Source organism: Rissa tridactyla, chromosome 1 (genome assembly GCF_028500815.1).
Source record: "Rissa tridactyla isolate bRisTri1 chromosome 1, bRisTri1.patW.cur.20221130, whole genome shotgun sequence".
Taxonomy (NCBI): domain Eukaryota; kingdom Metazoa; phylum Chordata; class Aves; order Charadriiformes; family Laridae; genus Rissa; species Rissa tridactyla.
This window is the reverse complement of record NC_071466.1, coordinates 209,281,660-209,570,017: the sequence shown is the minus strand read 5'-3', so window position 1 is coordinate 209,570,017 and position 288,358 is coordinate 209,281,660. Positions and strand designations below refer to the sequence as shown.

The following is a 288,358-nucleotide window of genomic DNA, read 5'->3' as shown; positions in this document are numbered from 1 at the left end:
TAAAGATTAATATTTTTATCCCCATTTTACAGAGAGTATCTAACGCCAAGAAAAACAATGAGTCCTAATTACATTACAAAAATTGTCTCTCACTCTGAGATTAAATACAACCATATTGTATATGCCATGTGATGATATTTTTAGCATTCTTCTTTAACCTTGCTTATTCTTAGACACTGACAGTAAAAAGACAGTAAAAGCCACATTTACTATATAATTTACTGCTACAATAAGAGGTAGTAGTTAATTCCTGGAAAAATGTAGCATATTAAAGGATAATACTATAAATCCACTGAGTCATACATTAAAAATGGCTCAAGCTTTTCAAGGAGTGGCCTCAAGAATATGATAATCACGTGATATAACATGGCATTACCCGGTAATTGTCTAGTTGCTCTGTGACAAAAGACCAACTTGCGGTTTGCAGTAGGAGGCTTACATCTTGCAAAGGAGCTTGCAAAGCAGCTTGGCGTGGCTCATGAGATCCTATTGAAAAACTAGGCTAAACCTGTTGTTTAACAAACACCACAGAAGTATTTTTTCAGTGTAAAATATCTGTGCACATCCACTCTGCACATCCTATCATCCTTCAGTCCGGTGGATGGCCCTCATGTCAATAGCAGCACATTTTAGCATGTAGTGTGAGTTGCACATTGATCTATGGATTCTTTCTGAGATTAAAAATATCCCCTATATAAATTATTATCCCTACTTATAGCTATTACATTAGATTTACAGCTTAAAATTATATGTACTATATTAATATAATAATGTTATTACACAAGTTTTCATAATATCAACATTGAAACTGGAAATCTCCTACAGAGATTTTTGTGGGGACAGACACCTATATAAAAAGAACAAAGATTATACTTTCAGTAGGATCATTCATAAAATATGAGCATAACATGGCAGATACTGCATGAAGTCAGAGCAAAACCGCCAAAAGATCTCTTCTTCTCCAAAGATCCTGCCATCTTAATAGAAGAAAAACAGAAGGGGCAGTTCAAGGAAAAAATTAAGAGGTACTAATTAGCACCATGACCAGTGGTAACAATCTACAACTTCAGAACAGAAATTTTTAAACAGTTCTTGGTTAAGAAGTTACTCTCTGGGGAAAAAAAAAAAAAAGCCACAAAACAAACAAAAAAAAAACCCCAGCAAATAAAATTTATTAACAGGAACCATATCTGTTAATTACCATATTTTACTTTATCTGTGATATTATATTTAGATATATACAGAGAAATATAATATTTAATCCATATGTACGTCAGCACAAAGTAAGAAACCAATTTCTCGAGTTTAGATAACCTATAAGAAAACAAGCACTGTTTTTTTCTGCACTGGTTTTGTCCTCAAATTTTATCAAATTTGAGATTTGATAAAGCCTGAAATATTGCCACGGATATTTTTGAAGACAAAGCAATTAAGTTTACAAAACCGGAAAAAATAACATGCTTGTAAAAGTTACCTGTAAATAAAAAACAGGTATTTCATTTGGGTGTCCATAAGAGTAAGATGATCATAAAAATAAATCAAATGGAACATGATATTGATTTAAATATTGATAAAAGTACGAACATGAGTATATTGTTATAAGGTCCGGTCAGGGATAATTTCAAGAACAACTTGACTTTTAAAAAATAATCTTCTTGTTTCGCCAAGATCAATAAGTCCTTGCGTACCTATCGTACAGATTCCATTTACTTAATGAAGAAAAGAATTAACCATGGCGTCTAACTTCTATAAGTTCTTACCTTGCTTCACTTACCATACAACAGCTTAGCTGATGCTGGCTTTTCTCTCATACCTCATTTGATACCAATTTCAATTTGTCTCACGCCTAAATGAACTGGTGCATGGCAGACGAATTTCCTCTTGCATAACTTAGAAGCAATTCAGTTCAATAGGTTTGTCTTTGTGTGTTATTTGTATAGCAGAGCAATGAGATTGTCTCAATTTGCATGACATTTACTCCAGTAAGCTTTTATTCAGTGAGCGAACACAGGAAATACAGTTATGAAAAATACAGGGGAAAACTGCAGAGAAATTCAATGGCCAACGACTTTCTCTTCCCATCACAAACTACACACAATGGGTTAAAATCATGAGAGATCAGAGCCTGCGGAAAGGATGTTGCATCATTACCTGATTGAATTCCCACCAGAAATAATGTCAAGATGAAGAGGAACGTGGGGAAGAATAATTTAGAAAAGCCAGAGGTGAAATCATCCCCCTTCTTCAGGCATTTAACGAAGACCGTGAAGACAGAAGAGCAGTTAGTGCAGGATATTTCTGCTAATAATAAGAGAGAGTTACCTCCAGAAGGGGACTGAGGTGGACTGAGGGTCTATGTCTGTTCATTGGTTATGGAAGTTTCGTTAGAAGACATGAACGTCTGTCTTAGGCTGAGTTGAAGGCTGAATGCTTTGTGACATGAATTTGGACTGTGGTTTCTTATGGGTCTGTGGCATGAAGAGTAGGAAATGCTGTTCTGGGCTGAGAGTTGAGGTATTCCTTTTTTGCAGTATCAGCACATTAGCAAGTAATAGACATATGATATTCATTATTTTAGTGGAGGAATTTTAACAAATAAAGAAAGAAAATTATTTTGTATGGCATGTTGTATCCTCCAATGTTTTTGCTTAGAACTGGTAGGACAGGGTCTGAGGAATGATTTGGTTTAGTATGCCAGAAAGTCTGAAGGCTCAAAGGCTTAAGGCAAAACTCTGTAATAATTTTTGAAGGAACTTCCACGTTAGTCACAGAGTGTGTTCCTCTCCACCAAGTGGTTACTTGTGTCTTAGGGGATGTGCAGCTGAGTGAGAGCAGGACGTCTGTTCTCAGCTTGTGGACCTGGCATAGCACTGCTGCAGTGACACAAATCCAGAGGGGCCTTGGAGAAAATGAACATACATTTTAGGAATGACTGAGTGGGCGTAGGGTGTTTAACCGTACCCACCCTCTGTACTTTAAGTCATCAAGCTGAAAACACCCAACAAAAACAAAGAATGGGCCATGATATTCAAATAGATTCCCTGAGTTTTATTTCAAGCTGACAAACCAACAAATTCCTACTTGCTTGTGAGCTAAAGCAACAAAACACCATTTACACAACAGGCAGACGTTTGGAAGTGATGCTTGCTTCTTCCATTATACTTAAAAAGCAATTGTTCCAGGCACAAACAAGCTCCCTGTGTTGCAGGTGACTGCATTTAGTAACAATAGCCCGGCCTCAATATTGTGAAGGTATCCGTGGCACACATACTGCTGCTGTTATGGCTCTTGACTTCACTACTTGCTGCAGGGCTTGGTGTTCTCATTCTGAGGCCCCATGACTCAAGGCACCTCAAGTAAACTGAGATCATTTCATGGGGCTCCGTGAAGCCCGAATGTCTGACCTTCATTTCCAGGCTGCTGATGAGGATTTCATCACTTCTCTGTGCCACACAGAGCGCGTCCACTCTCTGACTACACTCACATCCAACCCACAGGTGACGGTCAAGGCTGAGCTCTATATATCACAGGGTAAGGTGCACAGAGACGTTTTTCCTTTTTGAGTGAGAGAGATTACCCTATGTTTAGCTGTGTCACGCTCAGCTTGGGCAGAGAGGGAAAGACAGAGCACAAGATTTCCTAAAACAGGGCTGCCATCAGATCTGTGTTCGTTGCCAGAGCACATCAGTAAGGATTTTGCACTCTTAGCACAGCAGTTTGCACAGCTGCTTGGACAAACTGACATCCCATCTTTGGCTTTTGGGGGAGATGTCGAGAATCCCAGCAGGGAAAATAAACATCTGCAGCGCTGCGAGGAAGTGTGCCTCCTGGTTAAACTCTCCTGACCTGAGCTCAGCTTTGATTTCAGCCTTGATCAGTTGGCTCTGATGTTTTGCTTAGCAGACTGAGAAGCTGATTTCTTTAGGATTCCGCTTTTGGGAGACCTCATCCCCAGCTGAGATGAAATTAGCGTTTGAAATCTAGTTTTAAAAATCCAAAGTAACAGATATTGCTCAACTTACTTGCAATGGCAAAGCTCGCAATAAAAATGTTTCTTTGTGTAGAGTTCCTATTGCCAGAGAATTTTCAGTGACTTTACAGCCCCAAAAGTCATTTATCCAGGAAAGCGTATTCATTGGCACAAAGATGGCCGGAAAATAGACATTATGTACGCTGCATCATCACATAGACCTACATTATAGCTAATTTTAATATTCAATTTCTGCTGAAAGGAGAAAGTTGATTAGGCGGTAGAATGAGATGTAGTAGAAATACCGGTTCTTCCTGTCTTTCAACCAATAACAGGTTTCAGTAGTGAAAGGTGAAATAAGTCAATCAGTGGTTTACTTTCTGATTCCTTCAGAAGATAGCAAAATGTTTCTGCATGTTAGTGGTTAAGACACCAGAGACTTTGGTATTCAAATAATATCAACATAAAGAACAAATAGGCCAAGAACCAGACATTGTAGTTTGTTTCCGTGTTTTTATATTATCTCTTTTTCTTTGACAACTGCATAGCTACACCCAGAAAAGTAGTAATTATATCCAGAATCCAAAGAGGTCCATCATAACTTGAAAATGTTGTGACATCATAGTCCTTGGTTAAGGAAATTATAACGATGGCAGAGGTTAAAGCCACAGTGTAAGACAGGCAAGGGAAGAGAAGAGCCTCATAGGAGAGTTTCTTGTTCAAAAAAGCAGGAAACTTTTCCGTTTTGAGGGAGAAGTGTCAAAAGGTAAGTCACCTTGCTTTTTACAATGCTGCTTTGCATGGGGAAGATTTTGTATACGTTTTTCAGTTGATGTAGGTTTAAAACCACTCATGGGTGAGGTGGAAGACAGGAAATAATGCGAAACAAATTCAGTGGAAAAACAAGTGTTGATGGTGTGACTAGGCAATGAAGTAAATTTATGAACTGATTTGATCATGGATATTAGCACCTCCTTTCCTTCCAGTGTGAGTCAGAGTGAACGTAAACATCACAGTTATTTGGAAAAATGTACCCCTGTGGAAAAAAAAAAAAAATTAACCCCCCTGAACATTTTGCAAAGGTTTTTTTTATTGTTTTGATATTTACTAAAACAAAAAAAAAACCACCAAACAAAACACATAGCTGACCCATTTCTGTCCAGACTAGGAGAAGAAATAAATGAGTGCTAAGCACAGTGTGTGACACACCACTAAATTTCTAAGTCAAGTGCTACTAAGATATTAGGTTTATTGTTTCTATTAAGGCATCAATGAGTCAGGATCCACTATGTTATGAATTATAATATGATAGGACAAAAAACACTCCTTGACTCACATTTTATTCATGTTTTAACATTCTTGGACTGATACAGGAAATGCTCTACTTTACCAAACTTGAAGCAGTCTAACATTTTCCCAGGCAAACACACCTCTCTTGTCTTTTTGGCCTTTTCTGCAGAAAGAGAAGCCAAAAAGAGAAGACAGTTTTGTGATGGTGGTATTAATACACAGCATTTGTCATGAGATTGTCTGAGAGTGCCATTTGTCAAACATTTCACCTCCAGAAATGATATGAAGTGACTGCTATTTCAATGATGAATTAGATATTTACTTTGCTTTTCAATTTTAAAGAAATACATCTAATTGGTAAGTTTCAAGCACCGATGAACATTGATCTTTCCACTATGAGTTCCTCAGTCAAATGTGAAATTTTCTTTGTTTTGGCCATGTGTTCGTTCCTTTGTGCGATATAACAATCTTGTTTTTGTAAGTTCATTGGAGCTGGCAGATAACTAAGACAGCTTGAATTCCAAAGCAGAATCAAAATTTACTTTATATCCATGACTAATGTTAAATCTGAACTCTATCTAATAGAAATATTGGGTAACCTCATGTTAATCTCTTCTTGATGCCAGCTATGACTAGCTATAATAGCTGAGGTCAGATCACTATCCCTTATGTATATATTCTCCTCCCACAGAGTTTTCTTTGGTAAGGAACTATACTAAGGAAGAATCCCACTTCTAGTTCAGGCTGGCCTGGTACAATGAAGTTAAAAAACATTATACACACCCTGTTATTTAAAAGTCCTTGACTCATGGCTGCAGGAATTCGTCAGGGATTAATTATTAAATTGGTAAATATTTATTCTCTAGATACTGTCATCTATATATATATTCTAAGATTTTCTTGATAAATCCGTTTTTAAAATATAAAAAGCAGATAGGCATGTGGGTAGCAGAATATGCAATGAAAAATTTTTGTCATTATCTTAACCTGTATGAGGACTTTCACCAAAATGTGTTCTTAGAAAGAGAACAAGCAGACCCAGCTATGACTAGATCTTTCTTCATAACAGCAGAAAATTGTATGATGTAAATATTGTTTTTATTGTACAGATGTGCTGTAACAAAGAAAAATGCATGCAATATTACATTTTCTCTACTATAAAATGAAAAAAAAGTTACAATAAAAAAAGTCTAATCCTTAGCCTGCGTTGTATAAACCTAAAGAAATGGTAATCAACCTTGATGCGTGACTAAGGCACACATCTGTCTGTATGATTTATGACAGAACACAATCAGAGAATAAACTGCTCTTTTTTAAAAAATATCCTCCTTGTAAGAGGATATTTTGCTCTACAATGAAGCATAGCATTTTTTTTTATCATATTTTCTTTTCCACTAAGCTTTCTAAGAGTTATTATACATCTACAAGACCTGGTTTCTTAGCAGTCAATACAGAAATCCTTACCATAGGGCCATCCTTGATGCAGAGAAATGGTTTAACCTGTTTTATTTCTAAAGAAGGAACATATTTCTTCCAAAAAAAAAAAAAATTATAATTCTGAATTAAAGTCAAGGAGATTAAATCTTTTTTATTTTTCTTCAAAAGATTAGTGTACGTCAATAGAGCAAGATTTTTCTTTTTTTTGTAATGCTCCTTAGTCTTGAACAGGATATTTCTAATGGCTAAAAACAGTTGCAACTTCAGATCTATTTGATAAAATTTATAATGAAAGTACCAGCAGTACCAGAAAGTAAAGACAACATAGACAGTATCAGTACTGGAATTTGACGGAGACCATCTAATTAAGCTAAAGTAAGCTACTGAATTATCACCAGCAGATTTATTTTCCTTAATAGAGGTATAGAGTGTGGTAAGCTTTTAGGTAAGACTCCGCATTTTTTTTTGTCCTGCGGGTTTGGTTATAAATACAGTATCATTTGAGTTAGAACAGAAGGCCTTGAAACATTTGCACTGAACTCAATGACAAGATTTGCACTGTCTTCAAGTGTATATTACTATGTCATTTGAGACTCGATGTTTTCCAATGGCCTGGAGCCTTACTATTGACTTAATTTGAGATGAAGGTCATGAATGTGAGTAGAAACATCTTTTATTGATCATCAGTTAGCATCTTTGCAGTGCAGGGAATAACATAGCATGGTAGCAGAATATTTCACTTAATGAAAAAAAATCCACACATTCAGTGAAGAACTTAAAATTGTTGATATTTCCCCCTCTGTTGTTCTTTGTTTACAATTGGAATGAATCATTTTCAAAAGTATATCTCACGAAGTTGGTTTATGCTACTAGTGCTGGCTGGACCTGCCAAACCAGCCGACGGGGAGTATTACGCAAGAGAATCCCGTGCAAAATTTCTGGATCCCTGCCTCGGGGAGGAAGCAAATTGTGCTTATGTATTTGTCACATTTAATGACATTTTCAGAAGGAAATCGCATGTCCTGTGACATCTATTGGCAGGAAAGATGACTTAATGAAGAAAGGGAAGGTCTTGCATCAGTAAGAACAGTGTAGCCAATTAGTAATTCTACAGCCATGCCAAAGTTATGTGATGACGTTTATGCAATAGTGTATTTAGATGGGCCTAGAGGAAGCTTAACACGAGTAGGAGGCATAGGAGATGGATTCATTCACTGCCTCTGCCATAAGTAAAATACCTCATAGCATTACGTTATGTTAATCTACAGTTATATCTGCTTCTGCATCTCTTTCATTCACCCTGGAACCTTTATCACAGAGCAATCAGAAATGTCATAAGCAATTTTGCATATGGAAGAAATGTAGTTGCTCGACTTAATGGAATTTTACTTGGGAGGCATAAACCAAAAGAGATCAAAACAGAATATTTATCACAATAAATGATTTGTCTATGTCACAGCAGAAAATAAATGTTAAAAGACCGGAGCAGAGCCAATCAATAATAACAGTTTAGCGACTGCTCTCTATTCTGCTAAGATCTGTAATATACACTAGCAGAAGGTTTCTACTTTTTATCCTCCCTCCAAAGTTCGGTGTTTGCCAGTGTACTGAAATAGAAATTTATACCAGAATGACAATACAACTCTAATATTCATGACTGTATTGCTCTCCCAAATATCAGAAAATTTAATCCTCCCATCTTAAAAAGAGCAGAAATGGGTATATATCTACGTAGTAAAGGTGTAGTCAAAGACAGTAGTGCATGGTTAACAGGAAGCAGAGGCAAAGAGTTTAAAAATATGAAAGACACAGAATGACAGATTCTGCAAAGTACTACATTGCTAAAGTGCAAGGCTGAGCTCCTGCTAATGCCATAATATCAAGTGTCTTGGAGACGCCTGCTCAAGGGTAAAAGCCTACTCCAAAGCCTATTACAGTCAATTTAGACTCTCTGCTGATACAAGAATCTTTCAATTGTGCCTCACCTCCACAGCAGTCTCGCTTCAGCCAGTTCAGGGACTGAAACTCTTTATCGCTCCATTGACTTTGAAGCAGAATTGGGAAACACACAACATTTACCCACATTGGTCTTAGGAACACAGAATACAGGTCCTCTTGGACTCAAATATGGCTTCTTGCTCCTGTGCCTCTGGGCCAGCCATCATTTACCTTTTCTTTTTTTCTTTTTTTTAAATGAAGCTAGAGCATAAAACTCTGTTTTTATTTTCTTAGAAGACCACCCATGAGGTTTTCTCCTTCACTTTTCCAAACCTGTTTTTCATTGGGAATAATGTGTTTGCCCTTATATGTACCAGCCAGGAAAGGCTTTCATTAATAAGGCCAGTTTTGAAAATGCCTGCGTTCGTTTTCACCAGTAATTTCAAAGACAGGGAAATGTTTCTACATCTCTTTTCCTGCTGGTGGGATTCCAAAATTTTATGCAGACACACAATAGTATGCGTAATATAGCTTCTGAGAAAGTTTATGACAACCGGAGACCATGAAACCCGACTGACAAGAATCGAATGTACTTTGTCCAAACACAAGCACAGACTTTGCCCGTCTACGAGTCTAATTTTGAAAAGTTACATTTTCATAAATGTACCTTTGGAGATGACTTGGGGAGTGAAAGTGATGTTTACAGTAACATGCCATTTCTCCATTAAGAGTACTTTCTCTCAAATGCTATCACTCATCCTACAATTATTATGTCTGGGATAAAGTTTATCTCTGTGCAGAACACAAAAAAAATATTTTACATAACTTTTCAATCTGCTTGCAGCTTATCTCGAGGCTTTGTGGCAAACAGTTCTAGCATTGAGTCAAAGCCAGACATCACCTCCAAGAACTACTTTCTTATGCAAATATTGATGTTTAGTGACAATGAGGAATATCTTTATGAAGATATATTCACTCGCACCTTTGTGTACTTGACGAGATGGTGTGACAGGACTCTTAAGTCTGGCAGAGTTTTGAGATGAGCCTGTCCAAACTTTTTCTTAGAGTGAGGAAAAAAGACAGATCTTCAAAACTGCATTTTATTTAAAAAAAAACCCACCTGGTGACTCAGAGAAAGCCCAGAGATGTTTGGTGAAGGAAATTAAAATCATTTGAAATCTCCCCCTTGCCCACTATAGCTTTCAGATCAAGACCTTGTTCCCAGTCACCACTGGTATTCCTGTTACCTGGACAAATCTCCTTTTCCACGGGTCTTACATATTTGCTCTCTGCTTTTGTCAGGAGTGTCTGCCCATGCTGCAAACTCAGTCTTCCTTCTCATGCTTCTTCCACGATCCAGGGAGCTTCTCACAGCTGGTGGCATGGACATGGACATCCTCATTTGTTCTCAAGGAAATATAATCCCTTCTCCAAGGGGTTCTGTCCCATCTCAAGCTCAGTAGTTGAGACAATGTGAGCTCACGGAATTATCTCTTACCTATCACTAAGACCTTTCTATCATATATTGTATATAACATAGACAAATCATAGAGTAAAAAAAAAAAAGTTTAAACATGGAAGCATGAAGAGTTGTTTCTTCTGAATTTATTTCAAGTCTGTGCAAACCCATTAATTAAAACAGCTTTCCAAACTAACATTTCATATGTGGAGTATTCCATAGACAAAGCTAACATAGTGAAGCGTACATGAAATATCTGCTTAACTTAAAATTGCTGTGTGTCTACAAAAGCTCATAGTTCAACATTTTATTTCCAAATTGGACTTTCAAGTGAATAAAAGTTAATCATATCCACAAAAGGTCCCTCTCTGCTCTCTCTCTTCCTTTTGTCTTGTAAGAAATAATAAAAATAAGCAGATTTTCCTATTAAATTTTTTGCTGTTTTAATCGCAGAATATTTAACAGGGTGGTCTACTCCTTTCAATCCTGGAGCAGTTGTTTAGGGAGCAGGGAGGTAGGGCTGGCCTCGGCTGCCCGTATGTGATTATCAGAGCCAGCTGGAAAGGGGTCAAATGGTGCCTATAAAGGACTGAGAAACCTCAGCTGTAAAATCCAGCAGGAGGTAGTTTGGCTTCTGTGATTGGCCCTGAAGTAGTGGGAGCATACAAGAAAAAGCAGTGAGGATCCTACAAATTGGTTAGCAAAGATTAGTTTTCCTGTCTACATGTATATGTGGGTGGGTTGGTCGGTCTTCACGTTGCCGTGTCTGAGCCATAAAATAGTAGTTTGAGGAAAACATCTAAAAGAGGTACAAGAATATTGTCAGTCCTTCCTTGCCTGGAGAGATGGACTAGTAAAATTGTTTAAAATCAGTGGTACTCATTCTATTTACGACTGGGAGGTTTGCATTTGGCTTCATATGCATAAGAAAGAAATGCATGCACCTGCAACAGGAATTTCAGAAGGGATTAATAATGCTGGGTGCTTAAACTTTTGATGCCCCTCTTGAGAATCTTTAAAAATTCTGACATGTTTTGTTTTTTTTTTTAGCATATTTTCTGTGATGTTAGAAATTCAGCTTAAAAAGCAGGGGGAAAAAAAAAAAAACAAACTTGATGCTAAATCATTTAATTTATATATGTTTTTGTGGCTTAGAGATAAATTCTGGGCCTTTTCCACATCTGATGTTAAAAAGCTTAGTCTCTTTAACACATAATTTTAATTGGAAACTTTAATATGGAGAATGTTTTTCTGTCCAGATGATAAAACTCTAAAAATACAGCTGTTTACCGTACTTCTGGAAAGTGTTGATAGAACTTTAACAGAAGCATCACAATAATAATATTTTAATATCATTCAAATTCTACTATAATTAAGGGTATGCTTTCTTCAGCGGTTGTATGTTAAAGTCAATAGTTTATTTATGTGCATACATATCACAGGAAATAGAGGAACTTCAGATTTAAATTGTTTAAAACCAGTTCTTTTTCTTGGTTTGTTTCTTTGTTTTAAGGAAAAAACATTGTCCAGAGAGGACTGGATTAGTAGGATGTTCATAGAGGCAGTGTAGTGATTAATAAAGCTCTAGGAGAATTGGACTGCTAAACCCATTTAATACTCCTAGGATATTCTGTTGTCTTACCAAATAATTGATTAGGATCAGATTAAGAGAGATAAAATGAAAGACTCCATAGAGGTATCTTTTATGCATTCTGTCTCAATTTCCTTTTTAAATGGTTTATGTTAGCCTCTGCAGATGTAGGTCTGTTAGATTTGATGGGTTTGCACCAAGTTTGGATCTTGCTTCCATAGCTCATGGAAATGTCTTCCACTTCCTTGACTGGGCTTTGTTCAGGTTTTAACACAAGACAGAAGAAGGTCTGAAATTTGTCATTAGCCTGAAAAGAACAACATTAGGGGGGAAAAAATGAAGAGTGCCCCCGGAGAGCAAATCAGCAGCTATTGTATAGGGTGGGTTTGTTTCCTTTCTTTTCTTTTTCTTTTTTTTTTTTTAAAAACAAAAAAAGTAAGATTTATTAACTTTCTTCCCTTTAGAAGATAAGGCAATTTATTTCATTTTAAATCATTGACAGTCTAGGTTACAAAAGATCAGCTCTTGTATTTTTGAGATACTAAAACTTTTTTTTCTAATTACTTTAATTGTGCATGTTGGCTTCTCTTTGACAGCTGATGTAGGCAAGTTCACAACATTGGTTTCTTCCAGTGGATGAGGTGTTTTTCTGCCAGCTCTTTAAAACTAGAAGCTAGACTGTCTTTTAATGAACTTCTTGTAATACATTTATACAAGAAAAGTATCCTGTAATCTCATTTGTTTCTTCCTTATTTAAAATATTATTTAGTATAGTTCCTCCTGTGTCAATCACGTTTAGAAAGCCAGAGCACTTCAGTGAAACTGTAAATCATGATCCAAATATAGAAACTTTTTTTTAAACTATACTCGCATGTAACAAGCAAGACTTTGCACAATTTTACGTGAGAATGTTGCTAACTTATTTGCCAAGGAATGTTAGGCATTGTGCAAGCACATATTAAAACACAAGATGTATCCTCTAAATTTTGAGGGTCCCACAGCATCTGCTATCAGAAATACAACAGCATTAACCAATACAGTCCGTGTGTTCCAAACAGAAACCTTTAATTTGAGACGTTCAGTGAAATAAATCGACTGTAGACCAAACTGGGTTTAGTTCCATTTGGACTTGATCTTTCATGGATAAATTCCATACAGAGAGTTTTGAAAAGGATTTGTCTCTGTTCATCCATAGCCCTTTCACTCTTTAGCACCTCTTGATCCAGGCTGTACTCTAGGTGCCAGAGCAGGAAGCTGCAGCCCCAGGTGTTTGTCTTCATGAGATAGGTGTCAGGCAGCGGTAAGACGGTCATATTGCCAGTGGAAGTTATGTGCCAGGGCCTGGAAGGTCCATTTACTTGGGAGAATTTCTTATTAATGAGTTGTGGAAAGGCTTAAAGAAAGTCTTAAATATTTTTCATGTAGCTTTTTTTCTTGTACCTTTTCAGGAAAAAAAAAAAAAAAAACAACAGACTGGGTGGAGAAAAGGGGATTCATATAGTCTGAACTTAGTGTAGGAAGGTGAATTATCTGAGTTTTTCCAGCGAAGAGAACAAGGCTGTCTTACTGCTGAAGTTTGATGTTAGGTATTCTGACCTACTCCGATATGAGCTTGGCTTTCTGATCAACTTTCCTTGGCTGGATTTAGTCTCCGTGGATGCCCGCATAGGTGTCTGAGTAGACCCGCGAGGCTAAAAAGTGCGTAGTAGTTCTGCCTAGCTCCTGGCCGCGGGCAACATGATTTGTTTGTAACAGCACTCTGGCTAATGTCAGAGCAGGTTCCCTGGCACGTGCTCTTGCTTGCAGCTTTTTTGCCATAAGACTATTTATGCGACGCTCCACACCTGTGCCGTGCGTTGCTCATACAGCACTGCAAAACTGCATGTCCCCTCTCCAAATAAGCGTTCCCCCCTCCCCTCTTCCTAAGGAAGATTAACTGAGTAGGCCAAAGGAAAACCATGGTATAATGTTTCAAAAAAGTGAAACTAATTTGGTTCAATGTCTTATGTCTAAGGCTTGCCTTTAAAAGGAGATGTAACTTCATTCCAATAAAAAATGATGAATTTAGAGGGTTGGGGGGAGAGAGAGGGGGTTGGTTTTGTTTGGGTTTGTGTTTTTGTTTTTTTTTCCTATTAATGAGACAATCCTAACAAACTGCAGTTGCAAACCAAGATGACTTCACTTCATTACAGCAAAAAGGCTGATATTTTATACAAGAGCAATAAGACTGTGTTTCGTCACAAGCCCCCTGCCATGTACTTTCCCAAATCGTACTGAATTTAGAATGTTCCCTGTTATATAGTCAAGGCTTTGGATGCTTTAAAGCAATGCTATGTTAATCAGTTATGTTCTTCTTTACTTTTCAAAACATGTAGGCAATCTTTTATGGTTTTTAATGTAATTTAGTTGTATATTTCAAATTTTAAATTATTTTCCTCTAGGAGTATCAAAAGAGACACCAATCAAACTGGATAATTTTGCTTTGACCATTAAACACTTGCGGCTGTGTGAGGTAAGATCTTTTATTTTTCTTTTCTTTCTTTTTTTTTTTTTTGACACATATATAAATAGGTTAAAACTAACTGTTCATTCCTGCTAGCTTCCCAGTAATGAAGAATTCTGTGCAGAATTACTATGTTCCTTAAAGATCCTAACTAGTACTCTGAAATTTATGCAAAGGATTAGAATGCTAGTTTTGATTAACTTTCTGTTAAAACCTCAGCTAAAAGTTCAAATAGACACAGCTGATTTGATGGAGGCAGGTAGATACCATGCTTATAACAAGGCGTAGGCGCAGTCCATGCTGTGCCCTTCAGTTTTGGTCCTTGGTATGTGTCCCGGCAATGCCACGCTTGCTTACTGAGGTGGCAACCGATAGATTAGGGTGCCGTTTGTGTGTTTTGCTTTTATTTGGGAAATTTCAGTGGATGGGCATGCCAGGGTCCCTCTCTCCTGGGGAGCTGGGAATGGAGACTATGGTATTTCTGCCTCAGGGTCAGATGTGTCCAGAGTGTGAATGTGTGACAGGACCATAGGTACGCTACAGCTGTGAACTGTAAATGCTGTTTTCACACCTGGTAGCCTTTTTCTTCTGGAGGAAGCAACATTTACAAGAGTTCACTCTTGGGAGTTAAGCTCTTGGCTGGATATTTGCATGTCTGAAATAGCTTAAGGTGTAAGATACTGCATCTATGATTGATTTGAAAAGCACAAACTTTGAAAGTGAAAGCTTCAGATGGGAAAGGAAAACCATAAGGCCTTTTAATACTCTCACAAAACCTGTATGTATCTGGAGATTCGTTACTGAATGCCCCTGTACTTTTTAACGTTCCCTTTCTTATAGGGATTGTGACTGACTGCAGGGTAATTTCACTTGTGTGAGCTCTGGAGTAATTATGATCACTATTCATATAGGTTCCTCTCACAGAGGTAGGCTTTGAGTACTAGTTTTATTTAGATTTTATTTAGAATTATTTTCTGGAGCAGCTTCGTTTACCTGATTACAGTGTGCTCATTGTACAGGTGAAACTCAATGCCAAACGGTATGAATGCTTGTATGGAGTTGCATCCCTTCGGTATACGCTTTGGTGAAAAGACCAAAGCACTTCACGTCTTTTCTTGGAGAATTTTGTTTCTCACCCTGTCTATCAGGTGCTGCATATGGAGCAAGGTGCACCAGGGTGAGAAGCAAAATTCCTGTCCTTTCCCCCTGGAGTTACATTCACAGTGGGGGAAAAGGAGGAGAGCCTTCTCCCTCCCTTGCATGACCAAGAAAGAGTTATGATAATTTAGCCCTAAGTGTTTAAGCCATGGTCCAGTGCTGCTGAATCTAACTGAGCTTGGCATCATTTGAAGGAGCTTGCTGAAGTGTGAAAGACACTGACGTGGCTATGATTAAAAAGCATTGAAAAATTATAGACCACACTGCAAGAGGCCCTTGTTCAGGTGGATGAGGTCAAGGCAGGTTAACACACAAGGAACACTTTTGTAGTTGATGCTTGTGTACGTCAGGCAAAGACATATTATGAGTAGTTTCATTGGGTGTATCCTCTCTTTCACCTTGCTGGCCAGACCACAATTGGCAGAACAAATTTTGCAGTCATAAAAGTTGATCTTGCTATTCGTATTTTTAGAAGGGATTATGCGTTGGCAGGAGCCCTTCTCTGTACCTGCTTCTCTCTGTCTTACGCCTTTGATGTAAGTTTTTTTTATTCCTGGCTAGCTGGGAACCTGAACAATAACAGAGAAGAAAAAGAGAGAACGGGGTGTATGATGTAAACCCACAGAAAACACAGGTGACTAAAGTTTGAGAGGTATGATAAATTTTAAGGAGGTTCCTGCTTTCTTGAGCAACCGTTCCCATATCTTGATTGTACCTATTAAAAATGTAATATAAAGGTTTTACTTCGGGTTCATTTAAAAGTAAAAGCAGTATGTTAGCAAGTGGCAAACTTCCAAGTTAACTACATGCTTTAAGATGGGATGAATGTCATTTCCAACACTCTGGAACTATGATTGACCCCAATGTATAAATATTTTTTGATACTCAATAATATTTTAGTCCCATTTTCATGGCTGTATCCCAGACTATAGATGAAAGCTAAGTATCTGTTTTCTTTTTTTGGCAAACAATGATGTCCTGATTTTTCCAATCTAAATTGCCCTCCAGGGCACTAATAAAACAAGTCATGGCTCACAAAGTAAATTTCCTGTGTACTAATTGAAAACGGTTTCAAATTTATTAGGGTTTCAATCATCTTCCCAAGATCTAATGCTTGTGTTCACAGTAGTCAATATGACTGTTAATATATTTACCTGAAAGGTGAAAAAAAAAGTATTGAAAATAGGTATTTTCAAATAGGAGGAGAGGAAGATAAAAATAACAAAAACAGAAACCCACACATTTCATATAGTTGAGTGTGGTTTAAAAGAACATCTGAAACTGAGCACTCATTCTCATGAAATATTTGGTTTTATTGTACTGCCAAAACCTTTCCTATATGTGTTCCCAGGCGCTGGGTATAACACACAATCTGCTAGTATTTGCTGGTAGACCTTGTTGTCAGATGAAAGAAAAGGCAGGAAAGCGACAACATTGGTTTCTTCTTTTTGCTAGGTTTCTCTTTGTCCTGTATAAACTGCAGGAGATGGAGAAAGAAGGGCTGTTGAAATGCTCCAACTTTCTCCCCCTTCAAACCCCACCACAAAGAAGTGTAAGCGCTATGCAAACCATCCCCCAGCAACCCACAAAGAGTCCGCCTTCTGCTCTGTGCTTCCTCTCTCCAAAATATTGTACTGGGAGGGAGGGCACTTGTCAGATTTTCTGGCACCACATTTCGTAGCAGAGTTCCTCTAGCGAGAGAACCACAACCTCTTGTGCAGACTGAATTAATAATATGACAAAAGCATTTGGCCTCCATGTGGATGAGGGCTGGCTGGAAAACTGGAACTCTGGTTTCTGAAAGATTTCAGGGTTTGGGGATTTGTTTTATTTTCTTCATCATGCTAAATCAAATTGTGTAAAGTAAAAACAGGAAGGGGGGGAGGGGAGGGGGAACCAAGAAAAACAAAACAACAACAACAAAAAAACCTGACCAAACCTCCAAACCCCTACCCTCCTATTTTCCTAGTAATACTGAGATGTGAATGCTCTAAAATAGCTCAGTAGTTATGAAGATCACCTGTGATTAAAAAACAAAACAAAACTCTCTTTCTCTCATGCTTCTGATATATCCTAGAATAAAATCAGTCTCTTTTCATTGCTTTTATTGCAACTGTTTAGGTTTCTGAAAATTCTCATATATATTATATATATTAGGCTGGAGTCTGGCTGGCTTGATGGTGATAAAAGAATGAAATTTCTATGGAAGATCTCAGGGGACATGGGAGACTGCAGTTCAAATCCTTTTTTTTTTTTTTTTTTAAGTTCATGGTGATCTTTCAAAAGAGGGAAGGGGCAAAGCCCTGTTTGTGAAGTGTCTCCAAGCATATCACTTTCTGTGTGTCTATATCCCTGGGGAGATACAGTCTTTCTGATTGCTGTCCCACATACGCACACATTATCTTCACTGGACCATGGCACACATGCATTAATTCTCTGTTCTCATGTTTTGTCTAAGTAAAAGTACAGTAAAGGCAAATGTACTCCTTTGGGATATTCTGTGATGGATCTATCTGAGAAAAGTTTCAAATAAAAATGTGCTTGAAAATTACTAGTTTTCATTAGGAAGAAAAAAAAAAAAAAAGATCTGTTCTGACAAATCATAGTTTTTGGATAGAAAAGGAACTTCTCTGGAGAAGTCCCAACCAGCTGTAATGCAGATGGCCTTTGCTCCGTGTATGTGTCCTGAAAGCTGGAGTTGAAGAACAGCAGTCCTCATGAGTCCTCTCAACTGGGTGTTGTTTGTATGTGCTGCCGTACCCAATGCACCTTTCACCCACCCTGCCTTTCCCATCCCAACACAAGAAGCAGCACTCAAAGTCTGAAATCCGTATTTTATTTATCTCTGATTCAAAACACTGTGGTTTGGGCTCCTTTCTGCTTACAGAGGTACGTTCTCAACTCGTATACCTAAGGGGACTACATTAATATCTGCTAGCTGTTTTATCCAGCCACAGTTTCTCTGTCAAGACTCATGTTCATGGCAAAGACAGCAGAAGACCAGATGAGCAACAGTTGCAAGGCTATAAACTAATTCCCAGATGTAGAAGAGCCTAGTTGTAATGGCTGTATTGTACATGTGGAAATTAAGTCTAAACATACTGCAGTCCCCATACACTTGTGAGCCAATTAAAATGTCAGTCATGACAGCAGCCTGGTAGATACTGTGTTTCTCTTTCTGTTCTCTTGTATGCATATCTTTTTGGGGTGTTTATGATAGTTTATGAAAAAAAAATGATAAAGATAATATAGTTATTTCACCATCATATGCTTTCTGTTATGTTCAATACAATACTATGCTTAATTCCAAGAACTTTAAGAGATACCCATTGAACTCCAGTAATCAAAATTTCTTTCAAACTGTTCTAAGCAGTAGTTTCACTTTTTCGGTCTTACATACTAGTATTGTCCTATGAAGTTGCAGTAGATAATTTATCATTTTACAGATGTTATAATATATAATCCATGTTTTATGCAGATACATCTTTTTTTCTTGACAGGATTGTACTCCAGAAAGATGGAGTACAGAATCATGATGTAATTATGAAATCCGTCAGTAGTCAGATAATATCTAATGGGAAAAATCTTCACAGCCATTCTGTAGATTCTCACAGATACGAGCTAGTTTTGAAGTCACAGCAAAAATGTCTTATTATAATGGTCAGTTTATACAGAAATGACAACAGGCCTGATTTTCAGTTGTATTTGACATCAATGTGGGAGAGTAAAAAAGCTTCAAAGTTCCACTTTTGTACCATTTACAGTGATGGAAGAGTGCAAAGGTATTTGTTTTTTTTTTTTTATTTTCTTTTAAAAATCCAGATGATTAAATCCTCTGATGCAGGTTATTTTACATTCATCAGAAAAAGTAGCATTTTCAGTTCTCCTTTGGGGGAGAAACTGTTATTTTAGAGGATCCTGAGCTTGTGAGAAGAAAGAGTCACAGAATCACTGTCCTGCATACTACCATGCCTTGAGCAGGGCTGCTGTATCCAGTGACAGGCCGAAATCTTTCAGTGAAGTTTAGCTTTATAAACAAATTTGTATTTTCTTTGTCTCTAGAAGGGAAGTATCCTTGCACCGAAGCTTTAGTCTCAGCTGCCCAACCTGGAGCTTATTGAAAATGCTGTCGTTATCTTGAGTACTGTCATAGTCATTTGTACTTGTTGGAAAGCAATTACAAGTACTTAGTGTATTTTAATGGTATCCTCCTACTTCCTGATAGGACTTCCTCTTGGAGGTCCTATCTGAAAGCTAAATGTACAGGAACACTGAGTAAATCTCATTTCTGAAGGCTTCTTGAAATAGGATAGGAAAATTACAATGACATTGAGCATTCTTAATAGCAGATGAGTTTGGTTTCATGGGCTTGGTCTCTAGTACCTTTTATAATTACTTAATTCAATTAGCTTCTTTAATATTATGAGATTCACTGAAGGAGAACCCCTGCTTAGATAAATAAAGAATAGAGTTTATCCCCAGATATCATAGAAAAATAGCTAGACACCACTTCAAAAGACTTTAGTATTTGGAAGCAACACTTAAGAATATTAAAAATTGCTCTGAGGTCACTAGTGCATTTCTGTTCCTCCAACACTTCTGTTTGTTTCAGTGGGGGTCCAAATATTTTGGAATCTGAGTTGCATACTAATGCCGATTAGAGAAGTCTTAAGAAAATAAGCTATACCTTATCCTATTACTTTAGAGCTCTCACGAAACATTTCCCCCAAGAAGAAAACACTCATCAATCCATCTAAATTTCAGAATAGAGTTGCATATTTTAATGATCTATTAGGCACAGTCAAAAATGGAAGGAATAACCAAAGGAAGAAGTATGTGTTCCAATTTATAGCTTAAACGTCTATAAAGTTGCTTGGAAGAACTTCTGCTGGATTTATCTCCCTATTGTGTTTCCTTTTGTCTGTGCATTCCTATGCTAGGAATTAGGCCTGAGAGGGAAAGCTATACTTTTAGCCTAGCCAGGGGCCAAGTACCAATCAGTCTATCTGAACATTCCTCTTCTGTTAAAGGCAAACCTCACTCCAATAGAAAATCTCAGCTATGTCCCACGACAATGCTACTTCAAAGGTCAACATGTCACTCATGTCTAAATTTCAGGGACATAGTAAAACTGACATTTGAAACCACAAGCCACAATGTTTCCTTGGGATTTTTTTTTTTTTAACGTGTAACCAGGAGTGGCTGCGGAGAGTCACAGAGTCAGAAATAAAATGTGGACTCAACGAAGACAGAGGAGTACAAAAGGAAAGCTAAAGCAAGGCAATTTATGCAAAGAAAAAATGTTTCTAAAATGCCAAAAGAACATTAGTTGCTATTCTGTTCTCAATATATGGTAGCTTGATTCAAGGGGGAAATATAGATTTTTAGGAATGTCAGCATGAAGATAAACATCACACTAGTAGGTCAAGGGGTTGGGGAAGAGGATATGTTCACCACATTTTCTGGCTTTCTGCCCTACCTATGAAGCTGAGCATAGTTGTACAACAAGTTATATGTGGTTATGATAATCATATTTAGAGACATATTGGCTATTTTGTTATTAAAAAAGTACATCTGCATCTCTCCAGGGGGAAATGCAGATTTGCTTCTGAGCCAGCTGACACAGCAAAATGGAAATCTGGACTGTCCCTTACTCGGCTGCACAGAGAGCCTTTTCTCACTGCCTCCTATTTCTAGTCAGTGCAGGATGAACTTAATAGTTACTTAATTTGTGCTGACTGCTTTGAGGAACAGCTTGGCTAGGTCTGTATGACTTCTTTTACTGAATTAGTGTTAAGTGCCTATTTTTTCCTTTTTCATTCTTTTAGTATAATTTCTTAGTTCTATGTGATTCATATTCCAATAAGAAAAATAGAAATATGTTTCCATGGTACTCAGAGCTTGTTTATATTGTACGTTGCTATACACTTTACCTTACCATATAGAATATACTTTATGTATAAATGTGTCACAGCTCTGAAGAGGTGTCTGCTTGGAATTCGATGCCGTCAAATTTAGGGAGGATTCAAATAGATGCTTCTTTGTCCCAGAAAAGGTCGCTGTAATTTGATGTAGGTCTGAGCTTCTTTTAAAATGTGATGTACCTGTATTAGTTGTTTTGATCCTGTGTTTTCTGTTCTTCAGTTTGAAGCATGCTTGTATAGGGTATTCTTTATGCACTCTCTTCTCTACATATAGCCTTCCTTAGAAATTAAAAAAAAAAAAAAAAAGCATCCACCTGTCATAGTGAAAGTCATGTAAAACAGATTTATGAGGCAGCCTGCTATTCATTTTTAAAAGTTACATGAGCATCAAGTCTTCCCTTTCCGTCTGCTCTTGCGCCCACTCTCATGTTAAGACTTATCTTTACAACTACAAACTGGAAAGTGAACTGTCTACAGTTATTCACAGTGATTGAGAAACAGAGCCTCTTTTTGCAGAAGTCTGTGTCTTTTTCTGATATAGAAGCTAAGTAACAATTTAGGAAAGCAGCACAAACAAATGAATATGCATTCTCAACGTTCCTGTCAGTGAAGCACTCACAACCATTGATTTCCCTTTACCTTTCTTGTCTTCCGGAGTAGACAATTAAGCAATCTTAGCTTTTTCTTAAAGCCTATCTTCCCAGTCGGAGCAGTGTGAAAGGAAGCTGTGAGGAATTTAAAAATTAAGAAAAATAGGGCAAAGAAAGAGGTATAAAGATTGATTTCTCTTCCCTTAGTCAGTGTTAGCAATTAGGTAAACTGACTTGCAGTGAGGTCATCAGTCACAATTGGAAGCTAATTTGAAAATGGATTAGCTTAGGAAGTAGCAATTTCTGCACCATGGGTTTCAGCAGTAAGTGATTCAATTCTGTAACAGACCTCATAAACTGGCTGAGATCAATGCCTACCTAACGTGCCATTACGCACTGGGCATACTCCAGTGACAGCACACACAGCTGTGGCTTCAGGGAGTTTCCGCGCAGGGTTTCCTCTGCTCCATACTCACTTTCCACAGGTGTGTTATTTGATTAGCTTGCCTGAGGGAATAAGCAGTTTAAGAGAATTTGAACAGGTGAAATTGTTTCCCCCCTCTTCAGAACTTCCCCCATCTCTTCAGAATGAACTTTTCAGGTCTGAGATCAGTGGCAGCAAGTGAGAAGGATTAGTTAGCACACCCTTGTCATAGGAAAGGACCAAATCTGCTCTGTGAACGCAGGAGTCTACAACAGCACAGTGGAGACAAACAGGAGCTCCCTACTTTACCAGTGGCAGAAGACCTGATTCTGGTCAGAATTTTGGGCTGTGTGTGCGCACAGGAGGAGAAAGATCCTTTCTCCTGTCCTTGTCCCTAGGTGTTACCTTTTCCCAAGAAGACCCCAATACCACTCCGTCGCCTTCTCTGAACCGCTTTGCCTCTTGAAAATTAGGACTACAGCCATATTATGCCTTCTGATTCCCCATCTTCTTTCCCAACCCACACAGGCTAAGGTCGAGCTGGGTTCTCCTGTCAACCTGCTGCAGGTCCCTGCAGCTGGCACAGTGATTAGAGCATGTTACACAGGCTGGAGCTTGCAACATCACATGGCCAGCCAAGCAGGTAATGGGTGGCAATCACTTGAATGAAGTTCTTCAGGCGTTTACCACCAATTACCTCTGATGAATATAGAGATATTTGTGTAGCGGCTTAAACAAGAGACTGAATGTGCCATTTGCCACCAATCCAGTGATAGGGACTAGTGATGCTTTAGAGGAACTCAGGTGCATGGTTCAAGTAAACTTTCTTGGGTCAAGATTGAAAGGCAGCGTTGAGGTCCTACTGGAGGGAAACATTTTAAAGAGTTTTGCATGCTATCAGTGGTAAGAATTCTGCAGTTCAAGATCCAGGCTGAATGAATAAACCTGGAGGAATACAGTTCTCTTGCAGTGAGAATTTTTAAGATTTTGGAAAACTTCCTGCGGTAAGCTTGGGCAAAAGCTTTGGTCTAATATATTTAGAATTTCAAATTGGAGTTCCAGATGAATAAATAAAACATTTTTATTGCGATACTTCTATAGTGTTTCCTTGAAATAATTTTTGACTTAAAATGTTTCGGGGGTGGGGGCTAGCTGTTGAAAACTAAATTTTGAAATGGAAATTGATCTTGAGGAAAAGGAAGGAATCTTTCATTTAAAAATGGCAACAATTCCAGAACTTAAAATGAAAATCTATAAAAATCACTTACTTATTTTCTGACAAAGACTTTTAAAAGCTAGTATTTCTAAACTGTAAAGATAAATCATAACCATCACCTAGTTACTGAGTTGTAATGCCAATACAAATTTGAAAGCAAAAAATGGAAAAATAATTGAAGCAGATAAAAGATTAAACTTCAGTCTTCAAATGGAGTCCTCAGGAACACGACACTTTCTTATTGTCAGACATTAAACAATGATTGGCATTAGACAAATATATAGTATGGCTAGAGTCTGTTCCACATGCCCAAGCCATTTTTTAAAGTTAAATTTAATCTCAAAAGTGACTTAGATGCCTGTTAGAATTTTACTGGGTATTAAAAAAAAAAAAAAATCTTGAAAAACAGAGTTAACACAGTCTCTGTCTAAACCATCAGAGCCATATAAAGGTGAGAATCATGTGCACTTCCTTCCCTGCCCTGCTTTCCTTGGAAAGGAAACACATCCGCCTGGAACGGTGGGGAGTCACGGTGTGCTCTGCTATGTCTTATTTTGTAGCCAGCTGAGCAATTAGAATTAGGGTGCCAGTGCATCATATATTTGGTGCAGTCTAGGTATACGCTTCGAAATTGTCTCTTGTGTCTCCTAAATTCTGCTTCCCCATGGAAGTCCCTATTTTAATGCAGAAAATGCAATATTTTAATGGAATTTCAGAGCGAATGTTTCAGGTGTGAAAAGATGTAGTTACATTGTTTTAAATGTATTTTTACCTATTAAGCTGATGATAATGTCAGTTTGCAGAAACAGCTATTCCATGAGACTCACTCTGAAAACTCAGAAAACTCTTGACTTCGCTTCGCTTGGAATTTGCCATCAAAGCAATAGGAAGAAATACCAAAGAGAATAATGAAGGAGAAACAGAAATAAAAAAAATAAGGGACAGAACACCAAACTAGTTTGAAGGTGAAGTTTGTCTGGTTTCTAAGAGAAATGTATGAAATCAATGGCTGAAACAGCAACGAGGTAGTTGTTGAGACCAAGGATCTCCTCTTGTGCTTTGTACCTAGTTGTGCCTTTCTGCATTTTCACAGCAGCAAATACACTTTATTTTCCTGTGACACTATTTCTTCATAAATTTTGAAAATTGTAAGAACTGTAAGATTCGGAAACAAAATACCTGTTTTGATTTCTGAAGTAAATATTATGTGCTATCTCCAGAGCTGGCTTCACAAAGGCTCCTATGAAACCACCAAGAACTGTAGCCCTTTTTAAGACGCATTTATCTTCATAATTAATAACAGCACGTAGAAAGGTCTCTCGCTCACCTACCATCACACGGGTACAACTTTCTGCTTGCCTTTAGCAGCAGGGTGCTGAGTTTGGCCATTGGATGGGACTACACCTGTTTTCAATGCAGGAAGGGGCATTATTTAAACCAAATCTAACCTGTTAGTGATTGCTATGATTGGACTGTGGGGTCACTTTTATACTGCAATCATACGTCAACATCTGGTTAATAAACAAAGTGACACATTGTGATTATTGCATAGCAAATTAGAAGTGAGGTGATATTTCCTGCCTTTTCCTTAAAAGAAAATCTGTGATGTCAGTGACACTGGCTCCCATTTTCTGACCCTACAAAGTGAAAGAGGCTGGTTAGGGGATTAAATGTAGGAAAATTAGTTTTAGATGAAGTGTTGGCTAAACATGCCAAGTAAAATTCACCCCTACTATAGTTCCACTGATCACATGGGAATAACACCAAAGACACAATTTTTCTAACCTTGAAAACAAAATTTCCTTTTATTTCTTAACTATTTCATTCAAAAATCCTAACTGAAGTTCAGCTTTTCAATGTGCTTGATTCACCTATGCACAGAATGAAAGAACTTTGCAGGAAAGTCTTAAAGGCAAATTGACTTTGCCTATTTAACACAAAGCATATTAGCAGATGAGAAACCCTGTTGTCCTTTGTTCATGAAGTCACAAGTGAAGTCCTTGTCATGAAGTCCTTTGCTGACATCTTGAAGAATGGAGCCATCAGCAACATTTGAGTGGGAACATCCATCTCCCATGTAACCAGCTGAGGCTTTATTACTCTCTACAGTCAGGCATTGTGACCATGGCCTTTCTCATTCGTCCTTCTAGGCAGGGGGGCTTTGGGATACTTGATTTGTAATTAACCGTGACTCACAAAACCTTTAAGTTATCAAGAGTGCTGTCAGATGTACTGGAGACAGAACCACAAGTCAGGATGTAGAATTAAATACATATGCTCCCCACTACATTTTGCAGAGCAGAAATGAAGATGCCCAGTTTGCGAAAGCTGACACAGCTCCATTGAGGGATATGGAGGTACGCTGATCTATAGCACCAGAATGTCATCTGCAGTGTTTCCATTGCACTTCTGGTCTTGTGGATTTGTCAGAGGTAGAGAAAAATAAGAATTAACCTAGGATTTGGCCAACTCTAAGTCATGTACTAGATGTGGTATATGATGAAGTTTCAAAATGGATAGAGTTCAAGCCAGTGTGAGAGTCTCCTTCCTCAAAGGTTCTCAAAGAATGTATTCAAGTCACTCTGTAAATCAGGTTCACACTTTAGTCATTTTAACTGTAAATGAGTATCACCTTATTTTATGAAGATTGGTCATTGAATTAAGCTTTTACTGACCTAGAGATGTTATGGGAGGAATGAGAACATATCACATATCATTGCTGTGTCTGCTCTGCAATACTTTCCCACTAGCTAACCACCCTGAAAATTTAAGTCTGTTTCCTAAAATATTCTATAGTCAAAGCTTCAATGTTATTGTTCTGGTGGGTTTTTTTATTCATTGTGGTAGTCACTTCAAAGAGGGAATATATCATGGTTGTTTGCATAAAAAGATTTCAGCTTCATAAACACATGGAAATATTTAAAATGAAATACTGTTTTAGATAGCTGGAGAAACACCAAGTTCTTGTTATGTATGCTTCTTGGTTTCTGTTGATGAACATGAATATAAAGCAAACCAATATCTAAGCATTTGTGTATGAGTTTTCCTCTGAGTTTCTTTAGAGACCATTTGAAACCCACTATGTGTATTAAATTATGAATCATGACTTACTTCCCCATATCTAATCCAAACTCCACAACTAACTTTTCAGCTATTTAAGACAACTTGGATGGAAAAAAGCGTGTCTTACTCATGTCAAAAAATATCAGTGGAGAAAATAATGTCCTTAACACTCAAAGCCAGCAGAATACTTAGCTGATATTGATAAGTATGACTCAGAGATTTGGATCCTATTGGGTCTCAGATCCTATAGGATCAAGAGAAATGCACAAAGTAGACACCTTTTAAGCATTTACAAGTCTCCTCTGTCTTAGCGGGAGAAGAGTCCATTAGGTTTCAGAAGGTAAATGGCAGGGACTTTTCACTCGCACCAATTGTCCTAAACTCCTAAATATTTCCATTACATGAAGGAAAGCCAAAGTTGTCCAGGTTGTTCATATACTCCTTGTAGTTTCCATTACACCTAGGGAGTCTATAGGTATTGCTTGTATTGATTGTTTTTGCTGTTGTAACATCACAAAGTTTGCTTGGGGATTTGGCTTGTAGTCATTGAAGTCTGCTTGGATAATTACACTCTTTTCTTTGTAAATAGTGACTCACCATGATTAATTGTCTGCCTAGCAGATTGTATTGACAGTAGACTAAGTGGGATGGAAAAGCAAGATGTTAAATAACCACCCACTGGATTCATAAGGGACTTCCAGGAATCTAGAACATGGTATCTTTCCAATAGCCTTAACCATGAATCAGTCAAAAGATTTCCATTTCAAGATTTTATATTAAGTGGATGTCCAATCTATAGCTACTAACCAAATCAGCATCGCATCATGTATAGAACAGATAAGTGCACCACTCGTAGTATTCAGTCTAAGCACACATAATACAGTCTGATGAACTTCAAATTGTTTATACAGTGGTTTTCACATGGATAAACTCTGGAATCTGTCCCCAGTTTAGCTCTTCTGACTTAAAAGAAATGGAACAAAAAATGAAATATCTTTCTGCCCAGATCATATTTTCTGATTCAATCCAATGAACAAGAGCTCTGGCGTACATCCTCAGGCCTGCTGTAGCTGTGTTTAACACAAGTCTGTTAAGACTGGAGGACAAAAGTGTGTATCATCGTTTCTTAGGGCTGAAGGAAGCGATTTGATACCCAGCAAAGAGAGAATTCGTATCCCACAGGCCGGCGGTTTTGTTTGGAGTGATGTGCCAACTGGGTTTAACATGTAGCCTGTCCCATTAACCCTTGATCTGCTCAGGTCCTCTGCCGACAAATTGCAAGGTAGGCAAAACTTTCAAAGCAAGGCAGGTCCAAAATGGTGCATTGCACATTGCCTTCAGGCTCCCTCTCCTGGACATTTATGCATCCATGTGCTTAGGAACCCGTCGTGTTTTTGGCACACATACAGCCATAGGTTGTTCAGGCCTCTACAGCACATGCTTGCCTTGTGTGCCCTGCACGCTATATCATGATGCATGTAATTACACAGGTCTTTTAAAAGGTAAATTTGATATTTTTAATAAGCCCTTTGAATTCAATCCTTCAGGTGATTTTCTAGTTATTGGCTGTTTGTTCATTATTTTGGGTCCTTGTTTTAAAAATTATGACTCTCATGCACTTGCATTTCAGTATTTCATTTAATAGTGGTTGGGGGTTTTTTTGCCTTGTTCTATTAAACACACTCCAGAATATTACTTTGTTTCTCCACACGCAGGTGTTATGAGGGTTATTTATATTTTAAAGGTATATTTATAGTATGGTCACTGCAATTTCATATTCTCCTCCCCTTCCAAAGGAAAAATAAAATTTAAAAAAACCATTTTTTGTTAATCATGAATGGTTTAAATTTGTCTATTTAATGCATCTCCCAGGAACTTGAAACACCTGCTGTGTTAGCCTATGCTTTAGAAGAACGGCAAGGTTATATATTAGATTTAGGCTTGTGGATTAAAATAAAGCTTTTCTTTGTAGGAGTTCCACCTGGGAATGGCTGTTCTAAAATTGTATAAAAACAATAAGAAAATTTGTTTCCAGGCCCAACTACTTTATAAAATAAAATAAATTAACATGAAAATGTAACTGAAACAAAGTTGACAAAAAATGAAGTGCCATGGGAGAATCGCAAATTTTGCTCTGCCAACAACATTTTGAGACCTGCTGTTTTCCCTGTAGGTGTCCACATGGCTTTGATTTTCTCCCGATTATAAAAAAACATAAACATTGGCAAATGCAGTGAAGAAAGAGTGCTGACCCCACTGTGTGAACTAGCACTTGATGCTGTCTGCCTTGGTAGAGTCTCGGTTTGACTATAAAGATGTATTCATTTGGTTTTAATTTGAGGAAATTTTATATTTCAGTTAAATCAAAATGAAGTTCCCTTTGTTCAGATGAGTGAACTGTGACAGTTGTGTTTTACATAGATTTGCTGACAGTTAGTTGTGGTGTTCTCATTGTTTTGGTTGGAGTTTTTTCTTAGTCTTTAAAGGATTATATATAACTTTGTTAGGAACATGCAAAAAGGAAAAAAAAATGGAGAAAATCTATAGTACAATAAATCAACACTTTGTAATTTTCTCTGTAGCTTGTGTACAATGGGAGAATCAAATTTAAGGTCATATTCAGGGCTGTAGGCAGCTAGTTGCACGAGACGAGGTGACATATTTAGTCTTAGAAAACTTTGGCCTCCTGGTATTGTGGCTGCAGTTGTTATTTGGCTAAGTTGTGGTGTTGGCAGCGAGAACAGATTTATGCACATAAAGCTGCCATTCTATTAGGGCTTTTATAATACAAAGTACACTTCTCAAGTTGTACCTTGGTCTGAAAAGAGCTGAAAGAAAGAAGCAATTGAGTACCAAGAGAATGGTACCAGATGCTGGCCTTTTGACATCAACCAGTGGGCCATGGCTGAGCACTTCCTCAGCAAGCCCTGCTTTCAGCCACTTCAGCTACCTTAAGAAACCCTCATAATAAAAAACACTATCAAAACCAAAGAGTTTCATGAGCTCCATGTGAAAAAAAGAAAAAAAAAAAAAGAAAAAAAGAAAAAAAAGGAATTAACTAAACAAGAAGGTGATAAAACATTAAGCATGCTGCTGTATGCAGTTCCCAAGCTAGATGCAGGTTTTCAAAGGACTGTTCCTTGCCTTTCTAACACAAGTAAAATCAGTAATTAGAGTTAATGGCAGGGCGGGGGGGAGACTGCACTAACCAGACTACCATCTATAGGAAGCACTTGGGATGGGCTTCAGATCTGCCTTCACATCCCTGCGTCTGCTGTTCTTTTTCTGTGCATCCTGGAATAAGTATATTAAGTTGTTCTGTTTCAGTTCTCCCTCTGTAAAATGGGGATGATAATTTTTAACTTCTTCTGCTCTTTCATCTGAAATTTCTGTTGGGATTGTAGGTTCTTTGGGGCTGAGTCTGTTTTTTACATCTTCAGATTCCACAAGGGCGAGGTGAAAAATCTGCTCGTAAACAGAGATACACATTAGGAACGGACTCCTGTAGTTTCAATTACCTCCTTTGCACTTTTACAGTACCTTTTAGCCAAAAATCTCCAAGTAGTTTACAAACAATGCACAATGTTATGTTCAACCTCACAATACTCTTATGAGTTCATTAAAAATGATTGCAGTTTTGTAGATGGTAAAAACAGGGAAGCATAGAAAGTCTGTGACAGAAAAATCATCAGGCCATGGATTTTTCAAAATGCCTGTCCTCTGTCCTAACAAAGAGCTCACTTGCCCTCTGCCAAAATATTTGCAAAGTAATTGTATGGGGAGAGAGTACAGACATGTCAAACCATAAGTAAAGCTCCTTCTCTAATGAAAACCACAGGAATATATTGCTAAATTATTACACCACCAACATGAGAATAATACGAGTGATGAAATATATGGAAATCAGTTTCAATGGTAGAAGTTGAGCACACCCTTCTGTGGTTTGGATACAAAGAGAGGGGTAGTCTTCTTTAATGTAGTAAAGGGTCGCTTATTAAGCTATGACAATCTTAGCCTTAGATTTAGCAGGGTAGAATAAAGTGGAAATGGGCAGCTGAAGGGCGTAAAGAGAGTGAAGGTTGGGGCGTCCGATTCATCCCTGTTGGACGAGTCCTCACCACTACCTGCTCATCAGATGACATGCACAATATTCTGTTGACGCCTACACCACGATAGATTTAGTACTTTCTTTTCCCCAGAAATGAAATTTCTTTTCAGTTATGAGATTAGATTGATCATTATATTTCTTTGTTATACTATATATTTATTCTTCATTACGTATTTTTCATGATATTACATATATCTATATCTTTGTTATATATTCTGCATTATATTACATAACATTTCTTCAGGGAAAGAAATGATGTCATGCTGAAAGCTGAAGTCTTGAGACCTGGGTTAGGTTCTCACTTCTGCCATAGGCATCTTATGTCACTTAATTAAGCCCTCTCAGATTTTATTCTTTTCTGCTTTTCTTATTACACAATTCTTTAGAAAATGCTATAACTAGTCCAAGCTGAAAAATTCTTCCTTCTGCTGAAAAGGCTATCCCGGAACAGCTCTAAGAATGTGCATGTTCACTTATCCATATATCCAAGTAATTAATAAAAATGAAGAGGGACATATGAGTCTGTACAAGTTTATATACCTATAAACAGGGACCACTTCCTCCCATAATGGAAATTCAGTCACCTCTCAGACAAAGAATGGTAGATGCTTTCTGCTAGGGGTCTTTCTCAAGGATCTCTTGGAAGAGAAAGTGAAGAATAGCTACTCCAGTTGGGACCTCTTGGAGAATTTAAGCAAGCATAATATAATTACCTACATGGAAGCAGGCCAGGACACTGGGGTTAACACCCCTGCTCAAGTGAAAGGAGCCAGGGGACTGTTCCCAGCTATAAAAGTGGTCAAGAGCTGTGGTTTTAGGTTACATCCAAAATGCAGGTGACTCAAGGACATTGCTAAATGTACTGCATTGAGTGCAAGCTTCACTTCTGTAGAATGTCCTAGCATATTTTTAATATTTATGAATACTTGAAGCAAGATTTTTCAGTTGTTGCTATTTGTGATACAGAGAGGTGAAGAAGTTAAAAACGGAAGGAAAAATTATATTCAGTTCAAGCAAGTATTCAATTCTGATCTTAGTGAAACCACTGGGACATTTCCCTACTATTGAGAGAAGCATCAGGCTTGGTTTAAATGTTATTGTGCACTGTTAGGTGCCCAGCAAACAAAATGTGAGTCTTTCTATATGAACTTGCTGTTACAGAGGGATTCCTACATGATGAATATGTTTTCTGTTTTGTTTTCTGTGACTGTTCTGCCCGAGTGTTTTCTAAACACACAAAACGTGCTAGGGAAGAACATGTTGTGTTAAAAGGGAACTGGCTGTACAATAAAACTTCTAAACACTTAAAAGTTTTTATAAAAAGCTTAGGAAGGAACTTAGTTGTGCTGATGAGCATTTTCATTAGATTTCCTGCCTTTGTTCAGCTGAACTAAGACTGTTTGGGGTTCAGAAAGCACATGCCCCAATGAAGCACACACGTGGACTTGACTTGTTAGACACCCTTAGATAACTTAAGTTGCACTGAATTAATTTAGAGCAGTATTGGCATACCTTTTGATATAATTACCTAATCATTATAGTATTGCTTCAGGAAAGACAGGGCTCCTTGTTACCCCACCACAGTGCAGTGCCTTCAGTCATTGTCTTTCGAGACGTGTTCTGGGTGAAGGGAGTTTTCATCTATCCTGTTAAATTTGAGGCAACTTATGACCAGCAGTGCAGGAACAGAGGGATGTGATCCATAGCTGTCCATGTCTAGAAATCAGAGCACTCATCTGGGAAGGAGACTCCTGTTTCTGTGGGAAAGTCTGCTTGTCATTGCCTATATTATTCTTTTTTTTCAACCTAGTGGTGTAAAATGGGAAAATAATCTAACTAAACTGTCTAATCATATTTAATCCAATAAATTGCTTTTACTTGATAACACAGCGCTTCTTAAACTGACCTGAGTGATTTTGCTCTGAAGAGGATGCAAAGCACTTATGCACTCCATTCTGGTGGCAGTGGCTCACATTAGAGTGATGGCTACAAACTGGTGGGGACAGTAATAGAATCATAGAATGGTTTATGTTGGAAGAGACCTACAAGATCATCTGCTGTCAGCCTAGGACTCATCCCTGCGCAGTGTCATAGAGTCATAGAATCATAGAATTGTTAGGGTTGGAAGGGACCTTAAAGATCATCTAGTTCCAACCCCCTGCCAAGGGCAGGGACACCTCCCACTAGACCAGGTTACTCAAAGCCCCATCCAGCCTGGACTTGAACATTTCCACGGATGGGGCACCTACAATTTCTCTGGGCAACCTGGGCCAGTATCTCATCACCTTCATAGCGAAAAATTTCTTCCTGGTATCTAATCTAAACCCACCCTCTTCCAGTTTGAAACCATTACCCTTCGTCCTATCACTACATGCCTTTGTAAAAAGTCCCCTATAGAAGGGACCTTGTATCATACCTCACAGTGGGGCAGCTGTTTCCTTGGGGAAAGTCTGATCATGAGTTGCGTGTACAGCTGTCAACGCAGGTGTGCAGAGCCAACAATACTGAAAGAGAACAAGAGATGCTGGACACTTTCAGAGGAGAGGACTGCCTATGCAGAACAGTGTTGAGTCTTAGGAAAACACCAGAGAGAGGTGCTTTTCTTCCACTGATGTGAACCGTGCTGCATTTTGCTGCCTTTCCCTTCCTTCCCAGCCAGACACGCTCAGCTTGGCAGCAGTCTACACCATGGAAACTTCTGCAGCGTACAGCTGTGCTCAGCAGGCACACAGGTGTTTCTGCTTGTACTTTCTGTCTTGCCAATGCTGGCATTGTTTTTTTTTAAGGGCAGTCGGGATTTTTGGCAATCCCACTCGGATGTTCTGCAGATACAGGGTGAGTGGAGCCCACCCAGCAAGAACAACTGAAATCATCTTTTCTCCTCCCCAACTTCCTGGTCATTCTCAGCCTTTGAGGAAGAAGTCAAAGGGGACAGGTGAATCATTCAGGAAATGTTTCCGTATTAACATGCCTATTTTACTGTTTTGTAGCTTAGCCTGAAAGGCTTGGGCACGGCATCTGGCGTTCAGTGGTGTCCCGCCTTTCCCCCAGTGATAGTGCCGGATTGCTGAGGCACACGGAGGTCAAGAGACTGTCCTCAAGGTCATCCAGTGACTCAATGCCTCAATTCAAACTCAGTCCCAGCATCTGCTTGACTCTTGATTTTTTGTTCTAACCATGAGACCCACCCGAAATTAATTGGTGGGGAATTCAGCACTGGTTGGATTAAGTAGGTCCTTTTATGCTTGTGACAATAGCATGTCAGTGTTTTCATGGTGAATAGAGGAAATCTGGTACATGGCATCAACCCTTATAGAAGAATTCCGCCCTTATAGGAGGAACAAGCTTTAGAAACTCAACCACACATACACAAACAAATGAGAGAGTCTTGGGGCTATTCATCGATTCAGTCAAAGACAAGTTTTCTTTGCTAATCGCTCTTGTGCTTTTGAGGCATTTTCTGCTGTGACCAAGGTCAGCATAACATGGCAGAAATCACTCCGTGGTAGGAAAGGGCACTGACAGTTCTGTTTTGTATCTTTCTTTCTCTTTCCAAATCTTGCTTTTTAACTTATGCCTTTTTGAAAAGTAAACATTACACCGAAGATATGTTGAAAGTTCTTGTTAAGTCCTGAATATTCAAAGGTTGAGAACATGATGCCTCCTCTCTAAAAAACAGTCTTTAAGGGATGGAAAATAAAGTACTCATCTTGATTTTAAGTTTTACTTATTCCCTTAAGGCAATACACAGTTCCATTAAATGTTTTTCTGTTATTCCATCAACAAGCTGACAACATCCAGAACAAATAGCTAAAAAGAAGGAGCTAAAACTGGAAGATTGTTTTATGAATGGAGTTTCTTGAAGTCTGTTTTTTAAGCCACTAGTCCCTTGAGGAAATTGGGACTTTCAATCTTACCAAAATGATGCATAAAATTGTTGGATATTTATTTGTTTTTATCTTGTAAATGCTTTCAAATTGTTAGTGTCATTGTTGGATATACACAAGAAAGAGATTTTAGGGATGGAAACTCCTAAGAAGATGACGTAATTTAAGGTCACGGGGCATTTTTAGATCAGCCATCTGTCATAGAAGAGAATTGCACAGGTTCATCTTATTATGTCAGGGAGAAAGTAGTTTAAATTGAGAATATTTGTTTCTTTTGTAGGAGGGGTGGGTAATCTTACTCTTTGCATATTACTGTCAGATATTATCTTTTCCTTCCACATTTGCTGGAATCAGGAATCTGAGCTCTGTTCTAGATTAATCTCATGGTGTAAAATTACCCTCCAGTAAACCATGAGGAATCTCACAGTTTTCTGTTCCTTCTGAAGGTACTCCTCCTGCTTTCATAGGTTTTGAACAGTGTAGTCATCTAAAACTCTACCAAAGCAAAACACAACACAACACAGATAGTTCTGAGGAGAAGGAAAGAGAGAAGTTACCATGGCGGGTGTCAGTCACATCGCCTAACGCTATTTTGAGAGAGCCTAGGTTACTGTAATGATAAGGGTATCTGGACCCCAGGCAGACTATAAGCAGAGCTTCTAGGTCTCTGTATCTTGCTTTAACAGATATATCACTTTGGTCATCTCTTTAAAATATTTTTCTTCTGTTCTGTTTTCCACTTCAACCAGACCCTAAATCACATTATCATCCTCCCACTTTTTAGTGAAATTAATTTTGGAGGTATATGACTAAGTTTTGGAAACTTAGAAACATCTAAACATTGTATATTCTTACTTGATCAAAACGCATGGACCTTTTTTCCACTTTAAAGAATTATTTTTAAGCAGTTTCTCATTCAACTCTTTACTAGCTGTTTTAAAATGCTTGGGAATGAAATAGTGTGCTTGCAACTAAGCGGCAGCACTTGTCCTGGAAATGAAATTCAGATTGCTAAAGTGTTTATGGAATACATGGAATGAGAGCACATAAATCATGGCCTCTCTATGTATAGTTCAAAACCAGTCATTTCCACCATTGCAGGCGTTACAAAGTTTTGTGCTGAAAAATAATGCATCATTTCATGAGGGCAGGTGGGATGGCACTCACAAAACTTTTACCGCTTGTAGCAAAAAGGTCTAGCTTTATGTGTGCCTAAATAAAGAATACACTTGATTAAACTTCACTGTGAGCCTCTTTTAAAAACTTCAACAATATCACTTAGAACAGCACTGAGACATTGGTGGTTTGAAGACCATACACTCATGACTATCTCTTCTTCAAAACGGGGGGAAATACAACACCATATTTACCATAATAAAAATAACTAAATTTCCACAAAGAGTGACTCAGAGTGGGACAATTTTTTTCTGTTCCAACTTTGGTAAAACTGTCAGTTCTGGTCTTTTCATGAATTTGCTTTTGTAGTAGAAAATGCAAGCGGTCAGATGAGGTTATAATGATGTCTGTTCTACTGAATATATAAATGAATTATACTAATTTTTACTATTTCCAGAAATGGTGTAGAAAGGCTGGCTTTGTGAATGCAGATCTTACCAGCCATAACCAGATGGAAAGAAATTACAACTTCGACTAACCCAAAATCTAATGGGTAGAAAATGGAAATTACTTGTCATGAACTTCATAGTTAAGACTCTAAAAGAATGAACTCCTTTGTAGACATAAATAAATCTTGCTATGGTATTGCTTTAAATAGCATAATTAGTTTATACTTTCAAACTAGAAGGTTCTATATTCTGGTTTTTGGATTCCCCTTATCTTCCATTGTTTTACAAAAACAGACTGCAATTTAGAGTCAAGGATACCTGAAGTCAGCTTTCACATGCTGTTCCCAATTGCTGTTAGATAACTGTGTTCAACAGGAGAGTATTTGGCTTCTCACTGTACAGTACATAAATCTTATGAAATTGCTGCTTCAATTTTTCTCTTTCCTTTGAACTCTTGAATGGAGGGAAAGAATTTCTTAAAGAGTTCAGTAGGAATGTCCCATTACGAGACATCAATCATCAAATGCCCATTGTACATGGAAAGTGAGGTGACGGTAATAAAATTGACATAACTAAGCAAGCAGCATCTGACCTTTAGGAGCCAGAGCTTATGATCAGAAGACCCAGTCTTCCAAACCTTTAGGAGTTAAGAGTTATCATCTCCTCCAAAAAATACCTCAGTAAATGAAGTGCTACATATGAATGTATGTGATAAAAGAGGTGGAATAAATTCTTCCCTGACCCTTAGTAGGGGAGTGTTGACAGAACAGAGGTAGAGAGTGACTTTTGAAAGGAAGGAAAAAAAGAATGTATCTTTGGGTCTAGATGGGAGCAGCTGCTCCCCTTATCTTGCATCAGTGTTAAAGTAGTTGCTGTTCCTGCCATGTCAGCCAAGTCACAACACAGCATGCAATGCTGCCTGCAGTTGTTGCAAAGAAAAGGCGCAACGGGTACCATCAAAATGTTGTATCCACAATGTGAACATAAATCTTCCTTGTGCTTTGTCAACCTGTTTGCTTTTGTCTACGCTCTGTTTTCCATGTAACGTGCTGTCACTACCATATTATTCTTTCCGAGCTTGCCAGTCCTTCAAGTATTTCCAGGGCTGGTTAGAGGAGACAGAGCTACTGTGTGTTCTGACTCAGCATCAGAACACTGAATTGATGCCTTCTTAGTGCTATTTTTTTTATTATTTAGTTGCGCCCTCCTGCTTTTCTCTTTTATTTGAGTCAATACATACACAGTTGATGTAACTGATTAGTGCAAACCAAAACATTCAGTGTTGACCATAGAGCAGGATGTAATTGATTCTCTGCGCAAATACTTTGCTGAGAATATAAATGCTATAGTGTTACACCAGTCCCTTCCTAAAGCTTTTGTATAAATTCATAATATTGGAAAAAAGGAAATTACAGGAATTTAGAATGTAATTTTTCCAGAATCTTTAAGAAAGTTCTCTCCTCCCATTACAGAGGGCCTACCTGACTAATCCCTGCGTCAAATATGTAAGCTTTTAAACAGATAGTGTGTTACAATAACATACAGTAGAGATGAACTGCATGGGGACTATTCACAGAAAAGTACAAATTTTAAAGAATTCTAGCACAGCCTTATGAAAAAAGACAAAAGCAACCAACCAAACAAAACAAACCCCAAATCCTAGCTTGTTTTTGATGTGCGCTTGATATTTCCTTTAGGTTTTTCTCTTAGAAATACTTTGGTGATTTAGGATGACTGGACTACTGGCTTATGGGGTTTAACAGCAGACATAGGTGGCAACCGATATTCCCTTATTACTCCTTGAGATACCAGAGTGGAAAAAAAGTATCTAGCAATAGTTAAATCTTTCTTTTGTTCTATCCTGCTGTTTGTGTCTGAGACTTAAGTGCTCTGAGAAATATTGTATGCAAAGAAAGAAAAAGGTTAGGTTGCCCTCTTTGTGTTTTTACCTCCATCCCTCTGTCTCCAGGCTTACATGGCCTCCATTCCTGAAGTACTACAGTAACTGACGATTTTCTTAACAGATTCAGAGACAAATTTGCGGCAGACAGTTACTATGGTCTCCGTTTTGCAAACAGGAAACCGAAGCACTGAGGAACTAAGCTGCAGAGCAGGTCATCCAAGTAAGCCACCAACAGAGCAATGCATTAAATTCTTCCTTGGTCTATCAGTAAAGTCCTACCTGGGAGAGCCCTTCAGGAGTTGCTTGTCTAGCTCTCTCTCTCCTCTTTCCCCTAACACACTGGTGGTTTTTTTTCCCAGAGCACAATGTTATAGAAAGGATCCTTCGCTTGCCCTGGCTTGCTAGTGTTTCTGTTCAGAGGCAGACTTCTAGGGTTCAGAATTAAGTATATTTATATCTCACAAACAAGTTTATAAATAAAAAACAAAAAGAGGAGCTAACCATATGCCTTCTTCCAGTTTGTGTTTCCAGGGAATATACTTGCAAGAGCTCTTTGAACTTGAGAGCAAACATGCGTTTTGTACTCTGCAGATGTTACAGCAAACTATAACCCATCGTTGCTTCTCTGGAGTACAGTGTACTGTGGCTTTAATTCAGCAAAGTACAGCATGTCAAATATCAGGTTGTTATGACAGCAATAAACTTGTGATTCCCTTGAAGCAGATGTTTTAATTTGCTAGGTGTTTTTTGGGGGGAAAAATCTGCTTGCATTTAAATAGATGTTCAGATTGAGAAAGGAATTTGCTTGAAAACATCTTTTCCACCTGTATGAAAACTTTATCAGAGAGGCTTATGACACATGTGTGAAGCGGTGGGAGAAATCATCGCAAAGATGGCCAAATTACAGAAATCTCCTTCACACCCGAAATATGACCTTTCTGAAGTCACTTCAGTATAGGAGCCAGATTTGCATCATGGAAGGACCATGTTTAATACATCTTATATTGCAAAAAGAACACTGAAACCTCCAGTCTGCTGAGGGATCTTCCTCCTGGGGTGGATTTGCAGGGTGTTATGGTCCTTGCTGCTGTGAAGTAACGTCATACTCTTCACCTCCTTCCCTCCTTAGATTGTTCTTGTTTTTACCCTTGTTTGTAGTGATCAGTGAGGACTATGGTTTTAAAGCAAGTACTTTGAAAACCTTTGATGATTTTCAAAGGCAGGGAAGAATTATGTACCTGTCTGAGCTGCAGGTAAAGAATGTTACAGCTGTGGGAGCACTAATTCAACTAATTAATTGATCTCACTTTGTAGTGAAATACTTACTGGACCTCACTCTGTCCTCAGAAGATGGCAGGGTTGTCCCCAGGCATAAGACTGATTTTAAAGTTCATAACTTGCTGGATCCATGTGGAAGGCAAAAGCTTAGGGAACAGCCTGCCCTAACAGAGTACAGGCAGCTGCACTCAAAAGGTCAGCCTAGGATTCCTCTTGTGCTGGGATTGCACACCTCAGGTTTGGTCATTATTATGTCATATATGTTGGCAGTTAATTTTTTTTTTCTCTAGTTCTTTATACCAGCTGGTGTAGCCCCTGCTGCTGAGGAACGTCCACTGTTTAAAATTCATCCTTCTCGCCTTTCTAAGGCTGGTAACCCCAAAACAAGTAAGAAAATGTAAGCCTAAAACCAGGCATGGGCATTTCTAGAGTTTCCTTGAAAGAAAAATTAAAAAACAAACCTGAACCCTGCTCTGTTTAATGAGTCTTCGGTCTCTGATAATGTTTCTAGGAGTTAACTGCAGTCCACCTCGTATTAAAACGATTCAGCAGAAGCAGCTGTGCAGAGTTAAAACCCCACAAACTAACCTAATTTAGCCCAGTGTGGACTGATCCCAGAACCAGGCACTCAGCGGTATTGTAGCAGCAATGTGGGTCCATCAGCAGTGGGAGTATGAGCATTTTTCCACATTGTTTTGGATGGGTTATGTTTTGGTCTGTCTGCCTACTAGATACCCCTAATAACTAAATAAGAGGCCAAGTTAGAAAGCTGTATAGCTTTTTTTTTTTTTTCTTTTATGGTTAATATTGTAACCTATGAAAAATTCTTGCATGTTTCTTTCATCTCAAAACTTATGACCACTCGTATCTGAAAGCAGCGGATATATCCTGCAGCAGCAGGCAAGGAGTCAGAGTAGCAGAAGCCTTTGAAAAGAAACCTACCTGTTTCTGGTTTTGAAATAGGTTTGAAATAAGAGTTTGGGTCATCTGTAGCACTCATGTTAACTTAATGGGAATTTACTTTGGAAACTTCATTTTCACCACACAATATGGCTAGTAATATGTTTCCAAACACAGCAAATTTGATGAAGCAAGGACTGTAAGCAGGGGGGGCTCTCTCACTCCTGCTCTCTCCCCACTACCATGCATATACATCTTGCTCAGTTTATGGATTTTAAAACTTTACAAAATGAACGGCCTCCCAGATCCGTACATCATTGCTGAGTGGCTGGTAGCGTGTTTATAATTAAAAATCATGACATTTGACCTTTAGTCCATGGCCACAGCATAATTACATTCACCCTACCTCATTTATGAATGCAAATCAGGTCAATTTAACTCAGCACTGTGTTTACTCTGCATATTTTTAAAAGACTCCTCTTGCCACAGCATGTCTTTCTCCTCGACTCCTGCACTTTGCGGTAATTGCAGAGCACGCTGTCACGCTGGAATTGCAGGTATGGATGGTTTGAGTGGTGATAGAGTTTGAGTGGTCTGGAGATGCCTTGGATCTGTCAGCAGCCAAAAGTGATGAGATAATTCAAATGGGACAACTTTGTCTTTGAACGGCTAACAGTACCCCAGAACAAGACTTAATAAAACTAGTATACTTGGGCAATAAAACTAATACATCTCCACTGAAGTTATTTACGCTAGCCGAGGCTCTAGCTCCCAGCTTGTTATACAAGCGAGGAGACTTCAGGTTTCAGGAGGCTCTGCCCCCAAAACTTGTCTACGGAAAGCCATTCTTCACTGTGCCTTTGAACCCTCACCATGCCTTGAGGTAAACTCCTCCCAAGTGCCAGTGGGTTAAATCAGCCTTGTATGGAGGTGCACAGGGAGAAGCGAGGGGAATTTCAACTGGTCATTATCAATCACGCAGCACAAACAGTTTGGAGGAGTAATCAGTCTCTCTGTCCTTAACACAAAGAGGTTTACAGCACCAGAGGAGTTTATTATTATTGCTGGTCTAAGATCATCAAAGTCATTTTGTTTCGTCTTGAACAGTAGTCAGAGGGGTTAACGTGAGGTTAAACTGCCTAAACAAAATGGAAGCAATTACACAGTGGGATGGTGGAGGACTGTTTGCTTTAACCCTCACTGACAAAAAAGGTACTATAAGAAAAAAGTTCCCGGACTCTTTACAATCATTAAATGCATCTGTCTGTTTAAGTTCATGCCAAACTTCTTCACCTAAATCTTTTGGGGAGTGTCACCATTCTAAACACTATCAGTTTCTTCACAGTTCCCAACAGAGCCCCCATTCAGCGTCTGATCTTTGCGGTGTTGTCATCACTTCGCAAGCCGCTTTGCAGGACAGGACTTACAGTGTGCTGGAGATGTGCCTGCAAAAGTTATGCCTTAGCTTTTTCTACTTAGTGACTTGGCAGGAAAAGACAAGGCTATGTGGAAGAGCAGTATGATGGGGAATGCAGATTTGGCCTATTCCAAGCTTTAAATTGCAAGATGGGGAATTGACTCTTCTCCTCCATTCAAGGTTATATCACAGCTGAATTGTCAAACTTGGCCTTCCAGTGACCTACACCATGTGATGGGGTGAGATCTGCCCTTTACTAGTTTTTTGGGTTTTTTCTGTTCCTCAAAAATGGAAGGAGTAGCATAAACAGCTTTCACTTACAGCGTGAGCACTGCTGTATTACGGGTCTAAACGGAGTCTTTATTGAATTCCCTGCAGGTTCATTGCTGCTCAGCAGAAAAACACATCAAAGAGTCCTAGAAAGGTGGCATGTTTAAAGAAAGAATAGGAAAAACGTTCTTCTAATTCTATAAGCAGGCATTGACACAATGCTTATTGAAATTTGTCCGTCTGAAAGGGGACTAGGGCTTCTATGGATAACCCAAATGAAGAATCGTGTGCCTGATTTTATCATTATGTAAGATGCTTGCAAAATGGTTCCTCTGTACCCTGAAGGAATTTTACCGAAATAGCTCCTGTATAGACATGAATCTTTGCAAAGTTAATGGTGAAATATTTCTGTGATCCTGTGTCACACCTCCAAACAAGGGGTGACTCTTTGAAAGAGTTCTCTGTATCCTGTGAAATGTTTATCTTGTTCAAGCTTGTTGCGAGGCTTAAGAACAAAACCAGCAGGGAATAGGATAGGAGGAGAACACTGCGTTTACAATTTGTAAAAGAGCTTGCAAATAAGTGGCATATCTTCTGTTGGGAAGAAAAAAAAAAAAGAAAAAAAAACCCTTTTTTTTATGCAGAGAAAGCAATAAAAACAGCTTGTCAATGGAGCCAAAATGTTCAAATACAGAAAAGATTTAATGGATTCCCAGTAATAGAAGTGGGGTTGCACAGGGATGAATCAGGCTCTTACTTCTCAAAACATTACTGTAAATGGTAAAGACTAAATAATATTCTTACACAAATATCTGTGCATCTGATAATTAACCACAGCCAGCGCATGAAAGAACATACTTCGATCTGTCTTGCTACAGATTTAAAGCAATGGAAATCTGTCAGATTCCATGCGACTATTTTCATTTAAAACTCTGAAATTGCCTTGTGCTATTAGAACGGAGCTTATGAGGAGCTGCTTTGACAATGCTGAAGCTATAAATGAAAATACAGGTAAAGCCATGTAAAGGGGCACTGGTTTGACTGAGGTTCTGAATGGGTGGAGGGCAAGATTGGCACCTGTCACGGCCTAGATGTTAAAAGAAAGTAAGAGTCTAATTTTTTCTGACTTATCAGAGAGAAGATAGCATGAAGGCTTAATGGAAATGTGTTTTCTGTTACAATTCGGGAGAATTTGCATCAGAATAGTTAATACTAAAATGCCAGCCGACCATGTAACAGCAGTGTAGTACGCCACTCGCTTAATTAAATAAATTTCCTTTCCTTCCCCCCAAATGAATGGACTACTGGACCATGGCATGATTTATATATCCTCCAATACTGGCTCCTCAGACACAAAAAGGACAAAAATGTGATAGTACAGACGTTATTTTATCAGCAAGGGCTGATAATGAGATATCTGATAACTAGATATGAGAAGAAAAATAGGTAATACTTCCATCATACAATGATCAGGATGGCAAGGTACGTGTTCTTGTGTCGTGCCAGTGTAGCAGAGAGGGAGGTCTTATTCCTTTGGCCTCTAAAAGCAGGGTACCCAAAGCATGTGAGAAGCTGCACCTGAGCTAGGAAACGTGCACAAGCTCAGATTCAGCAGCTTGTTTAATCACACCTGGCACAAGATGTTTATATCACATTTCCGTCGATGCTTTTTCCTTGTACAGTCCTAAAATATAAATTATATTAGCCTGAATGTAACTAAAGGCTAGCCTGGAAGGTAATTTAGTCTGGCAGGGGTCAGTGCTGTATAGTGACATTCGGAATGTAGCTTACTGTCGCTGTCTCAATGCAGGCAGCAGAAAAAAGAGCTGCTGAACTGCCCTGCAAGCTTCCAGTCACTGATGCACCTACTCCTGCTGGACCCATCTTCCAGCAGCTGCCTCGTCCGGGTAAAAGGCCACAGAGAATTCCTACACCATACAAAACAATCTTAGTTCAGAACAAGGACATACCAGGAAATGCTGTTGCACAAGATAAAGTTACCAGCAGGACTCATTTCTTCAGGCAAAAAGCACCTCTGAGAACCGCACGTGGGTTTTGTACTCAGCTCTCCGTAAGAAAAATTTCCTAAGCTGTGACTGAGGATGTCTGTTGGATGTCTGATGCGTGAGCTGATAAAGCAGGCTGCTCTCAGCGAACACTGAGACTGAGTGCCACTGATTTTCCTGCTCTGTACGGGCTGGACTTCCATCTCCTGTAAGCATGAGATCAGAGTGGGATGCTGCATGCAGGATAAGGGACAATATTTTTGTCCTTGATTCTAGCACCGAGAGGGAGGACATACTTAGCAAAGAAAAAGGAGAAAGAGTCATTTTGTCATTTGAGGTCTTTATTTCTGATACATACTAGCTTGTGCGGAGAGGAGAGATGAGACTTTTGGACTGCTCCCCAATAATTTGTTGGGATTTCATTCTTTCCCCTTAAATGGGCAGGAAGGATAAGACTGATAGATATTTTCAGAGCGCTGCTTTGAATTAGCAGTTTCAGTAGCGGGCACTATAAACAGCCAGTCTGGGTTGTGCCTTCTGATCTCACCCTCCATTTGGACACCCTGAAGCCAGCCGATCCTTTTCTTTTTCTTCTTTTTTTTTTATTTCCTTTCACAGACCAATTCCAAAGGATTCTTAAACTATAAAAATGAAATTGCTCCCTATAAAATATAATTGGAGGTGCATTGTAGTTCAAGTGACAACCAGATGCTGGGGAAAAAAAAAAAACAAAACAAACTCTTGGTCCAATTATACAAGTTTATCAGTACTCTCACTGCACAAAGTCTTGTCCAAAGGAGATTTTCTTCTGCTAAGATCTTGCTGGTAATTTTTATTCACTCTTAAGAGCCTTTTTGATAGCTTTTCTCCTTCTGTATCTACACGTTTTCTCAATATACTGAGACTCAACAAGTGTGTTTTCTATAGGCTGGGAAGCAAATTCATAAGTGTAATAAGTATTAGAGCAGGCTGTATAAAACCCATCGTGGCAATTACAGTGGCTGTATTCCCACTGTCCCTTAAAAGCACAAGTCACCTCACCAAGCCAATGGATTTCCATCAGTGTCTAATAAATGCAAATTAAAGAAAATCAAGCCACTTAGGTTTGCAAATCTGGATCTTTTTATTGAGTAAAAATGTATGTGTTTCGTGCTAATTAAATACTCTGGGTTTGTTTGTGGTTCTTTTTTTCTGTGGAGAATTCCAGTCCCTGGCTTTGAGTGGCTGCCCAATCCACCCAAGCCCTGCTAGAAACAGTGATACTGTCCGGTCTAATCTCGTTATCTACACTGAAAACAGCGTTAGCAAATCTGTTTACTTTCAGGTGATTGCAGCAAGCTGAGTGAAATGGTTGCCCTGTCATTGTTAGCATCACTGAGCTGGTGGCACAATTTGGAGGTTTTGCGTTGGCTTTTGTACGTTTTGCGTGGGGTTTTTTGGAGTTTGTGTGTTGTACTCCAGCGTTGGGTACAGGTCTCACGGGGTGCAGCTGAAAGGGAGAATTTTGGACTTCCCACTGTCTAAATTTACAGGGATCTCCAAGTTCTTTCCATTAGGTTGTTGTATGAATTAGTATCTTGAGCAAGGTTAGTGAAAGGGGCTGTTGAAACAAAACTCAGCTGAAGTGCTGGGGAACGCTGCGCTGAGAGAAAACATTGGACAGACACGGGATTAGGCTCTTGCTGCCCAAGTCCAAAACCAGTCCAACTGAAATGAAAAATCCATCCTTCAAGTGATAACTTCAAAATTGTATTTTTCCAAAGCTCAATGGACAATACGTCTGTTTTCAAATGTCTGAACTGTACAATAGTTACTCTATTTATTTATATAAAATCCTGATTTTCAGAGTTCTGGTTTAATCAGTGAAATCTGTTAAAGACAGTACTTGTGAATTATGGCTTTTTGAGCTTCAATAATAGAGCTATTGGCACTCATTGCATAAGAAAACATGTTTATTTGTTTTGAACCTGAATACTTCTTTCTGTTTCTGACACAAAAGCACTGCACAAACGGCCAGGCTTCTCCAACAATTTGCGTTACCTGAGGTCAAAAATGCCATATAAAAATTTAGCCTGGAATGCACCAGTTTGTACTCAGTGAATATCAATGACAAAGCTGTTTCTGTATTAAATATTTCTTGTAAGGCTGCACTAGCAGCAGTTTCAGAGTGCTTTATAGGCACAGTCAGAGATGGAGGGCTGAGCAAGAGTTCAGATTCAAGGTGATAACAACATGAATAACCACTGGATCGTTGGAGTCCAAAAGCCAGAGTCGTAGCCTGTGCCTGTGCAATAGGCGGTGTGTGCCCTTTGCAACCCTTACTTCTTAAATACAACAGTGTAGTTTGCTGTGAGTAATAGGCAAGTTCATAGTTCTCTGGAGACCTGAGGATTCCCTCCTTCTCATTAACTGATAGTTGACATATCTTCTCTCTTGTAGAAGCGCTCAGAGATGACCACAATGTGTTTTCAGTCCCTGCAGGCCTGGAGTAAAAATTTTTACCAAGAGAGGAGAAAACATTAAGAGTGGGGGAATGTAAAAGGAGACTGGATTTTTACCTTGGGCTGCTTTTGAATGAACTTTAACAACCAGGGCTGGAAAACCACAAACATCTAGCTAACAATGAAGAAAAATCAGAACCACTTGTTTTCTGGTGACTGAGGTGCCTTGCAATCAGCTGTCAGAAGTAGTATTATAACAGGAAGAAGAGTAATTAAAAAAAAAAAGAAGAAGAAAACAAACAAATAAAAGGAAATTGCTTTGAATGGGCAACAGTGTATGTGATATTCCTGTGCAAGTAGTTACCATCTATATAATATGCATCGTCTGCAGCATGAAGTGTAAACAAACAAAAGCAAAATCAGGAAAATATTTGCAATGTTTTTAACAGGTCTTCTTGAGTATTTTTTCATTCCATAGTCTTTAATTTTTTGAACCAAGCAACTTGTAACTAGGAGTGCAGACAAAAATAACTCTATCAGATACTGGCACTGGAAATACATTATGTCTCCATACATACATACCCTTTGATGCCTGGGCTGTCTTTCTATCTGTCCATTCAAAACTGTATGGATATTGGAGCTATAACACATTAAGCAACGTGACATGCTGCTACTGTCCCTGCATAATTGTCCTGTGTCCCCCTAGGGATATATCCTCTTTAAAACTCCCTCTTTTGGGCGTTGAACTAGATGATTTTAAAGGTTCTTGCCAACAAAAACCATTTTATGATTCTATGAAAACAAAATCAGAAAACTGGTCAGAATATTGAAAGTATTCAAAGCAGAATTAGGGTTTTTTTTCTTAGGGTGACAGCATCAGCATCTGAGCTGGGCTGGAAAGGTGAAATTTAGATGTGAAAAAAGAATTTGCATGACCAGAATTAATGATCATTCTGTTTTCATACTTAAAACCTGTGAACAGTGGTTATTCTTCTGTTTATCTTTTCTGGTTCCAAATGCTGATACTATCTTCAGCTTTCAGGCACAAGCAACTATTTGCATTGATATCTGTAGACATAAAAAAAGTGTGAGTTATGCACTAATGGTTCAGAGGTTCACATTGCAAACTTTTTGGGGCAGCCATTGTATTTTACATGGTGTGTGTAACAACCGAGTCTCTGAGGGTCCTGGGTCCAAGTACTCAGTGAAAGCAATTGGAATATAATGTTTTGCTTAACTGGACTTTGGATGAGGCTGTCTTGCTCCCTGAAATGCAAAATACATATAGAATTAATAATCTTTTTTTTTTTTTTCACCTTCCCCAGAAGTGCCTATAATCCAACTGTTCTTTGTCTTAAAGTCAGGCTATAAATTTTATGGTAGCATACATGCCAGAGAGCTTTGCACATGGACAGGTTTCTCTGTTGTCAATAACAGTTTGCGTCACAATGGGAAGTTTCACTGTTGTCTTCAACACTCAAACGTAAGTGGCAGAATCCCAGTTCACAGTCATAATTTTATGAATAAATTTACTTTTTCTTTAGATCTCAGGGAAACTATTTATTTGGTTTGGATTGAGCTTTGAGCACCAGCTCTTCCGGATGGTTCATATTTAAATTCAAGTCAGTTCATTCATTTGCAAGTATTGTGCCAGGGGCAAGTGAAGCAGAGTATCTGGCCTCGTACAAAGACTGGTCCATGAAGGGCAGTCACGGTGCTCTGCCGAGAGGCCGTGTTTCTATTCATATTTAACCAAAGCATTTCTGTAGCACCTGGCTCAGCCGCAGGCATGCCATTCTCCTGCTTACAAAATAGCTGTATCCTTCCCTGCCGCCTTCTGATATGCACCGTGGACTGATTGGCAACCCTTCACAGAGGTCGTCCTGAAAGAAACAGTTCCCGAAAGCCACATCCTTGCCCTTTCCATCCCATAAACTCATAGTGTAGCTCAAACACAGCACAACAGAAACATAGTATGTCCTCAAGACGGTTGTGATTGCCATGAATTATAACAATATCTCAGTATGAATCTAGCCGGGTTCCATTTTTCCCCCCTAGACATTCATGAATGGATAAGATAGAAACTCTTTCAAGTGTTTGCCAAGTGAATATAAATATGAACAGCTGGGGCCAGGGAGGGAATCTTTCCTTTTTTTTCTGTTATGCATCAACATTTAATTGGTTTGTTTAGTTGGTTTGGGCTTTTTGTTTTGCTTGTTTGTAGATGTATGAATTTTAAGAACAGAGCTCTCCAGTATGAATAAAATATCTGTCGAGAACTGGTGATTAAAAGACAGGGTTGGTATTCAGGATATTTAGGTCCCATTTCAAGTTCCCTCACCTTTGGAAAATCTCTTCATTCAGTTCCAAGTGTATGCTCATCACCAGTCTTTCTCTCATTTTTGCTTTTGCTTGTAATGGTTTTGACAATTCTTTTTTTTTCCCCTATTTTTGTTCCACCTTGTTTCACTGTTTGGCCCTTTCTGGCCATGCCCAGTTCAGGTCTCTAAAAAAAAAAGGGTATAGGAAAAGTCTAAGGCTACTCACCATTTCCCATAACCTAGGGATTAAGAAACAACAACAAAGTTACCAGGTAATATACCTTTTGTTTTAATAAAGTATCTTTTTGCGCAGAAAAAAATGTATAATCTGAAGCCTGTTGCTACTGGATTTTGAGAAAGTGAAATAAGTGAAGTGAAAATGGGTTCCAAAAGAACCCATGGAGGAGAGCCCCATCAGCTGCACACTCGGAAGATCTGATTACGCTGTGCTGGGAGGATAGCTCACTTCATTCTTTCCATTTTTCTTATATTATTTCCATAAACGTCTACTGATGTCTTCCACAGATAGGAACTGGGCTCTTGATCTGAACAGCCATGGCAGTTTTACAGGTTTTAAGTACAGGAAGGTTAGAGTAAAAATGCACTGATCAAGGTGAGGTAGACATTCCATTTTCTTTAAATACTTACGTTAATAACAGGAAGAAATCTTGCAAGAAAAGCAAAACAAAGGGAAGAAAAATTACAAGGCCCCACCAAAAATATTCCAGTTGTCTTGTCACATAGAAGGAGTAATACCCGGACAAGGGTTTAGACTTATTCCTGCCAATAAATTTCTTTTAAAGAGACCAAACTGAAACACAGATGTCCCATCTCATCAAATGTATATCACGACTGGCCTTAAGCCATGCTGGAGTCTTACTCATAACTGATTGGGCATTTCAGAAATCCCTGTCTCTCGATTGGAAGAAGAAGCTTTAGGAACAAGAATGTGTGTGTGACCGGGAACTGCCCTTCAAATACTGCTTCTTTTTTTTTTTTTTTTTTTTTTTTTTTGTTTATAAAGTACACAAGCAGGGCCAAGCATAGCCTGAACCTAATGGCAGAGTACGGTTAAAACCTGAAGTTAAAACCTGCACAGCCCTGATGAAGTTGTGCCTGGACTGTGGAGTTTCATTTCACAGCAGTTTTTCAATGTTAGCAGGAAAATAGATCGTTTGGTTTTCCCTGTCTCTGATGAAGAGTATTTGAGAGCTGGTTCTCACTCCCACTCTCTGGATAGGCTGAGCTTGCATTACACGGCTGACTCCGTGGCACCTATGACTTCAAATGTCTTACAAGAGGTTGTACAGGAGCAGAAAATCTTTTTTTCTGTAGTAACATGATTATCAGGGTGAACTTTTGTAGCACAAATAGTGCTTTTGTGGGGATAGAAAATGCCCCAGTAGGTTTCTCTAATCCTTCTTGAGAGAGACATCCTGGGGCAATCAACTCATTTATACATTCTCTACATTTTTTTTTCCTTCTTTTTGTTGAAGAAAAGGGCTGGTTTGCTGCCAAGACCTGTTTAAGTGGTAACCTATGCAATTCATTCTAAAAACACTCATTTATCATTCCCAAATTAATCTTGTAACAGGATAGCTGCTCTTATTTTCACTGTCATTTTGCCCTTTGGATAAGAGATCACAAACACATAGGTATCCAAACCAAAGATTCTAGAAAGCATATATAAAAGAGGGAAAATAGGAATGGTATTTCTATAATTATAAGCAGAAACAAGTAGCCATACATCTTCATTTCTCACATATCACATCTATTAATAATAGAATGAAATGTAATTTATGCTGAATATTGTTCAGAGTCTTGTGCCAGAAGCATAATTGTTTTCAATCAGAGTGGTAGTTGGGAGGAAAAGGCTTTTTTTAAATCTGCAGTAAACACTCACAATTTATGCAAAATGATTAAAATATGATATATTCCATTTCTTCTGGCACACAGAATGCATTTTGACATGAAAAATTATATAAACAATGAACAGTTTGGTATGTAACTACCGTGCAGAATTTTAAAACCATATATACACGCTGTTGTGAGTGTAGAAAATAATATCTTGGCACTGGCAAGAACAGCTTGCTACAATGAAAAAGTTATAGATGTAACTTTTTTACTGTAAGCCTTTTTCAAGCTATGTCTTGTAAAAGCATTGCAGACAAATTTAAACGAAGGGTCGAGGTTTCTGTGGCAGGTTTGGACTCTTGATTCTTCCTTTTTTCGGGGGGGGGGTGGGGGGGTGGGTGTAAAATTTTATGGGTTCTGCTCACACACTTAGAGGCTTTTCTCTCAAAGGACTTTCTTGTAGAGGAACACACTGCAAAATGTGTGATTTCTGACACCTCTCCTGTTCCCAGCAGCACAGGCCTAAATTTATGTTCTCTGTCCTGCATCCCACTCTGCAGGGACACGAAGAAAATAATGTCTTATTTTTCCTTCATTTCCCCACACACCCCCTTTCCCTTCATGCACTGACATATCTCTTCAAACTGACTTTCCTTGTCTTTGGATATTGCATACCTCTAAGTGTTTGGAAAAGACAGTCCTTCTCCTTGTACAGTTGGAAGGGCTAAAAATTACAGTTTTTCAAACATACTTGAAAGTAGGAAGCATTCCCAAAACCCACTAAACAGTGATTCTTTCCATTGACTGCAATGACCTTCAGACCAAGACCTCGATTTTCACTCTTCATTGTTAATTTTTTGAAAACATAATTTCTTCACTAAGATGTGAGTTACTATTCTTTGAATGACTTGTGCACACAAATTTAAGCTCATGGTTATTTTTTTATTATTTTTTTTTAAGTGAGAATTTGCTTTCTCATCCATCACTGGTTGCTCACTGGTTTGTCTGTGATGGGTCGCCGAGGTCAGTGGTACTCTTTCTGCTCCATGAATGGAATGACTCAAGTGTTTGAAAGAGACTAATGACTCTAATAGCCAACAAAGGATGAATTTGCTTATGTATAAACATCCTTGTTTGTATGCCAGTTAGGACATTTATGCACAGTACATCTATTCTTCAAGCATAGGTGTATGCAAATTGAAATAAAGCTGGGGGGGAAATGGCAAATGGAGCTTACGACTCAGATGGAGAGACTTGGGAGCAGCCCAACTCCCCGGCGAGAGACGGCATGGTACAGCAGGCGCCTCCGGTCCCCCTGTCTATGCCCTGGGTTTCCCACAAAAGAAAATTGCTGCAGGTCCCATCCAGACTGCGTGTCCCAACAAGTCCCTAGTTAGGATGTTCAGAGCGGTAGGACTCTGGGGCACAGAACCGCACAGGCCCACAGGTCACATTATAATGAGCTGGAGATGATCAGAGAAATGTAATGGACAACTCTAGTTCTTGAAAACAGCTTGAGAGTGTTTTTGGTGTGCATTAGAAAAAGCAAAAATAAACATAAAAGCAAAAACCTTTCAGAAGTATCCCCCATCTCCACACAGTTGGAAATGTTCTAAAATATGTTTTCCTGTCATAAGGGTCTGCTTTTCAGTGTTTTTTTTCCTCTTTTTTTTAACTTCTCTCATCAGAAGGTGACCTCAGAAACCTTCTCATTTAAAAATATCATCAATATTGAGATGCTTCTGTGCAACATTTTAGCTTAAATAGGCTGGAATATATTGACTACATTCTCTTTGGGGGAAGGCATTCAAATTATCTGTAACGGCAACTTTCTTCCAAAATTGTTTTTCAACAGAGAAGATTAAAATGATCATTTTTCAATCTCTCGTGGGTTTTTTTTCTTCTGCCTTTGCATAGTTTGAAGTATTTGTTTTGATTTGTTTGTTTTCTCAAACATCTGATTTATTTTAATAAGTGTATCCATGAAAATGTTACACAAAAAAGATTAAATATCTTACATTAGATCAGTGACTATATTTGTGGGGGGAAAGTTAAACGTCTGTAATAGCTCTGTGTATGAAACAGTAGCAGCAATTAAAAAATTGAACATTTTCCATTGAAAAAATATTTACATACATTGTGTCTTTTCTGTCTTCTCTCTTCATTGCATTCTTCTGTGCCTTTATCTACAGTCTTGACTACAGCATATTATTTTGTCTTAAGTCACTTCCTTGGTGACTTAAGGGAACAACCATGATACAAATGCTGGAGCTCCGTAGCTCACATCTTAAAACCTTCAAGGGCTCTGAGGGCTAAACACAGCTTTTAAGAAGCAGAAGCAGCAGCAGCAGTGCAGGAATCACACGGGTGAGACCATCACAGACCCCAGGCCCACCTCATCCCTTCAGCTAAGAGCACTGCTGCCCAGCGCAACCTTCTCTCAGAGACAAACTGATGCCCTTTAGTGCTTAAAATCAAACCTGACACATCCTAAGATCTGTTTGAAATCGATCATCTCTCTGGAGTGGAGAAGGAGCATTCTCAGAGGCAGGCAAGAGTGTCAGCAGTGGGACCATCATCTCGCATTGCCCGCCTGCATGACACCTGCCTGCCTTCACAAAATCATAGAACGGTTAGAGTTGGAAAGGACCTTAAAGATCATCCAGGTCCAACCCCCCTGCCCTGGGCAGCAACACCTTCCACTAGAGCAGGTTGATCAAAGCCCCATCCAATCTGGCTTTGAACACCTCCAGGGATGGGGCAGCCACATCTTCCCTGGGCAACCTGTGCCAGTGTCTCACAACTCTCACAGTAAATAATTTCTTCCTACTATCTAACCTAAATCTACCCTCTTTCAGTTTAAAACCATTACCCTTCATCCTGTTGTTACACTTCCTGATAAAGAGTCCCTCCCCATCTTTCCTGTAGGCCCCCTTCAGGTACTGGAAGGCAGCTATAAGGTCTCCCTGGAGCCTTCTCTTCTCCAGGCTGAACAAGCCCGACTCTCTCAGCCTGTCCTCCCAGCAGAGGTGCTCCAGCCCTCTGATCATCTTTGTGGTCCTCCTCTGGACTCGATCCGTGTCCTTCTCACAGCACATCCAAACCACTGAGCTCAACAGACCCAAGCCCAGAGCTCCAGTCCAGGGCAAACGTTTAAAGTAGATATTGCCATAGCGTGTCTTTTCTCTCTGCAGTAGTGGTGATTCCAAGCTTCCACCCACAGCCTGCTTTAATGACAGTGTTCTGGAGGACAGTGACGCCCACAGTTTGGTACTAAGTCTGTTGTCAGCTCTCAAAGTTTCTCACAGAGTTTAGCTCAGCTATTTAGGGCTGATGAGATCATGCTGTTTAATAGACCAGAGACCACATACAGATGATTTACCAGCACTTTGGGGAACCACAGTTTCAAAATCGTTGAGCAAAGCTAATCCCGGGACTTGATTCTGGCAGGTAAGATCGGTCACTGGAATTGCTCCTGTCTAAGAGGTGCAAAAAGCCTTGACTAAAGCAGCATTTTCTGGATTTACTTCTGTAACACTGTTATGACTTCACTGATGTCTGCAGTAACGTATGGGAATGAGAGAACAAACATATCTCTGATTACTACAGATCTCAGCTTCAGCATCAGCATTTTCAGAAACCTGCACTTTCTCCTTCTTTGGTACCTGCTTTCAGTTTATCTAAAGCTGCCTCTTTCCTCCAAGCCTATGCTGTGTCTTCTCTGTGACTCGAGCTGTGAATTCCCCATAAGAAGGGATCTGTCCCTTCTGGCTGGGTGGGTATTGGTGGCATTGTATAAATAAAAAGCTATAGGAGCCATTGTGGTATAGGTGATTTCTCATGGCTTGCAGAGGGTGGTTGGTCATGCTGGGTGTTCAGAGAAGAGGACCTCGCTGGCCTGATTCTGTCTTGTTAGCTGCCCTTGAGCCCCAGGCATGTTTCTGCAGGAGGATCAGGGCAGGTACCTGTGCTCCAGCAGGTTTTCTTGCCGCGGCGTCAGGGCTGGGTGGGTATAAAGCCACAGAGCCGCTATATTTGCCTAACGCTGTGCGGTGCAGATCCCAGCCAGGGCTCGGATTTGTGGCTGGGCTCGGAGCCTGCAAAGCGAAGGATTCAGAATTTGGCCTGGGTCTGACTGTGGGTTTATATAATGACAGAAAAAGCAAATTCCTTACAAGCAAATATGAGTCAAAACAAAATCACTGTGAAGGTCAGCTGAGCACAGCAGTGAGATGATGTTATCCCAGCCACACGTTCAACTCTTGAGCTGCCAGACCAGCCAGAAGGACTCTCGGCCAAAAGTCATGAGAAGATGCCAGCTGGGAAACCACCCACCGACACCCCAGCTGGCTTCTCAAAACAACTGGAGCCTCAGTGTTTGACACTCGGCTCCAGGCACAGCTGCAGGGCATAGCCCAGCCGCAGAGCATTACCAAGGGCTTCTCATCGGGTTTTCCAACAGAAATACTGTGTATGGGCAACGCTGCCATAAATCCTAGTTTTTAAGGATTTCCTTTTTTCATGAGAGCAACAGTGATGTATTTAAGGCTGATTTTCTTTTTTTTTTCTTTTGCAACCTAGCTGGCATAGCATTAATCCAGCAAGTCAAACTCTGTTTTAAGGATTATTTTTTTTTCCTAAATATGTTGGTTAGCGTCTTGCTTTCAGCCAAGATACTATAAACAATTCACAGACATAGATCCAATCCAGAGTTAATTAAGGTTGATCAAAGCTTATGTGCAGTTCTGAACTCCTAGCACTGAGGATAAAAGCACTGAGGTCTTTGTTAAGGATGTACTGTCCTTGGAAATATATATCCCCCCTTATTGGTTTGAATTTAATTTAATTTCATTATAACCTCATGTCTATAAATGCCCTTCCATTAAGTAATAACAATCTCTATGCAACTCTTCTTGGAAAAGTTTCGAAAATATCTGGAGGCATTCACCGTAAATGTGTATTTCATTTTTAGAGATGTAGTAATGTGTTTGCTATAGTCATTTTGAGAAGTTTCACTGCATTGTGATCACTTTTCTTGTAGGAAGGCTTCAGCTTTAACCAGTGCTATTAAGTTGGGCACTGTATTTAGGGACATATAGTAAGTACCTGAAAAAGTTTCCAGGCTACATGAACAGGACAGGCAGGAAATCCTGTCCGTATTCTACAGACAGGTCAGAGACATACGGGCTAAATCTAGAACGAATCCTGGCAGTAGGGCAGGGTGGCTGTGAGCTCCTCATCCATTCTGGGGCTAAGCATTTGCACCAGCCACCTACACCTCTGTTTCAAAGTGAAAGAGAATCAAACCCACTGGGTGGAGGAGAATTTAGCAAACAGCAGCTGGATATCCGTTGCAAATAATTTGCAATTTTCATGCTACATATTTGCTATTCAGTTTAAAGAAAGACAAAGAAATTCAACTCTGGACTTTTAATAACAGTTTTGTTTGTCCAATGTGATATAGAATAAGTGGCCAGTGCCTCCAGTGTGCACCAGCTTTGTGTCTAGGTTGCCTTTAATAGATATGGACGCTTATTGAGGACAGTATGACGCTTCACAGTCCCAGGTAACAATTTCAAATTGTTTTACATCCTCACACTTGCAGGAAGCATTTCCTGGATGCATTACCCTCTGCATCACTGCCTAACAAGTTCTAAACCATGCTTGTTTTTATGACCTTCTAACTGTTCTGGGTCTAGAACATGTTTGTTCCTGAAGGATTATACACAGAGTACGTGTATCCTCTCTTCAGGGGAGTAGGTTTGTCTGTGAGGGCAGAATCTGATGTGGAAAGGCCCTGAGTCCTGCCCTTTGACAGGACAAGCTCTCACGTGCAATACCCCACCAAGTAGCTCTTTCAAGTTACGTACAAATATCGACCAGATGCTTTACTTTGATCGTAGCCACCTCACAGTTCTGTTTATGAGCATACTTACATCAGGACAACTACTCATTAAATTGCTCTAATACAAAATTAATAGTGTTGGCTGAATATGGTTCTCTCATAGAACTGGGAAATGGAAAATCCTAGATCCAGCCTGCCTCACTGGAGCAGGAGCAGGAGACCTCTCCAAAGACAGTAATTTTTTTTCATTATTCTTGTATGCCAATATACTAAATTATGCAGCCAGATATTTTACTTTTCTTTTTCTTCATTTTTCTTTGTGTGTGAATTTTGTCAACTTGTTAGTCTTTAGGACAAAGGTTTCTCCTTATATTGTAGCATTGTTAGTTCCTCACAGAACCTTCATCACGTGCAGAGGTAACTACCTACGCTTTTCCTACTATTAAGGTTGCGAGTGAAAGTGGCGATTTCGCAATGTGCCCCTGAGAGCTTGATAAACGTCACCAGTCATATTCCAATGGGCCACTGAAGAATCTCTAGACTAAAGCAGAGTTTCCATTTGCTAATGCTGGAATACGATTTTGAACTGTGAAACCAGACGCAGAAGGAATTTTGTTTCTATTGTTCTGAGCCATTCACCGGTCTTCCATTAGTTTTACTGTCAGGAGGAAAACAGATTATAGTAAAGTATAAAGCAAAATGTCAACATTTATTGCCTGCCTGGTTTTGTTGTTGTAATGGGAGTTGATCAAACTGGTAATGGGTAGAAGCCTTGTGCTCACAGTTATTAGAGAGCCAAAACTCTTGGTGAACTTTGTGTTCTGCCCAGAAAAGCACGCTCTGCTACATGGCTATAATTTCATGCCTCTGTAGAAGTGAAACTTATTTTCCTTAACTGTTGAAGCAACAGAAGTATTCTTCTCTTCCATGAAAAAGAAAACCTGACATTTTTTTTTTAAAAAAAAAAAAGAAAGGATGCCGTCACTTTGTTGACAGCATTTCTTAAGTAGTTAAGAAATTGTAAGCATTTTCTTTAGGCTATATTTAAGGAAATAAACTAACTCCTTGGGCCTGGATAAGTTTGCAGTTAGAAAGAGGGATTCTGTTATTGTCTACTGTGGATAAATGAAAAATCACTAGTGGAAACGTGACACAATGAAATGTCATGTCAAGTCTCAAATTTGAAATAGGAGAAAATAGCATTTTTCCATCAGATTTTTTCATCTAGAGTTTTCAAGGAAGATGTTTCTGCTGCCTTTAAAAGGAATTTCTGGTTCCATGTTCCCTTCTAAATGGCTTACTATTAGTCCTCTCTTAACCATAATCTGTAAAGACAGCTCTATATACATTTGAATTCTTCTGGTGTTTCAATTGGATGTGTCTCCAGTGTGGTACTGTAAGTATCTCATTTAGCGTCAGTGGTTTAACATCCTCTGGAGCAAAGTGAACCAATGACTTAATTAACTTCCACTTGGGCAGTTATCTGCGCTGGGAACCTGCAGGAAGTATTATTCTATTTGAGGGTGACAAATGAACGTACATGAGGTACCACACGCCACCCAGTGGGAGATCTGACAAGAAACATAATTTATTTCATTAGCGGTGCCAAAATGGGCTTTCAAGCTGAAAACCTAAATATGTAGCAGTGTCTTAGGAGAAGAGGAAACAGCATGGGCTTTGTCTGAAATAATTGATTGTGTACAGTTCATAACATATATTTCCATGGGAAAGTTTAAGTTTAGTGTCACTCTTCATCCATCATATTGGAGTTTGTTAGGTGTTAGCCTAAGTGGTGTGTAGAATAAACAGTCATAAATACTTATGGATTTGGTGATATTTATCAATTACATTATGAAAAATACATTTGAAAGAAAATAACTAGCCTTGAGTCAAAATTAACTTTGGTGGTTTAGAACATATTTATAATTATTCTGGGTATTGTCGATATCGAAACATGGCTACAGTCTCAAAGATCCTTGGCTTTCTTCAGATTTATTGTAATTTATAGAGTAAAAGTTAGTGGCAGCCTCTAATTACCCACAGAACCAAAGTTTCCTGAGTGAAAACTTGAGATCAAAGGGCATGAATAATAGCCTTAAAGGCATCTCCCCTTACACAGGCTACTCTTAGCCCCTCTGCTGTCCTTTGGTATAAATTAAGCACCTTAGGATGAATAAAACATGAAGCACAGAAGGTTTAGATTTCACAGAAGATGAATGGTTGGATTATTGATGGGAAAAGGAGCATGGGAAAGTATAAACCATGTAGATCTAAAAATTTTAGACTCTGTAAGCAATCACCTCTGCTTTAGTAATTTTTTAAAAATTTCTTTTTCATCGTGTTGTCCAAATCCTTTCTGTCAATAAGGCAGCTGGGTTGTTCTGTGTCACTGAGCTGCGCTTTTAAGCAAGCTCAGAAGCCTTTCACAGTTCATTCTGTTGATTTCAGTGGGCATACGACCAGGCCATAAAACCACAAGAGCAATCACTGGTTGTTAAAAACCATACAAGCACTTACATTCAATTATAATGAAAAAGGTGCATACCTCTTGTGTCTCATGAAACTCAGACTTGAAGGCTGTTTGCTTCCTCATATATATAGCATGAATCCAGTTCCTTCCTGATGTAAAGTTCATTGCCTTTCACTAGTGTTACACGTGCTGAATTTAATTCATTTCATATCCCGCCATGGTATAGATGTACGCAACTGTAGCAATTAGGGAACTAGGATCAAAACCCTTTCTACTGTAGATGTTTGTTCATAGAAAAGGATTTTGCAGGATGAATGAGTGCATGAGGCAAAAGCTGTGTATTTGTTTCAAACAAAATTCTGTATTTGCTTTCTATGAAGAATGTTCTACCTGAAGGGAAAAAAAAAATAAAAAGAACAAAAAGACAAATTAGTCACTGTTCTGGGAAATGGTAAAATGAAATGTTTCTCCATGACCTGTGAAAATGGCTGACTCTTCATCTTGGCTATATTTTGTTAGGAATCAAAACCCTAACTTTTTGAAATTTGAACATTTGAAAAATTATTGGTTTCGTGTTTACCTGTATTGAAAGAAATCACACCAGTCTCTTTCTACTGACAGTCAAACTCCCAAATCAGCTTCCCTTGCAAACCAAAGCGATGTCCTGTTGTAATCATATTTCATTAAATCCTGTGGCCCAGCTACCAGGTCAGTCATACAAACATAGGAGAAGGGGGTTACATACTCCTTCTGCTTGATTAACATTAGGGCTTTGAACGAAGGTCATCTGCTTTCCGGGAAGTTGAGTCAGGCTTTGTCTCTCCTCTTAAAGCTGTTCCACTTTTTAGAATACAATTAAAAATTCATTGGCCCGGGAACAGGAACCCAGGTGCCTCATGTCCCTTGAGACTGGTCTAACCACTGTCTAATGGAGTCATTTTCACTCTCTCTCGCTGGCTCAATAAATATTAAAGTATTTTATGCAAAGTGAAAGACCTTCTGTGTAAGAAATGGAGAAAAAATGCACTCAAAGAATACTGTAGATTGTGATGATTACAGCAGCCTCAGGGGAGGTGGGACTCCTGCCTTTAATCCTTGCTCTGAATCAGGAAAAGAGAGTTTTGAATCTCTCCTTCCTCATGTGGGATTGTGCTTATTTTTGGAAACCGGATAAAAATTAAAATTTTAAATAATAAGCTGCACTGAAAAGCCCTGATGCTATCTCTCTGAATGAGTTTCCTGGTTCTAAGTGCAGAAAGAAAATAATTTTTTAAAATGTAATGGTAATACAGGGGGAGTGGGTTTTTTTGTTGGTGTTTGAATTTGGCATAAGTTTTTTTGTTCAGTTCAGTTTATTTATGCAAAAAGGCTTAGAGTGACCTAAACAGCATTTTTTCATATTTCCCTTTTTTTTAAAGGAAATAAATAAATAAGTAGACAATCAACTAATGACATAAAGCAGAAATATTTTCATACCTTTCTAAGCTTTCATAATTTTTTTCTTAGGCCCGTTTATTTGAAGGAAGAGCTGTAAGTCAAAGGCTTTTTTACTAGATTATAGCCAAAAAATCAAAACCGGGGTTGTTTTGGGGTTTTTTTTGCCCCTATGAAGTATGACAGGAAAAAGTATCATTTTTCAAGCAGTTTTAATCTTATCTCTGAATAGGTGTAGTTTTGCTTAAATTGTCAGGTTTCAGGAAAACTTTGAGCTCCCAAAGCTGATCCGAAGCCCTCTGAGTAGGTGACAGTCTTTCTGTTGACTTAAGCTGTCTATGGAGGGGACGCTATCAGAGTTAAAACCTACTGACTGAGAATCTGTGTCTGTGTAATCGAGTATATTAAGACAGAGGTTTACAGGAAGGAGAGATACCTCAAAGTTATCTCAATATTAGAGAAATTTAATTAATTATGCTTTTGAAGTAAGGATATTTTTATTTATTGTGTGGGTTGCTTGTGTTTTGTTTTTTTTTTCCTGCTACATTACGGACATAACATATTGACATTGAGGACCCTGTAGAGGCTAATGAATTCCAATCAATAGAGGCACAATGAGCCAGGCGATACGCAGACTCAAAACCCTCAGCGGTCAGAGAGTTCTAGCAAACAAAGCCATTTTATAATATATCGGCACACTCTTTGCATTACGCTGTGGAATAAAAGGGGTAGTTAGTTTAGGCAATCGTGAAAAAATAAATCTCGAGGAGCAAATATTCTCACTTACAACAGTTTTCTAACAATAAGACCATTTCAAAAGGAAAGGGAGTTCACAGGTCATTCTTATTAAGTGCTTGACTGATTTATTTTAACACAGCTCTCCCTTCTGCTGGAGCTGGGAGAACTGGGGTATGTTTTTCTTCCAGAAAGGCCTGCTAATGCTGTGCCGGGCTGCTGGACGGGGAGGGTGAGCACTGTTATCCCATCGCATTAGTTGCAGCACACTTCCATCCACGCAGGCAAACTGCTCCGGGAGGGAGAATTTCCCTGCTTGGACCCACTCCCTTTCTGCCTCTCCCTGAACTCCAGACTCTGACAAATGCCCCTTTAGGAGCACTTAGGTGGTTGTTGTGCCTGTCCTTGCAAACTGAATAAACTGTTCCCTCTATACACTGCCCTTTTCTATGATATTTACTTAAGGAACAGCCCAATTCTGCCTCTGGAAGCTGGCATATTGTTATCTGCCTTAAAGCATTTGTGAGGTCTCTCAAAGCCAGACTGCATTGAATATTACAAACATAATATGGGATACAATTCCTCACCCATATCATAAACTATATCTTTTGGGACTCCAGCTTCACTTTTAATTACATCATTACCCTAATTATCTTCTTAACATCGTCTGGTGGAGGCAGCCCTTTACGGAAGACTAAAATAAAGGCTTTTCTCTTTGCCTCTGTGGCAGGCTCCCGATCGAGTGTCCGGAAACTATTACACTAATCATAACCATTTCACAGTTATCTTCCGCTTTCCCTATCTGTTTGCCCATATCCACTTGTCCCCTGCCATACCCTCAGACGGGAAGCTCTCTGAGGCAGCGTGTCTTGCAAAGCTTTGCACAATGTTTGCTCCTAATTGGGGTACGTGAGTGGTAGAACAGTTATACTGATAGATTTGTTTTCCAGATTATCAATAACATAATTACGTTATATTAAGTTGTAACATCGTTGCCAATGCTCTTTCTTGTCTTATAATCTTGGAGTACTGTGTAGCGTTTCCAAGGCAATTGGGACCAGCAATTCATTGATTAATCAAACAGATTAATAAATAGCAACTGAAGCAGTTTTGGTATAATAAAGGCAAATGTTTCCTCCTTTAGTGACAGAGATATTCATGACCTCAACACACTTTGCAGAAGTGAGATATGAAACACTGAAGAGAGAATTTGATTATGTATTGTCACCCCAATTCATACTTCTCATTTCTCACAACTAGTTCAGGCCCTTCATCTATTCGTGTCATCCACACAGCACTTCTACAGCCGTTGTTTATCCCCTCCTTCATTTATTCCTGCTTTGCAAATGTGACATTTTTATAACATTGCTTAGGAGGAAATTATAGATCAGACTAGGCGGTCACACTTTTTTTTTATTTCCTTTCATTTTATTTAAAACAAGAAGAAATATGAATTGAAACCCGTGTTCATCAAAGAGAGCATTGGTTTGAGAACACTGGATGTTGGTTTCAGTAGTAAAGGAGTACAAGCTGAAAATATGATACAGCTGTGCTGATCTCTTTGTGATTATTTTGAAAAGCTGGCTATCTGCCCCATCTGACAGTCTGTGAACATGGCAAATAATTTAACATTCATGCCGCTCCTGTTTTGGCATAATGTATATGAATCATGTGGTCACCACTTTCCAAATTGGTAGTAGATAAGAAAAGAGTTAATGACTAAAGTTTTGGTCATGACTTGTTCCATTGTTCCATAATAAAAACCATTGTAAAATGAAATATCAAGGCATAAAGGACATTTTGTGTCATGACTCATAAGTCATGGAAGACTTTTTTAGTACATCTTAAAAAGTTGATTTCTAACTTTGGAAGTTTCCTGGAGAGTCGATCAACTTGGTATCTCCGAATGGCAGGCATGGTCCAAGTATTCATAGATTCTTCTTTGACTCCAGAGGCTTCTATGCCACTGTATCATCAGCCCTTTACTATCGCTCCTAGTGAGTTGCAAGAGAATAGGTCATATTTCATCTATGCTTCAAAAGGCTATGGAAGGTTTGCAATTAGATTTTTTAAGTCTCAAAATGCCCACTTATTATTCACCTGGGTTTTTTTGGTGTAGCTGAAATATGCGAGAAGGGCAACCCTTGTTAGGTTACGTGGTGGAAGGATGACTTTTATCCTGAATATTGCTCCAGCAAAGATTGTACGGCCTGGCTAGAGGCCTGGGATCGTTTCTAGGTGTGGGTTTTCATTACACTTATATCATTTGTGTTAAGCAAGTTTGAGTGTGAAAATCCCCCTGGGGAGTAACACTCCTGATCCTAAGTCCACCTGGGCACTGCGCTTATCTGCATGTCATTTTGGAGCAAAGCTGATAACCGAATTAGATGACACGCTGGGCGATTCTCAACACAGCAGTGAGCCATATCACTTCACCAATTCTCCCTCCGTGATTCATCATTATCTCTGAGCGCATGTGTGACCCCAATAGCTGACTTGAGAGGAGCTTCTCCGTATCTGCATCACAAATTGGCCCTGTTAGAGAATCAGTTTTAGCTTTTGTCCTTTTTTATAACTGAGCCAGCACAAGTTAAAAGCAGGGGTTTGTGTGGAGGCAGAGCTAAAGTTAGACTTAATGTCAAGTAAACTGGGAGTTTTCAGGTCAGGAAAAGTGTGAAAGGGCAGTGAATACTAATCCAGCTACGGCAGACATGGCTTGTACATCTGTGCTTTGCAAGCTGATACCTCATGTGCAGCATGAGTTGTGCGGTCCTTTTGCTTGTGTTTAGAATCCCATTAAGCTGTATATATGATCACATTTGCAAACAGGGGCAGAAAAAGAGGTTGCCTCTATAGGCATTAGCACAACATCAAATTTCTTTCCTTATCTGTCCTAGTAAGCAGCAACCACAGTCTTGGTTCTTGACTGCATGGAGAACAAGGAGGGAGGAAATAGTGTCACCAGCCTTCCTAGACCCCATGGAAGAGCCACCCTCCATTTCACACTAAAGCTAACAAGCCCAGGAGGCGACATGCACCAGCCATCTCACCGGCATTGTGGGAATTCAAGCAAATGTTGTCTCATCTCTACCCAAATAAGAGTCTGCTTATTTCGTCAAACAAGGTCTCTAGCTTGCTCGCTGTTGGTGCAGAACACATGCGTACACCTGCCATGCATTTGGCATCAAAGGCATTGTGGAGCTTATGTTCCAAAGCAAACATGAAACTGATAGCAAAACACAGCAATCAAAAGCAGACAGTGCTTCAACTTGATGTAATGCAAGAAACATGAATTTGTAACAAATACGCTGATTTTATTTTTGTCTTCTAGTGCTATACAAGAACATTCTTTTGATGATAATTTGGGCAAACAACAAGTCTGTCAAAACTTCTGTAGTCAGAACAACAGGAGTCGGATAACATTTTTGGCTTGTGTGGTTGTTTGTTTGTTTGTTTGCGTTACTGGTGGCAACTGGAAATGTTCACATTACCCAAAGTGATGGGAAAATTGTCAGCATCGCAGCAGTACCCGCTGTCCCCCTTCCCGAAGGAAAACACTCTCCTTACTCAGCTGTGAAAATTCATACACCTACAGCCTTGGTTTGAGATTTGCCAAGTCAATTGCTTAGAATGAATAATGTTGTTAGGGGTTGCATGAGAAGCTTAAAATCCTTGACTCAGACTTTATCCACCTAATACCCGATCTGTTTTACCCACCTGATCCACCTCTCTCCAGGCTGCATTTACCTGTCATAAGCAGGATAAAAGAAGCTCCTAGGAAGAAGAACAGTCATACAGTAGACATTAGAAAGGTTTGAACATTTGAACATGAAGATTTGAGCAGTCTAAAATTTAAAAAAGTCATCTTAGCTTCCCGCTCCAGCAAAAGCTATGACAGACTGGAAGGTTAATAAAAGCAGGTAATGATTTACTGATTAGTCATTGAACAAATTCTTTGAAGTTGTCTTTACATGGATTTTTCTCTTTTAATTCATTAGTTAGCTCTGTTAACATTTCCCTTCCAAAATATCATATTAGTGTGAATATAACAAAGAAACGATCACGATGAAGCAAAGTTTTTATGACTGTAAAATTAATCTCCGCACAAAACCAGAATTCCCTGCTGAAATGGGTAAGAAATTGATAAAAGTACCAAAGTGACGAAACACCATTGCCAGGGCAGGGGGTCTCGGAGTATGTACTCTATACAAATGCCATTCAATGACTGTGGTGGAATATTTTGTCTCCAGACTGAAGTGTTATCCAATAAATGAAATGCAATTGGTTTTATCTTCAATATACCACTTGGTAGATCATTATCATGTATGGTATACATACACACATGCTATGTGTATGTGTACCATACATGATGATGTATGATACACATACATGAAACTATTATTGAACTGTAACCAGATCAACTACCAATACACTTTTGAAAGCCTGGTTATACAACAGAAAAAGGGGGAGAATTTGTTATTTAATGATCTAAAGAAGCAAAGATAAAAGGTCATCAGTGATTTTGCACAGCGGGATATAAGCTCCAACTAGACAAACCGCAGAAACTACCACCTGAATAATTGCTTTTGCTGTGTTTATAACACAGCTGATCCTCTTCTGATGATGGAATTAGCGTACAGGCATATTTTAGACTCTAGGACTACAAACCGTTTTTTAGAAAATAAGACATAGCCTTATATGAGAGACTGAATGAAAAGCCTGTAAGTAATATATGAATAAACTGTAACCATTCTGGGGGAGAGGTTTCTTTGTAAATTTAAGAGCTTGAAGATTCATTCTCAGCAATATCAGAGGCAAGAGTCCACCCAATCTACAGTACCTGCGGGTAGTGATACCTGTCAGTGGGAATCAAAGAAGCAGAAACTGATTCATCCTACAGCAAGCAGCTTATCCTGGTGATGTTAATGCTACAGGAAGACAACTGGGAAAACAAATTACAGAAGGAGCTGGAAAGGCGAGTCGGAGTAGCAAGTCAGGTCATTTGTTTAGTGAAAATATTTATTTTCACTAAATATTTCTAACGTTTTAAAAGGTACGGTACGGGAAAATTAATTAGATAAATCTTTTTAAAATAAAGATTAAACAGTACTTCTCGGTGGGACTTAAATATTTTTCTTTTCATGAATCTACTGCTGGTGTTTCAGCTATGAAATTGAGTCTGTTCATCTATTTTTTGTGGTTTTCTTAAAACTCACTCTCAGATGGGCAAAAGAAGAGAAATAAGGATGTTGCCTTAGCTCTTTTATAACTTTGCTACTGCTGTATTCCTCCAAAATTGCTCAGAGTCCAGAAATTTGAGTAAGCTGTGCATCATTTAGCTCCTGAGTTTTCTAATTAAGCAGTACTGTTTGTATGGGACACCACGTAACTTAGCATTATTTCAACAGACATTTGACAAGGGGCTTATTAAAAATATAGAACCCCATGTCTTCTTTTCACGGTGAAGCATGAAAAAAAAAATCATAATTTGCATAATACAGAATTTCAAATATTTATAACCACTTTTTTACTTATATTTTATTCATTAGTTGTAAATGGTCTAAAGTGACCAGCAACTTCTGACATGCTGTCCCAGAAATCTTCATGCCTTCCCGTTGGGACCATCAGTCCCATTTATTTTTGGTTACGCCATGCCTACAGGTTTCACTGTGTCAATTTACTGCAGCTCTTACCCAAGTGACACTTCCTTAGGGGAAGTGACCTTTTTAAATGTCTATCCAAGCTTTGTAAAGATATTACCCTTTCTTCAGTATGTCAGTTTGGAGTGACAGTTTCATCCAAAGTATGCCACTGGTGACCATCTATTCTCACAACATATTCTCACTTCATTTTCATAAAATAGTGACTTCTCTTGGTGGCACCAGGTCAAATTAGGGTTTTGTTTTTTCCTAACTGTCTCTGTAGTTTTAGTGTTGGGTCTGACATCCTATTCATGTTTTCTTTTCTCTGCGGAACAAATAGCGCTCCATGTCAGACTCATTGGTAGCACTCCACCAGTTAGTCACACTTAGCATCATTAAGAGTGTGACTCCACAGGTTTTTTATTATGTTTTTGCTTGGATTTTTTTTTATTTTTATTTTTCATTTCAGCACAGTTTTCTTGCTTACCTATATCATTAAGGACAATATCGATTACTTCTAAACCTGTATTAAAATTGCTTAAAATAGCACTAGCTAATCCGTGGCAGAATTTACTATGTAATAGATTTCTGTTAGAGGTAGAGCTGGTTTAGCAAAAAAAGATTTAGTACATATGGCTACATGTTTAGCTGCAGTATTTTCTGCTAAAGTAATCCCTTGGGAGTCAGCATTATATTCTAACACAAGTATATTTGTCCTTGCCAATTTAAACAATATCATCGATGTCTGCTTTCCTTCAAGGTGCTGATTTTCCTCTATCATTAGCATGACTTTATCGCTCTTTCACTTAGTTTTGCCTCTTGTGGTGATCCCTGCCAATGCTCTTTATTTCACTGTTCACTTTACGTTGTTATAAAGTATTTTTGCCCTTCCTCTAAGGTGTTTTTGGACCATAAAATGACTTTTACATATCCTTTTGAATATATATTACTGTAACACCTCAGCAATTGCCAGGTTGTTTCCTTTAAATAAAACCCCACCTAGGACTGAGCAGTCTCTCTTGAAAAGCTCTTGGAAAATTCGGATCCTACCATTCCATGCTGGTAACTTTCATGATTTTCCACAGTGTTATCTCAGATGTAGCTCTGGCAATCCCAGTCCACATCTGACCCGAGACTTGATGAGTTTCTTCATGTGTTGACAACTCCATAATCTAGTAATAGACATTGTTCCACTGCATGATTGCCCAGACAGTGTTACTGTAGTTATTAAATCTTTCCCATTTTTTTATCAGTTTGAAAGTGTAGTTTTGTGTCTGAAAAATAATTATTTCCAGGCTCTCAAACGCTGGAACGGTTTGCCAGATCCCCTTCTGATAGCAGTAAATAATGTCTGACCAATTTCATTTTAAAAGGGCAGAAAAAGAATTAGAAAGAAGGACGTGAGGCTTATTATTTCCATTGCTTAAGGTCAATGCCTCCTTTTGAGCAGACTGAAACCCATTTTTGGTTAGTGGTTAGTGTGGTTAGCGTGATGCATGAACCAGCGTCGATCATTTTCAATCACGCTACTGTAAGAAGACTCTGCCAGAGCCTTTCTTAGAACTTTCATAGAAAAAAATCAGATTTCTGCTTTCTGGCATCATAGCTATGTATTTCGGTATCTTTAAATAAGTTTCAGAACCTCTTTAAGCCTCTCTATGATAGCCATTAGACCTTTTTGCACAGTTTAACTTAGGCAGTAAGATTTATTACAAAATATCCCTGTATGATTTAGCATTGAGGGGAACTTGGGAAACTTTTTTGTTGCATCAGGCATTTTAGTGATGACTTCAGCTTTATTATAATCTGCACATATACCTAGTTGTTTTAAGGTCTCCACCAGATATGTTATGTCTGTTATACAGAACTTGCATTATGGTTATTCAGATTTGGGCCACAATCTCTGTTTCTTTTCAAAGTTCCAGCAGCTCAGAGCTGTTGGTCACGGCTGTCTAATGTTTTATTTTGTTTTTCTAAAGCAAAATATTACTGGGGCAGGTCTTAGTGTTGTCTACAGCATAGATGTACAACTTGTGTTATATAAACCAGCTATGTACAGCCTAAAGAAATATATCATTTAGTCCCTGGCCTCTTCGTATGTTTTCTCTTTTCCTGGATAAACTGGAAAAAGTCTGTAAGCCAGAAGGATTTCCCAGGTGATGCACTGGTCCAGGCCTCTGCCTTCCTCAAGAGTCTCTTAGGTCATTCTCTCTGTCATGTCATTTAATCTGTGTATAACGAATGTAACTAGTATTTTAGAAGTGTTCTGTAAATCCATTTTTCTCAGGAAGGACAGTTTTTAATGAGGGTGTGCTGTGCTTTGGTTCTGCATTTGGATAATAAATCTGATATTCCTGGGATGAGTGTACAGTATAACTGGAGAATGACTGTAGGGCATTGAGGCCTCTCATTGCCCATCTTTTAGCTGTTGGTGTTACACCAGCTCAATGGTGGCAGGGACATATATTCAGATGTACCCAAGCAGACAGCAGGGGAAGCAGGCAGAGAGCACCATGAATGCCACCTTCTTGAAATGTACTTTGCTTGGCGTTATTCTTAGAACGGTTCAAGAAGGACAGGGAACTGCTGGAGAGGGTACAGAAAAGGGCTACCAAGATGATTAGGGGACTGGAACACCTCTCTTATGAAGAAAGGCTGAGGGATTTGGGTCTCTTCAGTCTGGAAAAAAGATGACTGAGGGGGGACCTTATCAACACTTATAAATACTTAAAGGGTGGCTGTCAGGAGGATGGGGCCAGGCTCTTTTCAGTGGTGCTCGGCAACAGGACAAGAGGTAACGGGCACAAACTTGAGCATAGGGAGTTCCACCTAAACATGAGGAGGAACTTCTTTCCTTTGAGGGTGGCAGAGCACTGGCACAGGCTGCCCAGAGAGGTGGTGGAGTCTCCGTCTCTAGAGACATTCAAAATCCGCCTGGACGTGTTCCTGTGCAACCTGCTCTAAGGTGACCCTGCTCTGGCAGGGGGGTTGGACTAGATGATCTCCAGAGGTCCCTTTCAACCCTACCATTCTGTGATTCTGTGCTTCTGTGATTCTGTGCTAGTGGAAACACTCCATTTTCACTGCAAAGTTGATTTTTACTACCCCAAGTCAATATTGGGAGGAAAAATTTAGGCAAGACTTAGGCAATCAAAATATATGAACTCAGATATCACTAATGATTGTTCTGCCAAAGTTAAAAATGTTGGGTTTCTTCTATGTTTATATTGAAAAATCCTCCTCCACATTTAAAGGTTTTGTGCTTTTGCTCAGATATTCATGTTCAAATGACTTGTGAGTCTCACTGTGTAGGGTGGTAACATTTTATGTAAAGCCAAGTTAAGAACTCCTCCTTCGGCTACTTTCTTCAATTGTAACTGTACCGGTTCACAGTTATTCCACACTTACTTGGCTCCAGTAGTGCATGCAGTTCCTTTATGCTCACGGGATTTTGGGTATACGTAAGTGCAATATACAGGCTGTTCACAGCAGCCGCAGAAGCTCGATGGTGGCTGGGAGGAGGCCTCTACCTCTGCCTTCAAAAATTAGAAGTGATTGGATGGAGTTTTCTCTTGTATTGATGGCACAATTTATCATCACTTTGATCATTTTTCCAATGTGTTCAGTCTTCTTTCCAGGTATCTCAGTTCCTTGTTTAGGCTATTGCTCTTGCATATGGCAGGTGCATTATTTCTCCTGAGTGTAAGTAGGATCGACCTTCTAATCATGCTATTTTTTGTGTCCATATCTCAGAGCCATCTCCACAAGCAAATGGACAGATTATCCTTTTTTTTTTCAAAGTGAGACTGTACGACAGTTTTTACTCAAGAAATCAGTTTTCCATGATATACATTATTAATGACTATTATTTGTTGCCTTAAGGTGATACATAGAAATGCCACCTTACAGTAGTATTCCATCTTGCCATGTCCCGATAGAATCAGCAAATGGTTCACACAGCTTTTAGACTGTGTCTAAAAAGATGTCACAGAGAGAATATATCATATACATTTTAAATACAGATAACTAGAGACTGAAATTTATCCAAAACTCTGTAACTCTTCTCTAACAAAAATAGTGATTACTTTTCTATCATTACTGGAAGACTTTTCTTTGTTGTGAAACTCAGTTCAGGTTCCAAAGGATGTAAGTAGAAGACAGAGATTTTTCTTCATCCCCAATTTTTTTAACCATCTGCCTCTCCAGCTCTGGAGGCTGTTCACCTGTGGTCAGTAGAAATACAGAGCAGAAACACAGAGTAGAAACATAGTAGAAACAGACAGTCGAGGTATTATTTTCTTTTCCCCTGAAGTGATGAGACTCCTCATGCTCCAGAGACATTGGAGAAATATCTTTACTTTTGAAAATTAGGTGAAATGGGGTGTGTGTGAAGTGTTCTTCATTAAAAATAAATAAATAAAGAAAAAATTGGTGAAGCTAAGCTAGTTTTTGAAAGGGAGTTTATTATGCAGTGAAGAATGACATCCTTTCAAATACACAGAAAGAAGTAGCAGCGATATATCAGTGTATACAGTGAATCTTGTCCCATTCACTAAGCTGCACTGTGGATGCATCACCTTCTGGTAATACAGCATAAGACAGTCTCTATGCTTGTGCAGTTTTTGTTTCTCCTTTGACAATCAGTGTTATGACAGAATTTTTTGTAGTGTGAACTGTTGTCCCAGAAAAAGTACTAGAAAATCCTTTAAATGGTAAACGCCATCTGCCTTGGCCAGATTCCTTAGCTGACCGACAGATCTGTAACCCATATTATTGGCTGTTCTGGGTTGAAGTTTGTGTTACTTATTTATCAGCATTATAACATTAACCTGTCCCGTTCCAGACACTGCTGATATTCTGGTTTACATGTGCATAACAAAGAGATTCTTCTGACTGAGAGGTGTCTTAACATAAATTGCTAAAATGAAATTACAGCGTTTCCACTAACTCCCAACTGCCGTGAAGGAGGCAGAACCCTGCTGTTCTCTCTAACGCAATTTTCTTGGTTCCTGAAAACAGCTTTTATCTGATACTAGCCATGGTAGTAAAAATTCGAAATCGGAAGTGGATCACAGCCAACTCTTCCACTTGTGCACAAGATAAGTATGCCATTAACCATGTCTCTTAAAGTTATTTATCTCATGGAAGTAAATGAGTTCAAAGCCCTCCATTTACTGTTATGTGATTGTAGATATCTGCTATCAGGTCTGTGCTGGCTAAAGCTGGGCACTTGACAGGGAGAGAAGTGTAGTTTGCAGTCCAATATAGTCCACGAATATAGGTTGTTTGTAAAATAATATATGGCAGCTAATAAAAACATATGCCCTCTTTCTCTTTTTTTCTCTCACTGTCTCTCTAAGTACGTACGAAGACAGTATTAGCGTCAGTCCTCTCCTTTACAGGTATGTATCCTGACATTGTGCTTTCCTCCGTTAACTTGAGACCTCTCAGAGAGACAAGATGGCCCAATATATTTAATAGTCACATTGGATTGAATTTATAACATTTCATGGGAAAGTGCCTTCATCTCTGTATCTCTGTTTCTCTAATTTGACTAGTTCGGTTTTTTTTTTTCTCTCTTAGAGAATGTACAGGATATAGTACAAATATCAGCTTGAACAGTAATGCAGTTACTAGTCCTAAAATTCTGCAGGAATAGCTTCAGTTTCTTTCCCTGCCACATAAATAGCCTCAGAGAACTTCACTAGGTTTGGAGGATTTGTGTCAATTCCTTTCTCCATTCTTTTCCCTCCTGCCTCTGCTGAGATTTCCAACTAGAATTCTCAGTGCTAGGTGAATTGTTTCCGTGATGTGCTGCCTTGAGAAGAGTAAGGCTTCAGCAGTGAATGGAGTTACTGTGCAGTGGAGGGACAAGGAGCGTACCTCATAGGTGCTTTTTGCATTGGCGACAGAAGTATGAGTTCACACGTTTTCACCATGCACTGGTAGGCTGATGCATAACAACTTGCAGTTACACAGCCCTATGTCTCAGCCCTACGTCCTGAGCCTCAAAACACACAGCCAGATGAGTAGTCTTAAGATGTTTCGTATTTCCGAAAAAAAATATATCTAACTATCCAAGTGCTAAGCTACACATCCAGCGCTGTTTCTAGGCAGGTAATATTAGCGCCATTAAAGCCTAACGCTCAGAGGAGCTTGTTACATCCCACTCACCACGAGCAAATACTCCTGATGGCTTTGCAGGTAACTCCATGCCCTAAATCATTACGTGTCTTGCTTCCACCTCTTACCAGCCTTTGGTGCTCTAGTTTACATGAATGCAAAGGAAAATTCTTCACAGAAGATACTAAAAGTCCATAGAGAAAAATGTTCCCTGTAATTTCAGGTACTGAAAAGAATCATAGAATCATAGAATGGTTAGGGTTGGAAGGGACCTTAAAGATCATCTGGTTCCAACCCCCTGCCATGGACAGTGACACCTCTTACTAGACCAGGTTGATCAAAGCCTCATCCAGCCTGACCTTGAACACTTCCAGGGATGGGACATCCACAACTACCGTGGACAACCTGTTCCAGTGTCTCACCACCCACACAGTAAAAAATTTCTTCCTCATATCTGATCCAAATCTACCCTCTTTCAGTTTAAAACCCTTACCTCTTGGCCTATCACTACACTCCCTGATAAAGACTCCCTCCCCATCTCTCCTGTAGACCCCATTTAGGTACTGAAAGGTCACAATAAGGTCTCTCCGGAGCTTTCTCTTCTCCTGGCTGAACAACCCCAACTCACTCACTCACCCATCTTCATAGAAGAGGTGCTCCGGCCCTCTGATCATCTTTGTGTTCCTCCTCTGGACTCGCTCCAACAGGTCCATGTCCTTCTTATGTTGGGGGCTCCCAGAGCTGGATGCAGCACTCCAGGTGGGGTCTCACCAGAGTGGAGTAGAGGGGCAGAATCCCCTCCCTCAACCTGCTGGCCACGCTTCTTTTGATGCCGCCCAGGATGTGGTTGGCTTTCTGGACTGTGAGTGCACGTTGCCAGCTCACGTTGAGCCTTCCTCATTTGTCTACTTGCATACAGAGATCCAATAGCAGAGAATTTTTAATAGTTTCTTTTCCCCAACTTTAAACTCACTAATAATGCTTCCCAAGAGGTTTTCAGAAGTGGTAGCTAACTTTACTTGCCTCCAAATATATCGTTCTATGAAAGACATTTTTCGGGACACCCATTATGTGAAATTCAGGCTCTTTTTGCTTCAGATGGAGGCACTCAAAATCAACACATGCTTATGAAGACGATGGTACATATTGCACAAGACCAGATGTGTCAGAGAGCGCTATGTAACACATTTTTCAACTGCCAGCAAGAGTATGTTAATGACATGATTGTGTGCAACTACAGTGTTTTAACCTAGCTGCTCAGTGATTTTGCCTGTAACACAGTAGGTACAACCGTGATAACATGTAAGCAAGAAAAATGGTTAAAACAACAATAACAGCAACAGCAATAATGTATCAGTATAGCTATCTTTATTCTAAATATTAGAAAAAGATAAGTAAAAACTACGGTCACACACAGAAAAGAGATCTAGAATGTTTTAGCATACAAATCGATGCAAGAAAAAATTGAAAGGTCAAATGCGTGAGGATGAAATAGCGTGCACAGAAAGCTTGCAAACTATTTCCAAGTCTCCAGACTTGAAAGTGGCAGAGAAGAACATGTGGCAATTACAGAACCATTTTTATTGCTTTAAAACAACACAGTTTAATTGGTTTGATATAAACATTGAAGCATATCTCAACTATGAGCAAAGCAGTGTACTCAATCATGTTACTTTTAATGGAAATAGTCTTGAAAATAGGTTGGGCAAGGAACGTTTGTCATAACTGCTGGCCTAGCAAGTCATGCGAGCACAACTAGATAAATAAGGTAATGTGTCCTGCCACTTGTAACTTAATCCTCCAGTGTATTTCATTAGAAGGGTCTTAATTTTCATCTGAATGTCTCTGTCTTAATGAGAATGAGACTTGCGTTTGGCTGGAGCCCAGATCAATTTCATGCAATAACAACAGTAACCATCTCAAACTTATCCCTTCCAGTAATTGAACTATATAATACGTTAAAAAAATAAACATATAAACAAGGAAACAAGTTAACAGTCTCTATCAAACTGTAGTTTCAAAGTTTTGTTTTTAGGAGTCTTGAAAATGTGATCAGTGAAGAAATACGGCTTTTGAGGCAGTGGCTGTTGCATATACAAAAAGTTGGAAGAGATTAGTGAAATAGGTTTTGCATTTTTCATGCTGTTTCCAGAGGAGATGTGCTGAAAGCCATAAAGATATGCTTCTTTCCCCAACTAATTTATTTCACATATACAATAATTTGCGGTCAATAAATCTAGGGTGGATTTCCATGGTAAGGCATTGGTGTGGCAAGCAGAATGGATAACTTTATCCATAATGTGGTTGTGGTATTTTTATAATCAGTTTTGTAATGTGATATCACTGGAGAGTATCATCAACCAGTGTTCAATATTAAACAAAGTTTTCCAAAGCAACACATGCTATATACTAATTCATGTCATCAGAGATCCATCTTATGGTGTAAGAGACTCATCTTGTGTGCACATGGCTTTCAAGGAGACGAGAGCACAGAGAAATTTACTTTTACAGTCCTGTAGCTGGGCACTCCAGGTGGAACATTTTACCACAGCAGGATATTTTACCAAGAGGAAAATAACTCCTTCACCAGCCAGATTTCTCTTGACCTAGGACGATAAAACTTGTGGAAGAGTGGGAACTTCTGAGCTCTTTAATGAGAAATAATGTCTGTAAGATAACGATTGCAGTAGAGAATATTCACAAAATATTAGTTTATTTTTTCCACCTGTTGGTTAGTGTATTTAGCATCTTATAAACAGCAAAATATTTGAGGAAATTATTTCCTTACAAATATCTATTAAAGAAGGAAACATGTTGATATCCAGTCATTTAAACAATTCAGAGTTTACTATTTGTTTAAAAAAATTACAGCTCAAATCTGTATATAATGGTCTACTTAAACATGAAACTTTGAGACTCTAGAAATCTTGGTCCTGCATCTGGATGACTTAGTCATCAGGCTTCAGTTTAGGCATAGTCTGTCATTTTTCAAGTGTTTTCAGCTGTCAGGAAGAGAAGGTTCACGCTACGCAGCATCTGATAACCTGCTCCCTTAGATTCCTATTTTTCCTGGAGGTCCTTCCTTAAAGTACAAAGTGCACTGAAAAACAAAAATTGGCTCTCCCTGATTCTGGATTGTGCTGGCTGTCCTACTCATAACAAAATTTCAACACACATGGGCGCAGATCCAGCAAAGCATGTGCATAATTTGAAACCTATGAATAACTCCGGGTAAAACTGCCAAAGATGGTAGGATGAACAGAGAAACCACTGAATTTCAGAGCAAAAATACAGGATCCTCAAACACAAGACTGCAAACTTTAGAAGGGTACTCACTCAGCACTTGTCAAGAAGGATGTTGCTTTTCAGGTTATTCTCATAAATCATTATGGTATCTGAAATTCACTGAACAATTCATGAGAAATACATTTGCATTTGATTTTTCTTTTCTTAAGCTTCTTCTGGTTGCGACTTTTAACTCCTGTGGGAGACTGGACTGAATTGTATACGTAATGTTTTTCTACTTCAGCAAAATCATTAGACTTGCATAACCAAGCATTGGATAGAGAGTGGAAATATTTTTAAAGGTCAAATCATAAACCCATAAACTCCAGAGGGAACTATCTCTAGGGAGTTATATCTATTGTACCACTCCCTGGCATGAAAACTTAATTGATGTCACTTGGTTGAAATTATTATCTCTTGAGCTGAAAGTTGATACGACACTATGTAAGTTATCAGAGTAAAAAGCATTTTTCGGATCGGATTTTAAGCCCAGCTTGTAGTATCACAATTGGTCATTGTAAAAATTATTATCATGTCACAAACAGAGGATTATGATGTCAGGTGGGGAATAAGTGCAGAAGCAGATAAATTCTTCAGAAACAACAGTGATTCTGTTTTAAAGCACTGTCTTCAGAAAGAAAGAATGAGAGAAAAGAAGTACAGGGAAACACACTGCACGGAAGAATGCTTGTTTCCAAATAAGATATTTCATAAAGTTTTCCATAAGGTGACAGCTGCTTTTTCAAGCACCACATTCTGTTCCCTGTTACATCAGCGTGAATCCAGAGGAATTGCATTTGAATTGTTGTTGCTTGGGATTGACATCAGGGTAACTGAGAGTAAAATTTGGCTTTAACACATTTTCTCAGAAATAGAACCCATTTATTCCCTTCAAAATAGAGAAGGGGGAATTACCACACATCACATGACGTCATGAACCGTTCAACACTTCGGAAGAAAAATGGAGAGCAAGATTTGTTTGAAGTCTGGGGTGCTGGGTTTTTCCTCTTCTCCTCCTTCCAATTTTCACAATTTATTGTGAAACCCCCCCTTTGCTGAAGCACAATATAGACCTTTTGGGCACAAGGGAGCTGCCCTAACAGTTGGTTTTGCCATCATAATAAACCCTTTAAGGACAGTAATTCTAGGCTTCGGCACACTGTTCCCTGTCGTTAGCAACATCATGCAAGGAGTTTCAAGGCTTTTTAACAGCAGCTAAAAGGGACTGTTTAGAATAAAATTGTCCCTGGTAAACTTAGGCCTGAGGTGGAACACTGCTTCAAACGGGTAAAGACTGGCCTTGTGTGCGTCAGCTTTTGCTATTTCATGTAAAGTCATCTTCTTGAAGTCACTGCGTTTTCCATAACTTTGTTCCGTGGCAGGGGGGGAGGAGGAGAGTGAGCTTTCAGCCACTAAAAGCAAATGACAAGTAGCTTCAGAACCTAAGTACTCACGCACCAACCTGCTGTCTTCATTTGTATTCAACAGATGCATTGTTTTTTCCCCCTCATTGCCTAGTCTGTGCCGATCAGTATAAACAATGGAATTTTTGTCTTTATGAACATATTCCTGTTCTGTTTCACTTGAAGGTAGAGATAAACATGAAAAAAAAATTAAAAACAAAAAAAAGAAAGGAGAAAAGCATCCTTCATAGACATATATTTATAGTTTATAAGATTGTTATGTAAAGCTTTAAGAAATACTCTGGAATTTGGCTGAGAGATTAATGAAACCAGTACATGATGCATGTAAGTTTTAAACAGAAAGAAAAAAACAACAACAAAAAAGAAAACCTGAGGGATCCATCTGTGAGATATTGTGAAATGCCAGGGAAAATGAAGATGGCCAATTATGCTAATTTTGTGTTATACTATGCATATACAACATGTATCATCTCTATGTATACATTTAGATAGTGTGCATGCATGAGTCCAGTCTTCTTCCATGACTATTCTGGTATAACATAAAATATGCTTTAATTAAATTATTTTGTGTGTACAGAATACCTGGCTTATTGGTATATGAATTTATTTTTTTTTTAACCTTCCTAGTCTGATCAGAAGTCACTAAGGTGTTTGTTGCTAAGTAGCTAATTCTGGTCCAGAATTAAGAATTTCTATTGTCGTGGGAAATATTTACGGGCAGTACCAGCATCTTTGTCTCTCTTCCTCTGGTGCTGGCGTTGGGGCAGGCTCTGAGGGAGCAGGAAGATGTTACACAGTGTCAGCAGATCTCCATTATCCTATGATCTACAACAGGGTGTCAGGCTGCCGCGGTGCAGCGCTCCTCCCCACATCTGGCCATATGTTTCCTTTACCACTTTTACCACCTTTACCACTGCCGTTAGTCCTCAGTCACCGCGTGAGCTGCGCCAGGGAGCTCTCAGCACTGCAACTGCAGCTTCATACCCTGCTCGGAGAGAAGAGAAAAGAGGGAAGATGGGCTGCAACTGTTCAAACTTAGGTTTGACTGCACTTTCACCAAGCCCAAGTGCTGGTGGAAAAAACTCATTACAGAGTCAGGGATGTGTGTTTTATTACCTGATGCGCTTTGTAGTTATGCTCTCTGTGTGCACATACAAATGTCAAAGCAGCAAAGTATTCGAAGTATTTCTAGAATGCCTGAGAAACAGAAAACAAGCTGGGTTTCCAATTATTTTCCTAGAGAATTGGTCTTATGGTATATGTGTGTGCATGTGTTCAACCTACGTTTGAATTTCCAGACAAGATTTATGTGACTGACCAGTTCAGCTCCATCCTAACTTTGTTTTGGATTTCAAGACTTTGGGAGACAGAAGGAATCTTTCTTTTCTGTGTCTATATTTACCTGCCTAAAATATCATGAACTCTGATTCAGAGAAACAAATAGGAAAATAATGTAGTGGGAAGCTTTTCTGAAATAGTTACAAATTCAGTCCAGAGGAGGGATAAAGTTCCCCTCCCCTGCTGAAATCTCTATTCACTGGGGATTCAGAGCGGGAAAGAGAGAGTTAGTTAATGCTTTCTTAGAGCTTATTTTGCTTTGAATTTCCTCCCCCTCCTCTTCTAGCACACACTTCTACGTATTGCTGACTCTAAAAGCATTCACAGAGGTCAAATTATCGAAAGTTCAACCAAGTTTTCCTAAGCTATCACAGTTTACCTACCATTCCCAGTTTCCACAGACTATCTGAGCAGTGATTAAATAGCTATCAGTTTTGGCATCAGAAGCCATAAAATGATTCTTTAGCCTCTACATTTTGTGTGATATTGTTTGATCTTCCAAAGACGATTTGCACCCACATGCTCTGTTCAACAAAATCAGACTTGTAAGTTTTCTGTGAAAAAAAACATCCTCATTAAAAAGTTTTTCAGTCTAGAAAGTCAAATAGGGCAGATGTATGAAGATGACAGCCGATGGTTATGGTTTTGTTGGTCTTACATCTTTGTCATATACCAATGAACCACTCAGCACAAGAAGGGGGGAAAAAAAAAACAAAAACAAAAAACAGAGAGAGAAGAAGAAAGGTCCAGAAAAGAACAATGATCATAGCAGATGCTGCATACACTTTTGGTTTGTGGTTTGCTGCAATTCACCTGGACTATTTAAAAGCCTGTGATGAATGGGTGGCACACAAGATAGTGTTGTGTCTTTCAAGTCTTTGACAGTTGGCCGTAAAGGTTACTAAGCAAAATTACATAGGGCCAAAAGGTTGGCCATGATGGATCCCAGATACAATAGAACTGGGGATTTTCTGTATACCGAGTGATAAGGAGGGACTTTTAGGGCTGACAGGAATGACTTGCATACGATGACAAATGAAGAGGTAAGGATGCGACTGTTGGCACAGTATGTGAGAAACACAGGATCAATTTCTTGTCCTGTTAATGTCTTAGTGTGTGGCCCTGAGCAAATCTCTTAAGATCAGACCTCAAAAAGTATACAGGGGTCTAAAGATGCAAATCAGACCACAAGTGGACTTTCAAAGACAAGCAGGAAACCCTGAAAACCATATCTTTATATCCATCTATGTCTTATTTTTCTAAGTAGTAGCATTTTCTTGGGTTTTCTGCAGAAATATATTTTATGTCTTGTCAGTTGTTCCAATTTTGAAAAAAAATATGGGTGATAAAAGCCAAAATTGGATTTGAATGCTGAAGCAGATGAATCTGTAATGCATTTGTGTGCATAATACACCTTGCAAGCTGGCTCTTCAGCCAGCAGTGGGGAAAAGGACAGGACTGGTTTACCAGCTATCTTTTCAGAAACCCACCAACCATTCAAACTGTTGGGTTAGGGGAGCAAGCCATTCTGCAGCTGGCCATTTGGGAGGAGACCTTCCGGCTTGATTAGATTTCCCTCAACAAAGTTCAACATGTCAGACCTGGAATAGAATTTAAGGAGCCAGAAGTTTCATGGCTGCTGTTCCTTTGTTTTCCTTTTTATAATGATTTTTCTTAAATTGGCTTTTCTCTGAAGAATTAGAACATCAAATATTTCTTTGCATTTCCCTCATCTCCTGTAAAAAAAACATATGTCCTTGCCAGTATTTCCTCAGCGAAGGCCCAACAGCCAATAAACATAAGCAATCAGAGGGACGGAAGTCTCTGTACTTGAAAGTTAATAGACTTGGAAGTTTTGTTCAAATTGGATAAGTACCTCAGAGCTAATCCATCAGAAACAGAAGCTACTGACCCATACTAGGAGTTGGGGAAAATAAGCTTTTTGTAACTTTTATTAATGTCACATGCCCTGCACTGAGCTATTAAGGTGGGTTTCTTACTAGGGGTCTGGGTATCACAGTTGCCATACATTTGCGTATGAGATGAACGTCAGGCAGCAGAGGCCAAGAGAACAGAAAATGTTTATTTAGGTTTGAAGAGCAAGCCGAAAATGCTGCTGTTCAGACAGGCATATAACCTGTCTACAGAACAGGATGCGAAGAATATTTTTGAAGAATTTGATGAGGTGTTTAATAGACCTGAAAGCATTGTGAGTAAAACACATCATACTGATACCGATCCCATTATGCTGCCAAAAGTACACGCATCACATATAGTACAGTCTCATTAGTCCCGAGAAATGAAGGAAAAGCTGATTGTGACAAGATGGTAAGACGCAGTGTTATTGAAAGAATGCAGATACTAACTGGCGTGGTTAGCAACCCGATCACATGCAATAATAAGAAATGTTACGGATTTGTGTAGATTCAGGAGATTCAAATAAGGTTACCAAATGCAACATAGCCCAAGGGAGCGCTGGGGAAGACATGTCTAGACTTCCAACAGCAAGAATATTTCCAGATCTAGATGTGAGCCTGTGATTTTGCCATCTCCAGCTTGATAAAATGTTAAAACTCTACACTTCCAACTCCCTTTTCGCTGATGCATTTTTAAGTAACTTTGCACCGTGATTGCTTCAGAACTTGAAAAAGTGCCACTCCACAGAATTTTAAATCCTTTAAAATCCAGGTGGAAGCAGCTATTTATAACCTCTTGAGCTAATGTGATAATCATCAACACTGTAAAAATAATAGCTGATATCCAGTTCAGCAGGTCTGGATATCAGAAACGTTTTTCTTCACCATATAGGCCTTTTACAGGTTTCTTTTTTTTTTTTTCCTTCCATAAAAAAAAGCACGAACAACTACAAGAAATAGATTCTAGGTTTAGATTCCTGTCTAATATAGGCAAAAGACTTGAACCTAGAGGTAGACCTTCATGACATGTTTCCTTCAGAAGCGAGGCCAACATCCCAAGTTCTTCTGCATTGCTGCTTTTCCTCAATGCCAGCTCCCAATTCCTCTGTTCCGTTAGCTGGTGCGTGCACTGCATCTGCATGAAAAACAACCTTTTTCATATCCCCACAAGGACTATTTTTAAACATTCTTTTTCATCATGTTTCCAGTATGTCCCCACAAAAAGTTTGTAGCGTCCCAAGTGAGGGAGCAGCAGCCCGTGACATAAAAGCAAAAAGCAGTAGCTGATGTCTGGATCTTAAATGGGATTTTGCTTCTGAAGTGGATGTGTTGTGAAACTGCATCCTGGGTCTCTCACACACCACATGACAAATGCACTTATAATTGGGCTCTAGAATGAGCCTCCTTTGGGGCTAATAATGATTCAGTTATTCTAAAGCATGTTACAAGTATCATTATGTATACAACTGGAGCAATTTCAAAGGGACCCTTTGCAGAATTGTAAATATTCTGCTTATCAAGCAACTCACCTGCTACGGAAGAAAATAGCAGGGAGCATATCTGAGTTAAGATTTCACATTTCCTACCGGAGCGTGTCCCCTAGGGAGATTTTTAGCAATCAGATACAGTCTGAGAGGTTTTTTTTTTCTCTGATTTTAACCAGAAATTGCACACTTAACCCAAGAAATCTTTCCCTCAAAAATTACTGGATTAGTACCGCGTATCAAAAACAGATTCTGGTAATTCCTGTGTAGTTCTGAGAAGGACCTGATCACATCAATATAAACAAGTAATGACTCATCTAAAACACAGGAAACAATTCCATATATAAGTACATTTTTAAAGCACACTAAAGACTTTCTTAGAGCAGTTAAGCTTTCAAGAGCTGCTAAGTCTAACAATCACAGCAGCAGCAAGAAGACTTGAAGTAATCATGAGTCAAGTAATACTGTTTCTGAGTAACGAGAAGCACCAAATGGTGCCAACGTGCAAGTGACTGAAAGAGTAATTCTGCATGGATGGTCAACAGTGAATGTCCAGCCACATCCAAGTACAACTTTTTGTAGGATCCATCAATGTGAGGTTGCTGCACATATTGAAAGGTGGTATAAAAAAAAAAAAAGCAAAAAAACAAATCATAATGCCACACAGCATGAGACCAGAAATGTTAAACAGAGCCCACAAGTGCGTGCCTGGGTTTTGAGATGTAAAACACTATATAGAATGTCAAATAAATGCCACTACAGAAAATAAAAATAAAATCTGCAAGAAATATGGGAAATGATGCAGAAGAACTGTTATTTCTTTTGAACTTGCTGAGCAATAATGGAATAATTAAATGAGCTAATAACTGTGGTCGTCTTTTCTTCAGGAGGTTATTATTTGAAGAACAGAGGGACGTTTGGATTTTACTTTCTCCCTCTCTCTAAACTCAGCAGCTAGATAGCTTTCAAAAGACCAAAGGAAAAAAAAAAAGGTTAATAGATTGTTGTTTGAAAGTGAGTTGTTGCCCACCCTAAATTCCCAGAGTTGACGTTTCTGGCACTTGCTGTAGGAGCGTTGGCCAAATCGTTCCTTCCAAGCAGAGCCCAGTTTCGCCTTGGCAGAGGCAACATATGGCAATGGGCGTCTTTGAGATACAAAGCCTCTTCAAGCACCACTGAAGTGCTGCCATTGCCCCTCTCCTTATAAGGGGGCGTAGCATATGCTATCCTGACTAGCTGATTAGCACTACTTAGAGCTAAATAGCAGGAGGACGACCTACAGGACCAGTTTTTTACCCTTCTCTGTGTCTTTAGACTGGCATATCCCACCGAGGAAGGCAAAACATGAGCGGTCTCTCACATGAAGGATGCAAAAAGACAGTGCCTCTCATCTCTCCTAGAATGATGCTGTATTTTATCTCTTCAAATGCAATCTTGGATAAATTAGTACCCATTGTATTTAATCCATACATTTTCTGGGCAAAATATATATTGACTGGGGACCATGATTTATTTATTTGGTTGCTGGAAAATAGTCTGGACCGTTACACATTCATTCCACATTAGAAAGATAGCATTTTAGCCTTGCATTCTCTTTTTCTTATAAGGAGAAAAAAAAAATAGTTGTGCCTTCTTTATGCAACTAGGAGTAAATTGAGTGTAACAACATCATTGTAAAATGATGGGCTTTATAAAGTCCTGGATATGGTGCATCTTTTGTGTGTTGTTTCTAATTGTTTGCTCAATACAAAAGGATAATTCATTAGGCCAATTCTCCAAATAATCTCAAAGTGACATGAATTCCTTTGCAGAGTGAATGTCTGTAGCAAGTAATCCATGGAAAACAGACAGGCGTCTCTTGTCATTTTGGAGCTCTAATCCACTGCCTGGAGCATGAAAATGCTCAGGATAACAAGTGTGGGAATGACCAAAATCAACATTATTTTTAGATTTTGTTTTCTTAACAATGCTGCTGATCAATAGAATTGCTGAATCTGGCAGATACAATGCCACGGGATTAATGAATTAAACTCAGGAAGCAGAAGAATTTGTTAAAGAGGAGAGGGGAAAAGCCCCTTCTTTTCCACTGGTGTGTGAACATTAAGCAATGAAAGCAGCAATGACAGAATTTTAGCCCTTGCTTTACCATAGCACCAAGCCTTGTTCTGCATGAGTCTTTAGATTTTAATTAGAACCACACTGACACCAGCATTTTCAACTATGAACTTCAGTTTCAAAGTTGAGACTATTTCCTAGATGCTGGTTTAGTAGCCAGGTCTGAACACAGAAAAGAGATGCTGTATTCTGTAAAATGCAGCGTAGTGCGGTCATCGTCGGTGGGACTAGATAACTGTTTTTTAATCCTCAGTAAATAATGGTAAAAGGAAGGAAAAGATCTCACTGAAATGCCGTCATCATAAAGCACTCACGGACTCTTTTTTCTAGACAAGTATGGAACAAAATAGAGAGGGGTCATCACACTTCTTTGATGATGCCAATGTTTTGTAAAGGTCGATTGCCAGCGTTCCTGTCAATATTGCATTAGGAACGTAATACAGGGTACATATCTGTGTAAGACATTACATTCCAAAATGCACATTAAATTGATATCTAGCGCAGCACGGAAAATTTAATATACTATCACTCAACTAGAAGGGTTTTTTCAGATGTGTGGGACGGAAGAGCTTAAGTTTGCTTATATGTTTGTATTTACAGCTTCTTAACATTTAGAAGATCTCCGGGGATTTTCTGTGTCCTTTTGTTTAAACAAACAAACAAAAATCATTATCTAGTTTCATTGCATAAAAATTATAAGATTGTAATAATCACACAGTCCTAAAAATTGGAAGGTTTGGAACGTTTTTAACTTACAAGAACACTTCAGAGAATACTCCAGAGTAATTTATAAGCCCCTCCAGACCTGTACATGTCTTGAACTGATTGTTGAAGTGGGCTTTACTAGGAATTTCTTTCGCTGAACTGGAGTAGTGCAGGAGGTGGGGAGGGCGGGAGGGTTACAGCAACCTTCCCTAACAAGGCTTTAAAAGCTTCGGTGGTAAAGTTACGCTGATGGCAGACTTTGTTACTTGTTTTTTAACTGGGAGCAACACGGAGAGGATTACGTTATGGGCAGGAGACGTTATTTATGTGGGTTAACAACATTGTGGGTTGCGTTGTGCTGTTGTTGTTGTTTTTAAAGGGGGACATGCATCTTTTAATCAGAACCGTACAATGAAATTATATGAAAAAAAAAAAAAGAAAAAAACAACCCCCCCCCAAGAACGAACCCAGCAACCTGGACAATGAGATGAAATGTATAGCTCCGTGCCTTTCCCAAGCTCGGTGGAGGTTTCTGTTCCCTCCTCTAATCTCTCCCGCGATGTATTTCTTTTTTTCTTTCTTTTTTTTTTATTATTTTTTTTTTTTATTTGCATGCCTGCTGTCACAGCAGGGGAAGGGGAAAAGGAGGGGGGGGGGGTGTCGAGCTTTCCTACGCTCCCATTGTCAGCCGCTCTCGGGAGCGCGGGGAGAACCGGTGTCCCCCGTCCCCCCGTCCCCCCCCCCTCCCTCCGCCGCCTCCCCTCCATGTGCGCGGGGAGCGCGGAGCTGCCGCCGCTCCGCGCCCGCCCCCGCCGCCCGGGACCCGCCCGCCGCCCGGGGAGCGGGGCGCTCGCCCAGCCCCGGCCCGGCCCCGGCCCCGGCCCCGGCCCCGGCCCCTGCCCCCGGCCCTCGCCGCCGCCCGCCGCCGCCCGCATCATGCCGCCCCCCCGCCCGCACGCCACTCTCGCCCGGGGGCTGCCTCCTTTTCCGGCCCGCGGCGTGTGCGTGAGAGGGGCTTGAAGTTGCCCCGGCGGCGAGGCGGGGGGCCGGGGCGGCTGGTGGCGGCTGGTGGCGGCGGCAGGGGCGCGGCGGGGCGCGGCGGGGCGCGGAGCGGAGCCCACCCCCATCACCTGTTACCTCCGCTCCCCAGGTTGCCTGAAGTTCCCCGGCGGCGCCCGGCAGGACGGGGAGCGCCGCGGCTCCGGCTCGCAGGGACCCTACAGTGGCTGCTGCAGCATGGGCTGGCTCAGGGGGATTGCCTTGCTTTCCTTGGGAGTATTACTAGCAGGAAGAGTGAACTGCCAGCATGTGAAGAATAACGTGCCGAGGCTCAAATTATCCTATAAAGGTAAGTCTGTTGTTCTCTCTCATTCTCGCTTTGCCTCAAAACCTCTCCTCCTTGCCCCGTCGCTCCCTCCCCTCCCCACCTTCCTCCCCGCTTTGCCTTATCTTCCGAAGGGGAGATTGGCATTAGGAGACATTTCTGGGGTAAAAAAAGAGAATTACTTTAAAAGCCACTCCGTGCTGCGGTCGGCACCACGCAGTTTAAACACAAACAAAGAAGAGTTAGTTGCATTTGCAGACAAGGACTCCGGATCGTGCGGATCCGTGGAGGAGCGTTTTGCAGCCTTGTGCTATTTCATCGGACTTTACTCTTTCAGACGGTGAGACGTGTTTGGCCACCCAGCAAACCTCTCCCGGGCTGGGCATGTAGCGCAGCCACAATACCAGATCTGTTTCAAACAGCATGGAATAGATGAAGATTTATATTTTCCTTTTTTTTTTTTTTAGGCATGAAGTGGTTAATTTTCAAGTCATGAATATTCAGTTTGTACAAATCTGACAATCAGATGCCTAACATAAGCAGTAGATGGTGGGTTTGCCAAGAAACTATAAACTGGAAGGAACAGATCAGTCCAGAAAAGGAGGAAAGGACTGTTAAGCTCTAGAAAATGCTGCCTATGGATGTTTAATGCGGTGCAATTTATTTGAACTGAGATTGTTTTCGGTGTAGTCTGATGTATCTCATTAGAGTTCACAGGGAAGGTGTAACTGAAGAAAGAGCGCTGTGAGATTACATTTATGTTTGAAATGGTGTAATGCCACTCACACTGCAATTGTCAGTAATTAACTTTTGGTTAATACTGCCAGTGTTAAAGAAGGACTCTGAAGTAGGCAGACTCTTGTCTTTATCAGCATAGTTCCTCTCTAAGTGCATTTTCAGAGGAATTCACCAAATCTGGAGAATGTGCAACTAGGAAAGAAGTTTGAGACGTAAGAGCTGTAGAGTACTATTTCTAAAAGGGAGAGCTATATGCATGTGCGTATGCATTTCTCTCTGAAGAGCTGCCTCCTCATAAATCTCAGATTATTGAAGGTTGAGAGAAGGAGCAGCCGCTACGGTTCTGAAAAGAAGGGAGGAAAAGTAACACACTGCTTCTACAGTGGGGAAAAAAGAGAACATGTGTGTGCATGCCTGGTCATAGATGTCAATCTCAGTTTACAGTATAGTGTCAATACGTCTCTTGCCAGTAGAAATATGTTTTCCAATTTTTTTTTCATCTTTCTCGTGCTGCAAATGAGAGGGGGGAAAAGTCCTCTCTGATACAAGGCAGACGTCATTTTCGCACTCCAGATGAGGGAAAGAAAAAATTAAACACCTGCAAAACTTGGATGCATTGTATGAAACAAATGCATGTGCAGGGTTTTATTAAAGAACACATATATGCATATTTGTGTGTGTTTAAACTTGAAAAGATATATATGAAAAGAACAGTTTAAGGGGTTCAGAATCTGTTCATTTGATTTTCATAAGAAAAGCCATTTATATTTAACAGAAAATTGATTATTTTGAATAATGGTGTCTGAAGAAAGCTTCTGCCATAACTACATGTCATGTCAAAAAACTCATTAAAAAACTCTTAATTGCTTCCAAACTTTCACAATCTTACTGAAACTCAGATTAGTATACAGAAGCGTAAATGCTGTAAAAGTATCCTGTAAAGGGGTTTAATGGCTAATTAATTATTGTTTGGTGTTTTTTTTACCCTTTTAAACTTTATTGGTGGCTCAAGTCTGCTACCCCCGCTCATACTGCCTAAATTCACAGAAACTCATTTCAAAGGATGGCCAAATGTGACTGATAGTGGTTTTCCAATTTTTTTTGTTTGTTTGTTTGTTTGTTTTCTTTTTTCACCCCACTGGTACTGTATCCACATACAGTTTAGCAACATTTTGCTACTCTGCTGCTTGGTTGTTTTCCAGTTCTACTCTTGCTGAGAGGAAGGGTCCCATTTTCATGTTTTTAAATGCATCATACAAGAAATTTTAATATAGTGTCAATCCTATATGAGCAAAACAGGAAACTGAAAGGAACATTGAAACTGTTTTTATAATTGGCGGATCACTGTAAAAAGAAAATGACTTCAAATGCTGAGCAACCCGATTTCCGATCTAGGAAATAAAGTAAATGCGTAGTTAATTCAAAGCCAGTTAAAGTCTGAAGACCTACAGGAATTCACACCCCGGCCTTTGATTCGTATGTGTACTTAATCACATATTTGACTTAAAACATGTGTAACCCTAAAAATCAGATCAGACTGCTCACATCCTTAATGTTAAGTACCAGAGTAAATGCTTGGCCAGGTCAAGAGGAGCGTGTTGCCTGTGCGGCTGCATTGATCCCCGAGTATGGAGATATCATTAGTAGCCAGGGAAAAATAAGCCTTATCAGCTAGTGCTTTTCCAGACAAATTTTGCTTCCAGCACAGTATTCTGTGCACAGATCAATGTTAACGCCTTGCGTAGGAACAGCCTTGAGAGCTGTAGGTATTGAAAATACACCTTTTAGGCACTGAGTGAATGCCTTACGTGCCAATCCATATCTCTCAGGGTACCTCACCGCTATATGACTATGTGATACTATGTGATTCATCTCTATTGAAACTGCCAGCAATTAGGAAAAGAAGCTACCCAGTTACTCATTCTGCCTCTCCATACAGTGTTGTGGCTGAGTAAAATAAACTTATGATATCGGAAATAAAAATACGCAAGGTAAAAAGAACGACCTGAGTGACTTCTCTTTTCAGTGGCTGTCACTGTGCTTTCTTTTAACACGCATGCTTGTCTTTTTGCCTAAACAAATACCTTGGAGCTAATTGTCAGGGCTTTATTTCAAAAGAAAAGCAAGGATGTATTTTAACTTCTTGTTTTCCTCAACTAATTAGATGTCAAACATGGTTAGAAAGCTCAGGCATTTGCTTTAAAAAGTTAGCAAAGTGAGTCATGAAGGGTTAAATCCCTGCCAACCTTGATTTCCTATGGTCACTTGTTTTCAAAGGTCCAGTATTAGCTCTGCCATTTCCCAGGTTGCTGGACAGAAGTTTCAGTGAACTCACATTCTCGCTTCCTCTTAACTTCTTGTCACTCAGCCTTGCAGAAGATTAGGAGTATCCTATGGGGCATGTTACGGGTAGGAAGAGGAAGAGAAAGTGTATAAATGCATATATTAAGGCCACATCTGCGGTCTGAAAAGGTTCTCTCTGTTTATTGTAAAACAGACTTCTGGTTATTTGGTTTATATCACCTTGATTTTGGTGGCATATTAAAGGAAGGAAATTTGAGAAGAGCACTAGGGAAATCCTTGTCCAGCTGAAATCGGTGGTGAAACTCCTGTTCGGTAGTATCAGGGTTTTGTTCTGTACATTTTAAAGCTTTCAAGCTTAGTGCATGGATTGGAAAGGTTTTGCACAGATGATATTTATCTCCTCATTTCAGTCAAAGGGAATTAATATGGTTAAAGGCCTGATCCACAGTTCATTGAAGTCAGTAAGTTCTGGATCGTAGCCTAAATGTGGTAAAACCACCTATAAAACTGAAAGCTCAGTTGAGCCCTTCAACCTGTGGGCTCCTCTTTTTGTGTCCTTCAAAGACTTGTGTCCTTATTGTAAAGTAACAAGAAATGTCATTGTTGATATGTCAAAAGTAAAGGAATCTTTTCTTAAAGAACGTGGGGGGCTTTGTTGTTGGTTTTTTGTTTTTTGTTGTTTTTTTTTTAATCTCACTGGCTTCAATTTCGGTGTCGGTTGTAAGTCTCTATATTGTGTCACCAGGTCACAGGTTCTATTCAGGAAACTTCTATTGAGCACAGAGTTCTCAGAGAGATGGTGATCAAGTTGAGTGTGCAAAGTTTAAAACAATAAATATAATCTTAACTCCAGATGGATTTCTTGTATCATTTATTGTTTCCTATTTTCTTTTGCCGTCCTCTGCTGGGGAGGTAACAGCACAAACAGAGATGGAACCAGCTACAGTAACCTTTAAATATAAACATATAAGCCCAAAGAAAGAGAGAGTTTCCATTAAAGATTCCTTGATTTACTGATTTTTCCTAAGGCAACCCCCATTTGTGTCTCCACATGAGTAATTCTTGTGAACCCAACTTTCTTAAATCCATCTGTCGCGTCCTATTAGTCTATTGAAAATTGCTAAATGCTGTAAGTATGTTTTGTAAGAGTACATGTGTGGTTCTTCTTTGTTATTGTTGCTCAATTGGATACATATTACTTGAGAATAAGTAACTGGAAAAGCATTGCACACAGATTTAGCTCTATTACTCCCTGGCGGCAATTCAAGCCATATTAAAAATAAGCGTTTTGTTTAAAGTTGCAGTGATAGTGAGAACTACTCCATCCTTGCTGTGCAGTTGATTTACAGTTTTATAGGGTGGATTTTTATATGGATGAAAAGCTGGCCCTAGTGAAAGCAATGGCAAAACTTCTGTCCGTTTCAATCAGTCCAGCGTGCCGTGGGGAGGGAGGAACGACACCGCACTGAATTACCTGTCTGTACGCTGGTATAAATATGATACCTGGTTTGTAGTTTGTTGACCCAGTCTGGTTGTAGTTGATGACCTGCTGGTGGGTTTGATTGTGGTTTTTCCTTTCCATCAAACTCTATAACTCACAATCCAATACCTCCGCAAATATTGAGAAAGCAGGACAAAGTGGGAGAAGGAAATGAGGAGAGAAATATTGGCAAGGGAGCCTGTCGCTCTTGAGTTGGGACCAGTAATGGAGTTTGTCTCAGATTTCAAGGTATCTGCTTAAAAAAAAAAGACTTTTTCTTAAAGTATGTTGTAAGAGTACTGTCTGAGGGAAAAGCCTCTCTAAGGTGCCTCAAAAGGAGAGGAGGGCAGCCCAGACTTAGACCGTGAAGGGAGGCAAACCGGTGATGTTTGCAGTCTAGGCGTGGGCTTGTAACAGTCTTCAGCTTCCACCATTCCTGATGGCATTTCTGCACGGCTCTGCCACTCTCAGACGTCGCTGCTCAGTCAGTGTGGGAGGCTGGAAGGCAGTGAAGGTGGCAGACGCAGCCATGGCTTCTTCAGCCTTCTTCTGTTTGGTTGGTTTTGTTTTTTTGCCCCAAATGATGAGTCTTTCGGAGAAGGTCTGTGTGTTGGTCTTTCCAATGTTGGTTGAGTGGGGTCTTCACGAGACCTGAGAACTGTCAGGGGTGACGGTAGGACTATCCTGCCTGCCTCTGATGTGCCCCACAGGCTGACAGGAGGGAGACGCTGATGAAGGAGGTGCCTGAGCTCAGATCTTGCCTATATAGGGAAATTTTCAGCTAGCTAATTAGAGCCTGAGACATGCAGTGTAATTGGAACAAGGAGGGTGAAAACCTAGCCCAACATGTTCATTTTGTGTTTCCAACTTTCCCATTTAATTCCAGTGGAAAAAGTGGTTTCTGAATTACAGAGCCTCCCTTTTCTGAGAAGCTGGAGTTCTCTATAATTATTTGTGCTGTACGGTTTGCAAATGACTGAATTATTCATGGAAGGTGCCGTATTGACAGCGATGGAAACTCTAGTCTTTTGCTGTGGATAAGGTGTGCAGCACTTACCCCTGCTGTTTGGTACAGCATCTTTAAAACTCTGACCTAGCGAGGAATTTAAACATCCGAAGTTTCACTGAGCTCAATGGACCTACTGATATGTGAAGTCTGCCTTAGGATTTACTTCTGTGCTTGAAGTTTTTTGATCAGGACTGAAGCACCTGTCTGTTTGCTCAGGGTTTATTCAGGTGTGTGTTTATTCCATAAGGCTTAGCAAAACAATATTTAAAATAAGAAACCCAGTCTTTGCAGGTTGCTACAATGTAAATGGGTTATTTATGATAATCTCTCCTGCTTGTGCATCTGTATATAGAGAAAGCATTTACATGAAGTTCCACCTGAGAAGAAATCACTAAAGGATTTGTGTTTTTAACTCTTTCTTTTGGCTTGGAAGTGTTCTTCGGTTTTTATTAGATGCATTGCAATGCTCTGATCCTTTTAATATGGTTTTGGTTTGCCTAATCACTGATTTTGCATATGGCCTTTAATGCCCACAGCTGCTATTAGAGAGACATCTTTTTTATTTACTTCCTCTGGCCCGCAGGCTGTTTCTCTCATGTGCATACCTGCAACACTGCAATGGAAGCACAAGCCAGACAAAGTTGCTCCAGTATTTTGAACATTTTCTACATCAGCTGGAGCCTGACTTGACCCTAGTTCAATCTGAAGCAAAATCAGATCTTCACCTGAGGCAGTGCCTAAGAGACTGAGAAGAAAACAAATCCGTCTAAGTGGTGTCAATGGTTGTGACATTTTCCAGTTGTTGGAAAGCTAAAAAGGGTAAAATTGTCTTCAGGCTCCCACGCGCTTATTTTTAAGCAAATGTGTGGGGTGGACCCTGGCAGCCCTATGTCAAAATTTTAAATGGAAGTTCTGTAGCTTGTCCTGGTGCTCTTGTTAATTAAGGTTAGATGTGAAAGTTGCCGCTGGTGTTGTGCTGGTGCTGGTGGGCGATTCAGCGAATTCCTTCCCTTGCAGGATTAAAGCTCCCTTCAGGAATGTCTGCAAGTTCACGGTCCTCCCACATACAGTCTTCATATAGGTTAGCTGCTCGCTTCCAGTAACAGCTGTGGATGGTGAGAATAACTGTGGGGATAGTACATTTACTTGACTTTCCCTATTTTTTTTCCAAGTGGGATAGTGCCCCGATGTACAAGAGAGAAAAGGATGGCCACAGCTGTTGAGAGCATCAGAAATTTTAAGAGCGCTGGAGCCTTTCTCCTGCACCACAGGAGGTTCTCTGTGGTGTCTTTCTCTTGCTTTTTGACTGACACAGTCAGGCACATTAGGCTCTTTTCACTGTCAGTGGAAGGAGAGGTACCTCCAGAGAGCTAATCTTGGGTTAGGCAGGCTGAATGAGACTTTAGGGGTGCTCATCGCTTTTCAGTGACTGTAAAAGGAATTAAGCTCCTTGTTCATTCATTTTGTTGTGTTCTTTCTGGGAAGGTATCGAAAGAAGGTACCAATTAAATGCTGTGGAAGAACTCAGGCTGTATTCTGATCCAAAACATCCTAATTTAAGAAACTGTCTCTGCTTAAATGAATATTTAAAGTTGTCTGAAAGTCCAACTGATTAAACTTAAGTATGCCCTCAGTACCTGTGATCTTGAGGTCACCTGCGACTCTATCTAAATTTGCATCAAACTTTCAGTCATAGCAAGAACTCTACAGTAACGCTACATTCTTCATATTCTTAAAACAATTACCTAACTTACATCTCACATTTCCCATGTCTCTCCTCCTTAATAAGCTCATCCCAAATCCAGTGACACATGCTGGAAGTGGCTGTCTGGGGCTGCAGAGCTTTGCTAATTTAATAGCTTAATCATTCAGAGTTTTCAATAAGCTGTTCCCTGACCAGCTCTCTTACTTTCTTACTTACTTACTTACTTTCTTGAAAAGTAAAATGTTTTCAAGACCCAGTTTCATATAGGAGAGTTTGCAAATAAAAAATACATATGCATATGTGCAATTCAGAGGACAGGTGCCTCTTCCCTGATTCTCCCCTTTCTCAGCTGGACTATTTCAGTAGTGAGAGCAGGATGAAACCTAATTTAAGTCCATTTCTAAAAATTTTAAATAGACTTACAGTTTGTGGGATTCTTTTCTCACTTGGGGGATTACATATTTCCCTTGAGCTAGGCACATCTACAGCAATCCCTGAAACGTGTGAGCACTGGTCTACTTTGTGTCACATCTAGTTTTCATCCTTTGCTGTTTGATAGCCAAACGCAGTAAAGTCAGAAGTTTTTGCCATTCTTCTAATGTTTTAAAGTTGTTTGACATTTGTTGGGCCGCCTGCTTATCTCTCCAGCTGGATGTTTCAGAAACTGTAGAAGTGAGCAGTCAAATAAAATTCTCATCTCTTATAAATATTTTCGTGCAAAGTTGGATCTTGCGGGGAACAATCTGAGGAATGAAGTAGTTATTTGCTTTCATCTAACTTGTGGAAAGAGGAAAAAGAAAGCTCTCCTTTACTCTCCACTCTAATGAAGCAAAGCTCATGTTGGTTCTGACGGCCCCTCTTGGCTCCTTTTGAAATTCCTGCCTTGTGTGAGAAAAGGACACAAAAAAGCTCTGTGAGATAATTTAAAGGATTTAGAGCTGCCTTTCAAGGGGGAGGGGTTGGTGGCCTTTTCTAGAGGCAACAGGCGATAAATACAGCTCACAAGCACCCAAAAGAGCTGCAGAGAGTGCAGGGTACAGCTTTCATCACCAGCTGACACTGGAACGGCAATAGCTATCCTTTGCTAGACATAGATCCCAGGTCTGGACAAGGCATAGAGTGAGGTCTCTTGAGATGAAGTGGAGATTTTGGTGTATTACTTTTACTTCCTTCATGGATTCCCCAGTGCAACTTTAATACTTTTGAATGAATGTATAATCTGAAATGATTCTGACTCCTGATGAAGATCTTTTTCTCAAAACACAACAAGGGTCATATCAGAGATGATGAGTGTTGCTCTGCAGTATCTGTAGGTCAGCTTGGTCTCATCTCCATCCCACTAGGTCCTGTACGAGGTCTCCGTTCTGCTAGGCGCATGTGGTGAGTGTCAGTTCCTGTCGAGTGACAGCAGGGACAGCAGAAATGATCTCAGGGAATCTGGGAAAGAAAACTTTATCTTCCAGATTGCTTTTTTTTTTTCTCAAATTCCCTTCTACTACAGCAGATGAATGGCTGTATCAAAACTTCTTGCTCCATTCTTGAGCTACCTGCAAATTGCATAGACAGGGAATTGCTTTATTTCTAAATTGCTGCTCTTCCAAGATCTGTCAGAGTCCATCCACCGAGACCAACTGTATATTTGGATGTATGGGAGGGTATGATAACATTTTCAAAGAGCTGTAGCTGGCACTTGTCTGAAATGTCCTAAACATTAGCAAAGCCATATTTGCAGGGTGTTGGCCTTGCGGTTATCAGTATGGTAAACCTCCATCCATATTGCTGTCCTAAATATGTATCCTGTCATTTGTACTCTAGCCATAAAAACTGACCTCCAACAAATAGGCAAGCAAGGTTTCCTTATAGCTCTTTTTAAAGGGGTGCTATGAAATAAAGTAACAATATTCTGTGTTGAAAATTTTGGGTTTCTCTGCAGCCTGGAGTATTGAGATCAAGATTAACATAAACTTCTAATTCTGTTTTTTGAGATTTTGTTTCCCATCTGTGATGGAACTGTAATCTGCTGGGTATTCTACTGCCTTTTGTGGCATTCTTTTACAATTTTGTGTCTTTTTGTCATTCTTTTAACCACTGCTGGAACTCACACTCTTTACTGGACAACAGTCATGCAAATTAGGAAAGTTTTGTTATCCTCAATTATTCTCACCTACAAATGGAGGCTGGCGGTTAACAGAAACCCAGCACCACAGCTGATGATACACAGGAAGTGTGTACTGCAATGGGAATCAAAGAAAGTACCATAAATGTGAAATCCTATTAATTCTTTGGCTCTTCCGTGTCAGCTTCTTCACCTGTAAAGTGGTATTAAGTAATCTCATGAGGAATTGCTTGAGGTTAGAGACTTGCCATGCTTATTCAGAGCTGTATCCTACTCTCAGAATAATCCCATTAATGTGTATGTTCAAAGTTCAGTCAGAACTTATTTTTGATCAACATACAAAGGCCTTACAGGTACTTTAAAGTGATTATAATAATTATATTCACAGCTGTGTACGCCCGTGACATGAAACACATGCCTATTATCCAGAAAGCATATCTAATTTAATTCAATTTGGATATTCCAGACAGTTCTATACAGGAACACTTCACAATGTTATTTGTAGTATCCGTCTCTATTTCACACTAAGTACACTGTGAAGGTGATTACAGATGACTCTGGAAAAGAAAAGCTGTTGTGTTTAGTCTTTGCAGTACTGTCTACCAAAGGTATGTGAGTGCTTGCAAGGTCCTGGCCTATTTCTCTGAGTCTAAGGTAGGCTTCTTTCTTTTTTTCTGGTAATCATATTTTAAAATTAAGAGGAAGTTAAAAAAATGTAATTTTTTTCTCGTGTTTATCAGACAAAAATAAAAACCCCACTTTGGTCATTTCTTCCCCTTCCCACCCTGTCTGAACATACCTTACCAGGCCACTGGTGTTTAATACTCCTCTGTCCCTACAAGAGTATGTTCTTTCCTTCCCAACAGATTCTGGACACAAAAATTCAATTTCTTCCTGCACACAGTCCTTTTTCTGATTTTCCATAGCCAAAATCCTTCCCAACCTTCTCCAGGACAAGGACAGCCTTTCTCAGCCACTTGGGGAAGTATTCAGTAATCAGTTTAGTCAGTCCTAATTGCCTATCATTTGTGACTCGCTCGCTGGAAAACTGTTGCTTGACAGTCCTAGTTCAAGCCTAATAATGAGGATTAACCACTATAATAAATTCAGAAGTGGAATTCTGCATCTCTGTAAGGTTCACGTCCTCATTCCTAAAACAAACAAGAAAGCACCTGTTCCCCTCATCAGCCTGACTTGTGTGAAAATAAAATTGGTTGTTCGTATATTCTGCATACCTCAAATGCAGCATTTAAATGTTACCTTCAGTGAATTAACTGAAGGAATTTTTTTTTTCCCTTTGCTTTTATACTTCCTCATGCCACTTACATGATGTAATGGTTGTTTTGAATAACATTCTTTTTTCCATAATAAGGTACTGGCTTCCATGCTGTTAATTAAGAAATACAGAGCAAATACAAGAATTTGTGTGATTTTGATGTACCTTTGAACTTCAGACACAAGTCTGTAGTTTGACTTGTTAGGCTACGGTGTCTTACTTGACCCCTTGCTACATAGTTTTCTGACAGTTTTTCTGGTGCTAGAAGGGCTGGGTCCAACTCTTGAGGCTGGCAAACCGACCAACAGAGACCAGCGTAAAAGGTTGCGATTACTGGAGTAAAGAAGCTTTTCCATTTGTCTTCAAAGACAGCAGTATCCAGTCTCATGAGTATTATTATTCTATATTAGAAATTTTAAGCTATCACCAATTATTCTGGTGTAAATCAAGTGTAACTTCATTAAATGACTGTGACTGCACTGATGCATGTGAGAAGGGAATTAGACCGCTGATACTGTTAATTGACATTGCACCAAAGGGACCGAGGACAAGACCGAGCAATGCGACTTTTAGTTTTTGAGCACAGTTTCCATAGCTGAGACCACAGACAACTTTTCAAAGGACGTTTCTCATAAATGCCATTCATTCTCCTACAAACTTTTTTTATCGGCATGTAGAAGTATGGTAAATGCTGAATTTTGTTTCACTGTGCGTTCACCCCTATTACTATGCATACAAACTATTTTACCTCATGCCAGACATATGGAAGTGATCAATGTATGCAAATTACATGAGGAGGGGTGAAATGCAGCTTTTTAGGCTAGGAAATGTGTACTTGTTTCTGGTTATAAGACACTGAAACCACAACAGAAAGGGAGACTTTAGGTCTTGAGACAAGTTTTCCTTTGAAATAACAACTGGCGAGTGGGTAGAATAGCAATGATTTTTGATAATCACCATGAAAGCACAATATTGTCCTGAGCTGAACCACTCAGTCAGGTCTATCGGACACCAGGGTTTCGGAGGCAATTGCTTGCATGTGCCGGGCCAGACCGTGAACCTGCTCTATGCGGAGGTGAACTATTCTGGGACCCACTTATGAGTGAGTACGTACTATGGGCACACGCTCAGTAGTACAAACATGGGGTTTAACAGGCAGGGACAGCTTAAGGGTCTGCTGTTCATTTTCTTCCCCTCACATCATGGCGTGTCCACTGGGCAATGATTTGAACCTACTCTAAAAAATCAAGTTTTTTGAAGGGCTGAACTGTTTTGTTGGGTTCTGAGCGACCAAGAGAGGAAAAAGCAGGAGCTTAAGTCAGCTCTGCCTTTCAAATAGTTTGCAAAATTACTTTCCCCAAACAGTGCTTATTTTGTGACCAAAATGTATTCACTGTGCTCCCAAAATTTTCCGTTCCAAGAAAGTTGGGTTGGGGGGTTTGGGCTTTTTTTTTTTTTCTTTTTTTCATATTCAGTGTTGCAGAGTAAGAAACTAATCTAGAGTCTGTCAGGGCTTTATGCTAAGGCATTGTCATATCTTTCATTCTGAGTTGAAAAATGGACAGATCACTGGGTTTCATAAGTGTGTGGAGAAGCTGTCAAAGCTCCTATTTGCATGTGAATGGTCAGCTGAGGTAGGAAGGGAGATACGTAAATAATTCTCTAGCTAGCTCCTGGCAAAGATCATTGCATTTCAAAGTGCCGTGAAAAGCAGCACCATAAAACTTGAACCTATTCACAGGTATGGAAACTCCCATGCCTTAAATAGATCTGCTGTAATAATGACCACTTGGGGAAAAATGAATCTTAAAAAGCAATATCAGGTCTCCCTCTACTATACATTTTCTACTTCTTTTACTATTTCAGAAAAGATAAGCTAAAAAAGCCACCATCCCTCATAGGAAAAAAAAAAAAAAAAAAGGGAAAGAAAAAAAAAGTCAAGCACAAGATCTAAGTAGTAAGCAGTTGTAGACCTTCATTGAAAATCTGTCAGATAAGTGTGATAAAATGGTAGAAATTTAAAGGATTCGCGTATTATTCTGAATTGTGTCAGTATCTGACCCAGGAGGCACCCAAAATAATCGTTACTTTAATCTCCCTTACAAACTGCTCAGCGTTTCACTATTCTGCTCTGCCGTTGTATTTCAGTGCATGCTCTACTAGGTAGAATGGCTGAATGTTTTCCTTTAAAAATAAATGTATCCTTCAAAAGATACAGTTCTTCCTGCATCCAAAAAAGGCAAAAAAGTGAAAGTAAACAGTAGAAAAATGAGGAACAGAATAAAATGAAAATCTTAATAGGCTCTGAGCCAGGCGATTTTCTACATGTTTTATTGTACCTCATGTCTACTTAGATAGAATTGGCATGTGTATATATGGAGAGAGAAAGATTTACTAAGCCATTTATGCCTGAAACAGCTCCAAAAACTGTGATTAGGCAGGCGCAAGGACTAGAAAATGTTTCCAAAGTAAAGTTCACCTCCAAAGGTGATGTTAATTATGTACCTACCCCTTAGTCACGAGATAACATGGGGCTGTTGCTGTAGTTTACCAATATAATTTCCTCCTATATTGTTTTGTAGTTTCCATCTACTGGCCTTGAAATACCATGATGTATTTCATTCAGGCTCCATAGTTCAGTAAATAGCTTGTGTCACCCCGTAATCATTCACAGCACACATTTTCTTTCTCAAAAAGCTTCTGCGCACTAATTTGATCTGGTTACATAGTGCTGAAAAGAACTCACAGAGACAAAGTTAAATGCAATTTCATTCACTGAATTTATAAAAGCCAATTATTCAAAGACTCCGGGGTTTGCTTGATCACAGTAATATTCCTGTAATGAAATGTGATTTGTCTCGGTATTTACCAGGAGATTAAAAACAACAAAAAAGAGAGAACTGATCTTACAAACTCCTACTGACATGAGTAGTCCCGTTGATTTCAATGTGCATGGCACTTGTGGCTTGAAGTGCCCTTTTGGGAGGTTACACAAGTTCTTCTTCACTTATGAAATAATAAAGCAACAAAACCAAGCAGTTGTAAGGATCACTTGAAATCTTTGAGCTCTGTCCAGTTAATGGAAAGAAATGAGGCAAAAACTGTTCAAAATATTGTTCTGTTCCCAAACGGAAGTTTTCATTCAGTAACAATCCCTCTTGATCCTGCTTATCCCATGGCTCCACACTGCTCTACCACAAGAAGAGCATTCATTGCCTTACTGTGGTTCACTGCATCCTCATGTCCAGTAGGATACAACGTCAACTGAAGTCACTACGAAGTCTGGTGGATCTTTGAGTCTTTTTAAGTCTGTGTATCAATATAAAATTTGATCAGATATTTTTGAGTGCCCAAGCAAGTTTAAACTGAGTTTTTGAGCAAAGGAATGTCATATCTTACCCAAGCCCTCTCCCATTTTCCCTGTTAACGGGTCTTTCCATTAAAACCTTCTGTGCAGAAGTCCATCTGGGTGAGTGTAACATAGAGCACGCATTAGACACACATCAGCCTTGAAGCAGTTCTGTCGATTCAAGCACAGTAACTTTAGATAATTAATACAGCAATGTTGGAATAGGGTTACCATAATGCACTTGTTCTGTTTCAGTAACCATTCCCATATCTATCAAAAAAGGGCACAGCATTGTGGAAACTTTTATCCGTTAACCGGGGTATTACTTACTTGCTCTAACTGTGGCTCCAGGCACTTAGAGTGAAAGCTGCTACTGCCTGCTTCTCACATGAGCTCATTGGAGAGGGCCCAGGAGCTCTCCCCACAGCAGGAGACTCCAGAGCTCCTTTCCTGTCACTCCAAATAGCTGCTAACTCTAGCAGGAGAGTAAGGAATCCCTGTTCCTTTTCAAACAACCGTCTGACAAAGTGGGACAGCGAGCACGGGGCCATGTGCTCCCTCGCCCCAGACATCTTGTCAATGGGCTCTCAGTGCTCTTTGCGAAACAGCAAGAGGAATCTCAAATTGCAGCCACTCAGATGTAGCCACTTGCGCAGACACTTCTACTATCCTAAAATTTATTGTGGCCTATGTCACATGTTAAGAAAATGCAGAAAGTCTCAAATGCAGTAGAGGGCGGTGGGGCAATAAAATTTTTCATGTTTTATGATAGGTATACATTTAAAGAAGGAAGCAAAAAGAATGTTTTCTATTAAAAAGAGGAGCGGAAACCATTTGTGGCATAAAATCCAATAGGAAACACATTTGCACTACTTCTGATCTCTGGTGCAGTTAGCTGTGAAGTCCTTCAGTAGGCTGCAAGGGGCATCGATTTAATTAATTGGAGCTGTTACTTAAACTATGTTAGCGATCAGAGAACAACCCACAAAGTAACTCATTAGTAAATAGGTCTATGATGTCTTGGAACAGAGGCATCCTAACACTTCTCTAGTGCTGGCCCAGGATGACGTCAAAAGATAGAAATCACATTATATATTAACACATATACAAAAGATTCATATATCAAGAAGGCCACTTAATGGAAGAAAGTCTCTGAGCCTCTTCGAGTGATAACTGAGGGATATGCTATCCAGGTGGCATGGTATGTGGAGCATAAATGCAACACAGGTAACTCCATCCTCTGCTTTGTCCTACTGAGACCAGGAGCTCTCTCCCACCCGACTGCTATTCCAAAGGGATTTTTGGGTCTGGCTAAGCTCAGCCTCTGTCGTTGTGAAGCTAAGCTGAGGGAAGAAACTTCCCAAACTCTCTGAATTCTGAAAGTATCCTTAGGTGCATGCATACATTTACCTACCTGATGAATACAAATATGAAGCTATTTACACACCCATACTTGGACCAGATCCATAAACACTGCAAAATTATGGCACGCCCTGCTGCACGTTATTTTTAGCTGTTCCTCAATGTAAATGTCTAATTCAAAATTAAGTTTCAAAATAATGAATGATGTGTTTTGTGTTTCAGTGGGTATAAACGTTTGCGTTGCAGAGTAGATGATTTAAGCATGAAAGGTCTTGCATTCCTAAATCTGTTACAGAATGTGGGTGGGAGGTGGATCTTTCCTCCTTTGCTCATACCAGGAAACAAAGCATGAATGAATATTTGTCATGATGTTTCATCAAGACAGTGTTAACATTAATTGAAGCTACACGTGTGCGTTGGGGAGAGAATGACAGCTTGCTTACAGTAAAAATTTCTGAAAACCAGGACATTGGCTTTTAGTATTTGTACAGGGTGTTAGAGGTGTTGGTATTGAAAGTAGCCGAACATGAGCCTTCTGCAGTAGTCAGTTAATTAGGCCAGAAACAGAAGAAATCAAATGCTATTTAAAAAAAACCCAAAAAAGCAACAAAGCAAAGCAAAAAGAACCCCAAACCAACAAAAAACCCAAACGCAACCCAAAACGAAACCAAAAAATTCGCCCAAAAAACCTAGCACAATTTTCTTCAGCTCTGATATAAGAGCTTTCAGGAACTATGTCTTCTCCTGTCCTTATGTTCTTTCCTTAACCATCCATGGCTGGTCGCCAGTAGTCACTGCTTTAGACTGGCTTTTGGTCTGTCTGGGTACTGCTGTTCTTACATTCCCATCTCCGAGATCAGTCTGGAGATTTCTCCATCAGTGTCAGGATTCGTGCTCAGTCCTGCCCCCAGGGACACAATGATCCCCAAGTATACCTGCTAAGGAACAATTACAAGAAAGGAATAAGAAATAGAGAAGAGGAGAAAATAAGAAGAAATAAAGTGTCCCTGTATCTTAAACTGGAAATGGAATGGTATTTTAGCCTTATGTGCATTTAAAAAAAAGTACAAATCAAAACAAAAAAAACCCCAACAACAACAAAAACCCCAAACAGAACTATTTCTAATAAAAACATTACTCATACTAGTATCATAGCCCTGACTTTACATTTATTGGCATAAATGCAAACTTATAAAGCTGTGTGGATGTTTGCCATATGCAAATCCGTCCATCCATAAATCAGCGTACAGACTGGAAACTGCACAGCTGAAGTGGCTGTAATGGTAAATGAAACCTTTCACCACCAGGTCAAATGCAGTTCAACATATGTGGTAAATGAAAAAGCACTATCATACAGGAATTGATCTGCGGCGTGTGCGAGAAGAGTGAGTGACCAGTTCACACTCTTCACCACCACAGTTGGCACCCCAGGTTTGAGCTGGCAAATAAGTCAGAGCTGAGCTACGATGGCAAAGCATCGAAGCAACCTGGCTGATGACCATCCTCTCTAAGTCATGCATAAACAGAATATTTGCCTTATGGGACTGTCTGGTAGTGTATTACAAGGATTAGGCAGGCGTTTTCCATCAAAATGAATTGTCAATGAAAAAGGAAGTTTCCATTTAATCAAAATTTTCCACCGGTCCTATCCAAATGAAAACATTACTTTGGATCATTGTGCTGATCTAAGGCTCATAATATTATATTGCTCTGACAGTAACCTCTGTGTGTTCAGGGTAGAGCAAGGTTTATAAGAGCTTCCTGTGGTTTTGCTGCTTTCTTTCCCATTCTTTCCTGCACAGGACCATAACTCCCATTAAAATCTTTGAGAGCACCTCAGAAATCATCATAAGGCTTGTATGATAGCAGAACAGAGTCAGACATATAGCCCAGTCTCAAATGCTGGCCAGCAGGTCTGAATTCGGGGTGAAGCATGTTTATCCTTTGTATAAGATGCAGTTGGGTGTCAGGGGATGCCACCTATGACAGGACACACTCAGATGCATTTCCAGGCTTCTCGATTTGGCGATATGACTTGGCCATGTCTGGGCTGTGGAATATATGCACTGTTTTTCCTCATTAAAGCCTAAGAAAGCTGGACACCCAGACCAGAACAGACATAGATACAGTGATCAAAAGCAAAAGTTACATCCGTGGATTTCATTTTTTTTCCAAGTTGTCACTCTGTGAAAAGTTCAGCATTTTGACTGTTTGTCTTAATTTGAAAACAGATGTTGGAATATTGTAATTTCCCTTGAGAAAAAAAAAAAAAAATCCTTGCTTTTCTCAGCTTTACTTATTCCTGCTATGAAACTGTGTTGTCTCAGAAAAAACAGTGCTTCATAAAGCTCCTACGTGAGTTGCGAAGCCCCAAACCATCTTGACACATGCAGCTATGTGCTAATGTTAAAGCATAGTCCTCAACGTTTATTGCAGCAAAAATAGCATTAAAAATTGATGTCTGATTCTTTAATATAATTTAATACATTATTTTAAAAAATAGTGTTGTTTTTGTTTGTACTTTGCTTAGCAGAACATTTGCTCTACTTTTAAAGAATGAAGCTTTTAAAACATCAATAAGTTGAGATATGTCTTTGCCTTCACGTTTCAAGGATGTTAATAATGTCAGGAAGGTTGGTCTTGTGGCTAAAGCTCTGAATTGATAGATGATCTTAAATTCCAGGATCTTACACAAACTTTCTATGTGATGTCAGATGCTATCTCTGTGCCTCAGCTTCCAATCTGCAATTACTTTTTGTACACATTTGTTTTATTTTCCATTAATGTTGCATGTGTTTTGGAGGCAAGGACTATGTTTTTGCGCAATGACATTCTATCTGGACTTTTCAGAACAAGTAGTACAACTGATAAATAACAGAACTATTCAGTTCAAGGCTCAACCAAACATCTGACTACCAAGAAAAAAAACTTTACTTTTGCTTTCTGGTAAGAAAGCAATAAAAAAAAAAAATAAAAAAAACAATACGGCTTTGAACAATTCCTTAACAGTATATCCAGTCTAATATCACAAACTCAAGAAATTTAGTCACTTGAAAGATACCTTTCTGACTGTGTTACTTTTGCAACTGAGAAGTGAATATTTTTAGAGGTCTGTTCTTTTTAGAGGGAGGAAAAAAAGGTATTCTTAGTTAAAAATATCACTTTTAATAATTTTCCCTTGGTCTTAAGGATTCTTTAAGTGGTTATTCCACTACATATAAAATTCAAAAGCAGACAATTCTTGTTTTCAGAATTTCTCCTTTACATGTCATCTTCATGTTTTGCAGTTCTCTAGATATAAAGGCTGCAAAATTATTCAAGTTTGTTACATAGATTCATTTCAATATGAAAAGACATGTTTGTCTCATATTGCTGTTGAGGAGAAGCAGTTCCATTTTCATTCTGACTAGTGCTGAAACTCTTTCTTTGTGCATTCTCCTCTTTTTCTTCTTTTTTTTAACTTTTAATCTGTGGTTTCAGGTGTAGTTTGTTATTATCAGTGGACTGGAACACTATAGATTATCAGGGGACTTCCAGGTGTCACACAAGAAGAATGACTGTTTTCCAAAACAAGCTGTGCAGTCCCCTAGGCTCTGGCATAGATGAATATATGAGTGTTCCTAGGCGTAGAAAACATTTCTGAAAAGTTAATCCCTTGTTGTGTTTGAATGTTAAGGAAACCATCTACTCATTCTGAGGGGTTTAACCTTTCTTCAGGAGGTAAGTCTGGAACAATGGTCCTTGTTTACAAAGGGTTTCCTTTATTTTCCATACGGAATACAAAACCAGAATTTCTCCTTTGCTGGAGTTTCTCCTTCCTTGATGTAAGTACGCATTGCCATTGTTGATTCATTCAAATACAGATTATTACAGTAATAATAAGTGACAAGCTATGTGTTATTTTGAAATAACACACATTATGGTTCACATCATGTCTTCAGAGACCCAAGCAATGTGTTATTTCACATCGGCAAATGCCGCAAAGTGTTTGTGCTTATGAATAAAATATTCTCCATGTAACTGGGCTTTCAAGTGTGCGTTGTGCAACAGCATTAGGATGTGGGCCTCACCACAGTCATCTTAAACCTTTGTCACCTTCCTGTTGGATTCCTGCTCTCCCTTCTGTGGCACTCGTTCAAAGCTTTTGGAAAGACATCAGTGGACTTGGATCAGTCCTTTAAACTGGTTGGGCCTGCTTGCTACTGCCTTGGTCCAGACGAGATTCTGGATGTCATTCAAGTCCTCGGTATTGCTCTATGGAGGTGCAATCTGAAGCCTATCAAATTCAATGAGAGTCTTCCTGTTGGTTTTGGTGGCCTACAAACCGGGCCGGAGCCTCGGGTTGTAGCAGATGTTACAACACTAGTTCTCTTTCTGGGCTCAACCTCAACCGCTGGTCCTACCCGAGGGGACAGGCCAAGGTACGATACTATTTGCTTGCCTGGGGTTTCTGACAAAATCTTTTAAGTGGTACGTCAACAGCACTAGGTCTTGCTAGGCAAGCTGGAAAGGGCTTTAACATACAGGAATGATGCAAGGGCCAATTTTTGCACAGGCATTTGCCAGCTAAACGCAACCCTTGGTTTGGTCCCTTGAAACTGAGCTATTAAATGTGTGTGATGACTGAGAATTAAGAATGGTAACGTAAAGCAGCAAAGGACCTGGTGTTACACAAGCTCCACTGGGCCTTGAGCGAAGCCTGTTCTGTCTCTTTTGTTAGACTGCTCAGGGGCTGCGAGTCTTCTGGGGCAGATAAACGTGCGGCCCAGGCCTGCCCACTGGAGCCAGTTCCATTCGACTGATACTGAGTTTGTTCTCACGTAAGAAATATCCAGGACTGTGTTTTGTTGCAAAATCCAGAAAAAACGTGAATCAAATCATCAGCACATCTTTTCCAGTTCCAGTGAAATTTGCCTCCTACATAACATTTCCAATATAGAAAGCATTTCAAGAGGAAAATCTCACATGGATTAATGTTTATTCGTTGCCAAGGCAATAGTTTGGAGACCTCTCTAGCACAAAACAGATAATATTATAAGCAGAAGTAGATTAGTATGAGGGGAAAATTTATCGGCTTCAGGGAAGACAGTGTTCTGAGTGTTTGTTATACCTTTTAGAGATTATATTAATTTTGCTTTTGTGATTTTTCCATTCATTGACATACTTTTGTACTGTTATTTGTGTGACAGGACAAATTAAATCTCCCCATGAAGACTGGATGCCACTGTACAATGCAGAACAGTATTTCTGTGTGGAAAACCTGACAGTCCATTTAACAAGCCAGCCCTAAGGTAGGCAGGGAACTGAGACACTGTAGGATAAGTCGTCATGCCAAGGTCATACTGTGGCTCTTTGAGAGACATGGGAAAAGGACAAAACCACATCAGTCCTGAATTACCCACATTTTGAATGGGGAGAAACTAAAAAAAAAAAAAAAAAAAAAAAAAGTATTAATTGATTTTATTTTTGAGGAGTAAAAATAAGGAGCTTTAGCAGATGCTACTGAGACTGACAGCTGAGAAAAAACAGTTGAGATATAAAGAAGGAAAATAAACACTGAGAATTTCTGTATTTATTTATTTCCAGCAAATAATGTCTTTAATTTCTCTTTTGTAATCATAAAAGAGTATCGGTATATTGAGCTATTCCAAACCAAACATGACTGTAGATCTGAGCAAAAGAAGGCATTTAAAACAGCATTCACTCTGAATCATTTCAAGCCTAGCAACAGATTACAAGGGCATTACAGGCAGGAACTGAGCTGAATTCTGCACACTTCTGTTCCCAAGTACGTCTGTACCAGCTCTTCCTCCCTTCTTACACCACCATCATGATCCAACTCATTGTTATGGAAGAAAGCGAGAAGTTACCATGTTCCTTTAGTGCTGAACATGACCAACTACTTGCCAATTATTACTAGGTTTTGTTTTCTGCCATTTTACATCTGCAGCTCTTTTTACAGTTCTTCTAAGCAAACCAGAACAAAGTGATAATGAATTTTTAGATTCTTTGATTGACTGATTTCAAATTATATTCAGTTTTATCTACACCCTTTGATATTTCTAAAGCAGCTCTGAACCTCGATTTTTCAAAGGTAGCTAGGCAGAAGTGTTGGATGTTTAACACCTTTGAAAGTACCGTCTTTTAAGAGAGACAAGCCAATTCAAAATAATATTGCTCATTCATCCTCTAAAAGTTATGTGTTCTTCTCATCTCTGCCCCACACTATACATTTTTAAAATCACGTCTATAGTTCATAGATCACTTTTAATCAGATGTCAAGATAGTCTCTGTACTTTCTAATGTATATATGCATGTGTATATTCTAATATACGTATTATGATGTAAGACAAAAATATTGCAAGTACATTATATTATAACATCTCCTGGATACTAGAGAGAGATAGAAAGAGATAGAAGCAAATCAGAAAAAAACAAACAAAACAAAAAAAAAACCCCAAAAAACCCCAAAAGAACCCAACCACAAATAAATATCTTGAACCTTTTGCCAGAAATCCAAGCCAAAATTTTCAGACTTGGAAACATATTGCCCAATATTTTTCCTTACATAGTAGTTTCTTTTAGTTAGCATAGCTATTTTTGCTGTCCTGAAGTTTTGAAAAATACCAGTTTTCTGGTATTTTTCACTCCACTGGATCAGAGGGCTGCACATCTCTCTTGCTATGAGATTCTATTTGCATCTCAAGTAAGAATTTTCTGTCTTGTCATCTTGATTATTTACCTGAGAGACTTTCAAGTGAGATCATCTTGCTGTCTTTGTCAGAGAGATCTGGCAAGATACTAATGTTGTCCAACATTTTCCAAGGATGGTGCACAGTACCCTGACAGAGTCTAAGAGTGATGAGAGCAAACAGATTTTGGTATCTAATTGTCAGAGAACTCAAATATAGGATGCTTTTGAACTCAAGGACTGCAGGTTTTGCAAAGTTTGTGCAGTGCAAAGGTTTCTTAACTGTGCGTGACAGTGGTCGCTTACTCTCAAGTTGTAATTATTTCATACAAGCAGGTGTTTGTTTTCTCTTGTTCATGATGACCCCAATGAATTTGGCACATTTTTCCTTAGAATGTGGGTCGTTATTTCTATTTCCATTGTGGGCTTGTCTCAAGTTCATATTTGGAATCAGGAGACAGGACTCCAGTGGCACCAGGCATGTACTGAAGTTAAGAGCGTTTGTGCTGCATATCCCAAATGTCACCTATTTAATCATGCTACCTTTCTTAGAGGAGCTTCCCAGCAAGGATGATTATTATGGATTTGTGGCTATTTGCTTGTTTGCTGGACAAACAAGATGAGTATGAAGGTCACAGGGATTCCAGGCAGGGCTGCCAGAAGAAACCTGCCTATTACAGTGGTCTGTGAAAGCAGTTTGATATCAGATCCACTCAAGCCACAGTTAAGATCCTGAATATGCAGTGAACAGCATATTTTCTTGCATGAGTGGTAGAAAATGACCCTAGATGTTAGTCTGTCAAGCTTGGTAGGGAACGTATGCAGGTAAGTTACAACATTCAGTAAGCCAAAGCTTACTATTCTCTGTGATCACAAAACTCCCAAGAAATGTATGGCATTACGCCAGCTCCATTTGGCGCATCCACAAAATGTGCTTAAAGATCAACTGTGAGCTTGCTAAGGTGGCTAATGCACTTGTCAGTATGCTTTCACCACACAAATTGTTCAAGAATAGGGAGCTCTGTCTACTGTAGGGCACAGCTATAGAGAAAATACTCTAGCAATGCCTATCGACTGACATTGATCACCCCATCCCTGTGGGGCAGAAGGAAATACAGCAAGAAGCAGAACAGGGAACTGGTGCTCTGTAATAAGAGACATAGGCCTAAAATCTTCCTACGGATGTGAATGTAGTTTCTCTGAAATGAAAAAAAAGATAAGTAGAAGTGGACAGTGTAAACCTTGGGAACATGGCCCTGTGTTTTGAAAATACAAAATAAAGTGAATCCAGACACTGATATCCATTTCTTCTCCCTATCTCTGTCAAAATCAAGTGCAAAAGGAGTGAATGGGCTTGACAATGTGTCTTTTCCGTAGAGTTTAAAGGAGCAGTCTCACAGAAGTGGAGGGCAAGGCTTCAGACCAGGTTTCAGTAACAGGAGCTTATTCTCAAACCATGAGTTATACCTTCAAAATCAAATTAAACTTCTTCATGCTTCAACTGCTAAATGAAGCTGGTGCTACAATATCATCTGCAGGCTGAAGGATGAAAAATATTGATATTATTAATAATGAAAGATAACCACGGACATTAAAGGGAATTTATCTTCAATAACTTAGGACAGAGTTATAATTCTCTTGAGGCAATTAGACTGATATTAGATGTCTGTTTTCCATGTTGTGACTTGGGAGAACATTAAGTTACAGAAAGATGACAGCATTGAGAGGGAAAATAATTTGCAGTATGTGAAAAATAAACCTCTCCACCATATTTGATAATGTGCCTGTGACCCAAATGCTGATTAGGTCACATTAAAAAAGGGAAGTGTTATCACTGAAGAGTCAAACTGAGAAATCCTGAAAAGTTATGCTTCTCTACTGAAACGAAAAGAATTGCAGCGACTTTACTAGGACAAAGTTTGGCTTTGTAATTTTGCTTCTGAAAACTGACGGGATTTAGGTTTACCCTGCACAGCAGCTCTTGGCCACTCACTTACATGAACACATCTTACATTTTTTTTCTTAAATGTATTGATTTTTAACAGTAACAGTTCATTGTTCTTAAAGGCTAAAGATATAAAAGAAGCAGAGAGGAGAGAGAACATTTTTTTATTAAAACTGGAAGAAGAGTTGGAAAATGTAGTCCAGGCTTTGGCCACTCACACTTCTTCAAATCTGCAATAAGGAATAAGGGCTGTTAAGAAATAAAAATATAAAGGTTTTGTTTGATTGGTTTTACAATACTATACATTTTAGAACATTACTAGAACCTCTGGCTTATGGTTGAACACAGTGAAAAGGCCGCCTTTGCATCTCTTGTACATTGCCTTGGATTTCTGAATTCATATTGGAGTTTGTGTTGAAAGTAAAAACTCTAATAACTAGAAAATAAACCAAAATAATCAGTTATGAACTTCAACAATATCAACCTTTTATTCGGAGTGTAAGTGCCTGTTTAAAGGGGTTTCTGTTCATCATTCTTTATAATTCAGTGTGATATTGTATTCCATCACCAGCAGCTTAATTTATTTCTTTCACCATCTGTTCTTTTTTTTTTTCCCTTCTTCCATGCCAGAAAATCAATAGCTCTCAATGAGAAAAACAAAGATATTCTGTAATTCAACTAAACTAGTTTTATGCTGTTGTTATTCAGAATGTATTGGCCTATTTCTTACACTGGTTTTGTTTAGCTAACCAACCCTTTTGTTTTCTCAACCTATAAAATTTGAAACAGTAAATACTGTGTGTGAGCTGTTAGTGCCAGCACTTTTGTAGCCATTACTTTATGAGATGTATTATCAGGCTGGTTGGTTTTTAATTATAGGCAATAGGTAAAGACTAATAATAAGTGTGGGTGCCCTTGCCACAGCTCTATCCAGGTCATCCCTGTATAGAGCAGGCTGAGCCACTTGCACAAACACAGACCACTAGTCAAAGCACTTTCCATGCCAAGCCATATTAATCTAGCGATATGTCAAAAACGTCCTTGTATGTTCCCTGGATGGCCAAAATAATTACGTAAGTTTTGCGAGCTCCTAGAACTACAACTATGCTCTCATTAACACCTTCTGTCCCTGTGGAGATATAAATATATATGAGTCTTCAGAATACAAAGTTTTAGATCAGAGCACTTTGCTGAATACAGGACCAAATGAAAACTAAAATCAGTAATGTGTTGGGGGCTCTGAAGTAGACAAATGGTAAGGACCACAAGGACTGGACCACAGGGTGATGTCCATTCATCTGTGATAGGCTTACATAGAAGGCTTCATGCCACGCATCGTTGTAAAGAAATGAAGGTAAATGAGAGGGTTTAGTAACCTCACACTGGAGCTTCAAAACTATGATCACTCTTCTGGCCTAAATAGGAATAAGTTGGACATAGATAATTTAGCCATTGAAGTGTCACGTTCCACAAAGCCCTGTAGTATTTAGGCTGGTTTGACATTAGATTTTTAAGACTAGATATTCTATAATCTTAACCTTGTTTCTTCTTCTACGTAACATGATGTCACCAAATTTCACATCATTAAGTCCATATTTTCAGCAGAGTAGTTCTAAATGACACCTGAATGATGGAGTATATGATCAGCCAAAAAATACCATGGCAAAATTCTCACAGTTCTTAGCAGGTTATAGTCATGCTCTTCTGTATAAGAAATAAAGGCTAATAAAATGTATTTTACTATGGAAATATAGCTAGCTGTACAGAATTCCTTTCCACATGCACTTATAATTTAATACAATTTTTTTCTTTCTACTAAATATTGTTACTATAATACCAGGAATTATGTTGGATTTCAGGTTCATATCCCAACTGTACAATTCAGGATATGCTTCAGACCTGTTTATTCAAATAATTTTATTCAGACTGTGGCTAAAATAAACAGAGAAGCAATTTGAAGAAACTTGACGCAGGTTTTTCTGAAAGTCTAGTAGACATAATGATTAATATTTCCAGGAAGGCTGATGATTAGACAAAATAATGGTATAAAGAAGAGGTTTCAGAAAAAAAAAAAAAGATGGAAAAGAGCTCTTACTGAAAATTGCTGGTAACCTAAACCACCTGCAAAAATACAGTATTTGCAATAGAAGTCCTTAAAGTTAAAACAGAAGTGAAAATAATACAATTATTAAGTTAAGGGTAATTGAGAGATAAAATAACGTGATTAATAAGTGGCAAGAATGTGCCTGCTATTTTTCCTCTCCTGTTTCAAACAGAGCACAATATTCATTAAGGATTCACTCAAACGGATGTGATGAAAGACAAAAAACTAGCAGGAAAAATATATCATGGCTTTACACAGTTACCATTATAAGATGTAGCTCTTTGTCAGCTACCAATTCATCAGCACTGAGAGTGCTTGCCTTCTGCACCTAACAACATCCTCATGCTAACAGTGCTGTTCTCTCTTGAAGTCTCATTTATCTTCCTACACAGGTCATTAAAGTTTGAACCTGATTGCTTGAAGTTGTGTCTACGGTTGCCACTTTCTCTGTATCCACCCCCACAGTGTTCTTGTGCTCCTGAGATCTCTTTATTTCAACAACAGCAGCAGCAAAAGTGCTGGAGGTTTTGCTGATAGAAAACTGAGGGAAGATTTTGTTTTAGTTCCATCTGAGTTTCCAATTCTAAAAAGTTGCGATAGTTTTCCCTGAACTACAAAATCTCACTTCCAGTGGGACTTGATATGTCTTAAAGTGTCTACTCTCAGCTGCGTAACACGTAGTACGCAGACACTGCCATTGTCTTGGATATTTTTGCTTGCTTTGCTAGCTCACTGATTCTGTTTTAGGTACCTATGTGCCATGACAGAAAACCCTAATTCTTCATCGTGGTTGTGCCTTCCTACTTGAGGACAGAAGTTTACCATGTAGACTGCTGCAGAAGTGGTGGGATATATCAAAAAAGAAGGTTTGAATGTCTATGTGAAAACTACAGTAGCTGTTAGAATAGAGGTAACTGTCTGGGAAACTGGATATCAGAGATGTCCATGTGATCCTAAGCCTTCAGCTTTCTCCTGGTAGATGGTGACAGTGGGAAAGTGTGTCAGTTGTTATAGAATCACCGAGTGATTTAGGTTGGAAGGGACTTCTGAAGGTCATCTAGTCCAACCCCTGCCCCAAGCAGGCCTGACTAAATCAGGTTGCTCAGGGCTCTGTCAAGGCAACTTTTGAGTTTCTTCAAGTTGGAAATTTTACAGCCTCTCTGGGCCTCTGGTCCAGTGTTTGACCACCCTCATGCTTAAGAAGTTTGTCATGATTTCTAATAAAAATTTGCTGTGTTGCCTCTTGTCCTGTCACTGAGCCGTTCAGAGAGACTCTGCATCAGCCTTTTCTCTCTCCTCCCATTAGGTAGTTGAAGTCAGCAGTAAGATGTTGCCTTAGTAGGCTACCAGTGTGAATGTTTAGGGGTGAGTACTGCAATATACTCCAGCAGAAAATAATCGTAAAGATCCTAGGAGATCAGCTAGTACAGAAAGTGCCAGCCCAATTTCTGCCTGGGATAAAATAATTATATATGTTTTGTACTGGTATACTGACTCCTGGCTGACATACAAACTAAATTCCTTGACTTAAAAGCAGACAGCATTTAATTTTAATATAATTTTAGATGATTATTATTTTTAATCAAAATGTAAGTGGATTCCTTGTAAAACTTGAGGTATTTGAACTTTTTTCTTGTCCTCCTGGGTTTTGATACCACCCAGAGTGTATTTTGATTCCATGTTTTTTTCTACTGTTGTGCTACTACAAATATTTCGCACACGATTGTTCCAAATGATTGGCTACATGCTTTCCATGGTTCATATATACTGTATATATGAGATCCAAGTATTCTGGCAGCTGCTGGGGCTGCATCTGGCTTCTGGGTAACATCACCTCTTCCTGCGCCCAAATTGGATGGAGTGAAACCAACATTCCCTCAGTTCCTTCATCCTCTCATAGCTCATTTTGACTCCTCTGTGTACAGTATGACTTTTGATACCAATACATGAATAGCAGGGTGGATGGTAAGGTTATTCTAGCTAGTATATTTTGTATGGAGGAGCTTAATTCTTACAGTTTTCTCTTTTATTGCACTACTTAGCTAGGTAAAATGAAAATAAATCTTATTAATGGTAGAGACAGGTTTGTTTCTCACTCTGTCTCAGAATTGTGGAGATGCTGAAGGAAGACAGCTGGTGTAGACGGACACTCCAGTAAGTCAAGAAATTGAGGAAGAACATCTGTAGGAGAAAGAAGATTATTTGATTTCAACAAGGCAGACGTAGCAGTGTCATCTTCTCTTCTTAGCCAAATGACTTAAGAATAATTCAAGAACATTACTATATGTTGTGCACTTTAGAAAATTATGTGGGAGTAATTCAGAGGAATCTGAACAGGCAACAGTGTTCTGCTCTCCTCCACATGAGTGCTTATTAATTACAGGTTACTGGAATAGGCAAAAATGCATAGCAAAATCTAGCTTCTGTGGCACGTATCTTTAAATGTGGTAAAAGGAGCTCAGGTGTGCCTTATTAGAGCTCTAAAAATATTACATACTCAAAGCATTCCAAGATTTCTTGGCTTTATGAGACCACAGTTGGCACACATCATGTAGAGTCAGGCTTTATTTCCTCCTGCCTTCATTCGATATCCTTTGTTCATGAACCCAGCTAAGAATGCTTGTCTTTCCTGGAACCACAGTACAATTTTGTTTGGGTAAAAGAACTTTTACTTTCTACCAATTTGCTTTTTATATCATTTATTCATTGAAATTTCCTTTTCAGTATGTAAAACAATCACTTGAAGAGCTATGAGGATTCCTAGTTTCTACTGTGATCCTAATGATGAAGTTAGCCCATGCCCTATTCTGTTTTCCAAAAAAAAGTCAACGATTTTGATTTTGATCAGGTCATCTACTTCCCAATTTTTGCCACATGTGGAATTTATTCCCCATCATTACATGGGGAAACAAAACAGCACAATTTTATTATTTTTTAAAAATGAATTTGATAGAACAGTACTTCTTGGGAGCTTCTCCAGATTCGTAGTACAAGTCAGGTCAGTGCAATACTGATAAAGCACAGCTTGGTTATGTCTATCCTAGGTAAAATAGCTGAGTTAGAAGCCTGGGGCTACAGGGGCTCAGACTTTGAGGAACAGCTGTCTCTCAAAGATGTTTAAGGCAACTTTGTAGAAACTAATCCTCTTTTCTCTTTTTCATCTAGCACTGTACAGATACTGCAGGCTTCTAAGAAGTCTCTTAGGAGCCTGGTTTTGGTTGCAAGGTCACTGTTTGCTTGTCACCAGAACTAGCATCCATGGAAAACGATGGTAGAAGCATCTATTAAGCTTGAATAAATCCGTTTCTTCAAAACATCTCTTTTTAACTGTTGCTATGAGCCATGCTGCTTCCTCACTGCTACAGAGTCTATCTGGAGCCTGAACTGTCAAAGGAATTTAAGACTGGTTGAGCCTGCTCTTCCCTGTATACCTCTGTGTGTGGGAGTCAGGAGAGGGTGAGATCATTCAGTGCACAGCAGAGCCCCAACAAAGACTCCTGCCTTACAGGGTCTGAACTCACATTTGTGGGTCTAACACATACACCAGAGTGAAACTGCCAGAAACAGCCCCTTCTCAGCTGTTCTTTTGCTAAGTAATTCTTCTTTTGCTATCTCTAAGGTAACTGGAATCTTTGCGCTTTTTATCTTTCAGCACATCAAATGTATCAGATAATAGTTAAGTTAGAACAATAGGAGATGAGATGCTGTGTCAGCATGTGGGCTGCAAATGGAACAAAAGAGTCTTCTTAAATTCAGTATGTTCTGAAAATACAAAGTTAGTGGCAATGTTCAGCCATGCAGTAACAGGCCATAAAAGGAAAATGAGTTACTTTTAAACGCTGCAGTTCTTTTGTCTTTCTGTGTCAACATTCCTTTGTTTCTTAAATAGCCATAACGCATTAAAATGTTAGCACAGTATTTTTTTTTTTTTTTTCATTCTGAACTCAGTACCTTCACTGTTTCTTCCAGGTTATTCTGCTGTAAAATAGACTATGAAACCACTAGTTGTGTGCTAAGTCTCACTGTGCTCTTTCTGGCTGTGGTGCACATGCTGTCCAGCAGCCAGAGTAAGATTTGGGGAATGCTGAAGTCAAAGGGACCAAAATTCGTTCAGTGAGATTGTTACTTAATTAAGGTGGTGTTTACCTATGCCCCCTTTATCTGATATTTACCATGTTGTCTCATGAAAATATTTCACAGGGATCTTTAATGTGGTAACATAATAAAGGCAAACAGCAGGAATAGCAATGTGATGTGTTCTTTCTACCCAAAGACTAAATTTAGATGAAAGAGGAGGACTATTTTGTAGAAAATATCAATCCAGAGCAACTATTGCCTGTTCATGTTTGTATGATTTGTAAATGTTGTTACTTAAAAAGAGATTTTGTTGAGAATATGTGAGAGGAAGACAAATGAAAACATGATTAGTAGATGAACATCTACATAGCTTTATTGTAATATACATAAGTTATTTTTAGAATCTGGCTGAAATTACATCTGAATTCCTGTATCTGACGTGTCTGACATGCATACACTACAATACAATATTTGAGATTTTGGTCCTCTTGCTTGCAATGAAAGCTATGGATCCTCTTTTGCCTAGTAATGCAGAAGCAGTAGTGTTTACGTTCCACTGTATCCCTCAACTGCTCTACAAGGATCAGTATGTGCCATATCTCCTGTTGACCATTTGGTTGCTTTCTGCTGTTGCTTACAGTAAGGAAATTATTACCCTCAGGAATACCTCAAGAAAAATTGGCTTTAAGGAAGATTAATGAGTCTTGGGGCTTTTTTTTGTTTTGTTTTTAATAACAGGAGGAACATGACTGCAATGCCCTATTATTTTTTGTTAGATGCTAATTTATCAAAGCTAAATCAGTACACTTCATTCATAGGGAAAAAAATTATGATTGGAAGGGAGCAATTCAATCTCCTGCTCAAGTCAAGACTGTATTCAGAATTAGGTCAGGGGGCGTTGTGTGTGATTTAGTCCAGTTTTGAAGATTTCCAAGAACGGAGACTCCGCAATCTCTCTGGTTATTGTTCCAGTTAAGACTTTTTTCTTTATATCCCATTCAGTATTTCCCTGTTGCAACTTGGGCGTGTTACCTCTTGTCCTTTCGCTGTGCACCTGTGGCAAGAGTCTGCTTCTCTCTTCTTTATAATCCCCCAACAGGTAATTGAAGACAATAATTAGGTCACCCCTCAGCCATCTCTTTTTTTTTTTCCACAGACATTACTTGCTCAGGCACAGTAAGTTCCAGTCTTGTGATGCTGCGTCAGCCTAATATGGCACTCAGCATTGCAGTTCCCCACAGTTCAGGTCAGCACAACTTCAGGTTTTTTTGCTTCACGCCATGGAGATATTCCACAATTAGGATAGTACAAAGAAGCTTTAAAACATTTATTTCCATTCTGAAACACTTCTGCACTGACGAAATAAATGACTGATAATGAGACTCAAGTCCTATTGTTTATTAGAGTGTGGCTAGATCTCTGCATGAAGGGTAAAGCACAGTGTAATTAGTATTATTAACTGTAAAAATAATAATGTTTACTAAACTGGTCTAATACACCTGGGCAATAAATGATGCTTACTTTCTCTCACCCAAAATGCTAATCTTCATATTTACACTCCATGGGTAGTGGTAGTGCAGATAAACATTTCAATGAATCAAACTCTGGAGGGGAAGGATTGGACACAATTAGAGTATTACCATTAGATAGTAATTGCTGGTATAGTTAAATGTTGGTTTATTTAAATATAGCCACCAAATTATAATGGGCCCTAATGCATGGGAATGAATTGCACTCTTGTTATGTTCAGTGAATACTTAGCTATATCCTTTATGTAAACATCCTACTCAGAGTAATCCAGTAAGGACATAAGGTAGAGTCTGTTTATTTTAAGAGGTAAACCACTCAGGATTATACGGGAATTAGGATGTGCACGCAGATACGGAGGTTTCTGATGTGAGGAAGCTACAGGTTGTCCATTTCACTTGCTTTTACTTCATGGTAAAATGAGGAGTATTTTCATCTAATTATAAAACAGTCTAAATTCTCGATTTACAGAAACATTTTAGTGTATATAATCTAAATCAAAAGTTGAATGCTGTTGACATTAGGAAAAATTTCTTCACAGAAAGAGTGGTCAGACACTGGAATAGGCTGCCCAGGGAGGTGGTGGAGTCACCATCCCTGGATGTGTTTAAGACTCGTTTAGATGTGGTGTTGGGGGATATGGTGTAAGGGAGAACTTTGTAGAGTGGAGATGATGGTTGGACTCGATGATCCCAAGGGTCTTTTCCAACCTAAATGATTCTATGATTCTATGATTCTATGACTTCAGAAGGAGATGAGTGTCTGCTAAGTTTTAAGACTTGAAAAAGTCATACACTTCTTCATAGTAAATACTCTATTATTTAAACACTAATTAAATGTGCCTGGTACTTCCTGTGATAAATCAATGGGTTTAGTTTCTCATGACCTGTAATAGTTTGGACTGAAAGTTTACATGCTGAGCATCCTGCCTCTTTCTACTTGGAATTTTTTGGCCAACAAAATCACTTCTGGATGCAAATCTGTGGCATAAAGCCTGGACTACGGATACCACTGGGTCTGAATTCCAGAGAGGAAGCCTTGCTCCAGCAGCCCGTTTCATATTGTGACTGCAGCAGTCCCATGCAACCTTTGATTGAACAATTTTTGTCTGCAATTTTTGGGGGACTTCTGCTTCTCTTGATGCCCGGGATGGGGCTGGGTGAAGCAGCAAGGTGAGATCAGATGTGCAAGTTATGTGTACGACCCCTACTTCATTTATTGCAGAATCTAGTGTCTGTGTGATGAGTGAGGCAGGGGACAAAAAGGTTAAGGTACTTGATTCTTCTGGATATCTAAACTATTATCTTGCTGCTCTATCATTCTTGTGTACTGTGTGCTAAATGGTCACTGACTGAGAGTTCATAATTTTTCTGGCTACCTACCTTCCCTCCACAGGCGTATTTCTGCACTTGGCAGAGTGTGGGATTGTGGTTTGAAATCATGTATCTCATCATGCTAAGTATTCTCAAAGATCAGGGCTTGTTGAGCCAAATCGAATGCCTAGTATTTTAGGGTACTTTTTTTTTTTCCTTTCTTCCCGTGTGTACATAAATTTGGAATCATAATGGCTTCTCTTCCGTTGAATCATGTTTCTGACTCAGATTTTTGCCATAGCAAAGATGAAAAGCAATTTAATAATTCTCTGTTCCAGACCAGCGTTTGAAGACTCTGTAGTCATTAGGGCAAATACTCAAAAAGCTCAAAAAGAAAGATAAATTTGGTGTTCCATCCATTCTGCACTCTAAGCAAAGTAAGGATAACATACAAAAAATATACATATTAATCATGACGATTAATGATTGCCTACAATTAAGGTACTGTAATCCAGTTTAACGTTGATACCTTTTGCAGAATGAAATGAGATTTGATTCATTTAATTTAGATTCTTAATTTTAGGCAGACTTGATCTCTTTGTGGAGATCCCCAGGGGCACCTTGCGACTTCCACTGACCTACATAACACTTATTTTAGGCAAACTCGTTCATGATATAACTAAAACTTAGGCCCAGATCAGATATCCAAGTTAGGTGTAGTGCACACCATCCATTATTTTAATATTGTTCTGAAACGAAGTTCTCAAATAGCATGGGGGACAGTAGGACATGCATATAACATGCATCAACCAACACCAAATCCCACTTCCCAAAACTCACTCTCAACTCACATGAGTTAGACTAAGGCAAAATAGAAAATTCCCACTGCTTGTATTTTCCCTTCCCTGTGGAGATCATTGCGAGGCACGTCAGACTGAGCATTTAATTGTAAGATAAGAAATGTATTTGGAGCACTGTGCATAAGAGCGTGCATAGTGCACTGTGCATAGTGACATCCATCGGGACCCTGTGTTTTAGCTTAAAGTGCATACTTTTTAAAAAATGTTTCTGAGGTTATAAGGGTAAATGTTTTGGAGGAAGTTCCTGAAAATACAGGTCCTGTAGGAACCATACCCTTAATCCATTGGCTTGATTCAGTTTTCAGCACAATCAGTAAAATCCCACTGCCTTTGCTTGGCTTTGGATTAGACCTCAAGGGTCATGAACTGGTTGAACTAAACAGTGGAGCAGATGCAGGCTTCCTCAACTTGCAGACCTTTCTACCAGATTTTTTGTTCAAACTTGTTAGCATCTGAATCTCAGGAGTGCTTTCTGGAATATACATCTGCAGAAACCAACATATACAGCAAATGTGTAAATTATTGTCTTAAATCTCAAAGCTTATACTTCTAAAAAGGGCAACAGTAACTTTCCTTTTAAGGAACTGGGTACTACGTTCATATATACCTCCAAGCTTGGAGACCTCCTCTTTTGTGGGGTGTTTATGCACTCCTTATTCAGCTGTCCTACTACAATTTAATTAAGCCATACGCTGCTTAAACTGCAGTCAGCCACTATGGTCAGCGTACTTTTCCTCTGACCACCGTGGAGAGTTGGCTGTTCTAATTTCATTTGTTCAAATTAATGTGTTAACTCCCTCTGAGGAGGTAAATAGTGTGTCACAGCTTGAGGCAGGACCTCTGCACACGAATCCTTTTAGTTCATAGCAGGGTTCAGGCATGCAAATGTTGACATTTTGAAATTGTTTCCCCAGTAGGTGAAATTAGTATTAATGGCTACAAAAAGAAAACACATCTACCCTGATGCCTTTCATAATTAGACTAGCTAGAAATAAACCCAAATGTTTGCCATTATATTAGAAGCCATGTCAGCTGCTTCTGGAATTACATTTGTTTAAGGAAAAAAAATAAACCAAAACAAAATACTTTATCTTGAATATTTATTTGACAGTACAGAAATGGTTACAATAACTTTTGAAAACTTTGGAATCCAAAGTTTAATTTTGGAAAAAGCAGTGCATTGGTTGTGCACTGATTGGTAATGCTTCATGGAGGCTCAGAATTCACTGATTTCAAGCCTGTGAAATATCCATTCTTGAAGACTTTCCAATATGTATGTGTCAATAGGAAACCTCTTCATCATCAGGACAAGTCATTTCCCCAGCTATTTTAGAAGTATGAATGTAATCTGCAATAGAATGTCATGGTACTGCTTTGTAATGTCTTTCCTGGGTATTACTTAGTCTTCAAACATTATAAACATGTAGACACTTTATTGTGATGTTAGTTTATTCCAGAATTAATCAAAATCCTACTAGATGATAAGGAGTTTGAGAGACACACAGTCCACTTCACTGTAAGACTTTCAGTTATATCCACATCTGCTGTAAATTAATTTGGGTTTACTAAAAGCAATACAGTTATACCAATTTCTGTCAGCTGAAATATGGCTCTTTAGAATTTATTTGGAACCACCCAGTGTTGCTTTAATTTTGAATCACTGAATCAGTGTCCTGTTCAATTTTAGGTCAATTGCAACTTTAAAATATTATTTTTACTTTTTTGGGGGGGGCAAATCTCTGGAGTATACCATTAACCACAATGTGTTAGCGTGTGACCATCAAGGAAAAATGCGAGTTCTCCCTTAACTTTCAGTGGGGGTTTTGTGTGAATGTTCCTCATCTGTCAACAGTGACTCATGGTATCTTGGATCAATGTGGGCATTTGGAAGCCTGTGCGGCAGTTGACATACATATACACTTGAATATTGCACCCAAAGGAGCATTCTTTTGGGGGGAAATTAGCAGAGTAACCAGCGGAGCTGCTGAGAATGAATAATATCATTGGGTCTGGAAGGGTAAGTGGAAAGTGTCCTGCCTTTTCCCCCCAAACATTCCAATTTTTAATGTGTCCTTTACATAAACCAAACTTACACTGAAGCTACACAACCTGTGTAAGCAATTCATTAAACTCATTGTGCAGGCGTGGCAATTTGGTGCCAATGGGGAACGTTTCCTGAATTCGGGTGAAAAATGGTCCTGTTTTAAATCACTCAAAATGCAAAGAAATGTAGAGTGTGAAGCAAAGAACTAAATTAAAATTTGCAGTACATTTTGCAGAAATTCTTACATTTTGGTAATTCTCATTTTGCATAATAAAGAAAAGAAGGCAAACCCTGTTTCCATTTCAGTATGCCTGGGCCATTTCATTAATGCCTTCAGTCTGCGGGTTATCCTCTCAAGGCTTCTGCTCTGACAGGGATCCAAAGCAAATGATATGAATGTGATCTCTGATCTCTGTCTTGGTAAGAAAGGTGCAGTTTTTGTGGCTTGAGCAAAAAATGATATACTGATTCTCATTGATATTCCACTGGAGCCTCAGAAACATAAAACTTCCATTATTTCTCTTCCCTGATGCAAAATTCCACTGAACTTTCTTCCTGGTGCCAACACTGAGGATAATGATGCTATTGTGTTGATGCAATGAATAAACTATAATTTATTTAGATTGACAAGACACCTAGATCAGTGGTGTGGACTGGATGTCCTTTGTGCTAGTACAAAGAGAGAGGAAATGAATTTAAAAAAATTAACCGGGAACAGATTAATATGAAGCATGGTGGGCAGTCACACCAGCTTTCCCCCCCTCCCCTCCCAGTAAATTTAATTGAACAAAATATTGCTTGATTTTGTTACTTTTAGAACAGTACTATTGCTTTTTCAATTGTAATTTGTATGCATGTCACCTCTCTCTTACTGACATTTGCTGCAGAAGGTGGGAGGAGATGTGGCTGGACATGCTGCAGTTTGGCCATTTCAGCTGATACTATCCACCAGGAAGCCGCTACAAGCTGATTCAGGTGGGACTGGCCGAGTGCGCTGGCAGTCACAACATCCTAAAGTTACTTTCAATTATCTTTGAATCCCCCTGCTCTAAATAGAGCCTGATGCACCAGGTGATCTGGTGTTCAAACAAACCCAACTATATTTACATTGACATGTCTTTAAGCAGATGAACTTGTGCTCTGAGGTCAAGCACCACAAAGTTGTATCCAAATCTCGTCGTGCATTAAGCCCAGCCAGACAGCAAGTGCTACCTGAGTGCTGATAATCCACTCACTTTCCCTCTTCCATCTCTACTGGAAATTGCTGATGGGTCTTCCTGCTGTTCACTTAAAAGATGCACAACTTCACTTAAAATACAGACAAGTTATTTCAAAACAAAAGGTATTTAGGAGGTATTAGGGTATTAGAGGTTAAAATGTTGTTACAGAAGACGGATTCACTCAGTGTGAAATGACGCTGTTTGCAAATATTTGCACTCACCCAGGGAGACCCCAGAGGCCTTGAGGAGGGGAGGCAGAGTGGGGAGGAGGACGGGTCAGGGAAGTCCCATTGGCAGCCACTGAGCATGGTCCAGGTGAGGAGGGAGTGGGAGCGGTTATTTTGATCAGTTACATTTCATGTCTTGCAGCTTGACTTTTCTTCTCAAGACTCAAGTTATGGCTCCACTTCCATCCACACGTGGCTCGGAGGGAAATATGCTGTCTCCAACAACAACCAAAGCAAACACTTAATATGAGGTTTCCATAATAGGGATTCTCCATAGTAGGAGAAGATAATAGGGTTAGGTCAATCAGATAGTGATAGTTCCCCAGTACACTCTCCAAGTCTCCTACAATTTGAGTTTCAGGAACTTGATTGAGCTACAGGCTGTGTCTCTAACTTTAATAGCCTTTTAAGGATGTCTTTTTCTTGATCTTATCACTTTGCCCCTAGAAACTATAAACAATTTTACCATCTACAACAGCCCATGTCAAGAATTTCCACAGCTTAATTGTGTGTTGTGTGAAGTGGATTAAGACATTGTTGGGGAGATTTTAAAACTAGTTAAAGCACTTTACACTATAATTTCCTGGTGTTATCAGAATTACAGTTCAAAGTTTGCTTGCATGTCATGAAATTTTAGGTAGAAATGCATTCCTCCCAGCCCCTTTGGAGTATGCCCCGGATCCAGAAAATTAATTATAAAAATTGTATTTAAAGTTTATTTTCCATTTTTAATCTAGCTGTTAATTAGAAATTTCTTGTTCCCCATTTGAATGTGTAATAACAAAAACAAAAACATTGAAAGTAGAACTAGTTTGGTTTGTGTAACCTGAAAGAAATTTAAAACTTTGATTGATAGAGCAGCATTAAGCATGAGAAAATTCACTTTGAGTTGAAAAATGGTATTGGGCGCTTTGCTGCTGTTTGGTTACTTATTATGTTTATGACATTTGGATGGAAGGGAAGAACTGGAAATTCCTTTTTTAATGTACAGAACTGAACCTAACAGATTGTAGGTACTACTAGAAACATTTGATAAATAATGGTTAGTTAATTAGTTAATTTGAAGTAATATTTAATGTAATGGGCACTAAATATATTCCACATATTGCAGAATCACAGCAATCAGATTCTTTTATCCATGGTGTAAGTCCATTGGTTTTCATTAGGGTAAATTAAGAGCAAAATTTGGCATCATCGCTTACTCTATTTTGGCACTGAATTACATGCAAGGAGAGTTGGTGGTTAGAAGTCGCTCCTTTATTTTGCTGCAATTAAAGTGCATTAGCAGAGCTGTGTGTATCTGTGTGTGAGCTACACAGAACATTTAACTGCAGTCACTGCCTTCAGCCCCTTGCTGAAATTCATCCAAACCCTCCCCTGTGGATTAGAAGAAACAAGAGGTATCAGAAGAGAGAAGGATATAAATCCAAGCATGAATTTTACTTATCCGTGGTAATTATTCTATTAAAGTGAAAAGACGACTCCTCAAAGTGCTGGATATGTGATCAAAGTGAAGGGTGGATCCCACTCTGCAAAAACAAATTTTGACAGACGGAGTGTTGATAGCTATGTCTGAAATTGAAAATATGAGGTGAGTGATTTGTACCCATATAAGAAAAGCTGGACACAGTCCATCTAAGCCAGCTGTTGTATAAAATATAATGATTTACCTACACACAGAACTACCCCAAAGTCTATTTGCATTTTATTAATCACAGGACTTTGAAGAGTTATTAGATAGACACAAGAGTTTCATACATGATTTTCAAGCACAAAAATACCTTTTTTTGAAGCAGGTCAAATGGATTTTTCATCACAAATCTTTCCGTGAAGTTCTGAAAACTCAAGTACCACTTATTCTATTTTGCAATTTTGCATATGCAACTAAGTTTCCAGGGGAGCTTCCTAACCCCACTGTGCATATTAACTAACTCACCCTAGTAAATAATTTGTGCAGTTTTATATTGTCAGATCAGTAATTTAAAAAAAACAAAAACAAAAACAAAATACATCAAAGGACGTATTTCATTTCAGACTGAATCTACCTCTGCTGGGTTTTCCCCTACATCACAGTATTTTAAGCTGTAGAAAGACGCTCTCTCTTGCAGCCTGTTATGCCAGTGAAAGAGTTCACACCCTCACTCACCGGTGGCTGGCCCGCTGCAGGCCACCCTCAGTCTCACGCTGGCTTGAGTTTGACATCTAAATCCTTCACGGACCTACCCCATAAGTCTCACCAAGAGTCAATGGTAATTTCGTTGTCAAATACCAAAGTCACACTTGAAAACAGAACCACTGGGCTTTTTGAAAATTTCCCCTGATATCCCTACCAAACTTAGCACCTCATATTTATTAATTCTTTTAAATGAGCTCACTTGTTTTTGAAGTACATTGGCTTGGTACCTGAAACTAAGATTCCTTTAAGAGTTAGAAAAAAATTTAATACTTTTTGCCCTGAAGAAGGTATACACTTGCAGGAAGAAGGATTTTTTTTATCACAACTGCAACTCCAAAGCACTTATTGACAGTGTTGTTACGTTTGACTCCTAATTGTCCATGGTATGTGTATTGTAAAGACACTGACTGGATTTTGGACTTTCAAGTTCAATCGTTAGGAATTTAGAATGAAGAACAATGTTGTTAAGAAATGAACGAGAAAAAAATGAACTGACTTTCTCACTAGTCCAGCTTTTCAGAAAAGAATTTTCTAAAACATCATGGTATTTTAAGTACTTTGTTACTTAATAGTCCCCAAACATCTTGCCAGGTTTTGACATTACCCAGACGGTTTTATTTTCACCTGAGTTTTTTTCAGAAATAATGGTTCTTTGGAAGAGGAACTGACTTTAAAAGTAAATAAATAAACCTAAAACTTCTCAAATTGTGCAGAAAAAAAACCCAGCATGTAGACATTTTGTTTTTGCATCGAGTGTTTCTGGCTTTAATGCATTGTTGTGATTATGACAAAGTATAGTCCTATCCCCTGAGCTAACTTCAAAGTAGCTTGCCTGCTTAGCCTGATGTAACACCCTAGTCATTCAACATGTAGCTTCATTGAGGCACAATTAGATGAGGAGCAAAATCAATTAATCTTTGATGGCCTCTTAGTCAGTGGTTTTAGACCACTCAGGTACATGAGTGAGTTTCAAGCTAGCTCAGGTGTGTCTATACTGCAGCACCGTCAATATTTTGAGCAAGTAGGTGTGCCTGTAGAGCAACAGTTCCTTTCCTGCTTTGCTTTTGTTCTGAGAGAAAAAGTTCAGGAATTGGAAATCTGTATCTTGCTTTTTTGGGGAACAGCAAGTAAAAACTCTGCTCCGTGCTACCCATGGACCCAGCATGTGGATAGGACATGCAGAGGGTAGGACGTGACAGTCTTCCCATCTCGTCCCCACTTGGCCAAATGAGCCCTGGGAAAATAACTCTCTGCGCTGTTAGTCATGGGAAGGTGTTCATGCCTCTGTGATATGATATTTAATGAGACAAAGATGGTACTCTTTATAGATAAGGTAATCCTTGAAGTGACAACTACCCACAATTTCACTTTCTTGATAACCAGTACTGGTTCTGCTCGTTGAAGACTAACTTTCCAGCAGTATCATACAAATGGTTGAGAATCGATGAACTGCTAACTAGATCTGATAACTGAGCTATTTAATGAATGGGATTTAGCTGGCTGTTTACCTGTGCTAGTGCAGAAGATGGTGCAATTTAGGGTCATGCAGTGCCACGTTGAGCTAACCAAGCTCACTGAGGATACAGTACCCAAGGTAGAAGGCTGAGTTAATATGCTTACAGTGTTTCTACTATTTGAATTAGAATGTTTAGAAACCATTCTCACTAGCTCAGTATTTTGCTCTATTATTCTGCTACATTTTAGAAAACCTTGAGAACTACATCACCTTTAATAGCTGGGGGCTCATTGGTACAGTGCATCACTTCCATTATTTCTCCTGTGCATTCCTTGTACTGGTACAAATGGGAGGTAGCAAAGATGCTACCTACGCGAGTCTTAAGACACATAAATTTTCTCTTAGACAGATAACTGCTTAGTAAAACCAGATCCTGGTCTCTTTTCACCATCATATATTTCTGCCAGATTCATCAGACACAAAAAAAATGCTGTTGGTAATATAGGTCTGTGATTTTGTAACAATGTCGTGCTTACATACCTGTGAAGTTCACAGTTAAATATGTGCCATAACCTTTCTCACAAAGCCAAATTCATGATATGGGATGTTACAATAATTTTCCAAAGATATGAAATCAAGCTTTATAAGTCTTTGTAAAGCTCAAAGGTTAATATTTCTCATGTTTTATAAGAAAACAACTGAGCAATAGGGACAATCTGGATTAACTTTCAGAGACAAAAAGGACAAATAATGCAAATAATAAAGGGAAAACAGGTTGGCTTTAGAAATCTAAATGTTTTATGTCTTTGAAATATCATGTGACCCCTTCAATTATTCAAATCAAGAACACTTTAGGGGCTGTCATGTAGCTAAATAGCGCTGACATTAATGAGCTAAAATCTTCTCTCAGTTTTACAGTATAAAAAACATATGCATCAGTATTTTGAAGTCAAAGGAGTCCATGCTTATGGCGGTGCAACTGAAACAAAACATTGGTGCAACATTCCTCTTTCCAAGTATCTGGTTTTAATCAAACTATACTCATGGCCCTCAAGTTTTCTTTGCTGCAGTGGAAGGTAGGCAGGAGTGTTTCATTTAAAGGGCTTGGTTTACATCATGAGTGCACTAAAAACTGTATATCTTGTCCTAGCTACTTCTAATTGATAAATTGCAATGAAAACACAGTTCAGGGAACTATGTGTTCTTTCAGAAAAAAAAGTTTTACAGCAAAAAAAAAAAAAAAGTTCTGTTTTTTTCTCCTTCTAGTGGAGTTCAGTGGAAACAGGTGATTGGCAACTGTTATGATAAGGTAGATGAAGAGGATGAAAGCTAGGACTGATTGAACAGCTGTGAGAGGCTCTGTTCCAATTGTATTTTGATTACTGATAAGATAACCCTCCCTTTTCTCCCAGTGATTTATCTCATTCAAATTACAATAACACTGAATTGCCATCAACAAATGCTGTGTAGTTTCAAGTTTATCTGCCTCGTAATGTAGCAAAAAAACAAAGGTGCTGATTACAAAAGTTTTCTTGTTGCATTTCTAAAAATGGATACACCACTTATTGCACTATGTGATCTCATACACTGTATAAACCTGTTTTTTGTTTCTTTTCAGATAAAACTGATCATTTTCTGATCTTCTCAACCAGCGTACTTCTAAAATTATGTGAAAGCATAGGTTTTTGAGGATTTTTTTTGGGTCATTTTCCATGTCTTGTTTTTTCTGCTCCTAATATGAAATCAAATGTTAGTTGCTAAAAATAATTTGGAAATGTTGGAACAGTTTAGATGTTACTAAAAGACTGATAGCCTGACCAGTTAAAGACATAACAAAACAAAGGTTTCTGCAGTTATTTGTTTTAATTTATTTTTCTTTTTTCTCAGATGAAATATCAAACAATGGATAAATTAGTTATTTTTTTTTTTTTGTAGAAGTTTGAATTATACCATAGCCTGTTAGCAAGATTCTTATTTTTCCTTAGAGCGGACAGCTGAACCATTCTCCTCACTAAGGGCCAGATCCTAATGTCCCAGTGGTGTCTGAGGTGCAGATGAAAGAAAGTAAAATTGAGGTACAAAGTAGTCAAATCCTGAGGGGCAGGTGGGGGGAAGAAATTATCCTTCAGGCCATTGGCCATGTTACTAAACATTAGACTTGGGATGGGGTCAAGCTCACCTGATTTCAGACACCTGACAAGCACCTGTCTGAGTTAGTTCCTGTCAACTTTTATACTATATGGAAATACCCCACTGAAACAAACCTTGATAAAAATAGATGGAAGTACCCCACTGGCACACCCTGCTGCGTGCATGGCACCCGTTTTCTTTTTTGGATGGGGAATGGACTCACAACAAATCCGCTGCCTTTTCCCTGCTTATACCCCTGGTTTTGCCAAAGAAGCAGTGCTGCCTAATGCCTTGCAGGAAGCTGTCCTGATTTCCTGCCAGTCCCTGTCGGCCCAAATCGGGGTTCTTTACCTGGAGTGCAAGCCAGTAACACACAGAGCAGAGGTATTTCCAAGTTTATTCCATTAATGCGCAGAAATGGGGTGCTCGTTCCAAGGGAAGCACACCTTAGTTTCAAAAATTTCCCTTTTTATACACTGATTATTGCATATTCTAACAATTAATACATATTCATTGTTATTCTCTTTAATGATTGGTCAAGGTTTCTTCACTTCCTATGTAAATTAGTGTGCAGACTCTGTCTTCTTCATCCATTGTTCTCTTTTAAGTAAGTGGTATCATTTGGGAAGGTGGTCAATGAGTTGGTGGTCGTGATCTCCCACTACTAAAATTAACTTTTACCTGTTTCTCCTCTAATCTTGGCAGTTCCCGGTGGTTTTCTCGGTTTGCTGACAAGGCCTACAGTTCATCATTCTCTTGACAGAAATACCCTGCTTATTAAAAAAGTTATATTGTCTAGTAGTTAGTTGCTTAATTCAATCTTAGATTAATCATGTCTAGTTACTATTTATAATTAATGAAATATGGTTGGGGCTGTATAGATGACTTTTAGCAGCTGAGGCAGGTTCCCTTGGTCACTTCGATTACGTTACATTACATTTTTCTAATTAATATCAGTTTTACTACAACATCCCTGCCTTTTCCTTTTTTTGAAAGGAAAAAAAAATAGTTTGATAGATGCAGACTATCTACACTCAGAGCAATAAAATGGGGAGGCTACAGGAGAAGCTGGAAGTTAAAATATCCACTTCTTCCCTTGCACGGTAGAACTAGTGTCTTAGAATTCAGCAAATAATCACTCAAAGAGTAATGACTAATTTATACCCGGGATTATTTAGACAGATACACATGCTGATATACAGAACAGGCACAATATGCATCTGTGTAAGCAACAAATGCATGTGCAAACATGCGGCCACCTGATACTCTGTAGACAAAGTAGAAGCCTGGCGAGAGAAGAAGGAAATGTTCTGGCATGACGTTGTGGGAGGCATTGCTCACAGTTCAGCAAAATCCCTGTTTGATGGCATAATACGCATTGACTCATCTTTTATCTACTGCTAGGAGATACAGAGTGAGATCTTATCGTTGCTGGCAAAGGAATGAAGGTCGAGAATTTTGTGCAACCAACAACCCACTCATTTGGTTCACAAGCGTGTTATGACGAGCAGAACTGCCTGTATCATCCAGTCACTCTGCAGAGTCACCAGGAATAGGACAGGGCCAGATCTGAAATCCTAGTGAGGAAACTGGGAGACCTTTCCTCTCATTTTTCTAGAAATTGATATGGCCCATTGATCCTTATCAGCAAAAATAATCTTGGCTGGCACGTTATTGTGAAGTCTGTAACAGGAACACAGGCCAAAGCTCACAAATTTTCTACCTTGTTACACAGACAAACTCCTTCTCGCTAGGAGTAGACAGCCTGGTAGTAGATAAGTAAAAAATAAAGATGGTTTTCTTTTGTTATGTTCTCTTCTTGACAAACTCTGCTGAAGGAACACAGGCATAGAACAAGGTTTACAGTGGAATACCAACCATGGATAAAGCAAACCTCAGGATTTGCCTGACTGTATTCATCTCAGCTATAGCTGTGGTTTTCTGACTTATTCTTTAATGAAAAAAGTGTCATAAAAATAAACCTAATCTACTTTCCTTGTGCATACATATCTCCATGGATTTCACTCCAGGAATTTGGCCCTCTGTGTGTATATGTACTATTAAGTTGTGATTCCATTAGCAAATTAAATAACCATGTATTAAAAGGAAAGCAAGAGTTAGGGACTGGTTTTCTTCTGTAAATTTGCCAGCTTGGTCTGGCAAAGCAAATGTTCCGTCAGAAGTCAGACTGGATGAACAGAAACATCAGTTAACAGAAGAAAGGCCATGCAGAGTCTACAGAAAGGTATACTGAAAACAGTCAAATACTTCAAGCCTGGACACTGGCAGAGAAAGGGGAGTAAGATGGAACGCACAAGTCAGGACTGTGAATTAAAAGCAGTTGAAGCGGTTAGTAGAAGAATCTGGCCCACAAACCTTGAGAAACCCAACCTCCAGCTGGTTTCAGTGATCATCACAAGTGAAAATTCATTATAATATGGTGGTTTTTAAGATACGGTGCATTTCAAACCGCTATTTTTGGTCACCTGCAACACTCTTAATAAATGCGGGAAGTAAGCACAATAACAAAAGCAATGAGATCTCTATTACCTTCAAAATACCACCACCTACTCTAAATCTACCTCATACAGCCTTTCATAGACAACGCTACAGTCATAATGTGCAGCGGTTAGCTTTATAGGGTTCATTCATTCCTGTTCAAAACAACAGGCATGACTACAGCTGAGGATGTGTCAAAAGGAAATAAGAAAATGCTCTCTGAGCAATTACTGAAGAAATGATACTTGACTGCAATGTTTGGTGGAGTAGTGTTACCATCTTTGCAATAAAAATAACTGAACAAGGCATGAAGGAAGTAAAAAAATGACTTTAAGTACAGGGAGCTATTATCTGTCTGCACAGGTCATGGATATGCCAACCTTTAATAAGAACAACAGCAACAAAAAATGGAAAAGAATTAGGGTATGCATAGTAGACAGTATTAATTTCAATGACTTATTGAAGGCATTCATCATTTTCCCCTTGGCATTGCCATGCAATCTTTGTTGTAAATCTTGGTTTATTTTAGCACTGATCAGCCACGTACCTTGCCAGCATGACTGATCGACACTTAACAGAATTGATGGATATCAGTGCCCTTCTGGGAGTGTGCCCTGTCACTGCTCTATCTGTCGTTCTCTCAGCAATAGTCACTGGCTGGATACTGAAGAGACACTGGATGGTAAACACTCTGAAACTAATTAATTTGAGGAAGTGGAATACTTAATTTGTATTGATTGTGCAAATGCCATTGTTTTGCTCTTCAACAGCACTTTCTAGAATGTCATATGAAGCCATATTCATCACTGGAGAAATATATGTAAGTTAGAATAAACAGCAGAGGAACTGCAGAGGTGATTTAGGTTTTCACCTCTTAGGTGTGATGTAACTCAATCCTAACTGAATTAGGATCAGTAGTAGTGAATGAGAATCGTCAGCGCCCAAATGACATTTTTCTCCTCAACCTGTATTCGCAACCTGATTCCTGATAAGGAGAAACCTGATTTCACATGATTTGAAATATACTCCTTGAAATATGCTTAGGCCTAATCTTTTGGGCAATAGATCCTGGAAATCTGGTCTTCTCCTGCAAAACTCAATAATGGGACAATACAACAGATGTTGGGTTAAAACCCAGGAGAAATGTCCTAATCTTAGAGAATCATAGAATCATAGACATAGAAGACAACAGGGATTTAGCTTTTAGTTTGATTTTAGCTTTTAGTTCGATTTGAAATTGCAAGTTCACAAAAAACTCACCAGTGTTACCTTTAATGTTGTTGCATACTCTTAAAGAGTCACAGAAAATGAAAAGGAAAAAAAATAAATATAAATTTCCCTGCGCAGCTACACCTGGCGCTTTTAACTTATACTGTGGAGGCATCTGAACAGTGATGATGATGATGTAATTTACTCTTGGCCGTGATAAACCTTAGACTCCAATGTTATGATCTGGCATTTTTCATGAATATTAGAAAGAAAAGAAAACATCGATCACCATCTGTAAAGGTGAATATTTAGAACTCTGCATTATCAAAATCATATCAGGCCTGTTTTAAACCAAGTGTCTGTGTGCCTAAATAATCTTACTTCCATTTATATCAGTTCTACATTTGTGTAACATTGACTTCAGCAGACACTTGTCTTTATGCCACAGTCAGAAAGGGCAGAATCATACCTATGCGAGTTCAAACCAAGAAAGATGAAAAAAATTACAAAGGTTTTTGACAGCTATATTATAAGAAAAATGATCAGATACAGATGACAGCAAAGCATTTCTAGCCAAGAGAGTTCTAAGACAAGTTAAGCAATCAATCATCTGCATCACTCACTATTCAGCGAGTCGACATTCAACATCTGAATCAGTCATTACAATGTAAAGAGAATTAGTAAAGTCTCTAACAAAATGCAAATAAGTGAACTGGAGGACAATACAGTCAAATTCTAGAACTTGGCAGGAAGCCAGAAGAATTATTTTGACAAGACTGCTTGGGGTGATTTGATTTCTTCTTGTTGCATTAAAAAAAAAAAAAAAAAAAAATTAAAAAATTGAGAACTTAAGTCTTGAGCAGTAGAAGTTTTAAAAATTGTTCTGTAATACAAATGTTCAGCTTGAATGGTATGCAACTCTTAATGTAATCTTTATCTCCCTTGAATAAGTTGCCTACTAATCCTTGCCATTATAGAGTATCAACCTGTTTCAAAATCCACCTGGTGGATAAATGAATGTGAAAAATAGATTTAACATCTGTGGGACTACTAAGCTGTAGACACTGAAATTCTGTAAAATCCTAAGTACCACTATTATGTAGGTCCAAAAAAGCCCCATATCATGTCTTCCTTGTTCTGGTTAAAGTAAAAGAAAGGGAAAAAAAGAAGAGAATGAGTTTAAAAAGAAAATTAAGCAGAACCTTCTTTTTTAGCAGCAGTTTCACCTTGATTTTTAGCAGCATAGGGGATGCTATCTTACACTGCCTCATCAATTGGAGTAATGGTGGAAAATGGGAGAGATCATATGGGAAACCAAAAAGTCATAGCTGGTAGCTGTACTGTTAGGCAAATCCTAGACATCTAGGCATTTGGCAGCTGCTTTGAGAGGAGTGACATGCGTCCTTGGCTTACACATATGGCAGAGCTAACACAAACATTAGATGCCCGAAAGTCTGGCCGTGCCCTCTAGCCATCGGCCCTTGGATCCCAACGTATTCACTCCCTTTCTCGTCTGTCCTCATGGGTGCTGTGTGAGGAGCAGCAGTGGCATTGACGGAACTGCTTCTGCTCCTATAAATGCGTGGTTGCCTCCGTACATCACAAGGTCGGGGCTTGAACGGCGTAGGATTTGTCATCATCACACGGAAGGTTTCATATCAATGACTTACTAGTGCAGACATGCTTTGAAATGATAGAGGTGGTTTGGCTTTGGTCCCGATACTAATGTAGGTAGACAGGAATAAAGAAAGAGTGTTTTCACAAGAGTTTATACTAATATGGTCTGTATTATCTTACGGAAAAAAATATTTTTAAGCTGTTTCAGGAAAATGCGTATGTCTTTGCTAATGTTTGTGCATAGCTAAGAAGATTCGGTGGATTCTTGTACTTAAAATCCTGTCCTTGGCAAGTGCAATGGTTCTGTGAGGAGTATGAGAACTAGAAAATTGTTCTTGAGTTTAAACAGAAGCAAAATTACCTTCTCTAGTTTTATTCTTGAGATGTATAAATACATAATTCCAAGCAAGGGAACAACATGCTGCCTGTGTCAGTAAGCTGGGAAGATAATAATACATTTAAGAATAGAATCTACATGTTATTTTATCTCAACAACTCATCATTCTTATCCCGTTTCTCACAACATACAGATCTGTATGAAATAGTTTTGTATGTTGGAAGTAGGGGATTTTGTGTTAGATGTGTTTTTTATCAGATGGTCATGCTTAGGTTTATCCTTGTAAATCTTATTGAGCTGATGAGTTACATGGATAGAATTTTACCACCTAAAACCTCATACAGGATTTTAATTGATTTCACTGATGCTTTGACCTTCGTTTGCGTAGAGCTGAATCTCACAAGCAGTTTAGGTTTGGGTACTTGAAATAAAAACATTCATGGGCCCAGGTACCTAGCACTTTCACTGATTTCTACTCCATAAGTAAAAATTCCTAAAATGAAATCCGTGCAAGTCAAAATATAAGACTGTATTTTGCTTGACCATATTAACAAGGAAAGTATTACCTTTATCTTACAGAAATGTTGGAATCCAACAATATAATCAATTTCAATGGACTAGCTAATAGCTCCAGTTACCATACTTTCCTCTTGGATGAAGAACGGAGTCGGCTGTATGTTGGAGCAAAGGATCACATATTTTCTTTCAACCTGGTTAACATCAAGGAATATCAAAAGGTACTTTTGTTCCTGTTTTGTACAATGTAAATGTATACTTGTAATGTTGCAGAATTGTTATTACTTAGGCTATATTGGGCACTGTGTGAATTATGTAGTAAGTGTTTGGATGTCAGGAATGCTATTACAACAAAAACATTTGCTGACTCTATGAAGAGAAATTTATAATGAGCCTATAGCCTACGACTACAATGGTTTTTTCAGACTATGAAAAAGTAAATGATAAGTGAATAATCCAGCTATTTTCCAAACAAGACATACTTTCATGTTGACTGCTAAAAAAGCCCAAACAACTATTATGACAGTTTACACAAATGGCCTTATTACTCTGTATTTGTTTGCAGATAAAAAGAAGCTGTTTGGGAGTCCGAGTGTTGATTTCTCTTCTTTAACGCAGCACTTGTAGGCACTCCGCTTCTGCTGCTTTCAAACCAAAATAGATTCAGTAGTAATAAAAAAGAATAGGTCCATAAAAGCTTGCCATTCTTGATGGAAAGTATAATTTCCCAGTAAAAGTTGATGACGAATTAAAAGCTGACAAACGGTTCAGTGATGTTCTTTTGTTGGAGTCTAAATAAATAATTTCATTTTTCATTTATTTTAATAAGACAAAATGCTAAGAAGGTAAACAAGAGAATGGAGTTTTGATTTGTTATATTGAAGAATTTTGATGGCACATTTTAAAATCCAGAGAGTACCCTTTTATGAGAGATATATTGCTTCAATACCCAGGGATTTTTTTTCTTGGTGTTCTTGACCTTTTGCCCGTTTGACTATTAGCTTCCTAAGATGATAGCAATAAATACCTTGTGTTTTCTGTTCAGAGGGAAGACAGGCTATTCATTTGTAGTCTCTAAGGAAAAAGGATAAAAGGAAAACTGGGTATTTTCTTTTCTATTCTCTTTAGAGCAGCTATAAAGGAAGCTAGCTATTTATTTGAATTCTCTGAGGGACTGATAGCTTAATGTGCAAAACATCTGGAATAATTAAAGGAAAGAAGGTGTTTCAATTGCAGAAAACAGCTCTGCAGAATGGGAGGAATTGTATATTACATACATATTCAGATACCTTTAGAACACTATTTGAAATTATATACAAATATTACTATATTAAATATTAAGAATTGCTGTTGGTAACATGGAACTGAATGTCGGCAACAGACTTGAAGAGCAGACAATTTAGACTTTAGATTTAAAAATAGACAAAAGCCTCAACGAATTTGTGGGTATGCTTATTAAAGACAGGAGGGTCACGGAAGAAACTTTAATCAAAATTGCAATGCAATCAGTGTTGCACTTGAGTTCAAACTTCACCAGTTGTTGTTTCCACCATGTAAAAAAGAGCTAAGGTTTCTGCCTAAATGCTGATAGCAACATATACCTCCAAAGGAGCATAACTCAAAAAGCCAGACTTTCCAGTCTATTAAAACCAGTTCAATTTAGCTGACTTTTAAACAAAATTAGAGGAAAATATTGTGCTGTGAGAATAAAGAAAAAGAACATCTAACTATTCATTTTATGGGTTAGAAATTGGTTTGGATAATATAGAAATCTTTGCCCAAAACTTGAACTAAACATGAACTGGTCCTTTTGGGAGATCTGAGAAGTTTGGTTAATGTTTTTAAACCTAGTAAATTTTAATTTTCACATGTCTCTGCACATTTTAAGCTGAGAATAGAAACAGGAAGTAGCAGGAATCCTTTGAGAGAATGTGCTCATAAAATTTTCAGCCTTATTTTATAGACCTAAGATGTTCAATTTCTGTTTGGATTTCATTAATTTCTAAGAAAATTTTGAATTTAAAACTGTGGTTGCAAACTGTATTTTCAAATGTCGTGTATAACTATTCTGTCATCCATATTCATTCTTTTTTTTTTTTTAATACTTTGCCTTTTACTTTCCTTCAACAAACTGTATTGAACACCAAGACTGTAATCCAGACTTATAGCCATTCATATTGCATTATCTGAGGCTCCCAAATGAATAGCCTGGCATTTTATGGGAAGATCATGTTTTATTCTATAAGTAATTCCTAAAAGCTTTTCAAAAAAACATGAATAATTGACTGTGAAGGTCTCTGGATTTTCTCTGTACGAGGTGAGATCCATTTTCTGCTAAGCAAACATTACAGTAAACCTAGATTTAGGTTTACTTGTATTAGGGTAGCTCTATAGGAACAGCATAAACATTTCCGTTTTGATGGTGTGATACTTTTCAAATACCATGGCTTCTTTTTTTATTATTTAATTAACTAAACCTAGCAAAAGAGTGAACTAGTGGATACAGTGAAGAGGCAAACACCTTATTTCTGATGCTGTAACTCTAACATGAGATTGCATTTCACATAGATCAGATTTATTGTTAGTAAGTATCTGCAATTTTTTGCTCTCAGTCTTCATTCCATTACATCAGATTTAAAACAGTGAAAGAACACTCACTTAATGGAGAGTCAACCTTCTTATCATTAGTATTCAAGATTCACTGCTGAGATTCATAATACTATACTTCACAAAGACTATACTTCAAGATTGTTTTTACTGCGATTCCTATTATCCCTATTTTGTTCCTGTAATTTCATTTCTTTGTGGTCAAATTTTATGGAAGAAAAAGAAATAAGGAAAAGAATGGGGAAAAGAGAAACTGGGTGAAGACACTTTGTAGCATTTGGTCTGCAATTTGTGATTATTGAAGCATGAAATAACACAACGTGATTTTTCTTCTGTGTCTTTAGATTGTTTGGCCTGTATCTCATTCCCGACGGGATGAGTGCAAGTGGGCTGGAAAAGATATTCTGGTAAGTACAAATCTTTTTAGCTTTTTTTTTTTCTTTTATAAAACATTGTAAATGTTTTTTTATGTCTTATCGTGTTGATTCTTAAAGCATTTTTCCTCCTCTATAAGGTCACACATCTGATCATAACTTCCGTCTTGAGTTATCTCAGCTTTCTTATTCAAAATAATGAAATTTTGTCTTCATGACCAAAGGTTTAAATTTTAAATAGAATTCATGCAAATGAAATAGAATTTATCTAACAGAAAAAGAATCAAGAAAGAGAATGGAGGAGAAACATCAGAATGAGAAATATTAACCCTTGTATACTTGTCTCCTGATCTCAGGGTACATAATATTTTGACCTGTTTTTGCCCTGCTCCGGGTCCCAGCCCGACAGTGAATTCCAAGAAGTGCTTTCTTTTTGTGGCATCTCAATGGAGTCAGTGGGTTTCACTGAGCTCTTTCCTGCATGGAGTTCATAGCAAGATTGAGGTCAAAGATGTTTTAACATCCTGCATCAGTTTTGGTGCCTCAGGAAAGACACTGTTACACTAGGCATAATTTTCTGTACATTTTCCCTCATTCCTGTGTACATCTTATTGCCTGTATTTACGAGCTAGGAGAGATGTAGCCGGTAGCCCCCAAATAATAACCATTCCACAGTGATAATAACTGTCTTCTTTCTAAGAACAATATGGGAAATGGGACAGGGCTGAAGAAGGGGAAAAAAAGATAAAAAATACATGCATGCAATAAGCCAAACAAATACTTGCATAGCATAGCCAAATGGGAAATCATTGTGGTTGCCAAGGTATAACTGAGAGTGGAACTTGGCCCCGTGTGTATATGCTATTGGCCTGATTTTCAGAGATGATTCTGTAAAATATTCATAATGCCAACCCATATGCCTCTAGAGAGCTGCATTTGAATAATTTCCTAGGTCATAACAAAAATAGTTTCATCAGTCTTTACCTAGGCCATAGAGGACAGTTGTCTTTGTAAAAAGCCTGTTGGGAACAGTAGACGTGGTTAAGGTAAAAACTAAGAAATATGGGCTAAGCTATATATGTGAAAGGACAGCTAAAGTGCCAGATACTTGGGCTATGTCATTACATAGAAAAAATACATTTAAATTAATCCATCTTCATGTTCACAAATAACTTTCAGGAGTACTTCGCAAGGTGAGGACTAGAATATCTAATATTCAAGGTCAAAAAAATGAAGGCTAGTGTTAAATGTCTGAGCAAATTAACTGACCTTGTAGCTTGATCTTATACTAAGTATTATATTACCTTAAGTAGATTTTTTTATAGCTGGGGTTGAAGCCTAGAAAATTAATAAGAGGTTCAGCACCTAGAATGAAAGCATACTCTTATTTTTTAATAATTGTTTTTTAGAAATTCACAATAGTAGGAAAGAGTATGCTTTATACATTGCACTAGGCTGATTCCAATCTATTCACTGTAAATGGAGACAGTACTATTTTGGAGTAAGCTGGGAAGTTCAGGTCCCCATTCTCTGACTGCTCTGAGCTTAAGAGGACTATTTATATGGTAACTATTGCATTTGCCTTAATTCTTTTGCCTCCTGTGATATTAGGGCAGCTACATTTGCCGATCATGAGAAAAAGGTGAAGCCAGTACCACACTCCAGTGTGGTGTGTGACCCTGGCACATTAGCTGTCTCCAGTGCTCCAGGGCGTTAGAAGCAGCACTCCCGTGAGCTGGTGGAAAAGGATAAGGCAGAACAGGAGGACAGAGATGGGGACGCAGTGCAGCCCAAACCGAGGGTAACAGAAGTTGCTAAAACACAACAACACAATGCTGCTAAAATCAGACAATTTGTTTTCATAAACGCTTTTCACATATATGGTTAGTTGGCGGTCGTTTTGCTTTCTTCTTTTTAATTTTTAGACTTCTCTACAAGTGTAGCTGAGAAATAATAAATAAATAAATGCATAGATCATATGTAATGGGGGTCCAGTGAGGCAAGTACATATTCCACTATATGGGACCTTACTGTGTTCAGGTCATCATCTTTAGATATTTACAGCTACCTATTCTTGCCATAAAAGAGTGCATTACAAACAAATGTAACTGCTTTAACTGTAATTACAGATATGGATTACAGATCATTTAAGAAACTTATTATTCCTCCCTCATTTATTCCTTAAAGCCATTGTCAGTACCTTGGGAGTGTGAAATATAAAGGCCATAAAAATAACTCAACAGACTCTCATTAGAAGGAACAAGAGAAATAGAGGACAAATAAAATGGCATATAAACCATGCTTGATTTAATATTGCTTTCAGCACATACCACTGCTAAGATATCAGATATTCTTCACTTGTGATGGTTCAAAACTTTCTAGATGACAGTCTATACTTCTACGTTGAGGTCTTTTTTAAAAAAAAAGAAAACCTTTTTTTTAATTATTGATCTCCAGGGGAAGTCAGTGCTGAAAATGCAGGTCCCCACTAATAGGCCAGGTGCACTGCAGCAGCTGCAGCGCAAGTGTAACCCCGGCTCTGCCCCGCTGCTAACCTCGGCTATGACCTCCGAGACTTCCTCTCATAATTATAAGAGGTAATTTACCGTCGTTTTCACTCCTTTCAGAGGGATTCCTCGCACTGACGCTGTCAGTCATGCCAATCCTGCCGCAGCAGGTTCGTCCACACGGGATTTGAGGAGGGCGGGCTACTTGGCCTGTTCCTGCTCTCCTGATACACCTTTGTTCCTTGAGCAGTCATTTTCATTTCTGTTTCTTAAAGGGCTTAGTATATGTTAATTAGTTAAGCTTTGCTCACTGTATAGATAGATAAACCTTTCAAAGTATGCTTCGGAGCTTTTTTTTTTTCATATGGGTAATCTGAGAACAGAGGCGGAAAGACTCCCCCCAGCTATGGAATACCTCCTTACAGCAGGACTTCTCTGATAGAAGTTAACTGCTATGCTTTCCCACAAAATACAGATTTTTTTCCAATAAAATTGTAACCACTATCCCATGCAAGTACTTATTATTACAATATATTTCCTTTTCCTCGGTATAGAGTGTCACAAGCACCAAAGTAACATTGTTCATGAAAAATTAAAGACTATAAATAACAAATAAGATATTTGCTTACGTAATTCAACTAAATGTGCAATTCTGTGAGGATTTCTTGCTACTCTGGACTTCAGTCTCTCATTTGATCTATTCTGGTTGCTGTAAGTCCCGTGAATATTTCTCACGATTCCTGACCAGACCTTGGTAATGATCAAAGAAGACAAAATCTCTACAGAATACTTCTCAGCTTTTATACTAAACTTACAGTACAGACATGCTGCTAGTCATACCCCTCACTAGTGAGCCTCAATATTTTGATTTTAAGATCTCACAGGCACCTGGGACCCAGCAGAAACACATGGCAACCTCAGCATTACATATGGGTTAAATAATAGGTAACTGCAAAAAAAAAGAAATGTGGCTACAATTCCACTCTGAATTCCTGGGATGTCATAAACCAGCAAAGCAAAGCTTGGGTGATTTACAAAAGTTACCAGAAACACTAGTTAGTTTTGCAGGTAGGGATAGGGTAGGGATAGCTTCTTGACTGGAAAGCTCATCTACTCCTTAAACTATGAATTTACTATTGTTTTAAAAGTTTTGGCTGCTCTATACATCTCTGGACTAGACTTGGCTGAGGAACCATAGCAGTAGTTCACGTGGTACACAATTAATCAGAGAAAACCCTATTAAAGTGTATGATAGATTTCTATGACTTGAAAGCTTTAAAGATGTGTTTCTGAAGGGCACCTTAGGATGTTATTTTCAAGTGAGATTTGACTATCCAATTTATTTAGCCACTTTTAAAGATCCCAGCTCAAATTAGATTGTTGAAATGGTCCCTTCTGGCCTTGACATGTATAAATCTTTAAAATTTCAATGGGTACTTTAACAAAGTCACACAGGACAAGCTACATGATGACAGATACTTATACACACTTTGCATGCCATATGAAATCAGCTGCTCCCTGGATGTTTCTGGTGAGAATTAAATGTTGATATAAAAACAGATACAAAGAGTACCAAGTACTTTACTTGGTACCAGCAAGCTTCTACTTATGCTCTGTCACATGAACAAAAAGGCCCATATAGAGAATTACACTTTGTGTTGTTTCCCTTGACAGCTGAAGTGTATCAGCACAGTTGTGTGTGTATTACCACTATGTTATAATTTAAGGGAGATAGATACCTACTTGGGCTATTTAATTGCCATTAGATTTTACCTAGTTATTAACTCTTACCTGAATTCAACTGTGATTCACTTTTTTATACTTGATAGTTCTCTTGGTGGTAGTTTGGAATCACTGTAGCTCAGAAACCTATTTCCAGTTAAGCAGCCAGACTCTTTATACTCACGTGACATAGCTATATTCTGTGCATGCTTCTTTGCATTTAAGTGTGGCTGACAATTATTGAGTTTATGGTTCATGCAGGTAGAATCACACAGCTGTAATTTAATTCACCATCTCATTTGTTATGATAATACTTAATTTAAGCCAAAATGTTCATAGGCCATCTCAGTTTGTGCTTCCTTTAAAGTTTTCCAACCCCTCCCTAAATCATAAGGAGATTAGCAGTTCCATAGGTTTATAGATCCACCAGTGTGCAATGATTTAATTTGGAAAGAAAGAAGAAAAAGAAAAAAGAAAAAGTGGTGTGTGACTTAGCAAGTGTCCCTCAGCCATATCTGGTGATACTTTGGAAAAACAAAGTTGGCAATAAATGAGCACTATTCCCTTTAGCTCATTTTATTACTGTTGTTGCCTTAGGGAAAATAGAAGAACATGGAGGCAGAAAGTAAAAGTAATTCTTTTCATCTGTTATTGTAAACAAAGATCTGAAGAGGGAATCTGAAAATTAAATACACAATGCTGGCTAGATCTAGAAAGCCTGTTTCTAAATTCATCTGACAGGCACAGTTTTCCTGGTCAAATTACCTCTGGCCCTTTGGGTATGCCAAAGAGAAGTTCACGCCTTTCTGTCAGGGTTCTTCCTTTGGAGGACATCTACAGCCAGATTTCCAGCTTTTCTGTCACCAATCCTCACCGCCATCCTGGTTTCCTTTCTGGCTCCCTGGCTCCATCATAGCACTGAAATCTTTTAACAGACTCAGGATCCCCATCCAGCCTGGGGAAAAGGGAAAGGTGCATGTCCCCTGGGAGTAGGAAGGGGTAAAATGAGCAAAAATCCAAAGCAACGCTTCTCCAGTGAGGTTAGGGACAGAGTTTACTCTCAGTATTACCTACTACAAGGAGAAATGTGACTTTTGAGCCATTTGTAAGACAAATAGTGCCACTGCATATCCCTTTCAACTTTCCCAGTTAATATGCTGGGTTTATTAGCTTGAGGGCTGCTCACACCATAATCTTGTCCATGATCTTTAATGTGGGCATGATTTCCTACCAAAGCATTCCTTACCATTTGGGAGACGAGAAAGCGAGACATTTTGTAGGTTGTGTGCTGCTTTAATATTGCTGCTCTGTAAAACTGCTTTGCATAGACTACAAACAAAAGAGACAGACAGATGTGTGTATGTGTGGGGGGGGATATAAAACAAAATTACAATCCCTTCACTTAGACATGAACTGAGCTCGGTAAAAAAGAAGTATAATACACTGGAGTCTTTCAGAGTCCTGCGGAGCTCTCTAACAGAATTTTTCCCCCTGGGAAATTCTGGTTGCCCCAGCTCCAGCTCTTGGATGGACCCCCACAACACACCCACCAGCATAAAGCCTCACTTATGGCTCTTGGTTCAGATGTTGATCCTACAGCTTGTGTTCATTTAGGCATTTGCATATATTTCTTTATATGAACTGACCAAGGCAAATCAGTTACTGTAAGGTAATAACTTGTGTACTTATACAGAGGAAGAATTAAGTTGGCAGTTGTTCAGATATTCATATTTTACCCACTTACGTATCATGGGAAGTCATTTAAGTCTTTGAGCATGGGGAACAAATTGATATAGATCAAGGGGAAAGCTAATTTTCCAAATTTGGGCTTATTTTTCTGTTTATAGGTGTGACTATAGAAATTTGCCTCTGAAAGAAACTTAATATTCATCAGATTAAATGCAGCCTTGCAGAAATGTTTTCTATGTTGTTTTTGAAATGCAAAGTCACAGAGTTAGCAAAGGGGAAGTGAGGGAGAAATGAAGGAAAAATTGTTCCCAAAATTATGGGGTTTAATTTTTTATCAATAGATGTTCCTTGTGAGCCTTAGTTTGGCCTTGGCAAAGTCTGAGAATTACTTTTATTTATGGCTGAGTTAGCAGCTATTGCTATTTCAAAATGATGTTAGGTAATTTCTTGTTATGATTTATTGCATCCCAAGATGGGCAGAGTAAATTTATTCTTTGTACCTTTCTTTCTAGAGAAACACATTAACTGGATAACTAGTAAAAATGATCGATATGTTTAGTCCGTGTTTTCTTTCAGGGCTTCAGTCTCAAGCTCATGAAGTCAGAGAAAAACCTTGCTCTTGGTGCCAGTCACATCTTTTTTTTTTTTTTTTTATGAATTTGCTTCACATTCTTTCTATTTTAGCAAACAGACTGGGGGGTTCTTTTGTTTGATTTAGTTTTTAGAGTTTTTTTTTTTCTGTTGCTTTATTAAAAGGAACGCTTGTTTAAAAATTAAGGATAGGTCTACTCTGAAAGATCACATATCATAGTTCCTCTGTACTCAAGATGTGGTCACTATTAAATTAGGCCTCAACTAATTTTCTTTCTGTAGTCCTGTTACTTACATACACCAAAAATAGGTCTACTAAATTCCTCCCTGCTGCACACAAGTCTAAAATATTGCGGTTTTTTTTCTTTTGTAATAAGTAAAAGAACTAAAAACTAGTTAAAAGTTCTTAAAATAACCTAGGAAATGATACACAATTCTTTCCTATGTCGACGCTAATGGTTTGTTCAGTTTCCACATCTTCATGTCAACAGAAGATCTTTAAAAAAACCTTTTCATTGTAGAGAAAGTTCTGTATTCTGAAGATGATAGAACAAGAAAAGAACGAACAGTAAATAAAGGGAGAATCTATTTCTTTCTCTCTTGCTTATAGGTTTTTTGTTTCTTATTTTTCTTTTTCTGAGGGTGTGATGTGATCTGTGTTGCATTAAATCATCTGTTGATCTCTTTTTCCTTGGGTAATTCCTTCCCAAGGAATTAATATCTTCCAAAACTTTAGGTTACTATACACATATCATGAAAAAAATCCAAAACACAACCAACCACAAAAAAAATAAAAGCCAAAAAAAAAACCCAAAACAAAACACAAACCCAAAAAAAACCCAAGCCCAAAACACAACCTAAAAAAAAATACAAATCCAAACTGCTTAGCAAACTCTGGTTTCAAAAATTTCACTTTGAGGTCAAATTTTTACTGAGTGTGCATTTTAAGCATCTGTCACTTAAGGTGTCTCTATTCAGCATCTCTCTCTGTGGTGTCAAAATAGTTTAATATCCACACAAGAATTTCCAGATTCCCACAGTAAGGCACATGTAACTTCATAGTCCAGTTTACAGAGTACGTTTATTTACAGGCACACATATTGCTAAGCAACTCTCCCTTATAGATGCAACAGTCTTTTGCTTCCTTTCAACACTTCATGATTTTACATTCACTTTCAGCACAGAAGTCTTGAGTATATTTTTCTTAGGTGGCTGCGAGTGGAAGTCTTTATGGGATGTGCTGGTAACATGCTGAATAAAGGCAAGTTGACTGATATGGAGTCTAAGTGCTTCATGTGTCTACAGCAGGCTTGACAACCTGTTTGTCTGAAATACTCCACCCAATTAGCAGGTGTTGATCCTATTCAGAAAGGCGGGGTGTAATCTGATTTCACCAGGAGACAGGTGATTACCCCACCCAGATTGAAGAGATAGACGAGAGAGACTCTTTAGATCTAGACTGTGGTCGCAACTTAAATTGCTGCTGGGCTTGGTGAGACTGCTTGAGCTGAAACCAAGCAGTATTGTTCATTTCTTTGCTAATAAAGCCATGCCCAAAATGTGGGACAGGTTTACTCTACAGAGCAAAACCAATTTTGTTTTAAAGTTATGGTCAGGAAAGAGCTGGCTTCTGCTTGACCTCAAGGCTTCCCAATGTTCTGAGTTATTCCTGAAAAACTCTTCTGTTCATTAAATATATTAATTCTGTGCTGTAGGAAATGCATACTACTGAAAAACATAACAATTCAAAATAAAGGAAGCTTGCTAACACTCATGTAAAAGGCTTAATGTACAAAAATCATGCTGTGGCTGCAAAATCCTGAAAACCCACTTGTTTGCTGGGCTTCATCCACAAAAGACTTTGTTTTGCCTTGTTAACTATGCATTAACCAGATGTACAAAAATATGAGATGGTCATTAAATCAGGTATTTAGTGCTGCAGAATTTTCTTGGCATCCCTCTGGCTGTTCACTAGATGCTGGATGAACTAGATGCTGTTCTGCATCTGCTGAATGAAGATTTAAGGACTGGAAACACGTCTTGTAATTTGAACATCCTGAATGCAGAAAAAATTGGAGAAATGTTACTGGCTAAGATCGCTAGGTCAGGTGGTTAGTGCCAAGGACAAAGATTTGAAGGCCTGATGTGTTTAGTGTGTGCAGTCAAAGGAGGCATCTTTAAGTCATGGCTTCTAATGACTTCTAATGGCTTCTGGATTAAGACTATTTTCAAGACAAACCCGAGGGAGTATCCCACCTGGTTTAGCTGCCTCCATGCTCAACCTTAGTGGCAAACTCTGGGCCAAAGGACCAAACACCAGTAGTGACTACCAAATTTGCAAGTAGGTAGGTAGACGGGCAGGGAGACATTTTGTGTTTCACCCTCACTAACACAAGGGAAGAACCAGAGGAGGTTTCCATCTGCTGTGCAAGTGTGCTGACAATACAACTGTTTGCTACTATGGCATGCAGTTTTGTGGCTTGAAGGAATCAGGATATATCTGCTTTTTTTCGGTGGCCTTTTTTTACCATATGCTTTGTTAGTTGGCTTCTTTTTTTTGTCGTGATGCTTTTATGGCTTATTCATGCAGACATCCTGCAACTTGAGTAAATTATACATTTTAAATATTCTCATGAACTCTTGTCATATCAAAAAAATCAGGCAGATAACAGGCATAACTTAATTGGAAAGATAACTGGAAGTACAGTAAGCTGTACTAGGCAACCAAAAATGTCTTATCAACCCTCATCAGCACTTTCAGTCTGAAATTTCTCAGGGCACATCTCGACAGCAGAGGAAAATCTAGATATGGAACTAATCAATGGTTCCCCTGCATGTTAGCAGTGGTCACCATGCCTTAGAGTAGCGTCATTCCTGACATCTCCAGAGCGGTCAAGTCCTCCAGATCACAATCTAATACAAAGGCCACTGGATCTAGAGTTCTGTCAGCTTTTTCAAAGCTCTGAGGTGGGAAAACAAGTACAATTAGAATTCAGTCCACAAAATAACAGGTTTATAAACCCAGTATCTTGTTTACATAGACATATTCAAGGTTTATATTGGATTTGTGTGGATATGTATGTGCGATAAAATGCACACGGTTTATAAGGCTTTGACTAATGGGGATGTAATCCCCAAGAACTAAATTAATAGAAATCCCTTTTTGTAGCACAGACCTTGATGTTTCAGCTGTTCAACTAACTTCACTCAGCACTGCAGACTCTTTTTCAGAGGATAGGACAATAAAACATTGATCCTGCTAATTGCAAGGTACAATAATGACAAAACTGGGGTGGAAATGATGTTATTGATCCAAACTGCAAGGGGTACGTAGTAATAAATCATAGTCTGCAAATGTTTTCATGCCAGCTGGCCTCCCCCGCTCTAAAACCATACGGCTGCCTATACAGGTTCAGCTGGAAGGTTATCTCACGGAGTACAGGTGCCGGGCATGATTTCCCCACCCATTAGGGCTTCTACAAAGCTCCTAGTACTTGGGGACTTTCCTGTTACTGCCAATGCAGCACTTGGCACAATAGCTTTGCAGCAGTGTCACCAACTAGCTTACTCTCATAGAATACAATTTTAGAATATCATTTTCTTTTAACAAGACTGGAATTATTTTCTTTGCTCCCTGCCTATTCTGGGACTGTTTGAGCAGATTGTGCTCTTTGACCAATATTTTTCTAAGTGCTACAGTAATAGAAAGAAGGAGTCAGTAACAATTTTTAAATAATCTTACTGCCTTTTACAAAAGCTTGCACACAAGTAGCAAGAACTGTGAAAGCATATGCGGTGTAGAGCTCACCCAGAAGAGGACTTCCTTGCATGTGCTTACTGACAGGCTAAAGTGTTTGCAGGATCTAGCTGAGAATCGCTCATGGGGGTATACGGCAATCACACATACATTTATTGCACTAACACTCCAGAAACATTTTCCTTGAAACAATGCTGCTGCGTGCTGAAAAAGATACCTAGCCGACACAGACTGAAGGGATCACAGCTGGCAGTAGCCCATGAGCAAAAAGGTGAATTTAAACTGCTCCCTGATAAGTAGGGAACATCTTTCACCAGTGTGATATATTTGAATGACAGCAGTACTATCAGGGATTACTTATTTTCCATGGATATCCCTGACCTTGCCACTTGAGAATTGAGCTAATTGGACAGAAGAAGGAAAAAAAAAGTAAATGTATTAATTAAACTCATGCATGGGACTTTATATGGAAACTGTGCCTCCATCTTGATTTGAAAGACAAAACAGGTGTTTATTTTGTTTGTCCAGCTGTTAGACGATAGCTTTAAATCCCCTTGTCCATCCAGTTTAGACAAAACCTTCTGATATTTTAATCACTTGGCTGTGTGGGAAGGCTGAAATAAAGGGAGAATGTATTACAGGGTCTGATCCTTATCTGGATTAAATAAGTAGAAAACTGTTGAAGCTAATGATACTGTAATGGATTATTTGGATTTCTACTTATTGCCCTGCATAATCTGGCCATTTGCATTTGCTGTATTATCTGAGAAGTAGTATGGACATCAATGCTGGTTAAATAAAAATGAAACAGCTTTCTTAAAATAAGGAGAAAAATCTGGATATTAGTTGGTCACAGGGATTTACCCTTTAACTTCCACTTAAAAAGATGTCATTAAAAACTCTTTGCTGCATCAGTAATCCAGATCGAAGGATGTAAATTCCAGGCTTCTGGAAGAGAGATAATTACTGGAAACTCATAAAAACCACCTAAATTCTGGTTTAATTTTCATACACAGAGCAGATGTTTTGACAGATGGATGGACTTTATTTTTGTAACTGTCCGGGAAAAGTCTGCATAACACAGCCTAATCAGTGTTACATATCTGTAGTGTTTGTTTTTCAGTCTTTCTGCATTTGGCTCCTATGCTTTTGGTTGCAGACATTTTCTTTGTAATTTATTTTTTCAGGCTAATCTCTCTCTGCATGAGCCCTTCTATCAATTTGATATATAAATATTAGAAAACTCTTAAAAAATAAATGTGTATGTTTCGTTAGTAAGTTAGACGTATTGATCATCATATAGTGGGTGCCCTTCTGAAAACTTAATTAACACTTTATCTTCTCTTCAAGATAGGCCCTCTGCCCTTATACATAGTATATAATATTTGGAATTTAAATTTAGAGTTAAGATCTCTGTCCAGATGCGCTAGACCTATTTGACTTTAATTCACATTCTGAATGTAAGTGACAGTCTAATAATCTCTCAACTTGTTCTACAAGTAGGAGTTTAGTACGGCAGAATTTGCAGTGGGGTTGGTGCTTTGGCTGTGGTACCACAGGATAATGCAAATGGTTTTACCCACGTTCATTTCAATAAACTGTCAGCGTGGACCTGAGGATCTGAACCCCATAACCTCTTCAGTCAAGTTAAAGGAAGCATAAACATCTATAACGTACCTGAAATTAAAACCTTTTTCTCTCTCAGGAATTCCCAGTAAACTTCTGGGGTGCTGTTCCTTCCAGGTGGCCAAATGAAGCTGTAACTCCTGTACACAAGGCAGAATGGCTTCAGTTGGATGTCCTTGTGCCCTTCTGTGTCAAAGTAACCCCAGGAAAGCCTGTTGTGTCTACTTGGGCTTTGGGGAGGGATACAGTCCATATTTTTTCAAGCAGAGAAACAAACTGGGTTGTACCCTGCGTTTGGGGTGAATGCTTCAGCCACCACATGTGGCAGAGCCAGGACAGGGCATGAACCCTTTCTTTGGCCATGCTTGGGAGGATATTGTCAATTGTGCCATCACAGGACCATTTGCAGAAGCATATCCAGCAGTTACACTGTGAAAACATAAAAACATAGCTATCTAAAGCTCCCTCTGGCAGGACAGAGCGAGAAAGACCTTGCAGGCTATGCTAAAAGGTCTCACATATGATGGAGGGGCTTAGCTACTTGGATTTTAAGATAGAGATACTTCTTTACAAGGACAGAGTCAGAACCTGCAGCTCTTGGGGAAACCCTATACCATTTATTGAAATATAAATGAAGATTAATCCTCTCCAGGGGTAGGCAAGATAAATGAATGGGAGTTTTGAGGACTACAGTAACTCCCACATGACATACCTAATTTTCTCTTTGAATATCTACCTCAATCATTCTGTACCATATGCAATCACTTATGCTTTCTGCTGTATGTTTGCATATATAAGCTCAAGCTTTAGGGCATAAACCAGTGTTTAGCTTTGTATAGACAAGGAAAGTTTCCAAATATTAAGCTGCCCAACATGGTTATTAGGTGGAATAATTTATAATGATTCACTATGGTGATTCCAGTGCTTCTCTTCTTTAGGATTTATTTTCATAACCCATCCAAGTGGTACTTTCCTGCCTACGGAGAACTTTGCAAACCTTGCATTCATTTTCATTCACATTATTAAGCTAAAAGTATTTTAAACTCCCACACCACCCTGCTTGAAAAAAAATCCTGATTTCCACCTGGAAAATAATTTTTAAAAGTCCAATTTACTTCTTTTGGTTGTTTGACTTGACGAAGAACAATATTCAAAGTGTATGGGTATGTCCAGAATACGTTAAACAACATCCCTTTCCTGGGGAAAGTGAAAATGGATACAAAGGTACTGGGGGGCTGAACTCACCCACAGACACAGTGTTTAAATTCCCTGACAATTTGTTCCTTACAGCTTCTGGCTCTGGGTTACTTCCTCATCCTCCGGTGGATATTTTCTCCTGTCTGCTGTATTTTACCGAGATGATACATTTCTTTTGTTGTCTTTGTCTCCTTTCCAGTGCCTTACACTCTGAGATCATGTAATGAAATGCCTGGTTCTGCTGGCACAGACCTTCGCACTAACAATATAGCTCTGGCCTGGGGCTCTGGCAAGGGGAGATGCTGCTGCCAAGTGGGACAAGCCCAGTTGGAGACACCCAAGTCATTCCAGGCCTCCAGCCAAGGGGGCTGGGGACTTGCTTTGTAGTCAAGTTGACGTAGCCACTGGTGTGGGGACCAGCAGAGCCGTCTGCCAGGTTTCACAACTGGAGGTACCGTTGTAGGAGCCTTGCAGGGAGGGCAGGAATGGGGAAGCAGAGACTGAAAATGGGAGTCCGTCACTCAACTCTCATATCATGGCAGACCGGAGTCGCCTTAATGTGCACACACTTCCCCTGATCAGAATATCTTCTTTGGCACACGTGTGCTGAGATTTGGAGTCTGAGCAAATCGGTCAAAGCTGTTAAAGTTGTTAGAGATTTCTGTGAAGCTTTTTCTTCCCAGAGCCACATAAACTGGGAAAGCTTAATATTCACCATCACGAAGCAGACTCTTGCTAAGTTCAAAATACCAAATGCAAAGGTACGAAATTTCCACACAACACGCTGTACCTGTGCAGCTGTAGGTCAGCACAGTGAGACAAAAGAAGGAATCTGATTACCCTGCAATTGAAAACAACGCGCCTGTTGCTATTGTTCCAGGGAGAATAGCACCGTCTCCCAGGCAGGGCAGGAACTTCACTTTGAACTTCCTGAGTTGACAAGGGCTTAAATCAGAACTGTAACTTTGCTTTGATGTCATTTATTGTGGTTTAATACACCTCTTTATTTATATTTTTACAGTCGTGTAAAATACATAAAGAAACCTAATCTGTTAGGGAGGTGTATGAGAATTTACTGAATAGACCTTAATGGTTCCTTTATGCAGCTATAAAACACAGGGAAGCTATAAGAGCAGTCTGAACTGGACTGGGAATTTTAAATGTTATATACATTTATTTGTCATAGTCAAAGGTTTATTGCTGTAGGTATTTGCCTTCCCCGTTGTTTAACTAGGTTGTGTATTTCTTAGACATGTATGGTAAAAAACATGTTGTACAAGGAATTAAGGAGAGCTTAAAAAAAGGGATGAATAAGCCAGATCTGCTTTTGGAAATACATATTATAGGTCCAGAGTAACTTTACTGATATTATGGCAGTTACACTACTATCAATCCTGAACACTTGAAGCTCAAACATGGCTATTATAGAGTTAATTCCTCTCCCCCCTCCAGGCTAATCTGGAATAATTCAGTGAAGCTGATGATAGAATTTTTCTTAATTTCCATCCATAAAAATCAAAGAGGACTCTGCCCCTAAACTAAGTGAGGTTTTCCATCCTACTTTTAAAGTATTAGCTATCTAATACCTTCTTGCTGTATATTGTAGATAAGCAGCTGAACGGTATTTAGCGAGTGCCTATAGTCACAGGTGGCGTGTTGCTGTAAATCAGAATAGCTCCTCTGAAATCAGCACAGTCTGTTCTGATTCACAGCACTTCGAAAAGGTACGTGCCCTGGCCTCTAACATTTCGTGGTCTTCAGGCAGGCAATTTTTAAAAACTTGTAACAAACCATAGTCGTAGACCAAAAAAGACATTTTTTAAATCATGGTACAACAAACCAGACAAGGCAAAGCACAGTCCTACTGAAGCAGTGCTGTGATTAAATTTGGCCAGATACAACTACAAGTGAGAAAATTCTGAATTATTTAATAATGCACAAATCATTGGTCAGTTTTAAAATAGGTAGAGTTAAAGTCAGATGCTCCATCTGAAACACAGAATATCAGAGTTTAAGAAAGGATCTATTTCAATTTTATTCATTTTTAATGTTATGTGAATTTGCAGTATTTGCCTGTTTTTATTCTTGCAGGCATCGAATTATTAACACACTTTCATGTTTTTTTTCCATATTTCTTTAAGTAAAAAGAAAAAAAAAAGGACAACAGTACTAAAAACACTATCAAAACATACATTGTAATTTTAATGATTTATGCCAGGTATTTGCTTAGTACTCTACCACTATGACAGTGGAAAGCAGTCTGTGGATACATATATGTATACGTATTCTAAATGTATGTTCGTGTTTATACATGTGTGGGAGGAAGGATGCGTATGCACCAGAATTTGTGTGTGTTTTTATTAAGAAAGGTCAGAAAGAAAAGAATTAAGAGAGATCCCTGCTAACATCCATCTCTATTTCTTTCAATTTCCTGTTGGATTACCTTAACTATCTCTGCGTTTTCTCTTCCATCTCAGTTGGAAAGATAACTTATCAGCAGTAAGCTAAGGACGTAGTAAGATTCTGTATGCTTTTCTCTGGGTGCTCTTATTAATACATTGCCATTATGTGTTATGGAAATAAACAATAACATTGGAAGAGCAATGTCATTTCAGTACAGTCCTTTGTGTACGGCAGGGAATCAGTATTTTATCAGTGTAAGTTCGCTATTTTTCACTGTGGTGGCCTAAGGCATGCCTCAAATTGCACATGCGTTTTCCTGGCAGAGCCATTATTTTGTGTTTGAGAGTATCTGGTTTAATTAGCAAGCAGGTTACAGAGACGGATGATGCCAGTCAATGAGATTTCTTGGGGGGTAGCTCAGGTGGTGTTTCCAGGGGCCCTGGTCCACTTGGAGACGTTAAGCTGAATGCTGTACCAAAAAAGTCATCAAATATGCATAAAAAAGTTTCCTTCATTTTAAACACAACCTTTGCTGGAAATGGTTATTTTATTTCAATGTTCTTATTTTTCTCCTATTTGAAATCCATCATTTGTAATTGTGTCAGTAGACTGATTTACAGGCATTGACATATTTCTTCTCATTGTTAGACTTGATGGAAATAAAAATATTAAATAAACAGAAAAAGTCAACAACTTGACTGTCAGGTTAGACACTTCCATTTTAATAACATTAGGCATTAATAATGACATTTTTGTTAACAGATAACAGACAATGTTTGTACTAGGGGCTGGTAGTGTTGCTATTAAGTTTTTAATTGCTGAGAACCAGAATTACTTATGATGGATAATTTACTTAGGTAGAAAATGTAAAGTCCAAGTCTTGCAAAGCTTATATTCTAGGGGCTGTAAATAATTGCATTAAAGTTTAGCATATGTATTCATCTTTGTAAAACTGGCCCCTAAACGCAGACAATGGGGGTGAGGCAGCATTCGTATTATTGTTAGAAATGTTGTATCAATGATTCGTTTTTCATCAACTCCTTCCATCTGGAGCGTCTTTCTTCTAATTGTTACATAATTGAATACAAGCAAACAGTTGGTCCATTTTTCTTCATTATTTCATTCTGACACATTTCTATAAATGGGTTTTGTCTTACAAACATGGCAATAGCATAAATTACAAAGATGAAGCATGTCTGAAACAAAAAATTTTTGTGTAATCTTTTCTTCAGGGGTGGATGCTTTATTAAATGACAACCAAAGATATTTAAATGAGAGCCTAAATCAGGCTAGTTATTAAATGCTTAACAATAAACAAGCTTATAAACAGCATGAAATGATCACACTTCTAAAATCTGCACATTCAGCCACACATCCCTAACGCAGAAGAGCTCCCATTAGTCATAATCACTGAATTAACTTTGTGGATACTTTTTTTTTTTCCCCCCTCTTTTCTTTGCAGAGAGAATGTGCTAATTTCATCAAGGTGCTTAAGGCTTACAACCAAACCCACTTGTACGCTTGCGGAACAGGGGCTTTTCATCCAGTCTGCACCTATATTGAAGTTGGAAGCCATCCTGAGGTAAACTATCTTAAAACAATATTTCTCTTTTTGCCTCTTTTTAATCTTCATTGGTGTTTCGCCACGATGTCTTCCTGCCAAAATGCACTCTCACTCGTTTCTGTGGCTGGGTGAGTGGATCTGGTAGGACTTGCTCCTGAATCAGGTGCTGACGTGCTGATTGATAAATCACAGCCAAATCTGTACTTTTCTCCCCTGCAGAGCATCTTTTCCCCCAAGGGCTTAAATAAACCCATTCTGCCTGGTTCATGAAATTAAAAGCACTCTCTTTTTTTTGGTCAGGACAGATACCAGCCATAAGAGGGGTAGTTCAGCCTGTGTGTTTATTTTGGGGCCAACTGTCCTTTAGTCTCCTACCAGTCAGTACAATCTGACACCATGGCAGCTTTCTCCCAGCTGGGAATTAAAATCGTGTCACACATTCATAAATTCTACTTCTCAGATTTGTCCTAACACACTGACAGTTTTTCATATGTGACCTAGGGTTTGTTTCCTTACTTTTTAGGGAAAAATAAATCATTTTTCCTCCCTCTTTTCCCCTATATATATCTTTTTTTTAATCATCTTGATGATTTTTGCTTAGTGTTGCAGAAATCTTGCAGTAGTTCTTGTACTGTTTTGTCAGTGATTGTCATAACTAAATAGAAAAGCATGGTCTTCCCTGGTGAAAACCAGTGTCACTCTCAGAAAGCAATGGGACTATGCTGGTTTTCCTGGCTGAAGATTTGACTAGAATGTCTCTGTGCTCCATTTCAATCCTTTTTCTCTCCAGAAAAGCCAATCTTCTATTTTCCTATTAAGTTGCATATGTAATATAAATTAGTCCACTTCATTTTTGGTCTGGCTTACCTGAGTATTGCTCCATGGACTGTTTCAGTGTAGCAACCAGGCAGCTGATGTGTTTTCAGCAGTCACTTACTTAATTTACGGCTATGTTTTACTGGTGAATCCATAGTTGTGTTACTTGTAGCTTCTGTGATCTCCAAAGAACAGCTCTTTCAAGTTGCCTTATGGTTTTGCAATTCAGGTTTCCAGATTTCCCTGAAAATAAAGGCATCATTGTTAAATGAATGAGGGCTCAGTTATTTAAAAATCAGAATTTATTCTCGTAGAAAAATTAAGAGACCTTTTGAGTGTTGACTTTATAGTCTGGGAACCATTTTTTCCCTATAAAAATGTCTTTTGATATTTGAAACAAGAGTCTTTAAAATGCCTTAAGCATAAGATTTTGAAGGGATAAAGGAGCTGCAAAGTAGAAGGTTGGGGTTTTTTTTTCATATTCTTTAATACTTTATTCCAGAATGCATTCTTGGCAATTAGTGATTGTCTCTTGACCACACACAGTATGTCATTGCTTACTGCATTAAACAGATTCTCTGCTTCCTGAGATCCATTTGGGAATTGGTAGACATATTAATTAACTCTAGTTCCGTAAGATGTGTGTCAATCAATTCTTGGCTATCTGCCAAGTGAATCTATCTGCGGAGAGATAGCTGGTATGAGGTCATTTACTTCTACATTTGGCTGTTTTATGATTGTACCGTAAAACTAACACACACTTTACCAAGGATTTATAGAAAGGATGATCGGAGATGAGAGGACAGATCCAACCTTGGTTTAACATTCTGGATTTTAAGACACTTGAGTCAATGATGTGCTTGGCCCTGGAGCTGAAAGAGGATGTTTGTTTTAGCTTCTCTTTAGCAGTCTCTAACTATCAACAAAATCTAAATTGTTGCATTTTTGGTCATTTATACAGTAAGTTTGTTAGTCCACGTGTGCCTGAATCATTCTCTTGACCCTTGGTTTTATCTTTGCAAAGCACGGACGTCAGGAATATGTTTATCTGAACTACCTTGGACACTGTTAGCTTTTGATTTCCTTTTCATACTTCAGCTATGAGAGAAATCATCTTCACCTGCCCTTCCCACGGCACAAGTGTTTGTATCCTCCTGACGCTCACACAGGAGGTGTCACTGCCTTCTCAGCCCAGGTCTGCCCCTGCACAGCAACTGGGGCAGGCGGGAGGCAGCAGCACCCACCTCTTCTCAGGCTTTGACAAATCTGACAGTCAGCCTGGCTCCTGTCCCTCGCAAAGGTGAAAATCAGACGAATAAATGAATTTATTAGATTTGCAATGAAAACTAATCTGGTCTGTCTCTGTCTCTCAGCTGGAGCCTGCTCCTTCCTTTCCCTACCACCTAGCCAGGAATTTCAAATGTGCATCTCCTGGAGCTGGGGAAGAGGAGGGTGCTTGATTGGCAGCAGCTATTAGAGACACCAAGGATGGGGGGTGGGGATACAATATTAACCCCTGCACCCCTGCACGCTGCGTCTGGGGGAGCCAGATGGTTTACGTTGTTATGTCAGACAGCAGCACTGGACGTGTCAAAGGGCCATTGCTTCTGTATCCTGTATAGTTTATACCTCCCTAGCATACTAAAAAAGGGAAAAAGTATAAGTGAAGGCAAGTGGTTGATTTTGAGTTAAAAAATTGCCATCAAAAACATTTCCTGAAGATTCATTTTCTGCCACAACACTTCTGGAAAATTAACTGACTTCACCATCTGCTTATTTATTTTTCAAGCACTTAGAGAAGTAAATGTGAACTGATTAGGGGAATAGTCAGGGAATGTACCTACTGTCTGGTAAGATTGCTTGTTTATGTGAGCCCTGAATATAACCCACCTGCCTGAGTCCGATGGAGGAGAGGAAATTAGTGTGTGCCAAACTGAAGAGGATGGAGAAGTGAAGTTTAAAGGAAAGAGTGGCAAGTGACAGAGGAGACACTGGAAAAAATTGGAGCAGGCTGCAGGAGGCTGGAATATGGTACAGTTTTTATGATTGGGTAAAGGAAATAAATTACAGTCATAAAGTAATAGGCATATGAATTGTTATATCTGTTGAATATCTCTTCAATGTGAAGCAGCGTATCGCAGCCCCATTCCATACTTGAAGAAAACCATTTCTAGTGATGAAACTAGGCAGGTCTAATTGAGTTTGATGAAGTACAGTATCAGAAATAATAATAAAAAGGTAAAAGGATATGAACAGCATGCTGTGCATCTGATTAAAAATGATCTGCGCAAATGTATACAACCTAATATGTTGTGAATTACACCGCAGTCTAAGGAGTAAAGCAGACTAATCTTCACTTAAATCCATTCCAGATGTGTAAGTGAATAACCATGGTATATAAGAGAGAAGAATAAAGTTAATGTTTGAATAGACTTTAAGCAAGTAAGCCATGAGTAAGCAGGAAAGAACATATTTAGAGAGAACGTAGCATGTGTATACGCAGAAAATACCTGAGGAGAGCCTAGTTTAAAGCTTGAGATCATCCATTGGAAGGGCTATATTTGTACTTTCACTTGAATGGGGCAAATTGGCTCATATGCAGATGTCTGTATTGTACGTGCCTAAGTTTAGGTGAGATGACCTAACACAGACACCTACACCAGCTTCTGGGATCCGGGGTTAAGCAACATCTGGCATTCTCTCCACATAACGCAATATAATGCAAGAAACCAATTACCAGACAAAATAAGAAAGTAATTAGTAAAGCTATGTTCTGCTCCCACTGACTTCTGAGGAAACAGGACTGGATGTGCAGGAATGTTGTGCTTAACGGTCGCAAAATTACACGAGTCAGATCTGTGCTCGAAAGGAACAAATCCAACTGCAGGGAGACACAGAGGTGCATTAAACCCACTAGAAAATCACAACAGGATGCAGAATGCACCTGCCTGTACATGCCTGAGCAGGGGGAAGCAGCCCTGCTCCCCTTCCCCGGGGCTCCCTTTGGGGTAGTTTGTGTGATCCAGCAGGGAACAGTCCTGCTTAGGAAAGAACAGGATTTTCCATTTACTTAACCCTTACATACAGGTGGAGGTATAGAGAATGCCCTATAGAACCCTTTTCTTAAGGCTCAGACAGGCATTGCATGAGCTGTACAAAATTGTTTGCCAGACCCTCAGCAGGAATACATTAGGATTTCTTCAACAGAGGTAAATCAATAGATGTTGTCTGAAGAACTAACCCGGCTTCTTTTATTGTCTCCTAATTCCAAATTTCTTGTCATTGTCCAACAGACTAAACCTCATTTTTAACTGGATGAACTTAAAAGATCTGGGATCACTTTACTTGCAGGTTATTTCTCATTCTTAATCCATAAAGAAGCTCTAAATTTAGTTCAGATTTATGATGTACATAAAACATTAAGTTATTGCATATGAAGTTATATAACGCTACCACCTGTAACATATTTGCTTTTTCCGGACTCTGTGTATTTTAAAAATCCTTGGTTCAACTCATAAAATTTTGCTGAATTATACTTTCCACTTTTTTTTATCCCTTCTGTACTTCACATTAGAAGAGGTCTAGAGTGCATTTTCTAAGTAATGGACATCCTGTTCTGATACATTTATGCGTCTGTCCTTTTTGTCTGTATATATTATGTATATGTATATAGTGATGGAAGACCATTTTTTTTCCTAAGAGAATGACTTTGAAGGAACACATTACTTGAAGGACCAGCGCTACTGCTGGTAGAAAACATGTTGTGTTTCATTATCTAATATAAAATTCAGGGTGAAACATTGACTTCAGTAGTAGCAGATGTGGCATAAATTGGACTAACTTCATTGAAGACGGCAGAGCTGTGTCAGTTTACATCAGTTGAGATTCTGACCTGTGGTTTTTAAGTGAAACATTTGAGCAAATGATTTTTTAAGTTAAGAATCACCTCATGCTAATTTGCTTTCCATCTAACTAATTATACCTTTATATTGCATTTATATGCTTATCGAATATATAGAAAAAATATGAAGGAAAAGGAAACCGTTAAAGGATTATTCTCACTTGTGATATAACAATTGTGTGATAGAGCTATTATTTGTGACATACTAGTTCTAAGCATCACTATAATCACAGAGAAATGTCAGTAAAGGAAGATCTAGTTCACAGACTGTAACAGCCTATTTCAGTTCAGAGACGCTTTAACCTTTCAGACCACTAGATACTCTATTACTATAGTATATGAAAACAGAACTGAAGAGCCGGATCTTTAGCTTATGTAGAGTGTGAGTACCTTTTAGAGCACTTCTTTCAATCTCCTGGGTAGTTTTGCCATGGGAAAAAAGAAAACAGAAGAAAGAAAAGGCTGATATACTTCATAATACTTTCATTAAAAACAAGATAATGATTTCTGCTATATTGGGAAATCCCAGTGCTGGACCTTTTCGTTGTACTGATGTTCCTGTCTGTGGAGGATGACAGGTAACTGGATAGTCAGTGTTAGGCACACATCTGTCCAGGCATCTCACAGGGTCAGTGACCAAAATCACAAAATATAGGAGCTTGATTGCTCTGGAGGCTGCAGGGTCTGCAAACCATCACTTCTGCTGCTCCACATGACATCGACTTCCAGTCCCTTAGGCTACCCTGTGTGAAATCTCTTTGCATAAAATCAGGCTTTTCACACATGTACAATTTACCTCCACTTGTTAAAAAGAATAAATCTTGGCCTAGCTATAACCTTCCTAGCATTTTGGAAGTATATAGTTTTATATACAGTTATATGTAGCTATATATAGCATATAATTCTTTTTCCAAGCCATAATTCACTGTGTCGTTGGTTGGGAAGGGATACGCTATGGGAACTTTCCAGTGACCCGAAGACAATATTTACAAGAGAAGTACAGGGAAGGGACAGAGAACATGACAGTCCTTTCTCATAAGACAACCAAAGCGAGTCATTTGTTCTGGTAAGGTCTGACAAATATTTTTGTAAGGAAACCAGGATGTGTTGTTGGAAGCTCTACACATTTTTAAGCACTGTCATGCAGAAGCATGTATTCCTTAAAGGCTGAGTGCTATGTCCCAAATGGCACCTCTCGTTATGTGGTATTATCTTATGATAAAGTTACAGAAGTAGAAGGTCACCGTAAAAAGGTAACTTGATTCCGATTTAAAAGACTTTTTGAAAAACTCCATAAACCCCTTTGTAAACAAATATGAATTAGGTTCATGGTTAAATGCTATTATTTATGAAGGCCTGTCTTTGAATACACTGCAGATCTCCTTTGACTTCAGCTATAGTTTGAACACTTGTTTGCTGAAAGAGAATTTAAACCAGGAAAACTCAGATTTTTCAAAACTTCATTCTGTCATCCCCAACAAAAATATAATTCCAATAAAAATTTATTTCCAGAGTAGATCCTTTAAAGTAGGACTGTTAGGCTCTATGTGAAAATGTAGCTGTCGGAATAGTTTAATACATGAGGTAAACTTCTCTCCACTGAGTAGCACACGTGGCAGCAGTGGCTGACATCTTTCCTACTCCTCACTGTTGGGAAAGTCCACACAGCTGCTACGGATATTTCATCCTCAGCAAAGAGAGATACTGAAGAGAGAAATTTTGAAAGAGATGTTTTTCCCAGTATCTTATTTTAACAAGATAAGAATTGATTTCCCAATACAAATTATAATGCCTACTAAACTTTTGATGTAAACGACACAGTTAAAAGTATAATACTTTACATTTGCAGCTAGTGTTCATTATCCTGACATATTCAATTAAGAAGGTTGTGCCTTTATGACAGCTGAATATTTGACAACTAGCTGATCCATTTGATTTTCCATTTACCAGTGCAAGGTTGGTATATTTGTAAGAATAGGACTATTTCAAATCATTCGCATGCCAAGGGTCTGGCTCAGTATGTTAAAATTCAGATGCAATAGAAATATAATTTTTTTTGGCAAAGTATTTGGAGAAGGGGTCTTTAACCATAAAGGGGTTTGCTTTAACCATTGACAGGACACGTGAACATCGTAGGTTTTCAGCTGTCATGTAATGCATTCAGTCCTGCCCTTGCATATTTCATAATTACACCTAAGCAATTTGGAATCTATTTATGTCTAAAGTGACAGAAAGTCAGTAATTACATCTGAGGTTCACTCTGAGATTTACAAGTTCAACATTTACATGCAGGAAATGAAATCAAGTTTTAAACTATCACAAGTCAAAACAATGCGGTTGACTATTTTATTTCTTCACCTTTATTCCTCAGTCTACAGACTTAAATGGTTTAGGCAAAATGGAAGCACAGTTCTTTAGTAAGTCATACAGAGGAGAGGTATAAGATATGATGAGAAGCAGAACAAAGACGTGGAATTTACAACCACAAGGGCCATTTGTTGCACAGCAGAAACCACTAATGAAACCCCCATTATTATTCAAGTCTGATCAGTTCAGCTATTCAGCAACTAACTTTTGTTTAGGACTTGATAAATATATCCAAATTGCTATGGCAGACCTCCCAGTTTATTCTTAAGTGAAGAAAAAAAAAAATCAACTCCAGAACCACATTACTTTAATATTACTTTTATACATATGTTTTAAAGAAATTGTAAATGAAAGTCGCTCTGCAGGTGATGTTCCAGCACTCTACATTTTGGTTTTAATTGAAAACTTCCCTCAGATGAGAGAGAACTGGTAAGGGTATGGTCTGTAGAAAATGTCAGTGTTTCCATGGATCTGGTCGGGTGGATCACTAGAGACATACAATGACCCAAAATGAAGCTTGATAGGAGCAAGATCCTGCACATTCTTCTGCACTGTTGAAAAAAACCCAACTCATACAAAGTAACTGTTAACACAGAATATTTTTTTTTTTTACATTTTCTCAGTGCAAAAAGAGTCCAGTGTGAATGATATTGTCAAATTTGAATCCCCTGCCTCCTAATGAGAGGAATCTATGCGCTAGCACGCTTCCACTGAGATAACTGAGAAGACCATTGTTTCCTCACCGTACATGGCTTTCGCCTTCTCTGACTGAGAAATGCTGTTGCTTACAGTGGAGAACTGTATACAGTATGCCACAGCTGAATGACTTCCATGAATAAGAAACTAAAGCCAGTCGACATATTCATTAGGTTCAAAGAAATGAGTCTCAGAACTGTGGGAAAACTTTTGTTTATGCTGCTGGAGGGGAGGAAAAAAAAGAGTGAGATAGAAAGAGACCTCCATGGAAGTAAATTCGTGGAGTGGAACATGCACACGCGCACATGCAGCCCCGTTGAGTGCATTTTCACTTACACCACATGCAATGTCTTGCTTTGTGTGTCCATGCCTTAAACCATGAGTAACTTTGAATATCCTCAGATAATGAGTGATTCAAGTCAAAGGCACTCTCAGGATCTGGGTCTAAATTCTTTTTTTTTTTTTTTTTTTTAGTGTGATGATTTTTCCTAGTACCAGTTGTCTTCAGTGGAGTTCTGTCTGACTTATACTGGTGTAACTAAAACTGAGACTCACTCTTCATTTGTGTAGTCACAGAAAAAACCCCATTAGTTTCTAGCATTGTTAGAGAGATGACTCAGAGTTTTGTGACTGCTTTAAGAAAATTAATTTTAGTGATGGCTACCAGGGGAGCTGAAAATACACCCACTGTTTGCATTTGGATGTTCATTATTTCTCCTATCAATTAAAGGATGTTATGATGAATTATTTATTTCCACAACGTAAATATTCCCCCTGGCACATGATTACCTTACTTTACCATGAGATGATACGGTTTTCCTAATTCATTACAGGCTTAGATTGTACTTTTTAAGAGAGATGGCAATCATATTAAGATGTTGATCCAATTTTCTGGGTGGGAATATTAAGTTCATTCATCGAGAGAGCCCGTAATGTTTCTAGTAGCACAGAAGTTCAGCATTTGCCTCTTGTTAGAGTAACAATTGAAAACATTAACCCAACTTCACAGTCATGCAACATATGCAAAATTTCATCCATACACCTCCTGAAACAAAAGGCAAGTATGGCTGAACCCTTTGATCTCTCAACCAACATGAAGGAGAAAAAAATAAAATAACAAACCACCATCTGTCGGGAAACTGATGTAATAAAAACAGTGGAAAGCCAGCCTATAGTATGGACTGCCTTAATTGAGGAAATGACTTATAAATAGAATTATTTCTTGATTTAGAGGCACAGGAGGAAGCAAAACTGAAAGAAGGAGTTACCGAGCTCAGATTTGGATAGGTCAGCGTCAAAGCAGCATTATTCATTGTGGGACCCACATCACAAAGCTCCAGTTGACAGGGGCTGACCTCACGAAGAAGAATCGCGTTTTAAGTGTCATTTCTGCAGCTGAAGGAAGTGACTGTATTGTGTTTGTAGCTCAGTACAAACATCTTGTCAAATAGGCTTTAAACATCCAAGGTCACGACGCAGCAGGTTTTAGCTGTGGGTGATGCTCCACATACATGCCATGGGGCTATGAAATGCAGAACAGCAAACTGACCAGACTTATATTAAATATTCAGACATAAGGACCTAACCAAGAGCCTGTTGATGTTAACCAACTTCACTGGACTTTGTCTAAAGTTTTATGAGAGCTGATGTGTTGTGAAGTGCCTTTCAGGCCTTATTTTTTAGAGGCTGTAGGATATATTTAACTCGCGGAAGTTACATGGAAATCTGAAAACACTGCCTACTTCCATGCTTTCAGACTGACTTAGTATTTATTGTTTCTGCATGTTCACAGTGTGTGAGCTTAATGGTAAACCAGTATGGTGACTGGCCTGCGGTTCGTCCCAGAAGAGGCCCAGAGAGGCTGCGTACAGCCATGGTTCAGGCTGCTCAGCAATGATGGAGAGGCTCATTCCTGAACTTCTCCCAAAAACCTCCTCTTGATGTTGCTTCTGGCCATAAGAGTCTCACTCATTCAGAATTCCCAGAAAAGGGGCATTTCCCCAAAGGAAAGATGAGAACACTCATGGATTTAAAAGCAATCTTTCAAACGGGTTCAGGAAAGAAGAGAAGTCACTTTCCACAATGGGAGGCCTCCTTGGTGTGCTATCAGGCTCCTTATACATGTCTTTCTTTCATCAACAGCTGCATTTGGCATGACAAAAATGGCTTCTCCACAAAGATTAAATCTTATTTCTCCTTTGATATAAAGCAGAGCAACTGCAGGTGAAGCTACTATTTCTGTGAGTAAACAGCAGTTCATAGGTATTTCCAGCAGTTGCCTGGTGGAACAGGAAATAATTGTTCTTCTCTTGCTATCTTGACCATCCCCATTTTTATGTACAGACTTATATTTATGTGAAAAAGATTTCATAATGCTTTCCAGATGCCTCCTTGCCTTTACAAGGTTTTGAAACTGAGTTTTTTCTCTGCCCTTTATTATACAAAGAGTGTCTCAAATTTGCTGCTAAGTAGGTTCAAATCATAAAATTCCACTATTCCATAGTTCAGTAAGAAAATAATGCTAAATATTGATGCTTTGATTAGTGATTAGTAATTAGTACTTTGCTTCTTAAGGAGAGAATTAACTGAAGCATGTAAGAAAGCAAATCAGAATTAATCCCATATATGCCACACACACACAGAAGATGGCTGCAAGAGGCAGGATCTCTGCAAAACAAATGCAGATACGGTTTAACCATTGTGTCACTTTATAACTTTGCTAAATAGCTTTACAAAGGATAAAGAAAATGGTTTTTATCAGTATACAACCTTTCATCTTTTTGCATCACATGTTCTGCTGGCATAAGATGACACAGATAGATTAACAATCAGGTATTTCAAGGTCCTAAAAGTCTGACAGGAGAGAAAATCCTTCATCTTTCTTTACACGATACTTCTGTGGGAATGTGAGACCCAGTACAGCAATGTAAGCTTTATTGCTGCGATAGTACCTGTCAGCAGAAAGAAAATCCAGTTTTAGGAATAGGTCATGGCTTAGACAGAGGGTTTTGTGCAGGGAAGGAACACGGGACATGAAAGCAGTGCATAGGCACAAATAATTATCTTCTTTATACATTAGTCCATATATCTTTTGCCATGAGCAGTTAATCAATTTACTGCTGAAAGACTGTGGGAGATAAGAATAGTACTGAAACAGGCAGTGTTTTAAATATTTGCGCTTGTCCCACATGCCTACTGCTTCTGTGATACTGGAAATCAGGCTAAGGGATCACAGCAACTCTTTCTGTCCTAAAAATCTAAGAATAAAACCACTTGAAGTCAGTTGGGAAAAAAACATAAATATTTATTCTTCCATTCGTTCGCAGTTCTAGCTTACATAGTTTGTAACAACTTGCTTTCTGTTTGTGGCACTCAGTAAGTCTGTTTGGAAATGTGCTGGCTCCTCTTTGAGGTCCTGAGCATAAACCATACAGAATCTCTGTATTTTCCCTCAAATACCATTCCTGTGAGGGAAATGTACTGTGCCCTTCTGTTCCTTCCTTCACCTCTCCCTCGTTTATGTAAGACAAATAATTTAGTGACTATGACCTGACTCAGATGAAATACATGCCTCTGACTCGTTCATGCCTCTGTGGACTTTGAGTAAATTAGTTATTTCCTAAGCAACTCATTTCATTGGAAAAGGGTGAGTAACTTTCCTCCATTACTTGAGAACTCAAGAAAAGACAAGCTAATATCTGCTTTTTTCTTTCTCTTCAGCTTCTGTATTATTTGCTGTAGACAATTCACGTATGGTTATTTTTATTTATTCCCAGAGGGAAACTTTGTTTTTAAAAATGTGTTTTTATTTTAGCTCAATGAGTCAGAAAAGACTGTGAGACTCACATTGGATGAAAAACCAGTCACCACTGGAAAACTTAGATAGAAAGAGTTATTGTGCAGAATGAATAAATGTATCATGATAAATTCATGCCTATTAGAATTGACGGTGACTTATTATGTCATCTAATCTACTCTAATTTGTGTACATCTGCAGTCGTCTACAAGTCTGGACTGTCTTCTCACCTGTAGTGATATAAATCACAACTAGCGATTCCTGCAGTGCAGCATTAATTTGCATTTTAATTCTTTCTTTTTCAAATATTGCATGGCTAATCGTAATTATACACATTGTCCATCCCTAAGCAAGTCTTCCTATTTAGTGTAGGTATCAAAGAGTTGCAGAAGAGCTGTCATATAACTTTTCGCTTGTATGATTGCATAGATCATAAGCATAAGAGCATAAGAAATGCTACCTGATTTATGAAAATCTATGGATTCCTATGAGTTGCAACATGGTCACGCTCACGGAGATATCTTAATAAACGTTTGCGAGTACATAATCAGATGAGAACACAATACTCTCCATTAATGAAATATGATCCATAATGAATCTTGCATGGGAGTGCTAATAACTACCTTTAGGTTAAAATGCTCAGATGTCACAGTATAACAATATCTGTCTTAGATGTGTATCATTACAGCACAGTAATTAAAGGTTACTTAGCTGTTAAATGGTTACCTTGGAGGAATCCTTCAGTAATGTAGCTTCAAACATGCCTTCACAATGAAATTAATTAAGCAAATTAAATAGCAGCCTTGTAGTAATCCATTTTATGTGCAGAATATCTGGCATACAAATGTGTAATATGATTGGTGGCAGAAAGCTGAGGAGTTGAAGTTATGCCCATTTGTTTTTAAACGTAAAACAATCTTGGTTGTTCTTATATGTAAAATAATGTTTATGCTATTGGCTTAAAAAGAACAGTGACAAAATTGCTGAAGATAAATGGAATGCCAAAATTATCATGATTGCATTCCATGTGCTGCGGGAGTGCAAAGCTCAATTAGCACCGCTCAGGACGAGAGAAGTATTAAAATTCACTCGATCCTTTTCAAACCTCTGCGCTACATGGAGTTAAAATCCTAGTAACGAGTAACTAAAGTTTTGCTAACAGCTCAGTCTGACTCATCAGCAGGATGCTTTCAGGGATTACTAGTTTACTGCCTTGTTCTCTACTTAATATAAACCACACCAGGAAAGTTGAGCAAGCAGCTGGATCTGGATATAAACATTTCTCATCACCCGTTCAAGTGGGAATATGACATGGACAACACCAGTGAGCACAGCACTACAGAAATGAGAGAAATTTATTTTTTCCCCATCATTTCCATGCTGGATTGAAATCTCATTTCATACATTTTGACTTAAAAAATAATTTCCTAACATTATGCATACTGGCAGAGACAAATACACAGTATATTCTGCTTTTTCCTTTGTTTAAAGAGAAACAATCCACTAGATAAATAGATCATTCATCTGAGACCTTTTCATATGTAAGCAAGAAGGTGTAAAGTTCAGATCTCTGCTGTCCTCCTGAAACATTGGCCTTGCTCCAGGCAATGACATTATTCACATACCTTAAGTTTACCCTTATTTAAATGTTTTGCCTGATCATGTCTTTTGACAAAACACAAAAAAAAGAAAAAAAAAAGTCCGTCTCACGCTGCAGAAATCTTTGCTTACAACACAGCTCAGAAAGCATTGGCAGAAGAAAAGGAAAGATGAAGAATTCTTGATAGAAATTTGTTCATTTTATGCCAGTGAGATAATTAGCAGCGGTGGCACCATCTTATCAGTGATATGAGGATGACACCAGTGTTATGGGTTCTTCTCCAGTCCTCAGGCTTCTGCGAAGGCCAAGCGATTTGGCCTTAATTAGTTTTGCTCTCTGCAATTCAGATTTCTTGAAAGATGAAGCTTCAGTCATTGTCATGTGAAAACGATCCCATGTCTCCAGGCCAAAAAAATCCCCAGACAAGCTAAGTAGTAGTGATGGAGCTATCTGTCTACTGAATAATCTTTAGATGCCCTTCAAAAACCCTCTACATACGTAAGGGCCAAGCCTACACAAAGTTATAACATGTAATCGTTAAAAAAAAAAAAAGAAAAAAGTCTTAATACCGGGATTCTCAAAGAATTGGTCCTTTTCCTGTGCTGCAACTTCTCAGACAATACAGATTTTCACTTCTTGGGCACAGTAAAAGCATATATACTGATGGATTTGGCCTGATTCCAGACCTGGAAACAGCTTTTGAAGAGGGATTAGAAAAAAAGCCCAACAATCTAAGAGAGGAAGACTCTCTTCCAAAGAGTTCTTTTGCCCTGAGGTATGATTTATTTTTTTTTTAATTATGGACCGGTAAATGTTTAATCAGAAAACAAATGGCATTGATTACTTTTTCAAAGCAGTAACTCTCTAATCATTTCATCCTATACTTCTAGGTTGTTTGAAGTATGGAACCAACACGAAACCTGAAAGCATTTTGCCTTTTGTGTAAATCAATGTTACTCTCTGTAGCTAACATTTATTTACAAGCTTGCAAAGGGTTTCATAAAGGATATGAGTGCACCTACAATACAAACCATGTGTCAAACAGCAGAAAACTACAGAGCAATAGCGCTGTTGTTTTTTCCCTTTACTTGATCCAACTTTCATTTTCTGTTTGGCTAAGCATCAGTGGTCATGAAGGTGGTATATCAACAATAGTCATGGTGGCACATTCAATTTAATTATAGCTGGTTGAGGTGCTGAACTTCATTTGGTTTTTTCTGAGTAACAATTTATTTTATTCTGTTTTAACAAACCTTTCTGTTAATGCATTTCATCATCTTTTGTTATAAGAAACAGGGATCTGGTTTCATTACTCAAGTGTGGGAGTAATGAAGGAGTAAGTCTTCATCAGCCTACTGCTGCTATACCTAGGGTCTTTTCCTGGAATGCTTACTGAAGAACAAATCCCTTGAAGTCAGCAGAGTTTAGTCTAGATCATGGTATGATTCCTAACTAAAAAGCTGTGAAACTTATACCGAATTTAGAATGTGGAAAGATTGGGCATAGTTTAACATGGAACAAGGCCACAAAGATTCTTCCAGGAAGCATAACAGAATAATAAATGATTCAGGCACGAGTACAAGATTTATGTATACTCTTTAAGATTGGTGGTGATAAATAGAACAGTAATGGGGAAAGTTGACTTTGTTTAACCTCAATCAAGAAAGGGAGCCAAAAAAGGAAAGTTTGGACAAGGCAGTGGAAGTTTTGATCGTGGAAGAGTTCTGCATGACTTAAGCCTTGTCCATAAGCAAACTTGTGAATGTCTCACTAAGGTAGTGCAAATCCCTGCACAGGCATTCTCATTTCAGTTAAAGTAGTATTTCAGGTCTGGTTTTAGCTGCCTGAAAGTAACCGAAAATAAGCTGCTCTTAAACTGAGCTCACTGTGTCGACATGGCGTGCATGTGTTTACTGGAATCTCATTACATTCAAACACAGTGATACAAGTCTGCAGATTAGTGCTTCCACTGAAAAGGCTGTTTAGCCTTTCAAAGGATTTTGCAGGAAAGCAAGCTGGAATACAAGCCCTTTCTGCTTGTCATTTGTAGGTTTGTGAATTTGGCTTTTATTTCTCTGTGCAAATGTGTTTTCATGCAGACATTGAAAAGCCATGACCCACTGTAAAAAGGATTACCTTGAAGAGAGATAGTAAGACTTCAGTGTAAAGGCTAGTTAATACAGAAATGCTAAATCTCTCCATACGAAGATTATAGCACAATAAATTTTTTAACTCAAGGTACTTTCCTGACGTTATAAAAACAGTCACATATCAGAACCTCAAAATAAAAGTCTTAAAGAGAGGGGTAAAAGAAAATAAAGGAAAATGTCCGTTATTTTTTGTAGAAGGATGATATAGAATCCCTTAAAAAATGTGATTTATTTTAGCCGACATTGCAGCAAGTAGTTTAGATAACACTTAATGACTTAGATACTATTTTTACAATCAGTATATTTCATGGGGTATTAAAGATAATAAATAAGAAAATACTTTCAAACAGATAATAGAAGACAGTAAGCAAAGCTGGAGATTTCAATTACAGAAAGCATGACATCTTAGTTATGTGAAGCAATGACTTACCCTCATGAGCCACATTAGCCATCTGAGTAAGAGAAATCAAATCCTGGTCCAAAAATTCCTTTGGTGAAAAAAATAAAAAGAAGAACAGAGTTTGGTGTTTTTTTTCAGCTATACCTACAGCACCTTTCTTATTTGCCTGTGTGGGTATGATCAGAAACAAATCCAGACTTAACCCTTCTAAAACTTCCCAAACAGATAAAAGTAATATCCTTTGGGGCTAACTGGGATTTAAATTACTGCACAAGTTAAACTGGAACAAAAATGGATTGCATCTCTTTTCATTGGTGGCTTTCTATTTTTCACTGGTCTTGAGTCAGGAAAACATTGCATTCACAATAGCTTTTATGGATTTAAGAATACGTTATTACATATTGCACCTTAACAGGGACCATACTTAAAAACAGGCTTAAGTCCTTGCCTTAGTTTTGAACTTAAGATACCAGAAAAAACAATTTTAATCTGCTCCTGAAATTTAGCTACCTGAACTTGAATTTTCATATTTGCATGCCCAACTAGTGGAACATAAATTAGACATCAAAGGCACCATTTTAATGGGTGCTTATCTGGCTTAGTAACTTCAGTCTCATTTTCCATGAGGTGCGTAAGAACCTAAATGCCATTAAAAGTAATTGCCTCTAAATTTCTTTCAGGAAAACAAAGATGGAAGGATTTATAAAAAGAATAAATCCAAACTTTTAGAGAAAACATGTCTCCTCAATCTTTCCCTGAATGGAAAAAAAAAAAAAAAAAAAAAAGGAAATTAAATATTGTACCTCAGAATAAACATTGAAACTGTCCATGATAATAATAAGGAGATGTAATAGTTTATAATGGACTTCAGTCTTTTCAAGTGCTTTCTAAGAATTTTAAAGAAATGTTTATTTCAAATGAGCATGCCTCATTTCAAAAATGTTAATGTTGGTCAATTCCAAACTGCAACGAAATTCACCCAAAGGCTTCCTAAAAAGCAGAAGCAATGCTGTAGTAAAAGCCAGTATGTTAAGCAGGGAAATAAAGGGTGGGTGAGAGGGTTAGTGCCTCTGTAAGGAGGATTTGAAACATACTAGCTGTCTGATAAGAAGTGAGATGAGGAGAGCTATAAAAATAGGCATGAATTAACTACCGCTCTCATTACACAGATGAAGGAATGAAACGTAATGCTGAATTTAGTTGCAATAGCTAAATTTTCAAATGATTTCATTAAAAAGAGATTGCAATATTTCTGCCATAGATTTCAATGAATGATGGGAGACAAACGGAAAGAATATGGGAGCCGCGTTATTTGTTTTTAAAGTTGTTTTTAAAACCAAATCCATCATGCACTGTGATCACTGGCTATTTTTTGTTTTCTGTAGAGCTAGGGTTAGGCTTTATGTGCCAATCCATCAAGTTTGGGCATTAATTACCTATGCGTTTATGAGCACACTAAGGTGCTTTTATGAAAAGCGGTCTCAGAACCCCATTCAGAAGGAATTTAAGCAAATCATTTCATTGTTTTCAGGGAGATTACTTATATATGTAAAGTAAAGCCACGTCTGAAGACTTTCTGCATTTAGACATGCAGGACAAACTGGTTTTCAGTCCCAGCTCTCCATAGGCAGCATCAGGACACTCTGAAGGGGAAAGGGAGAGGGATTTTGGTTGTCTTGTAGGTCACGAAATAGAGAAAAATGACAGTAAGAAAGATTAATAGATGGCAACAAGGAAGTGTGTTGGAGTTTCTAAGACTTTCAGTATTTTACTCTTTCCTGGTATTAGATAATTTACTCCCTCTAGGCTTAGATTACATCCTAATTTCAGAGGGTAGATGTTATTTTACCTGATTTAAATCACCTGAAACATAGTCAGCTGGTATAGTTATCCAACTTTACCCCTTGTCAATGGAGAGAATTATGCATCTTCAGAAATGGTGCTTGTCTTTCACACCTATCATAATATCTGGGATGATCATGACCATGAAATAAAAATAATAAAAGAAAATGAGGCAATTGCTCAGAAGCAATGCATTTCAGAAACATTCCCGGATATCGATTTACATTTCTCTGAACTAGAAAGAATAAAATTATACAAATTGAATCCAAGAAGGGAAGTCAGGAAGCAGTATGAAATTTCAGATACAATTTAATTGTACAAGAGTTGAGGCAAATTATTATCCAGCTAAAAAGAATCCACACCAGCCTTGAGAAAAAACATGAACTTAGGTACTGCTGTTAAACTCGGATTTTAGTGTTCAGACTCCTTGAAATGTAACAGTGCACACATGTATGTCTGTTAGAAGCATTTGGTGTTCTTCCTTAGACATTGTCATCTAAGACAGTAGATCAAATCCCCGTGTTGAAAATTATTTTTGTGTATCTAAGTATAAATGGCTAAAAACTAATGTGATGGCAAGGTAGAGGTGGTGGAAAGGTAGGAGTGCAGCAGAAAGAAAAAAGCATCTGGACATCGTAAGGTAGAGCAAGTCTGGTCTATTTTACATCCTGTTATTGTCACCTCATTTTCTGTTTGCAGCTCACACTTAGTAATTTTTTACCAGGAATCTTCTATTACCCTCTAGCTGCTCTATGTAGGCATGTATCCTCATCACGGTACAATTTGTAATAAATGAGTTTTTAACTTCTTATATTAGTTAAGAAGATTAACAGTGCAGAATTTAAAACCTGTAACCAAAATTTGATGAAATGACTTAAAATTAATGACATTTAAGATAGAAAGAGGCTTCTGAATACCAAGAGACAAAATCCAGACAGCAGGAAAATCAGGTTAAACCATTCTATCTGAAGCCATTTCACAAAAAGGAGAGGAAATGTGTGACATATGGTATCAAGTGAGGCACTTGAAGTTGAGTCTAAAAATGTTTAAAAAGACATCTGTAAGTTTGCATGATTAAAAAGGAAAAGGAAGGATATTGTGATACATCAAGAAACAAGGAAGAGTTATGAAACCAGAGGTGGATTTGTTGGATGTTTGTTTGCTTTTCTTATCCAGTGGTTTCTAATGTTTTTATTCAATTTATCTTCAAATTCAACCTCCACCTCGATCTTCCGTTCTGTTTCTCCCAGTGACATCAGCGCTGGCTATTAACACAAAAACTGGGTGGATCTTTGAACCTTGAAACCAAATCAAAGAACAATTTCGGGAAGAGATAATTACCTATCAGCTCTTCTTCCCTCCAATATGTTTAAACAGATTAGATTATTTTAATAAGAGTTGGATGTGATGGGAACATTTTAGAATAATATTGTCACGTGATTCTCCACTGACTGTATTTGAATCATAAAAATCAGCTTAAAAAAAAAAACATCAAACTTACCTGCCTCTATTAAATTGTGTGGTGTGCATTATCTGATCTTTATTCTAAGTTAAATGACCTTTTTCTTTTTATTTTTTGTTAATATGAGTGTTTAGCTATTTAATATTAAGTTGCTTTAGAGCTGGTAATCTGAGAGGGATTTTTTGCTTTCGCTGCTAGTTCTTCTAAAATCCAAGAGAATAAAAACAAGTGGCTATTTGCATAGGGCAATTCGTCCGTGCATTGGGAACGCAATGGAGATATTCCTTGGGAATCGCAGGGAGACTAAAGGCTAACTGGGCACAAAAGCTGATGCACTCTCCCCATCACAAGTGATCCTTACCAGTTTTCCTTGGCACATTGTGCGCAGCTTTGCATGCGCTGAGTAAGCTAAGCTGCCATTAGCTTTACTGGGATTTGAGGCAGGACTATATACTTTTGTCTATGGCACTGGACAAGGCTCAGGAACTAGAACATTAGCTTTTTGCTTTGGCATCGATTTCCTGGCTAAATTACCTAGTTTCTCTCTGCCTCATTTCATAAGAACAGTCAAATCTGTTCAGACCAAAGGCTCATTTAGCCCAGTATCTCGGTTCTCACAAGGGCCCATAATGGATGCCAGTGGAAGAGAATAAGGCGGCGAGCATGCAGCAGCGCTTAGTGATGTAGTTAGTCTCCCAGGCTCCAGCACTCGTTGTTCAGGGATTTCCTGATCCAGGGATGGAATCTCTGTGTTTAATGCTTTTCAGTGACTTGGTTTTGATGAATTAGTACTGGCATTTCTTGAGCTCATATATCTTGCAAGTATCCACAACATCCCATGCCCTACAAATTGTAACATGTGAACAACATCCCTTTATTTTGTTTTAAAGCCTCTACCTGCCAGTTTCTCATTTTAGAACAAACTGTGAACAGTCTTCTTTTCTTCATATCCCTTCCAGTGTGCTGTATGCTTTCTAAGTTAGAGGACTGTAACTTCATGCAGTACTGAAAATGCAGGAGTGCCATGCTTTTATAGAGGCATAAAGATGCTGTTGGCTTTGTCTTTATTTCTTTCCTTGAAACTCCTAAGATTAAATTTGGTTTTTTGGCTGCTACTGGGCATTGACCTCATTCATAAAAAATAAAATAAAATTAAAAAAAATCTTGTTCTTTATCTATAAAATGAGGTACTATAATAGTGTTTGCAAAATTACTTTCTGTAAGAAAGATACAGAAGGAAACAGTGCCAGAAAATCCTCAAAGTAAATATACAAGTTGTTCTGGTTTATTCTAGCTGCTTTCAGTGGGTAATACGACATTTTATCTCTTAACTTTGACGAATAAAACATTTTCAGGCAGAAATGTCGTTTTAAAATTCCCGTTTCTTTAATCTATAGAAAAAGCAATGCTTCTTCTGGGCTTTTGAGGCCTTCCATCAGACACCACTGAAAGATGAGAGGAGAGTGCCATAGACTGAATGGGCTTCGGAGCAGATGCTTAGTCACTGATATAAGAATAAAATGCCAATCCTGCAGTTTGAATTCTCTGCTACTGCTAACACCTCCTGAAACAGGAAGACAGCTGGGCTATTATATTTCAGATTCCATTTGTAAGTGTTAATTTTAATGCCTGCATACAAAAGAAAAGGAAAGGGGAAAGATACATTTCATTCCCACAGCTTTTCTGTGCATCTCTAAATGTGCGGTATGGGACTGGTGGGCCTTGCTGGCCCTTGTGAGACTTTTCTTACAAGGAAACTCCAGCATCATTGCAGATGTTTGGTTACTTTTCCTACAAGACCGTACCTCTGAGTTCTTCCCTTTCTGAGGGACTTGCAAACCAATTATAGTTGACAACGTTTTGAAAACTGCCTCCTATTTCTCAGGGGCCTGTAATCAGCGTTCAAATCTTAGGTAAACAAAGTTTCATCTATATAGAAAAGATAAGCTCAGCAAAGTTCAGAAGGTGCCTCAAACAGCACAAACACCTTTGCCTGTTGAAATGTTTACATTCAAGGTGATAGAAAGCTGAGCAGCATTATCTTGCAGATGGTCTGAGAAGATTTTAATAAATAAATACAAAGGCATGTGTTTTTTCCCTACCGATTAGGATCAAACTTTCTGTATCCAGGGCTAACTTACAGTAAGGAAACACTCCAGTTGTAAAACTAAGACAAGATGGTTTAGAAGCAACCCAATGACATAAAGATTGTGTTTATATTGTGGATGTACAAAAAACACATGGATCCTTCTGCTATTCGTCCTGCTTGATAATCTCCAAAATGGACTTTTCTCTTTACTTATATTGGCTTTCACTGGGGTTGCACAAGCACCACCGAGGAGAGATCGCAGCTCATTGTCTAAAGGTGCTTTTGCTTATGGATAACAAATTAAAAGGCTGATTTGGCACAGCAGGTGAGATGATTAATATTTCAGGTCTTATTATTTTTGTTTGGGCATGTATGTGTCTGTGTGTAATTATACATTTCAAGGATCAACAGCTAAGTGCAGTTAAACATTTAACGTTTATCTGCATAAATGCAAATGAAGCTTGCATTTCAGTCAGATATTCTAAAACAAATAATCAATATGGATTAAGGATACATGACTTTTCTTCTCAGTGTTTATTGCTGTTACTTTAATGATGACAAAAAGCAGAAGGATGATGGTACAGATGCAAGTTTAGAAGTCGTATATTCGTCAATTCAAACCTTTGAAATTGATGGTGACGAAGAACAACTGTTTTAATTCATAGTCATTTCTAAGGATTTGCGGTGACCTCGAGTTAACATGTAAACATGGCAAGGGATATGAGAAAGGTTCCTCTGGCGTTCACTGAACTCAAGGGGAATCTTCCATTGACTTCAGTGGGCGCCAGGTTGTAGCTCTGAGAGCAGGGCCTGAGAAGACATGCACAGAGGTCTCAGGGATCACACTGCATTTGGGACAGCATCGCTCTTCGTTGCAGTCTGTAGGGTGTACTGTTACAGTCCTTAACCCTCCTCTGAGCACAGACAGGTCCTGCCTAACCCAATTCATGACCATAACCACTCCACGCTGTGTCTGTGATCTGGTGGTGGGTGACGAAACGTGAAGTAATCTGAATGTCTTCCTTCTCAAAAAAAGCTGAATGACTTAATAATTTGGATTCCATTAAAATTGGCTACAGAAAATTATCCCAGAAATCAGCAGAACTTTAAGGAGAACTACTTCTTTCCTGCAAGAGGTTGCTGTGTTTGTCAGTTTGCTTCAATCAACAAAGTTGATCTATATTCTACTGTACAAGACTACACTACACTACGCTACACTACACTATGATCCTTCTGGGTGAAACAGCCAGGATTTTGAGCCAAAGTTCTGTTAAATGAAAAGCAGCATTTCTTCTTTGAAAATACGAATATCAGTAATTAAGTTATCTGGTTGGATGCTGATTAGCCCCTCTGACACTGTGCATTCCTACTTATGAGTGCACATATACAGACACATGAGCTGAGTGTATTGCATATTCTTGCCAGCGTTGCTGACTCTCTCCCCTTCTGGGGACTCCTGGGTGCTAGAAAAGCAGGCAAGATAGTGACTAAAGAAGTGAATTTTAATATTTTTTCAGTCACCCTGAATCAAAAACACTTAAATCCATCTGTTTCTGTCTCAGCAAAGTTTTTGTTATGCTGGGAAAAGAATATCAAACATTCTTAACTTTTTTCAATAAAAAAAACCAACCTGTATGAGAAACGCATTGCTCTTAAACACAGTGCCATGAGGAATAATTGCAACTTGTCACAGAGAGAGGTTATAATTATGTCTACTGTTAGTTATGTCTCCATGTGCACAATAGAAGTGAGCTTTTCAAATACCTTATTCTCTAATGCAATACCAGTTATTAACATGTTGAGGATATTATTTTTTGCTGATGATGAAAAATAAAATGAGGCTGCAGAAGGGCTGGGTGGTGTCACACTGAAAGCAAGTGGAGAGAACAAAGACGAAAGAGAAGTGCTTACTGCAGAGATTTCAGATCTAAGCTTTGCCTCAGGAAAAGCAAAATTGCCCAAAGGGTCAGAATTTCAGCTTCTGTATTCCAGATCTTGTTTACGTTTGGGTTTTTTTGGGGTTTTTTGTTTTTGTTTTTTTTTTTTAAGTCTGAATATGTATCAAACACTGGGCTAAACCTGACACTTTGCAGGCTTCTCTGAGTGAAATGTTGCAGATAGATTGTAGTTTCTAGTGAAAAAATCAAAGCTTAATAGTTGTTACAGTAGTTGCTGTGGGTGTAATTCTCTGTCTCTTCTTTGTTACTTGCACAAATTCTCTGTTAAGCATGCTCACTAGGTCTTATTTTAGAGAAGAAGAGTTCATAATATTTTTCTAGTCTTGCTCCTTATTCTCCTCATTAGAGTCAAATTTTGGAAGCCTTCAGTTAGGACGTGCTCATGTTAGAGATTTCTCCATGCTAGGTGTTAAAAAGCAGATAGGCTAAAAAGCAATGCAGACATACTCCTTAATTTTCACAAGCGACTAACAGTTTCAAGTATCAGAATTTTAAATTGCCCAAGGAGGTATTCGGTGAAAATCAGAGCCCTTAAGGAAGTCTTAAATTGGGTGCCCAACTCGGGAGCATGCAAAATCACTTGGGAAATTAGAAAATCTTGGCCATATGCTTATATGTTAACTCCACTTGACTAAGTCTTTTCTATATGTTACTTCCCCAATTTGCAGTCGTTTTTGTGTTGTAAATAAGATACCCTTGACTCAGACATGAAAGTTCCTCAGGAAAACTGAAGAACCTTTCTCTTGTTAAACAGCACCCTAATTATAGAAGCAATTTTACAAACAATCCCCTGGGGGAAGCATTTTCGTTCTCATCAGGAAGGCTCTTGAATAAAATAACACCTTTGCTAACTTCATTTATTTACAACAGGACACAAGACTGAGACTGGGTTAGATTTATTGCCATTACATCACTGATGCTCAGTAATTCATAAAACATTGGGTCTAGGAGTTAGCACTGCTGTTATTTCCTCTGATGCCTGACCTCACCACAGTCTAATAACATACAGGAAATCCAGAAGACAAAGGGGGAAAGCAGTGGTCTTGAATGCTAAAAATAACAATAGAAAACTAGTACAATCGTGTAATAGAGTATGGCCCAATAATTTATTTAACATAATAGTAGAATCTGCTAAAGCTATTAGAATCTGTTCCAAATGTTTCTAATGGAAAATATGTTGGGGGCAAGAATAAGAACACTTACAGAATTGAGACTTTTAGGTTATGCAGTTCAGTTACGTGCACTGGTTTTAGGTTTGTATATCTTATTGCTTACATATGCAGACCACTTAATAACTTGACTAGAACAGACAGTCATTGTATGGTGGTTATATTTCCAGAGGTCATCCTATATGAGCCAGACGGTGATCTTAGGTGATGTATTACACTTGACAACCCAGAAAGTTGCAATACAAAGGCATTCTAATTCTCAGTGTCCTCTGAGAATTGTTCAATATCCTTGATGGTATCTAGTGTCTGATATGCCATTGGGATGACATTTTTGGTGTCTTTACTAATCAGTCAAGCTTAATATGTCATTCATGTTAACTGTGTTTGGTTTGTTTTGGGTGGTTGGTTGTTTTTTTCCTAATCATTCTATATTTGCAAGTTTTTCTAAAGGAATAAATAGTATAATGACACTATAATGAAATTCCTTGATATTTTTCATATCTGCTGATTTATTTTTGTTATTCGGAATTAGAACAATATTTTATCCAAAATCTTAATTTAGGCAGTGCTTTAAAATTGGTACAAATAGGTACCTGACATCATTGGGAAAAAAACCAACAAACCAAAACCCGAACAACTATTGCATGAAAATAAGTGTGGTGTCTTTAGCTCGTGAAATATTGCAAAACCGAGTTCACAAACATATACTTCTTTTTTGAACAGCTGCTCAGTTTGACTGTGCCTGCCCTCCTTTTATTTACATATGTTGCACAGTTATTTGAAATAGGCTATTCCTCAGATAAATACCAATATTAGTATGCAAACTAGTATGCTCAGGTGTGAACAAGTCTTCACTATTTGACATTGACACTTGGTTTGTCTTCCAATCAGAAGCAGAAGCACTTACAGATCATAAACTAGGAATAATTAATAGATTGAACCAGCTGTTCCTGAACAGCCCGTTTGTCCACGTTTCCCCTTTCATTAAATTCATTAAATCGTAATTAGATAGATAGGTAGGTAGGTAGGTAGGTAGGTAGGTAGATAGATAGATAGATAGATAGATAGATAGAAAGAAAGAAAGAAAGAAAGAAAGAAAGAAAGAAAGAAAGAAAGAAAGAAAACATTTTGCTTTTTTGCAAAGGTTTATGGTAACTTAATAAATATTAATTCATTTCATGTCAGAAGAAAGCAGAGAAATGTGGAACTTTTGTTGAGATTTGGCTGAAAGAGAGCTATTGAGAGGGTGAGTTGTCCAAATTCAGTTTAGCCTAGGGAGATGAGTTTTCAAAACTTGTGCTTACCAGAGTTGTCTACTGCATCTTAAGACGTCTTCTGAACATCATAAGCCCAGAAAACTTTCCAGTAGGAGTGACATGTTGGGGTAAAAGGAGAAACAGAAATCAAGAGCTCTGTTCTGTTTTATTAATCTACAGAACGAAGCATGGAGCTGGAAGTCATCTCAACAGGTCTTTTATCTCAATACCAGAAATAAGATTTTCAGGTACCAAAATGTCAGTGAATACCTACAAGTAGGGTGGCGTAGCGGAAAAAGTGTTTCTTGGCTGTAAAAAAGAGGACACAGATGAATGCAGAGACTGTTTGAGAGGTCTTGCAGTGACCAGGAATCTGGGCAAGCTGCCTGAGGGCAGGCCCAGAGAGATGGGCAGATCTTTGGAGCTCATGATCAGTTTTGCAGGTAAACACTTTTCAATAGAATTCCTTCTCTGTCCCCTTTAGCACAGCACAGCAGCCCAAGAGAGTTTGAGTTCCAGGTCCTACAGAAGCTGGAGACCTTTCTTTGGGAACAGCATTTTACTAAAGATCTGTCACTTGGAGTGATTTCCCAAAGGTTTTTAAAACTGGTTTCCGATAACTCAATTCTATTAAGCCTCAAGTTGGAAAAACAAAACATAATAAAGGTGTTGCAGAGCCCAGTATCCTCCAAATGTGTGCAGGTAAAAACCCTATAGCATATGGAGCCTGAACAGTCAGAAGCCCATTGTATGCATTTCTTTTATTTTTCTTTTTTTTCTCTTTTTTCTTTATTTTTTTTTTAATAATTAATGATTTAAAACAGTTGCATTATTGCTGCAATTACTTTTCACCTATTTCCCCAATGGTTACCACTTGCCTCAACATTTACATTTGTTTCAATATTTGTATTTTTTGCATAATTTCTCACATTATATTTATTTGCACTTGCGTTTTTTTAAAAATAAAGCATTCCATGGGGATGACTTTAATAAAAGTTTCTTATTAAAAGTTCCATAACAGCATGATTCCCAAACCTGAAACCAAAGTCCTCATATTTAACAGTTTTCATGACTCAATAGATTAAGTGAGAAATAGGAAATATAATAACAATAACAACATAGCCATATCCTGCACAGTTGTTCCACTTAAAATTATTCTTGAAAAGTAACACAATTCATAAATAAATCATTTCTCATAGAGTGAACTGTACTTAAAAGACTCTGTGAAATATCCTTGATATAGTCATAAAACGTGTGCACAGAAGGTTGCATTGGGCAAGAGGAAAATCAAAAATTCACTGAAATTAATATACTGGAGGGGACAGGAAAAAAAAAAGAAAAGGAAAAAAAACCCCTAGCAGCGAAACCATCAGCATCTGTTTTCAAAGTCAGGTGTCTCCAATCAGCTGCCTCAGCAGTGTTCATTTCATAAAGACTCTTAGCTCAGACCTAAATTCACATGCAGGTTCCTCTCTGGTCAATGACGAGAGATCGTGCCCTTGAGAACTGCAGTTCTGAGTTGGTCTGACTTGTCATTCAGAAGAACCTGTTGCCTTCTGCTGACTGTGACAGGGGCAGCAAATTTAGCCACCCCAGTCAATGCCTCTATGTGGAAGGGATAGATCCAAACCTTAACGTGTCTGAATTGTTTTCTCTGAGTGGGAAGTGGGGCTTTTCCTTTTTTTCGTACCAACACTGAATAATCCAGAGAACACAATATTTCAATGCCAGCAACTTCTGACTCAGTAAGAGACATTGATATTGTCCTTAAAATGCTCCAAATGGATACTCCTTTCTGGTGCATTGTCATACTCCGAACAGTCCATTCTGGCAATCTTTTTGAGTTATTTTTTCTGGGATTTTGGTGTGGTTTGGGTTTTGGGTTTTTTTCCTCGTTTTGACCTATTTGTTGTATAAAGTGCTTCATGGTAGCACAATGGAGTCTGTGCAAACAGCAAGGGAAATGTTAATATCAAGAATGCTCACAGCTGTGGCCAGCTCTACCTTCTTTTATTAAACAAAGGATGTGTTAGTTCCTAAGGCTCTTGGCATCTTGAATGTTCCTGGACCATCCCACGTTATTGTTTGGCAGCTTGTTGTGGAGATCAGGAAGATACCCTGGAGATGTGCTCTGTTCTATTTATGGTTTGGGGGTTACAAGAGTAAGGATATGAGTTCCTTCAGTTGCACTAGAGCACATGGGGAGCATCACTGCTGTCAAACCCCTCTACATCTTCCGTGTCTTATAATTTAAACCAGTAATACCTTCTTAGTAGGTGTGCACACTCCATCAACACAGACTCTTAGATTAGTTGCTTGCTCTGCATTGATTCATTATTGACCAGCAATGGTTTCACTGCATTAGGCTCTGCGCTTCTGGGATGGTTTGTGTGTGAATTGACAGAAAAGTTTCAGGAAAAAAATCACCCTGGAATTCAGCAGTCAGTGATGTCCGTTCTGGTAGGTTAGCTCTTCCCCACTAACCACACGTTTTCTCATAAGCCAGTAATAGTACTAAGCTGGGAAAGAAGATACTTTTATTTTATTTTATTTTATTTTATTTTATTTTATTTTATTTTATTTTATTTTATGTTATTTTAACAAAAAGAAAAAAAAAGTTTATGCTTTCATCTTTCTTGTCCTTGTTTTGTTGAGACAGTTCTGGATGGGCTAGCTGCTGACAGAGATACAAAAAATTGTTAAAAAAATTATCATACTGGGTATATATGTATATGTGGGTATATAGTTGGTATATATATGTTTATAGGTATATATCACATTATATTGTATCAGTACACTGGCTGACTGAAGATATTCAATAGCAAGATATGACATAAGTCTTGTCAAATAGCAATATCTTGTCACCACTCAGTACCATGATATTGGACGTTATTTCAGCCTTATTTCAGTTGTTTGAAAGCGAATCTCTAGAGTCTTGAAATGGCAGATCATCGGGCCAAAGAATGAGAATCACAGTAACTTTCACATTCATTTCCAGGACTGAACTGTAGTTCTTTCTGGCTGAGTCTTCCCATCTATCTCGCTATGTGCTACAGGAAAACATGAGTTTTAAGGAGATTTATGGCAGAAGCATAATCTCCCACTACGCAAAGCATTTACTAGATGAAACAATTCATGCCATACCATGAGCCAGCAGTCGTGTGACTGTAACTTCAGCTTGCAGTTAGTTGTTGTCATTAGGAGTTAGTGGAATTTCAGGACCTAAACAGTCTCTCATTTTCAGTAGTTTTATTATGGATTATAGAGAAGCATCAATCAGATATAAACCTAGAGTTTAATAATCCAGCACCAAATAAATAAAACATGGTACAGGAAGGTTTTTAGCTATAAGGATCCTTAAAGAAGTTTGAAGTACATTGTAATGCCATTTTGGGCTGCCAGTGCAACTAAGGAAGGGATTTGGACAATAAATTGGACTCATTGTTGAGTTACAAAGGCCTTTCTTTGAGTTTTGTTTTGGTTTTTTGGGGTTTTTTTTTGCATTTCTAGAGTATTTCCTTCAGCCTGGCAAGCTTGCTTTGTCATGAATTCCTGGTTTTGATTCTATAATAGCCCTCACAAAGCTTTGAAACAGTGAGAATTTGGTGAATACACAGTTTTTCGTGCTGTTTGTGGATAGGGTATTTGCTGACTCACTGCAGTATCATTCTTTGCATTCAATTCACTGTAAAACCCAAGAGGCAGCAAAATTATAAACTGATCAGGTTTGTTTTTTTTTTTTTTTCTACAAGCAAATAAGGTACATGCTTTCTAGCTAAAAGCTCTTGGCTGTACTGTGCAAGACAAGGCCAGAGTCACCCTGTCCGAAGTCCCCCTAAGCCTCTGAGCACAGCCTTAGTCTTCGCGTGCTCCAAGCAGACTGATTTTGGCCCTGAGTTATTACCCAAGAGCTGCCCTTGCTCTCTCCCTGTTTGTGACAGGTTAGACTTCCTATAGTATGCTTATCAAAACTCCTTGGGGCCTCAGACTAACCATGATACATTTATTTGGCACTTAACAGTGATGTATTTATTGTCATTATTACTTGCCCATACCTTTGGAAACTTATTGTACATGTCTCTACATTACATTTTAACTGAAATACGAAAACACTATGGGATTTCCCTGTCATGCCTCTTATTTCAGATGTTTTATTCCACAAACACAGAGAGAAGGGTGGATCATCTCTGTCTTACGCTGACCCAGTTCTCCTCTCTTTCTTGCCTGCTGCACACCAATATCAGTAGAGTTACAGTGACATAAACCAGAAGAATACAGTCAAAAATCAGATCCTTCCTACACCACATCTGTTTCCTATTTGTCTTATAATGACACATGGGATTATCTTGGGAATATATTCTGCCTTAACTGTCATGCCACTGACTTTATAGCCTTATCAAATATCCATTGGTGTGCAGGTTGAGCAATTATCATCTACTAAGAAGAAATCCCAAGAAAATGTAGATTGATAATAACATTTTTCAATAATGGCTTGTAGCATTAGTGCCATTTGCTATTATTATAGTTGAGGTCTAGCATTCTCCTCAATTTACCGCTTTTATTTATTGTGCAAGATCTAGATATAAACCCTACAGCAGAATTTCAAAAACAGTTTTCTTTTTCATTATTTATTCATTTCTGGTTAGAAGGAGCAAAGACAGAAAATTGGATAGAAGCAAGGAATGTGTCTGGACTATTAAGAAATAGAGAGAAAGACAAAGGGAAAGAAAGAAATTTAATACTGTGCAAGATATTACAGATACAGGATGACTGTATAAACATAATCAGGCAGGCTACATCTACCAGAACATGCCTTAGGAGGTTGAGTTTGAATTCTGGGATCAAGCTTCACGAAGTTGTGTCCAAACTTTTTATCTTGCAGTGCAGTAAGGTCCTTCAGATAGACCATTCTGCTAACAGTCCATTTTCCCTTCACCTTTTTCTCCAGTAAATTGAGTGAAACGTGAAGTCCTTCTGATGTTTCTTTGAAAATACACACACAGACATAATATGCCTGCATGATGTAATTAAACAAGCCTGTAATAAAAGCTATAGCCTGTGACCCACTTATAGAAACATGGACTCAATAGGTTTAAAATAATACCATTTGGAAGTATGTTTGGTCACAGGCCTGGTCCTGGATTCAGTATGGGTGAGCAAGATGGGGAAGGCAGGGTGCCAGGGAGAACACTGCTTCCAAATACTTGAATTCACTGCTCATGAGAAAGACATCAGCTATTTGACTGAATGATCTTCGCATTAAAAAAACATTACCAAAGTAATTGCTGAATAAAATGTGAGTTGTTGATATTTTTTTGCATCCTGCACAGCAATGTGGAGTGCCAAGTCTCCAGCACTAAGCACTGGAGCGTTGCCCTTGAGGGTGAAAGTATTGTGCACAATTTTGAGACTTTTACTTGCGAGCACAGGACAAAGTAAGACTCTGGACTTTACACAATAGTTAAGCTTTCATGAAATTCTAGCCTGAGACTTAGTTTGGAGAAGAGAAACTGAACAGGCAGCTTAGGAACAGCCTATAACGCTTTTGCCATCTGTTTACATCTTTGCCATCATTGCAGATGATATAATAAGGACAAAAAGTCACAAATTGTTCCTTGGAAGGTTCAGTTTAGAAAAAAAAAATTCTTCACTAAGAGGGCAATGGAAGTTGACCAGAAAGGTTATAAAATTTCCATTCATGAAGGTTTTCATGACTTGGAAAGACAAAACCAAAACTGACCATACCCTATACTGACAATAGTCTTCTTTCAACTCCTCCTGGACTTAATGATATCTAGAGAGCCCTCCCAGCCAGCAGCTTTATGATTCTGTGTTTTGAAAGGGATGTTAAAAATAAGAAAGAGGGATTTGAGAAGCACTTACTGTGGAAGCATAAGTCCTTGAGAATCAAGGTAAAGAGCTGATCTGTTATGAAATAAACACGGGGAAATACTGTAACATCTTCTTAGTTGCATTCTACTATCAACACATATAGTTTAGACATATATTCTGATATTTATTTTTTGTTTATTTTCATAAAACAGATGACGGATCTCTGATTGGTCAGTAAGAAAAAAAGACTGTATCAAGCTGTAGACCCTATTACACGGCCTAAGCTACTTGGTCCTACAAATACAGGTTAAAGGAAGCCCTTCAGCATCTACGTCATAGAAAATTTTTAGATATAAGCACCTGAAAACTGGGTGCAAAGGCCTAAGTAACCAGAGAAACTGTTGGGGACAGGGGTTGTTCCAGCTTTGGGGCTCCTTGACTTGGTTAGGTGTAAAGCAAATTAACTGCAGTGAGGGTGAGAAATGGAAATTTCAGGTTTTGGTGTGACCTCCACAAGTCTTCTGTCAATAAAGAAGTCTAGTGTGCAAAAAAGCATCTGGTCTTCTGGTTTTACCCTCAGTGCAAAATGTAAGATAAACACACACTATTCAAACTGATTGGCAGATTTGGTGCCCCAGTGAAAATTAAAGTAATTAAATGTACTGAGAAGCCCATGCCTTGGATTTACTGACCTTGATTTGAGTTAGTGTTGACTGGGGCCCTTTGTTATCTTGGTTTATGTACCCATATGTGTTACCCTCAGCCTGTATATTTTAAAAGTTTCATTGCATAGTACCGAAAAATAATTAAAAAAAGAAAAAAACTCTCCTAATGCAGTTAAAATTGAATTTGAGGATGCATGACACAGTAAGTCACTAAATATTCAGGTTCGGAAGCAGAATTTAACATTGTATTATGTACTAATCTGCACTTACAGGATATTTCAGAAAAGTACAGTCAGTAAAAATTAGGGTTTGTCTTTTTTCAGACAAAAGTTTCAAATTCCAGCTTCTTCAGTTAATATTCCTCAGATACATTCTCAGTGAAAGCAAAACGTATTCAATGAAACCAGGTAAATTGTATGTGAAGTAGATGAGACACAAGCCGTGCATGTGTATTTGTGTTTTTGACTAGCCTTCAGCACAACACTGATTAGGAGGTGGGTGCTTTTGCCAGATCCTCACCTGGTGTAATTTGACTTCTCTGGAGCCCCAAAACCCAGTAGGAATAATATACACTGCACTCTATTTAGTTCAATTTATTTTTAGTGTTCTTTCATCAAATAATGTTGCCTTTTCTTTCTTTTTTTCCACTCTACAGGACAACATTTTTAGAATGGAAGATTCACATTTTGAAAATGGCCGAGGGAAAAGCCCTTATGATCCTAAACTGCTGACAGCTTCTCTTTTAGTAGGTAGGTGCCACAATACAAGTTCAGTGAGATGTGCATTCACCGTAAGTAGTTGCCACTTTTCTGCTTTTTTTTTTTCCTCCTTGTAGCACCTATTATAAGGCTTTCTTTTATGCAGTTAATTTCCAGGAGGAAGTCATTCTGGTTTCACTTTTAATACAGTTGACCCAGGTGTCTTGAGAAACAAGGTGTGTGTAAACCAAGAATCAAATATCACAAGAGCCACTTTGTACCTCTCTAAGACCTTGATGCTGCAAAGTGTTTCTCCTCCCCAGAGCTAGGTGACTCTGGGGGTATTTTAATCACCCAGTTTACAGGCTGGCCACACTGATGGTCGCACCAGCACAGCTGAGAGCAAAGTGAGAGCAGGAATAAGTAATTTCTTATGTCAGCTTTGCTGCCAAGGAAGATTTGTCACCCAGCTGTACCTGCATGTGAGGTGGAGATATAGAAGCAGCCACAGGTCTAGGCCTTTACGGGATGTTTCATCTGAAGCGATCTCTCTGGCACTGAACACAATTGAACTCCTGGTCAGAACAGAGGGATTTCCATAAATTATGTATTTCTGAATTAGTAATACTTAATTTCATGGAGTATGTAAGTATAGAGTACCTAGACTGTGTTAATCTAATTGAACTAATCCAATTGATTGAATTTATCTAATTGATTTAACTAATATAATTTAATTAATTGTGCTCAGTGTTCCTCCTTCTCCTTATTCTCCTTATTGCAACTTCAAATCCAAGGGGGAACAATAGTTTCAGAAGATTGCAGATTCTGTTATCTCAGAAGTCTTTGGGAAATGACAGATAACCAGATACATTGGTTTCTTCAGGACTTTGTCCATATTGCTAGTCTAGGGCTTTGCCTACGATCTACTTTTATTATATTTACTTTACATTTAAAAATTAAGCTATTTAAAATAGACAGCAACAAAAATTTAGTCTTGAGTGTGCCTCATTTCCTGGTCTTCGAAGCCCCTAATGATTGCAGGTGATGAGCTACCCTGGGGACACGCACTTTTTAACAGGAAAAACAAGAAAGACATCGACATCTTGCTCCAACTTGTACCCAGTACAAACAGAAAGGAAAAAAAAAAAGTGTGTGTAAAAGGCCAGTGTATAAATTAGTGCCTGGAGCGACTTGAATCTGTGGCAGAGCTTCTCTCAAGGGAATGGCTTTACTATTTACTTTAATATACAATAAAGAAAGAGAATGATGACAAGCCAGTATTACATGGTATACCCGGTATGCAACTGCACAAAGTCAACAGCGTCTAGCTTTTCACATTCCTTTTTTTTTTTTTTTGCTCAGTCCAGCACAAATATGATTATCTTATTTCCCTTGGCTTAGATTTCATGTCTTTAAAACATCTTTGCTTTCTTGAGCCCACTCCCTATCACTATAATTTTCACTACATGTATTTTCCCTCCTAATAAACAGTAGACTGAGCATGATATTTTGGTTTGACTCAGGCTTCAATTAGAGCCATGGGGGTATTAGCACTATAGAAAATGGCATAAATTCAACATTCAAAGCCAGTGACTAATTTCTACTTCAGTGACTTATACAAAACTCAGGGTGAAGCTAAAATTAACATTCCTGCATCCCGAACATGAACACACCCTTTCTTCTCTGCCTCCTCATAGCTGCCTCACAGTCATATTTTGTTACTGATTATGATGTTGTGGTTACTTCAGTCCTTTACTGCAGAGGTTCTCCTGATATTTCAGAACGCTTACACCAGAGTCAGCACTGGTTCACAATTATTTACTCTTATCTTTGCCCCAAAGGCATAAATTTTATGGTAAAGTGATGACCCAAGGCAAAATAATTTCCTGTCCCCAAAATAGGTGAGGCACAGGGAATGAACTGGCCAAGCAATGACTGCATGGAGAGGTTTGGTCCAGCTGCTCTCTGAAGTAGGTAGCACTGGAGTGATGCAGTGAATAGGGCCATGAAGGCCAGAGGAACCTCTTGACCACAAATCCCTCACACTAAGAAGAACATGGATGGACTGCTTCTTCCCTTCTCCTGAGCTGAATGATAGCTCAGCTGCTCCTGGCCCCTCGTGTGCCAGAAGTATTTGTCCTCACAAGCAACCATGGTTTGTCTTAGGTTCAAGAGGGCAACTGTGTAAACCAATTACCCAGCACTCATTAAAATGCAATGTTATAATTAGTAACACAATGCAACTATCAGGAAGATAAAAGAAGGCTGAGAAGTAATTTATATGGTTAAATACAGGAGGGAAAAAAATAACCACTGTTCTTCATCAGAAACACTAAATAGAGATTTTGCAAAGTGTGGAAGAAAAGTATGTTCTTGACTCTGTAACTAGAAGGTAAATCTTAAATAAGTGAAATGTAATTTCACAAGCTGGAATTTAGGCAAAACACTGAGGTTAATTTGCAAAAAGTAACTTAAGACCTTTAAAAGACATTAGGGCTCAGGATTCTTATTTTACATTTCAGCTGAAATAAAGTCTTACAAGTGTAAAAAGGATCTTCAGTTTTCCCTCTCTCCCCCCCAAAAAATCAATAATATTTGAAAAAAAACCACCATAACCAAAACAAACAGTTCATCATTATTAAATTGTTCCAGTATTTTTCCAGTATATGTTCCTTGTTCCATCCACCTGCAAACATTTTTCATTATTTTTTTAAGAGTTGTTCATTAAAGGTAGTTATTGCTACTCTACTCTAAAGTAAACGCCAGCTGGGAACATGATATAACTAGTTCCTAGTAATGTAAGACATTATTCAGCCATTCCCATCTATGTGCTGCTAACTAAACAACCTCCATTCGAGCGGGCTAATGCATGAAAATGTAGAGACTAAGCAGTCCCTGGGCACTGCTAGTGTGTATTCCAGGGCAGGAAGAAAATGAGAGGCAGCATGGTTTTCAAAGAATGTAATCACAGGAGAAAATTATCACTGAATGTATTAGTCTAAAGCAATTGTATTGGGACAGTTGAAAAAACTGCAGAGAAGGAGACAGCATTGTCCCATTATCAGTCAGTTGCTCTTTAGGAAATGACCCTTTGGGATTTTCAAAAGCTCTGATGATCCAGAATCCTCAAAGCCATTTATGTACCTGTGTCTCACTGATATTGAAAAAACCCACAATTTTTCTTTTTAAAAAAAAAACAGCTTAAGTGCCTTAATACTCACAGATATGGATCAATGTAATCTGAAATACAGTGGCTTCTTACCAAGGAAGAACTTTATTATCCTATTGTTAGAAATTTGCTACGAAGTATATATGAGGTTCAGGATTTTTGAGTTACTCTACTTTCTGGAAGTTTTGATTGTTGATTTTAAAAGGAGTTAAGTCAAACCGCTGCTATGTATGTCTGAAAATCATAACTTTAGTGAATAAACCTCCTAGCCAAGGATAGCGGATTTCATTTGGGAACCTTTTCACCAGTGAGAACAATCGGGACATTCAAGGCTTGGTTTTGCCTATATTCCCCATCCATTCCATTTTCTTATCTCTTTCAAAAAGGAAGTTTACACTTCTGTATTCTCCAAAAATATTCCCTTTTTAAGAATGCTGTCTTCTTTAAAAGCTGAATAGAAACAATTCAGCAAATAAATGTATACTGCTTAGTTTTTTACATCTTTGTCTCTAATGATCTTGTGGAGGTGTTCACAGTTCCATGCTGCTTATTACAGTATGTGGAAAAATGGTTCCTCCCACCAAAAAAGGCATTACTGGGGGCTTTAATTGTTGCCTTTGTATTTAGTAAAGTCAATATATGTATTTCTGTTTGCATTCATATGTCAACATGATACTTCTTTAGGATAAAGTGGTTTGTGTCCAAAGCACAGAGCTTTTTCCCATGCAAACATCTGAAGGCCATCAGCTTGTTCTGCACAGCCATTGCTTTATGCTACTGGGCTGGAAATACAAAGTGACAACTTTTCTTTCTTTTTTTTTTTCCTCCCCCTTCATTGTTTCCCCCGAAAAATGTTTGTCAGTTTTCAAACTGTTCATTTCCACTTTCTTAAAGTTAATAAAAACTGCATTTAAAACTACTGACAATGGAAATAGCACCGCGAAGACTGTCAATGACATCAAAGAATCATTTTCTAGACTAGCAATGAGTAAATTTCAGTCCAAAATAAGGTCTGCACAGGGAAACAAAGATGAATGTACTTCTATCTAGACAGGAGGCAAAAATCCTCATACAGCTTTTGAATAGTACTAACTCAAAGGATGTGCATATCTGGGGCATGACTTGAGGCTCACCCTGAATTTAGCAAAAATTATCTAAAGCCTTACAAAAATAAATGGTATTCCTCAGTATTTCTGTCTGGGAGAAGTTGAAATCCCCTTTTTGCATGACTACAGCAAATCAGTTCAAACTAATTTTTTTTTTTTATTTTTTTTTAAACTCCGTCATCACTGATGAAAAAGTACCAGCCACAGGAGCCTAGTAGCATGAAAAAGTCTTAGGCTGAACTGAGTCAAACCTGGAAGAGACGTTACTTTCAGTGCCAGAAACCCTTACAATTTTAAATGTTGCAAATATAAAGATTTAATGAGTTTTTGAGCTATATTTGTTTAAATTTTAATAATGTAGTATTAAAGATAGAATTTTATTTTTCTTTCCTGATTGACCTTTAGATCTGTTGGTAGCTCAGAAGCAAAACAGGGCTTGTTGTTTTTTTCTTTCCCTCTTTGATTTATATTGATTTATCAGAACTCACTAGAGACTGAAAGACAGGAAAATGAAGTTAAGGTTAAAGAAAGGTTAAGCATAGCATCAAAGACCTTTTCACAAGCAAAAAGGTTTTATGTGCTTTAAAATCTCAGCTGCATACCCTGTACATAATAATCACTATAATTAAGTGATTGTCTCCCCTTTAAAAAAAGTTGAAAATGACATAGAGGAATGATAAATCGTTAATTAATGATATGCTGTTCTGTTTCACTTCTGATTACACCTCCTGCTGGGCACGACTGGTCTATTGGCTTCTAATCTCTGCTGTGAATTCATTCAATTCCACGCCTTTCCACTATCATGTTTTCACCCTTCCTGACTTTCATGACTACCATATGGTACAGAGCCACTGTAGGTTCAATTGGTAATTTCATGGTGTCAGTGTTCTGGGGAAAAGATGCCAGTGATATCCAATAGGCATGCTTGGACATGGTTGTCCCACCATAGAAATATCTAAAATTGCCATGAAAATGATAAACTTGTTCATAAAGGATGTTTTAAAATGAGGATATGGTAGAGTTCATCATGACCATGAAAAATTTATTACTTTAGCTTAAAGAAAGAGTTATTTTATCCTCAAATTTGTCTGTTTCACAGAAGACCTGATTAAGATGGGTAGCTTGAAAACAACAGTTGGAAGGAATAATATTTTTTAATTCCATATTAAAAGTATAGGACAGGATATCTCATTTCACATATGGGTGTTAAAAGGGCACAGTCCTAAATAATGCATTTTTAGCTATTTGAATTCAGAGTAATTTCATGGACAGTGCTACATTAATGCCAGAAAGATATGTGTTGTTCTTTGGTCACTGGTTGTTTTCTGTGGGTCTGATTGCTATGTACTTATGATTATTATTCTCTTTACCAGTTGGCAGATATTTAACTTGACCTTGTCCTTTAAATTTAGACTGTGTCTCTCACTGCCTCCTCCATGATACTTCTAGCTGGCTGAGGAGGTGCACACTGGGACTCTGATACTATGAATTTCATCTCCAGCTAGGCCACGTATGTGCCATTTATGGGCTGAAGTATCCCAGGTCAATTTTTAATTCACTTGTTCACTGTGATAGGCATGGGGTCAAGGTAGCAGGGAATGATCTCATTTATTCTCTCCCTTAGCTGTTGCCCTTTGCCAGCCTCGCGGTTACAAAGATGGCAGGAGGAGAAAGGCATGTTCTGTCTTTCCTGTAGAAGATACTGTTTTCTGAGGATTTGCTTGCTAAAAAAAAAACCAAAAAACAAAAAGCAAAAAACAAAAAGGAAAAAGAAAAAAAAACAAAACCAACCAAAAGACAATTTCTATATGAAAAATTCAATGCACTTGATGACTTTCTGAACTGGGAGTGAATGAGCTGGACTCCCGTGTTCCCAACACAGAGTCACAAAAACCTGGTAGGTTGAGAGGAACCACTGGAGGTTTCCAGTCCAAACTCCTGTTCAAAACAGTGTAACTTCACAGTTAGGTAGGGTTTTTTTGGGAGACATACTAATGTTTGCCAGGGATAGGTGTGCAAGCTGTCACTGTTCCAGCCTAGGAATCCAAACATTTTTGAGAAGAGGCTACACTGGCAGTCGGGAGATACACCTCATTTGAGAGAGGTTACAGTTAAGCTCTACACTGAGAAAATGGGTCTAATCATATATTTTCAATGACAATATATTGCATATGGCTTATTGCTTTGTAATTTTCTTGTTATCCCTATTAGCGTAATATAAACATAGGACTGACAGCTTTCTCTGACTTACCATGACTGGAAAATTGAGAAACGTTGCTGACAATTACATCCTCCCACAGATGGAGAACTGTACTCTGGCACAGCGGCAGACTTCATGGGCAGGGACTTTGCCATTTTCCGAACTCTGGGGCATCACCATCCAATCAGAACAGAGCAGCATGACTCCCGGTGGCTAAATGGTATGTAAAATGTACATTTATCCGGTTATGTTCATCTAAAGACTAGCACACAGCTTCATTCCAGCAACATCTGTGACATATACACCCGTCTTTTATTTGGAGCAGAATTTTGTCTTAAACCAGTTAAACTAATCAAAAGTGATTTATAAAGAAGCATTTTTGGTTTAATTACATTGAGATTTGCAGAGTGTGATTAAATTTAAAACATATACAGACACTACGGCTAAGGCAGACGTGCCACAGGAGCAGATTGCTGTAGGGTGCAAGTTGGACAGAAGCTTGAGGCTTGTGGAGGCATCAGCCACACGTCAGCACAAAGTAGCTACAGAGCCTGGGGCAGGACTGTGCCTTGTACAGACTTTAATTTTTGACGAGGTTGAAGGCAGTCTGACACTGGCCACCAAAGTCCAGCAGAAAGTGAATCAGAGCTTCCTGCGCAGGCCAGAGTTGCCAATAGTTTGGAAAAAGTGAAAGGGGTCCTGGGCATTCCAGGCTATTGGGTTACAAAATATTCAATAGTTCAACAAGGCATAATAGCTTGCATTTTTGTAAGGATATTGCTAATCAGGCCTGTAGTTGTTTGTTTGTGTCTATGGGGAGAGAGAGAGAGTTTCAGAGAAAATCTGGGTTTGGCTTCATGTACCAAAATACTTTAAAATGCATCTGAGGACTCTATCCAAGTTCTACTGAAGTCAAAATTGCAATGGCTTAAATGGAATTACACTTGGCTTTAGCTCTTTAGCTATACAAGGGTATGAATGTTTTGGAAATGAGAATTCATCATCTGAAAAAGCTGACATTTGATTTAAGTGAGCCAGTAATACTAACTGTAGTTACTCTGAGTTAATTTATATTTTAATTTTTGAAGAGTTGACTAGCCACTTTTGCAGTACACACTGCTTGCATCCGCCCTCCTGTTTTTGAATTCACAAAGTATTTTGTTCTTAGACATTTTTCACTCCTTAGCCACATTATTTATATCTGTGCTGCCGTGCAGGTTTTCTTATGTGGTTTTGCAATTTAGGGCAAACCGTTCACACAAATTTTTAATGTGTAAGAGCAGACTGTGTTTTAACAACAACGTTTCTTATTAGCTGCAGTCAGGAGCTTCTGTTATCATACTGGTTATCATATTAGCTGTATCTACAATCCAGAACAAACTCAATCCCTGACTCATAATTAAAACCACAAAGTGCTATTGCAGGTGGGATAAACAACTCTATATAAGATATATACATTGGATATATGTATCAGATAAATGTGTATATGACAAGTTGTATGAAGTCCTGTTCAATTTAGCTTTGTCATAATTCATGTGAACTGCTGTGAGGAGAGATTCAGGTCTGTCACATTTCAGTTCTACAGTCCGTGCTTGCCCAGTAACCCAGAAATATTGTTCATGGGTTTATTTTATTATAATAATAGACAAGATTTCTGGAATTCAGGAGACGGTAAAGTGCAAGAGTTACAGACTATCTTGTTACCTGGTGGAGTAATAATATGTTAAAGGTAACAGAACACCCACTTTTGTTGTGATAGTCGTGATGACATAAAGTCCAATCATGCAAGCAAAATCTGCTTTTGTGCAGTAGGTTTGCACAATGACAGCTGAGTCAGGAGGATTTATGCAGTGGGAAAGCACAGCCATTGTCCACAGCCCCTGTACTTCATCGCTGAAAATGTGTCATTCCTTTGTGGATTCGGTTATCAGTCTTTCAGCACTAAATGTGAGAACTGCTTTTCCCAAATTAGCACTAAGGTTACATCTGACAGGGTGCAGAAACCACAACTGCTTTGTGCTCGAGAAGGGGAGCAGAAGACAGTTGCACATAAAAAGCTGATGAACCTCAAGATCTCTAGAGTTAAAGTATTGTCCAAAATGAACGTAAAAATAGAAAGGCAGCTTTTAACGTAGCACAGGGTGAAAATGATTTTCAACTCTCAGTGTAGTTCTTACACTATATTCCAGTATGAGAAGTTTCAAGCTAATTTAGAAAAAAGGTAAGAATCAAACTGAGGCCTTTAGAAATGATTCTCATAACTGTCTATAATCTAATAGAGAATGATCCTTAAGTACATTTTTGAAATCTATCTCTCTATTGCAACTTAATAAGGTTACATTCCTAATATGGAAAGGTTGGCTTAAAATCTGCACTGCAACATTCCTATTAAAGGCTCTAAGACTTTACTGTTAATTTCCCCGTGATAAGGTCCTGGCAGCCTTTCCGCACAGTACTCGTAATTTCTGTATCTAACAGGGGAAGCCAAAAACGATAATTGTTTGTGTTTGAAACTCTACAGGCATGCTAGTCCTTTTATTATTTTTTTTTCTTTTGTCATTTGTCTCTCTTAAATATAATTATAAAAGAAGTTTTGTGTTTGCACATATTTAAAGTGGATATGCTTTTAATGAAATAAGCTCTCAGTGAAGGATGAGGTGCCCTCTATCTTCTTAAAGATCTGTATAAATGAGTTTTGAACCTTAAATTTGCAGACCTTTATATGTTGTTTAGTAAATGGATTTCTATGCGGTGGTGAATTTGCTTTTCTAGTTGCTTTCTACAGCGTGCTTAGCCTCACGTTAAAAATACACTATTTTAATGGGCATATACTGAAAGCTGGATAAGAACAGCAGTTCGGATCAAACTTACAAAAAGAAACCCTCATTCCCATGGAGTTTAATAGCTAGGCGGTGAGGCATCTGGGAATAAAGTCCTTGCTAACGTTTACTTTGTTCGGAGCAGGAACTTAAACGTGCTTTTCCCATACTAAGGCTAAGATCAGACCTGACAAGGTGCAGAAAACACAGCTGTGTGGTACCAAAAATGGAGAGGAGAAGACATTTAGAACTTGCAAACTTTTCACAGAATTTAAATATCATCCTGAACCGCTGTAAAAGTAGGACAACATTGCACAGAACCATTAAGTTTTTTGGATTTAAGTATGACCACAGAGTTCCTACTGAGATCACACAGTCACTTTTTGGAGGTGCTCCACCTTTCCTAAGAGGTTAAATGCTGCTGGGAAGAGAGCTTTGAACTGTGCCCGGCCCAAGGGAAGGTGCTGATCAGCAGCTCTTAAAGACTTTTTAAGTCTTTTAAAGATATTAAATAATCACTGGCTTCTAAAGACATTTCATTTTGTATAAATAATTAAACAGTCACCAAGCCAAATAAAGCAAGGGAGACTGATTCTATAGCCGTGTAGTCTGGGCATTCATCTAGAAGGTAGGGAATCATACATCAGTCACTGTGGCAGTGTATATTTAATTATTGATACAGAGTTGGCCAGATGTGACATGGAGGCATTTGCGAAAACACAGTAAAATAAGTTGGTGCTCAGGGAAGTCATCTTGGATACGAAAAGCCACAGTTCAGTGCCCCAGACTGACTCGTGTACTTCGTTACAAGCCATGTACATGCTCACCCTGGACGTTATTGGCTCCCCTGGTCAGTGCATGGAGTTTCTCTGCACAAAAAGATTTGACAGTCTTAGTTGGTCCCAGTGAGGGTCAAGAATAGTTTTGAACTCTCAGAAAAAAAACAACCTGAAACTGAAAAAAACTTCTCCTGTCCAGCTTTACTATAAGGAACTTTGATGATACATACATATCTTACAGAGTCTTGCCTATAGGCAAAAAACATCTTTTCCTTTAAATGTGCCATTGCCTCTTATAGTTCAGACCCATCAAAAGCTTGTCCTATTTCAAGAAAGCGTAGATCAGATCCTGCTTCTATGAACTGCTTCAGCAATAAAAGAACGATGAGTAGGAGGCGTGAGCAGGTTGGAGCAGCTTCCCCCGGTACCAGGGAGTTCCCTGGTGAGCTCCACGTGGTGTTTGCTGTACGGCATCCACAGGAGCGTTCAGGCAAGGGCTGAGGGCATGGCTGGAGGCAAGAGGAAGAAATGGCAGTGCAGTGTACCAAAGCAAATGCTTAAGCAACGCAAAAGCAATGTACTGCAGGCAGATTTCAAGCTGAAGATTAGGGGAGTGGAAGGAAAGCTGGGAGCCGCTCTCATCTTCCCCGACTTGAGCACAGGGGATCTGGCCTTAAATTTTTACCATTTTGTAAAATGAATAACCATAAACATCTATTTTAAAAGCAAGTCAGAGTTGGGTTGCAGAAGACTTGAAAGGAAATGAAATCACAAAAGCTGCATTATGATAGTATTATGAATCTGGTTTGCACCCCAGAAAAGTGAGGGAATGCTGGCCTCGGTCACCCTCTTTACTAGACCTGGGGTTAGGAGAGACTGTCAGTCTGGATTTCCAGCCTTGGCTTGGAATTTCCTTGCTTTTTATGGGTTTAAACTAGCTCTATGGTATTATTTTAGCATACTTTCCATGGCTTAATTTTTAAAGTGGGGTAGTAGCTGTGCTTAGTCCCCTGGGGTTATTGTCCTTGGTAATTTTTACTTTACGGTTACATAAACAGCTGAGAATTATAGAAACTGAGCGACTGTTCAATAAAAAAGAAAATGACCTCTTAAATTTCACAGGCTCCAAGGCACAAAACACGGACTTGATACTCTTCTGGCATTCACACAGAACTTTAGATATCACTTTATGTTGTTTCCGCTTATGACGGTTTGTAAGATGTCCCAGCACTGGCAACATACACACGTCATTTTGAATATATATGTATTGCAGAGTAGAGGAATGTATGGCAAAAGAAAGGCAAGACTGCAGCTAGCTTATAGGATTTTCACCTCTCTAATAAAATGTATTAAATATGCCAAGATATTTAGAAATAAATATTTGTTCTCCTGCAACTACTCTTGCTGAGACTGGGATGCGTTCATTTGCTGCATCCTTGAATCTATAATTTGTCTTTGGTCACCCACACCAAATCCTTTTCCCACCTATACATACATACCCACTGACACCCTGCTCTTCTGTGCCACTCCCTTGTCACTAAATGCCTTCCTAGTTTCCCACTTTCCAGCTCACCTTCTACACATTCCCAATCCAGATGTAGAGAAGACACTAAAATACATGCCACCAAATGTAAGCAGATGTGAAAAATGGCTGAGCTGCCAGTATAGACAAGAATCCAACATCCTCGTGCCTGGGAGTTATTTCATAAAGTACATCCGAGATATTCTTGGAGAAGGGAGGTGATAGATGCTACAAATACAATAAATCTCCAGCAAGGAAAGAGCTATTTAAATAAAGGACATTTTAAAAAAGCAGGGTATGAACTGCACATGAATGTATTTAGTCTTCAAATTAGAAGTCTCAAACCACAGGGAATGAAATTAGAAAAAGCTGACAAACAGAAGTAGTCAGTGAGGTAGCCTAATAGGTTTTAAGAGGAACTTAAATAACATTTTATGTGTTGTCATATAGCAGGCTTGCCTGACATCGCAAAGGGCTGAAGTGAGTAGACTAAGAAGTCTCTCCTAGGTCTGCATTCCCATAATTTTACAAGGGCATATTTAAACAATCTCACCAGTGAAAACAGTGAGGGGATTTTTTTGTGTGTTGGTTTTGTTTTTGTTCTTCTGGTGTTCCCCCCCCCCCCCCCCAAAGTTCTCTTGCATTTAAAATATGCATTGCTATATTTGAACCAAATTAGTCAGCTGGTATCTCCTATCATGCAGGCTGTAGTGTGGACCAAGTTCCGCACTTTCCCACCACTGCTTATACAGGCAGGAACAACTCCGACCCTTGCAGGAGCAAAACATGTCCATATATGCAAGTCTCATTTCTCACTCAATACACCCTCCCACCGCCATTCCCATTATCTTCATTGCTAAGAATAGTAATAAATAATTTCACAGTGATAAATTCCATGTGTGACAAATGCTAATGTCACCTAACACAGTGCTAGGAAGTACTCAGAAACTATGGTGACGGTGGCATAATAATGTGAACAGAATGGAATACAAACTCAGTTTACAGGGTTGTGGTTTTTTTTTTTCTCCCTTAAGTCTGTAGATCCAAATTTGAGAGTCTGAATATGAATTTTAAATTGCTTTTTTCATTGCAATCTAACAAGTCTTTTCTCTATACATTTTTATTACAACCCGTTCTTTTTCTCTTGGAAGAAATGTAGAATTTATGAAATCACAAAATAATCACTTCTTTCTTACATTATTAATTGACATTTATGCTGTCACTGACCTGAAATGGTTACAACTCAGGAAGCCATAGGTCCATCTGAATACTTGATCAGAAGATGTATTTGAACCAGTTGACTCATCCTGTCTGATAACTGCTCCCTCTATCTTTATACAAATTAAGAGAAGCATTTGATTCAGAAATCAAAGACCAAGTATCTGTCAGAGAACATGCTTTACAGTTCCTCCAGATGTGAGGAAGATCATGAAGATGGTGGGTAAAGACAACCAGAAAATTTTTAACATCCCGTCAAGTGGCCTGAATGAAATTATTTTAAATCCTTCTAGGAAATAGATCTTATCTCTCTCTCTCTGCCTCCCCCCACTAGTCTACGATTAGGTCATTTTCTTAATTAAATTTCAGTGCCGTGGATGATATTTTGTTGCATTTAGGTATGTAAAATTTGTAAATGTAGACAAAGGATAAGTTTTGAGGCTGGAGTGGAAAAAGAGGGTAGGAAAGATGAAGCAGAACGAGACATTCTCCTGGTTTGACTGCACATTTTGAAGACTTCCTGACGCTCTAGATAATATGACCTGGGGTAAAAAGACTTGCATCAGTAAACATATTGGTCTGAGTTATAGACACAATATGCTTGGGGAAGTTAGGATACAAATTAGTCCAGGAACACATGACTTGGGATATATATATGTGTTACATGGTTAACCGTGGGCTCATTTATGGGGTTTGGCTTGGTCAGCCTTATTATCCACACCAAAAATAACCAGCTGGGAGTGTAGATTGGAAGGCACACTTTGCTGCCATTCATACTGTGACTCTTTATAGAGCATATAAGATCAAAAATAATAGGGGAGGTCAGAGTCCGATGCTTTGTGCACTGTTTCTACTGGAGACCAGAGAAGTTTGTCTGCCGCACGTAGTACAGTTTTAGGAAGGAAGTTCACAGCTCTCAAAACAAGTGCTGTGGGATATGACCCCAGTCCCAAACAGATCAGTGCATAGTCTCTCTCTAAATAGAGACTTGGCTGTGATTGCCAGCTTGGGGATCTATGGTCACTCATGTACACTGAATTGATCTCTTGGTGATGTGCCTTAGAATTGCTAAATTTTAGGATTTTTATGTCAGTGGGGAATATGACTTAGTAAATCCCAGTAAGCTTCATGTTGGGGTGGGATCTGAAAGTGTAACCCTTCCCATCACCTATGCTCTGAGTTTTCTGGGGATGAAATTGGACGAATGGTCCAGAACAAGCTCTGGCTAGATGCTAGATGTGGATAAATCAGTGCACCTGGCTGTACAGGGCAGATTGGGTGATCTTGCTTGGGTGTTCAGAATCAAATTGATGACTCAGTTGAGTTGCTTTTTATAGACATTGCTTTAGATGAACAAATCTGAGTCTCATGTGCTGCCTCCAGAACTGTAAGAACCCAGCTGCATGGGTACGCTCCAGGAGTCACACATTTGGTCCTGCATGTCTCCAGCTCTGTACCCTTCTCATACTGAATAATAGACACCAGCAAGTGTCTGATTACCAGTAGTCCCTACGTTCTCTAGAAAGCTTTTTAGCTTTTTTTTTTTTTTTAAAATAAGAGGATTGTTTATTTATATGTATTTATTTCAATGGATAACTTGTAAAGTTGACAATGGACAGCTTAGTAAAGTGATGGTCTTTTTCACATAAGGAAGGTGACAAACAGTATGTAACTGAAGCAGAGGTAGCTGTGGCGAAAATCTCTACTAGAAAGCATTATGTAGTACTTTCAGTTAATATAGGATTAAAAGGACCATTTCTATCTATATATATCTATACATATATGTATAAATATAAACACATTACCTACATGCATCAGTGCATGGGAAACCTCTCCTCTTGCCCTGGAGATGAATTTCAATAGGGTAAAAAAGGCAATTTGTCCAGGACAGGTGTAGTATTCAGGTTCTAAGGCTGCGCTTCGCTTTGCTATTTGTGTAGGCCCCGCTTTAAATTACACAACATGGGTTCCTTTGTAATTATTATTTGCAAAGATCCAAATCAGCTTAAGGAAAAGGAAAGTTCAGATTAGGTGGCAGGATGCCAAAGACAAAGCCTTTGTGTTACAGGCCTTGAAAATTCGAGTAGGATTCCCATGATCTCCGAGATCTCTATGAGGGCTCATCACAGCTCTGATGCTTGAAAAACAGTGACTTTTAGCTGCCAAATTATGCCTCCTTCCCTGTTCACAAAAGTAACCAACTGGTTTTTCAATGAAAGTTAAGCAGAAATCGGCTTGTAGGGAATCACACAGCAGAATACTAATTGATTTAAACAAAGCTGGAATGGGTCTGTTACAGCCCCCTTCATTGGGATATGACATACCCCTGAATCTTTTTTTTATGTTCTTGTGTTGTGGTTTTTCTCCTCTTCTTCTCTAGCCATCAATTTAATGAGTGTTGACCCTGTCAATACCAATTTCCTCTTCTCAGGCCACCACGTTCAGAGTTTGGTGGGCATTCAATAGAGATTTACTGTTGACTGGGTAATTTGAGTTCATGTGTGTGGTGAAAAATTAGTGAGGAGAATTACCCAGAAAAGTGGATGCCATGACAATGCATGTCACCATGGTGTGACCAGCTCTGCTGACATAGGTTTCAAAAGCTCTCCCCCTGTGAAAATGGGGCCTGTTTGCAAATTAATTAGTTTCTGGCAGCAGCTTGATTGTTGACCCAAAGTTTGTAGAGTGGAAAAACAATCAGATTAGTGTGTTCAATATAAAGGGCCAGCGCAGCACTCAAGTGCAGTTTGCCAAACTGTTGAAGCTGTGAATAGAGTGAAACAAATTCTTTTTTGAGAAGCCAAGGCAAAGGTTAAGTGTGATGTGACTAGAGCACGCTGGCCGCGGGGTGGTGGGGGGAGAATTAGAGGTTTCAGCCGCACGAAAATAGAGAGCGCTGAGCGAGTTGCATTGAATTTAATGAAATTCACAGCTTCAGACGCAAAAGTGTTTGGCAATGGTTTAGTCTGTGTTAAAGGGCGAAATAAGATGGCTTTGTTTTAAGAAGTTTTCTTTGTATAGTCATGTGGGATACCAGGGACTAAGCCCCTAAAGGGTATTAGAGACACTTCCTGAGCCTCTACACTGTTTCTAAGCACCTGCAGACTTTGAGGTTTGTACCAGTTCCTCCCCCTCCCCACCACACACTAACTCCCTTTATCTCTAACATTCAGTCCAAGCCTGCCATTCATCACCTCCAACATTTGGGCAGGTTTCTTCTTTTAAATAGTGCTGGTGCCACAACTCATGGGTAAACATACTAGAAATCAACGCTTGCGAACAGATAGACTAGCTAAAACTTGTTATTCGGGTACTGAGACAAAAGTTAGATACTAAAAAATACCACAGGCCAGATCTTTAGCTGATAATAAATGAGAATATCCCCAATGCAGCCAAGAAAGATCTGATGATTTCTACTCACTGCAGTGCTCAACTCATTTCATTAATATGCTTTATTTCTTCAATGGCTGTTTTATATATAAATCTGCCCTTCAATATCCATTTATGAAATACACTGTAATTTGTTCCCTTAGACTATTTATTTCCTTTACATCAAACAATGCCTATACATTTTTTAACTGTTATTTTCCCAGCATGACAAATACAAAGAAGAAAAATGCCAACAAATGTGGAAGAGTTCATGTTCATGGACAGTTGATGTAGTCTTCTCTCAAGCCAACACTTTGGCCCTGTTGGCCTGGATCGGAATACTTGTCAGAACCAGGGGAATGGGAGGACAGAGCAGCTGAGCTTAAAATATGAAGGGCTCCACCACCACATAGCCACCAACCCATCAAGTAGCTGAGGTGCCCAGCACACCCAGCAGAGCTTATGATGTGAGGATACAGTCCCTTAGTCTGTTCCTACCTCTTTTTCCCATTCTATAAAGTTACAACTGTTAGTCTGCAACTTATACAAACGTTGTGATTTCTTCTTGGTAATGGGGCTGAACCTAACCCCCTTTACACTAACATTCCTGAACCGTGAATTGCTTGTCCCAAAAGGCATCCAGTGTTGCTTGCAATTAACACAACTGATTGCTCAAAGCCGGCACCTGATGTGGCACATAGCCAGCTGGAAACATAATTGGTTCCTTAGATGGAGAAACATCCACTTCAGAGTGGAGTTTGTGATGATGGAATTATTAGTTCAAAGTAAGCCAGGTATGTGAATACCTGGTCTATACATTAAGATCTCGGCTAGCACTAGACACAGGCGAATTAAGTTGCAGACTCAAAGCCTCCCTTTCTCTCTGTCTCCATAACTTCCCCTTCTCTTTGTTCATGAAATCGTGTAAATTCCAGTCTGAATGCTTGTAAGGCTAAGTAATTGCTTTTGTTCTTTGGGTTATTTAATTACAAATCTCAGTAGATGACAGGTCCTCTGCACTAAAGGAAGACATCACATTTGCACAGTTACAGAATCCCAACACAAATGTGTGTGGCAAATCAGTGACTGCAGATTTATTCATGCCCTCTGGGACCTGCACTGCCTTTTCAGCTTAGCATGCAATATGATTTAAATTACAGCTTGTGCAGAGCTGTGCCTTGGGATTACACTCCATGTTTCCAACTGTTTATAGTTCAGTGAGCTTTAACCTCTGTGATTCTGAAAATTAAATAATGTCACGGCTGATATCAAACTGATGGTTGGTACTAGATTGCTAAATACTGTCTTGTATTAAAAGCCTATTTTTACAACAAAGTGGAAACATCAATGTATTTAAAACACTGATAACACATTCAGGTAGTTCGAGAGCACAATTCAAAAGTCGCACGAGCAAAGAATTGCAAAGCTAATATTAAGCTCCATTCTCAAGCTCCTTCTTCTGTATTTAGCGGAGTTATGGCTGTTGACTTTACTCGAGCAGGACTGGGCCTAACGCAATGCCTTGTGGTTAGGTAGTCACACAGAGCACGTGAGATCAAGAAATGTAGATAGAGCATCTGTTGTAGTTAAATTCAGATTTGTTAACTCCTTGCAGATTTTATACTTTCATTATTTCTGAAATTATATCGAAACAGGCCTTTTGTGCTGTAACTATAGGACATCTTAATATCTCTGTAACCTTTAAACAGAGCAGGAGAGAAAACACTTAGTTACAAAACTGTATATCAATATGGCATGTAATTTCCCAGTAGATCAGTTTTCATCCTTTTCAGGGTTTTAATCGCTACAAAATCTTTTAGTGATTTTTCTTCATTTAGTCCTGCAAACCCGTGTTTCCAGGATAGATGCTGTTCCAGTCCCACTTGAGCCACTTCACTGGGTTCCTCCCCAGGTTCCACCAGGCAACACCTGCAAAACAAAAGGGTGAAACAGATGTCACAACCAGCATCATTTAGCATGTAGAGCCTTATTCATGACACTGTCGTAAAGAACAGGAAGAGGACAAATGGGAGAGGCAAACGGATACTTATTTTTCATTTGTAAATGTAGCATGTTTGACTAAATAGCAGAGAAAATAAACAACGAAGCCCCAAATACCTTATTCACAGAATGACAGTTCTCAGATATGATGGACAAATTACAAAAAAAGGAAAAAAAACCTTGACAAATGGTTCCTCATTTGATGCCTTTACGTGTTGACAGTGCAATAGATCCTGAACTTCCCGTTTTGCTGCATTGCCAAAGTGGCACTTCTTTTTCCCCTTGATCTTTGGGGCACCCTATATTCCTTATCTCAGACTTCAATGCCTAGCTTTTAAGTTGCAGAGTGGTGTCTAAAGTAACCTGTCCCTTGCTATTCCATTGGATTCTGTGGATTTATATCAATCTATCCTTGTTGAATATCTGGCTGTTAGATTTGACTTTCTAAAGATGTAGATAGGTGCTTTTACATACCATACAGTAAAAAAGACATGGTAAAGTTTACGGAAACATTTAAGATATGTCAAGGTATAGAGGTATTCACCAGCTAATAGTTGATAGTCAGAAGCAGTGATGCGTCAGATGATGTGATAGTCTACAGATAAATGACTACATTATTGGAATGTTGTAACACTGCTTTTAAGAATCTCAATCTCTAAAGCGGCATTGTTGTCTGAAAGTTTCCATGTCCAAAAAGACTGTTGAGAGTAACCCACTAAAACTGAGCTCCCAGTTGGTATGGTTTTTGTAGCTCGTTTTCCTTCTGTTCTCAGGTCTGTATCACTGGTGGCTATAGGCTGAATGTTTCGCATGTTGGGAAGGTGAGACATCTCATAGTGTTATCATGGACAATTACCTTCTTCAAAAACAAGGGTTAAACTGTCAATCTTTGAGACTGCTGTCTCTTATACAACTTCCAGCAGAATTTGATGTTCCTGAGCACTTAGGGCTGCAACAAGCATTCTAAGTAAATGAAGGCAAAAGAGTTCCCTTTCTGATTTACCTTTTAAAGTGATAGGTCTGTGTTTTTGTTAGATTCCTGGATTATGGAAAAGTGTATTTTTAACATATGTTTATATATAAAAATTTAATTTCCTTTTGGTAGGTTTGTAAAGATTTCTGTTCAGGTAAGTGCAGCAAGATTTGTGGGAAGATTTGATTAGATAGGTCAGTATAAGAAGAAACCAGATAACCTTTCAGGGACAGAGTTTTTTTACAGATGATCGTTCAGAAAAACAGAAGAAAAGTTATTTTAAAGACTGGATTACACATTTTTCCCATTCACTCCACAGCTCTTATGAAATATTTGAAAGCATTCATTGATAATACATTATCTGTGAATATGGACATGTATCTGAGGATTGGTGTTTATTGATTCTTTTACTGCCATTTGAGCAAAATTCAATACCCATATAAATAGTAAAAAGTGTTCCACTGATGTCAGTGAGATTAATCATATTTCCTGAGCTCTATGATAACATTTGACACACTGTAAAATCTGACAGTCACAGGGCACAGCTCTCTCTACTTACTTACCCACACCTTTGGTCTGTTTCCTATTCTCCTATTTCACTAAAGGAAATTCCACCAAAGGCAGAAGAAGCTCCTTGAGAGGGAAAGGTGCAAAACAGTCCTATGAGATATTTAACATGGACTAGAGAGTCATCAGCTTTTTTCACAAGATTGTGTAAATGGGTTGTCATTCTTAATACTCAGTTCTGCTCCATATTTGACATACTTTCAGTTTTAATTTTTTTTTTGCCAGACCTGTCAGTAGAAAGCATTCTTCAAAAAATGTTCCACTGTTTCCCATTTATTACAGGACCTATATTTTTTACTGCATTTCATACTCTTATTACTTTTTAAATACTTATGCTAAACTTTCTGTTAATTCCTCTCTCTGCTGTTTATGTATTGCAAGCATGTGTGCTGCAAATTCCTCCCTCACTGCTTTTAAAAAATGCTAAAATTTTGAGTCGGATACAATGTTACTCCAAGAAGGTTTTCATTCTTAAAAGTCACAGTAATTACATCAAATATTTCTGAAATGCTGTCAGTGAATAAAAAAAAGGAGGCTTTCCTTGTGCAGAATAAAAGTATACGCCAATTAAACAGAGTTTGAGAAGAACAACTTTCCGACAGAGCCATGCAAAGGTAACGTTGCAAGATTTTTCTATCATCTCAAGCAGCTCCATGGTTTTCATCACACCTGTGCTATTTAATACTTTCTCTTTTCTTTTTCTTTAATGAGCAGAACTGAGTTTCACATCCTCAATAAACTAGTACATTATTTCAGTTGCTACAAATCCTGTTAATACCTAATGTTGACTGAAGCCAAATTAAGTTGGAATCACATATTACGCTCACATGACTACTGAAAGAGGTTGTCATAACTGATGCTATCACTCTGAATACCTCAGGTTGTGCTGAGGGGTTTTGCTTCCGCTTACAGATGCCTTACTGCATTTTATATTGCTGTGCTACACTGACAGATCAGTTAAAACCAGTCATTCACCCAGCCCTTTTTTCAGTCTTCGCTGCCATCCCTCATTAATCTTATTTTAATGGATTTTGTGTCAAGTTGCTTTACACTAGCTGTAAAAGTTAATTATAACAACAAAACCTTTTTCATAGTTTGACAAAATGACCTCAGTTTTGGGGCCAAATCTAAAGGTTTTAACAAAGAAATGAAATTACAGGAGATTGGATAGGTTAGGAAATTGCTACAGGAGTGTTCTCTGCTGGATCACTTCATGGGAACTGGCTCGGGCTGATGATCGTTTCCCGATGAATGAACATCCCTCATTGAGACTTGAGATGATGGCAGAGTCCTGTCCAGTTTTTTGACATGATGTCAGTGAGGAGATTGTTTTTACAGCTACACAACCCCTTCCACACACTTCAAATGGAACCTGACAGTACAAAATTTGGAATTTTTTCTTCCTGTTTTCAAAATAGATGATTTTTGACACAAAGGCCATATTTGTTCACATATTTTTTCACGTTCTGTTGTAGGCAGAAAAAAGTAATATATGTGTGGACAAATGCTTCTGCTGGAGACAGGGTTGTGCACTCTATGGAGCTGACAGAGAAATCTTAGGTCTCAGGAAATATAGGTCTCGGGAGATGTGTGGAGGCTAAAGGCAGACTTGTCAAGCCACTGTTGTTCAGTTTGGGGTTTCGTGCTTTTGCCAGTCATGCTGATGAAGGCTGTCCCACTTTCCCCGCAGTGGAATGTGTTTGCCTTGTTAATCCCCAGCTATTCCTCACATTCAGCCAGGGACTTGTCTCCTGCAACGTGCCGTGTCGAGAGTTTGGCTGATGGTGCTGCTGCAGCATGCTGTCTCCGCCTTCAGGACACGCTCTTGTACCCTCAAATTTCCAAGTTGCAAAGAGGAAGATTATAATGACACATCTCTCAGCATTCTGGAAGACCCGAGAAAATCACATTAGTGGAGAGGAACAGGTTTGGTCTCTGAGTTTTGGGTCATCTACCATAAACTGCCTGGGCATCTCCAGAGACGTGTGCTCCACCTGTGAATATTCAGAGCTTATGCAAGCCCGCAGCATGAGTCTGATTGCCAAAAGTGTGTAACACCCCAAATCAGAAATTTCTTTGTTTTCCATGCTTCACTTGCTCCCCTAATACATCACTTTTTAACATAAAGACTGTGATATTTAGTTTTTGTCACTCATCCAGAGCTCTAAAAATGTAGGTTACACAGTTAAGGCACAGGCTTTCCAGTGTTTTTATTTCCAGGCATCAATGTCAAAAACTTCAGATAAATGACCGAGAGGGGAAGAAACAGGCTCTTAGCTGGAACTCTCGTTAGCTTTTTCTGCAGAGACATTAAGAAATGTGGAAAATTGAGATTAAAGTATTCCTAAATGGAGGATATGCTGCAAGCCTTACTTTCTCTTCTGTGGACACTGGTTTTCTCCGTTGCCTGATTCTTCTTTTTGAGGGACAAGTAAATCAGTTTAAAATTAATTGTGTTGATAGATATACAACACCTTAAAACATAGTGAGCAATGGAAAAGAGGTGTTAATTTTGGTCGTTGTTCTGTAAAGAGATAATAATCACCTCTTTTAAATTAAATAGGGTGGGTAGATCATAAGCATTGTTTTGTGAGAAATCTAATTTACGTTGAGAATTAAGCTATAATTTTACTGAACTTTCGTATTCACTTTTCTTCACCATATAATTAGTCATTACAGGGAATCAAAACTATTGTTGTCTCTTTAGAACAAAGGCTTCAGAAACTGATAATTGCATCAGAGATCAACATGTTCTTCCTTCTCCTTCCTGCATGAGCTAAAATGTTGCTCCCAAGAAATATTCCTACGGAATCATGCCTCTAAGGCAGCGGAGGAGGAAGAGCTCTGGGGGCAGTGGCGAGCAGTGGCCAGCCTTGGTACTCGGAGGCTCATTTACACACCTTGAGAGGTGTTAAGTACCGCAAATTAAGGTTGTGCTCCCCTTAAGGTCGTTTGATCCTGTGGCCCTGGGGAGGTGGCCGGGTGCGGTGAGGTGCTGCAGCCTCGGCCGGTGCCCCCGGCAGGTCCCCAGCCCGGTCCCCCCAGCCCGGTCCCCCCAGCCCGGTCCCCCCGGCCGCTTCCAGCCCCTCCAGGCCAGAGGCTGCTGCTCTCGCCTTTCGTCCCCTCGGGCCGCCCGGCTGCTTTTACAGAAAACCCGGCTCTTCTGGAGGTGCACCCGATGGATCAATCCCCTTCTTCTCTTCTCCTTATCGCTATCCAGACAGTGTCCATCTTATACACCTTAGTATATTATTAACGCTCCAAACTACGCTTGCCCTTCTTTGCTTTGGCCCCAACTATAAATCTGTAATTCCTTAAAAAAATACCTCCACTTAATTCAGTTTTAATGTCTGTCACAACCAGAATGATCCATAGGTGTCACTCAAGGTCAAAGCCCTGAAAATCCACAACGACTAGATTCCTCTTGGTGTATATGTAAGAGTAGCACTGAAATGTGGAGGAATTTAGACATGTAAAAGCATCGTGCATCGTTTGTAATGTGTGTCTTTTTGTTTGTTATGTTGTGTTGCATCCATCTATTGAAACGATGGAAGAGTGATATGTTAATATTATTTTTAATACCATTCATCCTTGAAAATCTGTAATCTCTTTATGTCACAAAAAATTCCCACAAGTCACCACTGAAGAAAACCAGCCAGATTCTGTGGAGAGGATGATTTTTTTTTCTTAATTCTGAGAAGAGTTTTGAATCAGAAAGAAACGAAGAATATATATGCGAATGAAATTACAAGAAGCCTTAGCTAAACCTTAAACTTATGAGCCCTTATTATAATATGATTGTGTCACCAAAATTTCTTTTACTCGTCTTTGAAAAATTAAAAAAAAACCAAAGGGATATGGCTTCTAAGGAGAAACTAACTGTCATAGCTAACAGACTATTTTAAGATCATCGTTCCTCAGCATCAGTCTGGCTAGACTCAAAGACAAACCGCTTGATCAATATCACCAGTCTATAAAACTCTTTCTGATGAGAATTTCCATTGCAACATCAATGAGTGACCATAGGGCTTCTTATGCTGTGGTAGCTGCTAACATCTCAATCATGCGTGGCCTGTGTGCCACACATCCACCTCCGCCTACCCATGGCTTTGCAAACAGTGTCTTTAAATCACATCTCTACTCTGTGGTCTGTCCCTGGGACTACTTTCCATGTCAGCATCTGACAATAAGTTGCCACAAAACCCTCATATTAGCTCCATAATAGCCACAAGTTATCCCTTGTGCAAAGAGCATTCCCACCTGGAGGATGTGGTCTGATGCCATCCATGTTGCTGAGGAGCTTCACTGCAAGCGGTGAATCCATGAGAGCTTGGCTGCGTTTGCTTGAGTCATCAGCAAGAGGGATGTGAAAGCTGAAGAATTAAAACGAAGGGACTTTGGAAGAACACCATTAAAAGCTTTGGTGTTTTGTAAACTACATTCAAGTGTGTAAAACCACAAACCAACTTAGCTCTCTCATCACCATATATTAAAAGCTTTGTCCCCCGGTGGCCTTGACGACGTGCCCATGGCGGGCGGCTCTGCTGGGCACATTTGTTACTGGGGCTGCAAGTCCTCCTCTCTGTGGGTAGCAGAGCTCGCTGTGATTGCAAGTTCAGATTTTCTGAGGACAGTGCTTGCTCTCTGTACTGGGTCTCAGTGGACGGGCACTCTATGTAGTTATGAAGTCCTGAGTAGCTGTCTATTTTTGTTGTTGTTAAATTTTTAATTTCAGCTTCCCTGGTCTTGTTCCTCTCCTCAGGGCCTCAGTCACTCTCCAGTACTTTTCATTAAATTATAGCAATTGCAGTTTTACTGAGCATAAAATTTCCCTAGTTTCCTAGAATTTTCTTACTGTGAACTGATAAGTTAGTCATTTTGACCGTAAATATACAATAATAGGGGCATCCAGTTCAAACTCTTTACAAAACATTTCCTGAGAGAGTTGCCCTTTGGCTCCTGTCAAGTGATGAAGAGATGACCCCAGCTTCTGTTCCCTCAGCTTTCTCAATCTTGACAGCTAAAGGTAATTTCTGTGCCTTCAAGTTTATAGATCTTCATTAAAATGCTAATACAATTCAGTTAGAAATCCAATTTCTGACTTTTATTGTTTCTTGCTATTGGACTGTGTGTGTGTGCATGTGGTTGTTGCTGCTAAAGAGTAACAGTTGTAAAAGAACGAATGCAGATCGATTCCCCTTAGCTTTTTCACAACCTGAAATGCTGAGACAAGCAAAACATGTTTCCATTACTTAACTAAACAAACAATAGCGTATAAATCATAGAGGCAGCTGGACCAAGGTGTCGTTTCCATAAAGAGCCAGATTTCTCTTGAAGGACAGTTTAATGGGCTGCTGCCAGCGAAACGTCTGCAGAGCTGGTAATGGCAGGAGGGCACACAAAAAGTGGCGCTAGAAAGGTGTCGTGTGGGAGCTGAGAAATAGCTCCACAGCCAAGACAACTAGAAAAAGGAGACTGAAAAAGGTGTGTGCTTTAATAATCTGCTTCTAGGGGCTGATTGTTTTCAATAAAAATCTTAAGTTTTTATTTTTAGCTTGTTCACGTTGGCTGCGAGATCAGAGAAGTGGTTTTAGCTGTAATTTTATTTTGATCATGTTTATGCTGTGGCTTTGTTTCTTCTTTGATCATGCTTAAACATGTTTCAGACATGTTTGTTTGATGTATGCTGTTTTTTAAAGCACTCTTCCACATTGTCTGCTTGTGTTTTTTTAAACCAATGAATCATTGCAAAATATTTCTTAAATTAATTTTCCTAAAACATGCTTTCTGGACTTTTAGCCAACGGGAGACTGTTTTTAAACAAGAAAGTGTTGAACTGTTGTAACAGCATTGTTGAGCGCTTCACAGATTGGAGACAGTTTTAGGGTTGCAGAATACTCAATATTTCACACACAGAAATTTGAAGTCATCCTATCTATCCACAATAGCTGCAGTGCACTGACTTTTACAATTATTGGATCAAAGTCCTGTTTTCCATTCAGTAAAACTAGCTTGAAATTCATTCCAGCACTTCTTTTGTGGCTGTGTTGAATGTATGAAATAGGTCAACCCTGACTGAATTATTTTAAACTTCCCATGGGGACCGCTTGATACCGAACCTGTTTAATTTTGCAGGGTGAGGCAGGGCAGTCTCAATACTTGGAACATACACGTTCATGGATGACATTCTTTCTTCTGCTGCATGGGTGAGCAATTAGGAGAGTCAAGGAGAAGTCCCTCATCTATGGACAACATCTCCTTTCCCTCCCTGAAAGAAAAGCAGTACAAAAATGCTAGGTAGTCCATGGAGAGGGCTGTGTTGCGTGACTGCTGACCATCTGGCTGATTGATTCATCATGACCCTAAACAGTGAGTTGTAAGCATGGTCTGATGCCCTGGAGTTAGACACAAGTGTGCATCAGGCCTCAGGCAAGTCAAACAGCTCCTCCGCTAATGAAACAATGAAGAGCACACTACAGATCACTAGTTCACACCGCCCACTTCTTAGCTTTATAACCTACGAAATTATCAACCACGTTTCTCTCCCTCTCTCCACACGTATAATCATGATGGTGCTTTTATGATCATTATATTCATTCTGAACAGAAATGAATCCGTTCCTATCTGCAGCAGAACATGTGTATCCTGTTCTTCCTTTATTTGCTTCATTCCATAGATATAGTTGTGTTATATGGAAGAGGGGAAAAAACCCAAACACCACCAGGTAACAAAAGCAAGGGCGCTATAACATGAAGAACTGCTCTTTTATTGACTAAACCATATTGATTTAACTAGATGGTGAAACGGCCTGAGGTTTGTTCGGTAAGAAACACCGGTGTTATTCAACAAAATATGTTCCATGATGTACAATGAATGTGTTCTAATATGAGGCTGTGCGGCCGCTTTGCTTTCAGGGATGTAGTTAGGATTATTAGTCACTAATTGAAAATCTGAATTCATCCCAGATGAGTGGTAAGAAATGTATAGAAAGTATATTCACATGCGCTCTGGCTATAGCATTAGTTATAGTATATAGTTACAGTGCATAGTCCTCACACACACCTCCTCTGCTACCACTCTGACAGAATTCTTTGAAATACATATTTTCATTTTCTTAAACTACTTTTCTATGATTCTTTTATCAGTCCTGCTTTAATACTAGACTCTCTTACTGTTTCTAGGTTGACTTGCAAAATTATGAGAGGCAAAGAAAAGAATAACAATATGCTAACCGAGGGCAAGTTTATATAACCCGTACTATATCAGCAGTATTATTGACTCAAATGGGACTCCCCACACTATCTTCGTAGCCCAGTGTAAAGTTAGATTTTTGATGCCTGATAATATAGTGATTTATTTTAGAATTTGATATCTTGTGATTTACAAAACCCATTGTGCTAGAAACAAATCATTCAACCATTTGGGAATGTATTTAGGTTTTGGTTGAGTGATTTTTTTTTACCCTTTTCATTAAGACCTTAAGATTGTAAAAACAGTGTATTCAGACAAGAGGTTCTCCAGATCCAGTAGCCCAGAAGAGTGTCTGCTAATGGGTATCCGTGTTCTCTGATGTATCCTTCCACAGGCTGTGATGCAGAAATTTTCAAGCTGTAGCTTTGTGTTTCTTGTGATACAAGTTGCATTCAGAGCCCTGGTAGATCATATATATAAAATTATAGATATTTACCATGGTACAATATAGTCTAGATATTATTTATCTTAGGCCTTGTGTCGGTATAACTTGAAGGCTATTAAATGCATGCCAGAAAGAAAGGAAGTGAATTTAGTAGCTTGAGTTACTGGGGTTTGGGGTGGAGAGCTTAAGCTGCTTACAGAATTTTGATGCTTTCAGATGTCTAAAAAGATTTATCTTAATAGACAATCGGTAATAGACACAGTTCCACAGAGATCTGTTCTGCGTTGTTCAACATGCTCATAAATAACCTGAAAAAGAGGTTGAGCAGCAGGATGAGAAAATTTTTCACACGATACTAAGTTATTCAGCGTAGTGAGACAAAGGAAGACTGTGAAGAATTACAAAAGGATCTTATGCAACTGGGTGGCTAAGCAATCAAATGACAAATTAAATTATTCTTGATGAATGATGTAGTGATAAACCATGGGGAAAACCATGAGGAAAACATGCGTATCTTCACATATAAAACAATGGGCTGTGGACTGAGCATTACCAATGAAGAGTGAGGTTCTGGGGTTATGGCACATAAAGTTCCATGAAAATTTCAGATTGCTGCTTAAGAACTGTCAAACCCATATTAAATGTTAGGAATTAACAGAAAAAAAACAGAGAATTCAACAAAGAGCATTGCTATAGCACAACTCACCCACATCTTGAACACTGTGGGTATTTCCAATACAGGAATTAAGCAGCACCAAATGAAGTTATTAAGATCGATGTTGAAAACACAAAATCAGAAGTAGGTTTTAGTTCACTAGGCTGTGTGCATGCGTAGTAAATTCCAAAAGAACACTGTGAATGCTGAAAATTTGCATGGGTTCAAGAAGAGCATTGACAGGTAAGTGGATGAAAAATTTGTTGAGAACTATTAAGCACATAGAAAGCAATCAAGCTCAGGGAATCAGCTACACTGAAAAGAGTTGGAGGAAGGGAGATTATTCTGGGAGAGTATTATTTGTACTTACCATATTCTTTCTTTGTCACAGATAATTACTTCTGGACAATGCTGGAGTCTGTATATTGATCTAAGTAAACCTTGGTCTAAGCCAGTGTGGTCATTCTCATGTGCTGTGTGTGTATATACACACATACTCACATACAGAGTACACGAGAATATACATATGCCTATACTTATATATATACACACCGAGTACATGAAAATATATATATTCACAGAGACGCAAAATTTTGCAGTATGTGCTCATATAATAAACACATCTAAACACATACATGCAAATATATATAAAAATACATTGAAATATGTTGCTTACAAACACTGCCATCCTTAATAAGGGCATGGGTTTCACAGGACAGCTAGTGCAAACTGGCAAAACAAAGTACACTTCATTATTTCCATGACTATATAGCAATAAACATACACTGAAAAGATGTTAATGCATGACACTAAAACAGCTTATAATTTCACATAAGAACAGGACTCTCTGAGTAGTTAAATATAGTTTGCAGTTAATTATCCCAGCAGGATGTAAAATGGTTATAAAACAGATTGGTAAATCTGTTGGATATGCTTTTTTTTCCAAATATAGTGAAAGATACCAGCTGAAGTATCTCTGTAAAATACAGTGATGAGCCAGATTCACCACTGGTATGAATTTGCACTTATGATTTCTATAACCTCCTCTCACAAATCTTCTTTCCGCCATTTTTTACATAACTGATCGGGATGTCTGCATTTTACGTATTTTCATTTGTTGATGTATCCTCTCTATCACCAAATAATGTTGTCACTCTAATTGTCAAGAAATCAAGGTTTTCTATGAAAAAAAAAAGTTAAAAAAAATCTCAAGACACAGTATTTCAACAACTTGAACAGAAATTTACAAATGCATTTCTCTTCTGAAAAGATGCTTGGGTTTAGGGTATCACAGTGTGGAAGTAGACAATATCAATCAAAATTGTATTTTTTTATTTACTCAATTTTTTTGAAAGTAATACATTAATACTTCTCTAGATGTAAAATACTTATTTTTTATATATTCTTCATTATTGTTAAAATTACAAATATTACATTTGTCTCAATTATTCTCTCCTTTTATGTGTGACACATATAGAAAGATTATTGACCAAAAGTCAAAACATCCAATTAAATAAGAAAAATGCCAGTAATAAATGCATGGAATTAGGAAGCCATGCTGTAATATTGTACAACCATTTGTAAAGAGGTTTCACGAAAGTTTAATTGCTTAAATAGTAAACTTAAGGTATGTTCATTAAATATCTGTAGCAAATACCTCTATGTGTTAAAGGTAAGAGGAATGTAAATACCTGTCACATGTTCATGGGTGATGTTGTACCTAACATAGATATATTTGCCATTTTATGCAAAGATCAATTCAGGGGAAGCAAAATCACAATTCAGGAAGCCAAGTGATTCAATTTGTGGAGTAGTAACATGCACAACGGCATTGTCTTCTCAGATCCTAGATTTATTAGTGCTCACCTGATACCAGAGAGCGACAATCCAGAAGATGACAAAATCTATTTCTTCTTCCGTGAAAATGCAATTGATGGAGAGCACACCGGAAAAGCCACTCATGCCCGAATAGGGCAGATCTGCAAGGTAAAACGATGACTTCTTTGTGTAAGGTTGAATACACTTGCTGGACAGTTGCGAGTTATTTTAGAAAATGCGTTTTCTTGCCTGTAAACTATTCCATATGAACACTGGCATTGTATTGAAGCAGAGATCATCCCATGTGAAAAATAAGTACGGGATAACATACCCAAAGGTATATTATTCAGTTCTCTGTTTGGGGAAGCTTCACAAACTACGATGTTTTGTTTAAAAAGTCATGGGCAACTTCTGAGGCTTAGAACGTGTCTGCAAAGCAAAAGAAAGATTCTTTTACAGGAAATGTGATACTTCCAGGTAGGCCACAAACATTTGAAGAATTTACTTTTTAAAGGAATGTTATTACCTTTCCATTCCCACTTTAGTGAAAATCTTTAAAACAGAGGCAAAGGAAGATTTAATGAAACAGTTGTTTAAGCTTAGCTGTAGAAATGGGCAACAATTCAGAAGACTCTTAATGACTGCAGATTGAATCATTCATCCACACTGATAAACGTCCACATATTTTTCTGATAGGCTTTTAAAAATCTTTCTACAAATGAAACGATATTAATAAATGTTGTAGCTTTGGCAACTGTGATGTTTATAGTAAAATATCATGTTAATCCATAAACACAATTTCAGTATGGAGTCCTTGGTGGACTTTATTCATAAATTTTGCAGCTATACAATTGTTCCCACTGTCCTGGCATTTTTATCTACTTTGTTCACTTGTAACTTGCATTTCTACTTTGTTGCGACCTGGTTAATAATAATAAACCCTTTAAGCTTTACCAGGACATGGCAGCCTGGGAGCTCTGGTGCAAAATATTCTGCCTGTCTCTCTCTCTCCAGTGTTATACGTGTATTGCAATATATAAAGAGGGTTGGGTTTTCTTGGTTTTGTTTTTTAACTGATGTGCTACTATGAAATATGTAGCAATACAATGTAAAATAAGAGGAAATCAGAATTAGTGTCTTTGACAACATAATAATGCTTTTGTGTGTAGAAGGTGGATTCTTTTCTCTGTTTTCTGTAAGTAGCATTTGCTATATTTTCTCTGTAGTCTGTTGATGCTTCAAACGTAGACTGTTACAAGATAGTAATACAAAATACTTTTGTTATTAGAATGACTTTGGTGGACACAGGAGCCTTGTTAACAAATGGACAACTTTCCTCAAAGCGCGTCTGATTTGTTCTGTGCCAGGACCCAATGGCATTGACACACACTTTGATGAACTACGTAAGTGGCAGAAATGGCTTTCAATACAGAAACGTTTTCAGGTATTATCCAAATGAATTTAACTTAGTTTTCTTTTCCATCTCTTGTTATTGTTGCAGAGGATGTGTTCCTAATGAACTCAAAAGACCCTAAAAATCCAATAGTCTATGGAGTGTTTACAACTTCCAGGTACAGAATGTATCATTTTACTTGCGTGGAAGCTTGGGTGGCTGCTTGTTTTAAAGAGGTCTCTTTGTTAAAAATGTTTTTAAGAAACACAAAATTTTCTTAACCTTTGAACTGAGAAGTCAGTGGCAGTAAGAAGTAATGAATTAGGTTTCTTTTCTTATGAGCAATGTACATCATCACTCTGGAGCAAGTAATCACAAAGACTATCAGTTTCTCAGGCTGTTCTTGTGGTTGAATTGGCTTTTCATAGTGGGATCAGAATTTGTTGCCCTTTCCACACAGACCTGGAAAAATAACAGAAGCATAAATATGCTTCTTTGGGGGCAGGGTGAAACAGAAAATCTGTGGTGTGTAAAACTGGCTTGTCAAGAAGATATTCATAAAAAGTATTGCTGAAACCTGGAAAGTTTAACAATCTTTCAAAAGTTCTGTTATTGAATCATGTATAACTGTGACTTCAACGTTTTGGTTTCATTGTGCTTTCACCGAGACCGAAATTATACGTGTAGCTTCGACCTGAGGAAGGTTGGCAGTACTGGTTGCATTGCCACATTTATTTGTGAAGGGCAAAGGCTTTAGTTTCTAAACAGAATGAATGTTTGTAGTGATAACCAGGCATAGAAGAGAGAGATTTACAAGTACTTACGGTCTTCTGTAAGAAATCTTAAGGTAAGAAATGACACTGAATTTTGTGTGTGTGCTACCCAACTGAGAGTAGAGACTGCTAAAAAAACCCAGAAAAATGCAAAGTGTAGGAAAGAATTGAATAGTGCTCTAGGGACAGCCCCGTTGAAGTTTACTCAAATTGGGGCTTTGGCCTTCTGGGGACAATATGTTTTAAATAGTGGAACAGCAGCCATCTGCTTAGGAAAATGTCTGAGAGATCGTATCAGTTATGCTGAACTTTCACAAGAGGTGAGTTAGGATTGCTCTGAGAGCATGTCAGAGTTTTGATAATCAGCACATGCAATAAATTAGAAAGCAACAAGCTGCTATTCCCATAGCTCTTCCACTCGATTAAACTGACTGATAACTTAAAGAACCTGATTTGATTTCTTCTCCCCTCATTTTTAGTAATATCTTCAAGGGGTCAGCAGTGTGCATGTACAGCATGACAGACGTGAGGAGGGTATTTCTTGGTCCCTATGCCCACCGAGATGGCCCAAACTACCAGTGGGTTCCCTACCAAGGGCGAGTGCCATATCCACGGCCAGGAACTGTAAGTACCCTAAGAAATATAGTAATCTAAAATGGGAAAACTATGGAAAATATTTTCACACATTACATGGTCCTTGAACTGGGATCCAGGAAAGACTTTGAAAAAGATGATGAAATGGATAGGGTGGCAGAAAGGAAAGCTAACAATTCCTCCAGGTCCAAAAATATACTGATTTTCTTGTAAAGAATGAAGCTGCAATTGCAACTTCATTTGGATTTTAATTTTGGCATTCATATTAACAACTTCAGCAGAAGTTTGAGCAATGCCTGGAGAGCTTTGCTGAAAGTCAAATGTTTAATAAATTACTCTGCATTATCCTTTTCCTTGGAATTTGTCTTTGTTCCAAATATTGGCTGAATCATTCTTAGTGAGAATGAACAGAAAACAGAGCATCTGCCTGGCTGTTAAGAAACATTCAATTGTTCTTGACATCGAACCTAGTACTGTAAGATACTCCTGCAATGGATTGTAGAGTGACTATAATAATTTCTAACTCCCATTGGCATTTTTTAAAATCTATGCTTTTACCTGTTTCTCCGTTTCTAGTTTATGAATAACTAAAATATCAGCGTACACAAGACAACCATATTTACAACTCCCAACTGATGTCATCACATATAAATATTTAACTGCCTGTAAAGTTACCACTAGGCTAAGAAGATGGGACATTTATGAAAAAATCATTCCTTGTATACATTGGGATAGATCCTTAGCTAATATAAATCAGCTTGGCCCATTTAAATTCTGAAATACCATTGCTGAACATAAAATACATATGTACTTATGTATACATATAAACTTTTAAATATAAACAATATATCTGTCTAGAATATTCTTTTAAAAGTCTCCTTAAATATAAGGCACAAAACAAACCAGGAATAGCTTTGATCCTTTCTTTTAAATCATCAAGTTTTCTGGTTTTGTCTGGTAAGTTTTGAAATTGTTCATTCAAACCTGGTCTTTCAAATGATCTCCATCAGTCAGACAGTATATCTGCGCAGCCTAATGAAAATTACTTCCTAAGTAAAAGAAAACAGTGGCTCCCTGACAGCTGGATTCCTCAGCACTCCTGACTCCCTCACTCTGACTACTGAAGGGATTCCTAATTTTTTCCAGAGTTAAAACCCAAGCTCTGCAGCATAGGAGAGGTTTCTTTTCTCATTTGATGCTGAACTTGTTTGGGTTTTTTTTTAATTACTATAGTTAATACTGATATGGCCAGAGGGTTTTTTTGAAGTTGTATTGTTTTGCATCCCTGTGGAAAATGTGAAAAATTAGATATTCTTGGTATTCCTTGTATAGCTAATGTCATCTTCTTTTCCATCTGACAGACTTAATAAGTTAGTGTTCATTGTTCTGTTTATTTATATTCCTCTTTGATTCCAGTATTGATTAACTTTTCTAAACAAAACCCCAAAAAAACTATTATGTAAAACTACAGACAAAGAAGAACGTTACATGTTTCTAACACAGAAATAGACTGAGATAAAGAACTGACTGCTGCACAGGGGCTCTGTTACATTAATTCCTGAGCAGAGATCAGACGCAGCTCTATTGAGATTCTGAATACACAACTCAAATATTTGCCCTAGAGACTGGCAACACGTTAGCTCTGCTTGCCTCGGAACCTCTGAGTTATTCCAAGACTTGTCTGAGGGTCTTGAACCGAGGTCCATATGGGAGAACAATAACTTGATCAAATTCCCGAGAACAAGCAGAAAAGCAGGGACCTGAATCCAGCCCCTAAGTGACCTAAGCCACCAGATCTGTTGCCAAAGTAGGAAAATACAGTTAAGTTACATATACCTTTTTTTTTTTCTTTCTGGATACCCTCTCAGAATGAGTTTTACCCTTACAATTTCATTATAACATACTCACACTAAGAATCACAAAGAAAATGCAAAGGTGCTCAGATTTCATTGTAAACATTTTTCTTGCCTAAGGGCGAGAGTGATCCCAATTTATACCATTCTACATAGCCCTGCAGTCGCATCATGTAGTGCAAGAAGCCATGCCACTGTAATGATATTAATTAAAGAGTGGATGAGGCCATCAGTTTCTCCGAGCCTACTGCCAGTGACTCTAATCCTGGTGTTAGAATGAATGGTGAAAGAAAAAGAATTTCTTTTTTCTCTCACAGTTGCTAAAATTATTGTATTGTATTACTAGGATAAAACTGAATTTTAATTCAGTTCTACATCAGCTTCACATTTAACAAAGAAGTTGCCAGGATTTTTTCTTTAAGACCTGCAGAATTTTTATTTTTTTTTTTTAATGTTTTAACTGTATTTGGGAGAGGAGGGAGGATTTTTGCATATGCCTCATCTTGAATGAGATACCTCATCCTGAATTCATATCTGACTTCCTGTGAATTCAGCTACAGGCCTCAAGATTTCTCTGCTTCATGATACCAAAAATCTATCTTCAGTTATGACCAAAGCACTTTTGTTCCCACCAAAATGAAGATATTGATTTATTCTGTTGGATTCCCTAATGGGCCAGTTAGGCCAGTTATAACCCAGTTACCTCCTTCTGACTGATCGAAACCCCTGACATAGCCTATTGGGGACCAGCAATTGGATGTTAAATGCAAGAATTCTTTGACTCTACTTGAATCCAAGATCAAGGTCATTTGCCCAGACTTTTTCAGGACATTGTATTCATGCCTATCTTGTGCCACCTGAAAAAACTTTCTTTTTCCTTGATATCAGTGGGATCGATTGGGAATATAAACATGAATTCTGATGAAGCACCTTGCCAGTTAGCTTGACTCAGAGCCACTAATATCAATAGCAGTCCTGTCATTAGCACCAAGGATAATGTCTTTTTTGTGTATCCTGGTTTTGTGACCACAACATAAATAGACATGACAGGATTTTCCTTCTCAGGACAACTCAGACTTCATGTGGGTTGAGATTCCTCTGCAAGCAATTGGGACTACGGATGGGTTAAGTCTCACCTCTTGATGGTGCCCATTTCACTCCATTGACAAGGAAGGGAGTTATAATCTGAAAGAGCTTTATTTCATTTCAGTTAGTTTCCTAAAGTGGGATGGGATGACTGTGAGCCACAGCCTAGTCCGGGTAATGGACTTTAGACTTCAGATGTAAAAACACAAAGTTATTGTCATTTATTTATTCTCATGAAAGCAGGGGATCCAAGCAGTAATCTAGGTTTCATAATTGGGAGTTTCATTTAAACACACAGAATTATGACCCTAATTCTGGTTTTATGATTTTTCTGCATAAAATATATCTTGGTCAACATTGCTGCAAGTAAAATCCTTTGTCAGAAAATCAGCCAGAAAGTAAATATTCAAGCAATTGAAACACAGCTGAAATTCATTTACTTAAAATTGAGATGAATATTCATTTACTGCTTTTTTAGTGTTTGCCCAGCTGCAATTAACAGTACTTAGTTTGTGTAGTGATTTTTATACTTCAAGCACTTTACATATATTGTCTAATTAATCATTATTTAATTAATCTGAGTAATTAGTATTGAACTGTAGTTACAATATTAATCAAGATGTAAAGCAAACTTAAAATTGAAGTGTAGAATTTTAAAAACAGTCTTTGAGACAGACAATGGTTTGGCCAACTGATTTTATCCTTGTAATATTTCTGTACCAGAGAGCAAGAACTTATAATAATAAAAAAGCTGAAAAATGTTGACACAATAAAGTAGATAACTAACTTGCTTTCTGCTTAGTCTGCTCCACATGCATCAATCAAATGTCCTCCCTCCTTCCCTTCCTCCCTTCCATACCATATAATGGAACAGAATGTGGGAATTTGCTTACTAACAAATATGCCAAAAAGGGACAATTTACACTTTATAAGTCCATGCTGGAAGCGTCCCTTTGCTGAGTATAACAACTACTCCTTTTGACAATATTGATTTTTTAATTTCATTTCTGATGAATTATTAATAATTTGGATCAAGGTGATAGCAAAGACAATTGATTTCTTCTGCTGAGCATCCTGCAAGGTCTGGATTCTTGGTTAATGAGATGTTGTCCTCTAGGTTTTTAATTTAATTGGAAAATATTCTAGACATGGATATAAAGGGCAAATTATCTAGGGCATTTTAAAACCAGATGTTTATATTTCAGATTCAAATGCTGCAAACATAATTGTCAACTGGGTTTCGGGGTTTTGCATGTCTTAAATACGTATCTCTGAACAGATTAGGAGTGGGGAACACCAAGTTCTTTGCCGAGTATCTTTGGACTGGTGATTTAATGCCATTGTGGTTCATTTTCTTCACCCATTCAACATTACTAGCACACTTCTAATGATTACTTCAAAGTAACCTCTAATTGTTCATAAAATACTTATCAATTCTGCAGAAGAGACGAGGGCAAATAGTGGTGATTAGCCACAGTCCTCACATCTCCCCGTCGGGACGTGAGGTAGGTGAAAGTGGAGGAATATTTCTGTGGATACCGAAGCCACAGTCTTACCTCTCCTTCCCTTCTCAGCCTCTATGTTTTGCTCATGTTGGGCGAATGTGAGCACATAATTCTCTGCTTTTCACAAATTAGGGTCAAAACTGGCCCATCCATGGCTATATAAGGGGGCAAAGGGACTCTTTACTGTGTTAACTTCATGGGGATGAGCTTAATCCGAAGGGGACACCAACCTTTACGTTACTGCACAGCACACAACAGTGAGGACTTAGTTCTTCATTGAGTCGTCTCCTTTAACAGCATGAGCAGCAACACTCACATGAGGCTTTCTTTAGAATCAATGGAGAGAGGAGAGATACATTTAGGACATGACTCACTTGATTTGATTTAGTGTAACAGGATCCATGTTATGTGGACTACATGGATTCCACAGCCTTGTTGAGACAAGCAGGAGTTTGAAAAGTCAGTAGAACAGGGAATTGTCCCAGCAATTTGTTGCTGAAATGAAAAGGATTTGTTTCTTCAGAGAGGAATTGATTTCCAGTCAACTTCTGAACACAATACTTTGAAACTAAGATGGTGGCATAATTAATTAATTTTCTGTTGTATACATAAACAAATACTGAAATTGCCTGTCACATATTGAATGATTTTAGATAATTCAGGATTTCTTCCTTCTGCCAATTAAAGATTAACACTAATCAGTAAATGACTGAAAATCCTTTTAAACTGCATAGTAGTAAGAAAAACGATGAAGGAGTATCACTTACATTCTGTTAACTATATTGATTTAAATCCAAAATGAAAAAAAAATAGAGACTTTTAGTGACAGAATTAACTTTTGCTGTCTGTCATGCAACACTTAGATCCCCTGTCGTATTTAATTATAAACTGTAGTAGTTGCGATGATTGTAATGAAATGGATTTCTAATATGTTACTAGTGATAAACGACAAAATGTAAAGCATTTTATTTTTTATTTCCAGTGTCCTAGTAAAACATTTGGAGGCTTTGATTCCACCAAGGACCTTCCTGATGAAGTTATAACATTTGCAAGAAGTCATCCAGCCATGTACAACCCAGTATTCCCCATCAACAACCGTCCAATCATGATCAAAACGGACGTGGATTACCAGTTCACACAGATAGTAGTAGATCGAGTAGACGCAGAAGATGGCCAATACGATGTGATGTTCATTGGCACAGGTGAGAAGCCCTGAATCTTCTCCATCTGCTCCTCCAGGAGTTATGGAGACATAGATCAGATAAAATTTCATACTCTGAAAGGCAGAACACTGATTTATGATCCAGTGTATACCTGTGAAAATTTGGGGCAAGACTCAAAACTGTGCGCGTGGGGAGGTCTTTGTTACCTACATTCAGTGTTGCAGGTTCAGGCCGTGGCCTGCATAGCTTAATGCTTTAGGAGCTTTGCCAACTGGATTAAGATCAAACCACTCTCTTTTCAACTCCTGTTATTAGGGAATTTTATTAGAAATATCTTGCCTTACTAATTATAATTTAGTATTAAAATACGGGTTTTGACGTACCCATTTTGAAGTGCAGCATAAGAAATAGTAACGTGAATGAGACAAGTACCCAGCTACGGGAAATGTCTTGTGTGTCTTTCAAGTATTTCAAGTATTACCTTAATATGCCCAGCTCCTTAGCCAGAAGAGTGCATCATTTTACTTAAGATGAAGATATCTAGCACATGCAAAGTGTTTTAAGAAGAGTTGGTATTCAAATAGAAATGTGATATCCTTTCCAAAGCATTTGTGGAATCATTCAGCTTGGGAATTTCATAAAAGTGGAAATATGCACTCAGGAAAGATTTATTTTTTTTCCCCCGGAAAGGTAATAATGAGAAATAACAGTGGCCAGAAATTAGCTGATATGCATTTGCCTAAATTCAGTGGCTTCAGAACTATGCTGATTAGTAGTTGGTGGATCTGCTTCTTCACCTTTGAAGATTTTCCATTAGTTGGCTGGTGTTTCAGTTATGTTGAATAAAAGTATTTTAAACTGCTATTGAACATAATTGCTAGTAATTAGACATTGGCATCAGGAAGCCAAAACAAATCAAACCAAAACCCTACTGTTGCTTTTCAGCTTTGGACCAAAAAATATCTGTCTGGCTGTCTGTCTTACAACAGTCCAATTTTTGCCTTGTTTTAAGTACAGTTCTGGTGCTCTAGACCTGGGGTCAGATTTCCAAAGCAATAAATCTCAAGATCTCTTTCATGCTGATGCCTGAAATATATTATGAGTAAACTGAGAGCTGATGAAGCTTTGTGTACCAAACACAGTGCATGCGTAGCAATTCAGAACATTTACTGCAGGAAATGCAGCTCTGCAGAAAGTGTTCCAGCTCTTTAAAGCTGTGAAGTGAGTTATTAGATACCAGTGCTACAATATGTTCTTGCATAAAACATTGAAAAGTAGTTTCATATGACTTTACACAACACAAATATTTTCCATCACACGTTAGAAACTTCAATGCCATCTGCAATTGGCAGTGTTTTGTGCCTTTCAACAAGTCTTCTCTGACCTGATTCAGCCCAGAAAAAAAATTAATGGCAATACTCCCCTTGGCTGCGATGTGAGGGAACAAGCCCTTCAGCATCCAGAGTTTGATGCTGAACAAACATGAGGAGCTGATTTATGTCTACATCTTGAGCACAAGAGGTGGCATTTATCTCACCAAAGTCTGGCATTCAGTCTAAGAAAGATGCTTTGGCTTCTGCAAGGGAGAGAGATAAGTGCTTCCAGAGAAACTCTTTCCTCAAGGGTAAGATGAATAGTTGCGCAGAAGTTCCTATCTCTTTTCAGACAGTACACGAAGACTTGCTTAAACCCGAGCTATAGCTTTTAGACAGTTATCATTACATATAGTGGTTCTTACCTAAATTAGTCAGGCAAGGTCTCCCTCTGAAAGAGCCTCAGTGGTATCTAGCTCTTACCTTTGAGTTGGGAATTTACACGCTCACTGAATTCCCTAAACCACTAGTATTCAGGTGTGTGGTAAACGCTCTGGATCCCATCTGACATTGCTGATATTTGCACCCAAGAATTGTAAGAAAAGTATTGAAAGGTTATTGCTTGCATTTGCCAAAAGAGATTTCAGCACCAAAACCACAGCTTCGTAAGTGCAGTGTTATTATTTCTTGAGATATTACTTTTTTCTATAGAAATTGTTCTTTTTCCAGCAGGAGGTTATACCCTCATGGGACAAGAACAGGCACTGCAACACCTGTGCTTGGAGCTGGGGCACAAAAGGTGCTCCTCTGAGCTCACTGTCCTTATTGCGGTTTTCAGAAGGAGGAAAGGGCATCTACCACGCAGGGGGAAAGGCAAAGAGGCAGAACTGAGGCCCTGCTCCAAGTCAAAGGAACCAGAAACAGATACACAATCAGTGCCTATTACATCTTCCCCCAGCAAAGAACAAGACGGGGAACAGATTAGGGACTCTAGTCACAGTCCAGTTTTCCGCTTGATGGTCTGGACTATGACAAAGCCAGAATTAAGCTCTCTGGGGTGTGACTGGGTTTTTCTGTGCAGGTCTGTCCCATCAGATTAGATACATTTCTCTCTATTTTCCCACTGCCATTGCAGCAATCTACATTATTCCCACACGCTGCTGCACTTCAATATGTTGAAGAAATACTTTTTTCTTTTCCTTTTCATGAAATAACTGATGATAATTGAACACAACGTAATTACCGTCTATCCAGTGTGGTCACATTTTCCTTTCCTGTGGGTGAAATCTTTAGCCGAGCAGTTTCTTTCCCACTGTGATTGTACCAGTGTGTTTCACAATGGAAATAAAATCATATCGGCATGCTTGAAATTATATCAGAAAAAAACAGGATTTAAGATATACACTTAATGCATATCCTGAGTCTCTGATATTTGGGATCATTTGGCACAGTCAAGGTACATCTGTCAGTAAAGCAAATTAATAACAGTAATCTTATCTTACTGAGCAGAGCCTATTGATCCTAAAGGAGAAGCCTGATTCCATTTGTGTGAAATTGTTTGAAATACTACTCTGTAAAACCTGATCTAGAACTCAGATAAAGCCCCACTTTGGTACCCGTGGCCTGACCAGAGTCGCCGAAGTGATTAACACGGTGTATCTTTGACCTCAGAGGCTTTCGTGAGCATCAAGCCACTGTAATTGTTGCAGGATCCACTTAAAAGTCAGACCTTTTTTTGAAACAACGTTATCTGGGGAACTCGTGTCTGCTCAGTGCCCCACGCAGGCTCCACAATTTCCCTTGTGCTGTTTTATCAAAAATCCCCCTTTATTTCTGGAATATGGCTTTTGATGGATTGTGACTGAGGACAGCCATAGGTCAACACAGAATACAATCATGACACATTGCTAGACTGTTAAATTTATTAGATCTGAGTTCTCTTTTTTTTTACCCATACAATGTATTTTCCTCAAAACTACAGTCATCAAATTATCAGGATAATTAAGGAAATGAACTCATTGATTACATCACACATATAACTAACGTTAAATTATCTGTTGTTCTGAATTATTCCGTTGCAGAAATGTGGATTTTTTTTCTTCTTGTTTTAAAGTTTATATTACATTTTTTCTGTATTGTTCTCAATATTTCTTCAATTAAATATATTTAATTAGTAGCAGTAACCATAATGGAAACCACTTCCCAAACAACTTATCTAGTATATTTTATTAGTTTAGTTTGTACATGTAGCTGCCTAAAAAAAAAGTTGTGCTTCGCTTTGTTGTTGTTGTTTTAAGAAAGAAATGTTTTTCTTTTTAAAAAAGAATCTATGAACTTGTGACTAAGGAAAGAAAACAGTGATGTAGATATTGTGTGGAAAACAATCGCATCTGTCTAAACTTCAAAAAATATGTATTTAGAAACCAACATCTGCTTAAAGGGAAACAGATGGAAAAATGAAAATTTCAGCTCTACAGGATGTTCTAGGATTTCTAGAATATTTTAATCCAAATTCCTGTAAAAAAGTTGAAATGCCAGAATTTTCTAATGAAATCCGTAGCTTTTAAGATAGTCAACTTATAAAAAGGTGTAATCTATTTGTTTCAATTTAGTCTGTATTTCCAATATAGAAATGGTGAGTTATCATCTTTTTAGTCAGAAGTTTCAACTAACACACGAGTGTATATAAATACAAAATATGTTTTGATTTTGTGTAATTGTTGTTTAATTCTTGTTTTGAGAATCTTGACCTTTAGACTTCTGTTACTTTGAGAATTTTAGCCATTTTAAAATGCCTTGTATTTTCCTAAACTATTACTGATATAGAACATGCAACATGAAAGGTCCTCAGGAACATAGTTGTTATTCCTAGGATACATTTCCATGGCACTACACTTAGCTGGTTAAAAAGAAAAGCTGCATCCAGAGTTGTTTCCATTTCAGAGAGTCTGCGATAATGTGTACCAACCTAGAAATGATCCGGTTTTGTTTGTTTTTTTTTTTTCCCTGCTGAAAATTCTTTTTGTGAAAACAAACAAATAAATCACAGATGCAGAAGCTGTAAAACAGAGATGGTCTTAAGTCACAAAGCATATTCACAAAACCAGAAGCTGTAGCTCTGGAATTTCAAGCGTTGGACTTGTTCATGTTAAAGCCAATTGCAAAATCCCACGAATGTAAATGGATATAGTATTAAAATGCTGGCACACACCTATTTTTAAATAGAAGATACAAGTTGTATTGCCTTTTACCCCCCAGCGAAGACTAGTATCTAACACACAGAGAAATATTGATGCCTTAAGGGGTTTATACATCTTAGGTACTTTGTTTGACATGGGGAAGATCGCCTGTACTTAAGAGGTCTAACAGCTTCATCTATCTAACAACATTTGTCCAGATGTTTTTCTATCTGTACTGAGCCTTCTGACAGCATCTTCACATGCATTTTAAGAATGACAAACATCATATTCAAAATGGACAATAAAACATGCCTGGGTAAATTTAGCACATTTCCTTCCTCAGTTAAATGACTGAAACATCTGCCATTTTATACTGTCACTTAAATAGTATTTCGGTCCTTTCCATTCTTTAATAACTGTAATAGTATTTATCATCTTTGTTGCATTTTGATAGTTGAAAGACTTCAGTGAAATATTCTACTGAAATTCAGTGATTTTCTAGGTTATTTTGAGTAGCAGTTGGCATTTTGAACAAGTGCTCAGAGATATGCAGCTTCACAATCTTTGTATGTGAAATAATTACATATCACAAGAAACTCTGGCTGCTCTGAAAACGAAGTATGCTTCTTAAGCACCTGAAAACTTTTTTTTTTTTTCCCTTCTTTTCAAGATATTGGAACAGTTCTTAAAGTGGTTTCAATTCCTAAGGAGACTTGGCATGACTTAGAGGAAGTCTTGCTGGAAGAAATGACAGTCTTTCGGGTAAGTGTGGCTAAATTTCAAGTGTCAGGTTGTAGATTTCTCTGTGGACAGCTGCAAACTAAACTTCTTGCAGTCTAGCCAAGGAATAGCCTGGCATAACCCTCTAATTAGCTTGTCGTTTAGAGACCCAGACACTAGTCAAAATAAACCTTGAAACTTTCAGTGCTAGCTGGAGGTTAATGATAAAGGAAATGGCATTCTGGACTCTTGTTTTGTGGTTTAAAAAGTAAATTAGTATCTCTGAGTCTTAGAGCTATTACATGCTGTAGTTACATATGTATCTGTGCGAGTCTGGGAATAATGCCTGTCTGTTTTCTCCCACAGAAATATACAATACACGACTTTTATAGTTGCATCAACTCTTAACACTCTTCAGACTATCAGCATAATGTAACTAGGAAGATACTTTAGGAAAAGCAGTGATCTGCACAGATTTCTTATGCCCAATAATCTGAGAAACAAAGGAAGTATTTATGTTGTCGAAGGTGACTTTAGGGTCTCATTTTCATGGTACGACATAGGCCACCATAAACACCCCCTAATCTTTAGTACTTTTTTGTGAAAATCAATCTCTTCCATTTTTCCTATCTGAGCTGCCTAAAATATAAGGCATCCCATAGGCACTCCTGCAAGTCGAGGCAGAGTAAACCTTTCAAACACTTTCCAGACAGAACCCAGGGACGTCTCCTGTTTTGTACACAACAACGAATCATTTACATTCCCCACGTTAGTCTTTTTGTCAGTGCCGTTTTTATGGCACCGTTTCACAGGCCCCAGGCTTTCGGGGGGTTAATACCTAGCTGGGAGGGCAAGGTTAATCTGACAGTGTGAAGATGATGCTTGTGTGCTTGGAGAGCCCCGCATCGCTTGGTCTCACTCCAGATGTGCTGACAAGGGCTCAGAACCCGCCACAGGGGCCCAGCCGCCATGTCCTCATCATACTCAGTTGCTGTCCCTTTATCCCTTTATATCCTTTATATCCCTTTATCTTTGTTTTCTAAACAGACACAACATATCTAAACAGAGCTCATTTATCTTTATATTGTTATTTTCAATTATTTTTTTTTCTCTTATAGGCAATCTTGCCTTTCCTGGTACCAATCTTGCACAAGTTTCAAGGGCAAGATACTACTGAAAAATGTGTGTCTCTCTTTCTGCAGTCCATGGAGTTTTTTGAGGGCAGAAATGTGGTGGTTTTTTTCGTAGTTAGAAACTATGAGGAGAAAAGGAGACAAGTAATTTGTGGCTCCCAGCTTTTTCTCTTTTTTATACACGCAAAAGTCATTACATTAATGCAGGGTAATTTGGCAATTGTTGATAATGTATGAGTCTCTTCCCTAAATCAAGTAGAAGTGCCAAGGTAAAGCAGATCAGAGAAATATAGAAGTGAAAGAAATAAAATAAATGGAGTGAAAGTTTTATTTCAGAACGGCTTTACAGAAGCAGTATGGTTAATGGCAAATTCAAATCTGGTATTTTACTTTACATGTGTATTTATTCATTACACAAAAGGATTTTGGTGTTCTGATTTACTTGAAAGCTCATTTATCTCATTTGGCATACATTTAAGCTTTGAAGAACGCATTAACGTACTTCAGTGGAACAAGCAGAATTTGTATGCGTAAGATATGGATCTTTCAATAGGGAATTTGCAATAGATTTTAAATGTACCTTAACCAAATGCAATTTTTCTTTAGTTACTAAAGAGTCTATGTGCATCATAAAGAATGTATTTTGATGGTTAAACTGCAATGTGCTGAATACAATGCTTTTCATTCATAATTCCACCAAACTGAAAGCCTTCCGTATCTATTACATTGATAACAAATGCCTCTTTTAACCCCATTTGTGCAATATTTCTCTGAACAGCTGAGCAAACAAACTAATGAGTTCAATTTTCATTCAAATGTTACACTTAATTGATGCTTTCTAATATAAGGTCTATTAACCCATTTGTAAAGGCAGGTCCACATGCTTAACATCCACTGACCCATATCAAATTCTCTCAGGATTAGCAAGTTGAAAGCTACACAAGTGTAAAAGCTTAATAAGGACTTTATTAATGTACATAACCAAAAATATGATGTATGGGATCAATACTAGACTTTTAAACGGAACAAACTTCATAGAGAATTGACTTGCACACTTTGTAGCCAAATGATGCCTCTTTTGCTCTCAGGATTAAATCCATTCAAGCAGCTGGACCTAAAACGTGTAACAGCCTTTTAATCAGATCTTATTCTGTTAAATATTTCCTGCAGTCTCTCATGTAAAAAATTAGATATTGGTTTGACATGTGCTTGCTACAGATAAGTATAATTAAGAGTAGACTTAGCTAGGTGAGCAGTAACTCTCCTAGTGACCCGTTTGGTTGGTTAAATAATGGGTATTCCAGGGTGCAAAAAAATTCTTGCCAGTTTTAGTTCTGTGTTCTGCAAATAGGAGTAATTTCTTTGTAGGCAAATAGTGCGGTGCAGTCAACAAGATTACATTTGGGATTAAGGCTTGTTCTTGTGAATAAGATTTTGCAGGAACAGAGTTTTCACCTTGCTATGGTTAAAGGGTGCTGCTTATTTTAGTGTTAGCACCTTTAATATAGTTATCTACATACTTTGATACAGCCATTTTATATATAGTTTTATACAGTTATTTTCATATTTTCTGGGAGGTTCTTTAAATGTAATTTTAATACTAAGTGCAGATATTAATTTCAAGATGTGAAACTAGTAACAAAGTAATCACAATGAAACTGTAAGAATCATGGAAAATTATATGTCTACAATCAACACAGCAATGCACCCGAAGATGTACACGCATTTCTAATTCACTTATAGCTAGAAAATACTCCACTGCAAAAGACAAGAAGAAGCACTATCACTAAAGACTGTCCAGTTTAATTTCAAGGTTTCTGGGTTGGGCAAATAGCATTCTAGCAGAGCTTTTATGTTTCTAGAACTCATTTTATGTTCTAACTCTTTTTTCCCCCTAGGAACCCACTGTTATTTCAGCAATGAAGATTTCCACAAAACAGGTACTATGCTCACAAACTTTAAATCACTTTTAAATATTTATTGGTCTGTGTCTTTTAGAGACAGTAACTTGGCAGTCAGTAGAGACATATTAATTATAGCAGCAGTATCCCATCCCTTTACATAAACATCAGTAGTTTCTCAGGAAAATGTGACATGCAAAGGAGAAAGGAAAAGCCTACTTTGTGTTACTTACTGGTAAGGTGGAAACTAAACACAAACTAACGAGCTGTCTGGAGGTTCTCAAGAAAAAAATAATCCACATTATGGAATGTTCTCCTGACAGAGAAACTGTTCAAAAGGAGTGGCTCATCTTGTTCCCTTACTTCAATGGGACAAGTTCTAGTCGCTGTTGGAATGAGCTAGTACAAAATGCAGAGAGTGGAAGCAAAGGCTGGAAATGAGACATCCTCCTGTCTTTCTGTCCAATGCCCATTCCATTCCTGGATGTGCACCATTCAGGTTGAACAAAGAAGGTAGATTTGATTTAGTCCAAATTTTCCATGGCCTTCTGGTTCAGTGACATAATTAGGACATGGGTTCCAGACTCAAAATTTATATTTCCTACTTTCTGTAGAGTGCACTAATAACTAGCTTCTTAAAGATATGTACTACAGCCTTCATTGTAGAGCAGACCATAACTAAAACTAACTGGACTTCTTGATGGATGGAGGTAAAGTTGTGTCTTGTTTACAGTAAAGGTGATTCATGCAATTCTGAGCAATTATGGGCAATTACTATTAGGCTTCTTTGTGAAGCAGCTGATGAATTACGTAGTTGTGCAAAGAACTTTGGGTTGCAGTCCAGGAGCAAAGCAGGTATTAGGGGCCTATCTTCCACTTCTGCCTGGAATTAGGTAGATGGACCCCGGGCACTGTAATTTCCTATCTCAAAGGTCTAAGACATAAAATTCAGTGTCAAATTTAATATAATAAACTTTTTCACATTTGTGTTGATTTGGAGCCTAATTCAGTAAATGCAAGCAACTTGTTCACAGTCATTAATTTTGCTATTAATGTAATTTTCAGTAAAGAAGAGATTCGGTGTTACTTCCAGGACTGGGTGCACTAAAAATTCTGTGTGTTATAAATAAGATTTAGTTAATTCATCTTCCTCACTCTATACGTTATTAAACTGAAGTTGAATTCATTCTGTAATGGGCAGAGCCCAATATTATGTTTGAAATGCTGCATATTTAACTCAGAATTCATTGCATTTAGGAAAACTGTCTGAAAACATTCATGTATTTGACAGAAAACATTTTGTTTGGGGACACTCTTCTAAAATAGTTTACCACCTAAAATAACAAAAATGGCAGAACAAAAAAAATGGGCTATTGATTATCGGGATACTTAAAAACAAACCTGTCAAGTTGTATATATGTTCACATCATACCAAAATGCTCTGCTTTGGATTGTTTTTATAAGTACATTCCCTTAAAGCAGCCAATTATATTTGATAATGGACTGTGCATTTTCATGCAACTTCTTCTTCAAAGCGTCTTTAGTTATGCAGGAGAGATTACAATTTTCCCTGAGCCTTCTGAAAACAAATTTACACTGCTAAAATTGTCTAAAGCTAAAAAAGAGCATAAAACGCAAGTTATTCAGGCAGAGTTAAACTCATGAAAAATCAACGAGCCTCAGGCTAAAAATGACAGAAGCATGATACGGTGTGACAATCTTTTGGCACTGTGTCTCTGGATCAAACAAGTATATGGCAACATGTTTGCATTTTATATTTATGATTTAAAAATACTGTAGTTTTATAACTCAAACACTTTACTCATTCTGTTCTGATAAGCAGGGCGTTTTTCATATAAACAGCACGATAATTCTATGCATTGTAGAAAGCAGGAGCATGAAATGTAAACAGTAAAACCAGCATGTCCTGTTGAATAACTTTAAAGCAATCACTTCATTTTACTTGTTTTCCACTAAAAATTCTTTCATCCGATTACAAAAACATGGTACGGGGAGTTTCTCTTTATTTTCGAATGTTTTACTACACTGGTTGTTCAAAGCTACGTCTTTTGCCATCGTGCCAGGATGATACATTACAAATGACTCTTTTTCCTAAAGACCAAAATCTACAAACTCTTCAGGAGCAGAACTTAGCTTAAGTTTTAAATAATATAAAACTCTAAGGTTCCCATGCCCCTCTCTACGAGTGTGAATTTGGCCCTAGAGTGAGAGTGACTTTGAGCAAGGAAACTTAGCCTTTATGTGTAAAACCAGGCCTTGATACGGTCCTTCTCAATTCTGCTGTCTTTAGTGCACAGGAATGATATTTATATTTTCTCACTGAAGCTACATATTCCTCCTAATTTCCTAATTGGGTTGAGCGCCCTAGGCTTGTGTAACCTTATCGCCTAAACAACTTACGCGTGGCTAACAATAGACACCAACCTTCAGTGGACAGCATCCATAGAGCCACTGTAGCACCCTGCAGCTGCCTAAATTCACAATTCTGTGGGAGCCAGGCTTGCAGGGAGCCCTTGGCTACCACTTGGCCCTGAGTCTGTCAGGTGGGAGCTTCATAATTCTCCCCTTGATTTAAAAATGCGGAAGTGAGCCAAAAAGTCAGGCCTGGCTTTCACTCAAAGGTGACTTTTTTTGTGGAGCAAGCTCTTATCTGTTTGTCAGGGTCAGGTCTGTGATCCCCTGTTTCAAAAAGCCATTGGATTCCTGGTAAGATGGGGAAAAAACAAGGAGATCCTTGGCTGATACAGGGCAGCTCCTCGTCTGGTGAACTGCTACGAAGAGCTTTTATTTCTCCTCCATAAGATCCTCAATCAAAGGCAAGGCAGAGACCTTCGGAAAGACCTTAGTGACTACTTTTATGGTACTTTTCCCAAAGTACTGAATTTTATTCAGAAATTACCATTTCTGTCCATAGTGAGCATACAGAAAGGACCAATTCAAAATGGAGGTGTCACTTAAACAGCCCCTTGAACTATTCTGCATCAGGTACTTTTCAACATATGAAATTAAATTAAATGGGATTTGAACCTCATGCTCCCGAAAGTTCCTTTTAAAATTCTGCCTAAGTTCTTCTTTTTAAGCATTACATTTTTTCATCTTTCTTTTTTTTTCAAATAATTTTTAATGGAAAATTCTCAGTGATCTCTTTGTCTGACTTCTAGGCAAACGCTGCTTTTTGGGCAGCAATGTGGGGCAAACAGAAACCACTGGATTGCTTAAAACATTAGTTTCCTCAGCTTTTCTGGAGTTCTGATACATCTGCAAGAACTTTTAGAGAACATTTCCCCCACCCCCCACCCCGATTTGATCTGATAATCAGCTGATTTATTAAATTAACAACCTCTTGGGAGACACTCTTTGCCCAAAAGGCAGTTTGTATGGCAAAGTTAGGTCAGACCATTGATGCAAATCAATCTATTACTAGTTTCTGATTTTTGTACTGCCTGGATTTATATATTATTAGTGTCCAGAATAATGATCACCAGCTGGAGTCTGAAACCATGATCAGAAGAGCAGCAAACACAGCAGCAGCCTTCAGGCTGTGCAGCACCTGAAACACATGCTGAACTTTATGAACTTATCTACAAGGAAGAGTCTTTAAGTAACCCTATTTTGGCCTCACATATGTTTTTTTTTTTCTTTTCTTCTTACGTGTTTCTGGTCATTCTTTAATGCTGAAGACATTTATTAGAAATTAAGGAGGGTTTTTTGACAAAACTAAAATGGTTACAGGGGTGCGTAGGAAACCATCACACTGTTCTTTATTTTCCCATGTGCATTCTCTGGGTTGATTTTTATATTAGTTGCACCACACATCGCTACATGCTTATATAGGTATTAATGCCCCAATTACATAGGACTCAGATCAATACCATCTGGACATTTAAGATACTTAACTGAAGCTCTGACGTGACCTGTGCTGCCTCCATAATCAGTAAAGAGAAAAGGCATCCCTTGAGAAATGGTTAGGTCACTGAAGATTTGAGTTTCTGCTCTTTTTACTGCAGAACGTACCCCTAAGCTGGGTACTTCATTAAGTGACTTAAGTTAGAAAGAATCAACTTATCCTGTCTGCTGCCTGTCATCTGCTTCTCAAGGGCACAGCGCTAACTGGGGACTGGTATGTGTGGTCAAGGCTTTGTGTAGAGCTCTGTGTGGTCAGAGGTTTTGGCCCAGAGAATGTGCATTAGCAGCCCAGCTATGGCACTCTAATAGGTGGAAGCGGCTGCTTAGAAAGGGCTCGGTTGTCAATTTACCAGTGGATTTTCCTTTGGGTGCTTTTCCTTGTCATGCTTTCCTTTAGAAAATACTGATGTTTACATAAATGCAAGGGATGTTTCTGTTACAGTTAATGTATCCGTGTAAACTGCCAAGCTGCTGCCTCTGAAAGAAGTCAATGCAACACCTTTTATGAGAGGTTTTGTTTTTGCTGTCTCCTGGTATCCAGTGTTTATCATTTCCAGTTGGTAGGTGACCTCAGCCACCTTCCATCCCCGAATTACCTGGAAACGGTACCTCTGGGACATCACAATGCAGGAGATGAAGAATTTTGATAACATTTCTTGACATCCTATTTTTCTCACCAGCCTTATGCTTTCTAAGAAAGAAAAATGAATACGAGTTTGTATTTTCTTGGTGGGACTGCTTGGAGTGAGACCTTAAAAAGAAACATGTTAATTGCTCCACCATGGATGCTAGGCGACAAAGTTTAAACTTTTGATAGCAAACTGCCACCATTTCCAAAACAGAAGGATTATGCCATTGAACTTTTGTTTACCTGTTTATTTTGTTTTCCTCTAGTTTTGCATCTCAGAGGGAACTTTATTTACTTGCTACCCTCATACTTGTTTTCTTTGTGAATTAGTGCTAAGCTGAAATATCACTGTTTAGACTTTCACGTGGGATCAGTAGTTCAGTTTCCTTATGTCCCTCTGGGGACCCGCTTCCCTAAAGGAGCACATGAATTTGATATCAGAGAGGAAATTGAGACAGACAAGATATTCTGTTGTGAGCCATACAAAGCTGTAGTTCATTTTGTATGCATGCTTTTTTTATTTACTTCATGGCATTTGAACTACATGTTCCACTCAACAGTGTTTTTTATCCAAAAAAAAAAAAAAAAAGCCATATTCCCTCATTAAAGAAATGTTTCAATTAGAGTATGTGACCTATAGAAAAGAGTATGAAGCACCAGAGTTATCAGACATGCAAACAAGTGTGTGCATGGCACCACTTCCAAGCTGAAATATCTTAGCATCAGTCTGAAGTAATTTACATTAGTTTTCTGTACCACATACACAAATCAAAGTCATATATAGGAAATGTACATTCAAGTTGGTTTTCTTTTTCATTAAATTCAAAAGTATATACCCCCTTGTGTTCTGTCGCTGACTGTAATGCTTCCCCAGCGCAGGGATCTGAATACAAAAGAAAAAAAGGAAGAATACTTTAATTTTTCTTACAGTTTAGAGAGGCCACTGAGAGCTTCATACAAACATCAAAGTTTTTCCTATTTGTTTTTTTTTTTTTATCCTGAGGACAATTCTCTTCTCATTCCTTTAGTGTACATCAGGATCATGATCCTTTATTGTATTTGTAACGGTCCTAACATATTACTGTATAACTCTTTTTTTTTTATGCTTTCCTAGCAAAAAACTGGTCATTTGCAATTTTTAATTTTATTTTTTTTTTTTTAAACTTCTATAACAGCAACAGCTCTACATTGGCTCAGCCACTGGAGTTTCACAGCTTCCTTTACACCGCTGTGATGTGTATGGAAAAGCATGTGCCGAGTGTTGCCTTGCGAGAGACCCTTACTGTGCCTGGGATGGTTCATCTTGCTCACGTTACTTCCCCACTGCTAAGAGGTAGGGACAGTTTCAGATGTCTGCATGGTTTGCTATTTATTTTAACTGATGGGCTCAATATGACCAGAGGGCTTTGGAGATTTTTCATGGGATGGTTAACTGGAGCCCTTTCTCTTCCAAAGAAAACATAATTGTAGAAGTTACAAGCAATATGAAGTCTTGGTTGATTTAAAGTGAACACTGCTACTTCTTGGGTTGGCTTAAAAAGCTGTTGTAAAAAAAAACATTCAGAGAAGAGTTGTCTCTGAAATGGATTCATAACTTTATATTCAGTAAGAAACAGCAAAAAGAAAAAAAAATCCCTTTCTCTAACATTAGGAGGAGGCTTGGTATTAAAATAAAAGAACTACTTGCACAGGTAAATTGTCCAGTGTTTTCATGAATTCTAATTAAAAGGAAATAGTTACAAAGCGTTTGGACATGAATGAAAAGTTATTTTTTTAGTGATATATAACATTCTTGTTATTATTCAAAAGTATAACTTGTATATGTTGATGTGTGCCTAAATGCTGCAAGGTCAGAACAACCACTATTTTACATTAACTCTGCACTGATGCTAAGGGATTTGCAATGGAGAACAGACTCTGCAAGTTTTTATAAAAAAATTTACAAGTCCTAGTTGCATGATCTGAAAGTTTAAAATAATGTTTTCTTTGCCTGCCTTTATCTCTGAAATTCTTTCTCTTAAAATATATAAGCTAGGTACTGAACAGCTCTCACCTACTGAAGTAGAAACTGGGAATAACTGAATAGATAATCACTTGCAAATAGGAACAGACATTGGTGTATTGTTGAGATTCCCATGATAAATTGACTAAAATGATAAAAAAGTACTCACGTTAAATCGACCATGACAAACATCTCACACTTTTAAAGAAACAAGGAGTCCAAGGGTTTATATGCATAAGGAGCCATTATCTTTATTTTAAATTTGTAGCAAATACGTATTTGAGAATGTAGGGATTCCAAATCCCAGATTTGGATTGGTTGTTGCAGGAGGTGAAATGTGGCAAAGGGTGGGAAGTAGCATTTGTGTCACAGACTTTTCAGATGGAGGTGATTAAAATTTCAAGGTTTGCATTACAATGTATCCTAAACAAATACTGATGACAAAAGAAAAAGCTGCTTATGGAACATCAGGTTCTATTTTGCACCAGGAAATAGAGTTAATGTGAGACAAGCTTTCTGTGAAATTCTTTAGAAAAGAATTAAAAAAGAGAAACTGAACCCATCCCAAAAGAAGAGCTGGTCAAATTTTCTCAGCTGCATGGGCTAAATTCAAATTTGTGGTGGGAGCACAGCAGTTCCTCTGGAGGAGGAGGAGGGAAGAGAGGAGCGGGAACAGTGAGTTTTTCAAGGAGAGATTAATTTGATCTGAAAGTTTTAAAGGTTAGAAGTCAGTGTGGTTGAGTACCACCTCTGAGTCAAAGGAGACGGTAAGGTCAGGAATCACTGCCTCACTCTTCTCTGCTGCCTCCCTACTAATCTTTCTCCCTGAACCTCATCCTTTCTCATCACTCACTAGCACCCATTCCTACTCTCAGCCCACCTCAAAACCCATAGAGCACGCCATCCTGTCATTCATCTGCTTACACTGATGGAAGAAATAGGGCACTTGTCTTTTCCTTATCCGTCTCTCCAACCGAGCTCACTGTTGCTGTCGGGGCAAAAGGGACTCTTCTTACAGGGATTAAGGGGCAGGGTTACTGGGGTTAAACTGGGTTGCACAGCTACAGGAAAATCTTAGGATGCAGAATTCGCTCTTCTTGAGGCCACTATGAAAGAAAAAGTAAGTCCTGGTGGGCTGGGATCCTGACAACGTGTTCAGAAAGAGCTGCTGACCCCCCTCCTTCGCCCCATTTTTCCATTGGCAGCAGCGGCAGCGGAGTAAAGGTCTGGGTTATGGGGAGAGACGATCCTCTCTTTACCTGGTACCTGCTGTACCCGTTGCCTCAAACCAGCTTTGAATGCATCTGTGACAAAATCAGCATTGCTGCAAACAGCTTAAATGTCAACATTTTCCTAATAATGAATCCGTGTAATTTTAGGCTCCAGAAATATTGGGAAAGTTGAGTCCTGAGGCAATTGCACAGATGCTTTACTAATAGTCGGTTTGGGGTTTTGTTTTTTGTGTTTGGTTTTTTTTTGTCTTCTTTTTTAAAGAGGAGCTTTTATGAGCCATGATTTTAATTTACTTTTCTTTCTTTGTGTATTTTACAAGTCTAAATGACAGTTCAGAGCTCCTGTAGTATGACCGCTTAACTTTACCCCATGCAGATGTGTTCTGGTTCATATTTCATAAATTAGTGTGTCGATAGAATGGTGATACGTGCAACATTTTCCTGAGATTCTAACAAAACATCTCATCCAAACTCCATTGACAGTAATATGAGTTGTTCCACAGACTTCTTTTCTACAAATAGTAGCCTATAAATATGCTGCATTTCAAAATTTAGGAAGGAGTAACAAAATGTAATGGTTCTTTATGTTTTGGTGTATTTTCATTCACTGGTAATGAGTAATATGAAGATGATATCTGAAATTAGGATTAGTACATTTTTGGAATCATTTATCAATCAACAGAAGGTTTCTTCTTATTAAAGCTTGCTAATTCACTAGGATAATTTTAAAGGAGTTTTTTTTTTCCGAAAGATATAAAAAAAAGCACATTCTGAATTGTTTTTTAAAAAAAAACAAAAGCACCCCAACTGTTGCCATACTTCACATAACTCATTTCAGTTTTAATATTTCAGTAGTTTTCAGTGGAGAAAAAAAATGGTTAAAATCTTTCAGCCAAGAGGAGTCAGCTGTGCAGCTGATGGTGCCTGTGTGAGAACTCTTAGTGTGTGCTGATGCTGGGCTCTTAGTGAGAGTCTGCAAGCAGGGTCAGTGAAGAGAAGAGAGATGGTCTCTGTACGGCAGAACAATGGCTTTTTAAAAATGTGGGTTGTTGTCACAAGGGAGTGACCAACAGTGCTTTTTACAAGGCTACTTGACTTTTGCATATCCGTTGCTGGATGCCATAATCTGAAATCACAGCATTGTTCAGCAGCCTAATCCTCTTTGTTCTCCTCTAATTTTGCAAACCCTCAGGCTTTCTCTGATTCCTAAAGTAAAGTGCTCACACTTGAAACACATCTTTGTTTGCCTTGCTCTTTTTTCTTTTTTTTTATCTGAACCGCTTTTCTCTGGCTCAGTTGAATTTTGTGTCAGAGCTATTTAAATAAAAATAGGAGCAGACAAAGAGAGAACAACAAATGCAAAGTAAAACTGTATTAAAAAGCTTTCTTCTGTGAAATACAACATTTTTTAGCACAGATCAATGTGTTTTCCGAAAGACCCAGTGGAAATCAAGCCAGGGAAAGAATATACTATGTTAAATGGACATTCAATAAAAGCTAGAACTCAGACTGAAGCCACAAAGGATGGAATAAATGACGTTTTAAAATCTTCCTATCCACGTGTTTTATTCTGTTTATTGTAAAGGCAAAGCCATTTGCAACAGTTTTGGAAAACGTTTTATCAGAAATGTTTCGGTGAGATCTGTAGTGTCTGAAATGATCTATTTATTTTAATTTAGATGTTGTAGAAAATACAGCGCTTTGACATTCTTTCAAAGCCATCCACCCTAACATTTCTTTTAGCTAGAAGATGACATGATACTTAAAGTATTCTGTACTTGCAGAAAAGCTGTAGTTTATTCATGGGTTTTGTAGTATATGTTAAACTGTATTGTTTATACTTTGATCCCTCTATGTATGAATCAAGTAATGAATTTGTCTGTGATCAATATTACTATCCAAATTAAAATAAAGTTAATGGGCTCAGTGTAAGATACATTTATTTACTAGTTTCTGAAGAATTTACCTGTAAAGGCTGATCCTATAAACCATGATAAAGCACAGAATATAGTAGTAACAATATGATTTCCTTCCTACAGTTGTTTAGATGCACTTGTGACCTAAGTAATTATATATATGTTCCATTTGTTGCTCTTCAGTAATGGCAAATGTGAATGTTGACCACCGAGAAGGTCACTAACAGTTTTCAAATATGATATTTGCAGACGTACTAGACGACAAGACATCCGAAATGGAGACCCACTTACCCACTGCTCAGACCTGCAGCATCACGGTGAGTTACTGGTATGGCTGAAGTACAACTGATTTGTATGTAATTTACAGACTGTGCATCAGTAAAGTGGGAAGCACATGAATGACTTGTTGGTGAAATTGTCTTGAACATCTGGGAAAGATGAATATAATACATCATTATTCCAATTTAGATTGCTTACAATGGCCTGGATCAGTCATTAAAGACTTATTTTCTTTTTTTGGCTGTTTTTCCTCAAGTTAGCAGTTTTAAGCATTTTAATTTTTCTGTGTCTCTTACCTGATAATACCATACCATCAGTCGAGGCCTATTATGTCAGAAAAGAGTCATATCTCCTTCAGAACAGCAAGAAATATGTACGTGCTGCTTCATGCATTTTGCATATGATGAAAACCAAGCACATAATTAACTGCCTTTGCTAAATATGGAGTGGTCTTTGTTGGAGGTGCCACACTAGCAGCCCTTAAGATCAGGATGTTCCTTGCAGGAAGCCTGTCCTCTGTGCTTCCAGCATGGGTTTTCTTTGATATCTTTTGGGTTTGTTTTTTGTTGATTGTTTCATTTTCGCAGTGTATTGACAGATCTTTCTTTCTAGAATTGTTTGGCTGATAAACTTCTCACAGTTACTAATTTGTTGCCAAACTCTTCAGAAGATCTTCACTTAGAAAATGAAAAAAGTCCATTTTACCAGAAGTGAAGAGAACACTTAGGCAATACTTCCCTCTGCTGGAAAAAAATGATTACTCATGTACATCCATAATAACAGTTAAACCACTGGACAGATTTCTGGGATAAATAAAGAAGAGGTGGCTGAAAATGGAGATACCTCAAAACCGTCATGTCCTTCCAGTCCTTGTAGTAGCAAGAATGATAAATAGTCCAAAGTGGTACTTTTGTGTCAGCTATAATTCACCACCATTACGTTTCAGTGGTAGTTTTCTCTATCTTCCTTTTTAATGATTTGAAACTTGCAGCTAACATTGCTATAGCTTTTCTTTTTACTTCTTTATTCTTGGACTCAGGCCAAGCTACTCAGTGGGGAAAAGGGTTTGGAAAAGTGCATGGATAAACTGTGATCAAGATGCAGTTGTCACATTTTGAGAACTCATGAATTCACAACTAGTTTGGATTTGAACTAGTCAGTGTGGACTAGTAGAAAGTTCACAAATTTCCAGTTGTGTGATATCTAGTAATGCTTATATACTGCAGATGAGACCATCTCTATAGTGGGGCTGAGGTGATGTTTTCAGTTCGCCAACAGGAAAATTTCACCAGGCACGAAACATGGGTTTCATTACCAGCAGAAGCACATCTTAGCTTCACCTTTTCATTATCTGGGCATTTTACTCATGAGCAAAACGATGGTCTGGGCTACCAAAAATCCAGGGTTTTTTAACATTCTCTTTCCCTTGCTAGCTGTGCTTTTTACAACTGGAGGTCTGTTCTTTATCTTCATAGAAAAAAAAAATGGTTTTCAGAACACTTTGTTTTTTATATCTTCCCATATTTGGTATACATATTTGTTTGAAGAGATATCTTCTGTCCAGAAGGAAGAGAGTAATCCAGCACAGTTTTTTCATGAAAGTAATCATCAGAACTCAAGGTCAGGAAAAAGCTATTATAAGGTACACCCGATCACCAGGATCTTTATTACGGCTTTGTCAAAATGAGCAGAGAGACAAGGTATCACTGAAAATTTTACTTAATGGTGAAACGAAGACAGCGTAAATAGAAGAATCAGTAACTTACAAAAAATACTGAGGGAATGCAGTTTGAGGTCCTAGACTTGAAGGATGCATTGTCAAAATACTTTACTTAATGGATGCTTTAGATTGTTCTTGAGTGAAATTTTCTCTAAATTAATTGAGTTGTAAATCTATAAAATTTTCATATATTTGCTTGTCATTTATTAATGATTATGCATTGTACAAACAGCTGCATAGCCCGTAAACTTCCCATGCCAACTTACACTGAAGCTTTTCCTTGGTTATGACTAGTAATTTCCTGGACAAGAGATGAAGAATCGAGTTTGTCTATAGCCAAAAATAAGCTCCAGCAACCATTTACTACTTGTTTACACATTCCTTTGCAGTAACTGCCAGTTGATTCTCCATGTGAACGAACAGAAACAAGAAAAAAGAACAATCTCTTAATGTAAATGTCACTGTTAAAGACGTTGCAGAAAGTTACTTTGGTATCAATTCGAAGCAATAATGCTTTTGATAAGGTTTAGGTAGCGCTTTCAGTTGCCCTTTTGTGCAAATGTATAACAAGTAGTATAAAATGACTGCACAGCAACATTAGAGGGAGCTGAGGATCCTTAGCTGTACAGGTGTTTGGCCAGAAATTAATGTTTAAATCAAAAAGCACGATCACCTTTGTGTCAGCTAAAGAGCAATTTTTATTTTTTTTTCAGCATAACTTTACTAGCGCTATCAAGAAATTAATCAAGTTCTTTTTTTGAAGAATTTGTAAAAGAAGAGGCACCTTTTTTTAGGCGATTTATCCCAGGGGAAGCTCAAAGAATCACTCTGAATTTAACTGTATAGTGAGATTCATTCATGTGCAAAGCAATCTTGGTATAAGTACTTAGCCTTTCATACTTCTTTGGTTATGTCAGAAATTATGTATTTAAAGGACATTTATCAGGGTAGTAAACTGATACTGCTGTTGGGTTCATTTTGGGAATTACAGCTCTCAGACAGGATTTTGGGTTGAATTTCGTAACCAACTTCATGACTTCTATAGTTTTCTAATTCCTCCAGCTGCCCTTCTGAACTTCCCAGACTTTCATTCTTCCTTCTAGTCTCTTCAGCTTCTCCCTCAGTCCCAGAGCTGCACTCTGATCCTGTGATTATTCCATCACTCCACTTACTTTCTTGCACTCCACGTGCTCGATATTACTTGAACTTTATAGACATTTCTGGACCTGCCTTCTGCTCCCTTAAATCATGGAAATGGAATTTGAAGGATCTATTAAATCCTTCCTCTCTCATTGCATGACTGTCACCTATACTGTATTTTCTGGAGCTGTGAGGAAATTTAAAGGGTGCTTCTGCCACTTTCCGTGGTGATGTTTAACACACTAGAATGCCATGAACCAGATCCAAGAAAACACTCAGAAGTTTGAAGTGGCATCAGAGCACCACCTCCAAGGTAACTTCCATGAAAACTTGTAACTAACTTCTTAGATACTAAGGATATCCTAGGTACCTAAGTTTTCCAGCAGAAATTTCTCTATATACTTAAAAATATGCTACTGCTCATGGGCAGTGAGACCTTTGCCAAAGAAATATCTATTTTTGTCCTTTGCACTGATATTTAGAAGCTAGAAGACTGCCTCCTTGGATCTAATGAGGGCAGTGTTACACGTGCTCTGCTCCTGTATAATTCACTTGTACTACGCTGTGTTCAGGAAAATATAGTTAAGTGGTGCTGCAAGCCACCTAATAAGTAACCTGCTGATTAAATCAACTATTTAGGATGTGGGAGAAGAGGATTCAAAGTCCACTTAGGCTTAGGGGATTGACTTGATAGGTCTACTTCCAATACAAGCACCCAAACTATCAGATTGCTTATGTTGAAGTTGGGCCATTCTGCAACAATGATTCAAAGTTCATGGGGCCTGGGAGAAAGGAATTGAAATGGGGCATGCATCCTAGAGTGAAATCTCCATGTTTCCACCCTTTATTCTGGAAGCCTGTAAGTCTCTGTTTCACATGAAAACATCACTGGAGCATTAACTATGTGTCCCAGGCTATAAATGGGGACATTTCCTACTGACTGTCTTATGCTGCAGCCCTACATGCACTATGTGTTGTGGATTCCAGTCCAGATATCAAACTGCCTCTCATTGATTATTGAGGATCTTTGGCTGTCTGCTCAGCCATGTGAATTCTGTTCCTAAATGAGGGCACCTAACTTGAAACAGAAGAGTCAGGACATCAGTCAGCCTTTCACGATGTTGAATCTGGACCCATGAGTTATTAGCCAGTCGTTTTCATTTCCAGTCTTTATCTTATCACTTCTATTTATATTCAGTTAATCTCTTCACATACTTCCAGTTCCTCTGTTTCATTGACAAAAATTCAACCATGCTCCATCTCAAACCTTTCCACTGGTACCCTTGGTTACGTTCTCGTCCAGCTGTCTTACCCTTCTCTTGCTGCTTTGCTTTCTAATTAATTCCTCCATTGCTCCCCATCTTCCTGGCCCAAAGCTGCACTGACATTCTTCATAGGGATGTGGTTTCTGAGAGATGTCATAAAAGTTGTTTCATGTAGTTGTTTATATAGCACCCCACTTACTTGCTGGAAGGGTTCACAATCCAGCAGAGGAAAGCAAGCTAACCCATTCCCGATTTTTTTAGTGTTAATACACCATTTGATGTTTCCTTACTGAGAACTGGGCAAGCACCAGTTTCTATTCTGTCCCCCATCCCTTCTCCCATCCTCTCTCGGGGCTGCAAGTCATTATGGGAAGACATATGATTGCTGTATCAACATAAACCAGGAGCTCAATTTTATTTTTACCTTTGGCTCAGTCATCTAGCAAACAGCCTGTGTTTGCTAAACAACATGGCCAATATGATAAAGGCACAGTGAAAGCAAACGAAACTTGACAAAGGATTTCTCTGAGAGGATTTTAATTAGACATCATTTTCCTGTTAAAACATATAAAAAAAAAGTTCCTTAAAGATTTCCAGTGCTAAAGATCAAAAGTGGAAAATGGAAAGAATGGCAAAAAATGGCAAGGAGACAGGAAACCCCATGAGATCAACACGGTGTTAAATAGCTTACCAACCCCTTCCTCCCCATTTACTCTCCCAGATTATTGCACTGTTGCTACTTAAGTCCATAACAGCATTTTAAAGAGCTAAGGTTGAGAGTTGAAATACGATGCCTTACAGCCTCTGCGGTATTGGAGAAGAATCAAATGCTATATAAGTCCTATAGCTATGTGATATTTCCAACAAGTTGATGAATATCTTGAAACATTGTTGTTACAAAAGGAAGTAATTTATTTAACTTTCTTTTTCCCCTCCCATAATGTCTGGTTTATTAACCTCATTACATTTCCATAAATTATATCAGTATGAGAGGAAATGATTAATTGAAGATTGTTTCCTCAAAAACATTATTCCTGGTCATTAACAGCCTCAGCAAACTGCAGTGCCATATAATCTAAACACATTATACTACTTTTAAATAGCCTCATGTTTTATTACTTTGCTCTAAAGTATTACGATCATAGAGCCCAGGAGGCATCATTACAGACATTCTGCAACTACACCCTGAGTTTTCTCACTGCATACAGTTTGCTATTAAAAATTCTTGTCATGTCTTAGATGTTTTCCTTGATGAATAATAATGAGGTTTACACAAAATTTCACAATGAAATTCATTAACTTCACATATTGAGATGTTAACAGCTGTTAGGATTTAAAATACAAAATTAATAATAATTAAAAAAAAAAACAACCTACCAGGGATCCTTACAAAGATGGAGATGGTGATGGAGATTTTCCAAATGGCATACTGACACGGGGAAAATTTTCTTTTAAGGTTTTTATCTTTAAACACTTTAAGAGACCCTAATTTCTAAACAAACAAATTCAATTAGCAATTAAGAATTTTCTTTCTTGGCAATTTTAATTCTTTTTTTCTTGCTTTACAGATAACCCAAGTGGTCAGACTCTGGAGGAAAAGATCATCTATGGAGTAGAGAATAGCAGCACTTTTCTCGAGTGCAGCCCAAAATCTCAGCGTGCCGTAGTCTACTGGCAATTCCAGAAGCAAAATGATGACCGCAAAGAAGAGGTACAGTATGAAAAATTAAAAGATTCAACTAGTCTTCTCTATGAAGATATACGTGAACCTGAGTCCTTCCTAGAATAATGTCCATCTGTATTTTAGTTTATTGGAGTTTGTCTGGAATCGTATAATTTCTGTTGTTCTTCAACATATTCTTACTCTTATCACCATAAAATCCCATAAGCTCTTTAACAGATTTTACAGATTGTTACATCAGAAAACATTTATGTCCTCTCCCTGGTCAGACCCCTGGCAAAAGACACTGGTTTTCCTTTATACAGCTCAGAAATACAAAAATTTAACATGCCATCTAAGTGCCACCTAATGCATCATACAAAGATTATATTGAGCTTAAATATTACAAAGACCTTAAAACTGCCTTTGAAAAGAAGTCTGAGTGCATTCGTCTAATTATACTGCTTGACCGAAAGGTAGTCTAACAGGAGCACGCTCTAAGGCTTTACTGCAGATAAGGCAGAGACAGAGTAAAGTGAACATAAAGGGATGAAAACTTGTACATTTTTCTCATCAAAAGCAATATTCACAGAGGCGAAAGCACTGACTTTCCCTGCTTGCATTACACTAAGCTGATACTTTATTTTTCTCTTCCTCTTGTCACCAACATTCCGATGTTATTACTCACTCTGGTTCTCAAGTAATGTTGCTCTCAGGCTAGGTCACACATACCTTAAGAGAATAATCTACTCTGGTAGGTAGGGAGATCAAGCTAGAAAAAAAAACTTGTTTGTTGCATTGAAGTATTTCTAAATATACCCAAACTACTCCGAAGCATTTATTTTTTTAAAGCATGTACTAAATATTTATTTGCATTAGCAGCTTTAGATACTTTGGCTGTTTGCTTTATTTGCATAAACGATTTAGAATTTATTTTTGGTGGAGAGGGCAGTGAACAGGTTTGTGCCCTTTCTGTCTGCAGTGATATGTGCATTCAAAGAATGAAATTACCTTCCTAGATATTAATTAATTCAGAAAAATACAGTATTTTGGACAGCTGCATTCTGACTCTTAAAATTTTGAGATTTAGTCCTTATTGTTTCTTTGTAAATTCTCCACTTGTGCAGAACCCACTTCTATGCGTAAGGACTTTTGTAGTAAGGAACAATAGAAGACAGAGAACCTTTCCCACATATGTAGCTCGGCTTGGCTGAAAGACAGTGATAAATGTGACCTCGGTAATACAGCCAAGTGCATCCATGTCGACTCTGCTGATTATAGGCTTGCATCTTCTGTAATCTTACCAGCAAGTCCATCTGACAGCATTGATACAGATCTTTGTTCAGCATCAGTAGGGATTAAGGAGTAAATTCTTAATCCCCCGAACTGTCTTTGCAGCACATCAGTAGTTTTTCCAGAGTACTTGAGCCTTCCATAACTAAAATGACCGGCAAGGGTTTTTCCATTCATGTGGTTTGGGGGATTTGTGGCCAAGTTTTACCAGCTGAAAGGAGCAGTTCTAAGGAACTAGTACGGTTAGAGGATAATTTTGCACATATATGAAAGATAACTATTGAAATTACCACTTCTTACCAATACAGATAAAAGTGGATGATCGCATGATCCGGACAGAACAGGGCCTATTGCTACGAAGTCTTCAACGGAGAGACTCTGGTATTTATTTTTGTCATGCTGTGGAGCATGGCTTCATGCAAACTTTGCTCAAAGTGACCCTGGAAGTAATTGATACTGACCACCTGGAAGAGCTGCTCCATAAAGAAGAAGATGGCGATGCCTCCAAGACCAAGGATGCTACCAATAGCATGACCCCCAGTCAAAAGATCTGGTACAGAGACTTCATGCAGTTAATCAATCACCCCAATCTCAACACAATGGATGAGTTCTGTGAGCAAGTTTGGAAAAGAGACCGCAAACAACGCCGGCAAAGGCCTGCCAATGCGCAGGTGAATACAAATAAGTGGAAGCACCTACAAGAGAATAAAAAAGGTAGGAACAGGAGGACCCATGAATTTGAGAGGGCACCACGTAGTGTCTGAGCTACATTACCTCTAGGAACCTCATCCAAGTAGAAACTTGTATAGACAGATAACTGGAAAAAAATGCAATATTCATGAACTTTTTCATGGCATTATGTGGATGTTTACAAGAGTGGAAAGTTCAAACAATTTCCACCAGGTTTAAATAAAATCCATTTCTAACTTTCCTAGTAAGTCCTTCGTCTCTGCTCTGATTCTAAGACCAGAAAGACCAGAGTTTCAAGGATGATAACTCACCCGGACCTAGCTTACTGCTCAAAAAGTTCTGCAAGAGTTCAGCAGGCAAGTTTTGCTTTCTCTTTTGCCTGAGATATAAACAAAATGCTGTATTTCATGCTGTCATCTTAAAGAAAAGAAAAATCCCACCTTTCATCAGCAGCACTACCATTTCTAGACTTATATATAAAACTGCATGAACTCATTAAGCTGATGAACGTCTAAACACGTGATTGGACACAAGGATTTTGTTCTTGTTTTGTCTACCAGTTCTCCTGTTTATGTGTGCTAGAAGAGGAAAAACAATACTGAGTGAGATTGTTTGTGGAAATCTGAACAACATAAGCCATCCACCATCTGGAAGAACAAAAATTGTGGAGTACACTGGCCTACTACTGATGACTTCTTTCAGCTTTGATCTAAAGATGTATTTTATTAAAACTATAATTTAAATGTACTATGAAAAATATGCAGCAAACATTAGCTCTTTTCTAAAATAGATTAGACTTTTTGTCTTAGAAATATTGTACTTTCTAATTATTGGTTTAGAGGAAAAAAAAGACAACTTCCAATTATGAGCTGCTTTCCTCTTTTGTTTGGAAAAATCTTTCAGGGGAGCTAGTCACACTGCAGTTAACCTCCTCCCCTCTCAGTAATCTATATGACATGTAACTTCAAAACAAGTTTAAAACTAAGCTATTTTAACACGAAAGTCGCTGTATAGCATGGAAGTCTTCTGCATTCTTTTTTTCTAAGTATGGTATTTTAAATGATTCAACTTGTATAATACCTTGCTATAGATTGAACCAATGAAGAGGAGAACATTGATTTTCAGTTGTACATTTTTTTTTTTAATTAAAAAAAAAGTAAATAGCATTAAAATACCCTCTACTAATTACACTCTTGCTTTCTCGGTTCGTAAATATTTGTGAAGGCTAATATTTAAATACTGTGGCTCATAGACAGTCATATATCCATGAGCAAAGCTCACATTCAGTTTAAGGAGTTTTGTTCCCAGCTCAGTGCTAGAAATATGTCCACACTACTGATTTGCAGTGTTCCATTCTTTCTGTGGGCCAGGTCACCCAAATGCAAAGAACCAACCGTAGGCCACGTAAATAGTAACCTTAAAGCCAACGCTCTGTTTTAAGATCTAAGGGACAGTTTTATCTGAGGGTGAAGTCTGCTGCCGTAGTAAATTGGTGAAGTTCAGCTTAAGGCTAGTTTATATTAACAGATAATTTGGTCCCGCACTTCTGTCTTATTCTATGTACAGGAGAGCAACAGGGTAAAACAGACAATGTACTTGCACCATAAGTGTCAGTTTAGGGTTATAAGTAATGGATTTATTCACCTCAGCACAGACGTGCCTTTGGTCCCCAGTTCTATGGTGTCCAGTTCTTTTGAGGTCATCTTTCTCCAGCCTCCCATATTTTTTCTTGGTAGAGTCCATAAGTGACATAATTTCAGGTAATGTCATTGTGGGGAAAATTGCTAGAACAAAGTCCTTAGTTTGCTAAAGGAGCTTTTATATAAAAGTGTGTCTGTATTGATGACTGATCTGTTTTGTTGTTATTCACTCCAGATTATTTAATTTATCATCCTACACTATCAGCCTCATCAGATACAGTATAACACAACTGCTGTGACAGCATCTCTCACAATATGTCCCAGTCTCCTTGCCCCTCACTAATTCAAGTATCCTTCTGATTAGTGAAGCCTTGGCTTCTTGCCTCCATAGCGATTGGGTTTTCACTAACGGCCCAGTCACTTTAGTGTGCTTTGAATCTTTTACAGGGGATGAACTTGCAAGATATTTCGTCATTAATTCTTTAGCAAAAAATCCATTGAATAGACCAGGACAAGGCTGTAAGGACATGATTTAGGAAAGCACTTGGGAATTTAGTTTTAAAGCAATTTTAGGTCTCTCATGTTTAACCTGACTGTTGTGAAGTTTAATATGCCATTAAATTCCCATGCTTTCATGATGCGCTGAATAGGGATGAATTAAAACATAGGTTTAACTATGTTCTTTCTTGTACAGAAATATTAATTTTCAGCTCAAATCATGATTAATTTCTGAGCATTGTTTTCAGCTGAATTATTTAATTGTAATCACAGAACACCCTTTAGCCTTTTGTGTAAGGCTATTGTATACCCTTGAGTCATTAGAATCCTCTTTGTTACAAAAGGAAACAGTTTTAAAATGAACCTCAGAGAATTCAGTGGGAAAAATATAGATTGATTTTAACCTACCCTAAAAGACTTTCTTTCCTTTTTTACATATTAATGGAATTGTTATCTACCTTTTTTTTTTTTTCTCTACCACCTTCATAGCAACTGGTTCTATAGCAACTTGCTGCAAAAAATCAAACCAAAACCAACCTCTTTCACCACCCCTGAAGACGAAACAGATTAAATTAAGTCAGGATTCTAAAATATGTTTTTCTATAAAGAGAAAGATAATCTGTGGGAAGAACATTACACAAGTTGCAATGTTTTTACTATAACCTGGCAGTCTAATTGGGCAATTGATACGATCAGATCTTACAAATTTCAATCTAATCCTCACTGTCATGAGTAGTCTTGTTTATATCTTTGTATTTGCTTATATAAATAAAAGGGCAGAAGATCAAGCCAGCAGTGGAATTTTTTTTTTTTTATTTTCGGGTTCATATTATGGTCAAGTTAAAACAGCATTTAATACTGATGTGAAATGAACTTTTTTCAAAGAACATAAGCCTTAATGAATTCATGTATAGAAAGATGCCCTGCAGCTTCAGTAAAATTCATATCCCCATTTGTGTCATTATTGTTTAAAGCAACTTAAGGTTTGAAGATAAAGGTAAAAATGGTATTTCTGTAAATCATCAATAAAACCCTCTAAACCTCTAGTTACAGACTTTAGAAAAAGTTAGTAAAAAGTTGTTTTTAAGCTGGAGAGAAATAAAGGATTTCCTTTATAATCAGAAAGATCTATTTTGATTTGTTTTAAGATATCCATTTGCAAGGAACAAAAATGCATTGAATCCTTTTCTTACTCATCTACACTTTGCACTTGCATGGATCACTGAAGATGGGAATTTGTTCAATGGCTCCTAAAAACTGTATGGTTATGTTAAACTATAGCATCAAACTGAGAAAACGTGCATCTTTGCAGAACAGAGTTAAATCGTCATGACCCAATGAAGTCACTATGTAAAAAAAATAAAATTAAATTAAATGCATGTGAATGCGCATTTACTGATCCTTTTTATGTATTATTTAGTGAATATCAATGGTATGTGTTTAATAGTTCAGTTTTTGCTACCTACACATTAGCCAAAAGAGATGTAAATACTTTTGACTAGATAAGGAGGTACAGTGTAAAGTACTGTTATCTAGAGGTACTCCATTTTGGTGTGTTCAGCATAATACTAAAATGCAAGATTTTGCCACACAGGTGATAAGGTGGTTTATTTGCTATATCAGTGCCCAAGTTATGCGCTTATTCTGTAAGCGCATTCCTCACTGGATAGTAAATAATTCTACTTCTGTATTTATCACTTCAATTCAGATGGGAACTAGAAAACTGGAGAGAAAAAAATGTAATGAAACTGCTGCTGTAAATTATTTCTTTTAGCATGTATTCAGTTGTTAAATAAACATTTCTTCCAAATATTTGAAGTTCGCTGTCTTGAGTGTTTACATGGACATATGCCCTGTAACCTTCATGAGCATATGGAGCGCATTGTTGCAAACATCATGCTATCGATGTATATGAGCTCTGTTTACTAGGCCAGAAGGGTTGCTATTTTTATTAATGCCGGTTATTGTTTCTTTTTGAAGACTACAAAATAATAATGCCTGAAATGAAAGCTACGAACTTATCTTCAGCCTATCTTTCGGCAGAACTGCATGGGCTTGTGCAGATAAAGCCACACATACGTACCCCCACCACACTCTGCCCATGAACCAAACGGCAAACCGGCCTGGAAGGCACGCAAATGGTAGCAAGTTGCTGTACTTGATGAAATACACTCCGTGCGATGCTAATAGCTTAGTACACCAATGCTGCTTCTCTTTGGAAATGGGCTTGCATAGACAGCAAATAGAATAAATCAGGTTCTGTCTGTTATCGCCATACCTATCCTTAGGTAAATTTAGCAGCTGTTTGGAAGCGCCTAGGAGCTCTATCTAAAAGCAATATGCCACAGCGCTAAGCACTGTGTAAACAGCTAACGAGACAAATGCTGCCCTGGAAAGCACGAAGTTTAAATATACCAGAGAAGAAGTAGAGAAAAGAAGCTATCATTATTTCCATTTGGCGCGTTCAGAATTGAAGAAACAACCAGTAGTACTTAATCATCACTAATCCATTCAGCTTTGCCCACGTTCCTTCCTGTAAAGCAAGGATGGAGATGTCCAGTTCCAAAGGACGTTGTAAGGTTATTCTATGGTTACTACTGTCTTCTGAAGATGAAAATAAGCCTTCAGCAGCAGCCAGGTAGAAGTCAGTGGGATACAAAAACATATCTGCAAATAAAAGGGCAGAATGGATGTGGCAAGTCATGAATCCCCTAACTGAAAGACCAGAGTAATGTTTGGGTTTTTTTGTTTTTTTTTTTTTTGTCTGTCCAGTGCCGGGATTATAAATACTCACAAAGTTTGACCCTTGTTTCTGGGTGTAGCCACGCTGTGTTCTTTGCCAGAACTCCCTGCAGAGCACAGCTAAACTGATTGTCCTCTGTTACTACTTTGCTACATTGCCAGGAAAGTACAATGCCTGGGGACAACCTTCATTGTCATTGAGTAGGAAAAAAGAAGAAATATTTGGGGTTTAATGCATGTTTGTTCATACATATATATATATGCCTATATACATACACACTCACGTATTTAAAGAGCCAGCTTTTACTGAGATGAAATCCCCTTTTCCCTAAAGTATTTGAGGCTCTACTTGTAATTCTAGTGCATCTCTGAAGGACACGTTTGGCGGCCTCAGCTATAAATTGTTATAAATGTTTCCTTTGTGAAGACTGAAACACATTATTCTGTTTCCTTACAGGTCACATTCATTGAGGTCCCCATCAAACATATATTTAATGGGAGGCAAAGTTATGACGGCTTTTTCCAAAGCCTAAAACAAAAGGGCTATTCTCGCTAGAATGCTCAGTAACAGGATACAAGTAGACTAGAGTATTAGTGAACCAGCCAATTTCTTTGCTCCCCATAAATACTCGCGTGAAAGGTTGGAGGAGCTTCATAGAAAAACTAGAAACTGTGGAGAACAGGCCTTGGTTTGGACTTTTTTGTGCTGGAATTTATCAAAGGTTGACATTTTGGAAAACTTCAGGATGATCTGAGATAAATCCCAAAGCTCTAGTGAAGCAATTTCCATACTGAAAAAGTTTCACTTAGGCTAGAAAAGCAACTTCCCTTTCTTTCATAGCAGTTTTTCACCCCTTTAGGAAATAGGGCCCCTCTTGCCTCAATATTAACCCAGAAAGCTCATTATATAGTTTCACAGAATCACAGAATGGTAGGTTTGGAAGGGACTCTGGAGGTCATCTAGTCCAACCCTCCTGCCAGAGCAGGGTCACCTAGAGCAGGTTGCACAGGAACACGTCCAGGAGGGGTTTGAATGTCTCCAGAGACAGAGACATTCCGGTTTCTACAAAACCGGTTTCTACAGTCCTTGTTGAAGGCTTCAACACACATGGGGAATCCCGTTTCTGAAGACCAGCCCACCCCAAGCTGTTCTGTGTCCAGGCGCTTCAGTCAAACTAGCGTGCAGTCTACTCTTGCCACATCTGTTAGTACTAGACCTAAAAATGTTCTGTTTGCATCAACAGGGATAAAATCAGGCCTTGGTGGGCAGTAAAAAGCATGTCTTCATATTACAGTTGAACTTGAGGTACTGCACAAGAAAATGGCTGTCAGGGAATTGCGAGGGCTGGCAGCTCTCTGGGCTGGGGGCAGTGGGGTCTCCTGGGAGTGGCAGGGCAGGGACTGGAAACCATGGCTCTCCCCCACAGCCAGGAGCAGGGCAGGCTGGGGGGGCAGCCGAGGCAGCCCCAGCCTTGGGCTTCAGGCACCTCCCTGGGGTGGGAACTGAATGTCAGCCCGCAGACGGACCCAGTTGGCAGGGCCTATGGGCAGCGTTGTGGTGGGACTAGAGACAGCATCCTACAGCTTCACTGGGGCAGGGACGGATGGCTCCGGGGGCTGGAATGGGGTCCTGGGCCATGGGCAGAGTCAGGGGAGCTCTGGGGGTGAGACGGGACATTAGGGCCCCCGAGCGCACTCAGGTCCTGACAGCGGGTCAGTAAACAGCCTTATAAATCCTGTGTTTCCTCTGTGCAGACTCAAGAAAGTGGGGCTATGTCAGACTGGCCCTTTGAGGCAGCAGGATTTAGCAAGTAATACAGGCACTAATATGACCATGAAGGCTAAAATATAAGAACCCTCAACAAATTTCAAGTGTGAGGGATGTACTGCTCCATATTGTTCTATACTACTACAAGGATCTCTGGCCATGAGTTGGAGCCTGTTGTTTGGAGCTAGAGAGGCTCAAACAGTCCTTCCTGAGTTGCTCTTGATCATCTGGGGTTGGTTATCTTCCAGATTTAGAGATATTTCTTTGCCTTCTGAGACCCTACAATAACCAACCGAAAGCCTACAATAACCAACTGTACCTCAACAGTACAACTTTAGTTGACCCAGTTTAGTTGATGCTGAAGAAAAGGTAAAATGTACACCTAAAGAGTTACTAAGAATTAATGTGCACAGGTTTATAACCCTTTTTCTCTAAGCAAAGACCTCATGAAAAAAAGAGCTAGGCCTTCACTCCATGTGTGAGCCTGCCGTGTCTGCCAATACACTAACATGTACTCTGGGCTACATCTGAGGCGCTTTGAACAGGTTTTGAAGGATGAATCTTGTTTGATGTACAGGACTAACGCTTTTTCACCTTACAACCTGGTGGAAATTAAATCTGATGGTCTACCCTGGAAACAGAACTCTTTGCACCCCTCAACACAGGGTATCCCTGCAGCCTGTACCGTTATGCTTCATACCAATATATTATACTCATTTCTGTAGGAGTTTCACAGTCATCTTGTCTTGTAACTGTGTTAGGATGAATTATGATTGTTTACGCAGAGGCAAATGGAGATGCATGTTTCTGACTGGAAAAAGGGTAAAGAGACTACGGTAATTCTGCTAGATCTAGTAAATCAAGTAAATATCAAATATGATTGGATTTGAACTTCCCATTTCTAGCTATAGCTGGGGGCAGGAGAGCAGGAGAAGAAAAGAGCAAACAAAAGAAATGCGGACATTTCAGCTATGTTTTGCAATGACCAGTCCCTTAAGCCCTTTAGTTTCACATGTCACTTTTTTCTTGGTTTGTAGCACTACATATTAAAAATAGATTCCTATAAACTCTGCTTTCACTGAACAATACCACATTGAATAGCTCAATAAACCAGAACAAACAGACAGACTGTGCAAGTTCCTCCAAAGAAGGCTTAACTTTCCTCTTCTGTTTGTTATTTTATTATTACAGTAGGGCCACTGGTGCTCTTTTCATTAGGATTTTGTCAGCACTTCTATTATAAAGCCCTATTTTTAGGGCTTTATAGTTTTGTCTAAGGTAATTCACTACGGGTTAAAGTTTTTAAATATCAGCTTTTAATCAAGAAATAATTTTACACTTCCTAAAAGAAAATTGCTAAAGTGTGATGAATTTAGTTTTGAAAACAAACAAGCAAACAAAAAAATTACAACTTTAGCTATGAGAGATGGTAGTTTTAGTGACTGTACAGCAAAAAAGTTAGGAGCTGAGTAAAGCTCAATGAGCATAATGAAAAGCTTCCCACCTCACTGGACTTTGTGTTTGCTTTTGAAACATGCTCCTCAGAGGTCCTGAACCAGATAACTGCTTAAGCACATTCTTGTATAATTATTTGTGACTTACTCACATGTCATTGTTCATATGGTATGTTCTGGAGTAGAATGTTTTCTTGCTTTATGCCTGAATTTCTTGATGTAAGTTGATTTTTTATTGTTGTTCTATGTAAAGGTAATGTAGGCTCAACTCTTGCCCCAGTTTAATGGCTGTCCAATGTCCAGTACAGAAGGAAAAGTTCGCTTGTGCTGTTTTTCATACTAGATAGGTAAGCAGAAGTGTTCTTTTTTTTTTTTTTTGTTCTGTGGCAATTGAAATTTAGAGGATGCAACTGATCTAGGCCTGTTAGAGCAGTGCGGAATTTTTCCCTTTATTAATGAACTGTGTGCACACACCTCTCTTGCAAACGTGTCAATGCTTCCAGAAATCAACAAGTTGTATTTTTTGTCTAATGCTAACCAGCATACTTTGCTAGATCCTCATTGAAATAAATAAAGCTGTGTACTCCACCACCTTTTTTTATTCACCGGAATCTATCAAACAGTCAGGGGACTGAAAGGTATGAATTTCAGTCCTCGTGCTATTCACTGTGTCTCAAAATGTTGTTTATGAAAGATAAACAGTTCAATGCCAGTGTAAACCAATTGAATATAACAGGGCTTCAAACTATGATAAATATTTCACATATTATACGTCTCTGTGATCTTCACTAGCTGGAGGGGGAGAAGTGGTAGAAGAATTAAACTATTTATAGTTAAGTTCACTATAGCATGTCAAAACAGCAGACACAATGCAGCTAAAAAAATCTTATTTGGACACTGAGTGGAACACATGCATGCTCAGCAAATACTGGTTCTTTGTCTCCTAGAAATTCTCCTGTTTGGCATTCACAGTGCTTCAACAATATGTTGGCAACTGTACATACTGATGCCTGGCAGAAAAGCATTTCTGCAAATATTTGGAACTACTGTTAACGCTAAACATTTTTTTTGTAGCTATTGCATCTGGAAGAAGCTGAAATCGTAAATACGGCTCCAGGGATACTCCCAGGTATGGTACCCTCACAAATTGCAGTTTGCATCTAATCTCCATATAAATCATTGTAAATCTTTCTATGGCCACTGGAAAGGTTGGGGCTGGGCTGTGGACAGAAGTGAAGAATACCAGAACATAATATCTGGATGCTTTTTATTAAGAAAGCATGAAAAAAAAATAAATTAATATTCATAGGAAGTAAGACCACAAAATGGCAGTCTCTATTCAAGTCTCACTGCCTTCTATAATTTTCTTTTGTTTTATTTTCAGATCCAGGTATTTAATGTTAAACACATTATTTCCTATTTTGTCACTAGTATGAAAGTTATTTCTATTACAGGCATTGAACACTTTTGAGTTCCTTGTAAGCCAGTTGAAAATATTCGCCACTAAAAAGAGAAATGTTTATCAAGACCATAAAATGGACTGTGTAACTGGTAAACCTTGGCTCTTAGGCTAGTTGGGTCAGCTATGTTTATATTGTAGAACCGGCACATATCACATTATCACAGGAGATGATGTGATCTAGTAAGGAATATTTATTCATTCTCTCAAGGCAAGGTAGCGTTCTAGTATTTTCCCTCTTAGACTGCCTTCCCAAACTGGAACTTAATTTAGCAGCACCAAGGAACGGCTTCCCTAATGCGTTACCTAGTATTCCAGTGACTCCTAGCAGGTAGATGATCCTGAATGAAGTCTGCCATATTTCGCCTCTGTCAATCCTTTGGACTAACATTTTACCCCAACACCAGAGATCTCCAAAAGGATTTGCCCAAGTCATGACAATAATATTGGAACTACAATGCTAAAATAATTAAAAATATGTAATATTTTCATAATAAATATAAGAAGTGGTTACAATTATTGGTAACCTCTAAAGACCCAGTTTTCTGTTTGAAGAGTGAATGGTTACATGCACTGAGATCTTCCCGTTCATTTAAATTTTACAGGTGTAACAGACTGCCAAATAATCATAAAAAGTTCTCAGAAATGAGTGAAACTTGCTTCCATCGTATCTCTTGGAAATTCCACCATTATCTTTAATGGAAAGGGATCAAGCCAGGATTTGCATTTCCTGCTGTGAGTCACTAAAAGCAATGGCTTGAGGCATTCAGACACGGTCAGGTCCTGTATGGAAACCTGCTCTGATAGTGACTGAGTAGAAGAGGGTATGGAAACAGATGTTGCATATCTAGTATCATGAAGCTACTATACATGGGACATGTTTTAGCCCTGATTTTGCATTTGACTTTTAGGTATAACAGCAAGAAATGTTAATTTGATCTCATTATTTGTTTTACATAAAAGTTTACATTTCTTTTCTACCTCTGGAATTATGCGTCAGTCTGTTGTCACTCGGAAAGGTGAGTGACAACACTTTCAACACCAGAAAATGACTCTTCAGATTTCTGGAGTAGATCTTGATATTTGAAATAGACTTGCAGAGGAAAACTAAATAAAACTGTCAGTTTTTCATATAAACACCTCCAGGGGGTATAAACTTCTAGTATTACCAAGAAGGATATTTTCACGTCATAAAAAGAGCTCAGCCTGAAAGTTAAGCCAACTGTTTTGAGTCTGGATTTTCTTTTTTTCTGCATCTTTCCTGAAATGACGCTTTATAGGAATGGATTAATACAGAAACTGCAATACTGGCCTACAAAATTGATGTGTGACATTCAGTCCCGTGTTTCAGAAGACAAGAAGTACTTGTTGCCTCAGAGGAAGACTTAAACAGTTCTTCAATCAGCAGTAATGAGATAATCTGCTCACAGGGGAACTTTGTTCCTAGTGCTCATTACTTAGAAGATACCTTATGCTTTAAGTTTTCAAAGACACTATTCTCTCTTCTTTCTTGAGGAATGAGGAAAGCCAGGTTGCTTGGAAGCATTCAGAGCTGCTCATTCAATTTGAGGTAGACATAATCACACTAGAGATTGGGGGGGCTGAAATAAATCTGCACCACATTTATTAGCTTGCATGTTATTACCAAGGTGCTGTATACTGAGGTTTCCTCATGCTTGGCTGGATATCTTTGTGGATACTGTGGTAAATTTCTGTATTATTTTTATGAAGTATGTGTGTCTTTATTTATCTTTTTCATCCTGTCCTCATGGTTTCTTAATGGTGTAAAAAAAGGTGAATTTTCCTGACTCGAGGGTCAAAGAGGGGCCTAGTGAATCTTACCAGAAGAAAGAAACGTGGGGTAGGGAGAGGGCAGAACTGAAATGAAATACAGTCGGAGAGCACTAGCCATGAGTTGGGGAAGCCATGGGGTGGATCTGAAGGTCATCAGGCTACTGATTTCGGTTCTTGGGGAAAGGAATCTACCTTGACCTCAACAGTCTGGAGAAAGGGGCTGACAGGAACCTCATGAAGTTCAACAAGAAGAACTGTGGAGTCTTACACATGGGAAAGAACAACTCCATGCACCAATAATGTGCTGGTGGCCAGCCAGCTTGAAAGCGGTTTGGCAGAAAAGGAGCCAGGGGTCCTGGTGGACGTCGAGTTGAACATGAGCCAGCAATATGCCCTGTGGCAAAGAAGACAAATGGTATCCTGGGCTGCATTAGGAAGAGTGTTACCAGCAGGTTAAGGGAAGTGACCCTTCTCTACTCCACACTAATGAGGTCACACTTGGCGTACTGTGTCCGGTTCTGGACTCCTCAGCACAAGAGAGACATGGACATATTTTGCAGATCCAGGAGTTTGAGTAGCTTCTGATAACACCTAAGATAGGAGTTTCTTAGCTAAACTAAACTTGAGAGTTCTTAAGAGTTTTTTGTTGGCCCTTGAAGAACAGGCTTTGTACTCCTTTAAGGACACCAATTCTCTCAAATCTCTTAGGTACTTTAGAAAATCCCTCTGAGAACATGCAATCATTTTTAATTCTTCATAACATAAGAGCACACGTGAACAAGTATGCTGAGTAGGACCAGACTTCCATCTTGCCTAACTACCTGTCTGCAACACTGGACAAAAGTCAGTGGGCACATAAGACTATAACAAAGAAGCAACTACAGTGATAATTCCTGAGAATAATCTCTTGGCTTTCAACAGTGTGCATTCCAGGAACCTCGTGGTCCAGAGGTAGTATCTATACACCTCTATTGATGCAATCCTCTGTTCCATGGAGTTGTGCAACCTCCTTGGAATCCATTAAAAAATTACCATCTACAATAACTTTTTGGTTAGTAGTTTCACATTTTCAGCCTACTGTGTGAAGGCTGATACATTCTTTTGCATTTTCTGAACTTGTTATCTGCTAACTTCATTTAATGGCACCCCTCAAATGTGTACTGGGGCAATCCTTGAGTTATCAGTCTATAGTCACCCTCTGTTTGCCTCTTTTAAATAATTACAGTAGGATTCATTCATGCATCATTTTCTGCCACACACATGGAAGTTCCAAAATCTAATTGCTTTTAAAGTTTGGTAATTGCATTCTGTCTGCCTAACATTCTCTATGTATTACTGCTTAGATTCAGGCATAGTTTGTTTCTTGTTTTAACATCAATAGTTAACATTAATAGCATTTGTTGTAGTTCAACAATTGTTCTTCTTCAAAATGAATAAACTAATTCTTTAATATAAGACTCTAAGGTACATTGTATGCCTTTACATTGAGAAGTACTTTGCAGGTAAACAGATCAGACTAATAAATACAAATACTCCTCTGCATAAGAATTCTAGTTAAAGAGTAAGGATCTTTATTTGTAAATGATGAAACAACTCTGTATACGTATCAGGTATTTAAAAGTCAATGGTCCCTAAAAAGGTATTTAAAAGTGAAATGCAGCATTCAGTACTATTTTTTATTTACTGGTGTATATTGCCAGATTGTAAAAAGATTTATAAATTACAAAGTTCAGTCATACAATACTCAAATAAGGAGATGACCTGTACCAAAAGTCTGATTACAGCCTAAAGCAAGAAAGAGCAGGTCCATATAGCAGTCAGCTGGGAAGAAGCACCAGACAATACTGAGACAGTAGTGATTAGTCTAATAAGCAATTGCTTTAGCACAACAGCTACCCAACTATTGCCGAGTATTGTTGTAGGAAATGAGAAAAATGCCAAAGACATTTTCACTGAAGACTGTGTGAGAAAACCAATTGCACAGCTGAACTCTATAGAACAATGCAAAAAAATAGGAGTATACTTCTTCTATCATTATCCATTTTATTTTCATAAGCATCATGGGAAACCAATTATGATGACAGCTGTGATAAGTCTTCGTTAAAAATTGTACTGATTATCATTTGTTTCAGATTATCCATGTGAGGAATAACTAGAAAGAAAAATAAACCTGATTCTACATGCACCATGCAGCCTAGTGTCTCGTTAATTCAGTCTAACAGGTCTTTAAAAACAAATGAATTCAGTGAATAATCAAATGAAAAATATATTGATAAGAAAAAACTTTGCTTCTAGAAATATGATTTGTATTCATAGAAGGATCAGGAATGTTTCACATTGTTTTTTATATGCATTTCACTTCCCACCTAAGTAACTTTCAAAATACCTTCAGGAGTTCATTGTTTAGTGTTCAAACTTCCGTGTCTTCCATGGTGGGGGGGGAGGTTGCGGTGGATGTCAGTGCGTATATGTGAACATTTAGCACATTGCCCACAATCAGAATTCAGTGTTGGAGTGGAATAACAGATGACTGAAAGAGGAAAGACATCTGTATATATTTGAAACCACAGTGATTGTTTATCTTGGCATTTGTTCCTAACTATTAGATTAAAAGTACGTCTTCCATAAAAAGTCAACTAATTTTTTAAACTAAATTGAAGGATTATTTATTAGATCCTTATCAAACATTAACCTTTTTAATGTATTGCAGAGACAGCCAAAGTGCCTCCAATATTTAATTAAAAACCCTGTATGTTTTTCTTAATCTTCTTTTATGACTGGTCTTTCATTTAGTAGGCTCCTTTGAATATTACAAGAAATGACACAGTTCTTTATGGAGAAAGAGTAATCAACTGAAAAAATCACTTCTTAAACCACTTGGATTTCCCCAAAAAGTCTTCTTAGTAAGTATGTCTTATTTTGACTAGATTTATCACATCTTCACAGAGTTAACAGAGCTGAATTTTTAATTATAATCATATAATTTTAATCACAGCAAAATTTTCAGACATATAACCAGTATGTGACTTGATCTATAAAAGCTTTTAGATGCCATGTATCGTCACATCTTCATTAACAGATTTCTTTCTTCCTCATGACGCACGTAGAAAATGGTGCTCCCGCTGCTCTACAGCTGAGAACTCAGGCCAAAGATAAACAGAGTGGCTGGGTAATGTTACCTGAGTGCCTCAATCAGAAAATGAACCCAGAGTTTTCCAAGTCTGAAACCACAAGACTGTCTGTCCTTCCTAAATAAATGGGCTTGCAATATATATTTCCACATGCTTTGTGTTTGTACGACCCCGGAATCATTTATGAAATATATGACATCTACAAAATAACCCAAATTCCTTACTACAATTTCTGTGTGACATGAAACTAACTGGGTTTTAGTTTTGGGGTTTTTTTGTATATAATGTAACCTTTCGATCTTTTTTTTCATATAGTCACTCATTTTAAAACATATCTTGTTCCATAGCAGAAATTATATGTGGTATGAGTTCAAGCCAGCTCTGTACAAACTTCACAGTATCTTTCAAACATATGAAATATATTTGATCAACTATCTGGGAAATATGAGTTTTCCATATGGGTTAGTTTTCACATAAGGGAGTTTAGCGTTTCTATGGAGAACATAATATGCTCAGACAAGCATAATAGGTAAAGAGTTGCAAACCACAGAGTGGGAGAAGCAGGTGTCCAGCTGGATTTTCACATAGGAAGGTTTTGAAGGTCACTGGTGGTGATGAGGTCTCAGAGATTCCCAAATCCTCATAAAGCTATTCCTTCCTTTCCCAATACACTAATCTCCTACTGCTCTTGATAATCCAGTGACTCAGGAAGTAAGGCCTGTTTTTTCCCCGTTGTTTGTCAGAAGCAGACTAAATGACAACAATTTTCTGAATTGCCATTTATTAGGGCAGAACAAGGGTATTTGCAAAGGTCATCACCCAGAAGACTATTCATTCATCGATGTATTTGCCTTCCTGCTGTCAGACTGGAATCTCCAGAGAATGAAAACATAATGGCAGTAAAATTTACAGCCAGGTATGGCTTTCCACACTGACCTAAAATGGAAGCACAGACAATTTGATATCCTTGTCCGGTAGAGAACTGAGTGATGTCAGACCATTATAAAGGGAATACTTGATGGTCACTTCCTTCTGCTTTCCATTTCCCACAAAGTGATGGCTTCCATCCAGATGAGTTGGTTGATCTTTGTCAGTTGTGGTTTATTCTTCCTTACTTTTTTTTTTTTTTTTTCTGTTTATATGATTCAGTTTTGGCTCACAAGAAGGATTTCCTTGGTGTTTTCCTCCACCTGGGGTTCTCTTTGTAAATTATCCTTCACCTCCTGATGTCCCCAGTTCCCTTCAATTAAGGATTGTTTCCACAAAAGAAAATGCAATCAACTGCAGGGAATTGTCTGGAAACAAATAAAACAACCTTCTTTGATCATTTTACTACTGTTATTTCTCATTCTTAATGCAGCAGATTTGGAATAGCTTGTGAAGATTAATGAATACTAAAGTTACTGTGTTAATTGAGCATTGTAAATATTACTACTCTTTGGGTTCATAGAGGTAATATATTAAGAACAATATACAGATGCACAGTGGTTTTCAGATAGCCCCTCAGTTAGCAGCGTATAGCCATTTGGTAGGCTTTGATGTTTTCAAATTTAGCCTTTGGTAAATCTGCATCTGGTTTTTCACAGTAAAAATTGGCTGAGAGGAGGAACAGTGAATATATTTTCTCACGTATAATCAGATAACCCACATCCCTCCAGAAGTATTGCTCTTTGAAAGTAAGATGAGCAGATAACCCACATCTCAAATCAACTGGGATGTGAGAAATCACAGGCAGGAACACTGTTGGGGAAGAGGGAGCAGGTCCAGGATATAAGAAACAGCAAGATACTGTGGTAAATATATCATGCATTAGAGGAATATGCATGTAATTCACACCGCCTGTCTTAGGAGGTTCTGCTGTTAAGCAGCTCTAAATGGCTATGAATGAAAGTGCAGCATCAGGTTAAAAAACACGTTCAAACTCAAGCCAGAAGAGAGCTGAAGTGGAACAGACTGGCAGCCAGGGCCCTGTAAGTGAGGAAGCTTAGCTGATGGGCACCGTTGTTTTGTGTTGGAAGGACTCAAGAAAGATGGCAAAAAAGCATCTTCTGTTTCAGAACAGTTATTCACTTCCACATTTTGTTACAGGATAAGTATAGTAGCTGCCTTTCACTTATGATAAAAATAAATTAGAGATAAATTAGTTCACTTAGTTAAACAGTGGAAACAATAATGAATGCTACCACATGCAGAGTGGAGGTACACGCCTTTGCCCAAAACAACAGCACATTAACGACATCTTATGTCCTTGACTCTGGTCTTTTTAAGTTTATGTGCTTATGAGGAAGAATCAGGGGAAAACCAAAGAAATAGAAGAGCATACGAAGTAAACCAAGAAAAAGCATGCTTCGAATAAATACACAGAATGTGACTCTGAGAAATGTTACGAGAAACACTAACCGATTTCAGCGCTGCCTGGAAATAAGTTGAAAAATGTAAGTAAAATTGTTGTTGTGTTGTTGTTTCTAGCTATTTCACTCCTGTTCTGTTCAAGAAAACAAATCTTTGAACAGTCTTTGTAAATAATAAGAATTAGATGAAAAGGAAAAGGAAAAGGAAAAGGAAAAGGAAAAGGAGAAAAATAATGTCATTCTACCACCTTCATTTTTTCTCTCCAAACAGAGCCATTAATTTGGTTAAATACTTGAAACAGGAGGGATAACAAAGCAGTGATTTTGGTTGTGTTAGTCGCTATGGTCACTATTGCTGCTTGGACAGAATAGATAAAACATGCTGGATGTGTTACTCCTGGGCGACCTTGGGGGGATGTGGCACAACATGGTACCTGCCACACCACAGCTGAGCTCTCTTCCCCACCCAGGGACCAGCAGGCAAATTGCATATTGGGAGCAGCATCTTCAATCCTCCAGTCCATTCCTGTAAGCACAGAGAGCCGTAGTTAGCAAAGGACCAAATCTATAAGAGGACATGCATTAACAATAAGACATTGTGGATAACTATGAGCCAGGACCTGAGCCCAAACCCTGGCTCTCATGCATTTACTAGCACAGATTATCAAAACCCCATGAGCAACTAAGACACTGCCACCCTAATTTTTGAGTGGTTGGTTCACCCATTCAAGAGAGATGAAGGTCTAATCTTGAAGTGGTGACCACTCCAATAGCCCAGGGGACCGACCTATTTTAAAAAAAAAGAGAACTAAGGGCTGAACCTTCATGCAAGTGTTAGTTTCCTTCAGAGGTGCTAGCCGCTACACAGCTGGCTCAAAAACTTTGAATAAATAGGTCTTCCCAAAATGGAAATTTTTTATATTCTACTGGATAGTCATTGTAAACACATTTTATTATGTGATTAAGACAAACAAGACCACAGGTCATAACTACTACTACTAAAATCTATCGTATAAATATTTATTTACTCAGTTGTGTATCCTTTATAGTCATCATCATTGCCACAGGTGGGTAAGTTATTTGTTGATGTTATATGAATTAAAAAGCATTGTAACTATTTTTGTAACTATTTTGAAGCAAAAGTTATCCCCTATCCCTGCCAAAGCTTCCTCTTTCTGGCTTGACCCAGCTGATGTTAATAGCAATCTAGGATATTAAAGATGGAAAGAGAGTTTTGCTGTTATTTCTTTAAGAGTTTATCCTTCATCTTATTTATAAATAGAAGGCTTGCTACAAGGCAATGGCAAATAAGATCTGTTCAGATTTTTTTTAGCCTTAGGCAGGCAGTACGGTGGATGATAGATTTGGCTCTTCAAATACGGTGTTGACGAAGTCTATCAACAAAGTCGCTAAGAATACGGACATCTTTCACCAGACATGATAGACATGAGCCTAAAACAGCAACAATGACTCAGATTTCCTTTAGCACTTCTTGTACACCTTACATTCTGGTGTGCTGAATACTTGGAAAGAAGTTGGTATGAGTTTTGGCCATGTCTCAGTGGATGCTCGCTGCTGTCTGGGGATGGATTTCAGATGTAGTAATTGCTCTTTAAGAACTGTATTTTTGCACTTCACTAATGTAGAGTTAGGCTCCAGAGTGGCTCGTGTTCGGATTGCATTGATAAAACAAGAGAGGATTGTTTGCTCTCAGTCTCAGCTGTGCAGAAGGGTTGTAGTAACTTCTTGTGGAGGATTTTATCTTCATCTGATTGTGTTTTCTATTGAGGCTCCCTCCGGAGCGACAGAGGTGATAGCTGCATATTCTACAAGCAAATCCAAAGCTCTCAAGAGGCAGCCACCTGGTAGGGCTTGATTTTTTGAACATATTAATTCTGCAGTACAGTGTAGTACTTTACCACGTGCAAAACAAATGTACGGGAACAAGAAAAGCAATAAGTATCACAGAAATATGCAGTATGATTTGGATAGAAGCATTCAGACATTGACATCTTAATAAAATATGTGAAAAGGGAAATATTGGTCACACTGTGGCTTTAGGCATCTAATTTAGGTGACTGAACAACACCCTAGGCGCTCTTCTCTGCTCAGCAGAGCTCCCGGTCACCAGTTCACCACTTCAGGCACCTCATCTGCATAGTTCACCTGAAATGGCGTGAATTCTTTACATTGTCTCAGGCATTCATCCTGTATGAGATACGGGATGAAGAATATGCTTTTAAAATTGCAGCGGCTCTTTCCCGGTGATGGACCGAGATATTCTGTTTTACAGACTTAAGTGACATATATTTTATGGAAAGGTTATTCTGCTAAAAACTACGCTTCTGCGGCAGGGGGTTGCTGTAAACTGGGACAGGTATGCACACAGTAATTTCTTACCTAGCTTGAGGCTTGGGAACCTGCACGCCATTCTTTGATGCAGATTCTCCGTTACTTGAAACAGCAGAGACCAATGCTTTTGGAGAGACTTTTGCAGAGGTTCATAAACAAGCAGTGACAGTTTTGCTTGGAACTTTTCATAAGATTGCCTTGTTATGTGGGTATCAGCTCTGGAATTACTACCGGTACCAAAACATCTAACGAATTTCCTTAACATGCCCCATGCAAACGAAGGTGGGTCAAGAGCTCATGCACAAGCAGCTTGCTTGTTCCTTCAGTGGGAGACGGAAGGGGACACAGGGCAACAGTTTCTTTATTAATCCTCACTGATGAAGCAGGGCCCTTGCTCTGTTGTTAAAGTTCTTCTGTTAAGCTCTAAATAGCAATGCCAGGCCATACAGTGACAAGCAGAAATATTTACTGACCGTGGATTTGCTCTAGTATTTCACAGAGATGAGAAGGTTTTGGAATAGGCTTTCCTTCCTTGAGGCTGAAATGCCAAGCAGCACAAGGTCAGCAGACATCAGCGTCATAAATCACAAACAGTGATAACAGTGACGGGGTGACAGACACAACAGGGAAAGCTTCTGTGCCAGCTCAGTGGCAGGTCATGGAGGAGGGACACCTTGGGCCTTGGCAGGGGAACAGCAGGGGAAAGCAACTGGAGAGTGGTAAGAGAGTCTGCCATGTGTCCCAGGCGTTAGAGATGATATTTCTTCAGCTATAATCTTACTGACACGCTGAGAACTGTACCAAGATCACATTTGGTACTGGGACACCTGGATCCTACAAAAGATTTGTATTTGTGGTATCATAACCTACCTACTCTGACCTACCCTTTGCCTCCATTTATCGATCTGGAGAAAAACATCTCACAGAAACATAAGCAAATCTAACCATCGTAGAAGCAGAAGATTATTATTGTTTCCAAACATATTTGTCAGGAACAAAAGATTCAATCCCAAATTTAGAAAGGTAAAATTCCACATGGATGTCAGCAGTTTTAGGGGTAGGGCTACAATAGGATACAGGGCATCTTAGTAAAACTCCCCAGTTGTTTCAAGGAGAAAGGGGGATTATACAGGGAATTTTTGGCCAGCTTTTTCCAAGAAGTCTGGCGAACTTATTCCCACCTGGGGGAACTTGGTCCTACCAACTAATTTGGAGAACAGGAAAAAGGAAATTGCACACTGGCGGGGTTTACGCTAGAAAATGGAGCAACCTCCTTATTGCTTAAACATGCAAGCTGCATACTTTTTACTCTACCTCTCTCTTGTTGTGGCACCCCCTCACTCCCTCCCTCCCCCAAAAAGCTGAATAAACATGAAAGATCGGTGGACATATCGCATTTTACACAACAGAGCGTGGCTTTATAGGGCTTTGTTACATCTTGAAAAGATTAAGTGCACCTGCATGTGAAGAATCCCTGTCCCTCTGAATAATCAGGCAAAGGCACCTCCGTTACTAGGGCGCAGGCAAAGGACACGGTTGGGCTGCAGGTTATAACAACGCTTGTTTAACCAAGGCTGGATCCTCTAATTTGTGAGGAGCAAGGCTGCCATCCAGCGGCTTTTCTACAGCACAAAACTGAATGTAACAGCAACAGGGTGGAGAAAATGTTCATGTCCTCTTGATGTAAATGGGGATCTGCTAATTTGCTAATTTCTCCTTCCTCTTCTTTTTTTTTTTTTTTTTAACATTTAACTTAGATAACACACTAGCTGCAAACTACACAGAGAAAATAAAGGTTATTAGCTTATTTTAAATCGTCACTAGCTTCTGTTCTTGTTGACTTGGAATTAATATGTATAACAATAATCATTCTGCCTACGTGTAACTGTAGATAAACATAAAATAATTTAAAATAAATTCCTCATAGCTGAAATAGTAGTGTGTCATTAATGTGCACATCACATTTTAAAATGGAAGACACATTTATAAGCTTAATTCAAAGCTCACGAGAATCATTTCACCATTCAACAGGCTTGGAATCAGGCCCTGTTTGAATAAAAAGGAAATTTGAAGTTACGCAATCTGGAGGAAAATTATCATGCATATTGCATATCTTCATCTCTAGAGACCGACAGATCAACAGGTAGCATTAGAAGGAAATTTCCTGATGTTCATCCACTTGCAGATCCCTCTCAAACGTAAATGTTTTTACCTACTGAAAAGCTGAAGCTCAGGCTGGTGAATAAGGCAGAAGGGTAATCTGCTCCTGAGGCAAATCATATAAGTTCCCTTTGCCTCCATTTCCCTCTGTCTAAAACAGGGATAATGCTCATCTAGCTTGCGGGCAAGACACAAGATTCAATACACAGTGAATTACAAAGGATCTCGAGATCCTTAGAAACAAGAGAGTATCTGTGTACTTCTCGATATTGTTTAAACAAGCCATAAATCTGTCAAAGCCTTGAAGGAGGTTGCATTGCCCAACTTCTTCCGCTCTGCTTCTCCCCAGCTAATACTTCGCAGTCTCCCTGACTCCCAAGGCACCAGTGAAGACAGGGGACTGTCCTTTCTAAGTGTTATTATTAAATTCAAGTACTCTTGTTTCAATAAACAATTCTCTAACAAGGATGAATCAATCTGTTTAGTTTCCCCAAAAGAAAGCAAAAGGATACTTTCACCCCAGTTTGGTGGCTCTTTATTGGATGACAGAATTCATTTAATGAAGAGCTCCGGACTGCAGACTGCAAAGCTTTAGTAAAATTCAGTTCTTAAGATGAAATGGGAATAAATTCAGATGCAAAAAGGGCATGAATGCCAACAATAAGAACGCTTAAGAAGCAAGTTAGCAGGAGTTGTGGTAGATTCAGAATCGGGGCAGATGTTTAAACCAAATTTAGATTTTTTTTTTGAAATCATTCGTTTGGAACATGAATTTACTGGTAGAAATCATGTAGTCTGGTTTGGATCAAACTAGATTGTCACAAGGTTTTCTCTGACCTTAGAATGTTTTAATATATGAAGTCCTTCATAAAAATTGTTTCATTTTTAGAAATAGTTGTTAGGAATAGCAGAAATAGTTACAGTTGGTGAAAGGGAAGAAGAAAAACATTTGAAGTAAGTTTAAAAATGGGAATACTATCTAGGGAACAGCTGCTCACTTTTATTGGAAAATACTAGAATGTTCACATTCAAAATGTCTCATATGTGAAACGTCAAAATATTTCAATCAGTCACATATCTAGTAACACAATTAGGAATGTTTTTTTTTGGGAAAAAAGAGTTACTCCTAAAAATATTTTTGACTTTTTTTCTTTTATATTTCCTCTAGAGACCATAGAGTGTTCTGCCTTTTTTCTTCCTACCAGCACCCCAGCATTTTCTGTTTATGGTGAGCAACACCTCTCTCCCATTTTCTCCATCCTCTGTCCCAGACCATCAGCTGAAAAAAATCTGATCAGAGAGTGAACACTAGCTGAAATGAGTGCAATCCTTGGTCTCAGGATATTGGGAGGATAGGCACTTTTTCTGGGTTTTTGTCATTCTGAGTGAATCAAGCTTGCTTCATTTTGGACATGCAAAAATCAGACATTTAAATATGAGGCAGTTACCCTCTAAGGTGGTTAAGACCATTTATCTTAGACTCTCAGGCTAAGATGATCTGAATTGCCCTCTGGAGGTGCCTATTTCTCTTCTTAGACTATGTGAAGTGCCTAGCGTGACTAGCTCGGTTTTAGATGTCTAACTTTTAGATACCTAAGTTTGACAAATGAATTTTCTTCTGTTTCCAGTATAATCTAAACTAGGGCCACCTAGGAAGAACAGAAGTCTCTTTCTTTTCCTTTCTTAAGAAAGAGAAGATTCATCATTCTTAACTGAAGAGAAGATTCATGATTATTTTAAAAGATTTTAGTCTATTCTTATTCAAATCCATTCACCACCCTTACTGATGTTTTTCTTTTTTTAAAACACATTACAATTATTGAAAATAAAAGCAAAGCAAGAAAAACATTTTACCTCTTTCCAGTTATTAATATCAAAATTCAGTCCATTTTACTTGAGATGGTACTCCTACTAATGAATTTGTTTGAAGTCATTCAGAGAGGGGGCTTCTAAAAGACCCGATTTGTAGGAAAATTTAAGCTACACGAATGAGGCGGCTGTATTTCACGTGTAAACTCTCACATCTGAAGTTTACTACTAAAGACATACCTAACAATTGCTGTACAATCAGAAATTAATACCCCTGTTTCATAGATCAGACATTAAGTACCTACATAAGTTGTGAAATACCAATGCTGCGCTATTTTTGAAACATAACTTACATCATTAAACACAAAACCTTATTTTCATTGATTATGCTACATTCAAGTTACAGTTCCCTAAAATTAACACGTATTTTGAAATATGTTACTTTAAGGATGATAAGTCTATTCCGCAAGTAACTCCACAAACACTTGCTTTCTATACTGATAACAAAAATAAAAACTAGACAAAAAAAGAAAGCCAACAATCAAACTAACAATCAGTCCTGATCTCTGCCTTATAAGGAAGGTGCAGATGGCCTTCCGCACATGAAGGCCAAGATGACAATAATGATCTCATTTTCCTTCCAACGTTTCATGAAGCGTCAGGCACTGTTATATCTGTCTCTTCCAGTTGGGGTCTGGAAACAAGAATGTGCACCTGAGTAAGGACTAGCACAGGCCCTGGTTGAACGGTATGCCTCATGGAAGCTTTTCAAGTCTGTACAACGAGCAAAACAGTTGACAGATGCATCTGCGCTTAAATTATTTTTTTTCCACTAATTTTTCCTTATTGCCCCATGACTTCTGTGCCTGACATGAGATAGTCTCAGCTGCAAATTAGTGTAGTGAGCAAGAATACCCTCTAGTGGTAATCTGGAGCCCTGATAGACCTGTGCTTGTTTTTCACAGTATTTTCATTAAACTTCATTTTTCAAGTTGACAACAGGGAACCCTTAGTTGTTTACAGGCACCGAGCTACCACATCGTACCTGTCTAAACTCAAACAACAGCCTCTTCCTCTGCTCTGTGACGCCCCACATCTAGGGCTATACCTTGCGCATGTAGCACAACACCATGACATCTACGATCTATCATGTTCTCTGGCTTGGATCATGAAGCAAGGGCTGCCCTGTGATATATCCTCCTATAGCTGGGAAGTACACTGCCTGGTAGTCCATAATGTTCAAAAGAAGCACACTAAAAGGTGCCTGTCCCTTCTGCAGCCTCTTTATCCCCTATGTGTCCTAATATTGCAGTTTCTCACCCCATGGCATGACCCACTGCAAGTACACTAGAAAACTGAATATTTAAGACATCTTAGATAACTGCTGGTCACAGACTCCAAAGAATACAGGTGTTTAACCTGGCCAGACCTGCAGGATTAGCCCAGTGAATACATCAAATAGTAAATCTGAAAGACCCTTTAATTCTGCTGTAAATCTCAGTACATAGCTGACATTTCCCTCAGAGGCTAGCTGGCAGGATGCTTCCTAGAAGAGACCTGTGACCTATCAGGGAAAGAGCATGGAGACCTGAGAGGATGCTCCTTCTCTATTGGATTTCCAAGGGGTTGGGTACTTAACAGATCGATGATTCTTTGGTGGTGAGATGCCATGTTTCTCCCCATCTATAGATACTCATACAGCCCTTCACAGTGTAATGACCAGAATCCCCAGGTGACTTGGAAGGAAATTCCACACATCAAAAAAAGTTCATAGGAAAACCACGTGGGGTAGCACATGTGAAACAAGCCAAACGTGTTTGAAATGTAAAGCTATTCCAGTACATGTAAGTGACAATAAAAGAACTATTTATCTTTGGGTAAAAAGAGCAGCTGTGAAAACATCAGCTTTTCTCAACAGGGGCTTCTTCCAGGTGAGCTCAAATATTATCCATAAGGATATCAGAACTGAACATTTATTTTTTGAGATTTACCAAGTAATTCCTGTGGTTATTATTTATTATTTTTAGATCTACTAGATTTTTTAGACTTTTTTTTTAAAGGCTGAAAAATTTAAACTTCTGTTAATCTAAAATGGAATGTTCATGTTTGAGTTTGTCCATTTTTGTAAAATGTTATGTAAAATACCTTAAATGCTAAAAGAACATCATTGAAGTATTTATTTGAGCCTTTTCAAAAATCATCTTAAGTGCAACCAAGGTGTACATGTGTGAAAGACAAGTTTTGTACAGACGACATTTCATCCAGATACTTTCCGTTTAATAAAAAGCTCTTTTTCATAGAACAGGAGGTTTGAGCAATTTTGACCAATTCTAATATCTTCTTTTAGAGTATTGTTTAGAGACTCTGGCTGAAAACTTAACTATATTAAGGAATATATCAGTTTACAGTAAATGATCATCCTTAAAAAAAAAAAACCCACACCCAATAATCCAACAAAAAAAAATTCCTGGCAATCTGAATAGGCATGATATATAATGTAGAAGAGAAGAAGAAATGGCACCATAATTTACAAACAAGGCTTCAAAAACAGTCCAGCCTGATTTTTTAGAACCTTTGAGCACATATAATTCTCACAGACATGAAATAGAAAAATGGATGCTCACACTTTTTGAAAATTAGCACTTAAGAGATTTCCCAGTGCTTCACAAAATTTATGACTGAGATGAAACTTAAGTCAGATATTCTGTACCCAGTCAAGTATCTTAAATAAAAAAGAATATCATTACTCTATAAAGAATTATCTTACCGTTTGGCCCGATCCTGCTTTGTAGACTGAGTAATGGTTGCTCCTTTGGTTTATGTACTTCGGTTTATCCTTTTTTATTACCCTGTGGTGCCACATTAACTTTCCCTAATACTGTAGGTTACTTATTCTGTACTTTTCAGAAATACCTCATTGACACTAGGTTTTGTCTCAGTGGCCTGAAGAGTTTTACTTTTCTTTCTCCCGGTTTTCTAACCATACTGTGAAGAAGAGATGGAAAGTAGCTGAATGCCACCTGTCTTTTGAATGTCTCCAAAGCTTTTATCTGTTCATCCAGATGGCTCAATTTGCATTGACAGTTTTTGTGGCCACTTCAATTAGCTTAAGCTGCTTCATGGTGCATCTAATTATTCTAGTATGCATTTAAAAAGAACTTTAAATTCAAGACCAGATTTTAAATAAAATGTTGGAAGAAAGAAAAACAAAATCCCACACACAAAAAAAGAAAAAAAAACAAACCCAGCTCTCCCAAAAATGTTTAAATATATGGTGATGAATTTCCAATCCTGTAGCTTGGATAATGTTAGAATACTTTTTCTTTTTTTTTTTTTTTTTAATATATATATTAAGTATATTAAGCTGTGGTATGGAAAGGATCACCTTTTTACTGTTTTTCTAACAGTTGTTTTTTCTTCTTTCTGTTAAATTGTAGCACGTTCTGAAAATTAATATTACATACAGGCCATTATTATGCAAACACCCATATGGAGCAAATTTTCTTTTGCGAAGGTTAATGTAAATAGGTTAATTCTAGACCAATTTTTAATAATATAGAGGACCGCCTATTGTTTGACTGCCATTATACACATTTACTTCTTCAAGTTCAAGGAAAACAAACTGGAAATTTTCAATCACATTTTGAGGATGGACCCAATCCCTAATATTTCTATTAAATGCATTTTCTACAGAGGAGGGAACAGTCTTCTTGGTTTTTATTGTTTTAGAAAATAAATTAAAAAAAAAATTGGTTTGGATAAGATTGATCTGGAAGACAGTACTTCATTTTTAACATGATCAAAAAAAAATTTTGGTGTGTCCTACATAATGAATTTGTTGTCAGCCTGACTATGCCCCATTTACACTTGCCAACATCGACTAATATGGCAATTGCTAAACTTTGTCAAACTTAAACCATGTCAAATCTACCGCACATGTGCAACTGATCTATGTCATGAGTCCATCACATCCTAGACACTTCAGATTTTCCACACATGTCAATTAGCAGATTTTGAGATCTATGTAGAGGTTTCTTCTGGAGATCTGATCTATCACCTGCTAGACATCCCTGCCCAAAATTTTAGCTTACCATGCAAATCACTACAGCTGGTATGTTGCCTCCTTGGCAATGTAATTTCAGTGTAACATTCCTCAATATCTTTTCTTTATTGTCCTATTTCAACTACAGCTCTCCACATTTCTAGATTAAGCAGATCTTAATTGTGGAAGTGCTACTTGAAGTTTTAGTGAAGGTGTACAACTGTACTTTGTATCCATAACAGATGGAAAAGGAGAATGGAGAAATGTAGATGAAGCAGGAAAAAGAAATAATATAGTCAACTTGCTTCAACTTTATTCTGGTTGATGCCCCCCAAAAAAGATCAAAATAACAGTTGAGACACAAATCCAATTAAAGGGAATAGTCTGATTTGTTATTTGATGCAGCTAAAATTTGCATCTACTGCCTTAATGTACTTGTTTGTGTTTTTGTTTGTTTTTTATCAACCATGACTGTGACTGGGTTTTACCCACATAAAATGAAAGAAGTCATAATAATGAACAGAAACCTTTTTAAAAAAATACAGGGTGGGCAAAAATAATATCTCATGTTCATAAGAGTAAGGAGTAAATAGCATGACTGGTTGACTTGTATTTTTCCCCTACATGATTCCAAAGCACATTTTACATGCTTTCATTGAGACTGAGGCATCTTTAAGTTAGTGATGAATTTGACGAAGCTCCCTTATTGCTGATTTCCACTAGCAGGTGTGATGTCTATGGGACTATGGATGTATCTAAGTCATTAATGTGACTAACTAAGATAATGTACTCCTCCAACTTCCAGTACAGAAATCAGATAAACACATGGAAAGAACTATAATTTTTCAGGAAAAACCTAATGTGCATGTAATTGGCTTAAGTAATACAGTTGTGTGGTTTTACCATAGGTCTGTTTTAATGATCACATCTCCTTTTAGATCTCAGTTTTAAAAGCCTTGCCTTATTCTTTAAAAAAACCATCATAATGTTTCTCTTTTTCAGTTTATTAATTTTTCTCTCTTCCAATTTTCTGAATCCTTCAGAGTCGGACAATTTTGTATTATCAGGTTATTAACAAAATCAGAATTAAGCAGATGGCAACCTCCGAAAGATTGGTCTGGATTGAATCAGAAGTTCTGGATTCATTGATGAGCCATACGTAGCCTCTCTGTGTATATGTGAATAAATCATAAGATCTCACCTTCTTTTTCTATTTCTACCAGCACAGGGTCACCATGACATTCACGTACAGAAACCCAGTGATTGTTGGGACAGCACAAATGCTCATGTTGCCTCTCAAGGATAGGTTTTATAATGTTTGTGCTGTGCCAGTTCAGATTCATATGCAGCCAGTGGATGTTTGGAGTAAAGAAATAAATCTTAAAGAAGTATACTACAGTTAATAAAAACAAGCCCCTACTTAACATATCAGAAAACAAAATATGTTTCTATAGATTAAGAGGCCAAAGTGTGGCAGTTTTAATCCCCCTTTTAATGTGCAAACACACAACGAAAGCAAAATAATGGAATTTGATCAAACTTGCAACGAAAATATCTTAAATGAAGTTACTTGATGTTTTGTTGCCATAGGCTAAGAACGCAGACAATTACACTGGTTCAGTGCATGCTCAGTAACTTGTTGAGCAGTGGTAATTTGAACATGTGTTTGAGCCTTCTGTGCAATTATTTTATATCTCCCTTTGCTGATTGATTCTGACTAAGCAGTTTTCCTTTCTGTTCATTTGTCAAGTGCAGCAGTATGTATTCATTTTTCTGTGTTTTCTATGTTACATTTCTTCTTCCTCAAACTACTCTTCTTCATTCAAGGTCCACACTGCCCTTTTTCAAAATTTCTGTGTGTTTAGCAGTGTGTTAGCCACAGCAACAGACTAAAGAAGGCCACCTCTTACATAGCTGAATTGGAAAATATCCCAGACTAAAGAAAATATTAAATAGAGCAGAAAAAAATCAGCATATGGATGCTATCGACGCAGAAGGAAGATAGCCAACTGCACTGTAGAAATTCCCACTCAGAAGAGATACAAGGAAGCAGTGTTTGTTTAGCTCACACTGCTGCCAATGCAGAGGACCATCATGACCCGTAAAGTAAACCCAGGAGGTGGAAGGATTGTCTCATAAAGGGAAACACAAATATTGTAAATTCAGTTTTCATTGTGAACAAATGTGCATGAAGAATGTATTAAAAATTTGAAGAAGACCCCTCAGTGTTAACATATCGGAGAGTACACAATCAGCCCAAGGTCCAGGTACTTCTCAAGGTTATGAGGTGTGTTTTGTGACAGACATTCTCAATCTAGAAAGAATTTCTGGAGTCAACAGCTTGTAGGAAGACAAAATCATATCAATTTGGACTGGAACTGTACACTTAAAAAGCAATTAACCACCATTAACTACCATCTGACTACCCATCATTAATCATGATTTAATAATACTGGTGTATTTGCATCTCTGTGGGGATCACATTGAGATCACATAGGCTCCATATTGAATTTAATAGGGAAATATGTGATGATCTCTGAAAAACCACCGTAAATTGCATTTTGAGATACAGCATTATATCTTTAAGACTTGCATGGAGGAATGAATGAGGTATGAGCCCAGGAAGATGGGTCTGTTCTCCAGGGAGTAAAAAGCCAGAACTTTCTACTAAGAAGTTGTGAAAGAAAATTGTCCAGAGGAAAGAAGACAAATTGTAACAGCCTGTGAAGCAGATAGATAGTTAAAGAAAGAAGACTTAATCTTTGACTATAGTTTACCTGGGTAGATTAATTTACAGTAGATATAACTCATTATCCGATTATTCAAAAAAACCCCACCTTTGAATAAAATATTCTATTAAGCAAGAACACAGACTGATGAAATTTATGCAGGAGCTAATTCATGACTAGTGTCAAACCCTGGAAATGTGAGACGTTGGATTTTATAACTTAATGGCTTGTGCATTCTTCATTCCATTCCTTTGCTTTCTGAAACACAGCCAGGGTGAAGACATTTTGATAATGAAAGATGAACAAGGCTGGAAATATGGTAATCTGTGACTAGTGAATCACAGTCCATACAACAGACTCTCTCCCGTGTACTGATGCTGAGTTATAGAGATCTCAGAGGGTTGGTGGACAATAAAATTCTGGTCCTTTCCATATGCATTATCACTTTTTGCCCAAATACTGAATTTAAGACTCTGTGCTTCTGTTGTAGTATTCTTGGTTTACAACACAGGATTTTTCGTACCTTTGCTGAGAAAATGAAGGGCATTAAAAGAATGTTTTGAAGTTGACTAAAGGTGTTAGATTAATAGACAAGGAATATACATATACATTCTAGAATCATGTTTTTCACAACTTCATAACTAGCTTCTGATGTTAAGTAACACCTCAAAGTCTGCTGCTGATCTATCAATCACTAGCAGTATCTTCAAAAAACTTGTAAAATCATTTTCTTGATGAAGATCAAATAAAAATCTCACTTTAGTAGTCACTAAAGAAGTAGAAGTGGTTTGCGTAAGTGCATAAATACTGTAGATCTTAAAATAGTGGCAAAAAATAATCTTATTAAGCTTTTAATGAACAAAACTAAATGTAATCTAGTAAAAATTCATCATCTTGCCTTGGTGACTGCATTTTGTCTTTTCATTAATTGTCGGACTACAAAGGTCATCAGTTGCAATTCCCTGCAGTGAAAAACAGCCACAGAGAGATGTTAAGTCCAACATATGCACACTGCCTCATCCTGCCTCATGGTATCCTATAATCCACAAATCATTCTTGTTGAGCAAGGACAAGTCTGAAACCACTTTTGTGTTCTCCCAAAGTTCAGGCATTAAATAAAGACTGAATACTTAAAATTCGACTTGATTAAAGTATCTAGATAAAATACTGCAGTCTTTAGTACTAAAAGACTTTAGTGTTGAGGAATGTTTTAATTACAATGCACGTACATATCATTTATATCTTTACAGTTTTCAGAAACATCGTTGTACACAAGAGCTGCGAGTAAATGAACCAGTAAATCCAAGTAGCATATGGAATGACTGAGTATTGAGTTGTCTTACTTGGCAGGAATAGGATATAAGTAGTCTATGGATAGACTTAAAATAATACAACAATTTATATTATATTAATTCTTGTCAAATGCAGAACATTTTTAAACCGATTTTATTAGTAGTTAATATTTCTGCTGTTACAACATAAGTTGCTGTTCAGACATCTCTATACTAGGCTCTGTGCCTAAGAGATCCCTTATAATCCAAGTAGTCAAAGGTTCAGGTAAATAATGAAGTTAGGACATTTTAATAGGTTGTACAAATAGTGACTACTATACATCCTTTCTTCAACTGTTGTTAATGAACTGTATGAAATTGTAATTTGACTCTCTTTTCCTGATTTTTGTGTTACTCCATTTAATTTCATCTTTGTCACAGTTTCAAATAAAACAAGTATGGCAATATCCATTATATGGCAACTATGTAAAAATTCAATTGCTGAGAATTTTTTTTAAACTTGAAAATTAATTTCTGTTACTCTAGAAATAATAACTTCCTTTCCTGGAGATATGCTTAAATCCCTACTTGACTAGTTCTCAGTCTTTCTGAAATTGTGTAGGGAAATTCACTGTGGCTGCTTTGGCATTCGGATTTAAATAAATGCCAATCACTATTTGAGGAAGTTTATTTTACCCACTTCCTTTCTGTCAGCTGGAAGTCAAGAAAGCCAACAGTTCTTTGAAAGATGAGATTTAGAAGTGGTTGAAGTTTAAATAGATCTGGGTTCATATTCTTTTATTGCTTCAAACAAGAATGTTAATGATCAAACATCCATATTAAAGCTGTAATAATTGTGCTATCTGAAACATGGTCAAAGTTTCAATTGAAAATGTTATTCCATTGTATAATGTAAAATGTACTGACTGAAAAAATATTTTCTTTTAATTTCATATATTTCTAAAACATATCTATAGTTATAACACACAGCATACTGCCCCAAATCTATTTTTATCAGACTAGTTAACAGGCTTAATTTGTTTGTCAAAATTGGAGCTCTGACAACTGTTTCCCATTTTGAGTCAAATAACTTCTTCCAAAATAACTCCTTAGGGACAAACATGAAAAAAATGGAAAACAAGAATATTTTTAATAAAATCCTTCATAATTTTGAAACCATATCTGGCTTTCTGAAAAGCTCTAACTTTCTGCTGTTTAATGACAAAGTGGTAGCATTGTCTCTCTAATGAGACTTAAGTATACATTCAAATATTAAAAATAAAAATTGGTATCTGTAATTGAAAATCAATGCATATGGATCACGGATCAAAGTGTAACAAGAGTTTATTTACCTTTTTCAATTTCACTGCCCATGGATCACCTTTCTTTTACACACTGCATAGTTGTTAACCTCTTTACAATACCAATGTAAAAGTTCTATTTTGTTTCATTTTAATTTGATAAAATTTAACATCAACATAAATTTATGGAGAACATAGGATAGAAGTGGACTCTATGGTTAATACTCTTAAATGAAAAATGTATTCCCAAAGATATTTGTCAATGAGTAAGTTTCATGTGGGTTACAAATTTCCTAGGATGTGTCTCTAAAAACATTACCCTGCTATTAGGATACAAACCTAACCCAACTACTCTGTACGGGGGTTCTTTTTTCTCTGCTTGCAGTACTATAATATTCTGTGACCTAAAATATTTCCTCCCTTGTTTACAGTCAGACATCAGCCTTTTCTTTGCAGAGGAAGAAAAATCATAGAATCGTAGAATCGTCTGGTTTGCAAGGGACCTTTAAGATCATCAAGTCCAGCCATCAACCTAACATTAACCACAACTAAACCATGTCCCTAAGAACCGCATCTACCCATCTTTTAAATACCTCCAGGGATGGTGATTCCACAGCTTCCCTGGGCAGCCTGTTCTAATGTTTGCTAACACATTTAGCATAGAAATTTTTCCTCATATCCAATTGAAACCTCCCCTGGCACAACTTTAGGCCGTTCTCTCTTGTCCTATCACTTGTTACTTGAGAAAAGTTACCAGCCACCACCTCACTACAACCTTCTTTCACGTAGTTGTAGAGAGCGATAAGGTCTCCCCTCAGCCTCCTTTTCTCCAGGCTAAACAAACCCAGCTCCCTCGGTTGCTCCTCAGAAGTCATGTGTTCTAGATCCCTCACCAGCTTCTTTGCTCTTCTCTAGACACACTCCAGCACCTCAGCTTCCCTCCTGTAGCGAGGGCCCCAAAACTGGACACCGCACTCGAGGTGTGGCACCACCAGTGCCAAGTACAGGGGGATGATCATTTCCCTAGTCCTGCTGGACACACTATTTCTGATACAAGCCAGGATGCTATTGACCTTCTTGGCCACCTGGGCACATTGCTGGCCGTTGACCAATACCCCCAGGTCCTTTTCTGACGGGCAGTTTTCCAGCCACTCTTCCCCAGGCTTGTAATGCTGCATGGGGTTGTTGTGACCCAAGTGCAGGACCTGGCACTTGGTCTCATTGAACCTCATACCATTGGCATTGGCCCATCGATCCAGCCTGTCCAGGGTTTGAGTTCTTTTGTTTTGTGTTTTTTTTTTTTTTAAGATTCTTAGTACAAATAAGCAGAGAATTGACTTAGATCACTAAGTGACCTTTTAGAGTATGTCTTTTGTATCTTACCACTTTATTACCTTGTGGTTCATAAATGTGAGATCAGAGAACTCTTAGTACTAATAGTACTACTAGTACTTTTTTACTACTTAATTACTACTAGTAATAGATTTGACAGATGGACCACTCAGTGGATAAGGAGTTGGCTGGGTGGTTGCACTCAAAAGAGTTGCAGACAGTGGCTTGATGTCCAAGTGGTGACCAGTGATGAGCGGTGTTCCTCAGGGGTCAGTATTGTGACCAGCGCTGTTTAACATCTTTGTTGACGGCATGGACAGTGGTATTGAGTGCACCCTCAGCAAGTTTGCTGACAACACCAAGCTGTGTGGTGTGGTCAACACACTGGAGGTAAGGGATGCCATCCAGACGGCTCTAGACAGGTCTGAGAGGTGGGCCCATGTGAACCTCATGAAATTCAACAAGGCCAAGTGCAAGGTCCTGCACATGGGTCACGGCAACCCCAAAACCAAATACAGGCTGGGCAGAGAATGGATTGAGAGCAGCCCTGAGGAGATGGACTTGGGGGTGTTAGTTGAAATAGGGAGTAATATTACTTTTAATATTCTTATGGCTAAAGTTTAGTGAATTAAAAATTCCATACAGAATGTAATGTATTGATGCTATTGTTGGAACCGTGCAATGGTCTCACAGAGAAACAAAAAACACTGATGGGGAACAAAGTTCCTAGTTTCATATTCAGTGATGCAACAGCAACTAGCCAAAGAAACTCATATAAAGTTGGCTGTTATCACTTGAATCCAGGGCTCCAAGGAGACACAGAAGGAAGATTTTCGGTACCACAAAAAACACTGATTAACTCAAAGAATTCTCCAATGTGCTGAGGAAATCAAGGTAAGGGCAGTGTAAAGGCTTTATTCATTCTCAGAGATTGCAATAGTTCTGGTATTATCAAAATGAGTTATTTTGAGTATTTTGAGAAATTATGTGCAGTTAATACGTTTGACATAAGCAATAAATCCAGTGGCCATCCATCTTCCTGTTTACAGTGTGAAGAATTCTGGGAATTCCAGTGGAATTTTCTGGGGATGTCTCATGGTAAATCCAGTTACCATGAGATTTCTTTCAGTTAGGAGTCTTACACTCTTGTCCTTTCTTTCCAGTTAACATCAATAAACACACAGACAAAAAGGTTTGCCTTGACTTTTACAAAACACTAAAAATGAAAGTTTGCTTCTAAGCAGATGGATTATTTAGAAGTCATATCTATAATTATGTTTATGGCTTTTCAATGGCCCAGAGATTCCACTCCTTAGCCAACTTAAACTGTAGCCCACAGTCCTGCAAATGGCAACCCATCAGTGCAGCCTAACAAATATCTACTTCGGGAGAGAACTAACAGGAAAATTAATCTTTGTAGTGATTTGAAGGATGAAGAAAAAAGTTTGGTTTTTTTGTTTTTTGTTTTTGTTTTTGTTTTTTTTTTCTCTTTCCAAATGTCATATTCTACTTTAAATAAAAATATCCTATGGTCTATGTTAGGAAGAAGGATACACTATTACAATAAATCCTTTTGGCTTGATAATCTATGTTTGTGGAAATAAAGTACAGCATTTAATGGTGCATACATTCACCTCATTCTCTTGACACTTACAAGCCTTTGATCTATTAGTTCATCCATTAATGCAACAAAAAGGTATCAGTTTCTAAATATGTACAGCTTAACTTTCTCTTTTATTATTCATTAAAATTCCATTTTCCTTCCACCCACCCAGCCTCTTTTCTTGATTCTGATTGACTCCTGTAGTGCTTTAAAAATGTTAACATGGAAAATATGTCATTGTTTGAGTAATATTTTGTAATCCATTGAAAGCTTTTTATACGAGCTACGTTTTTTTACAGTTCAGCTACAGCTTCATATGAAATGAAACCTCCACTGTGAAGGCATAAGATG

At 38.3% G+C, this 288,358-nt stretch overlaps 1 protein-coding gene and 1 long non-coding RNA gene across 2 annotated transcripts; one reads left to right on the top strand and one right to left on the bottom strand.

Moving 5' to 3' along the window:
- Positions 1-74,226: 74,226 nt before the first annotated feature.
- LOC128901294 (uncharacterized) lies at positions 74,227-86,287 on the bottom strand. The gene is made up of 4 exons (XR_008463451.1): positions 86,167-86,287; positions 81,743-81,860; positions 78,588-78,668; positions 74,227-78,456 (listed from the first exon to the last, which is right to left on the bottom strand). It is a non-coding gene; the product is annotated as an uncharacterized LOC128901294 (long non-coding RNA).
- Positions 86,020-256,509, top strand: SEMA3A (semaphorin 3A). Its single transcript, XM_054183185.1, has 17 exons — positions 86,020-86,377; positions 135,704-135,861; positions 138,592-138,654; positions 155,576-155,695; positions 188,332-188,425; positions 194,950-195,069; positions 218,232-218,374; positions 219,495-219,609; positions 219,708-219,777; positions 220,852-220,996; positions 226,393-226,612; positions 231,736-231,827; positions 234,817-234,858; positions 240,550-240,707; positions 244,774-244,841; positions 250,497-250,639; positions 252,190-256,509. The coding sequence occupies exons 1-17, from the start codon at positions 86,266-86,268 to the stop codon at positions 252,643-252,645; spliced, it is 2,319 nt and encodes a 772-aa protein (XP_054039160.1). The 5' UTR covers positions 86,020-86,265; the 3' UTR covers positions 252,646-256,509.
- The last annotated feature ends 31,849 nt before the right edge of the window (positions 256,510-288,358 follow it).

Excerpts from the sequence above, each read along its gene's own strand:
- SEMA3A (XM_054183185.1), top strand. The coding sequence starts at position 86,266 with ATGGGCTGGCTCAGGGGGATTGCCTTGCTTTCCTTGGGAGTATTACTA. Across the intron at positions 231,828-234,816 it reads AAGAAATGACAGTCTTTCGG|GAACCCACTGTTATTTCAGC; the intron begins GTAAGTGTGGCT and ends TTTTCCCCCTAG. Across the intron at positions 234,859-240,549 it reads TGAAGATTTCCACAAAACAG|CAACAGCTCTACATTGGCTC; the intron begins GTACTATGCTCA and ends CTTCTATAACAG.